This window comes from Lathamus discolor, chromosome 10, assembly GCF_037157495.1.
Source record: "Lathamus discolor isolate bLatDis1 chromosome 10, bLatDis1.hap1, whole genome shotgun sequence".
Classification (NCBI taxonomy): domain Eukaryota; kingdom Metazoa; phylum Chordata; class Aves; order Psittaciformes; family Psittacidae; genus Lathamus; species Lathamus discolor.
The window spans coordinates 7,548,139-7,834,577 of record NC_088893.1 but is presented as its reverse complement, the minus strand read 5'-3'; the positions used below and the strand labels follow the sequence as shown (position 1 = coordinate 7,834,577).

At 48.8% G+C, this 286,439-nt stretch overlaps 2 protein-coding genes and 1 long non-coding RNA gene across 9 annotated transcripts; 2 read left to right on the top strand and 1 right to left on the bottom strand.

Moving 5' to 3' along the window:
* Nucleotides 1–6,176: 6,176 nt before the first annotated feature.
* Nucleotides 6,177–7,663, top strand: LOC136019904 (uncharacterized). Its single transcript, XR_010615111.1, has 3 exons — nt 6,177–6,319; nt 6,413–6,561; nt 7,373–7,663. It is a non-coding gene; the product is annotated as an uncharacterized LOC136019904 (long non-coding RNA).
* A 43,168-nt stretch (nt 7,664–50,831) lies between these two features.
* On the top strand, nt 50,832–135,339 carry NRG2 (neuregulin 2). The gene is made up of 12 exons (XM_065690529.1): nt 50,832–50,958; nt 75,264–75,435; nt 87,040–87,158; nt 92,339–92,404; nt 102,304–102,424; nt 103,264–103,389; nt 111,631–111,707; nt 126,623–126,725; nt 127,650–127,773; nt 129,260–129,387; nt 131,771–131,995; nt 132,949–135,339. Exons 1-12 carry the CDS (start codon nt 50,871–50,873, stop codon nt 133,604–133,606), a joined length of 2,007 nt encoding a protein of 668 aa, XP_065546601.1. The 5' UTR covers nt 50,832–50,870; the 3' UTR covers nt 133,607–135,339.
* Nucleotides 135,340–138,421: 3,082 nt separating this feature from the next.
* PSD2 (pleckstrin and Sec7 domain containing 2) lies at nt 138,422–209,187 on the bottom strand. 7 transcript variants are annotated; one of them, XM_065690691.1, is made up of 16 exons: nt 209,171–209,187; nt 174,546–174,648; nt 172,513–172,860; nt 168,625–169,113; nt 167,035–167,229; nt 165,286–165,366; nt 164,628–164,740; nt 162,784–162,842; nt 155,182–155,271; nt 154,426–154,469; nt 151,161–151,351; nt 149,962–150,032; nt 143,656–143,813; nt 142,450–142,594; nt 141,399–141,542; nt 138,422–139,907 (listed from the first exon to the last, which is right to left on the bottom strand). In XM_065690691.1, exons 3-16 carry the CDS (start codon nt 172,797–172,799, stop codon nt 139,701–139,703), a joined length of 2,274 nt encoding a protein of 757 aa, XP_065546763.1. In that variant the 5' UTR covers nt 172,800–172,860; nt 174,546–174,648; nt 209,171–209,187; the 3' UTR covers nt 138,422–139,700. The 7 variants fall into 7 exon arrangements, with proteins under 7 accessions (XP_065546763.1, XP_065546764.1, XP_065546767.1 ...); XM_065690692.1 differs by lacking the exon at nt 209,171–209,187 and adding an exon at nt 192,342–192,365; XM_065690695.1 differs by lacking the exons at nt 138,422–139,907; nt 141,399–141,542; nt 142,450–142,594; ... (2 more) ...; nt 151,161–151,351; nt 209,171–209,187 and adding an exon at nt 152,248–154,046 and having other exon boundaries at nt 174,546–174,802.
* Nucleotides 209,188–286,439: the final 77,252 nt, after the last annotated feature.

Sequence of the window (286,439 nt, the reverse complement as noted above, 5' to 3'; positions counted from 1 at the left end):
CCATGGTGCTCAGTGATGTAACACCTTAGCCTTAGGACTTGGGTGAACATTGTTTAATGGTCAACCTTTGCTGTCCTGTTGTGCTTGTAATCCAGCAAACCCCCAGAATCCAGAAGCATTTTTTTGGGAAGGCAGGGGCAGCCCACAGTGGGATGGCTGTCTCAGAAGGAGCTTTTATCAAACTGTGTTCTTCTAATCCTGTCATAGGACATGATGGGTGCTGGGAAGGAGCAACAGCCTCTACCACCACCACTCTTCTGAGCTTCCTGGGAGAGGTGTGGGAAGGCTGTGGAAACTTCAGACTGGGTCTGCTCACTGCTTTTCATGTCACAGGGCTGAAGGAGGATGGGAAGCCATGGCAGGTCAAGGTGCATGGAAAGGTTTTCATAAGACGGCTGCTCTATGATGAAGGACTTCAGAGTCCTTCCCTTCAGGAGAAGCAGCCCTGGGAGGGACCAAGCTCTGCCAGTGGGCTCTGCAGAAGGAATGGTGGCCAAGCCAAAGCAGGAGCCTAAACTTGACTTTGGTGGTGCTACAAACTGCCCCCGGGCAGGAGCTGGTTCTCCATTGCGTTCAACAAGCTCTTTGGAGCTCACAACTGGAACATGCTGTCCTAGAAAACTTTGTGTGTTAGTCCCAGAGTCTCAAAGGCTCTCACTACCATCCAGTGACATCCAGTCACAGGAAAGTGGGACAGGAGAGACCTGGTGACAGCTCTGACGTGGTGCCAGCTTGGCTGAGGAGGAAGTGACGAAGTCAGCCAGATCCCATGGAGTTGCTGGTCTGAGCCTGACGTGGCTTTTCCCCATGGGCTTGGAAAAACATGGAAGGGAAACCAAGAGACAGAGGATGTTAGGTACCTTCTAACAAAGTAACTCTAAACACAGTCCTTTCCTTGGCAGTTGCATGGAATTTTTTGTTGTGTAATGAGGTACTTAAGAACTTTTTACATTCAGATGAGCTCTTAGGCAGAAGCTCTTCCCTGTGAGGGTGCTGAGGCGCTGGCACAGGGTGCCCAGAGAAGCTGTGGCTGCCCCATCCCTGGCAGTGCTCAAGGCCAGGTTGGACACAGGGGCTTGGAGCAAGCTGCTCTAGCGGAAGGGGTCCCTGCCCGTGGCAGGGGTTGGATCTGGATGAGCTTTAAGGTCCCTTCCAACACAAACCAGTCTGGGATTCTATGACTAAAATTTTTACAGATCCTAATTAAGGACCTATTAAGTGAAAGCATCATCCATGTCTTATTGAAGGTTAATAGGCAGCAGCCATTACTAATGGTGGGCCATGATGGTCTTACGAAATGATCCACATCAGCACTAACCTCCTTAGTGTGCAGCCTGTTCTTGCCACAGCATTGTGGATAAATCTCCCTGTGTTGAGATATTCAGCTGCAACACAGCTACCACTTTGCATTGAAAGGGACTCTTAGATTAAAATATAATTAGAAATAATAATGCGTTCCCTTGCGTTCGTTTCTAATGGCACAGCTGATGAGTTGAAGTCAGGCAACGTTTAGAAATCAAGTGCACTTGTTCTTGTTTTCATTCCAGCCTCTGGTACTCCCTCATCTTCCAGTTCGGAGGAGGTGAGAGAAGCTGTCAGCTTTGGTGCTGTCCTGTTAGTTCCCTGCTGGTTCCTGGCTTCTGCAGAGCTGGCTGGGCATGCTGGTGCGGGATCTCCTGAGGACCCAGTTGCATCTAAAGAAACCAGACTGGGATGCAGGAGCAGCCTGGGAGCAAGTCTGGGGCCATCTACAAGTCCTGCTCTTACTCTGCATGCTGAAACAACTGGGATACATTTAGGTTGTTATATACATCCCTAACTCCTCAGATTATTAAAGGATTATTTAAGTTTTACAAATAAAAGCAGCCCTTCAGCAATTTGGATGGTGTATTTATGCACGGTACTGTTCATTCCATCATTTTTAGCCCAGCTCTGCTTTGGCAGAGCTGACACCAAGAAACCAAGGCTTTCTTTTTTGGTTTGCCACAGAAAATGGTTGGACATACAGATCTCTGTTTTGTAGTCATGCCTGGGTACTCACTCATGTGCAGACCCCCAAATTATATATATATTAATAATCATAAGCTATGTCTTCAGGGAAAGCTGCTGACACTTTCCTTCTAAAACTGTGTTTTTTGTTCCTTGTGTGATTCAGCTTCCCATGGGATTGTTTTCCAGGGGCAGGGAAGCCGATGACAGGCAGCTGTCACTGTGCAGCACCGGCAAGAGCTTGCTGCAACTTTCAGTTGATTTCTTGCATACATGCCATACAAAGTGGTCTTTTCTGTCTTGATCTCCAGGGTGCAGAGATATCCATGCAGTGTTGTTAATGAGTGGCTTGATAAAAGACAGTGCTCAGATAAGTTGTGACAGCAGTGGGTCTGGGCACTTCTGACAAGGCTGTAGTGACAGAGAATGGCTTTAACCTGCCCGAGGTTAAAGATGAGATGAGATGAGCTCTTAGGCAGAAGCTCTTCCCTGTGAGGGTGCTGAGGCGCTGGCACAGGGTGCCCAGAGAAGCTGTGGCTGCCCCATCCCTGGCAGTGCTCAAGGCCAGGTTGGACACAGGGGCTTGGAGCAACCTGCTCCAGTGGAAGGTGTCCCTGCCCGTGGCAGGGGTTGGAGCTGGATGAGCTTTAAGGTCCCTTCCAACACAAACTATTTTATGATTCTAAGATCTGCTGAATCTTTCACAAAGGCCTTGAAGGAGGGCCGTCAAAAGGTCTCAGTTAACTGGAACTGTTTTGCCTGATCCTGGCACTCTGTTCCAGACTCATCCCAGGGAATGGGCTCCATCCTTCTTTCTTATCCCTGCTGGCAGTCCCTCTCAGTCAGAGTTCCCCTGCTCTGGCTGCTCAGCATAGTCAGGAATTGCCTGGGTTTCAGGCAGCAGGACATGGCAGCCTTCCCTGCCCTTTTCCTGCCCAGAGTTGCCAGACACGGAGCAGATGGTTTTATCCACACCCAGACAAGGCTCTGTCTACTGGGCTGACATGGGACGCAGAAGAGATGTGTGAACAGTTACACATTCCCTCTGTCATTGCCTGCTTTCCCACTGCTGTACTGTGGCTAGTTGAGACTTCTGAGGAATGAAGAGAGGGGTCAACCTGTGGGATGGCCGAGCACATGGAGCCCCTTGGTCCTAGTCCAGGTCTGAGGAGGCCAAGTGCCGTCAGAGGAAGAAGAGGGCTCAGCTGTTGTGTATGGGGACTTTTTGCAGGGGTTGCCAGTTACACACTGACTGTGGTGTTCGCCAGCTTCCAAGGGAGGAAGCAATCTGTGTCATCTCACAGCGGGCTTCTTTAAATCTCGTCCTGATTAAGCAGTGGCAATATGGGCTGCCTGATATGAAAGAGCCTTCCCTGAAAAGGGCCGATTGTTAGTACAGAAATAGCCTGTTTGTTTGCATTGCCCTGCAGTTGGAGGCTGGTGGCACATGAAATCAGCAGGTTCTGACTCCAGCTGAGTGGGAATCTGGAGATGAATAGTGTCCATCAGCTACTGGCTTTGGTTTCGGTACAGATTGTCTGTTTGCCATACACCTGGGAAAGCTGTGTTTGAATACTCAGGATCCCTCAAGATGTCTGAGGGACTTTGGGAATATCCACTGAGCTTTTGACCTCTTGTCTGTCCTTGAAAAAGCAGCATTTTTGCTTTCCATGGTGAGGCTATGGGCTACCCACGGAGTGCACAGAGATGCTGAGGCTTGCAGGGTGGCATTGCTATAGGAAGAGGAGGTGGTGTGGTAGGTCCTTGGAACAGTTTCTCCTGGATTCATGTGCTAGATTTGAGACACATTTGTGAATGCAGCCAGTGGTTTTCCATCAGCACAGTTGCCAAGAGCTGTATCAGGGTAGGTCTAGAAAGGGAGTTTGATACTCAGACATCTCATGAAAAATTGCTGTGTGTGGTTACGTCCGTTATTTATTCACTGCATAGAGATAAAAGCTTTTTTGATAGAGTGCAGTCATCTTAGCTTGTGGCTGTTGTTTTTCTTAGTTTTTTTTTGTATTTTGGGGATCTAATTAATTACAGGGAGTGACTGATGCTGGGAAAAAAAAACCAGTTCCAGCTGAGCTGCAGTTTTCTTCGTGTTTCTTTGCCTTCATGCCCAGGAAGCAGTGAGCTGGGACATACCAGGGTAGCAGGTCCTCAGTATTTAACAGGCAAGAATAAAATATGGTGAACAGCAAGCTGTCCAAGGTAGTGTGTTTGTGCTGATATACAGGCAAACATTGGTGCTTCTCTGATTTGTGGAGCAGAGAGCTATTAAGGAGGTGTGAAGGCCAGATACTCTGCTGCCCATCTGGAGGTGGTCTACTCTTCATTTGAGGGTTCCCAGGACTGCGGAGAGAAAGGTGAGACAGGCTGGCACCCTCGTTGATGCTGGGTAAAAGTAGCATTAAACTTGGAGGTATTTCTATACAACTTCTCTTTGAAAAGCTTTGAAGGAGGTACGGAGGGATTGCTCGCTCCCTGTTGAAAGGCAGGAGTCAGAATGTGTCCTCTTGAGCACTGCTGTTGGACATCACAGTCTCTCATCACAAGCACACAAGGGGTAGTGTGCAGGCAGCTGGGAGGGCACTGTCAGGGGTAGGGTCACTCTATACTCACCTCATTTCTTGCTGCCTTTGCCACACTGCCTGCCACTGCTGGGGAAGAGCACTAGTCTTGGCAGGCTGTTGCTCTGACCCTGTGCAGATGGGTCCCCCTCTGTATGGGGTAGGTACAGATGTGTTCTGGTTTTGGCTGGGATAGAGTTGCTTTTCTTCCTAGTAGCTGGTGCTGTGTTTTGAATTCAATATGAGAATAGTACTGATAACACACTGGTGTTTCAGTTGTGCTCAGTGGTGCTGACCCTGACCAAGGACTTTTCAGTCTCTCATCCTCTGCCAGTGAGGAGGGGCACAAGATACCTGGAAGGAGCAGAGACAGGACACCTGACCCAAACTAGCCAAAGGGGCATTCCATACCACAGCACGGCATACCCAATATATATACCAGGGGGAGTCACCCAGAAGGGCAGATTGCTGCTCAGGTTGGGCTGGGCGTCATTCAGTGAGTGGTGAGCTTCACTTGTGCTTCATGGGTTTTCTTATTCTCTCTCTTTTTCCTCACTATTATATTTTGCATTATCTCACTTATTGAACTGTTCTTGTCTCAACTCGTGCATTTTACCTTTTTCTGATTCTCTTCCCCATCACACGGGGTGGGCAGGGAGTGAGTGACCTGCTGCCTGGTACTTAGTTGTTGGTTGGGTTAAACCACAACAAGGTGCCTGAGCTTCCTGCAGTGGTGAGAACAGAGCTTCAGCATCTACTACCAAGGGATTTTGTTCTACGAACAGTGCCTGACTCCCATCCCACATGATGAAGAGTAGCTAAAGTCCACAGTGCTTGTGGATAACCACTTACTCTCTATCCCAGCCATTTGTCTTGCCTCCATGATAAGCATTGCCCTGGACTGCTAGGGCAAGTCTGAGAAGACTGAGAAGACCTCAGTTTCCATGGAGAGGTCTAGTTTGAGACCCAAACTTATTTTGATGTAGGGTCTAGGATCTAGAGCCACTGGCAGGTGAGGATCTAGAGCCACTGTCCTCTCTAGTCATGTTGGGGTTACCTGCTTCATTCCTCAAGACCTTTAAAGCCTCTCTAGAGTCAGCTGGCAATGTTAATACCTTTCTTGGGATTTAGATGATGATGTATCTTGTTGAGGGACCCTTTCCTAATGCAGACGCCAGTTGTCACATGCTGAGGGAAGCAGGGCTTACCTGAGTGTTCAGCAGGTTTACCTGGCTTGGAGGTAGTGTAAAGCCATTCTGGCCTCAAGTATTTATCACCATTCTCTGTGACATGGGGACAGGCTTTGCCTCAGCAGGGGTTTGCTTGCTGTGATCATTTGGGCTGTGCAGAATCCAACAGGTCTGTCTATCCCTGGGTTCTTCTGGGATCTGATAATCCCACCTGCAAACACACTTCACAGTCTTCTCCCCTCTCCTGGTATCAGTGCTGGCCCTGCTAAGTTCATGTCCCTGTCTCCTCCTTCCTCCCCACACTGTGCTGACCATCCTCTGCTGTGCTGAGCCTGGCTGCCCTTACTGCCTGCCCAAATCTCCGCAGCTCATCACCAGTAGTGTGTCCTGAAAGGTTGGCAACATCTGCAAAATGAAAACATCATCTACCACGTGTTTCAGTTTTGCCACCAAATTTTGACAGAGCCAAGAGCCTGGAACTGCTTCTGCTGTCCTGCAAGTGCCCAGTGACCCAGAGGGGACCAAGCCAAGTCTCCTTAGCCGTTCTCAAGCTATTCTGTCTCTCATGTAAGTGCTCTTTAAATAATGATCTGGTCCTAAGCAGCTAGAGCAGCTCAAACTGAGAGTGGTGTTTGCCCCCATCTTTTTCCTTTCTTTCAGGCTGTGCCGCTCTGGGAGGAAAGGGCAGCTCTTGGAGGACACTAGGCATATGGAAGCCTTTTGGACCACCACAGCTCACTTGACGACTCTGATCCCAGATTCTGCTGGTTTTAAAATAGGCAATAGTCAGACGTGTGAGAGCAGAGGAGGTGAGTCCATGGGAAGAGGACAGCCTTCAGTTTATTTGCTTGGGGACCAGCAGGAGTTTCACTGGGATCCTGCAGGGGTTCTGCTGTAGGTGTGGAGGGAATGTCCTAGGGAGCAGGGCCTCAGGATGGTGGGACCTGTGGGGATGTCATTTGCATTTCTGGACATACCTGAGCTGCTCAGCTGGTGTCCTGGCTTTGTACTGTGTTCCTGTTTGGAGAGATGTGCCCAGCCCATCAGCTTGGCTGGGGCTTGGATTGTACCAATGGCCTTCTTAATGACAGGACTTTGTTAGTTCCTGCCCTCCTGTTGCCTTGTACAGTGTGGCCATCTCTTTCTGAATGTATTTCCCCTCTCCCCATTTGTCTCATGGCAGAAGTGCTTGGGATCCAGCCTAGCTGAGATCCTCACCGTGATGGGCCTGATTTTCTAGCCTCAGCCTTTGCCTTGATTTCAGGGTGGATCATGAGGATAATAGAGCATCTTGCAGCTGATTGAATTTTTGCAGGGATTTGAGTTCCCTGGAAAAACTCCCTGGAGAGATGCTCAGCTTAATCATGATTAAGGCCAACAAAAATCTGGTAGCTGATCCTCTGAGCGAAGAGGGGCTGTGTTTGATCAGTAGGTGAACCTGGGGCATCTATTGGAAACCAATCGGTTTTTTGGGCCCTACTTGGTCTGTTTTCACTGTTTGGGCTGTACTACACTGGACAGACCTACTGGGTGACACACCAGTATTCAAGAGGGTGCCTTTATCTGGGGAAGGCTCCATCTGTTCCACAAAGTGTCATGGTTTTCTCTTTAATACCCTAGGGACTGTTTTCAGGCTGAGGATGTGTGAGGAAGGAAGAGGCTGAGGATGCAGATGGAATGGAGGAAAATGCCCAGTGATTAAACGGCTGTAGATGAGTGGAGATACGGCTTAAGAGATTGAAGGTCGCCTGCTGGGTGGAGAGATGGAAGGAGAGATTGTGTTCACGTGCACCAGGATTGCAAATCCACTCCCTCCCCCCACGTTACATTGCACTTGTTACTCATTTTTAGTATTCTCATCTGTAAACTTTCACGTAGCTCTGTACTGCACCTTTATGGTCCTGTCTGCTCTTTCCATCTCTCAGAACCTCTGCTCTGGTTTTGGGGAGAAAGCCTATAAAATAAAACTCGTGCAGTCTCACAAGCTGTTTGCTGTGCCTGTGTTTTCTTTGGCTGAGGTGTCTGTGATGTGTTCTTGTACATGCATGACTGCGTCAGAGTTAATGTGCACAGATGAGGCATAATTCACAGGTAGCTGTGCAGATAAAAGGAAATGCATCTAGCATCAGTGTGTACCTCAGAAGATGTAATACGTTTTAGGGGGTTTCTTGAAACAACTTCTTACAGGAGTGGCTTTGATGCTTCCTGGGCACTACAGCTCATGGGCAAAAGCTCTGGTTCTCTAACCAGGTTTCTCTGTGCTCACCCTGTGCAGGATGGACACTGCAGTCAATTCCTCTGTCCCTCCCATGGCAGTGCTTTAAACAACCTCCAGGACCCAGGACGAGGAATGATGGGAGCAGAGCTGGCAGGACATGATGATGTGCGAGGTCCCAGGCACGAGACTGTGGTGGCTGCTGGAGGCAGGCAGGTCTGGCCTGGCTGGGAAGGGTCTGCCGCCACGCAGGTCCCGGGGATGGGTGGCCCCTGAGCCTTCCCTGTCCCCCACTAGGTGGCACTGGGAGCCCTGCTACGGTGTCCCGGTCCCCCCAGCCACACAGCCTGGCCAGCCCCTGCACCCCTCCAGTGCCAGCGCAGCACCCATGGCTCTTCTGGACCTGGAGCAGTCGAACACCATCTCTTTTCCACTGAGAGCTGGCGTGTCATTTAGGAGCTAGTGTCCCTCACACAGTGCCTGTTGTCCTAGGAGCTAGTGCTTTACACATTAGATGAGGAGTCTGTGCCTCACACAGATACCTGGCCACAGTGGGAGATGTTTCGTTGCATGCATCTCACCGGGAACTGGTGCACTGTGGGTGTCCTACATCATCAGGAGTCACCGCATCACAATGTCCTGCTGGGACCTGGTGCATCACCAGAAGGCTTTGCCCTGCTGGGAGCTGGTGCATTACATGCGTCCTGATGGGAGCCGGTGCAGCACACATGCTCTGGTGAGACTGCCACAAATTGGCTCTGCCTTGCTGGGATTCGGTGTGTTTTGCATCTCTTCTGCTGGTAGCTGGCACCTTGCACATCGGTGCTGCCATGTGAGGGGCTGTTGTGTTGCCTGTGTCCTGCTGGGAGCTGGTGTGCCACTGAGAGTCTTGGCACTGCACATTCCCTGTCGGGAATCAGATTCACCTGTGTCCAACTGCAGCTGGTGCATCTTATGGGGCTCAGTCGCACTCAGTGCTGCTGGGGGGTCAGTTCATCACATGCATCCTGCCAGCAGTCAGGGCATCAGTGAGGAGCTGGTGCGTTTCATGTTAGCCCTGGCTGGCTGGAGTCAGTGTGTCGCATGTGTCCTGCTGGGAGCTAATGGGTCCCACGTGTCCCTCCAGAAGTGTGTGCATGCCCTGCAGCTGTGTCCGGCTAGGAGCCAGAGCAGTGTATGCTGACCTTTCCTCATTAGAAGTCAGCGAGTTTCACATGTCCTGCTGAGAGCTCGTGCATCACGGGCATGCGAGGACTCTGTTTCTTGCCCTCCCACTCTGCCTCACTAGGACTCAGCATATCACATGCTGAACCTGTCACTATAGCAGCCACTACATGGCACACAGTGTCACCTCCTCATTTGATCTCCTCTCACCTAGTCCAGTAGATGTGATCTCCTGCTCCCATGATGAATATCAAGTACATCTGGCTACACCTTGCCCTGCTCAAGACTTCCTATCTGCAGTGGGCAGAGGGATGCTATAGCACTGTGATGGATTTAATTAATTAATTTTAAACATCTGTTGTAGTGAGAATTGAATGGCATTAGATTAGCCCACCTAGCATCCCACCATCCTTTGCTGCTGTTCCTAGGAGTGGTTGTAGGCAACAGAAGTCTCCAGCCCTGTCTTTGTGCTCTTGTCTGCCTCTCTCTGTTCTCTCTGACCTGCCATGCAAGCCTTGCTGCCCTAGCCTTTGAGGTCCTCTTCACCTCCACTGGAGCTGTGGTGGGAATGGCTGTTGGTGGCACAGAGCTGCTGGTGGCACAGAGCTGCTGGTCTCTGCCTTGTCCACTCAACGTGGAGGTGCACAGCAAAGTGAGGTCCTGGCTATGCCGTAAGGAGGGACACGCTCAGTGGGACAGACCTGCTCAATCCAGGGTTGCTCGCAGTGCTTGGTGGGGTTTTGTGGTGCTGTTATCGCCCTGTGTGGGTGCTGTTCCAACTCAAATCTTGTGGGTGTCTTGCCCTTCCCTTACAGCTTCCTAGGCTCCATGCCCTTCCCTCAGGGCTGTGGGACCTTCCCACAGATTCCTCCTCTTCAGCTATCTATTTGTTTCTTATTTATTGGAAAGCAGGTCTGAAGGACTTGTGCAGAGCTGTTCTGCTGCCTGCATCAGGGCTCATAGAAGTGAGGTGGTTGCAGTCTCTGTGTACATGCTTCTCCTGTTCAGCTGGAGCCTTAGGTCTTCATAGGTGCTAACTGATGGTCTAGAATTAGTAGAAAAGCAGTGGTTATAACTCCGTCTTCCCTTCATTTGTTTCCTTTGCCCAGCTCAGTTTGCTTTATCCGTGAAGGTGTCATATCTGGTTTTATTTCTAGTTTACGGTGACTGAACTTGAGTTTATCAACCTTCTGCTGTCCCTGGAATGAGTGCAGGGGCTGGAATCTGGCTTGAGCTGTGGCTGTTCTGTTGCGTAGCTGCTTCTAGTTCTAGAACTTGCCTTTATTTGATCAGCGACTGCCAATGGCAGCATGCACACGGGTTGAGCCTGCCCAGGTGACCACAGCACCCAGTGCTTTTACCTTGAGGTCACACTCAGTTCAGACTAGACTTTAACTGGGAACCGGTGAAGCTCTGCAGATCCTGTTAGCAGCCTCTTGAGCTTGGAGAGACCTGTATTTGCAGAGCAGCAGCCTCGGAGAGAGCAACTAAGGTAGGTTTAGCTATGCCAAAGCCATGAGAGATAGACTATAAGTGGCAGAGAGTTGGTCCTGTGTGAAAATATTGCCTGTTGTGCCTAAACCCAAGTATTGAAGTAGCGCTGCGAGTAGTGGCCAGGCTGCTTAAATGTGCTCAGGCTGTCGCTAGAGGGAGCAGAGCGTGGTGTTTCCTTAATCTTGTAAAAATGACACGATGCGGAGACGCAGCTGCTGGAGCGTTTTGGCAGGAGGGGTGTAGGGAAGAGGCTGCAGTCTCTTTGGCTTCATAAACATAGGTGTTTAACTGCAAGGGAATCTCTTGTCCTGCTCAGCCAGTGAGGCCTGGGGGGAGAGGGAGGAGCTGGATGCCTTAAAAAGATCAGTTTGCTGAGCAGGAATTATGTTCTTGACTCTCCTTTTGGCTCTTGGTAGCGCAAAGTTTTGAAGATGGACAGGGCTCTGCCTTGTGCAGGCACTGTACGCTCTGCAGGGGAGAGGGAGATGGCTGGAATGGGAGAGATGTTGGACTATTTGGCTTTGCTGCTACTGAAATTAGCTGGGCTTTCTCTGTCTATAATGGGCCTGGTTTGAGGCACACAGCTGCTGGAGAGCTCATTCAAAAGCTCTGTTATCCAGACTCTGGTGCCATTACCACTTGCATGGCTGGACTGAGTAGTGCTAAGTTGCATCTCTGTTCCATGCTGTGCTGCAGTGGACACGCTCAGAGGTACCCCTCCAGGCCTAGAATCTAAACACAAGATGAGGAGCAAGGGAATAGAGACAATGCAAGGAAACAAAGAGACCATAATGGTATCCTGCCTTGCCTTGAATTGGATAATTCCCCTATGACTAGTTGGTGGGCAGTGGATTACTCAGTGGGAGGAAAGGGGTCTGGAGTCAGTCCTGTGAACTTCGTTCCCTCATTTGTAAAATGATGTTGTGAACATCTGGCTCACACATGGAGTGTGACACTTGGCTCACAGAGGCATATAAATGTTTTCAGATCCTTGAATGGCTGTTGATGAAATGCGAAGGATCATCATTAATGAAGTCTGCAATAACACTGACGGAGCATTTGTGTTTGCTGCAATTTGTAACTATGTTCTAACACTTGTTAACGAATACTATTGTGGGTTGCAATGTGACCAAGAACACTTGAGGATAAACATGACCAAGTGGTTGCTCCTGGTTTGTGCTATTTATCACTGCAGGTGTTGAAACATATCATGTTGTGCAGCAAGGCTTTAAATGGGTGAATAGGGTAAGAGGAGAGTCTTAGCTACCACTACTTCCTTTGTGGTTTTTCCATCTGCTCCACTTACATAGCAAACATAGGCAAATGCCACAGTTGACTCGTATAAGAAGAGATGTCATGATGTGGAGCTGAATATCCATGTGACGTCAGAAAAACTTATCTGATGGGGTGGAGGTTGGTTTTAGACAACAAAGCTATTCCCCATCAAGAGACCTAGGTGAGGACGTGAAGCAGTAAATGTTTATAGATAAACCAAAGTTGGGGAGAGAAAGAACTGAGAATAATTAAGCAAATGCCCACATGGATGGGCAAGGAGCTCATAACTGAACTCAGACATATAAACGGGGTATAAAAGAAGTGGAAGCAGAGGCAAATGACGTAGGAGAGTGCAGTATTGCTGTCTGGTCTTGCAGGGATAGGATGACCTGGAGGTGAATATGGTGAGGACTGTGAAGGGTGACAAGAAAGGATTTTGCAAATATACAAACAGCAAAAAGAAAGCTAGGGGAAATGTGGACCTGTCCTGAATGGTGCTGAGGACGTGGTAACAGAAGATATGGAGAAGGTTGAGATACTTGGATCCTTCTTTGCTTTGGTCTGAACAAAGCCCCCTTTTCTGCTGTAAGAGCTATCACACACTGGCACAAGTTGCCAAAAGGGGATGTGGAGTCATCTTCTATGGAGATATTTAAAACCCATGGGACTCATGACCCCCACCCCCCTGCCATGCCTATCAGTGTGCATGGCTTGACCCACAATACCTTCTAGATCCTTCTGTGGCCCTTCTGTGCCTGTGGGGCTGGCTGCCCTGCTGAGCTCTGGCATGGTGTACTCACACTGACTCAGTTGTTTATTTCTTTTCTGACTGCATCTCCCAAGTTCTTGAGATTGGTTTGAATCCAAAGCCTGTCCTGTGATATACTGGCAACCTCTTCTGTGCTGGCATCATCTGCATGATGGATAAACCTGTTTCTTTTTTCGCTATCCAGCTCTAAGTAAAAAAGCTAATTAGGATTGACCCAAACACCATTTCTGTGAATCCTCACTTGATGCATCTTCCATCAGACAAACCATTTATGACTACTCTTTGAATATGCTTTTTCTAGATGTTCTCCCATCATACTGTCATTTGAAGCTCTCTTAACTTGCTGAGGAGGCCATTGGCAAGCAAATATCGAAAGTCTAACACCAAGAAGTGATCTCTCTTTTTCTGCATCTACAAAGGTCTTTTGCCTGGCTGTTCAGGGAAGCTGGGTTGGGCTGAAGAGGTTGTGTTATTTCCTGTACCTTGCTTGCCTCCAGTACTTAATGGTAATGAAAACTAAGCTACTGGGTCTGTAATTGCCCATCTTTTATTTTCTCCCATTTGTAAAACATCATTTCTTTTGCCCTCTCCGCAGCCTTCTAAGGCTACTTGATTACATCTGGAGACCAGAACCCAGCAACCTAGCCTGAGAGAAGGCTTAACAGGCATATTTTTTTGGAAACCCTTCATATAGAAGAGTACACCTTAACTCTGCTCTTGTCTTACCAGAGGGTTAAATGTTGTCCTTTCGTAGTTGGTAACAGCAGTGCTGCATCAGCTGCTGCTTTTCTCTCACACTGGCCTTTGTGACCTTCAGCATGTAGCCATGACAGCTGATAGCTTTCAGGCTCTGAGCGGTGGACATGCCATGTCTCCCTCTTAGAACTGATGGCTTAGAACAGTTTCTTGCCCTCACTGTTCCTGCAAAAGCTACTGTCCTGGCTTCTCAGCTTTGTCCTTCTGTGCTTGTGAGATTGCTTTTACCTGCTCCCAGTGATAATCCAACCTAGTCTCAGTTCCTCCTTCTGAACTCCACAAGGATATCACGATTCGGCTGCGCTAGTCCCTTCCCTTTCTTCCAGCCCTGCCCCTGGCAGCAAGAGGGATTGCTCAAAGCCAGCTTCAGGAAACTAGCAGATCTGTTGCTGCTCTTTGTTTCCGCAGTTCAGCCTTCCAAGATACTCTTACCAAGGCTCAGACTTTGTGGTGCTTTGACTTTCTGAAATCAGCATTTCAACCTTTCTGAAGACTTCCCAGCCCTTTCGGGTCAGTCACCCTCACCCGTGTTGCCTTCCCTGTTCTCCCCAGTTGTTCACACTGGGTCACTCCTGAGAGTAAAACTATCACTTGCCTGCGCTGTTCTTGTCTTCAGTATGTTTTAGTTTGCCCTTTTGTCCCCAGAGCTGCTTCTCTGCACTGCTGGGACTTTCTGTAGCTCTGAGTTTTCCATTCTCCTTGCACCCTGTGTCCTTGAAACACACGGTGTTGTTTGTCCTTCTGGAGCAGGCTGATACTTTCCTGTGTTCAGTTTCAGTTCTCCCAGACAATCTGTTGCACCTAGTAAATCATAATTCTGGTGGTTTATAAAGCCTTCCTGTTTATTTTAAGCTAGCATCTCCAGGGCATTTGGCAAAATGATGCAAGGTTCCTTGTGCTCCTCATATGGCAACTGTGACTTAGCTCTATTAGCCTCTTCCTGGATACTGTTGTCTTGACCCCTTGTACTCCTGCTGTAGCCACCCCTGCAAAATTACCAGGCTCTTCTAGAAAGAAGGTTCTTAATCTCTTTTTTCTTCCACTTGAATGTGGGATGCTGAAAGCTTTCTCCTTCCTGGTGTACCCTGTGACATGTAGTGGCTAGCTATAGTTGATACACATCACAGAGCAAAGATGACCTTGCAAGTGTTTATTCCTATAGTATTGCTAGATCTTCCAGAACCATGGTCAAACTCAGCAAAACTATGGTCCTTTCCCTGTGTTGATGAGATGGCCTGCAGGGTACTTCAGGCTCTTTGTATGCATCTTTTTACCACTCAAGAGGCTGTTGACATCTAGTTTGTGTCAATGAAGGCTTCTCAAGGTCATAACTGAGCTGGAGATTGCAGAGCACTTGGCATGGAGATGTCTGGATCATGTAGCACAAGTACATATTACCCCTGGCTGGCATGGAAGGGCTGTGATGAAACCTTTTAGTCAAGAAATATTTCTAAAGGCTTTTTCTTGCACTGGTGCTCTTGTTTTTCATTCAGAGTAATGGATATCAGGCTGGAATGAAATGGTGTGCAGCTCTGTGGGATAAGCGAAGACATTAGCTATTCTGCTGGTGTTAGTGCATCAGAAAGACTGCTTTATTATATGGGGAATGAGTAGAGACAATCTTCTGTTGAAAGGCTGCATGAAATCTTTCTCCTGCCTGTATAGTTTTCTTTAAAAACCTGCTGGTGCTCAGCTGGGCCAGACCAGGATACACTGTGAGAGGATATCCAGGCCAATATCCTAGATGCAGTAGTGATTATAGGGCACCTGGTAATTTGCATTCTGAATACACTGGAGACTGAAATAGTGGTGCGGACCCTTGTGCTACAAGGATGCTACTACATGCAGTTGTTGTGTGCCGGCAACTCATTTTGGAAGTCCAGTATCCATTACCATAGGAAAAGACACACAGGAGCTGAAGCTGACTGTCGCAAGGATGTCCATCTTCCTGCTACTACCTTGCTTTTGCCAGAAGGCTTTCCTTCCCTTGAAGTTCTTCTGCAGACCTTGTCTACTTGCTGTTGAGTTACCTCTTATTTCATGATCACTCAATATCATTCTTCCTTCTAGTATGCCAAGCAAGTTTCAAAGTGTGCCCATTTTGCTTGCTGTAACTCAATCCAGTATATTTTTCTTATTCCATTAGAGCATTTTCCCCTTTGACCTTTTCCTTCATTGAAAACTTCTGCACTCCTCTTGCAGTTTTCACTCCCTCTCTTGCTTTGTCTCTGTGTTGCATCCTGTTCACTGTGAAGGTGCTAAGTGCTAGGAAATACAGTCCTTTACATCCGTACACCATGGGCTGGTGGGTCTGACCTTGATGTAAACCTAGCATAAAGAGAATTTCTGCCATGTTATAGCCTGCTCTTCCTCTGAAGCACCCAGTTACTTCAGGTGCCACTTTGGCTGCATACGGTCACTAGCTTCATGGGTATGAGATCATGTAATGATGGCAATGAATTAGTATTTTACTGTTGGTGTAAGCAATGAGCAATTGTTCGGCTCTCAAGACTGTGAGGAGATGTAAAGTGCTGTTCTACAAGCCATAGAAGTCTACACAGAAAACCTGCCCAAGGCCAGAGAGGAGACTATATCTGTTGGAAAGAGACCACTGGCCTGTAATGCCCAGGCTGGAATACAATAGCACGGGCACTCCCCAGCGTGTCTGCAGCTCTTCACACTGTGTACTTGAGAGCAGATGCTCTTTGCAGCACATCTTGAGCCTGAGGGGTTAATGTGTTAATGTGAGCTACCTTAAAGCAGTATGCATGGCAATACAGTCAGCTCTGCTCCTGACACATATAACCATAGACCTGAGATCAGTGCACCTTCCCTTCAGTCAGACACAGGGATTGCTGGTACCAGTTACAAGTTATAAACTAGTCTTGGCAGTTGGCCATAAAACTGCTGCTTTCGGTGAGACACAGAGGCGTCTGGTGTCAGCCTGACACAAACCATTTGACCAGGGAAAGGCCCCTCTCCTCGTGGGATTGCAGAAGGGCTGATGCTGTTAGCAAAGGTAGAAGTACAGAGAGGGGCTCGTAACCCTGCTCTAATAAATATTAAATGCCTGTTATCAGGCCTGGCATTTGCTTTGTGGCCCCAGCTTTTTAGCCTGCTTTGGTGGTTATCCACTGAAGGCAACAGGTTTATCAGCAAGTTCAAGCATGTTTGGACTGCAAGGTCTCTCCTGGTGTCTGGTGTGTGAAATTATCCTAATCTGCCTTTAATATCCCACTCTGTACTCAGGGTGCCATGACATGCAATCTCTGCCCTGCACCTCTGGTTTGGGTTATGAGCTGCTCACAAAGGGCTTTAATCCACTCTCTATCTCTGTAAACACTGCAGCATTCTTATTTTACCCCATCAATGCAAAAGCTTGTCAGGGTGCCGCAGCCTGTGGCAGAAGAGACTGGAGCAGCTTTCCTGGGAAGCAGGGCAGGCTATCCTTGTATGGTGACCAGCGGTGCAGCAGCGAGCATGGTGGCTGCTCATCCCTGTGCTGCCCGCACTGCCATTCGGTTCTGGTGGCAGATATATGTGGAGCTGTGTCCTTTCAGCCTGAAGGCTCTGTATGCCTTTGTGTTTTTCTGCAAGAAGGTGGGTCACCAAGGAGGTGGGGGATCTCCATCACTGGAGATACCTGAGTAATTGGTGCAGGAGGTGTAACAAAACCATTGCAGTGGTGAGGAACTAGAATTAAGTGAGCAGTTCATGGAATCACAGACTTACAGAATGGTTTGTGTTGGTAGGAACTTTAAAGCCTATCCAGTTCCAACCCCCTGAACAGGCAGGGATGCCTTTCACTAGAGCAGGTTGCTCCAAGCCCTGTCCAACCTGGCCTTGAACACTGACAGGAATGTTGTAACAATCTTCTCTCAAATGGGCTCTTCATCCTTGAATTGCTATGTGTATCTGGATGATAGCAGCTTTGCTGGGGGAGAAAATGGAGGATCAACCTTCTGATCTCTTGGCTTTCAAAAGATGAGTGCACACTCTGCTCAGGTGGTTAATTTAACTGTGTGCTCCCAGGGAGTTCAATTTCACTTCCCATATCTGAACCAGGAATTAAGAACAGGGTGGTAATTGTTGCTGGTACACCTCATTTCAGCAGCTTTAGAAAAGGAAGTCAGGGGAAAAACATCATCTATTTGATAAGACTTTTTTTTCCCCTGGCTTGCTGGCACAGGAAGCCAAAACAAACCAGTCTGGAAAGAGGCAACGTGTCGTCTTAAAGAATCAAATCACAGAACCCCACCAAAGCTAACAGGTTGATAATAAAACTTCCTGTCTGAACGCGATTGTTCTTGTCTGTCGTAGGACACCTGGAAAGTATTTTCATTGTTTTCCCTTCTTCCCTCTGTCAAGTACATTTGTTTCTCTCCATCTTGGGGTGTGAAGCTCTAGGAATACCTGGGAGACCTTTCCCCCTGCTGTGAATGCAGTAGTGGCCATTTCCAGCTTGGAGCTGCAGTTGAACTTGCTCAGTTGAGGGGATCAGTGACTCCTAGGACACTTCACCAGAAGCAAATTCTTCCAGAGAGGGTCAGTAGCCTACTAGGAACAGACTGAGCCTGTGAAGAAATGATGCGGTTCAGTTTGGATAACTACAGCAGGACATTAGAGAACAATAGGAGTGAAAAGCACAGGTTAAGCCACTGCTGTTTCTACTGTATATACCTGATGTAAGGGGGGAATATAGCAGTGGCACAGGGACTTGGGTGGAAAAGACATTTCAGACTGGCTGTGGGCAGCAGAAAACTTGGGCAGAGCTTCTCAGATCTAAATTGGTCTGAGCCCAACAAAGGGTTATTTGGAGCTGGTAAGATTCTCTTCTCCCAAGACTGTCAGACTTTACCATTGCTGTTTATTCTAGGAGTCAAACTTGAGCTGTATGAAGGATTACAGATACAGTTATGTGGTTGTTTAGCTGTACATCCATTCCCAGTCTGATAAAACAGTGTCATATGCCTACAAAGTTGGTTGTCACTGTGCTCTATTTGCTTTAGTCCCCTCTTGTGACCTTCTCTGCTGCAGCACGCTCTGGATCATCATTATGAGTTTGGGGATGCAAGAAGGGACTTTGAGTCCTGTGACTCTCCCTGGGGTAAAACCTTAACTTTGGGGACTAAAGAAGGGTGTGGTTGTCTTGAACTGAAAACTGCAGGACCCGCATTAAGCATTTCATAGCCCTCCAGCAAGCCTTTTTGCAAGGAAGCTTAGGTTTATCCCAAGCTAAAATACAGCTCAGCTGTTAAATTATATGTGAGAAACACAACCAAGGGCCTGAGGAACATGTTTATGTATGCTTTGCTTGATTATATTGGTGCTTAGGTAAAAAACTTGGGTATGTAGGCTCCTGTGTGCTTCAACCCTACCATCTCACCCTTATGCGAGACCCATGTACCTGCGATGATGTGAAACACTATGATGTCTTTAGTCCCTGTTTCCAGACCTGTCTTTCATTTCTGGCTCCTGGATCCAAGATCTTGGAGGAGAGCACCTATCTGTTTGCCTGATGTGTTGATGTGCTGTTTCCGGGAGGCCTTTGGTTCACAGAATCATAGACTTATGGAGCGGTTTGTATTGGAAGGGACCTTAAGGCTTACCCAGCTCCAACCCCCTGCCGACAGGGACACCTTCCGCTAGAGCAGCTTGCTCCAAGCCCCTGTGTCCAACCTGGCCTTGAGCACTGCCAGGGATGGGGCAGCTACAGCTTCTCTGGGCACCCTGTGCCAGCGCCTCAGCACCCTCACAGGGAAGAGCTTCTGCCTAAGAGCTCAGCTCAGTCTCCCCTCGGGCAGGTTAAAGCCATTCCCCTTGGCCTGTCCCTACAGGCCCTTGTCCAAAGCCCTTCTCCAGATTTCTTGTTGAACTCTTTAGGCACTGGGAGCTGCTTTAAGGTTTCCCTGGAGCCTTCTCTGAGTAGTAGGGTTTCTGCCTACTTGTTAGACCTTCTGTCTCCAAAGTTGTCAGTCCCAGTCTTCATCATCTCAATGCCTGTTAAGCCTTGTTTGCTGTCTGGGACTTTCTGAGCTTGTGGTGACATCTCCTGAGGCCAGCGCTGGCAGCCCATAGTGTTCAAGTTGCTCTTCTATTGGACTTCCCAGGCAGTCTGCAGGGGAGCTGTGCAGAGAATGAGTCTCAGTGCATTGACAGAAATGTAAGGAGAAAGAAAACCATGTGCATGTTCTTCTGAGCTGGGAGATGTCTTGGGGGTGAGTCTGTTGTCTCAGATGCTGCGGTTCAGCGAGATGTGTCCATTAGCACAAGAGTACACAGTTTGAAGGAGGACAGTGATAAAGCAGCACTATAGGATTTGTGCCTGTGGGCCAGAACAAAGGGCACAATTAGTTCTAGAAACTCCCAGGGCATTACAGTAAGGGGGATCTGTACTCCTCAGAGCTGGATAAATAAGTTCTACATTATCTCCTTTTGGGAGTCTTTTGCTCAGACTGAAAGAAGGCATTGCTTCCTGTACAAGTGAATACCTTGGTCAGTCTTTTATTCCAAAGCAAATCATAGGTTAGGTGAGAGGAGGCCATGTCTGTTGATTTGGAGTCTGGTACAACAGGGTGAACTGAGGCTTGGTTTGCCAGGAAGAGGAAGCACGGGGAGAACTCGCGTTAGTTTTCTAGGGCCAACTTCAATGCCAGTGAGAAGATGAGAAGAGAAAGTACACAGACTCACTCTGCTGACTCCTTGGTCCGTTTGGTCCTGAGATTGAGTTACTTTCAGTTGCCTAAGAGCGTAAAAATGATATCATGGTAAAGGAATTGCAAAGCCAGAACTGCTGCCTCATGTGAAATTATTTAAGTGTATCTCATGATATATTTTTATGTGTTGGTAATTACCACCCGAACTCAGATGGCCCTATTTCTGCTTTCCTCTGGTGTTGTTACTTGTTCATGCAGGAGTGTTTTCCCTGAAGGGTGTCATCAAATACATGATAAAAGCAGGAGACACTGAAGAATGTCATATATAACCTTTTAGATTCTTTTTAATAACTGTCTTATATGCAATTAGCATAAAATACTTTAGCATCAGAAGCTTCCTAGAGGAAGAGATCAAGTACATTTGAACAGACTCTGAGTTCCACTGTCCCAGGTAGAAATTTCACCAGGATTGCTCACAGCTGCAGTGCAAGCAAGGCTGAACACACAAATGGAGGAGGGCAAGCAGGGAAGTGTTGTAGCTGCAGGGTGGATTGGACAGGTCCTTGCATATTGGTCAAGAGATCACAATCATAGAACGGTTTGTGTTGGAAGGGACCTTAAAGCTCATCCAGCCCTGCCACGGGCAGGGACCCCTTCCACTGGAGCAGCTTGCTCCAAGCCCCTGTGTCCAACCTGGCCTTGAGCACTGCCAGGGATGGGGCAGCCACAGCTTCTCTGGGCACCCGGTGCCAGCGCCTCAGCACCCTCACAGGGAAGAGCTTCTTCCTTTATATCTAACCTAAGTCTTTCCTGTTTTGGTTTGAAGCCATGACCCCTTGTCCTATCACTGCAATCGCTGATGAAGAGTCCTTCTCTGGCATCCTTATAGGCCCCCTTCTGACAGTGGAAGATGCTTTGAGGTCTCCAAGCAGCTTCTCTTCTCCAGGCTGACCAGCCCCAAGTTTCTCAGCCTGTCTTTGTATGGGAGACAGTAAGAGGCTGTTCAGTAGCCTTCTTTCTGAGCAGTGCTATTGATTTCTTTCTGTTTTCTCAGAAATTGCCAGGTTCAAACAGTCCCCTTCTGCACAAGCTTGGCTGTCTAGCAAGTGCATGCACATAGGTGCCTGGCTCTAAAATGTTACCCAAGCTGGCTAGAAAATGCGGACATCAGAGGAGATGCTCCCATTGAGTCTAGAACCAGAAAGAAGCAGAAGACGATCTCCTTTGGGGATAGCAGGTATTCCCAGGTCTTTTAAGATGGGGTAGATGCTGTTACCTGTCCTGCAGGCCCTGTGGAGGCTCTCAGGAAGCAGACATGGAGAGACGCTATAATTGTGTAGGTTTCTACTGTCTGGATGGAGATCTGGCCACCAGTTCCCCAAGCCATCAGCTTATCTGGAAAGAGCAATGGAGCCTGTGTGGGCTCTGCGGAGGCCACATAGACACTAGGTTAGTACTGAAGCAGACAGCACAGCTGTGAGCTGCTCTGTGGAGTGGCAGGGTGGACTGTCTCATTTTGTTGCAGCTCTGGGCTGACAGGTTTGCATTGACCATGCTAATTTCTTTGTCATTCCAGCTGTGAGCCCAAAACATCTAAATGGCACCTCCCTTCCCTGCCTCAGCATCCCTCTCCCTGTGCCTGCAGATCTGTCTTGTTGGTGCATTTTCCAGCTGGCTGCACAGGGTTGCAGTGGTTACACCAGCAGATGAGATTGCTCTGTAGTGCTGGGCATGAGTCCCTTCTCCTGTTGCTCTGACTTTGGTGTGTTGTGTAGCTGATGGTGTGGGAAGAAAGTTACCCAGACATTTGTCCAAGAAAAAACTGTTCATGAGTGTCCTGTGGGCTCTGTAGATGAGGGATCATCTCTATAAGCTACTTCCGCAGCAGTGAATACCATGGTTTGGGTGCTGGCTGAATTTGGGGTGAGGAAGCTAGAGATGAATAGAAGTAGGTGCGTCATGTCCAGGGAAAGCTCATAATTAACAGCAGATCCTGCTGGTTTGACAAAATACAGCCTTTGCCTTCAGACCCTTCAGTAGATACCATGCCATGGTATGATTTGCAAAAACTCTGATTTTTCTTTTCTTAGTCCCCTTAAGGTATTAAGTAACATCATAATGACTCTATGCAAACTTCAGAAATCGGAGGAATGTTTACTGCTGGCTTTCCTGTAATGGTATCTGATCTGTGTTGTGAGTTCTCACCTGTAGGATGTACAGAGAAAACACCACTCCTTTGGCATCCTACATTATCTTAGAAGGTAAAAGATGGCAGGAATGCTTTTGCCTGTGTTGCTGATTGCCTCTCAGGAGTTAAGCCTGGGTACCCCCCTTGTTTTGCTGTGTGAAGTGTCCTGAGTGATCACTCAAGTGGTCCTTGCCCAAGTGGGTTAGTGATGCTCCAGCTCACTTCCCAGGTTTGCTCCCCAGGATGTGGGCTTTGTGGAGAACATGTGGAGCTGCAGTGGGTGATTGGACCACAAGGTGGTTATCTGAATTTGGCCAGTGGAGCCACTTGTTAGAGTTCGCTGTGGGTGACCTCTGGGGGCTATTAGAGGAAGACATGAGTAGGAAAAGATAGGAGACATGCTGGAAAATACTCTGAAGTGAACTGGTGTGCAGGGAAAAAGACCTCAACTGGACAATGGGAAGCTCATGCTGTGTAGAAAGTGATGTGCCTGCAGTTTTCTCTGGTTTCTGGGCAGTCAATGGAGTGAACTGAAGGGGGCAAGCTTAGAGCTGGGCTTCGCAGTATGAAGAAAAAGCAAAGTCCTTGGTAGAGAAGGGCCTGGGAAAGAGCCTTCTAGGAGAGGGGGAAAGCCTTGCCATGGTGAGTCATGCTATATAAGACAGCCAAGGTTTTGAGAAGATCTTTTGGGATGAGATGCTAAGCAGAACTCATTTCCCATTTGATAATTCCGAATGTCTATCTCTTTTTTCCAATTTTAATTTTAAGTTGTCCATATTTAAGTATCCAGGTTTTGGATAATCTCTTGCCTTAGTTTTGGCAAACACCAAGGCCTGTGCTGCTTTCATCACATCTTCCTTTTATATCACTGTGGATACTTTGCTTCACAGATCTCTAGACTTGTCTAGAGTCTAGAACATATCCAGAGTTCTGGAGCATCTAGAGTCTAGAATATCTTCATGCCATGTCCCTAGTGACCTGAAATCTGACACAGGTGCTGCATGGAAGACCTCTATTCACATCAGGGAGTCACTAGCACTCTTGCGGTAACACTGAGATGGATTTTACTACCATGCCTAATAATTTCAGTGGTAGTCATTAATAGAGATTTCTCTTCGGGATGACCTGTTTTATGCAGGGTTTTGTTTTGCTGCTGTAGCTGCATGGGTTCCCTGCCTGGGCTGCAGAGGTCCTGGCTGTCATGGTTCTGACACTGCCAACCCAGCGATGTGAAGTTCAGCAGTGCCAAGGTACCTTGTTCCATCAGAGCAAGTGGCTGAAGCTCTCTTAGAAGTCTAACTGTGGGTTAGAACTGTGGTTCTCCCCAGGATGGACCCACAGCTGGGGAGGGTCTGGGACCTGAGCAGAGATGCTGAGCAGATTTTTGGGCCTACATCACAGGATGCTGGTGTACCAAGCAGAGCTGAGATCTGATGCAGAGCTGACTCATTATGTGCCTAGGGCATCACATGAACCTTAATATTACAGTACCACAAGATGTAAGGGGCTAATCCTGCCACCCTCACTGCAGGAGCAGGATCTTGTCAGTATGGCTGTTGACCTGAAGGAAAGAGTTTTGCCGGTACCTCTGTCTACCCTCATTTAGCACTGACCAGGCTTTTCAAGACAGCTGTTACAGAGGGTCTCTAACTCCTTAGGAATTCCTTTTGTTCATAATCCTCTCCCAAAAGAGCCCATTAAAAAAAAGGAAGAAGCTACAAACAAGTAATTAGTGCTGCTGAGCAGAGGTGTTCAAAAGGCTGGGTCTGAGCTAAAGGGCTCCCCTTGATACAGCAGAATTTTGCGCCGTCAACCTCTGAAAGTCTAGTACAAGATTCCCAAGCCTCTGCAGGAGTCTTAATGGCTAAGTAAAGCTGCTCATTTTCTGCACACAGATGCATTGATCTAAAGCAAGCAAGAGGCTGTGTTTTCATTGGATTATTTGGAAAATCCAGTCCTAAGCCCTTTGAGGGCTAGGAATTGATCTCATTTCTCTGCATGCAGGTAACTGGGATAGAAGCAGAGGGACAAAATACAGCGAGAACCTTGCAGAGGAAAGAAGCTTTGGTGTATGAATGACCAATGAGTGCATCATAGTGATAATGATGAATGCTTGTGTCTAACATCTCCGCACACCTGGGTCATGTTCAGCAACATACTTCAGAGCAGTAAATGTATCTTGGCAACTTGCTTTATTTAGCTGCAGCATGCAAATGTGAGGCTGCTCCTGCCTGTCACTCCTCATATGTCAGTGTGACTTTGAAGTGACAGATTTCCCCAAGATACGAAAGTGTCAGCGTGCCATGAGCAAACAGCCCAGAGCTCAGATAGAGCTGGCGGTGGTGATTTTTCTCTGCATGTGTTTATCTTACTGCAGAGAAGCATGTTTTTACCCCGTTCAACACGTTTTTGAAACAGAGATTGAATGGGATGCTTTGGGATATCCCCTCCTTAGATAGACATGCCTCTCCTACGCAGGTAACAGTCTCTGCCCCTTTCATTTTAAATCTCCTGTGTCAAAGCTTTCTTTGTCTTTCAGTGTCTCCTAATGGTGTTGCTTGCAGTTGTAAGCCATCACCTTTGCCAAATTCTGTGATTGAGGGCCTGACAAATGGAAGCAAAGAGATTTTTAGCCTTGTTGCCCTGGCTGAGAGGGAAAGGAGCCAGACCTCCCCCAGGTTTAGTCTTTGGGTGGCTTCACTCACCAGGATGGGAGCTGCAGTTCACCCAGCAGCACTGACACTCGTGTTGCTAAGGTGGCTTGTACCGGAGCAGCAAGACACATGTGCTCTGCAATGTTAGCAAGGCAGGCTGGATGGGACATGCGCTTCTAGGCACAAGCTCCTGCTTGCTTCAAGGCACGGGAATGTTTCTGTTTGTGGAAATGGCCCTTCTTTGATTTTCCAGCGCTCCCCTGCTGCCTGTCACAGAGGCTGCCAGCTCCTCCAGTCTGTGTTGCTCCAAGGAGCCCGCTGGAGGAGGCAGCCTGGGTAGCTTGGCACCAAGGCAGTAGGGTTAGCAGTCGCCTTGCCAAGTGCTTTGCTTTGTCTCCATGGCTCGGGGAGGTGGTGTGATTTGTGCTCTCGGTCACTGACAGGTCTCAGCTGACAGCTCCCTCCTCCTTTTGTAAAAATTACTTGCAGAGCAGCTAGTTGAGACATGACAAAGTTTTGAAAGAGGGAATTTTGTTTCCCATACGGTTTCATGGGAAAGGTCACTGTTCCACCCCTAGTGCCACTCTGGGTAAACTAAACACACACAGCTGTGCTTGCTGCATGGGGTGAGTCTGCTGGTTATGGATGCCAGGGAAGGGGTTGGTACCTGGAGCTGGGAAGAGCAACTGGGGGCTGGGGAGAGCAAGCTGGGGTTGGTGCTGCTGCTTTGCAGGGTGGCCTTGTGTAGCAGCTCTGGGCAGGAGTGCAGCAAGACATCAGCTCTGCAGGGCATCGTGTACCTCTGGAAAGGCTCCAGGCTGTAGTCTGAATTGCACTAGGGCTGTGTGGTGCCCTGGGTGTGTGTGATGAAGACTTCACCTATTCAATAGCTTAGTATCAGCTGGATATCAGTCTGGATGCTTCTCTCACCTGGTTGCTTCAGCATCACCCCTTGAGTTCTGTAAAAGCATACCCATTATGAATGGTTGCAACAAAAGAGAAGAAATGGGCTCTGATGGTGTTTGGCTCATTTAATAATTCTTTACATCAGCTGATGTCTGTCAGTGCAAATCAGAAAGTGCCTTCAGCTTATACATGCAAACAGTGCCACTTGTGGGGCTCTTAGAAGTCATCTGGTTCTCCTCCGTGCCACAGTGGCTCACAGTAAGCAGATCCTTGCTTTGTGCATAGCTGAAGTGGCTCCCAGGGGTCAATTTGCCATCAGTAGTGGTTACTCAGAATGACTCAGTTTGTCATGGAGTGAGTGATGGCTGCAGCTCTGGGCTAAGCAGCCATGTGGGGGGATTCCCATTCGCAAGCAGAAGTGGGTCCAGCAGCATGTATGCATGACATTTCCTGGGATGCAACCAGGGCATCCACCCAAGGCAGCAGAGAGGCTTCAAATCGAGGTGCTCTCTGGCCAGGAGGCCACTGCTACAGAGACCTCAGGGTTATGGCAGTGAAGTCTGATAACCTTGGGTCTAGGAAAGACCTGTTTTTCTTTGCTACCCTTTGATGGAGGAGAGGATATCTGTATCAAGTTGCTGCCTCCGTTGCAAACCCCCAATGGCTGCAGTGCTCTGTGCTGGTTCTGGACTCATGCATGCTGATTTTCTTGGTGGTGGCACCAAGAACAGCCGCATTAACTCCAAAATGACTGCAGTGTGCTTGCCTGCCAAGCCCCATCCTCTAATACTTTGCTTACAAGCCTGTGGTCTCTGTGATGGTGTGGTTTGGGGCCTGTGGTACTTTTGTATTCATTGTGCTCAGAAGCATTTAGATTCTGTTTGGCTGGAACATGAGGAATAACATCACAGGCTCTGCTTGCAAATTTCATTAAAATGATGGTTCTCAGATGCTCATCTGCTCACCGCTGCTGCCTTCCTCTTGCTTCCAGTTGCTTGGTTGCCTTAAAAGGCAGAAGAAAATTCTCTGTGCTTTCCCAGTGGCACATTTTCCAGATAAAGTGTGCCCAGAGGGCTGTTAGCTTCCTGTGAATGAAAGCAAAGGGACCCACTCCAATAGGAAAGAGATACTCTCTGGGAAGTCCCTTTGATTCAAGAGAGGCTGACCCGAGAACCAGTCCCTGAACACAAATGTGTATCTGTGCCTTTTGCATGGTTCACTCCGTTGTTGAGGAGCAGGAGCTGACATGAGCATCGAGGCTTTGATGCTATGAGCATCGAGGCTTTGATGCTTTGAGCATCAGCTCCACAGCTGGATACTAAGATGCTGTGATGAGAAGTGTCATGTGTGCTTTGATCCACAGTCAGTTGAATGAAGTTATGTCTTGGTGGCTGATCCCAATCCAGATTACCCAAGGTAGTTTCTGCCTCTCAGTGCATGCAGCAGCTCAGCTTCTCTTTTGGGAAAATTGTGAGGAGAGGAAGGAGGTGAAATGTGAACAAAATGTAGCTTGACTCCTTAAGCAGGACTGGAGCTAAGGGATCACATTCAGTGACAGCAAATGGCATGCGTGTGAATCAGAGTGCTCTGCCCGGGATGTCAGGATTAGAAGTGTTTTTTATGCGAAGAAGATGACTCAGGTGTATTTGAATGATGAGTTCAAAATTGTTTTTCTTCCTTACTGAGTACGGGTGTTAAAATGTGGCATGACTTTTATGCTGTCACCCACTTGTGAGCTGTACAAGCATGCAAACCCATACGACATTATTGTCATCCTCACTGGAAAAGACTTTCTGGTTCTTAGAACCCCAAGGGTTGTTAGGATTCAGATGCAGGTCTGAGACTGACATTGGTTTCCTCCAGGAAAAAAAGTCTAGGTTAAGACTTCTGAGCTGAAGCAGCACAACTATTGTGTCTCTGGGTTGGAAAAGCAATGGAATCTCCCCATTCAGAGGGGCTGCTGAGCTGTTCTGCAAGCTCTGCTGTGTGCTCTGTACTTGTGAAGCTGCTGCCATGGTGGCTAGACCTGGGCAAATGAGATCAAAATCTGAGTATGTGATTCTGTGTCCCCCCTTTCTCACTGAAGCGGCTCTGTTGAGTAAAGCCCTGGGAGGGTTCTCTGCTTTGGATGGCGGAAGAGAGATCTCATTGTTCAGGCTGTGCCAAGGTACCAGCTCAGCTTGGCAGCACAGGTCTGTGCCAGGGGGAGCTGGTGCCCACTGGGAAAGAGCAGGGCTTGATGTGGCAGGCTGTGTGTTCTCCTCAAACACAACTAATGGCCACGCATGCCCACATGAACCTGGGTGCTGAGTCAAAGACCTGCTGACCACTGCCAGCCAAGCAGAAGCAGGATGGGAGGTGGCTGGGCAGAGCTGTTGTCACTCAGGTGTGATGTTACAAGGATTGTGTGGGCATCTTCGGCTCCTGCTGGGCATGTTTAGGCAGAGGGCAAAGTCAACTCAAGACAAATGGAATTCCACAAGTGTATAAATCACAACACAATCCTCATAAAAATGAGCTCAGCAGTAGTGCCCCTGGACCTGCTGCTGCATGGCTGGTGATGCTGAGGTTTAGCACTGGAAGCCTTGTGGAAGATATTGTCTTGGAGGAGTCAGTGATCTTGAACGTGCCATATACGCTCCATTGCGCCTCGTACCTGGGCTTGGGAAGCCTGTATGTTATTAACATAATCTGTAACTTATCATTCCTTTGGAAAGGAGAACTGTATGTGTGTCAAGGGGCGAATGCAGTGATCCTGATCAGGAGCCACCGAGCGTGGAGAAGTCAGTGATCCACATCAAAGTGACCCTGAGTACACCCAGGTCTGTGCTGTGCTGGCTGTGCTGAGTGTCCAGCATGGCCTCCAGGCTGTGCTGCACAGATCGCATAGCTGCAGGACAGATTCTGACAGCTTCTGGCAGCAGCTCTCACTCGATACCATCAATGACACCACCTCCATGGCCTTGCCTTTAACTGTGCAGCAAGAAGTTCTTATGTGAACGTTCCTTCTGTTTGACAGTCCACATGGTGAATAGAGTTGGTTTTTTTGGTAAGAATACAATAGCTCAGATGACCAAAAAGGAGATTTTCTCCAGGAAGAGGATCTGTGCAGCCTTGTAGGAAAATTCATCTGGGGTCTGCCCGATGTTGCACAAATGCAGGGCTCTCAGCATCTGAAGGGATTTGCTTGCTATCAATATTTCTCTTCAATTCTATCTCATTAATACAGCTGTTTAATTAAGGGATTTACTGTTGGGCTTCTCTTATTGAGATTAAGGAAGAGCCCTGGAGTAGCTCTCCCTCTCTCACCTCATCTGGTGCAGAACTGGTTTTATAAAATCCCAAACAGGAACCCTATCTTTATATTTTCTTGTGTGATCCGAAATCTGTTTGTCAACAAGCTTAGAGGGTTAGCATGCACAAAGGGGTTGGGGATGGCTCAGCTCTGGCTCTGGAAAGTATGTGTTAAGAGTCCTGGCTTTTCAGAGGATTTGGTCGTGCAAATGGTGGAAAGAGAAAGTAGGTGACTTTGGGTGTATTTGGGCCTGGCGTTGCCCTTTGCATAGGGGATGCATAAATGTCATCTAGCTGGAAGAGCCTGTTAGGACCAAGTTGTGGTCCCCTGCAGGAGGGAGAGAAGATGTTTTGGCTGGCTGCTGAACTGAGTCGGAGCTTCAAAACCTGGTGGGAGGGCAGATGGGACCTTTGCTATCTCTAGGAAGTTCTAATTGGAACAAGAAAGTGTCTCAGTTTCATTTAGTGAAAGGGGATGGCCTCAGGGTCTTTTTTCCAGGCTGCAACCCATGTATCTCCATGGACCACCCAGCCTGCTCACTCTCCTGTCTGTACAAATCACTTGAGCCTCTTGTTGTGGTATCCAGAAATTCCACTGCCACTTACACAGCAAAAACTGTGTCCTGCCTCAACTGACCAGGCTGGGGTTTTTCTCTCAGTCATTTGAACTGCGGAGTGGTCATAAACCTGCAGAGAGCTGTGATGACGATTCTGGAGGTCTGATCACCAAACTCTCTCTGGCTGCTCCTTGCCCTGTCATTTACAAACTCCCTCTGTGTGCCTGGGGAAATAAGGCCGCAAGTGACACAGGTCCAGAGAAGAAACCTCCCAGACAATACATGATGGTCATACCTCCAACTCACTACATGAATCAGAGTGTTTCAGACAGGCACCCTATAGTCTTTTCAGGCTCTAGAGAAATCAGCCTGCAGGACCACCTGAGTCAGCATTGCCTGCTCAGCCCCATCTGGAGAAAAGCTTTGGGCACAGCTGCCTAGATGATGTGCTGGGGATGGAAACTTCCTGGGGCTGCTGGTGTGAGGTCCAGTGCTGCTGTTGCTAGTTAGTTTGACTGGCTGGCTGCTCTGAGTGACTCTCCTGTTCATTAGTGGTTGCATCTCTGCGGTGGCCAGACTTCTTTGTGAAGTCTGTAGGCTGCCCTACAGAGAGAAGGTACTGGCAGCACTTTTAAGCCAAGCTTGATTTGATTTACACAAAGTTCCAGATTGGGTCTGTAGCTGGTGGGGACTGAAAACTGATTGTGCTTCCCTCATGTCCTAAACACAGATCCTCTCATCCAAGCTTTCTAACTCCTCATTTGATTTCCCTAGAAATGGTCCTTCACTCAGTGCACTTGTGCTGTCACTATTGGATGAGGATCCCAGCAGGTCTACAGCACACTTTCATTGTCAGGGCAGTCGACTTGGTAGGACTCAAGCACCCACATCCCATGCTGAAATATCACTGATGACTTGGGACTAGGCATACTCTGCTGCCACTCCTCCCCTCCAAAGCACAGGCTGAGTCTTTCTTCTGCCTTGTCTGTGCTGTAAGCATGCTGGATCTAAACAGCCCCACCTGAAATCAGCTCCTTTGAAGCTGATGTTCCCATGGTAAACCAGTACCCCAATAACAGTATAGCTCTCCCCAGAAATTATTGCTGTGTCCCCAAGCTCATTCCAGCAGATGTATTTCCAACCCCAGTGATCAACTCACTTTAAATCTGTTTAAGTCCAGGTTTCTGAGTCATCTTGTATTGTAGTCAAATAGAGGTCCAGGAAAGGCACCTTCTCCCTGCAATGCTTATGCACATATGCTGCTGTGGGATATGAGCAGGTGCTTAAACACTGTGTGAGTAGAGACTAAGGGCAGATAAAAAGGTGTTTTCTACTGTCTGTTCTCAGTGGGTGCAACCCTCAAAATCTGACTCCATGTGGCAATATTTCAACTTGTACTGATTGCTGTTATTTCTTTCTGTCACAGAGAAATACGATAGAAGAAACATCAGGCTTCTTCATAGTTTCCTCTTCATAATGCTATTGTTAAAATTAAACCTGACAAATTGTCAGGGGTAACGAAGGGGAGCTTTGCAATGGCTTGTTGCATCTGAAATTCATTAGAAGTTCTCATCGAAATCACCTTGGTCGCAAGGTGCTCCAAAAGAGACAAAACCCTTAAGACTTATGAGGCATAATACAGTCCTTAATTCACAGTGGTTTTGGAGAGCTGCAAACCATGCGAGACTGGGGAAGGGAATGGCGAATTCCCTGTGCCAGTTGAAAATCATCTATTCAAACATTCCTTCTGCCCTTTGTCTGCCAGGTGGGGTGCTCCATAGGCTCTGCAGCCCTTGGCTTCATGCAGGGTGGTGAGACAGTGGTGGAAAGGCTCTGCCTTTTTAGCACAGGGACTTGTCTAACATATTCAAGTTCTTATGTGCTTCCTACCCTTTTCCCAAGTAACTGTGCTTAGAGAACAAGTGCTACAAGTACATAACCTCTAGGAAGATGCTCTGGACGAGGTCACTCTCATGGTTGGTCTGCACTGGGGAGCAATTAGATGTGCTCTTTATTGGTCTTTATTTCATAACCTTTCCTGGGATCACTGTTTTTCAAGCTTATCCTTCTAGCATCCTGCAACTGGTGTTGCACAAAGAAATTGTGGTGTGATTTGCAATTATCACTTTTCCTCGTGTTTTTTCCCTATTCCTGGAGTTGATGAGCTTGTGGAAGGATGGATCGTAGATCCTCATCCCGAGTGAATCTCAGCAACTCCCAAAGTGCTGGTTGAAAGGTGAAACTAAGTTGCACGACACTTCCTGGCAGAAAACTAGGTAGGGTTTTTTTCTTAATCTTGGCTGGAGCTGATCTTTTTCTTTGTAGGCTTAAAGCTGGAACTCAGCTTTCCAAAAGTGTTTATAAAGCACTAAATGAGCCCCACTGGGTTTTGCCTTGCACTAGCCTTCCAGAATTACCCATGGCTCCTCATGGGGATTAATGGAGATGATTGAATGATGCAGTCAGTAATGGTTACAGTAGGACAATCTGGCTTAGCACCATCTGTGAGGAGACAAAGATGTCAGTCTCTGAATGCTTTTGCTAAAAGAGAAATAAATCAGCCTCTTGAATCTAGCATATGCACTTGCTGCTCTTCATTTTGTAATGCTCCGTGCTTCTTTCTGTCCTCTGTTCACTGATACCAAGAGCTGAACTCAGATTTCCACTTAGGAAAACTGTCTTGCTCTCATCCTAGATGATTAAACACATGAAACATTTGAATGTTTATTGCCAATATCTTAATATTTAGCTATATAAATTGAAGTGGCCTGGCTGTCAAATGCTGAAAATGCTGGTTACAGCTACTGCAGTTCAACACCTCTGAAAACCAGGTTGTGCTGATCTATGTTGAAGTGAAATTGGCTTTAGATGCTGGGTCTGATGGAGACCAAAACCCAAGATGCTTGACCACTTTCAAGTTCTTTGGGCAGGTCTGGCAGAACCGGGAGATGAATGCAGGCACCATGGTCTTCCTCCTGTCTCTGATACTCCTGTGCAGTGCAGCTCTGGGGAAAGGAGGTAATGTTTACTCATGTTTAGATCTGCAGAACCCGTACACTTTTACGTAAGAATAAAATAAATACTGTTTGTTTGAACAAGGCAGAATGTCTGTTATTCCGGGAATTCAGCTGGGAGGAGGGGAGTGAAAAGTGCTGTGGTCAGTTTAAGTGGCTGGGGCCATGTCTGGTCTATTTGTCATTGGACTGAAACACCTTGTGACATGTTTTGGGATTACTTGTTTACCTGAATTAATTCCTGTAATTTGATTGTACTTTCTGATATGGGCAGGGTTGTATATCTTCATCCTATCAGATCCCTTCCAGTGTTTTAGTGCTGGTCTGCTCATCTTAGCCTGATCTCAGATCCTGTCCAGATGAGAGCATTAAGAAAGCAGCTGATCAAGAAATCCTTTGAGATCCATTTGTCATTGCTTCACGTTGTGCAGGAATTTTGTGTAAGGGTGAATTTCCAGCACATTTTCCCCATAAAAGCAGATGAAGGAGATCTTAAGCTGCAATAATCAAAACCTTTCCCATAGAGCGAAGCAGCAAGGAAAGCCAAATTGGCTGGGGGAAAATAATGAAGTAGCTGGGCTGTGCAAGAGTCAAGTGACCATGAGCAATTTTAACCATACTTCTTCATATGTCATTTTGTCTAGTCTAGGTTTCTTGGCTGAGATGCTCTGGAGATCCCCACAGTCCATTGAGAACTGATCTGGATTTGTTTGCATTACTCATTTTGCAAAGGTTCCTAAGGTAATATACCGTAACAAAGGAACTGAAAAATCACTGGTGACTTTTGGGCTGTCCTTGCCCAGCTTCAAGGGGAATCTGATTTCCATAAGTTGGTGAGGCTGGAGCAGAACTCCTTCCAAAGCAGAGCGGTAGGATGGTGACTCTTTTTGGAAGGCCCAGCTCTAACACATAATGTAGACAAGGCTGACATGTGGATGAACACCTCTGCTTCTTTTTGTGGAACTGGCCACGGTGCTTGGGATGCTGATAAAACAGCCCTCCCTCACCCATATGGTAAATTATCTCTGCTAATGGATTGCCTGCAGTTGATCTCAGCCCATGGAAACAGCTGCTTAGCACAAGGGATTGAAGGATGAACTGGAAAGGACAGATGAGATGACAGCTTCTTACAGCCAGTACAGTGGCACTCTGGGCACTTCTGTAGATACTGAGAGAGGAAGTGAAGTGTGGGCAGAGAGGCAGAGAAAGGCCATTGCTCCAATCTTGTTCTGAGCTCACTGCAGGAGAAGGAAACCAGGAGTGCTTTGATAGGCAAGTGTGTCTGTTCTCCTTGGAACCACCTGGGGAGCCCAACAGGGTGCCAGGTTTATGCAGCATGTAGATCTGCTGAGGTCCTGTTGTGTGGGTAGCTCTGAGGAGCAATGAGAAGATGGTATTTGGTCATCAACATCGGTGTTTAGTTTCAGTGGGTTCCTCCTTTACTGATCACAGCTTAGTGCCCCATGGGGAGGATGTGACATCTGTGGGCAAGTGCATAATTTCATGCAGCCCTAAATGGCTCCCAAGGCCAAACTCTTCTCCTTGCTCTTCTGCCTGCTTGCAGCACCATGGAAATGATAGCTATTTTCAGGCTTATAGAGATGAAGTTGGTGCCCATGGCTGCACATGGAGTATCCGTGCACCCTAGCATTTCTGGCCCCACAAGGTAGTGCTGTTAAAGCTCATTCCCTGTCAGAGCTGCAGATGAGGGCGGAGAAGGGCCAGCTGCATCCTTGAGGCAGTGAGGCAAGAGTCAGGACTTCTCTCCAGTTAGGACTGCAGAGACCAGATCAAGAGGAGGAGCTTTTATTGGCAGCCCTACCAGAAAGAGATGTGGGCTCAGGCTTTCAAGTTGGGCATGACTGGATTGGAAATTCTGGTATATGTAAGAGCAAAAGAGCTATAAACCTAAGAGATTAGACACATTGCAGAGATGCCAACACAGATCCAGGCCTTGTCTTGGTGTAAACTTGAGTGAATGATAATTAGGCTAGACAGTAAAGTTGATTTAGAGGATGGGAGGGTGGGATGGAAAAGGGCCCGCTTGTCTCGGGAAAGACAGTTTTTATGAAGACACCAGATTCCTACTTAATTGCTCTCCCACACGTTTAAGGACTGGGTGTCCTGCAGAGATTGGTGTAGCAGCAGGGTGGGAGGGGGTTGGCTAGGAGGGCAGTTGGGCATAGGAAATGCCCATTTTGCCTTAGGGACAGGCTGTTTACAAGCTGCCGGTGTCGGTGGATTGTTTCTTTAGGTCATGGCGTGCCAAGTATTGTTTAGTTTAATAGTCCTGTTAATAGGATTATATTTGCCTGGACTATTACGTGAAGGAAAATGATTCCTTCTTTGAAAGGAAAAGACACTTCAGTAGTGATGTTGCAAGACACACATCTGTCGTCAAATGCTGCTGCTAAGCTCAGATGTCTGTGGGCCAGTGCCAAGGTTTCTTCTCATGCTTTACCACTTGGACCAGGGAGGAACACACACGAGCACACAGACTGTTGGTAGCTCTGCGTGCAGGGCTGGTGCTAGGGGTGTTGAAGGTCTGCAACTCCATGGAGATGTCCTCAAGTAGGGGATATCAGATTGGCATAGCAAGGCTACAGTCAGCAGGTACTGGGGTCCATCCAAATGGCACTGGTTAGCCAGGTAAAGCTGAGCCACCCTGTACTGGTGAGCTTTGTGCATCAGGGCTTGATCACGATCTCTGTCAGAGCTCCTTCAGGGCATGAATTTACTAGTCCTTTTGGGAGGGTCCAAGGAGCACAGCTGGGACCTTGGTGTAGTGCACAGCTCTCTAGCTTGAAGCTGCCAGTCTTGCGTTCTTTCCCCATCTCTGCCAAGAACATCTCTGGCCCTTTAGACACTTGGCTCCACTTTTCCTCTGCTTTGCTCCTGCCACCACCCAAGCAGGGTCAGACAGCTGCTGGCAAGTGTGAATTGTGGCAACTTGACATATGGGGTAGAAAGTGCAGTTAGCAGAATTAGAGCCTGAGAGAAGTGGTTTTCAATTGTGGAGCTCTCAAAACTTGTTCCCAGTAGGACTGTAGACTGCTGAGCAGTTTAGCTGGTCAGCCACGATGTCTGGCTTTCTGGGCTATCTGCAACAGTTCAGAAATCAAACACTGGTAATTCCCCAAGAAGCAGCTAGAAGAATAATGCATCCTGGGACTTTGACACTGATTTATGCCCAACCTTTAGAGCCAGAGAATGTGCGGAAGTCATTACCAGGTCTTCAGCAGAGGTGAGCCATTGAGAAATGTGACTTCTCAGCATGAGGCTGACTTGTTACTGTCTCTGTTCAGGCAGGAACAAAAACCAGATAGGAAGCAATAATAATAATAAAATCCTACTGTAGGTTGCACTGTCCAGCCCTATTCTATAGAAAGGGACTGATGTGAAGCACTGTAAGGGCTGGCAAGCAGCTGGTGTTTCTAGATGGGTGAGAGTTTGTCAGTTCCCAGAGAGGTATAGGGCATGCAAATAAAGAATGAAAGAACACATCCATGCCCTTTTTTTTTTTCAACTGAGGTCTTTTCCTTCTGAGAACTGGAGAAGGGCAATCAGGCACAGAGGGTTTTAAATCTAAGCCTGTTCATCCTTCACAACTACCGTGAAGAGTCTCAGATGGGATCACCGTGGAAGGAGACCAGATGCCTGGTGTGGGCACCCAGGACTGGCTTCCACTCTTGAAAGTACTGTAACTGGACTGCGCGTGTAATCAGAAATACTTATCCCATGCATAAATTCTCCATCTAGGCTAACATGTGCGTGGTTTCAATCCCTTCCCTGCTGTCCTCCAAAAAAATTCTGAGTTTTTCCCATTCCAGAAGTCCCTACTGCTCCTTTCGTCACTTCCAGTCACTCTGCCTGAGCCAGTGAACATGGTTGCTAGGTGAGTTGTGTTCCTCATGCCTGTGAAGGAGCGCTCCTGGCCCTGGTGGCACTTCACCTGCTGAACTTTGTGTGGGATAATGTCATATTTGGGATTTTCTCCTAGTATCACCTTGGTTCCCTGGACTGTGAACTGGGCTGCTGTGGTAGAGCTGTGGGCAAGCATTGCTTGCAAAAGGTAATGAGTGGAGAACCCTGCCCCTAACCCGACTTCTGTCACTTGGTTAGGCACTTCATTTTGCCGTGTCATCCAAGAAGGCTGTGTCCTAGGCCTTCCCACAGGTACAAGTATATCCTGAGGATGATGTCTGAAGTGGGTTGACTTGCCCTTTGGAGTGGCTAACATGGACTTTGTAATGCATGTCTCTGAGATCATCTGACCCAAGGATACTCAACCTTTAACTTCCCTACTGGTTTCCAGCTGCCATCCTGTGTGTCATGTGGCTTTAGGTGGTACAGGCTGTTGTGATTCAAGGTGAAAGTGCCAAGTACTCCTACACAAGATCTCCTCTAAGGAAAGTTCAATTGGGAAGCACAGGTCCTGGATGTAGGGAGCACTGTGAGGGGACTCTGAGGTTTGAGTGCTGTGGCCCAGCCACCCTGTCCCAGAAAAAGCAGAGGCAGATGCTGGGGCTGAGAAGGAAGATAGCCAGGAAGAGTTGGTGATGTCTCCAAGACCAGGGCCTGGAGCTGGATTGTTTGTCAGATGTTTCTGAATGAAGGAGTGCTGGGGAAAGGGAATGCCAAAGGGCTGAGGTATGCAGGGGCTGGTCTGTATGGCTCCATCTATCTTCCTTGATGCATGTGACTGAAAGCTCACAGAGACTGCTGTGAGCTGTGTCCTGCCACCTTGTGCCTCTGAGCCATGGGAGTCTCCATGGGACTCTGATGCCTTGGAGCACGGTGAAGCCTTGGGTTGCTTGTGGACATTACTGACTCAGTCATCTGCACTGAATTTGCCTTTTAAATTAGCATCTTACCTTTGGGAAACCCAAAGGACAGGGCTGAGTGGTGGGGTCACTCTAAGTTTTATGCCTTAGCCAAAAAGAGAAGCAGAACAACTTGGCCATGCTCTAAACAGAGGCAGATGGGACAAGCATTTCCATTGCTTATGGATCAAATTATTCAGGGTCAAATAATTGCCAGAGAAGATCATTATCATTTCATTATGGCACAAAAGGCAGAAAAAACACTTCATTATGTTAGACCAAAGAATTGCAGACAGAGTCCTAAAGCAAAGACTCTGATTGGGAATGTTGGAAAGGGAGAGAATTTTCTCTCCACAAGTGGGGGGAATATATGGTATAAAAACTCGTTATTTTGCCAGAAATTCTGCCATGTCTGTTTTATAGAGGAAGGTACTAATTTCTGTGTACACTTACCTGATTCAACAGAACTCTCAGATGAAGACTCTTTCAGCGGGGTAGTTGGCATTTAACACCATAGAAAGGTGCAATCACTGCAGTGTACCCTGTAAATCTTCAGTGTGCCAGCCTAAGGTCCTCACTTGTCCTTATGCAGCACTTTTCCAGTGCCTGAGCACTTGATTCATGCCTGTGGTGCATTGTAGGCTTTCACTTGAGACCCTGGCCCTTTCCCTAGCGTTCTCTCCAGCTTGCTTCAATTTTAGCTCAGCTGGAGGAGGTATATTGCAAAGGGCCTCCATCACGAAACTTCCCTTGGGACTGAATGAGGCCACTGGAGATCAGTCAGACTTGTCAAGCAGCTCATTTTCTCTGCATTGCTTCCAAAGGCTTGGTCTAAGGCAGTTTGTTGGCAAGGGCCGGACAAGGTTTGCTGGGCTCTAGGGTGCCTCCTCTGATTTCTTGAGCATTACATTTGCCACCTGTAGGTTATCGTTAATGGGGCTGTGCTTGGTGTTTTGGGGAGCTGCTGGGACTTGTGACCTCGCTTTGCCTAGCACACAGGCATCTTGAGCAGCAGAGATGCCAAAGCACTACGTCATATGATGCAAGTTTATATACCTGAAAATGATAGCTGCAGGGGAGTTGGTGTGAGCCTAGGTAGCACAAAAGCACATAAGTATTGCGTACTTTGGCTTCTGGCTTGTCCTGAGCTCTCTCTTCACTGATGCACTTACCTGTGCTGGTCAGATAAAAGCCCACAGGCTTATGTGCGTGATTGCAACAACTGTATCTTTGATTGCTGTGTGGACATAATGCAGATCATAACGCATGACCTGCGTCAGCCTGACATTTCTTCCTGTAAACTATTCAGCAGATGTTTATAAATGTATTTGTAATCTTTAGCTGGTAAGATCATCTAAGAAACGTTTTACAAACAGGAAGGGATATCTAGTTCTTCAGTGGATTTATTTGCAGTGTATAATTCATCCAGGTGTATCTGTGAATCGTCTCCTAGCCTGAGAAGCCTAAGATACAGCCTTCAAACTTAGTTCTAAGAAGTTCATCCTATTAAGACAGCATTCCAGAAAAAATATCTTCTCTTCTTGTGGTTTGCTATGAGAAGGATTTTTCTCAGCTTTAATATCTTCAGGGGGTAGTTACAAAAGCAGTTGGTTTGTCATTAAAAGAGGATGGAGGAGTCTTGTCTGACTGAGCAGCATGTTCATTCTCCTCCATTAACTCTCTGCTGAGATCTACAACTGAGCTGACCAAATGGTGTCAAAGTGGGCTTTTTTTCATGTATTCTCCTCTTCTCTTTTTGTGAAGTCTTATCAACTTTTGGCTTACAGTGAGGAAGTCAGAACAGTAAAAGGAGAAACTGCTTTATGAAATGTCTAGACTTAATGAAAGCAGAGAGCACCAGGCCTCTCATGGGAGACCCCCTTTCAGCAATATCTAGGAGAAAGATGGTTAGAATTAAATTTTATAGGGAAATTTAAATTCTCCTGTGGGTTACTATGACAGAGATAACCCTGTGTGAGGCTTAGTAACACACTTGGTCTATTATCATGATCAACAGTTGTAGCAGTTCTTTTCCTGTTGTGCTGTGTCTGTGACACAAGTCAAGTAAAGCAACAACTGTACTGGAAATTCAAAATGGAAATTAAGCCTGACATAAGCTTCCTCTGAATATCACTGATAGGCTGCCCAGAGCATCCAGCTCTGCAGTAAACCTCAATTTACTCTTCCAGAAACATCCCTCGTCTTCTGAGCCCTTTCTTTGGGTGGTTGCAGATAAGGGCAAGACTTGGGACTATTGCCATGAGCTCTGGCCTGCATGGTCTGCTGCCTAACTCTGGGGTGAAAAGTACAGGATGCATAGGCGCTGTGTCTGGCAAAGAGGAAGAGATCAAAGATGCATTATGTATGTGCCTAATGAGCACCTAGGCTCATTAGAGCCTGCCTGTTGCATGGCAATCCCGGTACTGCTGTTCTCTGCTAATCCACTTGTGAGATGCACAGGATACAACAACTTTGCCTATAGGTTTGCTCACAGGGCCCTCCAAGGAAGGGAGGTTGTGTGACGCAGAAGAAATGGAGGCGGCTGGGGCATGATGGGTGAGGGATGTGAAACGAAGGAGTGGAGCAGCTGCAGGTTCACCTGATTTCATCTCTATGTGTCTGGGTGTCACTTGACATCTTTTGGCTGTGGCTTGCCAAGGGTCTATGACAGGACCACAGGTGCCTGGAGGTAACTTAGGCATTGCTGTGGCAGCTTCTGCACTGTGAGTCCTGGTAGACAAGGTGTATGGTGTAGATGTGCTCGTGATAGGAGTGTGTTGGCCCTGCCTTGCCCAGCCCTCCCAAGCTCTTCTAGAAGGGTGCATCAGTTCCTAACTGCATGGATGAGTCAGTCTCATCAGAGCTGTTCTGTGCTTCAGCCTCAGTGTGTGCTCAGGATATGGGTGTCACAGGACCAAGCTGGCTGTTTGGAGCTGGGAAGGAAAATGCAAGGGAGAAGCACCAGCAAGTTGAACAGAAACTGAGAATCTGATGCTGGGAAAGGGCAGAGAGGATAGTCAGGGGCTGGGATAAGCCAGGAAAGGAAGCTGAGAAAATGGACCAAAATTAAAGACCAACCCAACCGTCACCACTGAGTCCAAGCATCCTTTTGCCCATCCTAAATGTTCCTTCAACTCCCAGTTGACCTATGGCCATTAGCCTTTCTCTAGCTCAGGAAGTCCAGACTGAAGAGGTCTGGTGCCAAGCTTGTCCAGACATGCTGGTAGCCACATCAGGCATATGAAAGCAGAGGATGGTGGTTGCATCCTGACGTGTGTGGGTTTCTTCTCTCTGAAGTGGGGGTGTTCTGATCTCAGACCTCCTTCATGCTTGTGGCAGGAAGCAGAGTCTGAAGAACAGGCCTTAACTGGTGCTTAATTTTACTGACAGATGAGTTTGGGACCAGGCAGAAATCCTGCGTGATGCAAAGAGCCTGCTTATCCTCCTTGCAGGATGGACTGAGTAGCAAGGAGACAGCAGTACATACCCGTCGTAGAGGGCAAGGTGTGTAGATGCTACAGGCAGTCAGCATGGGACAGCACAGTTCCCTTTGTATACCGAGGTCCTGCATGGCCAAGCCTCATGGATCTGAGCACACTGTACAGGAGAGGGTCAAGAGCAAAGGCAACTTTGCTGAACTAAGGCAGCAGGGGAGCCCGCGCCAGCCCCAAGAGAGTGCTCCTGACCAGAAAGGAGGGAGCAGTTGAGAAAATGAATACAGTGTTTGCAAGGACTTCAGGAATTGTTGCCTTGTTAATAGAACTGCAATTTGTGGAAATATGATGGAGGGTGAAGGCCTGCAAATACTTAGAGGAATAATGAGCATTGTAAGCAACAAGCACCACAGGGGAGTATGAGAAATAGATTGTACCAGACAGGCCATTTCTGCATAATTACACAATTAGTGGACTGGGGAAGACAGTGGATAACCCTTCGCAGTGTGCTGTGGTGTGGCGTAGACCTTGGTGGAGACTGGAGTGCCAGTTAGCTGGAATAGCTTGCAATATGGGGAAAGGATTGATGGAGGGAGGACTGGCTGCATTGAGCACTGGTGAGACAAGGGTGAAGGGGAGATGCTGCTCAGGCATATAGTCACTCTGTGTGCCATGTAACATGCTGGTGGTGGCACGAGGGATCCAGTGTGGAAACTCCCCATATTAGACTCTCGAAAGGGAGAATGCAAATGGGAGGAAGTACCAGAGAATAAAAGGCGAGACGGAGGGTTTTGACAACGAGCAAAAAAGGGTAATCATGGTTATGATCTGTGAGAAACACAGCTAATACCTTTGGGCAAGAACAATCATAGGCAGAATTATGTAATGAGAAGGAGCTGTTTGGGAAGCAGCAGTTCTGAGACAGCCCTGGCTGCATGAGCAGATAACAACTTTGACACAGGCTGTAATACAAAGTGGTGCTGAGCTCTCCACTCTTGGGCACCTGCAGGAAGAGATGGCTGTAGGTGGTACCTCCTTGGTACCAAGAGTTACAGAGCTGTGGCCTCTACTGTGCATTAGTGAACAAGGCGGAGGTGAAGTGGCAGTGACCCCTCAAAGAGCATGTGCTGGAGGGTGAATGGCAGGAAGCTTTCCTTGAGCCTGGAGAAGCCAAATAGAGTGGCTGTGAGAAGGGGGAGTGAATTGGCGTCTGGACATGGCTGCTGTTGTGGTTTGTGCCCTCACACCTGCACAAGTGGCAGCCTGTTTGTGAGGACAAAAGTAATGACATGGTTTTGCTGCTGCTTCTTTCCTGCTAAGAAGGGGCAAGCCATTCCCTCAGGCTCTTCCGTCTCTGGATTAAAGAAGTTATGCAAAGAAAATGCTCATTGCATGGCCTTGATCCTAAGGCAACGTAGAGCAAGGCACAGATTAGCTCCCCCATGTCCCTGTGGGACAGCCTAAAATCCATGCAGGCTGATCTTACCTGGTTGAGTACCCAGTGTTGTCAAGTCAGGTCTTTTCATGCTGAGTTATTTCTGGGAATCACAAGGGACACCCCCCCCCCTCCCCCTCTCCCCCCCCCCCTTCTTTCCCACACATCCTGGAGGAATCCCTCCTGCAGCCTGCTTTCTTTCCTGAGCTTCACCTCTCTGCTTGGGTCCCTGTGCAGGGAGAGTATGGAACTATTCTCAGGGCTTCCTGAGCTCCCTATTTCTTTTCTCCCATGTTCTGAGACAACAGCGGATGCTTCAATGGCCTATCTTCTCCCTGCAGCAGAGGAGCAGAGCTGACAGCTGTGGCCTGGCTCCGTTGCTGTCCCCAAAGCCTGTAACAGCATAGACGGCTGTGGTGTCAGTGCCAGCAGACCCTGCCCAGTGGGATCATGATCCCTAGAGTTGCACTGGCGTGGGGAGGTGACATGAAAACGAATACCCTCCCTGAACAGGCTCTTTGATTCTTTCCTGGCTAGGAAAGAGTTGATTTTCTTTGTGGCAGCTCATATGATGTTGCGTTTTGGTGTTTTGACCAAAACAATACTGATAACACACTAATGTTCTAAGTCTTGCTAATCAGTGTTTGTAGAGCATCAAAGCCACCTCTGTTTCTCACTGTGCCCCTCCAGCGAATAGACTGGGGCTGTGTGCAATAGGTTGGGAGGAGACACAACCAAGCAGATGACCTGAACAAGCTGATATTCCATACCACATAACATCATGCTCAGCATGTTCGCCATCTTTTGCTTAGGAGTTGGGTGGGCATCAGTCCACTCATGGGAAGTGATGACTGATTGCCTTTGCATCAGTATTTTGGTTTGTTGTCTTTTCTTGTACTCATCCTTCACTTAAAAAGCAGTCAATATTTTCTAATTTTCACCCTGACCCCCAGCTTTTCTTGCTTTTATTCTTCCTTTCCTCTTTCCCCATCCCAGTGGGGATGGGATAGAATGAGCAAGTGGCTGTGTAGTACTTTGCTGCCCACCTGGGTTAACCTACAGTATCTGCCCCATTGAATCAAATGCAGCAGATCCAATTACTCTGTTGCTTCAGGCATATTTTAACCAGGCAAATACAACACAGAACATCATCTGCCCTGCATAATGTGCTTGTCCATCTGATCACACTCTCCACCCACAGCATTGCAATCAGTGATGCTGTATCTACTGTTCTCGGTCTTTTAAGGTTCCAGAAGAGGTTTCTGGGGAAGCATCCTTTCATTTAGGTAGAGATATAATCTCTAATTGCTTTTTTAAACATTTCTGTAAGGCAGAGTTTAGGTGTTCCCGTTGATATCCTTGCAGAGCCTTTCCAAATAGTGAGATCCAGTGAAATCCATATCATTGATAGGACCTTTCACCTGCACTCATTGGTGCTTGTACAGAACCAGAGGTAAGCTGGACCCATGGTGAGATGAGCCTTAGAATCCCCTTGCTTCAGGGAGCCTTGTGAGCTCTTACACATCTGAGATGCCCTACATGCAGCCTCTTACCCAGGATCAGATCTCTAGAAATTACAAGAGCAGCTTCTGAGTATTCTTGTTCCAGCTGGTCTCAGTTTCTCCTGTCCAACCTTTCCTCTGTCCAAGTTCTCTTCTGAATGAGGGAACTAACATATCAAATGTGCCTTTTTTGTCCTTGGTCATGTGTCTGTGGCTTTGGATGCATTTCATCTTAGTAAAACAGCACCTGCGTCTGGGCAGCAGCCTTTAGGCTATAGATCTGAGGAACTAATGGATATATGGATCTTGTGAGAGGGAGGGGTAATGATGCATATGGGGATGCACAAGTTAGAGTGAGCACATGTAAGCAATACTTCCTATAGAATTCCCTAGGCGGTGCATGGGTCTGGCACAGTGCTTAGCCAAGGATCAGTTTTAGATCCACTCAGATAAACAACTGAGGTGTTAGGGTGCCTCTCATTACAGGGTCCAGCTAGGCACAGGCTCTGCCTCCGCTTCTACTCCTCCATCACTGACTGACCCTGCGTGCAGGTGAAGGACCGAGGGGGAGAGGCTTCATGCTATCACTTCAGTATAAACATTCCTAAAAGCAACCTTCTGATTTCTTTGTAGGAGGCTCTAACCTGCTGGGGCCTTCCGCACTTCAGCAGAGTTGCATCTAGAGAAAAGAAACCATAAGAATTCATGGAATTTTCCACAGATCTTCCTGACCTTTTCTGGCCAGACGTACTTGAAAGGCTTAGGATGTGAATGGAGGATGCTCTGTTCCTTGGTTTCACGTGAAAAATGCTGCTGATTGCAGGAGGAGGGAATGGAAATAAAGAGGAAGTTATGGAGGAAATGGCAGATGTCTCTAGCTGGTATGAAAAGTGTCCAGGAGGGTTTCAGGGACTGTGAGGGCAGCTGGCCCAGCACAGAGCTGTTTCTGCTTTTAAAGTATCAGGGCATCTGTAGGCATGGACATGACAATTAACTGGAGCTGTCTGAGCCCAGTTACTGAGTTTGGGCTGGTTCACAGCAGGGTTGACTCTGACCAGCCTCAGAGGCTCAATTTGCAAGAAGCAAAGGATAAGTGTGTGATATAAAGCCAATCACTGAAGCCCATCAGCTGAGGCCTGTCACACAAAAGCCCTCAGTATTGCTGCTTCCAAAGTGAGAAGGAAACCTGTGTCCAACCTCAGCACCGTCATGGCTATGGTAGGCCAGGAGCACCCATGGTCATGAGGTGGCTGACGTGCCTGCTGTGTGAGGGCACCCAAACATCAAAGGGCGCCAGCATGAGGCACCCACAGAGACGCCCCATAGCACCCCTCATCTCAGCAATGGAGCCTTGTCTAGCCCCACTTTGGACCCCCGTGGCACAGTTGCAGACAAGGGCTGCAGTTTATCAAAGCTGGCAGTGCCTCTGCAGTCATCAGAGTCCAAGAGATGGGCTTGCAGAATGGGTCAGGAGTGCAGAAACCATCTTCAGGAGGCAAATCAGTGGTGGCTTCCCTGTCTTCCTGCCTGCTTTCAGAAGCTAATTTAGCTGGGTTTTAATGAGAGTCGATAACATAAGCTCACTTCTGTAAGCAAAAATGTATATGGTTATTAGACATGACAGCTATGTGATGAATCATGTCAAGGTGAGGATTTCATTCCATAAGGATGAAAAGGAAAAGAAGTTGCAATGTGAAATATCCCACTGGGGCTGGTGGGGTCAGGTGTCTATCAATCATCCACAAAACCTGTCCCGTTTCGGAGCTGTGTTTGAAGTGCAGTGCGAGATAAGGCTGGACTTGGGAGAGTGCAGATGTGAAACACGAGCATGGCAACACGCCATGTGTGCAACCAGGTGATGGTCGGATGGAGCTTATCCAGGCCCTTACTGGACAAATAAATAGCTGTACTTGTGTGGTTTTTCTGTTTTCCAACAAAAGGTATAGCAAAGGTGCAAAAGAAGGATGGTGTTTCAGTTTAAAAATACCTTTCCTAGCTTTCCAGTTCCAGCAGACAAACCTGTTGCTGAGCTGATGATCCAGCAAGTGCCAGCATCATTTCTTCTAGCACAAGATGCTTGTTGTGAGGAGATAACATCGAGGATCTGTTTTTTACCCTGGCCGCTAAGGGGCTGTCTGAACAGCAGTGACAGGAAGGCTGCTTTACAATAGTTTTGCTTCAGAGAACCTGCTGGTAGGATTCTGTTATCTCCAACTTGTGGTGGGTCAGGAGCCTGAGTTTTGCTGCTTTCACAATGCTGTAGTCTTCCTGTCAAATCTGCAGTGTTTTGTAGGAGCAGGGTGATGGAGAAATGGTGCCTAGTGGATTGCCTTGATAAGCCAAAGGGATGCTGACTGGTACAGTCCTGCTGTGTTGTCTTTTATTCTACCTCTCTAGAAGTACCGTGCAAGTATTTCTTGCTGCCACCAATTTTGGGTCAACTCCACTGTTAAAGAGGAGCTTGACAGTTCTAGGACAGACCATGTAATGTGGCACAGAGGTTCCCCAGAAGCTGATGGCCACCTCCTGGCGATGGCAGTGAGAGCAGAGTTAAGCCAGTATCAAGAGCTTTTGAAAACGCCAGGATTTGAAATGGGCCATTGTGCTCCCAAGATTGCTGCCATAAATACAGCCTCAGAAGCTCGCGGAGCATGCGCGCCTGCCTCTGCTTCTGAAATTTGGAGGCTGGAGGAGCTGGAGTGGGTTCGCCGTCTGGGTTTCAGCGGATATCAAGTAGCACTCAGGTCAGCGCTGGATTTTAATCTCCATCAGGCCGGGGGATGTTGTATTAATAATTCTTTTCCAGACGCAGACCTTGCCGTTGCAAGCTACCCTGCTTTCCCCTGGTGAGTGCACTGCTCTTCTGCATGGGAGTGGTGCCTTATATCCTCCCAGACAAGAAGCCAGGATGCAATGCAGCAGTGTGACTCTTAGCTGCGGACTCCGTTCTCTACCGAGCCGACCTGGGATTTTTGTTTGAAGAAGTAATTTTACAGCTGCTGACTGCAATGGATACTGTGTGGGGGAACAGGTAGGGAGGTTCTCCTTCACCTGATCTCGGTTCTGACCTCCTGGGCATTGATTATTAAGGAGCCCAACTTGTTAGGTTGGCATATAGGCAAATCCTAACAACGGGTAAGGACACTGTCTGATAAACTCGCCCTGCTGCTCTCACGGTGTTATAATCAGTGTGCTGGGTTTCATGCAAGAATTAGCTGTGCTTATGGTATGGCTCAGTCTCTTAAATAGTTACATGCCTTCTTTTATTTAAGCTTAAAGCTGCACAGGAATTGTAAGACTAGAAAAAAACATAGGTTGGTATTGGTTTAGGTTATAACTCTCCATGAGACTGTTTAAAGCAATGAGCATTAAAAACTGTTTCAGAATGAAGTATGAAGTGACTTGTGAGAACACAGCCTTTAAAATACATGTCCCACCAGATGAGGCACCTGGGACACCAAACTGGAATATCCTTCCCGTTGGTAGGTTTTATTATATCAGTATTATTAGCTCCTGTGCTTGTGTGTCGGGATTGTTCAGGAAAGAGCATATTCCACACATCTGTGATGCTAAAGCTGGATCTAGAGGGGTGGATCCCTGCCCTGGACAGGGGCCAGCCAGTTGGAAAAGATATCAAGATGTATGAGATGTACACCTGCCAAGGCAAAAAATGATTTGCATATAATATTCCTCATCTGCCACAGGTGAGACTGTGAGTGCTGCCAAGGTACAGAAATACACACATCCTGTGTTGATGGTGCTGTTTCTTCCCATCACATGTTCCAGGCTGCTTAAGCTGGCCACTGGTGTGGCCGAGTCAGATGCTGCACTTTTGCTTCTTTGACTTTCATTTTGTGATGCTGAGCAGTGCTTTGCTGTGCAGAGCTTCACCCTCTGAGCACTGTTCAGCAGTAGGGAATCTTGGTTATTCGTTAGTGGGGAAAAAAGGTAGGGCACCACCTGAGGTGCACTTGTTAACTCTAACAAATCTTCACTAAAGTCAAGCACTTTAGAGAGATGATCCCAAGAAAACACAGACTGTGTCTTTAACAGGAACAAAGGCACTGATTTGCTGGAGTGGTGGAAGAGCTATAGTTCAGAAATGGGGTGGGGGGAGGAGCAAAATACTGCCGTATTCATGTGAAGATACCCATAATAAATATATTTCAAGATGAAAATAAAATTGCAAAGGGAAAGAAAGGAGGAAGAGAAATGTGTTTTTCATGACACATCCATTTGGAAGACATGTGCTGGCAAAGGAGCCATGGATGGCAGTAAAACATCAAAGGCCCTCAAAACTCTGCAGATTTAACATTATCATACTAAAGCAAGAGAACTCCATTCAGGCCTCATTATTGATTTGGATGGCTAAATTAATCACTGGTGGTTGACATGGGACTAGTGACCATGATGAGTTTTTGTTCGTATGGGCTAGCAGATGAGAGTCCTAATCATAAATAAGAAATTCCTGAGGATTCAAAGGAACTGATTTCCCAAGGCTGAGGAAAACTGAATGAAGTTGATTGGGTGTTAAAGTATTCACAGGAAAATATGAGTAAGAACCAGGAGCTATTTGAGCAGAGGCCAAGAAAGCTGAGATTTCACTCAAGAAAGAGACAAGGTTTAGCTATTCATTGTAGCTTGGTAGTAATGAAAGCAGCAACTGGAAGCAATAATAAGGTTAACAGATTTAGAAAAGAGAAAAATAGGTAGCAATCCATGTGCATCTGGAGTTAACGGTGTGTAGACAACAAGCTGAAGACACCTGGAGGGAAATTGCCTATCAAGTACAGCTCAAGTACAGAATTAAGAGACTCTAGAAAGATATTAGCAAAGAGAACTATGGTTGTGAGCCAAGTAGTGAAATAACCATATGGAAATTGTCATTCATAATGACTGAGAAGGCACTAACTGGTCAGTAATTGCTATTATCATGCATTTGGAAAAGAAACAGAATGATGGGCTAGTACTGTCCACAGAGGTTATTAAAGCTCAAACTCCAAAGTAGCAGGCTTGGTAACTTTTATCTAATAACTGAAAGCAAGTTTGCTTAGGCGCTCTCCAGTGCGTGCCTCCTAGCCTTTTGTAAGGCTATATACAAGTTATGCAGTGTGCTAATGTCCTCTGGAACTGCCCTTAAACTGGAAAATAAGTGTTGTAAGCTCTCCAATGTACCTCATATACAGGCAATGAAGTGAGTGAGTAGCACATACCAAAAAGTCATTGCTGGCAGGCAGGCAGTAGTCTCTAGTGAGACTGTTGTCACCAGAAACCTGGAGGTGAATGAACATGCTCATAAAATTAACAAGGTGACACAGAGACTGATGGAGCTTTAAGCATCAGTGGGAAGAAAGAAGCTGGAGAGGGTAATCTGAGTGGCTTGGCACCATGGCTCTTTTAAAACAAAATGAAGCTTCACCACAGAGTGGTACTGTGAAGGAGCAAGAAATTCTTGCTAGTTAGAGAGCAGGGGACTATGTCTGGCAAAGCAGGGACTTGATAGAAGCTGCAGTAGCAACACGAGCAGATTTTCCTCATGAAGCCCAGTGTCCGAATGTCACTCTTGGGGGTTAAAAAGCTGGGAATGGGTGTCAGTAGGGATTTTGCTTCTGTATTTGCCTCTGTATGCAAAAGACAATGGAATACTGCCTGGGTTTTGTATTCCTAGCTTAAGTAGGATATTGCAAAATGGGATAGCCACAGATAGGATCCCTGAGCCAGAGAAAATGCTATACAGCGAGAACTGGAAAAAAAGCTTCATCTGTTTAGCTTATCAAAAAAGAGAAAGGTTGAGGGACAACTTGATTACAGTGCGTAAGTACTTCCATGGCAGAAAATACCAGTTGCTGAAGGGCTTTTTAATCTAGGGGAGAAAACAAGAGTAAGAAACAATGGCTGGACAGTGAAGCCAGAGACTCTACTTCAGAGCAGGCAGGCATTTTTAACAATGAGGGTGATTAACCACTGGGAGAAGGTCCCAAGGGGGCTGATAGCTCTTTCATTTCTGGATGTCCATACAGCAGGCGGGAGTGCTGCTCTGGAGGACGTGCTTTACTCACGGCCGTGGACTTGGATTTGATTCATGGATAAGTGGATAGAATGCGCTAGCCAGTGCCTTATGGCTTATGGCCCCTTTGGGGCTCTGAAGCCCTTAGCTGCATCTGGGAATGATTTGGCAGTACTCTGGGGCTTTCCAGCTGGGGATCCTGATGGACTTTGGGCATGGCTTGCCCTAGAGAAGGAGATTGGGCTGAGTCACTCATCACATGTTGGACCTGTGGAAAAGGGCCTTGTTAACCCCCAAGCAGATGAGACATGGGCTTAATCAACTACCTAGAGCTCCCAGAGATGGAGGACAGATACAAGAATTGCAGGTAAGGGCTCTCCAGCTATTCCTAGGTTTTGGAAAGACCTCCTGAGACAGCAAAGAGCTGGGTGCAAGGGCAGGTGAAGTCATTCATATTTATGGTGGGAACAACAGCATGAGGAGAAAGGCCAACTTAATCCCTCTGCAGGGTCTAAGCAGCGTAAGAATGGGTTGCAAGCCTCTAGGTTTTTCTTTAGACTCCACTGCTTCCCACATATCACTGAGATCTGAGCCTCAGCAGTTCCCCAAAACACGTATTTCTGTGATGCTCCAGAAGTTCAGAGCTTACTTGCAGCCAGAGACAGAATCAGCAAGTGGAAAACCATCTCTAGACTTCATGTGTTCAAGACACTCTCGGGAGAGCTACTCCCACCCTGTAGCACTGTTCACCTTGTCCTCCCGCTGTAACCCAGTGCATCTTTTCAGACAACTGGGAGCAGGGAGCAAATGGTTAAAGTTTTGCTTCTCCACCCAGTGGTGGGTGTTGTCTGTGTCAGAAACAATATAAGAACAGTCGGAAGTTGCAGCTGGCAAGTAATATTTGGAGTAGCAGTCGTGGGGCATATAGATCTGGTGTGGACTGTCTTTTCCTGAGACTGTAAACACTTGTGCAGAATGTCCGAGAGCAAGAAAAAAGGGAAAGGAAAGAGCAAAAAGAACAAAGAAGGGAAAAGAGGGGAAAGAGAACCTGAACCAGGAAAAGGTACTTCCCATTTTTTAACAAATTTTACTTAAAGGAAGAAGAGAGAAGCCAGAAAGCCAGCAGGAAAGTACTTGTGGGTTGCATGAGGGTGCAAATGATAGGGAGCGTTTGCTAGGCAAGTGTGCAAATCTCTGCATCTCATTCATATTTCATGCTGCTATAGGTCTGCTTGCCTTTTGATCTTCTCTATTTTATTTTTTTTTCCTTTTTAAATACCCAAAGCCTCAAGAATTCAGGGCAATGTACTCTCAAAAACCAGCAGCACTTGGTTCCTGTCATGGTGATATGGTAATTGTAGGGGGTTTGTGCTGATTCTCGGGGGGTTCTGGTGTGTTGTGTTTTGATGTTTGGTTGGTTGTTTTCTTGCTTCTTCCTGAGATAAATATCAAAAGCCACTATTTTGGAGGATCACAGGGACTGTTCCTTGGGAAAGCCCATCTCTCAGAGATTAGATAAAAGTTACAGTCTCTCTTTCTGACGTAACTCATTGAGTTGTAGTTAAAAGACACGAGGACTGTAAACCTTCACTCTCTGCTGATACACTTATTAGTGAAATCAGGCTGTTCCTTAGAGGAGATCTGACTGTTCCTTGCAAAATGAGCAAGGCAATATTTCAGATCTTGCCAGGATAAAATGTTTACATTGCCTTTAACTGATGAAGGTTGATTGCTGAGTAAACGGGGAGTATGAGTTGGGGCAATATGAGAACTGCCTTGGAAAGTTACAGAAGGATTGGTAATGCAGCACAGTGGTATTTCTTTCTCGGTCATGGTATCAGAGAGGGATTATCCCTGGCTGTTTCTTATCTGTGGTTTATCTGGCAATGCATTTGGAGAGAGAGGGAACTCTCTCAGACTTTGTGTTTTATCACTGCTAAGAGAGGCTACAAGCTGGACCAGTCCTGGAGGAGTCTGTCAGTTTACCTCTTCACTTGCCTGGATGCAGTTCTGCTCTTGGTCCTGATACCATGACAGCAGTGATTGCTCTCGACCTGAACAGCTTTGTTTTGGCTTCATACAGCATCACTGGTGGCAGGATTTGCCCCTATCCTTTTCCATGTCTTTACTCTGAATAGAGACCCACCACCCTGTGGTGCCTGGAGCTGCTGGGGTGGCAGTGGGTGCTGATGCCTTGGCAGGCTCACCTCACGCATGGTCTCCTGCTTATGACATCAGACCATAGCTGTTGCTGTGGGATCTGGGAGGAGACTTTTGGGACAGCTTCAGGACAGGGAGCTTGAAACCATCAAGCAGAGACAGCAGCTGCTTGAAGATGACCAGATCTGTCCAAGGGGCTCTGAAGTGTGCTGGAGCTGGGGGCTGTCTCATTGCATTCACCCTGTCTGTATCTCAACCAAAGAAAAGAAAGGTTCTGGGTTTGGCTTGCACAGCATGAGCATGGTCCTTTTATTGTATTAATTACTAACTAGATTACTTAGATCCAGGTCACTTGTTTGCCCTGTATTGCTGCAGAGGTCGCCCATCGTTAGCTCTGTGAGTCCGTCAGGGGAAGACACTTGGCTGTCCGTGGTGCCTCTGAACGAAGTCCCACTTTGTGTTCGGTTGTTTGGGATCAGTGGAATCTGTGAATACCTTTTCCCATCATAGGTCGGCTTTGCTGTGTGGTCTAAGGGGCACAGCAATGCTTCCCCAAAGGGACTTTTAGAAGAGAAGAGTTCTTCCTCCAATCACTTATGAGCAGATACCCCAGACCTGGTACACAGACCCTCACTTCAGGCAGCAGACTCTTCAGCTTGTGGCTGGACCTCAGACTGCCTCTCTGGCATGATCTGGCTGAAGCAAAACGGAGCCCTGGCGTAAATCAGGCAACCTCCAGGGCACTGCAGAGGGAATTTGTGTTATTTCTTCCAGGCAAGTGGGATGTGCTGACCCCTCTGAAACCAGGAGGCAGAAGAGGAACGTACAGAAATCTTACAGAGACTCCAAGGAGGTCCAGGCAGGAACATTTGCTTGATTGGCAGTACAAGGGAGACTCAGGGGATGATAACAGAGTGGAAAGCCTGCCTTATTCATGCTGCATCCCTGACCACTCTCTGGCTGCTGAGGGTGAAACTTTGGTACCTATGACACTCTGATAGTCTTGATCTACCCTTGTGCTCATAGGTGTCTGTATGAGAAATTACCTTTAAACACCCATTCCTGGTGTGGTCTGTAAAGAGCCCTGGACATCTCTGTCGTGGAGTAACACTCCCTGACTTCCAGACGTGATCTCCCAGCCCTACCCACTGGTCTGGGGAATTGCCCCGTGTAGTAAAGCTATTGACTGCCAGTGAATCAGAGCAGCAGAAAAACCTCTTAGAAGAGGAATGAGCTGAAACAGTAGTTTCAGGAAAGAGCATTGATGTGCTGTGGTGACTGCTAGATTTCCCCTGAGGTCTCTCAAACTTAGGGGAGGAGAGGGTTCTTCCTCTGTGGCTTTTAACACAATTGTTTTGGCTTCTGTGAATATGTAAAAGAAGATTGCTGATCTCATGTGAAGTGCTAGCTTTGTTCTGAGGACAAGGGCTATCTTTAACCTAAACTCACACGTTTATGCTGTTATGCAGCTGACATAAAGTGAGTGCCTTGGCTATAGAGTTAGGCAGTGGAACAGCCTGTGAAGGCCTCCAGAGGGAGATGGTGTCCATCTATGAAGAAGCACCATCAGGATCCCTCTTAGACATTCGTAGCATGCATTGGAAGGTAGACTGTCCCCCACCCAACACACATAGAAGGCACACCCTGTAGGGACTACGTGAGCTGCAGAATGTAGCAACAAACCAGCAAATACATGTATAATGCTCCCACAATGCTGGCAAAGGTCAGGTCTCAAAGAGATGGTACCTTATCAGACAGTGGATGGCCTGGGGCAGGGAAAGACTTGAGACTCAGGCAAGACCGTGGGTATAAAGGAAGCTGCCCTTTCACATAGAAAGATTTGGGGTAGACTTTGGAGAAGTGGAACAAATGTATCGAGAGGAGAGCAGGATGAGCACTTGCCAGAGCTGTGGCAGTGGATTAGGAAGCCAGTGCACCAGCCTCATGGGGAGATGGGCAGGAGAAGAAGCAAAAGGGCCGGCGGAAACCTTGATAGTGAGGTAGGGAAAGAGTGAATTGGAAAGGGAAGGGCAATGGGACTGGGACAGGCTGCATTTCCTATGTATTTCCGTGAGGTCACTTGGGGAGAGAAGACCAGGGAAATGTAAAGCATTTGCTTGATCAAATTCCCCAGCAATTCCAAGCATTCTCTCTTATTGTGACTTGGCGGTAAGGAAAACATTGCGTGTGCTTAAGGGTTGTGTTGTCAGTGCTAATAACACTGGCAACACAGGAATGGTACCTTTCTCTTGAACTGCCTGTGGCAAGTGCTAATGCTGGAGAACTCCTCGGAGAGCATGTGAGGAGTCTCCGTAGGGGGTATCATGCTTCGGTAGGAACCAGCTTGACCTCAGTTCACAGACAAGTCAGGCTTTGGTGGAAGAGTTGTGCAGAAAGGTATTACAATTGAAACTTGAGGTCTTTCAGAAGGAAGGTGCCCCTGGGCACGAGCCAGTGGTGGAATTGCAGCAGTACATTGGCCAGGATCTACCAGCCTGGGATGCTTTAGAGTGCGGCCACATTAACACAGAGATGGTGAGGGATGTGGAAGTCCCTTGCAGATGCTAGGTGCAAGCTTTGTGATGGAAGCTCATGCTGGTGGAGGCACTCAACAGTAATGCAACTAAAACAGTTCCCTGCTGGCTAAGATACCTCTGTATGAGCTCTGTCCACATTGCAGGGTGAACGTGCTTTTGTTTTTTTCTTAGACTTCTGTTCGTAGGAAAAACTCCAGTTCTAAGGAGCTCATAGAAGCATTAGCCAAAAGGTTTGTTTACCAGAGGGATAACCCACAGCAGATCTCCTACAGTAGCAGTTTTGTTCTCTATAAACACCCAGACACACAAGGTACCAGATGTTAGCTGTGCTCCAGGATCTGTCCACATGTATGGTTTCACTAGATCATGTCCTCTGGCTAAACTAATAGCCTGCTGCTGCCACTGCCATGTGGCTGAGAGCACACATGTAGCCAGTTACTATGGATCAGCCAACATGCAGTAACTTGCTCAGCATGGGCATGGGGGGGTCTGACTCACAAGCTCCAGTGATTCATGCTGGGGTAAAGGAAAAGGTTATATGTCCCAGCTGCTTTCTGGTGTTTTTGCTAGAGCTCACTAGCTGTGCAGAAGGAAGGATGGATAAATGAGCATGCAGCTCTGTTCCTCCACTTTATGTGGCTCATATCTCAGGTGTTAATACAAACACAAGGTTATGGGAGAGAGACCCATCAGGGTTGAGGAATAGCCCATCTCTCCATTCAGGCAGACTAGGTGGCTGGGTATTGCCAGGGGCGCAGAATGGATCAGAATGGTACATTAGTAAGTAATCCTACTATGGAGGTGGTGATTCAGAGCCCCTGGCATCCCATTTTCAATCCCTTTCTGGAGGTGGGTGTAAGTACCCTGGGAAAAGCAGTCTCTGGTGAGAGGAGGAACATGTAGAGGGGCTGGGCACAGCCTGGCTGCTGACCTTTGTAGTCATGACTTTGGCTCACTCTCTTGCCTTGGTTAATGTTACGGGCTCTAGCTGCAAAGCCATGTTGCCATGAACAGCATGGCTCTGTCATCCTTCTTCCTGTATCTGCACTGCCAGCCTCCTGCTCTAAGTGCCACTGATCTCCTGTCTTGGTTCAGCACTGAGCTTTAGTGGGACTGCAGCAGTGCTTGAACTCTGACTGGAGAAGATGGGATAAGACTAGTGCGTGGACCCACATCTCGCTTCCAGAGGCAGTGAGAGGAGGGCCAAGGAGGCTCTTGTTCCTCTGATCTCTCCATTCTTTTTCCCTTTGATTCCGGTGAACACTTTCAGGTGCATGAGAAGGGTTCGGCATGGGGGGTGCTATGACCATGTGCCTTTCTTAGTGCCTGGGAACTTGGTTACAGTGAGGTCATGCTCGTGCAGTAATCAGTGAGTGGAGCCATGTGTGGGTCATGCGTGGCTCTTGGTTGGATGTGCTTGTTTTCTTCTGGGAGCAAAGCTCCATAAAAACAAAGTGTCTCTTGAAGAGAACTTGGAGGATGTAAGTTCAAGAGGAGCTGAGCTTGCAGCTCATGACTAGGACTACCGATTCAGGTCATTTTCTTTGGCTGAGAAGTTGCAGGACTGCGATGCCCCAGCAAAGGCTGGCCATCCACTGGGGGGGCCATGGCTGGGGCTCCAGTGCTGTGCTCAAGCCATGGTTGGGGCTTCTGTGTTGTGCTCTAGACAGAAAGCTGTGTTTTGAACTGACGTGACCTTGAGCTGTCTCTGACAAGAGCAGTGTTATGTTGCTGCATTTTTGAGATGTTCCAAATTGCAGTAACAAATACAAGTAATAGTGGTAAAAATTAAACATTTAGGTAATTAATAACTCTGGTAATTAAGCTTGGCAGACTCAGTCATAATGGATTTTAGTTAGGCATGTCTGGAAGGTAAGAGCTCCTGAATGTGGGGGAGAGCTGCTTTGTGGGGAGTAGTGCTAAGCCACGCAAGGCTGTCTCCACGCAGTAGGGGTGATGATCAACCTTTTGAGCAGTCCAGTGTCCTGCAACTTTTCTACAGCTTGTTGCATCCTTACTAACCACGTAAACTTCTGACTACACATACAAGTCAGAGCCCAGTTTTTCTTGCTGAATTTTCATGCCTGGTGAGGATGAGAGTTTGAGACTCAGTGGCTGCCAGCGCAGAAAGGCTGCTACGGATGTATGAGATGGGCAGAAAGGTGTTCTTTAGGGAAGCAGTGAAACTTTAATTTACTTCAAAACTACACAAAACTCAGGTGGTTTAGTGGTTTGGGTTGGTTTTTTTTTTTCTGTTTTATTTATTTATTTTTTTTTTTTTCCCCAGCCCAAAAATTTGAAGCAGATTTCCTACATCATTGACTCATGTTTGGAAGCCTTTCAGAGAAACATCTTTTTTGGTGTCAGAATTTGCACATTTGCTTAATTTGAGGGTAAAATCAGGTTAAAATCCATCAGCCAGGTTCTCAGCAGATATTTCTCTGACCTACCTCTTCTGGCTTTGTTAGGGGGTGTGTTATGTGATCTCTCCCAGCTGAGCACCCAACCCTCTTGCTTTCAGCAGCTTTTTGATTTGAAGGCTGGGTCTTTATTCCCACTCCCAAAGCTGTGTATGTGTGCATGGGTCCATATGTTTGTGCTCATGTGAACTTCTTTTTCCACTTTGAAGTCCATGGCACTTTGCAGGAGTTCCCTGGTTCCTGATGCATTCCAGCCCTCCGGGGGGTGTGAGTATACAGTTTTGGCCTGCACACTACTCTGGAAATGCCTGTACTGATCCTGTTGCTCCTTGTATGCCTCTTGCACATCTCTTCCTCTAGTCAAACCGTTGACAAAACACCCATGCTCAGTAGCTGTCTCTGCTTCAAAGCACCCGAGTGCTCCTGGAGAGAAGCCTCTTTGCTCTGGGGGCAAACTGGTCATGCTTCAGGAGTGGTGCATGAGCAATGTGGGCTTGTGAAGTCTTCACAGAGCACCTAATGTTGGCCAGATTATTGATAGCACTCCCAGATTCATGATGTGACAAGTCAGATCAGCAAGTGAGCTCAGGTCCCAGCATGGAACAAGCTATTGATGCTCTTGGGAGAAGAGTGGCCAGGGAGCTGAGGTAAAGGCACTGCCTTGAGCCTGGCCATGTCCTTTGCCTGTACTGCATGGGTGTTCAGATGCCTGTCTCCTGCGCCGTTTTCCAAGCTCTGGCGAGTGGGACAGGACTGGCAGAGAGCAATGCTTAGTTTGGAGCAGGCAGAGGGAGGATGTTTCAGTTAGTAGCACAGTTGTTCTACACAGCAGGGAAACCAGCTTCAGCCGTGCCCATGCTAACTTGCTGCTCTCTGCAGGGGAAAAGCCTCAGCTGCACTACAATGACAAAAAGGGAAATCACCTGCCTGACTTCCATTGCAGGGTTTGTAAGCAAGAGGAATGCTGATGGGGTTAAGAATGGGAGACACTCCAGTGGTTAGTACTGCTGGTACATTGCTCCCATTTGGATAGACAATGCAAAGCGAGGCTTTCTCAGACAGCAGGTCTCCAGAATCAGCCTGTACTGCTGCTATGCCTGCTCCACGGTGCAATCACTTGATGGACACGGCAGCTTGTGCAGCAGCATCAGTTCTCCATCACACAGTATCCCAGTGCTGGCCTGTGTGACTTCTGCCATGAGCAGAGCAAATTGCTGATCTTGTGCTATGAATCTTGGTTGCCTGAAAATGACTGAGGTGTTAAAGTGACTCAGGTCCAGAAAATCTTGCTAACAAGTCCTGGATCCATAGGTCGAGCTGCTGGAGCTGGGCTAGCTGGCTTTCCAAAAGGGCAGGCGCATGCCTGATTGCAGCTACCCAAGCAGCAGTTTGTTTCTCTTGCAGAGATCATGCATGTTTCATCAGCTCATTCAGGCTTTTGCCTGAAGGGCAAGGACAAGGAATGCGATGAACTCCTCTTTGGCATGGCAGTATATTTTGCTTCACATTTGTCAATAAATGAGATTAGGTTTCTGTATTTGTCCTGAGAGTCTGCGTGAGAGGCACGTTTAATGAATGCTAAAATAAACTCTCTGGCTAGCTGTTGGGTAACAAACACAGCTAAGATTTGCCTTGTAGAAGAGGTACGAACATTGCAGAGATGCCAGTTATATGACCAAAAAAAAGGGATTCAGCCTGAAACAGAAATTATCCTGGATCTTACCTGAAATGATGACTCAGTACGGAAAGCAGCATGTGTATAATAATATCTATGCTTCTCCTCTACTTGGAAAAACATTTCCCACTCAGTCCTTGGTTACCTCTCCCAGTCCTTCCAGGTATGAATACCCTTTTTCCAGAATCTGAATTTTTTCCCCTAAAAATGTCATCTCAGGATTATAGGAGGCAGCATGAATTACCCACTTGTGGGTGTCCTTCCCATTGCCCCCCCATGATGAGCCCTTGGTACCACCTTTTTGTCCAGCAGGGCTAGTGAGACTGTTTAAGAATAAGGAGACCTTTCTGCTGTCTGAAATGAACACATTTACATCAAGGGAGAGATGTGATAAACTCCTGGGTAACTTGGTTCGGGACCCCCCGAAGACATGTTAGTGGGTGGATTTGAGGAGGGACATCTTGGCAAATAATGCTGCTATGTGGGGGAGAAAATGGTAAAAATCTGGAGGAATGGTTGTGGATGATGGTTAAATGAGCACTTGAGTTTCCTGCAGGGGGTGGACAGTGCCCATCCCATGCTGTGACAGTGGCTTGTAGGTATCCATGCTGCACTGCAGCAGCCCGTTCCTTGACAACGAGGCTGAGGATCTGACTCAGCTTTCCTGATTCACAGTTGTGCACTTTCAAACATGAGATTGAAGAGATTTGTTGATAACCAAAGAAAAGCTGTCAAGGAAAAAGGTTGCCATGGGCAAATGGTCCTTGCCCAGCCAGCGCGATGTCTGCAGTGCAGTTAGGAAAGAACATTGTTATGTGAAGACATTCTGAGCAACTTTTGCTGTTGCTTGCTTGGGTACCAGTATTGGTAAAGCAGCAGTAAAGGCATGATGCAACTTTGAGCTGTGTAGGCCTAGCACTTAGCCTGTATGTACTGGTTATAGTGCATACTTCTGCCTCTTCAGTGCTTCTCTATCTCAGCTGATTTGTGAAGGCAAGGTCGTGGGTCCTGCTGCTGATGATGTAGGTGCTGCAGACCCTTCCCAGGGCAGGTGATCTCAGCTTCCACAGACCTCTCAAGCTTTAATTTCTTTCAGTAATACTTCTAGCTCTTCTACTGTCAGACTTCTAGATGTAGGACTCCTGATTCTGCAGAAAGCAGCTGCAATGCTGCTGTTATTCCTTACGGCTTTTCCTAAGCTGAATTCCAGGGAATTGCTCCTTTCTGTGGCTGAGCTTATCCAATTTACCTGCTGCTGATGGGGCTGAAGAGAAAGCAGGGGTGGCAAAGAAATGTTGTGCAATGGAAATATGTTGATAACAGCTTTCTTATCCACCTCTGTCCACATAGCATGTCTTGGGTTGGTTGTTTGAGTTATTAGTGCTTCTGGAGAGGTTTCCTTGTCTATCCTATATTTAGAAAATGTGGGCAGGCCATGAATTTTAAGAACAACCCTTGTGTTAACAGGGCCGTTGCTCATTTCATGTGTTGTAACATTTTGTGTTGGTAATGTTTTGAGGCGGTTATTGAGAGAGATGGCATGAGTCATAGCTCTGGTTTTCTTATGGGGTTAGGTAGGTGTCTTGTTCATTTTTAGGGGGTTAGAAAGGAGAAAAAGCAGCAGTAGTAATCTGAAGCACTGCCAACAGCTTTGGTTTTAGTGCCAGAACTGTGATAATCTGGTATTTCCCGTGAAGCCCTAGGTGTTGTGCTGGCTTTATTTTCTGGCTCTCTCTGATTTCTCTTGTCCTTTGTCATCGCAGAGACAATATCATATGTCATATCAGAGACAATAACAGGTCTCCAACACATCTGTAGGTGGATAGCTCATTACATTTAATCCAATATCACAATTTCTGAGCAGGAGAAGCAGCCCAATTCATGATTTCCAGGTGAGCTGAGCTGAGTGTGAGCATCTCTCTGTCCACTCCTCCATTCTCCTTCTTCTCTTTGTGGACACCAAATGCCTCTTGTACATATTTGCTGTCTGCTCACACTCATGGAGAACCACACGTCTCTGAGGCTGCCCCATCTCTTCTGCCACATGCAGGCTCAGCAGCAGCCCCATTGTAAGAGTCGGGGCCCTGGCCTCGAAATGTCTTGGGTGCTTCCCCCAGCAGGAGTTTTCTGCACTGAAGCCTCAGGGCTTGTCTGCACAGGGAGGCTCTTGCAAAACATGCTTGGCCTAGGGTGTGAATTTAAAGGGAAAGAACTATTCTGCACCAGATTCCTGCCTTAAACCCTATTCTGCAGAAAAAGGCTGTTATTTTTACCATGCTTCTGGCTGGAATTGGTTGATCCACTGCACCTGACCAACCAAAGGCTCTTGCAGGGCAGCTCTGATCTGAGCTTGGGTTCTCAGTGCTGGCTCCAGTTAGCACTGTGGAGGAGGCATGGAGGTGGCAGGGAAGACGATGGTGCCCTCAGGCTCTCTGTCTACCCAGAACAGTGGGACCACATCAGAGCAGAGCCTACTTGAGGGGTCCTTGCTACCCTCTGGAGAAGACACCCTGAATAGGGAGGCTGCACAGACCAACCCGAGTTGACGGTCCCCCTTCCTCAGGATTGGGCTTGGATTATCTGCTCGAGTCCAAACCTGTCAGAGCAGCCTGGGACTCAACTTGATGAATTGCCCTGAGTCAGCAGACCTTCCTGCTGCACTCTTAGTCCACGTGAGCTGGCTGAGTTGCTGGGGCAGTGTGCTGCAGGAGTTCTGTGTAGGTATGGTGTTTTGCTGTGTAGACTGAGAATATGGTCCTCACCAAGAGCTATCAGACTGGCCGTCCCAGCTGCCATCTGTGGTCTTCGTGTGCCACAGCATGAAGCTTCCTGAAGCCTTCTCCTAAAACCAACCCCTCCAGTGCTGTCTCAGCCCCACCATGCCTGACCTGGGATGCTGGGGGAATGGTTCCATGGGGAGCTGACTGTGGTCCATGGGTGGACTATACCTGCTAAGCTAGGGTCAGAGGCATGGTGGTGGTCCCCAGCCTGGCTCCTGGAGGTTGATGGAGGTCCCATGCCCCAGTCACACTGGTGCAAGGCTGCTAGAGCTTTCTGTGTGAATCATAGAATCATAGAATAGTTAGGGTTGGAAATGATCTCAAGATCATCCAGTTCCAACCCCTCTGCCGTGGGCAGGGACACCTCACACTAAACCATCCCACCCAAGGCTTCATCCAACCTGGCCTTGAACACTGCCAGGAATGGAGCACTCACAACCTCCCTGGGCAACCGCTTCCAGTGTCTCACCACCCTAACAGGAAAGAATTTCCTCCTTATATCCAATCTAAACTTCCCCTGTTTAAGTTTTAACCCGTTACCCCTTGTCCAGTCACTACAACCCTTTGTCCTGTCACTACAGGAATCGTTACAGTGGCTTTTGCAAGGTTGGTATGAGTAGGGAAGAACCTTGGCATTTAGGAGTGAGAGAAAAGACCCTGGAAACAGTTTTCACCCAGAGGATTGAAGGGGCACCATGACAGCACAGAAGGTCACATAAATGAAGCACTCTTTATGTTTCCACTGAGGCCAAAGGTGGAAGTCTAGACATCCCTAGCTGCTCCCGGCCGGTTTCCACTTGGTACATCTGTACTCCCTGGAAGTTGTTACTGCAGTCACTGAAGACAAGAGCATAGCAGGACTGGCAGAAAGGGAGAGACATTGATGTGAAGCATAGGCCTGCTGTCAGCTGGATTAATGAGGGTAAAAATGCATGCGGGAGTTACAAGCCTCTGGGCATTAGGGTAGAAAAACAGCTCTGTCCTTGAGAGAATGCAGAAGACTTCCCTACTGGGAAGTTATTCAAAAGGAGTAAGTGATACTTGCTGCCATGAAGTGGAGGTCCCTGTCTAGCAAAGAGCGTGGTCTAACCCAACATGGTACCTCTCTGTAGCATGGTGGTCTTTTCTGGCTGCTCCCTGTGCCTGTCACGAGTCCCCATGCATCACCAAAGCCTTCTCCTGTTCTTCGCTGCTGGAGCTGCCCTGCTAACTGAGTTGGCTGCTTGAGGACTCATCAGAGCTGAAATGATTTATTCCTCAGCAGTTTATTGCAAATGAGCCATTGGAAGTCTTTCAAAAGCCATCTTATCTTGACCTAAGCTCAGCTAATGTTTTAGCAGCATCAGCTTTACATAAGAAGTTAGAGGTAGGGGAGAATTCTGGGAGGATAAAGTTTATGTTGATAAATGGTCCTTGCTGACCAGGATCTCCTCCTCAGAGTTACTTGGTTATCAGAGCATCACTGAGACAGGAATTACAAGCCAGCTGCCCCAAAAAAATATGATGGCTTGCTTGTTTAGTCTGGGTGTCTGATGAAAGGCCAAGCTATCTGTATGAAATCAGGTAATGCTTTGCAAGAATTTAGATTGTAGAAAAGCCTCTTGATAGAGCCCTAGCACCCCAAATTAATTCCAGTTGGTAGGAACAGGGGAGTATCACATGGGCTGAAAGCTGGGTGGGGAGGACCATGAACAATGGATAAGGATAAACAGCAGTGTGTCAAATTGTCAGGGGAGCGAAGGGGAGCGCAGTGTTGGGAGCTAAAGTCTTGCCAACTGCTGCCCTTCGTGGTGAGCCACTCGCAGTTAACCTCTGCTGTGGTTCCTGGGGGCTCCTGCAGCGGCGAAGAGGAGTGCGTGAGGGTCGTTGGGAAGTTGGATCTGTTTGTCTTTAGTTACCTGGGGAGGTGTTTGAGAGGATCCTTCAGATGGCAGGGCTGATGTGCGATTGTCTGAGGTGTCTGTTCAGCTTTTGTTCATGTTCGCAAAGACTCTCCCAGTTAATTATCTGATATTTTGACCAGACATTTATTTACTACTTAATTACAAAGGGAGGGGCGCAAGCTGAGAAATGCCATGAAAAGCATAATAGGGTAGGCTGTGCTTGACTGAGATGTTTAGTCTTCATGATCCCTTGGCTTTGGGTGAGACCCAGGTGTCCTTGCTCATTAAAAAAGCAGATTTGGGATTGGATCCTTCCTCTGTACACATTCAGGGATCCTGTAGCTACAAACAGAAGCACTTAGTTGAGCAGGAAGGCTTTCTTCTCCTGGTGTTTCAAGCTTGACCATTGCATAGAGGAACTGTCACTGCAGGGACAGACAGGGCATGAGGGTGAAGAGCCTTGCACAGTGTGAGTACAAGTGGAAGCTCAACTACATCCTGCAGCCAGGGGGAGAATGTGACCAGAGAGCAACACAGCCGTGAAGCAGCACTGAAGTATTTCTGAGCTGTTTATGACAGTGGAGCTCCTTATGCACCATCCCAAACTGGCAGAAAACCAGTATTCAGGTGCCTGTCTGAGAGGATGATTCAGGCTCTCTCGATTTCATGATGAGAAGGCTGCCTGGAGCTCTTCAGTGAGATGTGGGAGGTAGGCAGCATCTCCAGAAATGAAGGAAGATGAGGCTGGGACTTAAGAGCGATGTTCAAGGTTTTCAAGATCATTGATTTTTTGCAAAGGAAAGAGAAAACATGCATCTTGCAGCCAAGGTGAATTGAGAGAAGGACAAAGATGAGTGATTTTCCTTGCTTGTGACTGGTGGCAGCTGGTATGGACAAGGAGAAGAAAATGGATAGAAGGGGCAGTGTAAAGAACTGGAAGACAAAAGGAGAGATGAGCTTCATCTTTGGGAACAGATAGAACATCTCATTTCACCTGGGGACCAAAAGAGCCTCACAGGTCTCAGTAGTTGACAATGTGGCTAGGTTCCCCATCACCTGCTAACTGTTGTGCCCTTGTGCTGATGGCCTTCCTTGCAGGGACCCAAGCATTTACCCAGGTGGGATTTAGTGCTGCCTGTTGGTGAGGATGGGATCAGGTATATCCTTGAAGTCAGCCAGGTCCTGGGGCACTCTGTGGGATGCAGAGTAGATGTGTAGCTTGTTTGTGGGTCTGGATCCTGGTGAATTGGATGGATGTTGCAGGGCTGATCCCATCTTGGGGCAGGGATGTGATCTGCTCAACTTCTGACAGGTTATTCCAAGCTTACTCTTGTAATCCTGTGATGTGTTGTCCCCATGAACCTTCTCTTTGGGCCTTTCCAGGTTGATTTTGTAGATGCTGAAGATGGTAAAGGTCTAACCAGGCCTTTCCAGGTTAGCTCCTCAGCACCACTGCACCTTCTACGTGTTGATCAGAAGCTAAGTCAGACACACAGGGCACTTAGACTGAATGTTTCCTACAGAAACGTTCCCGAGCAGAGGAGTCCCCATTCTCCGTCAGGTTTTCCATACTGTGTCTCAGACCCCTGAGCATCCGTTCCTTGGTTTTGTAGATGGTGGAATTTTCCTTAAACTGGAGTGTCTGGACAGAGAGGCGCCTTCTTTCTTGTCTAGCTCAACTGCCTTCTTGCTTTTCCATGTCACTCTTGCATAGAGATGAGAACCGTCCATGCTTATAATAGAATATGAATTCCACATTGTGCCCTGTCTTTTCTCAGGTCTTCCTTGGATCCCGAACTTCTTCCGCTTGTTGTCACTGCAGCTTAAAATTGGCATTTGTGGTGGCATCCAGAGGTCCTGGCTGCACCATTGTTCCCCTTGTGCTATTCACAGCACAGAGTCATAACAAGAGACAGTCCCTGCCCCAAGTATATTAAGTGGGATCTTTGAGAGAGGAAATGGAAGCGCAGAGAAGGGTTGTGAATTGTCCCAGTTTGCGCAACATTTCTGGGATAAAACCCAGCACTATTAATAGCTTTTTGCTCAATAACCATCCTTTGTTCAGAACTCTGGTTTTCACCTTAAGTTGTTTGTGTTGTGCAGGATCTGTTGGCCAGTTTGGCTGAAGTTCCTACCTTGTGATCTACAGCTAGACATAAAGCAGGTCTAATAAACCCCCGTTAACGTTGAACTCAGAATAGTCTTTCTGCTCAGGCCACCACTATGATGCTCATTGTCTTTTCTTCACCCACATTTTGCTGCCGCATCATTGGTCTTTGTTTCTGGTTACTTGCATTCTGCACTGTCACCTACAATATTACTCGTGTCACACCTTCCTTTGTTGCTCTTCCTCAAGTCCTTTGGTGGAGTAGCTGGACAACCAGAGAGTTTGCTCACATCAAAACCTCAAATTTGCTTTACCTTCATTCTCACTTGTTGCCCATGAATGTTCCATAAGGTGAACTTTGTGCCAAAAATGTTTGTGGAAGCAGAAACTGATGATAAAATTTAAACAAAGAGTCACAGGAAGCAAATCTTAAAATTGCAACTGTATGTTTGTGATAATAAGAGCTCTGTCACTGCTGTCAGGGACTAGAATTGACGGAGGCCACAAAATCTCTTTATCCAACCAAAATGAGCCAGAGTTGCTTGATTTTTTTTCTTTTAAGCACAAGCCACAAACTGCTCATGAGCAATTTACAAGCCAAAAATTAGCCAGGATGGCTTTCCAGAGAATAGTTCTAGAGAATATTGCAATAAGCAGTACTCAAGTATAAAATGGGGGAAAATAAGGATAAAAAAATTAATCAGGAAGAGCTGACATCCTTGAGACTCCTGGCAGCCGTAAAGCAGCCTGGTTGGGGGACATTTCAGTGTGAGCCACCCATCGCTGCACTTCAGTGGGGGTCCGGAGCTATTCAGAACAATGCTGGGAAGCCGCACTCTGGACAAGGCAGGAGACACGCTGTGTTAGTGTCTCCACTGGGCAGTGCCCAGAGTCCCAAATGGAATTTACAGCTAGCTGCTTCCCTGCAGCCCATGGAGGAGGGTGGCCCCTTCTCTGCAGGGCTCAGGCGCTCCGTGGGCTCGGCCAGTGCTGTTGGACCCCTCTCTGCAGACAGTGTTCTGTCACGTGCAAAGGCTTCTGCTAGTTTTAATGGAGAGGTCAATGTGTGGGAAGAGAGCAGAACTTGGCCTGACGTGGGTCATCACTCCAGCAGCAGCAGAGACCCGGGGCATCCTGTGCATTGGGAGCTCATTATAGTATAGGGTGGTAATTCCATCCTCACTTAGTGGGATTTGGGCATGTATGTATCTGGCTGTCTTGGAAATGCTGTCTCAGTGATGAGCTTTATTTTCTTTCCTTTTTCCTGTGTTAGGATGAAAACCAGACCTGCGGTCACTGTCTGAGGTTCTTTTGGTACCAGTGCTTTAAAGCAGTTCTTGAGTTAACAGAAAAAAAATCCCCAAACTTTTAATCTTTCTAATATAACATTACAGAGAACAAACAAGTCTTTAATGCAAGCCCCAGGGTCTCTTGTGGGGAGATCCTGATAAAAACACAGCTTTCTGTTTTGGAAATACCCTCTGGTGGATTTGTCAAAACCCTACCAGAGACAATGGTGAACTTTCAAAGTTAAGCAGAGACATGGAAAAAAAAAAATCTTGTAATTAAGGCTGCAAGTGGTTGGCTTTTGTCACGGAATGCTGGAGAATATGATTTTATAGGTTAAAAATCCTCCCACCTCAGTGTTAGAGACTACTAATCGAATTTAATTGTCCAGCTATTAAAGTGTTTTCTTCTTTGGATGGATCCCTGCTTTGTGCAGTGTTTGCACCTGGTTGTGTATGAGACATTGGGATGTGTCTGGCCCAGGACTTCATGGGAGGTCAGAATGGTTGCAAGCTGGACTGTCGCATCTGACGTTCACTTGACCTCTGCCTGCCCCAAATTAACATCTTCCTAACTGCTCCCCGTGTTTGCTGACTGTTCCGTACCTGCCAATGTTTAGGCATGTTTAAAAACACTTGTTAAAAGTGACTTTACCCTGCTGGGGCAGGGAAAGGAGGCAGATCCTGCACTGGGATTCTGCTGTTACAGGCTGGGTTTGAATGGAGCTGTGAGGTGCTGCAGATGGTGTTTATGGTCTTCCTGACCTTAGACCTCACCTCTGGGGTCCTCATTCTATTTAGATACAATATATTGAGAAAGGAGGACAGGGATGTCCAGAAGTGTTGTGCTAAGAGTGAATCCCTGGTCCTTTGCTTCGCACCTAACTTAGATGGGCACGAGAGAGATGAGCTAGACAGAGAGAGAAAGATTGACTTGCTCATGTGCCTTGCACAGACTTAGGCTGCATTTATGTTTGTAGCCCTTGGTTTTGCAAATGTGTCTTCTGTCCTCTTGTCACTGGGAGAGCCCAGGCAGTGCATGCAGTCTCTGTTAAATTTCAGCTCCCGTTTAACTGAGTGGGGTCTTTTTATCCATGTTTTTGGAAACACTCTTGTGGTTGATAGAGCTGTAGAACACCAAATAGTTTTTTCATCCCTTTCTGGAACTGATGATGTTCCACTGATGTCCATTTTACATCAGCAAATCCTTCCCCATAACCTGAAAATTGCTTTTATCTTTGCCATGGCCTTAAGGGGTCTGTATATGGTTTCATGTACAGATTTCATGAGAAAGTTGTAATGAAACAAGGGGGTTTGCTATCTTAGATTGTTTTATTTCCTGGGGTGAGGGTTACACTTTCCTTTGGTGATTGAAAGATAATGAATGCCACCCTGGTCTTTACCAGGATACTAGGACAAGCAATTTGTGCTTAGTGTTCAGTGGCTAAAACAAAGAATAGATGTATTTTGAAGTTTTGGGTGATCTGGGTAATCTGCTTGTTGGCTGGGTCTTGACTGGCCATCCACAGAGTATGGGTGGGCCATTTTTCTAGCTGATTGTGAAGATAGAGATAAAGCTATATTTTATGAATTGCTGTTTTCAAGGTCATGTAGAAATTGAGCAGTTCATAAAATATATCTTTGAACAAAGATATATTTGATTATAGAAAATATGATCCCAGAATCAATTGGGTATAAACAAGATGTTGCCTTTAGGGTTGAAAACACATTGTTAGAGGCATGAAGAGCAAAAATTGTCGCTGCTGTCTTTGTGTGGCTATTGTTTTTGGTTTTAATAGGAACAGAATGAATGACATTTTTCCACCAGACCACTTATGCTCAACTATACCTCCAGGACAACTTCCTGGCCAAAAATATTCAAAACAAACAAACACAATAGCAATTCTACTCCAATTACATTGTTTGCAAACCAGCTAGTGTTCATAGAGTACTAGGTTTGGCAAATCCAAGCACTTCAGCCCTGGATTTTAATATTAGATATTTGTATGTGAATTACTTGTAGCAGTTGTGCTATTCAGGTAACTGTTGGAGTAGCCACATGGATGGGCACCTCTAGCATCAATTCCCAATCTGTGATAAAAGCATGCCCTAACTGTCTTAGCAATTTGGCTGAAAAGCCTGGGTATTGGGAAGACATCCTTACCCAGTGGCCAGATGCTCATTGATTTCATTGGAGCTGAGATTTCAGCCTAGGGCTCTGGACCAAATCATACACCAATTTAAAAACTTTCCCTTGAAAGAAGAATAACTAAATATTAAGTGTGGGAAAGAGAAAGACAGAGGAGGAGGAATTTATCAATTGCTCTTTTATGTAAGAGAAGCCAGTATTTATAAGAGGAGAGTGAACTCACTGGCTTTGTGGAACTTTTTCCTGTGCTTTCAGCTGCCAGAGGGATCCTATAGAGAGCAAGCCTGAATCAGCAAACCTGTTTGTGACTTTTCAGTCAGTTTTCTTTGGCTGATGGGAATTATCATGGAAATAGTGATTGCTGTAACTCACAGTTTTAAATATACATAATGCTGTGGATTGGTATTGTAGTCATTACTCCTCCCTGACTTAGAAGGCTACAGGATCCTAGCTAAGGGAAAAGAACTTGTATGGTAGAGATGCTATGGGACATGAAGGGAAGAATAATGTGGTCATTCTGGCTCCAGCAAGGTTTCCAAGCTTCATTACAACCCCAAGTCTGCTGATCTTAGTCTTTTCAGAATCTTCAGACTTCCAGTCATTTGGCTTGTCTCCACACCTCTGTCTGTGAGTCAGCTGGGTGGGTGTCCTCAGCAGACCCTCTAGGACCTGGGAGAGTGGTTCCTTCATCGTCATACCTCGTGTCTCCAGCTGTCAGGGTAAGGCATCTCCAGGAACACAAAGCTATGCCTCTGACTCCTGCTGGTGCACCTCTGCAGGAAGGGCACAGCAGTATGGTGCATGCTAGGCACAGAGCACATGTCCTGTGTCCTTGGAGAGCTTTGGGTTATTAAGCCTATGCCCTTGCAGTTACTGCACAGATAGACCCATGGACATTGGAGGCAAGGCATATATGCCCCAAAGTGAGCCATGACATCTAGTGCTTGCTCCCACAGTGGTGTCCCTATCATCACAGATGTAGTAAGAGAAACATGGCTGTGTGTTAATTAAAGTCCTAGCAGTGGCCATAACAGAATGCTGCCCCTTGGAAATTTAAGTTTGACATTGTGCCTTTCTTGCCTAGGATGCAGAGATCTGATTGAGATGCTGCAGTGTGCGCAGCATAAGTGATAAAGTCTGATCATCCTTTTTTGCATTAACTGGAAATGCAAGTTGCCTAAAGCATAAAGCATATTACAGATAATCTGTTATATTTTATATTCTTAATTTGAAGCCTGTAGTGAATCACTGGCGGGTTGTGGCAGACGTTGATATAGGGTGATACGTCAGTGTGACGTCAAGGTTCTCTTTGATAGGCTCTGGACTGTGTATGGTTTGTGGAAGTTGTGTCTATCCATTGAATAAAGCTGGGGTCTGTCATATTGCAGGTATTGCTTTAGTCAAATACAGCCCTGTTACCTTCAGGAGCATTGGAGGTCTCAGAGGAGCTCTTGTGACCCCACCACCAAAGAGCTGAACTCCATTTGGAGTCCCAGCTGCAGAAAGCATTTTTCAGCCTCTCTTTTCCATGGCCATGGGAGTTCAAGCTAAGTTGCCTTCTTCCTTAGTGGCTCAGAAAGACACAGAAGGATCCTGTTCTCTCAGTTCTCTAGATCCACCTACCTAATTTGCCACCTGCTGCGCGCCAGGCATTGTGGAGCAGCCTCCAGTGGTTTGCATTGCATCCTCAGGGTCAGGCGAAGAAGATAAGTCATGTCTACTCATGACATCCATTGCCCAGAGGTCCCAGATGTGTCTGTAGATTGTCCACTCTGGAGGATCTCCCACAGTGAGCAAGACACTGCAGTGTTTGTGGCTATTAAAGAGTTCACTGAGCACCTTTTCCAAGATGATTTGCTTCTGTTTCATGCTGCCAAGGGGTTGTTTATGTATGATGCTGTGTGGGTGGGATGTGGTTTTGTTACTGCTCCATTGTTGGACTCTGTTTGGGCACTTTGCCTGTTCATGATTAATGATGTTTTGAGTTGAGGCTTTAAGGTGCTTTCAGGCATACTTCAGGTACCAGAAGTAAAAGAGGTATTGTTATCATCAAGGTACTTCAATGTAATATCAAATGTAATCAGAAGTGAATTAGCTAAAGCAGTGTGTACACATAAGTCCTCTTATGGTGGATGTTCTGGCAACTTGTACGGTGTAATTTAGAGCTCAATTTTTTAGACTTTTGTAAGCCTCTCCATGAGATGGTGGTAACTTGGCAGTAGATGCCAGGACCGCTGTCAGAGGGCAAACCTCTCCTGCAAAGGCCTCTTAGTGAAACGTAACTCTTGAAACAGGTTAGGGAATTGTGAGCATTTGTTGATCCTGGTTTTAGGGTAAATTCTTACGGCTAGCAGAACTGATGTAGGCTGGGATCTAGTGGTTTCCTGCATTTCATCTGACCTTGGAGTAAGCAAAAACCTGTAGAAAATCTGTATTTCTTGTTGGTCTTGGCTCTATCAGGCTGTGCTGCTCTTTCCTTTCTGCAGCACAGCATACCCTTGGCATGGTTGTCTGCTAGAATTGCCTGGAGAGCTGCAGCCTCTTTTCTCTATCACCTCAGGCTTTGTGAGGCTGGTGGTTCTTCAACCCCATGGAGAGGAGGCTCAAATTCAGATACAGGAGTGGTTGACAGGTGACGGGTGGCCTTGGTTAGGTGTTTTGGCTTGACATAAGATGTACTGCCCACATCCAAGCAGCAGTAGCTCGTGTGGATGAGGCTGGGAAGCTGAGAACTGGTGGAAACATGAGGAAATGGGGCCTGAACTTCAGCTGGTACACCACTGAGTCTTTGCCACGGATAGTACGTTATCTTGGTATGTATGAAGCTAGCAACTTTGTTTCTCCAACTTGTTTGAAAAAGTACTAAACAGGCAGGAGATTAAAATGATCAAAAATGTTCAGAGCAATAAAGAAAGGGGACACTTTAAAAATCCTCATGTCTGAGCTAAGCTCACGACTTTCTGAGCTACAACTCTGTGATTTAGACAGGGCAGAGATAGGAAATGGGACAATGTTGAAGCTGAAAATGAACCAAAATGTAAAACTTTCTTTGACATACTCCATGCGCTGCTTTGGTCTCTCAAGCTACTTTAGTTTACTGCTGGAGGAGGTTGAAAGGTGGTTCATTCACAGTTTACAAGTACCTAAAAAGGGAAGAGGTTTCTGGCTGCTAGATGGGATTCAGATCTATCAGAGAAAAGCAGAGTTCTCTTGGCTGGAAGCCGAAGCCAGAGAAATTCAGGCTGCGAAAAAGGGCTGCAGTTTAAACGATACAAATACAAACCAGTGGAAGGTCTTGGGCTGGCATTAAGCACTCTCATCAGCAGCTAATGGCTCTGAGTGAGCGTTCTGTGTCTAAGAGATGCAGGAATTAGGAAGAGAGACTTTCCAGCCCAGAGCAGCTGTTGCAGGAGACCAAGGCTGGGGGTTCCTTTCAACTGGAGCAGCCTGTGCATGGCTCTCAATGCTGCATCCCAGGCTTGAGGCTCTGCCTGCTCTTCCCATGGTGCCATTCAAGCACAAGCCACTCGTGCAGGGCAGCAGTAAGGCACATAGACGTGCTGGTGTCAGGCAGCACAGCCCTTTCTTTGTGCTCGATGTTTTTTGCAGAGTCTGAAATACTTCTGGATTGGATTCCCCTTTCACTGGCCTGATTCAAGCAGGGAATTGCAGTCTATGAAGTGTGGCTTGTGAGCTGAGCATACAGTCCCTTTCCCTGCTGTTGTGAGACACACAAAGACATGCGGGGAAGCATTTCTCCTTCCTTTTTCTGAGCAGGCTCAGCTGGAGGGGTGCAATGCAGGCAGAGCCCCTGCCCTGGGTGAGTATGCGCTCCATTTCTGGTATGTGTCTCTTCGGGCCTGCCTATTGAGGAGTGTCATGTAATTTATCACAGAAGCACTAGGCATGAGAGGTAAATAGGTATGAGTTAGATGTGACTCATGTTGGTAGGGAGAAACAGGGGAATAGAGATCTTGGAAGGTTTCTTGCTTGTCCTTGGCCCTCTGCCTTCAATCTTCTCCCGGTTTCTGGGCTTTGCTGTGCTCTTACCAGCATTTTCTGGGCAGAGGGGCAAGACTGACATATCTTTCTCCTAGGCCATGCTGCCTGCTTCGTAATTCTGCAGACTGCAAACCTGGAAATAATACGAAGCAGATGCACCAGTGCCAAGGTTAGGACCTTCCTAGTATTTAAGGCACATGTATACTGTTGGCATGGTACAGGGTGACCTCAGTGCACAATAGGAACCAACCGACACGCACATTCAGACAGAATAAATATTTGACCGAGTCTATTTCTCTATTCCCCCGAATGACCCCTATAAAAGCAAGGTCCTGTTTACCTTCCTGGCTCTCTGGGCAGTCTTCTGAGAAGAAACAAGCCCTCTTCTCCATTCATTGCCCTGCTGCTCTTCTGGGTGACCCATTTCCAGGCAAGGATCAGGGATACTGGCTTCACAAAACCCAGGACACTTGGGTCTTCACAGAACTAATGAAATCTGGGGAAAACCGAGATAATTTTGTCCAGAAGTGCCAAAGCACAGAGACCGCGGCAGCAGTGCAAGAAGCCAGTGTGAGCCTGAAGTAATGGTCTGCATTTGCCCAAGCTGCTTTTTGTGTTGTTTCTACCACATTAGCACATCTGAAGCCGTCCCCATCCTGACTGTGGCATAGATTTCTAGGGAGCCTGCAGCAGGCTTCAGTGTGCAAAAATAAGTCAGGAAGAATATTTGTTGGGGTTTATCCTTTTTTCCTTGGTGTGCTAAACATCTTTCCTTTGCACTCCTGGGCCTTGTTTGCTTCTTTGCCTTGGTGCCAGTGTAGCTGTGTCAGTGGACGACCTGGTGTGCTTGGAGCCAGAGCTGCTGTGTAACCCACCCGTGTGATACCAGGCACTTCTCTCATGGTCTGGGTTTGCCTTTCAGTCACTGGGAGCTTTGCCCGGCCAGCCCACATTACCCCAAACTGTACATTTCTGTCTATATCTATTGAATTGAGGACAGTTTAGATTCGCATGCCCTTGCACATAAACCAAACCAATACGAGAGTCCTCAGAGCCTCCTGATGCAGTAGCGTACACATGATGACTGCTGTGCTTCTTATTTTGTGTAAGATTACTTGCAGTGAAAAATTTTTAAATACAACCTATGATGACTTCTCCTGGCATGGAGAGTGAGCAGGGACATGCAAAGGTCTGTAAAATAGCGATTGCTCTAATGAAACCCATCCAGTTCCTCCTCCTTTGATCTTGCGATATGGAAGAGCAATCAGAATGCAGTAGGCAATTAAAAGACGGCTTATGCATATTAGAGAGAGGAAATACTTTATCTGTAACACATCTTAGACAAGTGGAAATCATTGTTATGAATATTCTTCAGCCAAACCCAGCAATTTGCTATTTTTTTTTAAGGTTAATGCTGAAAAGGAAAAGCGGAGCTGCCAGTTGAATGAAAAATCACAAGCCTGCTAATGCTTCTTGTCAGGTTTAATATAAAGCCTGGTAAAGATTGGTAAGAAGTGTTTCCCTCTCTTCCTGATGTTTCACCTGTCTGAAACACTCAGGCAAGCTCATGTGCAGAACCAGGCTTCAGACTGGAAAGCCTGACATTGCAGGTCCTAAGACCATTTTGAAAAGAATCACAGAATCACAGACTGGTTTTGGGTTGGAAGGGACCTTAAAGCTTATCCAGTTCCCACCTTTCTCATCCTTCATTTGTGCAGGTTTCCTCTGCAGCCCCTCTCAATGGCTATTGCTCTGCTGCTGATGCTGTCAAGATGAATGACCATCCTCTTTAGCAGCAGACATAGAGCATCTGTGTCACACACTACTGGGGGACTGCGGACTGCACCCCATGACCTGCCTCTGCTCCATCTGCAGTGAAACCCTCCAGCAGTGGCTGGTGCAGTGTGGGATTGACAACACACCTTCTGGCAGTGGCAGAGACCATGTAGGTGTTGGTAATCAACAGGATGGCAGGGAAATGGCAGGATGCAGGGAAAATAGTCTCCAAAGAGCTTGAGCCTCCTGCATCCTGGCTCTGGGCTGGTGGGAGAGCCTGGAGAGCAGAGCAAACCCTTGTGCTAGCAGGAAGACACATGGGTCCTATTTGTATAAGGACAGCTACGGAGCAGTGGAGTTTGGAGCAAGCCAGACCTGGGGAGCTCCCTCTTTTCTCCACATGGGTATTTCTGACTCCATGCCTATGTGCTGGTAAAGCCTGGGGAGCCGAGCTGGTGTGCAGCCCCTCTCCAGCCATCCCAGGTCAGTGGGCAGCAGTGCTTTTGCCAAGGAGGGGTCTCGGTGGGCTCACATTGCTGTGTGCAGCCTCTGAAAGAGGCAGGTTTCACACTGTCTGTTTTCTGTTTTTGTAGCTGTCCCTCCCAAGCTGAAGAAACTGAAAAGCCCAAACGTTCACGTTGGTGAGAAGATTTCACTGAAATGCGAGGCGACTGCTGGAAACCCTCAGCCGTCCTACAAGTGGTTTAAAGATGGCAAAGAGCTGAAGAAGAGCAAAGACATCCGGATCAAGTATGGGAATGGGAAGTAAGTACGCCATGGGGCTGCTCTTCCTCTGCTCACTAACTCTGAGTGTCTGGGTTTGTGGGAACAGCTGGATAGAAGTGATGCTGTGCTCTCCATGTCACAGCTGAGAGATACTGTGGCACTTCCTTGGAGTCACAGGACCATTCCCAACCCATTTACCATGCCTGGGAGAGTGAGCAAGATTCCCAGTTTCCTAAGAAAGTAGCAGAGAGAGAGGAGCAAGACACACACGATAGCTGTTGGGTTTGTAGATGGGGCTCTCCTTGGGTAACTGTGTCATTGAGTATCTGAGGTGGGAGATAACTCTTCACCTGCTAGCTGTAGACTGGTTGCAGGCAGCTCAGGTTACCTGGGGTGAATTCTGCTTTGTTACTATGGGTTTGAATGCAGAAGCTGTGCAAGCCCAGCAGCCACCTCACCAGCCCACAATAGGCCTGCATAAATGTGCGAGGAATCACTGTTATCCCGAACTTAGGTGGACTCAAAGCCATCTAAGACAACTGCAAGGATGCAAGAGCACATCATGATACTGTCTGATTAGGACTTGTAGTCACCATATCTCACGCAAGGGCAAGCTCCATCGTGGCTGGCCCAAACCCCCCCTGAAGTGAAGCCCTCAGGTAGCTGCTCTCAGTGAGTGTCATCCTAGGGACCACCTCACTGGGGCAGTGCAAAAACACCAGCAGAAATAGGCCTCAGTGACTAGCTAAGGGGTTCTCACTTGGAACTGATTTAAGTGAATCCATGTTGATAGTCTTCAAGGCCAACTATTTACATCTGATATAGCTTAAAATTATTCCATCATTGTGACTATGCTTACATTCATACATCCTGACCCAACCAGCAACAGTCAACTTGCAACTACCCAAGCCCTTGGAAAACTTGTTAACTCTTTGTCAACGTATGTTATGTCTGAGTGTGTGAAAAATAGCTCATCTCTTCTCATTATGGACTTCAAAGAGTATTAGTTTTAAAATTAGAAGCCATTAAATAATCACTTAGATCAGTTAGTGCTGGAATGAGTAATTATCAATTGCTCTAATTTAACATCGGTCCTGTTGGATCTGATTTCAAAGTCACATGTAGAATGGTTGACCTCCATTATAGTAACTGTAGGTTTTGTGGCTGTTCTGGGAAAAGGCAGAGAGGTGGTCAGTATAAGGTTTCAGCTAGAAACACCAGGGAGTCCAGAAAAACTGGCTTGTTATTGATGCTGTCTGCTCAGGAAGGGCTGTCTGGGCTTGCAGGCAGCAGAGGAAGGGCAGAACTGTGCCCGTCTCTTTGCTCTGTTGTCCTCAGTATTTCTATGGGCCTTGTCAGCCCCCTGGCCTCAGTTGTTTACTGGTGAGTACTGGAGCTGGGATGCCCTGGAGGGATGTCTGCGCCACCCACTGCAGCCATGTGTGGGAATCCTGCTGGTCCATCCATGTGGACACTGCATCCTGCGGGCAGGCAGCTTGCGGGACCCTGAGCTCGGTGGTGCTACGTCTCACAGGGATGTTGGGGTGCTATTTCCCTCAGAGCTAGAGGGCAATCAGCACCAGACTAAACACCCATCAAGTCTCTCTGGTGATAACAACAAGCGCCTCTTGCAGCATTTCCCTGCTGTGCTCCCAGACATCATAGTCCCTCTTGCCTCCTGGCACCCTGTGTCCAGCGCAGAGCTGTGACAGGGTGGCATCCCACCCACAGCGATGCAGGAGTTCATGCACTCCCTGTGTCAGGGACATAAACATATGGAAGAAGGTTGATCCTCTTTCCTCAGGACACTGCTGTCAAGTCATAATTTTGCATTTACCAGTTTCCATGGCAATGTGTTGGCTGACAGCCTGCCAGTGACAGGCCAGAGACACACTGTGCACGCTAGAAGTGCTTCTTGCTGGCAAAATAAGCCCAAGGATAAACATTTTAAGGAAAGCTGAGCACCTGCCTCCTCCAGTGCCTGAGGCTCCCTCAGCAGCAAAGGTGTGAGCCCAAAGCCCTCACTGTTCTCCCCCCCCCCACCCCGGAATCACAGAATCCTAGACTGGTTTGGGTTGGAAAGGACCCTAAAGCTCATCCAGTTCCAATCCCCTGCCATGGGAAGGGACACCTTCCACTGTGCTCCAAGCCCCGTCCAACCTGGCCTTGAGCACTGCCAGGGATGGGGCAGCCACAGCTTCTCTGGGCACCCTGTGCCAGCGCCTCAGCACCCTTATAGTAAGGAATTTCTTCCCAATGTCTAATCTCAATCTCCTCTCTGTCAGTTTAAAGCCATTCATCCTTGTCCTGCACTACATGCTCTTGTAAAAAATCCCTCTCCATGTCTCTTGTAGACCCCCTTCAGGTACTGGAATAGCTCTTTGCTCCCTGCTGTCATTAAAGCATGCCCTTAAGTGGAGAGCTTGCCTATGTGGGGCTGGAGGCTGGCTACAGAGATCAGACTCAAGCAGTTGTTGATCTGGGACAGCTCTGATGTCAGAATGGTGAAAAAGGTCAACCCCTTGTTGACCATTTGCCCCTTGTTGAGCAGTCAGCAGTAAAGGAACACTCTAAGCAGATATGGATGGGTCTGTGCAAACCCAGTCTGGCATCCTTGGCTTTCAGGCTCTTCTCTCCATGGAGTTTGCTAGGTCTCAGTGCTTGAAAACTCTTAGAGGGCAGAATCCTTACTGGCATTGGACCTGTCTCTTTATGGTCTTGATACCACGCAGTGAACACTAAAAATTGCTCTGTGCAAGCAACGTGAAGATTGAGGGAGCCCTAAGGGTTTTGAATATCTCAATTAAGTATCTGAGTTTAGTAGTGGGACCCAAAACTGGATATGGGATATGGGTGTACATAATTGTTTCCAGCATGTTGTTAGGAAGAGGCTCCAGGGAAGGGTAAGTATCCTAAACTGTAAAACTCAGAAGGGAAGTCCTACTCTATGATGATTAATTCAAGAATAATGGAGTTTATACATCTGGCTCCACTTAGAGATAACACTGGTCTCCAGATAATCCCTGCTCTTTCTTTCAGTTCAGAGCAGAGTGGGGTTTCCAGAGGGCTGGAAATAGAGCACTGAGGAGGGACTTCCATACAGAAAGTACACAAAAAGCTCCACAGCATCTGGCCAGGTGTTCAGGATTACTAGTTGTCTGCTGGAGCCAGGCAAATGAGCCCTGCCAGGACGGGGAGGTGTTTTCTATGCTGTTTCTCTTGGTCCAGTGAATCCCAAGCAGAACATCAGGCCATTTGTCTGCAACTTTGAGGTCCTTCAACAACATGCAGAGGGTTAGGAAGGAAGGCAAGAACAGGGTTGCCCTCTGTGACTCATTCCTGCTCTGTGCCTTTCTTCCCTGTGTGTTTAAAGAGCCTTGAGATTTCTAACTACCAACTGTGACTGAAGACTGTTCTTTGTGATCAAGTTTTCATCTGATCCCACTAGAGTAGATCTCTTTTAAAATAGGGGCAGTATATGTTTGTAAGGAGGAGAGGAGCAGTTAACTGCAGTTCAGCTCTTCAGCTTCTCCATCAATCCTCTTCCCTCTTGTGTTTTAAACTTACTGGCAAAACGTCTGGTACCATCAGCCAAAGGAGTCAGGTTTTTTTTTTGATGGATATTTGCTGAAGGGAGGGGAACAATCCTGATTCCTCCTTTCTGAACTGCATGTTCCATCTGTAATTAGTAACAGGCAGGGGCAAGCCTGGCTTGCACAAAATGGAAACTTCTCTTTAAGGTAGAAGAAATTATTGGCTGGAATTTTATCTCTGGCTCCATTTAAATAAAACACAGTTGATGGGGAACCTAGAGGAATTACCCAGAAAGAATTGCCTGCAGTAGTGGAAGTACAGCACAGTGAGTGGCTCTCCCTCTGAGCTGCCAAAGTGATGCCGTTCGCTGCTGAGTGCATCTGAGATGGGACTGAGGTTGCGTTCTGACTCTCTGGATGTCTGGCAAATGGTCAGATGCCAACTGTGGAGAAAGCCAGGGGAGTTTCTGCTTGTGGAGGTGTAGAGAACCTGTCTCAGTTTAGGCTGCGCTCAGGGCTCAGCCCTGAGACATGTAGATTCCCAGCTGGAGTCAGAGTGGGTTCAGGAGCCTGGTAGTCTCCTCACTGTGGCTGTCCTTACAGCCTCTTCTCTTTGTGTGCTCTTTTACCAAGGGAGATTGCTGTGGTGATGAAGTAGGCGCATCATTAGATTGGAGAGGGTTGTGGCAGTTCAGTTTGGGACAGGCTGACCATATGACATCCCTTGGGAGTAGTGTCCTACTTTCAGTATCACCAGGAATCCCTATTGTTAGCCTGTAAGTGGAGCCAAGGGATACCCTCCTCTCCTGTTTCTGTACAGTAGTCCCTCAGGCGTTCCTAGCTGGGGCAGATTCATTGCTGGGGTCTTCCTTGTAATGCTCCCTGCTGTAGATTATTCCCCACCCACAATGAATGGGGCTGTGGTCTTCCCTGTACAGCTCACTGCTCTGGAATGAAGGCAAAAAAAAAGAGATCATAATGCCAAAGCAGCAGGGGAAAGAGAGTGCCAATAGAGATAAATGATTTCCTAATTAAGCCTGGAGACAAGGAGGGGCAAAGAGAGCTGTTGAAGCCTTGTGGGAGCCAGAGTGAACCCAAGCAGGCTATACCACCACTCTGGCAGGGGTCTTCAGGCTGACATTTTTAAACAAAGGAAAAAGCTCATTTGACAATGGATCTTGCAAGAGCAATTCCAGATGCCTCGAAGCTAAGACTCTTCTCAAGCACCGGTGTTGTTATAATCACCAGGGGAGCTTCTGCCTTGCTAACTCTCACGATGTCATTATAAGTCTCCGATACTTGGGATTTGGTTTTAGCTGCTGAAGGCACTTTGTTGGAGGGGGGTGTGAAGGAGAGCATCTCCTTTGTTTGCCTGTCTGTTGTTTTAAAGGAGATGATGGACGTCATCTTGGCCAATGCACCTGGGACTGAACCAGGGAATTTGAGAACTGAAAGGAGAAGCAGTTGGGTCTTGAGCTAGAACAATCCACAAGCCTTGCAAGTTGGAGCTCCTTGGAGATTCAGGGAATGGGTATTTAATGAAACTTGTCTGAGTTACAGTGGCTAACAAGTTACGGTCAGATGCTGGGTTGCTTCAACTGACGGTGTGTACAGAGTCAGAGGTGGAAGGAGCTTTATGTGCCTGCAGTGTTGTGTGGTTTTTCCAGTGATGTTGGCTACTAAAAAAAACACTGGGGGAGGATAAAATTTCTCCCTACAGACCTTAGCCCACTGTGGCTGCAGAATGTCACGGATAGGTTGAAGCACTCATTGAGACATGACTTGAAATCCCATTCATCCAGTGTGAGTTAAAATGCTTTGCCCTGGGGAAGGAGGGCTGGGGTGAGGGCTGAGGCTGCAGACAGCTCACCTGGTACACAGCACCTTAGATATCTGTAAGCATGAATTTTCCAGGTTCCCCTAGAATCCTAGGTTTGGAAGCATATCACAGACGAAGACTGATATGCAACCTGCTCTAGTGAAAAGTGTCTGTGCCCGTGGCAGCGGGTTGGAACTGGATGAGCTTTAAGGTCCTTTCCAACCCAAACCGTGCTGTGATTCTATGGTTCTATGACAAGTAACACAAGAGATCCTGTGCTGACATCTGACCTGTGCATCAGCCTTAACCCAGAATTCAGCTTTTACGTAGGTATTGATTTCACACCCTGGCAGCTGCTGCAGACTGGCCTGGCACAAAGAGCAGCAGCACACACGGGTTTGCCTCTCAACAGAGCGGCCACAAAGTCCGCTCCAGGGACTGGTGTGTGGTTGCATTACGCTGCCTCTCTTGCCCTACACCTCTTCCCGTTGCAGGAACATCTGTGTTAACTCAGCAATGTGGCCCCAGGTTGAATTTCAGGATGGAGAGGGGGTTGCACAAGTGACCCTGCTCTTTGGAGTGTACTTATTGATCTTGTTCCCTTCTGTTGACATTGCATGACCCAGAAGGGACTCCAGCTCTCACTCTGAGACCAGTGTCAGTGTCAGCTCTACAGAGTGAGGACTGGTCGAGTCTTCCATTTAAAATCAGCCTGTCCCAAGCCTGGGCAGAGAGAGACAACAGCACTGCTGAGCAGAGAAGGGGCAAATCTGCTTTTCAGGTTAGAACAGCACTTTAATGTTGGGGGACAAGGGTAGGAGACAGAAGGCAGAGGGGGTCCAGGGATGGAACCCCTGTCCAGATGGACCAGGGGATGGTCCTGTCCTGGGCACCTGCAAGGACTTTGACTGTGTCCTACAATTCACCCACAGTTCCTGCAGCTCAAACACTGAACTGGGCAGATGACGATACGAGGGGAGGAAGAAGGAGGACTTCTCCCCTGGCAGAAGGGATGGTGGCAGAGCTGCATAGTCTGAGCCTTCCTGTCCTTACCCCTCTTATGTGATTGCTTTGCTTGCGGCAGTTTCTTTTCCCCTTTCCCATTTGCTGTTTCTGTAGCTAATCCTGAGCTAGCCAGATCATGCCCTAGAGTGCCTAGCAGCCAGCACAGAGCCACTTGTTTTCTTCAAGCACTCCAAAGCACCGTTGGCTTGCCTATCTCTGTTGTGCTGCCAGCTCTATGTAACTGCCTCTGAAGGGAAGGAAAGACATTGGGGAGGTTTCCATCTGTCTGTGCAGGGAAGAGGATTCTCCTGGCTGCCACTTCCATCCTGCCAGACAGAGGTGCTTTGCCACAGCCATCCCCACTCTGCTTTTCATTGCAGTGATCCCTTCTACCTGATTTTATCCCCCTGCGTGCTGAGGAAGATGAATGTCTTCTCAGAGGCCAGGGCTCTGATAGCCCTGCTCCAGCCAGTGGGGCTGCCTCAGATTTGATGGTTGCTGGACACCACTTCTTACTGTAAGCTGAAGAATTAGATATTCTGAATCTTCTTGCCAATCATTAATCTGCTCTCTCAGGGCAAATGCACCACCGTGAAAAGTGCCAGGACAGCACATAGGCTCCAATTAAATCTTTGGCAGGAGTGTGAGCAGTAGACATTACAGCAATTACTGGCCTTTCTGTTCTCTGCAATATTGGTGTGCTTCCTGCTACCGGCTCTGTGCAAACAGAGAGGAATGGAGTTAATAGATAACCACAGCAGTGTATTCAGTGTGTCCTTTGCAAGTCATGTTTGGGAATTTCCTTTTCCTAGGATCTTGGGTGTGTTTACCATGTGTGGTGTTCTTCATTGACAATTTAGGGGCTACATATAGTGTAGTCTTCAAATTCTCTTCATCAGCCAATTCCTCGACTTTACTACTTACACGTTAGCTACCCTATTTTTAGAAGACTAATAAAATACTATAACAGTAGTAATCCTAGAGCTATTTGTGTCCTGAATGATGCAGAAGAGGCTGAACTCTCACAGGGAGTGCTGAGTTCCCAGCGAAATGTAGGTGTCTTGGTAGCAGCTTTTGGCAGCTACATTCTTGCTCAGAGATGAATGGCTTTGTGAGGAGATGACCTGGGAAGACAGTCGCATTTTCACTTGGCAGTAGGTAAGGGGACAAAAATGATTCAAGCTTCGCCAAAGTGGAGGTGAGAACATGACTTCTGTCATGAACAGTTTCTCCTTGGCTGAGAAGAAGTGCCTGTTTTCTTTTCCTCTGATGATGACTATACCGGAGGCCCAGCCTCACATTTAGATGCCTAACTCTGAGATGTCTAAATTACAGCAGATGAGGCCACCCTTCCCGGTCAGAATTTACCAGGGTCTCTGCGTAGGTCCCAGCCAAGGGCTAATCTCCCTACTTCCCATTGTGATCTGGTATTGACACTGCAGAGGGGGATTTACTCATCCCTCCAAACTGCCCTCTGGGGACTCTTTTCTCATGGCCAGAAAGGTGTTTGGGGGGGATCTTCTTCTGGCCAGGCTGAAGGTCTCCTCATGAATCCTATCCCCCAGAGCTTGCAGACAACATATTCCCCATGGCTTCTTCCTCCACTGGAACTACAGGAGATAATTAGTGCGTGGCTAAGTCATATGTGCTGAGGGTCAGAAAAGACAATGAGGCAGATTTTCCCCTGGAGTAAAGAAATGTCAACAGAGTTGCACTGCAGTGAAATGATGGGATCTGTCAGTGACCCTGGCCCTTTCACTGAACAAACAGCCTGGGGTAGAGCCTTCCTCCAGAAGAATGGCATCCTCTGGCAGCAAGGCACTCTTGTGAACCAACAGTTTAGGCCTTTCCCAGGGGCTGGTGTCCCCAAGAGACACACTGCCCACAAGGGCAGCAGGAGACTTGATGCAAAACTCCTGTGCACAGCTCAATTCCTTGTACGCTGCTACTTGGTATTGCTGTAAAACCACTCCTCAGCCTTCAAGTGAACAAAGTACCTGCCTGGGGGCAGCAGGAGGAAGGATGCAGACTTGAAAAATTACCATTCCCTAGCCAGTTTTGAGGTATTTCAGTAGCCCTTGGAGATAGTAGAATATAACAGAAACAAAGTGGTCATCTTTGCCAGACACAGACCAAGGTCTAGTCTCTTTTACATCCTTTGGTTCAGTTCTTCAATGCACAGGCATTATCCATGTGAATTAAAAGGCACAACTAATGCTGTGAAACAAGTTATCTCTGGCTATTTCAGTGCTGCCTGGATAGGGAAGTTGTCTTTACTGTGGCCATGCTCAATATTGAAACTAATCTTCATCTGCACCCTTCCTCTCTCTCCTCCAAGTCTGTTACTTTACATTATATAGCATTATATTATATAGTGAAGGCCAAGAGTAGCTACACCATTGGTGTGGAGTATGAAAAGCAAGAAAAAGATCTTGATTTTTTTCAAGGGGATCTTACAATCCAGGAGAACTTCAAACTGTGCTGAAAAGTAAAAATAAGCACTTTTGATAGTACCACAGTCTTGTGCATTAAACCAAATTAATCCTCTTCGGTTTCACCTTGAATCTGATATGCTATAAATGCCAACATTGCTTTTTATTCTGCTCACATTCCTTTCCAGTTCCAGGTGAAAGACCAAATGCCTCTCATCCTGCTCTTAGAGAGAAATCTGTCAAGTGTGCCCCCTTTCATTACCCTTTTGTGTTACTAATAACGTCCTGATTTCTATCTTTGGGGCTTAAACCCCTTTATCTGTAGAAGATCATGTACACAGGTGATATTCTAATGCTATAGTGGATTTTTCCAGCTCCTACACCTGGTGAAACACGCTGTGCAACTGAGATTGCAACACAGCCAGTTATCATTAGGGTATCTGTCCTCCGGCAGCTGAAGGCAGCGTGTTGGTTAATGCTTTCAGCTCTGCTCCGGCAGATAGCCTCAGCATGGTGTGCGAGGGTGGTGTGTTCTACAGGACTTGGAGTTAAAGCTCTTCCAAGCTGCTTTCAACACGTGCTGCCTGCTTTTCTGCTCTGCATTGCAGCAATAGCTACCAGCCTGTCGTAGGGGTTGTTTATGAAACAGATGGTGTAGTCTGTCAGGGAGGGTTGAGACAGCTAATGGCTGGGTGTGCTGGGGACAGTGTTGTCAGAGTTGCACTACAGCCCAACAGAGCCAACCCTGTTGGCTTCATCGGGCACCCATTGCACCTTCCCAGCAAGATGCGTGGGAAGGCTTTAGCTCAGAGGCAGACGAATTTGAGCTACTTTACCTGGGAAGTTTATGTGAGGGCCTTAAATACTGTTGGGTTTTTCTGTTGTGGTTTGTTTTTAAGGGGGCACAGGTTGCCCATTAAGTGGTAAATGCTCCATCCGTGGCAGTGTTCAAGGTCAGGCTGGACAAAGCCTTGGGCAACATGGTCTAGTGTGAGGCATCCCTGCCCATGGCAGGGGGCTGGAACTACATGATCGTAAGGTCCTTTCTAACCCAAACCATTCTATGATTCTATGCACAACCCAACTGCCACCAGGCAGCAACAGGCCCTGCAGGCCTATAAATGCTTCACCGTCTCTTGTTGCTTGACTCCTAAGGCACCACAGCAGTGAGGACCATGGTGCCCAGGGACTGTCACAGGTTGCTCTAAGAGACTTGAGAAAATATAAAGAAGTGCACAACACAGAGTCAAGGCAGCTTTGCACCACTCTCCTTCTTCAGGCTGCTATGTTGGAACGTGTTGGACCACATAACTGGCTTGGCACAGTGGCTTAGGGGAGACCTAGGGATTTAGAGATCTTTGCATACTGTCAACATTCATTTAAAAGTTGCACCACATGGGGCCTAAACTTGTGCAACTGAACACTTGACCGCATCCTGTAAAACAGGGCAGAGCCCATATCCTGGGAGCTCTACCAAGCTGTCTCCAAGTGCATTTAATTTACTAATATAACTAGTGAGATGTTCATGCTGAGTCCTTGCACTGTGCCTCCCATGAGAACAGGATGTCAGGGTGTTAAAAAGATGACTGTGTTTCTGTGAAGGACTTCCTATGGATGATGATTTGCACAGCCCAAAGAAAAGTCCTTCTCAGATGACACGTTAACACTGTAAATATGTCCAAAGCTAATGATTATTTTCCACATGTCAGAGCCATAGGCCACTGGGACCTCTTTCTACACCTGGCAGTGTTTCCAAGTCTCTAAATAAAATGACTATATGACAGACCTGAGATAAAAGCTTGGGGTAGAAAGCAGAGAGATGTTCTCATGAGAAGAGACCACAGGGTGTTTTTTGATAAGCTGGCTAACATGAAAGGAGATGTAGTAAAACAGAGGGCCTAATGCGGGAGTCCCACTGTTGGCTCATGAGTGTTACTCAGTGTGTGTTGAAGGCTCCTGTAGATCTTTATTAAAGTAGGCAACAAAAGGTTTTGGCTGTTAGTCAGAGAGGCATCCCAGAGAATGAGACATCTGCCACGGGTGGGTGATGCTCATCTTCTCCATAACACCTAAGAGCTCTCTTGCTGAGCTGCGCCCTGTCCTATGTAGCACGCAGCACAGGTTGTTAGCTGACACACGCAATCATTCCATGCATCATCTGCTCTTTCTAGGCGCTTCTGGTTGGTTTAATGATCGTGTGCAGTTCAGCCCCACATGTCTGTAGTACATTGGAGTGTGTGTAATTGGAGGATACAACGTACTTCCCATATTAGTAGGCCTGGATGAAGCTACGTGCTAGCTGTCTGGGTCAAACCACAGGGTTTGATTTGCAGGCTGGAAAGGGATGAGTCCCCCCAGACACTGTGGGTGTTTGTGTTTGAGTGTGTGGCACTCAGTGCAGTCACTGAAGCACTGAACTGCTCAGCCTCCTGGCTGAGGAAGGTGCAGAACACACATCTCCACATCTCCATCTCTCAGGCAGATCCTGCTGTCCATCAATAAAATGGCTTTTCTCCAGCATAAGAAAGGCTGTGTGCTGGGATGCTGGGGCTGTTGGGCTCAACCCCTAGCAAGAGGGGGGGAGCAGGTCTCAGACCAAACCACAGCAACATGCTAAGAGCAGTGGGTTCAAAGGGAGATGTTAATTTAGGAAATAAGGGTGGTTGTGATTCCTGGGAAGGGTCTCATCTGAATTCTGACCAGGCTTGGGTGCCTAGTCAGCTTGTGAGGTCAGGCAGGCCATCGTCTCAAGAAGGGGTGATGTCCCAGGCAGTGTACCAGGGCCAGGAATGGTTATCAGTTCATGAGGGTGGTTAGCAATCTAGTAAGAAATATCTGCTGTACTTTTCAACAGAAAGATTTCCAGACTGCAGTTCAACAAGGTGAAGCTGGAAGATGCTGGGGAGTACAGCTGCGAAGCGGAGAACGTTTTAGGGAAAGACACCGCAAAAGGCAGCCTGAATGTGAAAAGTGGTAAGTGAAGAAGCCAGCAAACGTCTTGTCTGCCATTCACGCAGAAAGTGGGAGGTTCTGCACATGATCTGTCTTTTATTGTGTTTCATGCTCTTAGGATATTGAGTAAAACAGTCTTGGGAGATAAGAAAAATGCAGCTTAGCATAAATGTTTATCTTTGTTATCTGTCAGTGGCAATGTGGTTAATTTACATTTTAAATAAACTTACAGTCTATGTATTTTTTTAAAGGGGGAAAAGAGGAAAGAAAGCTGGTGGGCTCGATGTTTTCTTTTTCTAAAAGAATTTCTGAGCAGCAAAACTCACCAGAAGACAAGTAATTAAACCATAGCTTTGTGATGAGTGAAGTTGCTTCTGGTTTTCATCCTAGAATGTGTGCTCCATCTCTTAGAGCTCAGCGGATGGAGTCTGAGGTTAGGTGGTTTTATTATTATCTTGGTTATAATAATTATATTGCTTAACATGATGGTTTGGTTGCACCCTCGAGCTCAGAAAGTCTCTACAGTGGTTGCCAGAAGCCAGGAGGGTGCAACTAGGGAAGGGATGACTGTGTTCCTAAGCTCTTCCTTCTGCCATTCACAATGGCCCACTGCGGGAGCCTGGGCTCTGTGTTCTGCAGCCCTTCTTGGTGTGATCCAGTTTCTCTGTTGTGGTCTTATTAGCATCAGTCAAATGAGAAGGAAGGTAGCTTTTTCCTGCTGCTTTCTGGCATTATTTTCTCTATTAACCTCTGCCTCAGCAGTGTTTGAAGTCCTGAATCTTCTGTGAAGCTGCAATATATAGCCTCCCCCTCGGTTACTGTGCCTGTAAAAACCCAGTGCTTGCAAAGCCTGCAGAAAGGCTATCCGTGCTCAGACCTCCATGCCTTCATGCTTCATGTCTATGAAGTTAGCACAGCTGCTCTGCTGTGTTTCTATCCAGTCATGGTAGGAAAGGTGTCCAGAATAAGCTAGCTGAGGCAGTGGAACTTCCTTCTTTTCTGACTTGCACTCTGACTGTTCCACCACCATGTAAACTGCTCCTGTTTCAACTGGGGGCTACATGTGCAAATCTAATTTCCATGTGCAACATGCTCAGGCAGCATGTGCCAGCCATTAGACCCACATCTGCCTCCTCCACGCCTCCTCTTCCCAGGCACTAGCAATCCCCTTTCACGAGAGGAGGAGTGTGATTGAGCAGCAGTGTCTGCTGCAAGACTCCCATCCTGCAAGCTATTTATGGCACCAGGGACTGCACCTCAGGCCACTACAGCTTCAAACAGCCCCTTCCCACATAGAATCATAGACTGGTTTGGGTTGGAAAGGACCTTAAGATTGTCTTTTTCCAACACTCTGCTATGGGCAGGGACACCTTACTCTAAAGCAGGTTGCTCCAAGCGCTGTGTGGCCTGGCCTTGAACACTGGTAACGGCAGTATTTGACAGGATTGAACTCATCCTCTGCAGGAAGGCATGCTATCTGACAAGGTCAAATTCTCTTTGAGGTCCCTTCCAACCTGGTATTGTATGATTCTATGATAGGCAGCTGCTTTCACTCAGGTCACAGGGAGTATGAGGACATGCCTGAGTTGCCCAGAAACATGTTGACCTGAAAAGTTACCAAAACCACACAAAGATCTGTCCTGTACCTTTTCCTACTGGGAGCTGCAGGCTGCAAGGTGCTGCAGATCCAGTCAATTGCTTGCTGTGCCCTGCTGGGGCAGTGCCTTGATTAATCCATTTTCTAAGCTCCTTGCAAATCTGCCTTTGGCTTGCCACTCTCAACTGCATGCACCCCTTGCTGCTGCTGCTTGCAGGTCACCTGGCAGGACAGCAGCTAACTGCTAGTTATAGTCGCTTGTAAACAAGGTGATGCTGTTCACTGTAGGCTTTTGCAGCTCTGTCACCTCCTTTGCACTCTTTTTCTCTTCGCAGAATCACAGAATCCCAAGGGTTGGAAGGGACCTCAAAAGATCATCTAGTCCAACCCCCCTGCAAGAGCAGGGTAACCTACAGTACATCACACAGGAACTTGTCCAGGCGGGCCTTGAATATCTCCAGTGTAGGAGACTCCACAACCCCCCTGGGCAACCTGTTCCAGTGCTCTGTCACTCTCACAGTAAAAAAGCTTTTCCTGATGTTCACATGGAACTTCCTATGCTCCAGTTTACACCCATTGCCCCTTGTCCTGTCACTGGACATCACTGAAAAAAGCCTAGCTCCATCATCCTGACACCTACCCTTTACATATTTGTAAACATTGATGTGGTCACCCCTCAGTCTCCTCCAAGCTAAAGAGACCCAGCTCCCTCAGCCTCTCCTCATAAGGGAGATGTTCCACTCCCTTAATCATCTTTGTGGCTCTGCGCTGGACTCCTTCAAGCAATTCCCTGTCCTTCTTGAACAGAGGGGCCCAGAACTGGACGCAATATTCCAGATGCGGCCTCACCAAGGCTGAGTAGAGGGGGAGGAGAACCTCTCTTGACCTACTAACCACTCCCTTTCTAATGCACCCTCAGATGCCATTTGCCTTCTTGGCCGCAAGAGCACATTGCTGGCTCATGGTCATCCTCCTATCCACCAGGACCCCCAGGTCCCTTTCCCCTTCGCTACTTTCCAGCAGGTCAACCCCCAACCTGTACTGGTACATGGGGTTGTTCTTCCCCAGATGCAAGACTCTACACTTGCCCTTGTTAAATTTCATCAAGTTTCTCCCCGCCCAACTCTCCAGCCTGTCCAGGTCTCGCTGAATGGCAGCACAGTCCTCTGGTGTGTCAGCCACTCCTCCCAGTTTTGTGTCATCAGCAAACTTGCTGAGGGTGCACTCAGTTCCCTCATCCAGGTCATTGATGAAAATATTAAACAGCACCGGTCCCAGCACCGACCCCTGAGGTACCCCACTAGTCACAGACCTCCAGCTAGATTCTGCGCCATTGACCACAACTCTCTGCCTTCTTCCTTGAGCTACCCAGAGCTAAGCAGCCTTCACCTGTGCCCAGCACTTGCTGTTCTGGAGTCTCCCTCTTTCCTTTCTGCTGGGCCTTCCTGCGACTTTGATTGCTTTCCTCACTTCTGCAAGATCCCTTCTTCTGTGATATCTTTCAGCAGAAAACTCCTCAGAGCATCTGCTTGTCCCTGAAAAATCCACACGCATGTCTTCTGTCCCTGCCTGCATTCTTCTGCAGGCCCCTTAGCACTGATCCTGCTGTGGCCAAGTCTCAACACAGTGCTCTGTGAGGTTCTAGCAGTTTATAACAATTGATCAGAACAGATGTGTGAGCTGGCCTGCCCTTGGAGCCCTTCCCAGAAGCTCACTCCAGCTATTGCTGGTTTTTATGTTCTGCTGCTTAATATTCTGCTTCTTAAGTGCTGGCATTTCCTTTGGAACTTGGTGCATTCACCTGTCCCGGGCAGGCTGGCTGGTACCGATGCTTTGGAACCATCTGCGGGAAGCACACCTTCTGATCTGACATTTAGCAGTGCTGTTGGAGGACCTGTAATGTTGCTGTGATATAGGCATGTGAATCTAGGACTGGGAAGAGGTCCTGAGCTAATACTGCATCTTGTGATACAGAGAAATGAGGTCTGTGGACATCTCTGGGTGCCCCTGTAGACAGGTGCCATTGCAATGGTGGTCTGCGGCTTGAAATGAGCATCACGGAGGAGGGAGGAGTGCTCAAACCAACATGCCATTGCCCTCCAGGGTGCAGAGGCCAGAGGCAGAGGCTCCTGAGCCCACTTGAGTCTTGGCTGGCAGCGAGGGGGCTCACGCATGATACCTTCAGGCACATGGGTGCGAAGATCTGAGATGCAGTCTCTGCTGGCAGAAGTTTCTCAGTCCGATGAGGCAGCATTGCTGTTGCAAAGTACCTTTTGCTCTATTCCACTGCCACTTTCCAGTTTACACCAGTTTCTAAAGAGCACTGTTTCAGCCATGCAGATCTGCTGCGAATCACCAAAACCCCGACACTGAAGAGAGATTTTCTGTAGAAAGAGAGTGGCTGCAGTGCAGTGACCCCTTGTCACTTAGAAAAGGTCCATCAGCCAAACCCATCACCTCATGTCTGCTCTGCAATTCTGGTATTTCCACAAAATGCCTTGCTCAGAGATAAATGCTTTTGCCTTGAAAAGCTTTGGGAGGGTGTCAATTTCTGAGGAAATGCTTGTGGGCTTAGCCAAAACATATTGTGCTTTGGTGCTATTTTCAGATTTTTATTACTTTGAGGTAAATTAGATGCTTTCTTAGAAAAATGTCCCATTTCACAGCTCTCTCCATTGAGTATTCGAACATTAGTACCACGTGGGCATGAGGGCACAGCTGAAATGTGCCTGTTTCAGGCTCTTTGTTTTTTCCTCAGAAAACTTCAAGACGCCTCCTGAGCTGACATCTCCCCGCTCCCCTTTTTGTTTAACACTGGAGGAAAAAGTCAAACTTGTCTAAAAAGTTCTTTCTGCTTTTACGTTTCCATGGTGGTCTCAGCGCCTGTCTCTGACAGGGAGCTGCCTGCACAGCGTAGCCTCCTGGTGCTTTCTCCTTTGTGAATCTAGAGGTGGTGAGGGACTTTGATCCAGAAGGAGCTGCTGCTGCCAGCAGGCTTGAGTAGAGCTTGTGACTGTGGACATTGGACTTCCCCAGTATCCTGGTTTATAACGAGGAAATTGCTGGATGTGCTTGGCTCCCATATTGTCTCAGGCCATGGCCTTCATCTGTTTCATGTACCTCCATCTCTTACACAAGCATTACTTTGTGCTGTAGAACTGCACCTATATGTGGGATGGAGGCTCTTCAGATGGTCTCACCTTTTCTTTAACTCCACAATTTTCTCACTGTCATGTTCTATGATCCCATCTTTACACTCTCATAGCCACCAGGGCTAAGAAAACCTCCCACAGTATTGCTCATCACCTGCCAGGTGAATCCTGAGCCCTTTTATCATGACAGAGATCCTAATGGCATGAAGCCCTCTACAGCAAGGGGACCGATGTGCCCTGTGCCATCCCCTGCAGGCGCACTCCTTTACTGCCTCTGATACCCAGTCACCCATCTGGGCGTCCTCTAACCAGTACTAACGTGTTGACAGCCATGCCAGCCTGTGCCACCCAGCAGCACCTCCTCTTGTCCTCCCCCCTGCAGTAGCTAAGCCCACCCTTCTCTGCTCAAAATAGATATTTTGTTCACTACTTTCTTACCTTAATTTCCCCAGGAACAACGAAAGCACCACAAGTCTTACCAGCCTCAGAAACTAAAATAGTTGTTATGGAAGAAGAGTGTAAGTACCTCTCCCCCCGCTCCCCCCATATAGCTCCTTTCCCCTTACTTGTTTTGTTTTTATGACACATTTTGCATAAATGCTTTATTGCCTCCTGGAATCTTCTTTAATCACCACTTCCCCTTGATTTCTGCCAAAGCCACTGATCTTTCCCTGGATCTTTCAAAGAATATGATTTATATTGCTGGTGTCTATACTAGAGAACGAGAGGCTGATAACTATTGCAATGGGAACTTGAAGAACATGCTACTTAAAATTACAGCGGGTTTTTTAGTGTTCACAGCTCTTGCAGTATTGTCCCTGCCCATGGCAGGGGGTTGGAACTAGGTGATCTTAAGGTCCTTTCCAACCCTAACTATTCTATGATTGATTGATACTAGTAGGGTGTGCTTTGATTTAGCAGGGATTTTTGTTGGTTTATTTTTAGGGTTGGGTTTGTTGTTTGGGGTTTTTTTTTTTTTTGAGGATAGGTGAGAAAACCAAAGGAGGCTATAGGAAATACAAGAAAAAGTACATGAGTGTTCTAAGCAAAAGTCAGAAGAAAATTGCAGAAATACATCTGTGTTCTGCCATCACATTTTTCCTAGAGTGTCCAGAAAGTAAGACCAGATTACCCCAAACGTTTAATTTGATTTAATGTGGTGGAAATGCTTTTTAGCATTCCCACCTATTCAGTTGTCATGAATGCAGGAGAAAATGGGCACACAAAACTACAAATCAAAGCATGTCTACAAGGGCAGGTCTAGAAGGCAGGAGCCTGGACACTGGTTTGGCTCTTCCTAGTGGAGGCACTATTTCTGTGTGCGACAGTGTTTCTGCGCTGGGGAACACTGAGGAGCCCAGCAGGGTCCCCTCTAAATGAGCAGGCCCCCAGAGGGCTGAGGACCAGGCAGTTATTTGAGGTCTCCGCTGTGTTAACATTCCTGCTGCTCACAACCTGACCTGGCAGCGCAGCTGGCTCTGCCTCTCTGTTGATTCCGCTTTGCAGAGATCATGGGGATGTTTCCTCCTTGGAAAGCTCGAGCATTGATGATTTTAAAGGAAATGTGATTGCAGCCACAGCAGGGACTGGCCAAGTATCCTTTAAAAGGTTCTGATTAGAAAACTGTACTTGTGTTGTGCTCTTGTGTTTAGCCTTCCACTGCAATGGGGACATCAAGCTGAGACACAACACCATTAATACAATGACCGTACCATCCTTCCCCAGGATTTTTCCATTGTGTTCACCAGCATAGATCCATGCTGCTGACTTGCATCACATTAGATATCTGCTATTTTTAACAGAAGCCAAATTTCAACAATAGAAAGGAAACTGGCAAAATACCGTGTGGCTTGCACAGAAGTTTCTCCTTTTGAAACACTTCTTTCCTCTGGAGGAATATCATCCTTGACTGTGGGGTTTTTTTCCTTAATGATGTGAAGAGATGGTAAAGTCTCCAGAGTTAAAGCTGTAATTGACTTTTTCCCTCACATTCCTTTTTCATGATCTCTTTCAATTGTTACCTAAATAACACATAGTCCTTATGATTTTTATGGTTACTGATAATCTATCATAGAATTGCACATCTGTATAACATATGGGAAGGTAATGAAGATATTGTGAGGTGTGATGCTTTGGAAAGCTGACAAATACCTCATTCTTGTCAAATTCTTGCGTATCTTTTAAATATCTGTGTCCAAAAGCTTGTCTGGCACCTGTAGGTTGTCCAACCCCTCATTGTTTCACTGAAAGCCTGTAAATGATCTGCTGGATTTTAAATACCACGTTGAGAAAGCACCATGCAAACTTGGTGGTAGCTGCAGTTCCCTGGTAAAGGAGAGACTGCCTTACACAGACAGCTTGGTCATGGCATTGGTCACTTCTGTTTGGCCTGTGGTGTGAGGCAGGCATCTTAGCAGGTAGGCTTGGCAAGGGTGTTACACTGTACACCCCAAGAAGCTCACTGTGTTCTCCCCGTGGCCCAGGCAGCCCCTATGGGCAAGGGGATAGAAGCCCATCACTCCATGCAGCCCCACGTGCCTCTCCCCCTGTAGCCATGTTGCTCCTGGTGTATACGCTTTTAACTAGTCTTTTTTCCAAACATCCCAGTTCCTTCCTCAGTGGTTTGAGCTTCCTTGCTACCCTTGCCTTGGGAAAAAGAGTGTGATATCAAGTATTTCCCCTTTGGAGCATTGTTAAAGCCTTTCTTACCACCTCCGAGTGTAGCTACTAGCAAATCCTGCTATGTTCTTAGTCACACATGCCTTCCTCAATCTGAGGGCCAGATTCAGAAAGGAACTCTGGTGTCTGGGAAAGTCTTTCCATGGTGCTCTGTGCCACAGTCTTACACCTTTCTCTGAGTATATATTGGTTTGAGCATTGTCAGACCAGAGCAGCCCTAGAAATGCTTTCCTTAGAAAGCACTGGGGCCCGAAAGAGAAGAAATGCCTACTACTCTTATCAAGTCTTCCTGTTGAGCCCAGTAAGCATGACATAGTTGCAGTAGCCCCATCCATAGTGAAAAACTGTTAAATAAGACATGCTGTCTTGTGTTTGTCACAGGCTAAGATTGCGCAGTTGGGTGGTCACAGTGGCTCAGCTCACAGGCAGGGACTTGCAGGAACGGGGTAACTTGATCATGTGTCCTAATGCAGAAAGAAACATCCTTTATACTCATTTCAACATCCAGAGAGCTCAAAATGGTAAAGTGATCCTGTCAGTGTGCAGCTTGGAGCAGCCAAACAAGGTTTGGGGGTCTGTGGCTACAGACCTGCTTGGTAAATGGAATAGGAATTAGTGTCAAAGTTTAGAAACATTCTGATGGAGGCAAAAGTGGAAGAAAGTTGAGAGCAATCTGAGATAGCAGGTGTATGCAGGACAAAGATACTAAAATGTTATCAAAGTTTCATTTTTAAATGGCAGTTAAAGATAATGTTTGAAATCTTTTAAAAGGTCACATAATCTCTTTTGCTTGTTTTCTGCTGTTGAGTTCCCCTCTAGTTTATTTCCTTGATTTTTAACAAACAGCTAAGGTCTTGAGGGTAAAAAGTTATTACTGGCTGGGTGGAGAAAGCATGGTTTGGATACTGTCAGGATAGAAGAGAATCCACCAGTGATGAGCGGATGCTCTAAACCAACATGTGGATCATTGCAGCTGCTTACCCTGCTCATGCCCTTTCGCTGGTAACTAGCTAATCTGGTTGAGTGCTTTTACCAGTGTCACATAAGGTGACATTGCAGGCCAGGCTACGGGTGCTCTGCAGTAGAGAGAGGTTTTGGATCAGATGAGAAAAGAAAAAGGGAGAAAGAGGAGCAGAAGCAGTGCTGAGCTTTGCTGGGAACATGAGGATTGGGGGATAATGTGAGGATGAATGAAAGCTGGTCTCTTCAGATTGACTTTCGGGAGCTTTATTTCAACTGCTGGGGATCACAAGCCCTCCCTGAAGTCCCTTTATAGGTCCTCATGGGAAGGTAGGTGAAACAGCACTTCTTTCTCCAGTTGTGTCTAACTCTCCACACACCAGTTTGGGTCCACAGGTTTCATAGCTGTCATCTCGGTGATAAAATTGGCAAACTTGGTGGACTAAATCTGTAGACTTAAGTTTTAGACTTATTCAGGTTCTCTCCCGTTTAATACCTTCCCCAATTCTTAGCATGGCTGGGTTGGAAATATTTTCCTTACTGTCTTTCTCCCAGGTGAGATAGGCTTGGTAGACTCACATGAACGCAATGGTTCAATGATGTCTTTACTGTGATGTGGTTTGTAAGTCACATTTAGTTGGAGCTTTGGCATACAGTACAGTAAGATGTGACGTGTACTTCAGGTTCAGCCAATTCCTCCAAACTGTGTCTCAAGTGCAGTCTGGTATGACCTTTACTGGGTAACCATGGCAGACCTGAATGTCATTCTCTGGTTTCTCTTAGTCAGAAGCCACTGTGCTGGAGCCAGCAATGCTACAAACGTTGAGCATGATGCTGTTTTGGAGCTGAAGGGCGTCCAGCTACCTCCAAGCACAGGTAGAACAGACGGAAGTCAGTCCACCAAGGGCCATGTGGACAGACCAGTTTTCAATATTAGACTAAAAATAAGTCCTGGTGTGGTCTATGCTCAGATGATTCAAACCCCATGGCTGGAGGTGTGGTTGATAATGGAGTGGCACCTGCACGCATGCAGGCATGGGACCCTGAGGTGTACGTGCTGGACATCTCGCTGTCAGGCTGCAGGGAGAGCTGTGTTTTGCTTGTCTGCTGTCAGGTCCCACACTGTGTATTTTTTAAGTAGCCATCAGATCCACTACTCTAAATAGGGCGTTGTGACTCTAAGGCAAAGATGGGCAGTATGGAATGAAGTGTAGGATGGAAGATGATGTCCCCTGGAAGAACTGAGGCTGTAAACCCAGCTTTCAAAGTAGGAGGCTGTGTATCAGATCTGCTCTGTATGAATCCATCTTGTGATCCTGGCATGTTGCTTCACTTCCTTGGCTTCAACTGTCCCACCTGCAAAAGGCTTTTTAGTTCAGCTGGCACTGACCCTGCCAAAGGCTTTTTAGGTTGTTGAACAAAATCCTTCATTGAAGTATCATGTTGCTGCTATTCCATTTGGTGACGGGGATTTGGGAAAATAAGATGCTGCAGCACTAACACATGCGTTCTGGGACCGTTGTGGTAGAGAAAAGCATAGGAAGTGCTGAAGAGATCAGGCTGGAAGAGTAACTAGAAGCTTTATAATAACACAGGACTTTGTCCCTGCAGTAACTTCCTGTCCTATGGAAGCAAGTAGTCCCTTGGCACTTGGAAACCTTTAAACTCCCTTCTCAGTGGAACACCTGAACAGTGCAGATGGGAGATGTGGGCAGTGCTGCCTGTGTTGTTTTGATCAGCACTATCTGATGCTCTTGAAATGAGTGTCCTGCAGTCTGGCATTTGTATTTTGGGATGAAATTCAGATCTGCAGCTATTGATCCTCATGGTCCCCACGGGAACCAGGAACATAATTCCAGCAGGATCTATTTCAGTAAAATGCAGGGGTAAAGATTGGGTTATTTCCAAATGAATAAACACACAGGAGCAGAATTTTTATGAGCTCCAAGGTCCCCAGTCTGTTGCCAGGCGAGCCCCAGTCTGCACAGACCCTTCTGATTCTGTGTGCGGAGAGCAGTGAGCATTTTAGCCTCTCTGTTCAGGTTTATTAAGAGAAGAGGGTGTCATGCCAGATGTACAGAAACCTGCCATAGGGAGAATGGTTAGGATCAACAGCTCCTCCATGCATTAATCAGTGTAAATCACGGATTTAGTGTGGCTCACACCAGGATTACAGTGCTACAGCTAAGGAATAGCTTGGCCAGACACCTTCTCATCCATGTTCTTCTGACAAGCTGTTGGATGAACTCGGTGGAGAGGAACCTCAGCAATTCTGTGTTTTATCAGTAAGTACATGAGGCATATACAGAGCAGGCAATCTGTATACACTCTCCAACCAGCTGAGTTCATCTGTCTAACTGAATGTCTAAATATTGAGAGAATGAAGTGTCTGTACTCTATGAACCCCCCAGTCGAAGTTAGTTATAGCACAAAGGAGCAGCGAACCTATCGCGGTCTCCCTGCTCTCTTTGACAGTAGCTGTAGTTTGTGAAAAACCAACTGTAATTTATAGTCCAAGCTGCATTAAGTAACACTTTGCAGGGGGAGTATTTCACCAGATCCCTGAGAGCGGGCTGGTGAGCTGCCTGTAAAAGTTAAATGACGTGCATAGTAGGAATTGTGTAAGGATCCGTGCGCAGTCATTAATGGCCTCTCTGTGCAGATGGATTGTATGAAGGGAAGTCCGCATGGCAATGTCAGTGTCTGTGGCTCTCCTCTCTTGCCCTGTCATTGATGTTAATCCCAAATAACCTTGGTGTGGGATGGAAAATAGATGCTCTAAATGACTACAGTGCTTTGAATCTCTCTTGTGTTTGCACTGCACTATGCTCACTGTCTGGAACAGCAGCAACAAAACGTGGCTTCAGGTTGTTCTCAATCACATCCATCAAGAGGCAGCCCTCTTTTCCCCATCCTCACCTCCTTACTCCCTTCTGTTCTCAGCCCTGGGAGTTTCCAGATAGGGAAGGAGATGCTGGCTGTGCCTGTAAAGCCACTGCCAGCTCAGGGAAATGCGAGGGGATGATGACTATTTTTTTCTAAGATAAGATCCAGGAAAAGGCAGGTTTAAAATCAATAGCTGGAGATGTGTCTTCGCACACTGTGTGCGTAACACTGGAGCTCTTGTCACAAACAGTGTGGATGTTACAAGACTTGTTCAAACAGCAACTACAGATGTTCACGGAAGAGAAACCCATCAAAGGCTATTAAATGTAAAGACACTGTGGCTGACTTAGGTTGTCACTGAGCAGATCATCCTAGACATCCAGAAGAAAATGATCATTGCATGCTTGTGCTTATCTTCTTCCTTAAGCATTGCCTATCGGCCACTGTCAGACACAAGACAGGGCTTTGGTGTGACCACTACTGCACAACTTATAGTCTTATGAAGGCCTGTATTTCATGACGCTCTCTTCTCAGGAGGGAGCTGGGCTGACTGCCTCTTTTTGTAGCCTTTGCTACATCTCTGCTGCTAACAAATGGACCATGGTAATGCGAATCTGTGACTCAGTTTTAAAACACTTTGTGCTTCTTTGGGAGAAAAGGCACAGTACTTGCAGAAAACAGGATTTAAAAGATGACAACAAGATGCTGCTTTGAGAACTGATGAACCATGTATTTTTATGACAGGCATAGTTCTGTTGACAGCTCTCTTTCTAGCAGTACACAACATGCATGTCCCAAGCCTCATTCATATTAGAATCTTTTGTATTTGTTTAAAAGGAACAGAATTGTTCATATGAGATGAAAATCCCATGCAATCTCTAGCTGGTCAGCACTGTAATCACAGCACTCTGGGATCATAACATCACACAGCACTGCATCTTACTGGCCACCTTTTCTGGTGGAAATGGGACCTTTTTATCTGAGGTGCTTTTTATGGGCAAGTTTCTGGCCTCTGTTTTTATTTCTCCTTCTCTGCTTCCCCCTTACTGTGGGAAGGCTTGCTCCAGAATCCTTTCCTGTAGGATTTATGATGTGAGACTTTGCCAGATGGATTGTTTTGCTTGCTAGCAATGGGTACATTTGATGGTTGCAGGGATGATGGCTTCCTGCAGGCTGTGCTTGTTCTTCATCCGTGTGCCTTTCAGTTTGCACCAGTGCTTTTGTTCATGAAGCTTCAGTGCTCCCTGATCCGATGGCACACTTGCAGCTGTAACAGAGACCTGTTCATTGTGCAGTTATAAGGTACATCACCAAAAGCATGCACTCCAAACCAAAGCTTTCACAGCTCCCATGCTGAGTGCTGGCCCAGCAGCACTCAGGGACCCTTTGAAGGGACAGTGTCTGTCTCTTGTGTCCCTGTTCCCCTGCAAGTTTCACACTTCCCCAGCAGGCTCCTGCTTGTTCTGTCACTGCTTTCAGCCCAGCCAGCTGCAAGGGAGATGCAGGGCAGGAAGGGAAGCTCCTACGTGTGTCAGCACAACCTGCAGCTTCCCATGCATGTGCACAGTGAAGCCCATGCACAGCCTGGCTCTAATGGCCTTTTGAATTATAGCTGCGTGCTACCAGGCTCGGTTTTATCTTCATGCTCGTTTTTAAAATGACCTGTGCTGTTAAGGCTTGGTTTAAGTGGCTGGATCAATAGCTAAAGGAGAGGCCTTGCAAAGAAAATCCAACTGCTAGCACACCCTATTAGATCTCCTCTGTCCTGAACCCACAGTTCCCCACTGGCCTTAGAGGAAATGTGCTACAATCTCATACAGGTATAAATTACACAGACTTGTTACAAAGCCATTATGATGGCTTTAGGTTCTAGTTCCCATTAATCTTATCTGGAACTGAGCACTGAATTTCCTTACCAAAGTTTGGAAGTTTTCATACTTGAGGAGTTTTTTCAAGGCCTTCTTTGGTGGCTTGGCCAAATCAGGATCTGTTCTAAAACCCAGATACACTCCAGTATGTGTACCCTGCTCTGCACATTCGGCTCCCAGCTGGCTGGCATGCCCTAGGAGGGAAGCAGCTATTTGCTGTCCCAGGGCCATGTGCATTTGCAGTCTTTACTGAAGTATTTGTCCTGTCTTCTTTGCAGAGCACTTTGGGACAACTTGCTCTGCCCTGGATAGCTGTGAAAAGACAACCCCAGAGGCAATGGTTATTCAAGGCAAAGCATAGAAATAGCTCTGTTTGGTGCACAACTCTGTCTCTGTCAGACAGTGGAAGGCGTTGACTTCCCTGTGGGGACAGAAGACAATGGGGTTGGGCAATGCATTGGTTCGAGCAAAATGAACAGTAAGCTTGGCTCTGCCTTGAGCTGTGTGCAGGTAGCAGCGTGGTATCCCTGCTGTGCAGAGCCTGGTGAGCAAACTCCTCATTCAGAGAGGAATGGGCCCCATGGAGTCTTACTAAAAGTAAGAGAGACAGAACACCCTTGTTTGGTTGCTATGTGCCAAGCATCACCCAAATGTGAGAGGCTTCACAGGGTGCTGGGAGCCCTCTTTTGCCAGTGAGTGCAGGTGCTGGGATGGAGCTTGAAGTGTGAGAACAGAGACCGTGGCCCTGGTGGTGTGAGCACCAGCCTTCTTCCTGAGACAATGAGGTGTTCAGTCTGCAGTGACTGGTGTGAAGGCACCGGCCTCTCCGTGAGGTTTGTTTGTGCTTAGGAAAACAGGGTGCAGGAGGGTATCTCCTCAGAAACCTTGAGTGCAGCATAAAAGGCACCAGGAAGTGGGTAGCAACCACACCGCTAGATGTGGAACTGTGTTAGGATATAAGCAAGGTGGGTAGTCCAGGAAGAAGGACTATCTTTAATGAGATTAAGTATTCAGTTGGAAAAAGCAGATGCTTTTGAATGCCCAGCCCTTCTTTCAGTTGTGTGAAGATGGTTCTGCATTCCCCAAAGCTGGTCTGCTTCTGTAGCCTTTATCAGTTGCTTTAACAAAAGGCTTTGCCTGTCTAGAAGCCTTTGTTTTCCCATGCAGACTCTATGTTCTGGGCTGTAAATTTGTCTGAATCGTTCAGATAGGAATTGCAGTGAAATTCTGCAGAGTCCTGTCAGCTTTGTAGCTTACATGGCTGGGAAGCTTTTCTCCAGAAAGCAAGCTGGATTTGGAAAAGCCTCTGTATCCCCAGGAAACTTGCTGGCTGCCTTCCTCTTAGCACAGACTGGGGCTGACTGACTTCTACTGCTGAACTTCTGCTTGATCTGTTGAGGCAGTCCCACTGGGGCATGATAAAGAAATGCTCAGATGCAGCGGGGAGAGATGGAGCTATTCTTGCTTGAGCTGGACCTGTTTCATTGACAATGAAGGCACTTGCTTCTGGCTCCGAGAACTGATTTCCTCCCAGAGATGTGGAGCAATGAAATATTCCCTGCCATATCTCTGGATCTTGGTCCAGTATCATGGCACAAATCAGGCTTCAGCAGCATGCCACTGTGATTCTGTGAGCCTGCAGCACATGTTCTTCCTAACCTGCTGCCTGCTGGTGCAGGGTTGCATGTATGGGTAAGGGGAGGGCAAGAAGAGATGGGAAAGGGGAGCTTGTAACTACAGCTTGCCAAAAGGATGATCTTGTCCTGACATGCTGGCTGCTTAGAGGAAGGCATGTCCTCAATTCCTCACTCAGTTGGCCACTGCAGTGGGAAAGGAAAGGTCAAGTTGCAGCTCCAGGACCTGGAGAGGTGACGGTTGGTCTAAAAGCATAGGCTAAGGTTTGTATCTCTGGGGTTTTCACTTTGGCAAATGAACTAATTGAACATTGTCTAAGAAAACAGAATTGCCCAACAAAGGAAATAACAATATATCCTTTTTGTGTGTGTTTATTTTTGTCCCTGCAGTAACCACAACTCTCTCCTCCTGGTCTGGGCATGCTAGAAAATGCAACGAAACAGCCAAGTCCTATTGTGTCAATGGTGGGGTATGCTACTACATCGAGGGGATTAATCAGCTGTCTTGCAAGTAAGTGAGTGTAGTTCTTGTGTCAATGTGGAAATTACTTCACTGGGGGAGAGGAGACTGCAACTGCTCGGGAATTCCTCTGGCAGTGGCAGTTTGAGCTGTACAGGTTCAGAAAGGGACACCAGAAGTGGGGAGGAGGGGTCATAGTTCCTTTTTGTGCGTGTGCTACTGTTCACTTTTCCTGACTTTTTCTCCAAGAATGTATTTGTCCCAGCTGTTTCCTTTCCCTTTCTTCCCTTTCTCCTCTGCAGCTTCAGGGAAGGTCAGGTCCCTTTTGCTTTCCCTGAGCTAGGTCAAAGCTGACACATCCTCCCATCCAAGCGGGAGGGCTTTTCCCAGGGCATAGCCACCTCCATCCTCCATGGCTGGAGGGGTTCCTTGCTGAGACCTGTGTCTGACCTCTCCTGTCTGTGCTTCGTGGGCCCAGAAGTAGGTTTAGCACATAGCTGTTGACCACACTGTGCCACTGTGGGTTGTTTATTTCTCCCATTCCAGTGTTAAAACCTGAAAAACAAACAAACATAAAAACCCAAAACCCAACCAGGGAGACATACCAAGTTATCCTTAAAATGGAATTTCTTGGGGAGCTTGAAGTGGGGCTGCATAGTCTGAGAGATGTGGAATGGGATGTGAGACATTTTCACCTCTGGTTCAAACCTATCACAGCCAGGAAGCCTAATAGCATCTCACAGCTCACCCTGCAAGCCTAACGGGGACTATGAATGACAAGTACAGTCTGATTGTCCATGCTGAAGACGTAGGTACCTAAAGCATATCTGTACCTGCTGCTGGGCTCCTGTGGAGTGAGCATGAGGTGGTGCCCTGTCTGTGCTGAGCAGATGCTGTCAGCTCCTGAGCTCACCTGGGGATCCAGGATCACTGTGTGCCAGCTTGGAGAAGCCCAGAGCTGACTATTTTCTCCCTGCATGGCCCAAAGACCTCTCCATGGAGATGCACAGCCAAAGGTATTTACATCTGTGTATGTATGTCAAGCTAGTACCGCTGGTGCTGCGTGGTGTGGTGCTCATCAGGCACCTCAGCTCCTCAGGCCTTGAAGGACACACCTGAAGAGAACCATCACCCCTTTTGGAAGGGTGTGAGCTGGGTTATGCTTAGCACAACTCCTCCCTTCTCCCAGCTCTTGTTTTGGTAGGGAGCAGTAGGAAAGACCATGTGGAAATGCATTCTGCTGAGCTCCTGTGCTCTTACTTTCCAATGCAGGATCAGCTGTGGTGGGAAGGACATAGGATGAGCAGCATCTTCCAGTTCTGCCAGGCTTGCCCCTTCATACATGAAAAGAGCCAGGTAGGACAGAAATCACATGCTGTGGTCCTTCACCTTTCCCATGTGTGTGAAGAGCTGCAAGAGCAGCCTTTGCACACCACAGACTTGTGTTTCAGGATAGCTGTCTCTGCCACTGGCTTCTTGATGGCACTGTAAGTTCATCTTGCCAGGTTTCCCCATAGGAAACATGGGGAAGCTCCATATGGTGAATCAGTCACATCCATTATTCTGGTGTAGCTGTAGCCTCAGGAATTCCCAGCAGTTCCAGTCCTTCCATGCTGGGGAGGACCAACCCTTGAAGACCAGAGGAATGTGTGAATCGGTATCTCTACCTCTTAAACAATGTGGTGATGCCAAAAGCATATATCTCAAGACTATTTCTTTTGAGAAGAACTTGAATCCAAATCAAGACTTTTCAAATTGGACCAATTTCTAATTACAGCAAAAGTTACCTGAACTCCTCAGCTATGATGGTAAAGCTCCATTTTTCTTAACATGTGGTAATACATGTGGTAATTATCGAGTGTCTCCAGCAGACAGGCTGTTTTAGCCAATGTAATTCCAGCCTTGCAATGAAACAGTCTACCTTCAAACCAGGCTGCTACGATAGCTGATGAACAGAGGGGAAGATCAGTGATGGATTCCATTAAGATTTTATGTGCCCTACAATCCAGACCTAATTATGTCATATAATTTGAAAGCCTTAATTCTTTACTTGCAGATGATGAAATTATTCCCTTTCTGATAAGTCCCAAGGTACCAATTGCTAAAATCTGTTGATAATTGAATGGGTGTATGTGGAAGAGCAGCAAAGTGTTAACCAAAACGAGGTGCTTTGAAGGTCTGCACTGTCACTACTCATCTGCCAGAAAAGACCCTTCTGTCTTAACAGGAACTCAGGGGACCCAAATGCCTTCCACACAGTACAGAAACTTCTGATCTTACTGCTTGAGGAGATATCTGGATGCTCAGTCTCCTTGAGTGTTTTTATCATCAAATCATAGACTGAAGATAAGAAATCCTGGCTTTTGAAGTGCTGAATTTTAGAGTTTCTGGACTCTAGAAGATAATAGTTATTAAGGAATGTAGAAGCATTTGAACTGGACATAGTATTTCTCATTAAATGGCTTTTCCAGTAACAGAGATGATTCTTGGGGAAGGCTGACAATGAATAAACAAACTTTGCATTTGTCTGCCTGCGAACTAGCAGAGTGCTGGAATGTTTCACAGCTGCTTTGTTGCAGCAAGACAGGAGATCTGCTGTTGTGGTTTGTGAAAGGTACAATGGTACAGATTCAGAGGAGAAACGAGAGGAGGCAAAGAGGGAGGCTTTGACCTGCATTTCTGACCTCTGTAGCATGGGAGCTAGCCTTGGTGCTCCAGCCACACCATGTCTCTGAGACAGGAGCGTGCAGATCAATAGGTTCTTCTGCACACAACCTCTTCAAATGTCTCAGAGATCAAACGAGCTGCATGAGCATCTAGAACCAGGAACAACACGTAGGTCCATGCAGTTTACCCACTCTGCTGTTCTGATTAGAGACAGTAGGGTCTGGGGGGTGTCTTCTGGCACCAAGTGCCAGCTTGTAGTCCTAAGCACCTGTAGGGTGCTTAGTTTATTCTAGCACCTGGACACCCATTCATGTTACTAGCCTTTCCAGTAGTGGCTATCAGAATCTTTTAGTGTTCTTTCCTACCTGTCACCATCCTGTATCACCTTCCTGGGCTGGATTTCATGGTTTGCAGCTGCCCACAAACATAGAAGATCCTTCCTGTAGATTTTAACTTGGCACTCCAGAGCAAAATGAGCAGCTAGGTTCTCAATGATTTCTTCTTGTGAAGTGGCTCATGCTTGATTTGTTACAGATATCCTCCGAATTGGCATGTGGCCTTTTTTTATTAACAGGCTTCCCAGAAACATGTTTTTCCTGGTCTTTTAAATTCTGGGGAACACACTGTTTGCCTGTAAAGCCACTTTCTCTGTCCTCTTTCAATACTCTTCAGCTGGACTTTGAATGCTCTCTTCACAGGAGAAAGCCCAAACAGACTTGCAGCTCTTCCAGAAATTGTCTTTTTTTGGATTGTGTGCTTCCATAATTTTGTCCTTAATTTGAAGGAAATTCTACACATGCTAGTGTCAAAGGAAACCTGAACATGATACAATCTGTGCTGTTATCCCAACTCTACAAACAGACCAGCTGGAAGTTGGATGGGAGAAGTGTGATTTGCCTCAGATATCCTGCAAATTGTCAGCATAAACCCAGGAAACAACTGAGCTACACACATACAGAATTCACTCAACAGTAAATTGAAAAGCCCCAGGCTCTTGTTGACAGGAAGAATTTCTTGATCCTTCTCCACACCATTTTGCTCAGACAAACCTTACGAGCTGGCCTGGTTTCTCACCATAACTGTGGGGAAGTGGTGAGTCTGAGTAGAACAAATTCCGGTGTCTGCAGAAGGGATGCTCACAAGCATGTCTCAAGGTCTTCAGCTGGTCTGGGACACAGGAGAACAGTGGCTGGTTTGTTGTGTCTACCTCAATATAGTGCTTGGGATGGCAAGCAGCCTCCGATCTTGGGTCTGCCTTGGTCCTGCAGCCCACTGGGTTTTTGGCACAACCTAGAGCAGTTTGAGGCTGCTCTAATCTTTTATTCCTGGGTGCCATGCAAAATTACTCCTTTTTCCAGTTAGGTCTTGGCACATGTTTTCTAACATTGGGTCTTCTCAACCAAACAAAGAAGCAAAACCAAGTCTCATCACTGCACAGTCCTTTCTGCCCACTTAAATGAGCTTCATGATTCATTTGTGTGGTGGATGCAGTCAAAGCAGCTAGTACCATGGGCCAGGATCTTCCTAAGTTGCATGGAATCAGAAGACATAGAGCTTTATAGAACAGCATCTGCTCTTTGTGTTGGACTAGTTGTGCTTGCAACAGTCAGGTTGAAGGATTTACAAATGCCGACAGATAAACACTGTCTGGGTTTGAGCTGACAGCATTGCATTACATCAGAGAGTGAGGTCAGGGGCCTGGAGGACCTCAGACAAAAAGTGAAAGTCAAGGAGAGAAAAACAAGCAAAACAAAGTGAAGGAGAAAAGATCAAATAATTTTTAAGCCAGTTGATGTATGCAAATCGCCAGTTTACAAAACAGCGCGTTCACCTCCTGGAGGCCTCCTCCGTGTATGTTGTTTCCTGCAGGTTTTCCCAGGAGATAGGAAAGATTATTCGGAAGGGTTAGCCACATTGCCAGGCTGCATGTGCTGTCCAGAGCAGCATTCAAAGGGGTAAACAGGCTGATCCTGTTCTCCCTGCAGCACAGCTTGCTCAGCTCCCCTGTAATGCCAGTTGCTGCGCCACCCCTCTTGATAACTCTACTGATAGGTCAGCACAAGCTGCACATTGCACAGACACAAGGGTGTCTCTTTGTCATGGATATATAAGCAGTTCTGTGGGGAGGTGTTGCAATGTCCTTGGAAATGAAGAGCCCACAGTGTTGAGCTAGGGGTGAAAATGTCCACATCCTGTTCCAAACCTCCTGAATCAGCCAGGACTCATTCATTGAGTCCTGCATGCTGTTTAGAGTGGGTGATGAGATTAGCTACCTTTTCAGGTTCAAGTAGCCCACCTATGAATCCCATTTAAAGTGTCTTTTTTAGTGCACATGTAACTATAGCAGACCCTTGAGCACCATCAGTGTGAAAACTGATCCTGCAACAGTGAGGCTCAGAAAAGACAACAGCACAGAACCTGCTGAGTTCCCACAGCTCGGTTGGAGCTGCACTGTTGTCCTCACTGAGCTCATAGGTGGGTGTCCCTGCAGTTTGGACTCTACTGTACAGCAAACATGCCTTGATTAGCTGCTCTGGATAAGGCCTCTGAATTTATTCTGGTTGCCTTCTTTTCTTCCCATCAGTGATTTTGTGGAGTTCAGCCTTTTGTGGCTCTCCAGAACCTGATCATCTGGGACTGGTCAGGGGACAATGACAGAACTGTCTTCTTTTTCAGCCCTTCACACAACTAAGCAACATGCATGAAACATTTCTCCACTTGCTGTATCAGTGCATTGTGTCTTTTTTGCTGCAGCTTCTCCTTAGCCTGTTATTTTGAAGCACCTGCTCCTTCACATTCTTCTGTAACATGGATTGCATTATGAGAGCTACCAAATTCGGCACACTTTAATTAAGATCTTGGGGAGCAAAGGAAATGTGCCAACCCTTGAAGATTTAGATCAACTGCTGGGCAGAAAGAGTGTTGCTTCCAGCAGGAAACATTATGATAATGGTGTTATTAATTAATAGTAGCAAATAATAATTAACAATGATTCTTGCTCTGCCCAGATACGGGACAAAAGGTCAAAGCTTCTCAATTTTCATAAAAAAGTGCTCTGCAAACAACACAGAAATGGGTCATTCAAACCATTTTGGCTTGTACTTTTCAAGGTGCTTTATTTGTCTGATCATCTTACTGCAGTTTTCTTTACCACGTAAATAAATTCATCCTGAACGCAAGAACAGAACTTTGTGGACGTTTTCGATATGGACTTAAAAAAAAAAAAGTCTTAAGCAATTGATCAAAACTGAAAGCAACAACAGAATCTGGACATAAAAATCTTGGCAGTCTTGGGGTTGTCCACACAGACTACAGAGGGGACGAGGTGCTGTCTGCAAGAGGTTGGTGCAGCCTTGTACTTCCCCAAGATGGGTCTTGCAGGCCCAGCTTTGTCCGCTTCCCTTGGCCTTTGAGGAAAGACATTTTTGTCCTCCAACACACCACTGAGCTGACCAGGAAAAAGTCTTCCATCTGTGTAGTCTCTGCAAGAGCTTTCAAAAGTAGGAGGGACCCTGTTTTGCTGGTATAGCCATCCAAAACCTCTTGACTAGGGTCAAATGTGTGGGAAGAAGGATGCCATGATCAAAGACCGTCTCATGCCTCTCGAACTTGGTTCGACTTTCAGATAAATATATAACTTTCAGATATATATATATTCAGATATATATATATAGATATATATATAGATATATAACTTTCAGATATATCCCTCAGGGCATGTGCTTGGCCACTGGAGAACTGCCCAGAAGTCCTTACCCCAGGTTGCAGATCCTGCATGCAGAAGGGGTCCTTTCCGTTGTTCTTCCTGTCCTGACAGGGAGACTCATGTGCCATGTACACTGGAAATTTCATGTCTAGAGCCATAGTAATGAATAACAAACCGTCTTCACCAGCTTACAACTATGAGACAGATGAAAAAAAGGGATCATGAGCACTGCAGGCTTTCAAAGGTCTGCTGGTCACTGTTGATGCAAGCAACCTTGTTTATGAGGAATCAGGACCCAGGGATGCCAGAGTGTTTTGACAGCTTGTATACTAGCTTGGGAGGTGACAGAAGGTGCTCGTGTTCATGAAGGTTTATTTTCTGTCACTTTTCCCACTGCTGATTCACTAGTAGCTAAAGATGAAAAGCCTGAGTTGTCCTAGACACAGACAAGACTGTTGTCTACTGCCTTCTGTCTAGCAAGATCTTCTCCCCACCCACACTAGGCTGACTGCAGCGATATGATAAAGGGCTATATGGTAGCTGTCACAGCATCAAAGCTTCTTTGACACTCTTCTGTTTTGCTTTTACACTTCTCACCAATTTCTTTCTCTGGGTTTTTATTTCCTTCCACCATTTTGCACATAATTTCCAGTCTTCCTTAATGGCATGCAGCTTCAGTCACAGTGAAGTTCCAGCCTTGGCTGACCTTTTGCAGATGTGCACCTGAGATAGTTTAAACGTTTTTTAGACAAAGTGCCCTTTTTGAGGTGGGTAGGACATTTGCTTCATTCAGCAGCACCAGAGACGCTTCAGAGGTCTCACAACATATGTGTAATCTCAGATCCCAGACAAATGGACAGCACATTGCAAGCTAAACCGCATACCTTTGAAGATCCTGTGGATAAATTCATGACTCTCCCAGTCGTGATGAATAAACTTCAAAAAAGATTGGGAAGATGCCTTCTATTTTGGATGCCTCATTCAAACCCCAATGGAATCTCTTAAAGGTTGCTCCAAAGTTGTGCTTCCATAGTGATATCCTTGTGAGTCTGCATCACCCAACTGCCTCAGGTTTGTGCTCTTTGATTGCCCACAAGGCATCCTCTTCAATCCACTCCCCAGCACCAGCGTCCTCTGTTTCATCGTGGGGAAGGTCAACAAGTCTCATTCATGTCTGATGGTAACCTCTTGGGCTGGGCTTTCCTTGGGAGCTGTCTGGGCTCCCTGGCACTGAAACAATGTTGCTGGTATGTCTCCCTTCCCTGTGCTCCAAGATGAATGTCCAGGAATGAGAAAAGAGGGTGAATTTTTCAAGGATATCTGCCTGACCAGGGAGAGACATTTCCGGTTTCAAAAGTTACTTGGATACCAAAAAACTGAAGCGGATGACAGGGGAGTTTAGTGAAGCCTCATGCAAAGCCATGCCTTTAAGTTGTCCCCAAGCAGTTCAGGGTGCACAAATAGTCCAGCACACTCCCATATGGAAGTGTTAGCACAGGTCCTGGAAGCCAAATGCTATGTAGCATAGAAAACAGGTTTAGTCATGGGCACTGAGGGTGCACCAGCTTTTTTGTTCAGTGCAGACCTACCGAAACTGCAGTGAAAACCAGCAAGAAACCAAATTCCAAAGTCACGTCAGTCATGGAGTGTCTAGCAAAGCTTTCTTCTGTGAGAGGGACAGCAGGTGATATGTCCCCCTGGACCCTGCCTTGAAGAACTGGAAAATGCATTCTTTAGGGGAAAGGTTTGGAGCTGTGGAGGTGATGAGGTGGAGAAAGGCAGTAGATGGGATGAAGAGATTACGCAGCTTTTTATTGGCTATCTTCTCCTTGGATCATGCTGGATTCAGAGCTGTGTCTTAAGCTCAGAAAAGGGAGAGTTCAGTTGGGGAGGGAGGCAGTTATAAAACAAGCACGTAAGAGCTGTGACGTCAAGAAACATAGGGATAACTTTGAGTGACTATCCAAGGAGGCCAGAAGATGTGAAGGGAGGAAGAGAGATACGTTCCTGATGGAGAAGTGCTTGACCACCCCTGGCTGAGCTCCCATTGCCTCCCAGGTTCAACCTTGGTTGCTGGTGTGTCACAGCGCAGAGGGCGCAAGTGCTGCTGCACTGAGTGTGGTCCAGCAGCTCCTGCTGCACCCCTGCATTGTCCCCCTGCTCCCCAGACCTGGCTCAGCCTGCAGGCTGCTCTGAATAGCACATGCCTGGCAGCCCTCATCCATAGGGCACCATCTCCACCACTACAGCATCATGCTGAGGTACAACTGGTGCCCCATGAGCTGTCGCATCTCCGTCCATCACATAACTTTCAGGAATACCCTGAGAGCCTCTCAACTGGGCAGCAAATGAGACCTGTTGGGTTCAGCTTTCTTCTCTATCCCTGTCTCTCTGTTAACACAGAGACTTTGCACATGCTTCCTCTCTAATGGCAACCTTTTTCCCTGGAGCATCCTGTGGGTACTTCTGGGGTAATGATGGGAAGATGCTTGCCACACACAATGCTCGCTGTCGCCTGAGCAGCTACTCACCTCTCTGGGGTGCCTCTTGCCAGTCTTGTCTAGGTAGCAGTTCCAAGGAGAGCCTCTGAAAGTAGCATCCAGCCCATCTCAGTCTTCCTGCCAGCAGGTGCTTCTAACAGGTGAGAAGGAAGGAGGCAGGCAGAGGAGGAAAGAAGGGGTTTGGCTGGCTGCTTGAAGACCCAAGCCAAAGAATAGAGCTGGAATGCTGATGCTGCAGGTGCCTGGTTAAAGCAAAGTGAAGAATAAATGTGCTCATAAAGCCTTTATTTTTTCCATTCATCACAATGCACTTTTTATTTCTGACCTTAGCCTCGAGAATGGTGCCAGACATGTTCTGTGATTTCTCCCCTTTTCCCCTCCAGATGTCCAAACGGATTCTTCGGACAGAGATGTTTGGAGAAACTGCCTTTGCGATTGTACATGCCAGATCCTAAGCAAAGTATGTTTGAAGACAAAAAATGCACCACACTACTTAAAACCTCCCGGGCACAGCGGTGGATGTAGAGTGGTCTAGTCAGGGATGGCTCTTGGTGTCAGCTTTGGGTTAGGGCTTAGGGATGCAGGTAAGGGTGAAGGCTGAGAGCAGATGGATAGGAGTCATGGCAAGGATCAGAAGGGGCCTTAGTATGGTCTGTTTGGGTGTCATTTTGCTATCTTGTTTCTCTCTTTCTGGTTTTCTTTCTTTCGGTAGGTGTCCGATCGAATTCACAGGAGACCGGTGTCAGCATTTCGCAATGGTCAGCTTCTCCAGTATGTCTCTTTCTACTTCTCTCTCTGCCTGGTTGTTGTAGCTCTGTGTCGTGTCCTTAAAGCAGGTTCTTCTGTTCTCCCAGAGCCCTCTTCCTGTCTTGTGCACTCCCAGCTCTGCTTGGCCATAAGAGGAGCTGCAGTCATGTCCAAGAGGAGAATCAGGGCTCGTTGTTACCTCCTATTTGTTAGAATGGGTTCTGCTTTCATTTCTGATTGAACTGAATGTTGCTTGCTCTTTTCATGCAAAAAGCAAATAAGGCACAAGTTCATGTGGTGTGCTGTGTGAGAACAGTCTGTGTGATAAGCTGTATCTAGTAGCATTACTGCCTCAGGATGGACTGTGTTGTGCAGTGGAAGAGAAGAACATTTTCCCATGACTTGAGAGTGGTTGTGTGAGTCTAATTTGTACCAACTCTGGAAATCACAGCGAGGGCTGTAATGAACTTTCCCCTGAGGTGAGGTTGTGTTTCTGTCTCCAGAAGCTAAACCAAGCATCAGTTGCCGTTCAGATGACATGGTTGGAGACTGCATCCTGGAGCACACCCAAAGGTCTGGACAGGGCACATACGCACGCCTGGAACCCCAGAGGTCATGTTGGTGGCTGCCACTGTCAGGGCTTCCCACACCTCAGTGCCACGCAGCGTGTGGGCTTAATCTGCTGACTGGGCATCTCAGATTATATCCCTCCCAGACACAGAGATGTTCCTTTCTCCCCTAGGGGCCTGGACAGCTTTGCATATGGGTTATGTCTATCTACAGTGATTGATCTTTTAACCTTGTATTCAGTGGGTGTAAATACTCTAAAGCCCTTGCACTTAGTCTTTCCCAGTTTCTAGTTTTCAGTTCCTATAGAGTCTAGGTGTCCACAAATGCCTCACGTATAGACACCATTCGTTCGAGACAGGTAATTTTCCTGGGTCCATATTCATACAGTGTCCCAGCATCAGTGGGACCCTGCTCTGGATAAGGACTGACCTGAAAGGAGGTGCAGCTAAAGGGCAGGAAATCAGACACAGTGACCCTTTGTGTGCCCTATCCTGACTCCATGCTGGCTGCTTGGGCCACCACAGATGGTGGTTTTGAAGAGGCTTTTTTAAAAGAGCCACAAATGAGGCTTTAATTAATGAGAACCAGACAAAAAATGCCTTTCCGTGATGACTCCTTGATGGCCAGTACCCCCTCTCCCATGCTATGTAAGAAAACCTGCAGTCCTCATCCTGAACTGGCAATAGCAGCCGTCTCAGTAGCACGTGCTAATAGCTGGTACGTGCTGGCATTAGTCTTCCTTCTACTAGAGAGTATACAGACAAGATGCAAATGGCCTTTGCGAGGCCCCTGGGACAGCTTGATGTTTTTGCATTGCCTTTTGTTCCAAATTGGCTTCCGAAGTTGAAACCTCCATTGATGTGTTCTTTCAGACTGAAACATCCAAGTAAACTCTTTTTAAAATGACAAAACAAGCTGTTCTCTTTTGATCTTTAACCTAGCGCAAAAAGGTTTCCTTCCAGACAGCAGTGGGATGCTTGCCCAGTGAAGCTGATGGGTTTCATGAGATGGTGTCCAACAAGCTTGAACATTATTTCTACCATGCTGCAAAACCAAAATGGGTGAAAATGACTTTTATGTCAGGAAAAACACTTTTCAGAACATTAATGGCTAGAGTAATAAGCTTGTGTTTCTTCCCCAGCCTGCAGAATCCAGCTTTTTATGGGAATGAGATTTGTTTAAATTTTATTTGTGTGTTAGAGGAACAATGCCAGCTTTGAAACAGACACATGTACTTTTCCTTGCCTAAATTCTGCTTTAATCACAGGATAGTAAGGTAAAAACAGCTTAACAATCCAGGGTACCTGTCTGAACTTGGATAAAAATCATCTAAGAAGATGATTCATATGTTTTTATAGCTGTTTTCACTTTCAGGTCACAGTTGGGTAACATACACAGCAGCAGCACCACAGAAAAGCATGCACTGAACTTGCTGTTCTTCTGAATAGGGGAGGCATTTCACTTGAGTCTGGACTGTGCAAATGCTTACTTTCTACTTTAATCAATAATTAGGGCACAGTAGAAGTTGCTGTTGCTCTATAATTCACTCAGTGCTTCATTCTAAGTGGGTTCTGACAGGTCAAAAGCTGAAATAGATTAAATGAGGTTCAGGCATTTCCACTGAAAATAAAATAGCTCTGTCCTGATTCATGTTTTGAGATCATTGCCAGCACTTGACAGATACTTAAATAGTAAATAATGACACCTTGTTTTAAATGCATTTTGGGTATTTTAGGTTTTAAAGCCTAGATCTGAGCCTTCTGATTCTTTAACATAGATATTAAATATTACAGTATGACTTTCAGTAGGTACATCCCACGGCTGAGCCAGAGTCTCTGCAGAGTGAACTAAATTTAAGATGTTGTTCTGAAAAGATATGGCAGTTGATTTGCTGAATTTGGGCCACAGATGGAGATGGTGCAGCATCCCAGCATCATGCCAGATGTTGTGCATCTTCCTTCTGGGAGCAGCTTCCTATCTCACTGATTTAAACCCTTATTCAGGTTTTGCTGAGGTAAAGCTTCCCATGTTCCTTAGGAGTTCAGGCTGTCTTTGTGTGGTTGACAGGTAGATCTGGAGGTTTAATTTAATCCGATTTTCCGAAATACCTGCTACACCACTGCAATTATGAATATGAAAATCAGATGCATTTAAATAGATTTTCTTGCATGTGATGTTTCTCTATGTTGTTACAACCATATGACCAACCAGCAACCAGTTACTGGTTGTACCTGCCAGACATACTGGACATATGGAGAGAAACTCACTAGGAATTGTATCATTGGGCTTATTACTGTATTATCGAAGACCTCCCAGCCTGTCCCAGCTCAGCCCTTATTAGGTGGTTGGTTCCTATCTGCTTATAAAGAGTTTACATTTTATTTTGCTCACACTATAATACAAATGTGATGGGAAATGTGCTGAGATACTGCAGAAAACAAAAACGAAGCATGCTAAAGCTTATGTAAGAAAATACATGCAAACATCATTGCTCTGACCTAGCAAGGTGCCACTTCTGAGTAGAGCTCCGGTACCTGTGTCAGTTCTCTAAGCCTGCCTTTACACTAAGCTTGCATTAGTCTAAGCCACCCTGACAGTATTTTCTAGCAAGACTCATACCATAAGGAGATCTAAGGCAGCACATTTCTTCTGCTCAGCAGTGACTAGGTATGTGTAGACAGTCGGCTACCATCAGTTAGCAGATGGACAATAACCTGGTAAGTAGCAGCAGCACAGATGAGGGGTTGTCAACACTGGTGCATAGTAATCCCCATCACAAAAGTATGGGCAAAGTCTCAGGGAAACTTAAAAGCTGTGTCCTGTTTATCGTAGGTCAGTTTTAGGACGCAGTATGTCAAATGGCTTTCCTACATTCATGAAACCTTAAAACTACTACTCCAGAGGTACTGAAGGTGGTGAGTACAAACTTGCAAGTTTAGCTGTCAGATGTCACTCCCAGAGCCCTGGTACAGGTACCTGCAGTCACAGATTACCTGTGTCTGGCTGTCCATGCACTAGTGAGAACAGAAGTTGAAAACACCGAACTGTTGATCCACAGCATTAGTACCTTGGGACCATTTTGCCTTTGCAGTCAGATCTTCGTGTCTGCTGGCACACGTGGGTGAAAAGTTCGGCAATGTCAGAAGAGCCAGGAACTCTAATATGAGACCCTCTAGTGGGCACTACAGACTCAGTTGACACTTGTCTCCCGAGTTCAGCTTCAGAGGCACATCTATGGCTTGCAGTGCTTTCCAGAAGACAGAAGCATGTCCAAAATCATCCTTCCTTGTCAGAAACCTTATTTTTAAACCTGTTCTGGCACCTGTATTTCATAGCTGCCTGTTCTACCTCTAGTTCTCTCTTCTACAAGAAAGTTTTTAGGTCTTTGTAAAACCCTGCTGGAAGTTTACCAATAAACCACCCAGCTTTGGGCTGGTTGTAAAGGTTTTGTAAACCACGTTAGCAGCTATTTCACTCCTGGTGGTGCTGAAATACTGCAAGTTAAACATTGTGAGTGAGAACATTTATTCCTTGCCTAAGTCTGCACATTTGGATTCTCTCCACTTGCAGTTTATGGAACAATTTAGAAATTTGGGATGAATTTTTATGTTCATGCTTGCCTCTTGTCTGCGGAATCTGAAATTTCATCTTAACTTTGCTATTTATTCATCTCCCAAAATAATTGTCACTGATCTGGAGGACAAATGTCATAACCATTTATCTTCTTGTTTAGTGAAACGTTTTAATTTTCTACTGTGTGACCTCATTACAGTTGAAGTCTGCAGCCTGCCTGTAAACGGCCTGGAACAGAGCTGACATTCTTACACAATGATTTCTAGCATATTCTGCATTTTTACCCCGTATTTAATTCTTGCTTTCTTTACAAATTGAATTTTAGTTTGGGGTTGGAGTCTTTCTACTGGCCTGCTTTGGAAGCACAGAGCAGCATTTTCTGCTATGTATTGGGAGAGCAGCCTTTGTCTTCAACTTTGGGATCTCCTAAGGGTCTGCTATTTAGGCATCAAATCCCTTTCTCAAAGGGGACATAAAAAGCCCATTTTGTTGCAAGGTACTCAGTCATTTGGAAACATGGAAGAGAAGAGCTTGAGCTGAGAAATCAGTCTTGTAGTTGCAGACTATCTGGTCAGCTCTGCTTGCAGCAGACACTGATACGAAAGCAGATCCCAAGTTCCCAGCTTGATATGTCTCCCAGGACTCTCTAACTGAAGCCATCAAAAGTTGAGTGCGATGGGTCTGGCTCCTGATCCGTTTGCTGTGTGTCATGACATTTGCCTTGCACAGGCGTTACAGATTCTTTCCAACAACAGATGATGAGCACAGGTATTTCTGAGATGAGAACCACCATCTGTTCTGAGCATCCACCGCACCGTCACTGGCATGATCTATGTAATGATCTCAGCAGCATGATTCCTGCCCTACCATAGCACATTTAGTGTAGATTGGATGTCTGAGTCTTCCCACCAGTCATTCTTTCCAAGGAAATTGCTCTCATGGAGCCTATCTAGCCAGAAAAACATGAACTTTTTCTACTTGCAATGTCTGTATCAGGCTCACTGGGCTGGAAACAGAATTGCATGTTCCCACAGTGGCTCACAAACTGGCTCCAGTGCTGCTGACTAAACCACTGTGGAAGCAGAACAGTGGAGGTTTATTGAGTGAGAGGCTTCTTATTTTTCTGAGGGATGGTCCCATTCACTCTGAAGTCACCAGCATGCAGCGGAGGGGTGTTGGTCTGTTGGTCATCACCCTGCATGTAAAAGTGACCTTATTGACAGATAGGGTTTGGGCATTTGCTTCTCACACTGAGGTGAAGATCCCTGTGGGATCATTTATCCCAGAGGCATAAACTTGCCACTTCAAGCTCTACTGGAAAGGTCTAGATCTCAATTTCAGCTTTACTGTTCACTTCGTTCAATTACACGTTCAATTCATTTATTCAGCAGCAGTTTCCTGCCTGTTGCGATATGAAAACAAGTGGAAGAATACTTCTGTTTTTACCTACTTTCTGTTTCCTCCTCCACCTTTTGCTCCTCTGAGCCCTAAAACAATATTTAGCAGCTTTTTATATTCCACAGACATTCTGCAGCTTCTTTTCAATGACACAGTCACTGCTGACCACTTAATTACAGGGCAATGACTATGCTGTGGTGCAGCTGGGTAATTACAGGGCTTTTGTGGTTTATCATAACAGGGTTATTCGTCTCCCCTTGATGGCAGGACAGGTTACCCTTTAGGATCTTCTGAAGTTAATTGCATGCTAATCCGCATCAGGTTACTAACACTCTGCTGTTACGTGTCTGGACCCTTGAGGCCTACAGATTTCTCTATTTGTTTATTTTTATTATAGAGTACTGGACAAGCTAAATGGCTGTGCAGTTTATGGAAAGTTTGCTAACATTCTGTACGTGGAGATCCCATGTATTGCCCAGCCCTTAACATGAGCATAATGTCCTCTGTCCCCAGCATCACAGGACTGTCTTGCATTGCTCCCTGTACCCCTGGGGGAAGCCTGGAGCAAGGTACTGCAAGTATTACTCTTGTCAGTACAATTTATTATCCAATAGTCTGTCTTGATGGTCTTCAGATGTTAATTCTCCACTTTGCTTCATGCCTTGGAACATGCTCTGTGACCCAGAGAGCTCTCTGGGGGACTCAAGTGTGCTTGCAGGGAGTAATGCATGCAGTAACTAAACATCTTAACAACTTCTTGGGCAATTTCAAGTCAGTGCGAGCATGGGGCCAGTTTTCACAACTCTTTGCTAAGGCTACAGTCTGCTGTAACTGTTGTAACTGTCTGCTGTAACTGTTTGCTAATCTACGGTCCAGTGCAAGCTATCTTGTCTTGAAGTGTTACTCACAGAATATTATTTTAGATTAAATGTTTTTGTTCATCTTTTGAAACAGGTTGTACAGAAAAACATAGATAGGGATCAAGTAAGTGTAGGACTTTGTCTTCTGTCTGATGATGAGAAAAGAATCCACCACAAGGTTTGTGACAGTGGGTCCACAGAGAACGCACCCTGCTGGAGCTCCTAAATCCAACCGGGTTTTCTCTTTCACTCCACTTCATCTGACTGTCAACCTTTTGGGGACTTTGGTGAAGGTCCATGCATCACTTGACTCTTCAGCAAGCCCTGCTCTGAGCAGCCAGGTGGTACCAATCTGGGTGATGGTGTCTGACCTGAATCCCACACAGATGCGCTGCAGCTGAGATGAAGAGTGTGAAAATGGATAATTTTTGTAATCTCTTTCGTCTTTTCCCCCTTTTTCCTTCCTCACCTCTCCCATGCACGCTGCCTTTCTCTCTTGAACAGCCTTCTGTCATATAGGCAGTAGTTAGGTGTTTGAACACTTCCAAACTAGGGCCCAGTCTCCTGTAAGATCAGCACAGAAAAGACTATCTTCCCTTTTAGGTACAAGAAATAATGTAAACACTGCAAAATATTGCATTAAAGAAGCCAGTAGATACTGATTCCTTAACACTGATGGCTACATTAGGAAGAATGGGTTCTATTTAAGTCCAGCTTTTTCAGAAACATTCAGCAGGCACATTTGGAATGAAATTTTCCAGAAAACATCCTCATTACAAATAGTTTGGGGATTCTGACAGCAGTTCAGGGTGCTCAGCTCTCGCTCCTTGCCATGACCAGGGAGCATGTGTGGAGTTCAAGCAGGGGCTGATGATGTGAGAAGAATAATACACCCATATCCTCAGCCTAGTGCTGCCTCACTGTAGTTTGTTTGTGCGATAGCCTCTGAATTTATTGCTTCCAATGGAGCTTGTCCATGAAAGTTGGAGAGTACTCTGCACTCTTCCAACACTCCTGGCATGTGTCAATTTGTCTCTACAGATGGGATTAATCCATTTCATTTTAGTTATCCCAAAGGTTCCTTCTGCCATGAGACTCATATGCAATACACCTCTACATTGCAGCCACCTCTGTCAGTGTGCAGTGAATCACTGTCTGCAGGAGCTGGAGGACTTACCTGGATCTTATGCTTCCTTCTGTATCGTTAAAGGTCACAGTGTAGACTGCTGCTCAAAGGTTTCTAGGCATCCCCAGCAGCCAAACAGACTGCCAGTCTTACTGGGAGGATGAGTAAAATGCAGGTTGACCGAACTGTTGCAGGACACAATGCAGGTGCTACACGTCATGCTGAGCATCTCCACGTAGGAGCAAATATAACCCAAAGCTTTTAAAGAGGTATTACTTTTCCTGATCAACCTCTTAAAAAGCAAAGAAGCCTTCTTTCAAATATGGTAGTCAGAAATATCTCCAGAGCAAAATAAAACTGTTGTCTCTAGGAGAACTTTTGATTTCTCAACCATGTTTGCTACCAAGCATATACTGTTGATATAAAATAGGCACACTCTATGTGGTAAGCCATCTTTGTGAAGGTGATACCCTTCTCCTGGTTGCAGAATGATTACCCTTTGAAGCAATGTTTTACCAGAGCTGGGGTCATCTCATTAGCCTCTTGACTGTAAATTGTTGACTAATTTTGAACACTCCTCTTTAGAGAAGAGACAAAGCCTCCAGATGCCAGTGTGCTCTTGAAGTGTCTCCTCCTTCACTGTCCCAGCACAGAAGGCAATACCTGCCCATGCTGGGAGGAACTCCTGAGAAGGGGAAGGGGAGAGTGGCTCCCTATTCAATGTGTTCACTTATGAGTAATAGAGAAGCAATGTCCATAGCCTGAAATGATGATAGCTGTGGACATCAGATGCAGAAGCTTAGGCTGGGGTAAGAATTCCTCTATCTGTAAAACTGCTGTTTTCTTCCCTACTCAGGGAAACTGTAGCTAAGATCCAGTGAGCCAACTGTCCGTATCTGCTCCATGGGGTTGGGGAGCCAAAAGAAACTGCAGCTGTAATGTGAGAGTGACAGTGGGAAGGTGAAAGTCCCTCAGGTTCTTCCCACCACCTCTGTTTGCATCGGCATTTCTGAGTTTGCAAAGAAAACCATGGAAGTGTTTTGAATTGCATCCATTTGTATCTGCAGAAGTTGCAGTAAATCCTGGAACGGGGAGGAAATGTGGCAGTGTAAGCAGTGTGCAGCTTAAGGTGCATCAATAGTGTAGCCATACTGATGAAATTTAATGTATCTTTACATGCATTTGTCATAGTGTCAAGTGAAACTGTGTGTGTGTAATGGCAGCATGCCTTGGGAATAGGTCAGGGCTAGATGTGACAATCAAGAGGCTTAGGCTGAGTGTATTCTGTCCAGTTCTCTGCTGCCCACCACATTGTGTCCATGTCACTGCAGCTTGTACAAAGTGACTGTGAAACGCATGGTAGAGTTTGCCATTCCTTTTGCACAATTGTGAGATGTGAAGCAGAGAGCAGCCAGGTTTTGTGGCCTTGAAATTGCACAAAATTTTAACAAAACCCAACCCCAACTGACTCCCAAACCCTCCAAACCCCCCAAGCATCAGCATTGATCTGAAGAGAAGAACCTGCTTTAGAAAATGTGTTTATGTGTTCCATAACAATTAGTGCTGATTTCCCCCCTGCCTAAATTTTGAACAGCATTGCAAAAGAAAGCCAGTATTTCTGTGCAGCAAAAAAAAAAAAAGCAGTTCCTATGGAAAATATAGTAAATAAATCTGGACATCTCCAAGCTGCAACAAATCTTGTGTGTATGGTGATTGGAAACAGCAATGGTAAGTACGGAGAACTTTCATGTTTACGTAAGAAAAACTGTCTTTAGTTGAGGCTGTAGGAGGACAATTAGTAAAATTTAGGATACCTGTTTTGGATGACTGTGTGTTGATTCATTATGTAAACTACTTTGCTTAGCACTGTCTCTGCAAGACAAACTGCAATCTTGTAATGAATATTAATCTGAAAGCAGATTCTCCTGTTTGTGCTTTTTTCAGCATGTTTGTTGTTTCCAAAACAATGCAGAACCACAGCAGAACTGAAATGTGGAAGATCACAGACTTGAGGGAAACTTCCAGTGCAATTTGCACTTTTAGATCTGCAAGGGATTCGTTGCCTGCGCCAGGCAATGAGTCACTTGCAGCATCAGTGGTTCAGCTGCAGATCTGTACTACCAAGAACAGTGCTCACACAACTGACAGGCCATCAGGTGATTCACAGGCACTGCGGCCAGGTGATGCTGTGCATCCGAGACCAGACTCGAGGTGATGGGCAGCCGAAATGTGCTGGCAGGTCTCAGGGCCTGTACAAGTGCCCACACATCTGTCTGCCCAGCGCCCTGCTTTGATGCACAGGTCCCAGGCAGAGATGGGCATGTGAAACCACGCGGGGTTTATTTTGCCTGTAGAAAGTGAGTGAATGATTTGTACCAGGTTCATGCAGTCGCTGTGTGTTTTGACCTGTCAGGAGCTGCTTCAGAACAAGTGTACCTTTTTTTTTCTTTAAATTTTTTTTTTCCCTGCCTAAACTGTGAATTCCATATCAGGTACTAACAAACATGGCTCATCTCAGAAGGATTCATAATTAACTAAAAGAATTCATAATTAACTTCCACTGCAATTTGTTTGGGTCTTCCTTTACATTAGATATAAGCTCTGGTGTGGATTTGAAATGCTCTGAAGCATACACTGTCTTCCGTGTAACTGCTGCTGAGCCTACAGAAAAGCTAACCTGCTCTAACTGCACAGTGTGTGTGTTTGTATATTAGAGTTCTCTGACAGACCTGTTTTTCTTTTTCTCTTTCTCTTCCTTGTCTTCTTTCTGCATTGGCAGAGCATCTTGGATTTGAATTAAAGGGTATGGACCAACCATTCATTTATTAATCAGAAGCCATTAAAAGCTGCCCACATTATATTTATGGCTTTAATGGGATGATTAAAAAATCAGCTGTTCTGTTCTCTTCCCTGGCACCACAAGAGATGTTTGGTTTGAAAAAACCCAACAAACCAACCAAAACCAAGCACAAAATCTGAATGTAAACCTATAAAAATACATGTGTATCTTTAGCAGCACTCTTTTCTTTGTTTCAAGCAGCAGGCTGGTGTGTGTGCCATGACTGGGGTGTTATAATGGCCATACGTCTCCCCATTCAACATAATTTTGTGTATTTAACTGAAGAGTTGGAGTTTGTGACCATCCCAGAGGTTCCCAGCAGAAACCCCTTGGGAATGGGCAGGCATTCCAGGAAGGCGGGTTTTAGAAAGATCAAGGTTTTTATAGAAATTACCACCCTGGATGCACTAACCTTCACTGGATCCTATGAGGGTCAGAATGCGCTTTGCTGTTCCTTCTCCCAAAGGTTAGTGGCTTATTTTGGTTCTTGGCCAGGAGAAAATTATTCCAAGAAAGATGGCATGAGATGGGTTAGTATAGAAAGCAGTGAGCTCAGGGAGGTCAGTAGTCTCCCATGAGAGCGGAGGGTGTCATTCTGAGCATCATGGTGGCAAGCTGAAGTTTGGAAAAACACTGCAGTGTTTTAAAGGCTTTTAAAAATACCCCCTTTGGGCAATTACCTGCTCCTGCCCAAGTGCTCATAATCATATTATTTTTCTTCCATTCTCCTCAGTCTGTTTTTAGAAATACATCAAGAATCTCTTGAGTAAGCACCTGGGAAATCAGATTATTGAGGGTAGGTTTCCCTTGAGTGTACAAGCCAATCATGTGGAGGCTGGTCAAATGAGAGCAGAGAGATTTATCTTTATCATTTAACTTAAAAACACTGACCTGGCAGTGTCAGCCAAAGCAGATCTTCACATGAAGATGCTACAGTTCCATTTACTAGAGGTATGGGGACACCAGTCTTTCACTTCTGGATCCTAAACTGTCTTCTTGGATCCCCAGGGTAGAGGGACATGCTTAATGAAGCTGGAGAAACTTGTCTCCTCTGGTTCTTGCATGCCTGATCCACCAGGATGGGGTGGATCCACCAAGATGGGTTTATATCTCACAGCAGCCTTTCCCCGCTGGAGAAAACGTTCATTTTGTAGTCAGGTGTTTCAGAGAAAGTGGTGCTGCTAATGCCAATACACTGAAATTAGCTTAAAACTTGAGGATTTTTGACATCCCTTTTTTGTTGACCTCTTGTCCTTTTCCTCATCCATTCTCAATGTCATCACAGAACCGCACACATCCTGTTCCCAGCCTGCAGTCGTCTCTTCTCTGTCATTCGTCTGTCACTCTCATGCATTGCTGTGACTCCCATGGCTGGACTGTGATTCTGTCAGCATTATGTGGCACCACATGGTTTGTTCGTAGTGTTTGCTGCTTAGAGTGATGCTGCTGCTGCTGAAGTTGTGGTGTTTGTAGAGCGTAGAGGCACAAATGGACAAGTTCTGCTCCAGGACCTTCTTAAACACAGAATTGTTAGTGTAGTGTGCATTCTCTTATTTTCTTTCTGTCATTGTTGAGATGGTTTTGTGCAACAGGAAGATACTGTGTTATGGAGCTTTATCAGCTCTAATGAGATATGAGGAACCAAGCTAAATTACTATCAGCAGGTCATTTAACTTGTAGCTTTGCAGCACAGCCTCACACGTCACTGTTTCACATAGCAGAGCTGTCAGCTTAAGACAGAGAGGCTAAATCTGCAGTTCTGATGAACTGAAACGTTCCCCGTGCAATTGAGGTGAAGGTTTGGAACAGTCAGACATGCCAGAGCCAGATGACATGATCATCACAACAGCGGCTGGGATTTGAGCCTCGGGCAAAAGATTGTGTTATTTAGCTAATAGCTTTGCTTTTTGCTTTTTCTCCCTCCTCCATGATTCAAAGGGAACGATTTATGCTTGGAACAGAAGTCTTTGTAGCAAAAAACATAGCTGGTGAAGGACACTGCGTTTGGAAAAACTGGAATGATGGATGAGTCCATGGTGGAAACTGACCATGGTGGAAAAAGCCCCTGCTCAGGCTTATTTTTTTGTAAAAGTAGCTTTTGCTGGGTAGTACCAAAATTCTCACCCGGTGCCATCTGTAACCAGGATATGAACCTGGCTGGTTTTCCTTACCCTGATAAAATCTCTGAAACTCCTGGCTGAAGGAAAGAGCTGGAATCCAGGTCCCAGAGATGTGCAAGAGTGAGAAAACTTGTGTGCCATGGTTGCAGATACCTGGGATAGGGCATCCGTGCAATGGGAACATGTCACTGAGGGAGGTGTCTCACCTCAGAGTGAGCTCTTTCCCCATGCCAGCTCCACGTGGTTCCCTGTAGTAAAGCACAAGGCGTATGTCAGCCATCACCCAACTGCTCCTCTATGAGCAGGTCCCAGGCCATACAGGCTGTGGCTCTGAGGAGATGCAGCTAGCTGGTGAAGCCGACAGAGCAGCAACTTTCAGGCCACAGGAGATCCATGATCTGTTATTCCTGGTCCACATCCTCGTGAGTGTGGGAGTCTCAGCTGCCTGTAGTGAATGGTGGCGCGTTGCCTTCCTGGAGACCCACCAGCAGCACCCTGAGTGCCTCATGAAGCCAGAGGCCAGTGCTCAAACAAAATGGATGGAAATGTGTTGCTTTATACTGAGATTTTGCAGCACAGGCATGAAGAAAGCTCTGCTGGTTATGTTTTACATCTCCATGCCAGGGCTGTCATTCTCAACCCTTGTTTAGCAAATCTTTCTTCATTATCTTTTTAAAAGTTAGAAAGGGATAAACATTTTTCCTAGCACTTTTTTTTTTTTTTTTTTAATTTCCCAAAAATGCCTTTTCCTTCCCAAAACAGAAGGGTGAAATTGGTCTAAATATCCAGTTATCTGGAATGCTTCATTGCTTGCCCCATGCTTTTTTGCTGAAGTCCAGGGTTTCTGACACCAGACCTGTTTCTGTTCTGGTTTTGTATTTCATTGTCTAGGGCTATCATATAGTCCATTCAAGGTTATTTAGTGGGGCATGGTGAGCACAGCAGCCATGGCATGAGTTTTATTGCCTGATCTATATGAAAAAATATTTCAATGAATATTAAAGAAGGCACAAATCCCATTAACATTAACACATAACTATGCAGGCATCAGGACATCTCTCATAGATGTTGAACTAAAATGCTCGTGGCAAGTGTGCACTGAATCCTTCCCTCAGTCCTCCAGCCACAGAGCCAAATTGCTTCTGCTGATCCCAGTGGAGATTGCTGGTTGTTGCCGTGAAGAGCATCTGCTCTGGTGTAGCCACAGAGGAAGAGGTGCCCTTGCCATGTGATTGCTGCCTAGGTGTAGTTACCCAGCAAGCAGCATCCGAGTGTTCCCCTGAAGCCTTGATTAATGTGAACAATTACCTCACTTCAGCATGGTTTGGATTTTGATGCAAGTGACTGACTTTCCTGGTTTGAAAGGCGGTCCGTGACAAATGGTGGTATTTGAGAGAAGCAGCAGCATGCTGCTTGAATTTTGTGCGTGCATCTCAGTTATCTGGTGCAATGAAATTAATCATTTCCTAGGGTTTCATTAAAGATCCATAACCGTAACCAGTTACTGTATTTTAATTGCTCCACTCCCTTTTCTTTGTCTTACACACTATCACTTTTCCATCCTCATTCTGCTTTTGGACTGTTTTAGGATGTCCTCTTCAGCACCTACATGCTTTAGAGCCTGTTTCTTGGTGGTTTCTAGCCACACCACAGAGCTCCAGGGCATGCAGCTGCCGCAAGGAAAAGGCATTCTAAGTCAGAGCAGAGAGCCTGTGATGGGAGAGAGCATCACAGGGCATGGGTGTACGGGGTGAGTGGGGGTTGCTTGGGGACTTCTTTGTAGGCTACTGAGTTACTGAGAAGGGGGATCTGCTGGAAGGGAGAGGAGAGTCGTGGGGCTGTTTGAGACTAGTCACTGAGTTATGCTGTGGGCAAGGAAAGAAAGCAACATGTTTGAGCACAGAAGGGGTGAGTGAAAGAGGGCAAAGGTACAGAGCGGCAAAAGCAGTGAAGGTGTCCTATGGGGTGAGCAAGGTTGGGCCGGATGGTCTCAGGTTTGGGGCAGCTATTGGAGACAGGCAGTGGATTGGCAGGAGGTCTGTTCTCCATCTCACCCACACGCAGTGCTGGTTCCTGTGCAGCCAGGCGCATCCCTGGTGCTGGAGCCCATTTGTCATTGTGGTTTCTTCTCTCCATTTGCAGAAGCAGAAGAGCTCTACCAGAAGAGAGTTTTAACCATCACGGGAATCTGCGTTGCCTTGCTTGTGGTGGGCATCGTCTGTGTGGTAGCTTACTGTAAAACCAAGTGAGTATGGGTGGTTAGCAGACAGCACTGGCTAGAGGTTACAGAATGGCCGTGATCATGCTTTGTGTTTTCATGCTCTTCACCAAAATGCTCCTTTAAGGAGATGCTGTGCTGTGGTGTTCCCAGGAAGGTCTCATGAAGGAGAAGAGTGAAGCCACCTAGCAGGCTGTGCCTGAGCAGGATGTTTTCCTGGGGCCATCTGCTTATTCCCTGAATCAGCATCATTTCCTCCAGCCAGGTGATGCTCTGTTACTGGGAAAAGCTGGTCCTCAAGGCAGCAGCTCATCTCCTGACAGCAGAAGCACACTGGGCTGTTGTGCAGGAGCTGTGGGCTCAGCTATGTACGTTTCAGGGACTTTCAGAGTTATCTTGATGGAACAAGATGCTTGGGGACCTCTTTTATGGCCAGCTTTCCCTGTCTGGGCAGCACATTTTTCCTTACTTCACTTGTGCCTCACCTCAGTGCAGGGTGCCCCTGGGACATGAGGGGTCTTGCAGAGTGGATGCCCTGCAATTGTAGGCTTTACCACTTTGCGCTTAATGAAGGACAGGTCGAGTGCCTTGCCACCAAGGCCAAGCCAGGACCTGCTTCCCACTTTCTACCTCCCTGCTTTTCTCCTCTGCTCCCAGCACCATGGTACCCCTGGCTCCACTGCATTGTGCTGAGCCTTGTCTTGCAAGAGGAGACCTTGGATCCAGCTTCCCAAATTGCCCATGATAAGAAATGTTCATCTTTTATAGCAGAAGCAGCAGAAGGTGGCAAATGTTGAAGGCATTGTTTCCTCCTGTTTGCAGCTTTCACAAACACCATTGAAACAAGCATGTCTGACTCTTGCCTTCTCTATCATCTGCATCTCCCAGGTGTCTCTGGGGCAGAGAGCCCCATGAGTCTTCCTTACGGATTTTTTCCTTTCTGTTTTAAAGGAAACAAAGAAAACAAATGCATAATCATTTACGTCAGAACATGTGCCCTGCCCATCAGAACAGGAGCCTTGCGAACGGGCCAAGCCATCCACGTTTGGATCCCGAGGAAATCCAAATGGCCGATGTAAGACCTTTTGTCTCCATCTCGCTGCATGTTACTGAGTTCCTGTTTTCTGCCAGGGATTTGATGTGGATGTGGATGCTTACACACCTGTGGGCATGTGTGTGAGGAGTGAAACACTAACAAACTTGAAGCAAAAGATGAGATTCTGCATAGAAACCTTTCCAAAAATGATATCTGAAGTGAAAAGCGATTTTACTTTGAAGCACAGGATGAAAATAGGGTACTTGGAACAGATTTATTTTGATGAATGTGATCCTGTTTTTTTTGAGAGATGTTCCCGATGGTCCCTGTTTATGGACCTCTTGTGGCTGCACCCCCAGAGCATAAGCAGCACTTTGAGGGAGGGGATCCTGCCCCTCTGCTGTGCTCTGGGGAGAACCCCCCCTGCAGTCCTCCTGATCCAGCTCTGGGGCAGCAGCACAAGAGGGACGGAGCTGTTGCAGTGAGTCCAGAGGCCACGGAGATGCTGCGAGGGCTGGAGCAGCTCTGCTCTGGAGCCAGGCTGAGAGAGCTGGGCAGGGGCAGCCTGGAGAAGAGAAGGCTCCTGAAGGGGAGACCTGAGAGCAGCTCCAGTGCCTAAAGGGGCTGCAGGAAACCTGGAGAGGGGCTTGGGACAAGGGCCTGTAGGGACAGGCCAAGGGGAATGGCTTTAACCTGACAGAGGGGAGACTGAGATGGGATCTTAGGCAGAAGCTCTTCCCTGTGAGGGTGCTGAGGCGCTGGCACAGGGTGCCCAGAGAAGCTGTGGCTGCCCCATCCCTGGCAGTGCTCAAGGCCAGGTTGGACACAGGGGCTTGGAGCAAGCTGCTCTAGTGGAAGGTGTCCCTGCCCGTGACAAGGGGGTGGAACTGGATGAGCTTTAAGGTCCCTTCCAACACAAACCAGTCTGTGATTCTGTGATTCTATGATCAAATGACTACAGTGACTCAGTTACAAGCTTTGCTGGGTCACCCTTTGGATGCTAAAATTTAGCTTGCTTGAATCCCAGCCATGAAGGAAGAGGGAAAGGGGATTTCTAAGAACCACATCCCTCTGCCCCCGAAGTACTGACTCCCACAGAGATCTCAGTGTACCTGCGAAAAGCAGTGCTTGTTGGTGGATGGAGCAACATCTCAGCATAAATGTTTGGCTCACACCTGGCATTTCTGTGGGACTTGAATGTCTCACTGATCTCATGTGGTTGTCTTTTTGTTGGTACTCTGTCAGGTGCATAACCCTTGTGAGCAGAGATGTTTTTCTGCTCAATAGCTGCATGTGGTACCACTGTCCCCTGGGGAGCCCCTCTGCTCTTCTTACCCTTCTGCAGTCCCCATGACACTGTGCAAAGTGCAGGGGCAGAGCTCCAGCCTCCTTGTCTCTTTCCATGGGGTGAGAAGCTATTGGGTTCACTCAGTCCTCATCTGATTTCACCAGAAATAATTAAGCCAGCCAAATTTGGCTGTGGCAGCATGGCCGAGCTGATGGTGTGATTCTTCATGTTTTACAGTATATCTCTAAGAATGTTTCTGCCACTGAGCATGTGATCCGAAGGGAAACAGAGACAACCTTTTCAGGAAGTCATTCCTGCTCTCCATCTCATCACTGCTCCACAGCCACTCCAACGTCCAGTCAGAGGTGATGTATGCTGTTTTCCCCCGAACCTTCTTCCCCTCTTTGCCTTAGGATGCTATGAGATTCAAAGCCAGCAACAGCTTTTTCTTTCACCTCCCTTTCCTGTTTTCACTTGCTGTTTGGCACTATGCTGGCATGCAGGCCATGGTGACACTGCTGGCCTTTGCTGGCACAGCTAGTTAGTGAGAGGTGTGGAAAGGTGTGATCCTTGACCTGCAGCGAGGTGCCAGCAGGAGCCTGCAGCACTGACATAACTGTGAACCAGGAGGAAATGAAGTTGTGCTTCCATGCTTTGCACAGACATGAATGGGAGGCTGCATCTAGGAAAGGTTTCGCAAGCGGGGTTTGCAGCCACACTGATACCTGCAATAATTCATTAAGCACACACAGGTTGTTTCATGCTTGATGTATTTGGAATGTATGTGCCTTGTGGAAGGCAAAGTACACAAAACATCACAAAACCTTTTGGGCAGTTCCTCCAAGTTAGGGTCTGAGTTGGGGGCCACAGTTTTTCACTAGAAAAGAAACCCACTCCTGTGCAGTTTATCACAGTCCAGAAAGTGACATCAGAATCACAACCTAGGGATCACCCTAGAGAAAGTCCTGTGCTGGTTTGAATTTGGATGTTCAGGTTCTTCCGCTTACACAGCTCTTGTGCTTCTTCCAGTAAGTGACAGTGTTTCCCTAGGAGAGCACTTGCCTTTGGCAAGTGACTGGGGGTGCAGGGGGGTCAGTGATGTATAGATCACATTGCTTTGACTTTTTATAAAGCAAAACATGTCCTGGCTTGTTTACTTCTTTAGCCCGATGTGTTTGTCTCTGTTTTCCAGGAAGCAATGAATCTTTTCAGCTAAAGCTCAAAGTTAGCTCCCAGCAGGTTTCTTCAGGGTTCAGTCATTCATCAGGGATGAGCACGTACTCTCAGGGTGCAACGTGTCAGATCAATTTCAGATATTGAACTTAGGTTTTCAGGTGAATTCCTCTGCAGAATCCTTTGGCTAGACCTCCGGCAAGCAGCGAGGGAGCCAAGAATGACTTGGGGGGCTGGAAATGGCTGCCTTTGCCCACAGAAATCCTGTTCCTGGCGTGTTTTCCAGGGTTTTTACAATTTGTATGCTGCAGCCCAACCCTGGCTAGGTGTGTACTAGCTTGAGCCAGTTGCACAGAGCCCCTGTGCCTGCAGAGCTGCACCTTGCTGGCTTCCCATGCTCACTTCAAAGCCCTGGGACCCTGGGGCCACCTCTGGGAACCTCCTGAAGATGCAAAGGTGTGTCTGGAGGGCAGCATTAACCCATCACAGCTATGGGGAGGCACCTACCTCACATAGCCTCTGGTCCTGGCTACCTGCCACCTAATCTTCCTGAGTCAAGTGCAGCGAGCAGGTGTTTCTTGAAGTCATGCCAGAGGCAAAATACTGGCATAATCAGGCTCTGGTTTACTCAATGCGTGCCTCTAATGAGGACGCTGTTTGATGTTATAAATGATGTGGTGGTTGCAGCCAAGCATGCGCCTGGAGCCATCAATAATTAACAAGTTCTTAGGAAGTCTTAATGAGGGCTGCTGTCCTCTGCAAGCCCCCACCCCACATCCTCTGCCGGCACAGCTCCATCTGCTGCAGTTTGGGAGTTCAGAGATTCTGCTGTAACAGACAACATATTTCTGCTATGGAGCAGGGTCAGCCTGTGGCCATAGTGCAGGTGGACCTCCAGTGTGCATGTGGCCCCTTGCATCCCCAGAGAACCCTTGTGGGATGTCTTCTTTGCACCAGGACTAGGGCAGGTGGAGCTCAAAGTGCTCAGGAAGGTCTATCCAACGTATCATAGTTTTTGTTTCGCACCTTGTGTTTTGCTGCCAAAATCTTTTATAAACCAGTGGAAACTGAACATCCAGACCTACCTTTGGGATGCTTTTCTCTGCTGATGGAGAAGCAGAGTGGGGTTTTTGTTTTTTATTGGCTCCTTTCTGGTATCATTTCTGAAGGGGCTGTCGCTTGGCAATGCAGATGGCACATCTGAAGATCCTTTGCAGACTTGCCTTGGCACGGCCAGTGCGTTGCTCCACACCCAGAACACAAGCGCAAAGGAGAATTGCCCTGGCCTCCCTCCAGAGGCTGCCCCATCCTATCACCAGCTGTCAGGAGGTGGTGTGATAAATACCTGGAATGCACTGATTTGCCTTAAGCTCTGATCATATCTTCAAGAAGCAGCAAAAGCAACGCAAAGGCAGGGTTGGGAAGTTGAGCATCCCAGGCCAGATGTATCCTAGTGAGAGAGAGAAAGGGGATGCCAGTGCAGAGCGGAGTGTGAGCTGTACCTGCACGCAGCTCTTTGGAGAAGACCTTGGTGGGGATTCCTTGCTCACTGCCCATCTGGGGTTTGGTCCACAGACATGAAAGCCACACCTGGAGCTTGGAGCGGACGGAGAGTCTGACTTCAGATTCCCAGTCTGGGATAATGCTGTCCTCGGTGGGAACCAGTAAATGTAACAGCCCTGCGTGCGTGGAGGCACGGGCTCGCCGCGGGGCCACCTTCTGCATCGAGGACTCGCGGAGGCCCATGACACAGTATCGTGACTCGGTGGATTCTCTGCGGGACTCACCACACAGCGAGAGGTCAGACCCCACTGCTTGGTGCTGCTCTGGCACAGCAGAGGAGAGCCATCCCTCTGTGCCAGACACAAAATGACTGCCCAGCAGTCCTGTGGTAGCACTGGAGAAACTCCAGCTCTGGTTCTGCCAAAGAAAGCCCCAGGATGCCACTCTGGTAGTGCAGCAAGCACTGAACCCTGCCCACACGGTGACAATGTAGGTTTGGAACACAGGGGTGCAGTCAGCAACTGGTGAAGAAAACCCGGCTGAGAATACACCCTGGGCAGCTTGGTAGGCTGGCAGCTCAAGCAGGATCTGGCCCTCAGGTATATGGGGGAGAGATGCGCATCCTCAGTGTAGTCGTGGATCGCCTGATGAGCAGGAGTGCTGAATAAGCAGACACCCCCATTGGCGCTACAGAGAGGAAATGAAACGTGCTCCTTAGAAAGAGGTGATGCCAAAGGAAGGGCTGTTTGGAGAGGGGCTGGACCAGACCTGAGTTGCCACACTGATGTTCTCAGTAGATTAAAGCAGTAGATGCCTTTTAGAGACACAAGGTTTTTGTTAAACTAGAGGAAGCAATGCCCATGCTTTCCCCATCTGTGGCTTGAGCAGCGGGAAAGCATTTTGGGCAGCTTCCTCAGATGCAAGCCTTGCAGCTCCAGGGGGAACAGAAAGCACCTGTCAGGCAGATGAGTAGCAGGGAAGTCTGCTGGGAGATGGTACAGGGTATTCAGCAACCGAGGGTGGGAACTGCACACCAAGTCCCTTGGGAGAGGCAGTCCTGGGATGCACGGTGCGCAAGCATCCACTGAAGCCAGCAGCTCATCCTCCCTCAGCACAGCTGTGCAAGGTCTCTCTGTCTGGTTCTGCAGGAGATGCTGAGCTCCAGGACCATGTGCGCTGGAGCAGAGCAGAGGCTCAGCTGGAGGCTTTGGAGTTGTCTGGTGTCTAAACAGATGTGTTACTTCTCCCAGGTACGTGTCGGCACTGACCACACCAGCACGCCTGTCGCCTGTCGACTTCCACTACTCAATGGCCGCGCAGGTGCCCACCTTCGAGATCACGTCCCCCAACTCAGCGCACGCTGTCTCCCTGCCGCCGGCGGCCCCCATCAGCTTCCGCGTGGAGGAGCAGCAGCCCCTGCTGCGGCGGTACCAGCTCCCCTTCCAGGACACGCAGCGGTACGACAGCTACTACCAAAGGAAGACCTACCTAAACGACAGCATGGGGAGCCTGCCCTCCAGCCCCTTCCGCATCACGGAGGACGACGAGTACGAGACGACGCAGGAGTACGTCACAGCGCTAGAGCAGCCAAAGAAAACAGCCAGCAGCAACAGGCGGTGGAAAAAATCCAAACTGAACGGGCACATCCCTCACAGAGCCAGAGCCGTCCGGGACTCCTTCTCCTTGAGCAGCGCCTCTTACAGTGAGTCTGACGAGGAGCTGGTGGCCGAGAGCACGCCGTTCCTAAGCACTCAGAACAATGAGGTGGTGCACACAGGGTCGCCGCCGCTGCACCGGCCGGGTGACAGCCGGACTCACTACTCCTGCAGCAGGCACAGCGCGCCTGGGGAGAGCGGGCGCAGCAGCCTGGCGCACACGACGCCCAAACCCGACCCGGATCCTCTCTAGGCACCTCCCGGACTTGTGCGCCCACAGACATGAGCTGCACGGAGGAGGCCGAGGAGGGGAGATGAGACAAAACAAAGATAAATATTTTTATTTTATATAAAAGAGGGGGGGGTGGGGAAATTATAACAAATAAAATGTTTTATTTTCATTTTAGCAAAGTTGTCTTATAATAGCTAACGACAATGACTTTTTTATAAGGAATCTCTATTTATATGTAATGTCTTGATTTACAGCTTCCGAGAAAAAAAAAAAAAGTTAAAAAAAAAAAAAAAAGAAAACAAACAATAAAGTTAAAAAAAAAGTGGGCCAATTTTTGACTACTTAAAAAATAGAAAAACAAAACTATCGTGGTGCCTTTTGCTGTACGCTAGTGCTGGGATTCATGCCGAGGAGTCTGTTTCAGTAGCATTTTTTAAGATCATAGATTTTTTTGTTTGGGAGACAATCTGTCATAAGGGCGCTCCTCCGTTGGAAGAAAACAGCCTTGCCACTTTGTCCCGTACCCTGCTATTAATGATCTTATTCTTTAAGGTATTGTTTAAACACACATCAAGGACATGAGTGGGAGCATTACCATTATCATGTCTAATGGGGATCTGTCTTGCCCTGTAAGATACTTGTATTTTTGCTTAAATCAGAAGAAAAAAGAAACCCAACAGCACCATCCTGGAATGGAGAAGTGATGCTTCTTTTGCCACACAGGTAGGAAGAGAAAACGCAGTCGCAGCAGCAGCAGCCCTTACAGAATAGCTCTCAACCTTTGGCCATTTCACCTGTGGGTCTCAAGTTGGGTTGGCACAGGTTTGTCAGACAAGGCAGATGCCCATATGAACATGGTGAGATAATGCCCCATCACGTAGGGTTGAGCCCAGCGCACTGCCCTGGCAGGCAGACGGCACGGTGTGCTGGTCCCGACAGAGCTGTGGTGCTGTACCAGTGCCATGCCAACTGCAGCATCCCCTTCACAGAGCAGTGTAGCTGCAGCATGGTGTTGCCGTAGGGCTGCCAGGGCTGTGGTGTCCCACACACCATGGTTCATGTGGTTCTGGGAGGACACATGGAGGTGGCCCCAAGGTGCAGCACGGCCAAGGCTTGCCCTGGTCACTGTGCCAGCCGTCTGTCAGCCATGCTGTCTGGGATATGGTAGGAGCCAAAGCTCTGCTTGTCACTCCTGTGCTGGCTGGACAGGCCCCGCTTGGGGCAGCCCCAGCAAGCGGATTCCTCTGTGCCATGTGTTGTACAAACAGTTGTTACCGTCACATCTTGCCACCGGCGATGGACGTCGTGTTTCCAAGCTTGGAGCAGCTCTGGCCTTCGGCTCTGTGGTGCAAAGAGACAGTCCTGTGTGTCCAGGCAGCAGAGCACCCCCGTGGAAGTGCCCCTCTCTCCTCAGTTCTCTGCAGCAAACCTGTTTACATTGTAGCCTGACTTTTTTCTTTTTATATTTTTACTTCTGCATGTCCTTTGCATTTCAGATACTGTAGATTGGATGCATGGTGAAGCTGTGACTGAGAAGATAATACAACAATTGACAGTGTATTATTTCATTTAACTTTTAGCAATAAAGTAACTAAACCCTCTATTCCTCACCCATGATGGGGTCAGATAGAAAACTCTGCTAATTTGTCATAAGATGATAGTCAAAGTTTGCTCTGGATTGTCTGAATGTCAGAACTCTCGACTGTTTAACACTTGAACATTTTTTATATTATAAATAAAATAAGAAATAACAAGCTGTGGGCTGCATTGATCTCAGGCACTTTGGGGAGCAAATGGGGAGCTGGTACCATACACAGAATCACAGGCTGGTTGAGGCTGGAAGGGACTTCTGGAGGTCGTCTGCTCTAATTCACCTTCTCAACCAGCTCACTCAGATAGCTGCCCAGGACTGTACCCAATCAGGGTTTGAGTATCTCCAGGGATGGTGACACCACTTCTTTGGGAAACCTCTGCCAGTGCTCGGTAACCCTCAAAGCAAAAAAGTGTGTTCTTGTGTTCAGGCTGAATTTCCTGGTTTTTCATTGCGTGCCCATTGCCTGGTCTTGTTACTGGGTACTACTGAGAAGAGCCCAGCTCCTTCTTCACTGCCTCCCATCAGGTATTTATACACATGGATAGCACCGCCCTCCCCGAGCCTCCTCCAGGCTGAACAGTCCCAGCTTTCTCAGCCTCTCCCCACATAAACATCTGTAGAGACACTGAGGTGGGTGGTTTTTTACCTGGTGTGGACATTTGACTCGTGTCTGCTCTGGATGCAGGTTGAGAGAGCCAGGCATGTTCAGCCTGGAGAAGAGGAAGCTCTGGGGAGAGCTTAGTGTGGCCTTGCAGTACTTTAAGGGGGCTTATAAGAAAGCAGGGACAGACCTTTTGGTAGTGCCTGTTGCAATAGGACGGGGCAGTGGTCTTAAACTAGATTCAATGGAAGAAATGTTTTTTTTACAGTAAGGGTGTAGAAACACTGGCACAGGGTGCCCAGAGAGGTGAGAGACGCACCATCCCTGGCAGTGTTCATGGCCAGGTTAGATGGGCCTCAGAGCAGCCTGATCTAGCTGAAGATGTCCCCATGGGGGGGTTGGACTAGATGAGCTTTAAAGGTCCCTTCCAACCCACACCATTCTCTATGTCTACCTGGGGCTGGCACAGCAGCATCTGCATTACAAGAAGGCTGCGGCTCCTGCTGGGGTGCAGCGCTGTGGGGTGTGCTCAGTGCTCGGTGCAGCTGATCCACACCAGGCATCACCATCACGATCTGCTCTCTGACGCCTCTGGAAAGGAGCTGTGGCTTTGCCCAGTGCTGTCCCATGCAGAGGGATGTTTTACTGCTCACTGGGATTTGTGATGCTTTGCATCTGCTGAGACGCAGCGAGCTTTGAGCCATGGCAGCCTCGTGATTTCTTGTAGTGATTTCTTGTTCAACACGCCCCTTGATTCCCATAATGGTGTTCTATATTTGGAGGGACTTACACTACTTCAATTTTCTCTCCAATTGCCTCTAAAGGAAGCTTGTATCTCTCTCCTTTTTCCCTGACTGGTTTATTTTTAGACCCCTCGTTTCCATCCATGCGTATTCCTAGGTTTGGGCTGTAAACATTTTACAGCAATTTTCACAGGTGGGGGCAGCCTCCTGCCAGCTCTGTTCCACATGTATGATGCCTTTGCCACCCTTCCCGGGGGGGGAACTGCTTTGCTGGCACAGAGGGGGTGATGCAAGCAGGAGAGCAGCATCAGATCCTGGCTTTGGGATTGAAGAGCCTACAAAATGTACCTGTAAAGTGCCTTTGGTGTTGGGTTGCGTCTGGGAGAAGGGGCCTGGCAGGAAGGTCAGGCTGCACCAGCACTACCAGGGCATGCTGTCCAAGCGCCAGCACTGCCTGCTGGAGGGGCTGGCACAGGTGGGGCTGTGCTAGAAAGTGCATTTGGGTACCTCAGTGAGAAAAAGATGCGGCTGCTTAATTCCTCTGAGATGCTGCTCTGCTCTCTGGGTGAATGGCTGAATCCTGCACCTCCAAGGAGGGAAAGAGGGAGAAAGCAAGCCTTTTCTTCCTGGTCACAGTCTGAGGCTTCAGGTTGGTCAAACAAGGCAGTTTGGCTGCTCAGCACATCTCCACGTGCATATGCAACCAGATCAGCACTTGCTCATCAAGGCAAACTGCTGGTTGTCAAAAAGTGCCAGTTCAACCCTCCTAGCTGCCTTGCCAAGGGCTGTTTAGCACTATCTGCCACCCCTTTCCACATCCATTAGGTGATGAGTCTCATGGCTCTGAGACCCTCTCCTAGTGCCCACATGAGCTTTTCCCTGGAGCTTACTCCCAGCTGAGAATGGCTGCCTGGCACCTTCAGCATGAAGAACGGAGCTGCCCTTGGTGGTTTCAAACACACTGGAGATATCACTGCCTGCTGGAGGGGGCAGTCAGAAAGCACAGGCTGAGGTACAAACATATTACCTGGGATTTTGGTGAGGATTTGGCTTTCCCCCAGGTTTTCATGGTGTGAGTCTGGGCCCCAGATGCTTCGTGTGTGTAGCAGCATCTTGGAGATCTTCAGTGAAAGGGATGCCTGTACAGTGCCCGACACAGCAAAGCAAGTGATGCCTCAGAGAAACAGCCATGACACTCAGTTTAGTCCTGGGCTCCTCTGGGAACAGTTCCCAGGACATCTCCAAACACCAGTGCAGATACTGGTGTTTTCCTCCTCCCATAAACCTCTGGGTTGCACGTGGACAGACAGGTGTGGGATGCACCAGGCAGAGGGAAGAGTTACCTGAATGTGTTCCCAAAGCAGCCCATCTGTCCACACTTGCTCCATAGGAGAGCTATCCATCAAGAGCACGAGCAGGTCAGTGCTTTCAGCACCCGGGAGGATGGACAGGCTGGTACTCACTCCTGGAAAGGCACTGTGATTTTCCAGCATTGCCTGTCCATAGGAACCTGATTTCCATGTGGCACTGGTGGAGGTTTGTGTCAGCCCAGCCATTCAGTGCTGTGAAGCCTGGGACCAATCTAGTGCATGGTGGAACTGTACTTCAGACCAGTTCTCTTTACCAACAGATTCAGCTTTATTGTTATTCTTTTTTACATGATTATTAGTGCATCATTTCAAATAAACTATCAAACTGTACAAAGAAACAGAGATAAAAGAAGAGGTGACAAAGCTGGGCAGAGGTTTTTAGTGTCATGAACCATCATGGAAAACAGTAGTCCATAGGCTCTCAAATGTTGAAGGTCCAAATAAACCTTATTTGTTTAAAAAAAAAGCTGCAAAACATAGACCATAAATGACTGTAATTAGCAGCTACAAGATCCTTCAAAACTGGAACTTGATTACTGTGAATGCACCTAGGGGAAAGAAAAGCAATCTGAGATAAAGGACCAAAGCAAACAGTGAAATAAATAAATAAAGTGTGGGAGGACAGTTGTGGTGTGGAAATGTAGAGAAATCACTTCTAGCACAACAGTAAATCATTAGACCACAGACAGCAGAAAGGAACAGAAACACAATTCCCCGCTTAAAAGAGTATAGCATGTGCATCGCAGATGTAGGCAGTACGACAGTGATGGGCAGGTGGAATCACTCCTGCACATGAAGGTTCGGCTGGATTCGAAGCACGGCTCCAGTCGTGTCTCGAACCCCAAGTGGCAGATGCCATGGATGCTAAATAAGCAGCCACTTGGGCAGTCTGTCTGAAGGAGCAGGAATAGGAGAGCGATGTTTCACAGCAAAGCCAGGTGGGATTTCCATTCCAGTAAAAAAAGGAGGGGAAAAAAGGAAAAAGGACACATAGGCTACTGCGTTTCTTAAAACATCTTGGTGGGCTGGTCAGACCCTCCACGGTCTCTTGTGTCTTCCCCAGGCAGCTAGCCTTCACTGGCACACTGAGGTTAAAAACCCACATTAAAGTTTCCTTATATATATATATATATTTATTTATATATATTCATATGTATATATATTTATATATATATATATATATAAAAAAAAAAAAAGGATAAGGTGACAGAGGGCACTTCAGGCCTCTCCTGCCGTGGGCAGATGATGTGCCCGCAGGCTGTGCTAAAGACGCCTCTCGCTTGGTCAGTGAGTGGCTCATGACATCCGTGCTGTCACCCTGCTGACCGGTGCTCCTCTCATGGGAGGGACCTGCTCCCCGCCACACTGTGCCCTTCTCTGGGAGCACTGTTGGTGCCACAGACCAACATCTCGGCTCAGTTTCCTGCACTGCCGAGCACTGTGGACATGAACTGGAGGGGACTCCAGGGAGAGAAGGAGGAGGAGAGAGAGGGCTGGTGGAGAAAAGAGCAACCTGGCCCTTAGAGAACCAGCATATCCATTTGTTGTACAGGCTGTGGTAGGAGGGAAATAAAAGCCACTGGTGCTGTTGGAGATGAGGAAGAGATGGTGTGTCTATGATGCTGAAATGCCAGAGCATTGCCAGAGAGTGTCAACTAAAGCTTCTTTGATTTCTTTCACTAGAGCAATCACCGTGTCATACACGTCTATGGTTTTGCTCATGTAATTTCCTAGGTAAAATTGTGCTCATCAATCTGTTCCAGGAGCAAAGCATCGCCGATTCATCCTGCTGTGCACGCGTTCCTTGTTAAGTGTTCTGCTCTAAAATGTCCTTTTCCACCTTACAGCTGATGGACATGTGCCCTTGGCTCAAGGAAGGGCTGGAATGTGTCTTCCGCAAAGCAATGTCGTCAGCTTCCACCTTAAAGAAACTGGTTTCAATTCTCTCCAGGTCATCTGTCCCGACTTTTATCTTCATGCACAGCAGGTTGATGTATGTCTCATAGCGGCTCTTCTGCAGGGAAAGAGGGTACAGAAAGCCTGGGAACAGGGACAAGCTATGACATATGTGGAAAGCAGATGCAGTGCATGTGCTACTGTAGGAAAACCCATCTTATATCATCAGGATCCCATTATTCACACACAACAAGTACTGTTTAACCACAGCACAATGCCTGGTCTATGAAAAGCCTGCAAAGAGGAATCAACACATCATTGATAGGGTTGAGGAGAAAGTGGAAAATTATGCAAGCCTCTCCAGTTGCTTTTAGGGGTCTTGACTGCCACTCTGATTGTATAAGGTGAGATACTGGTGCCAAAATGAAATTAACAGATCTGCTCCTTCCTTATTTTGGAGTTCCCCTCAATTGATTCAAATGCTCCTGCTTGCCATTGTTTCCATCTAGTGATCCACTTATTACTGATGAGTTGTGTCCCCACTGCTCTTCATAGAGCACACACAAAGGGAGGCATCTCGTCTTTATTCCAATGCAAGATGGAACCTCTTTTCGTAGACTTGTATAACACTCCTCTTTCCCCTAACCTCTCTGAGGCAGTCTATACTCAGTTCTTTGTCTGCACAGAGAAACAAGCATTTCTAGAGCACATCTCACAAGAGAGATGTGATGAATTATGCTCTGGAAGTGCCAGCTTCTCCTTGCAGACTGAAAAGGCAGCTCAGATGGAGACTGCTCTGCAGGCTTTCAAAACAAGATGTCTGTAAAACATGAGACAGCAACAAGCAACTGTTTGAAAGACTGCTACTAAGACAAGGGAACCAGCAGCCAGAAACTGGCTTTGGAGTGTTAGGCTGGGTGTTATACAAAACAGTGGTACAGCCCTGGTATGAAGGAGGTGGAACACTCAGCCTGAGCTAATAGTGGGAATAATCTAAGCTGCTGCTGGAAGTAGGATTAGAGGCTTCCAGAAGTCCCTTCCCACTGACATCTATGTGGCAGGAATCATAACTTCTGCTCAGCTGTCACTGGAACAAAATATCCCATTTCTCCCCCATTTAAGTGCTTCTTAAACATCTCAGAGAGTCTCAGCTTAGCTACATGCATCCTCAAAGGGAGGGCAATCAGCTGTAATGCTGGGTTTGGCTTTATTTACAGAAATGATTGCAGCAAACCAAGATTAATTCTCCCAGGGATTCCCTGAGCTTTTCATTAATGCTGCTGAAAAAGACTGATTCACACTGCGAACTGAACCACTTTCTTACTTGGGACCTGAGGAAATGTCAAGTTTCGCACAGTAAAGGAAGGTTTTCTTTCTCTCACCAGTTTCCCTCTCCTCTGGTTAGAGATGACAGAGGGTAGGAAATATTTGTTATTTCTTTTTTTAGCTTCAGTGCAAAACAGTCAGGTTTGCTGCTGCCCCAAGACATCCATCCAGCTTGTGAGCCCTCATCCTTCTCCCTCCTTTCACATCATCCACTCCGGAGTTCTTAGTTCTCCTCAATCAGTCAAGGTATCATTTATCACAGAAAAGATGAAAGTTCCTTTACCTCAAATATTAGGTAATGTTCTTTGAGTCTGTATTCTTCAGCCTCCTTTGACTTAAGGCTCTTCTCTACAGGATGTAATTTATGCTCTGCTAATTCATCTGCAATCTGCTTCATTTTATTTTCATGAGACCTCAGCTGTTCCTCCTGCCGGGAGAAGCGTGTCAGGTATTAAAACACAGGAGAGCAACACCCAAGCGCACCGCCTGCCTATTGATGTGGGATCTGTCTCTGCAAGGACAGAAGCTCAGCTACCACACTGCAGCCAAAGGTGTGCAGTACATTTGCAAATTTATCTGATAAGGAGCAGCTGAAACACAGGTATTTGAGTGAGATCAAACCTCAGGTGCTGCAAGTGCCAAGAGTGGATTTCTCTGGAGCCTGGGTTTCTTTAGCATCATAAGAATGAATTGCTGTACATTCTTTAACAGCCAGGCAGAACCAGCAGTGTTCCAAGAGCTGCTCATTCTGCTCTTTTGCAGACAAAAGTGGACTGGACTCTGAGAAAGGCAGCATCTGGCCACATCTGGTTTAGCAAATAGGAGCTGTGCCTCTCCCATGACGTTTCAGGCTGTCCTCCCTTTTGCTGGGGACCAGTAACAGTGTGTCCCTACTTTTTGGAGGTGCTAAGGCATATTGGGCTTTCTTTGGACAGTGCAAACAAAAGCTACTCTTTGCATGGCAGATGCCATCCAAAATAAACCAGGGCTATAACCAGCTGTTGGGCTGAGCAGCACCAGCTGCATGAACTCCAGCAACAGAAAGGTGCTGGGATACGATGGGCAAAGAGTAATAAACAGGCAGGAATCAACAGCCATACAGGCATGTGTGTATGCATAGGGCTGCTCTATAGCCATTGCATAGGAAGTATTGGCCAGACACCAGGATTTGTCATGATCTGTCCAAATTGCCCACTTTACTTCCTTGTTCCTGCCCTGAGCACCTGAATCAGGCAGGAGTTGGGGATGCTGCAGACAGGCACAGACTGAGCTGTGTGCTGAAGGGCTGGCTGAGCTCTGGGCACCCTTCCATCACTCGTTCTCTCACACCTTACCTGGCACAGCTTGGTCATGGATGAAGGCAGGAGTGGGCGGCAGAACTTCTTCATGGAGCAGATTGCAGCTGGGAAGGCTGGGGCAGAGAAAATGGCAGCAACAAGGTTGATTCTCAGGATCCAGGAGAGCATTTCTTCCTTACTTCTGTTTATGGAGGAGGGGAGAAGATAGGGGGGTTTTGTAAATGCTCCTGACCCAGCACCAGCCAGCTCAGAACAGCCCCGGAGCTCCGCCTGCTTTCAGAAGTGCCATTGGTAGCCTTGCTTTGAAGGCATTACTGTGCCAGCCTGGGTTGTGAACGGAGGAAAACACTGGCTAATTGGCTCCTCTACAGTGCCCGAATGATTTCAGGGCTCTTGTGGGCTTCTTGAAGCCCTGGGAGGCCTCCCTTCCTCCTCAACTGATTGCATTTCCTGAGGAGCTGGGGAGAGGTAGCATGGTGTCCATGACCAAGGACATCCTGCTCTTTGGAGAGTTAGAGCCACGTAGCAGAGGTCCCACAGAGCAGCGTGGACCCCTCGTTTGTGTCATTTGTGGGACACTGCCCAGGATCCCTCATGAGATGTGTTCAGGCACTGCTCCTCCAGCCCTCAGGTGGGCTTTCACTGCACAAATCCAGATGCCAAGCTTTAGCCCAACTTACAGGCAATGTCACCTACCTCAGTAGCAGACAAAAAGCCCCCATCAGGCAGAAGATAACTCAATCACACTTGACACTCACTAGCAGAGCAACTTTCCTCTGCAATGGACTAAAGAAGAAAAAGATATAGCCTGGCTGGGGGGACTCCTTTAACGAGCTTTAGACAGCTTCCCCATCAAAAGCTGACAAGAGGAACCACCAGCTCCTTAGTTCAGTGCACCATATAGATTTTCTCCCTTCCACAGACTGACAATAGAAGTTAGGTAAGGGGAGTCCTTTACTCGGCCCTTTACATCCCAGCCCATCCTGCTCAGCACAGCTTGGTGACACATGAGAAAGGACCTCCAGGACTGACAAACAAGCTGTCAAGAGCAACAGGTAGAAACTATGACTAAGTTCTTTGCACAACCCTACAGACATCACCTTCATCTCTCCTGCTCAGCACCTTCCTCCCCACAGGTTTGTCCCCTAATGCATGTGTTGATCTGGCCAGGTCGGAGGGAGTCTGGTGGTGGCTGGAGGTCAGGCTGCCCATCCAGGTTCTGTGGGATGAGCTGGTACTTACGGGGCCTGGAAGAGGAAGACTCTCCAGTCAGCTGTCTTCAGCTTGAGCACATTGGACTTCTTGCTGTAGTCAGAGGCTTTGGTGGCTAAGGCGTGGTGCACACGGATGGCGTTTTTCAGATCCACTTCAGAGAGGTCTTTGTCAGGTTTGTATTCATCCTGCAGAGAGGAACGTTAATTGGATAATGACAACACTACCATTTGTGGGCTACTTTAATGAACCTGCCTTTCTCTGTGTGTTATAATCACAGAGTGCCAAGAGCAGGAAAAGAGCTGCTTTGTACCATAACTGCGAGGAGCTGATAATGATAATAATTAACATCTGGCAAATTCTTCTGTCATTAAGTTCGCTGGGAAGATGTGAAGAAGGAGATGAAACTTTTAAATGTAATTATCAATAGTTCTCTCTAACACAGCACATGCCTGAGGCTTTGGGGGAAGGTTTCTGCAGAGCTTCCCACAGTGCAGAGCCCGTATCAGCGACCTGCCCCAGTGCTGCAGCTGTGTGGCAGAGCATCTGGCTTTGGGTCCTGCATCATCTCAGGCAGGTCTGAAGCCAGTGCACCTCTGTGCAGGTTGGGGGACGAGCCTGTCTCGCCCTGCTCATTACAGTGCAAACCTACAAGACTAATTCGCTCTTATGTTTTGCTTCCCTTGACTGTGCTTGGCTGTCAGCACAGGGATGGCTCTGTCCGATGGTGACGGTCTACGTGTCCCAGCCTTTCCTTAGCTTTCAAGCTAGGCTTTGGTCTGTTCTGCAGATCTGTGAAAAGATGTCTTTTTCCCTGTGTCCTGTTGGTACAAATCCAGGGAAAAGTCATGCTACAGTTTCCTGGTTGCAGCCCTGGCCAGTAAGGCTGTTCTCTGGCCAGAAAGGTCTCTCTGCTGCTCTTCAGAGCACCAGGAACCAACGCTCCCTAGCCCATGGATGTGGCTCACCCAGGTTCTTGCTTCTGATGAGAAATAAGTTTCTGAAGCCTTTCCTTCCTTCCTTTTTAGAAGCAATCATCCCAGATGATTGGTGTGGTTGCCATACTGCGTTCACTGGCACCTGATACTTGCCCCTGTGCAAAGAAATGTCATGAGACCCAGAGCCCAGAGATGTCTGGTATGGGCTCCTGGCTCATACAACTGCCTTCTTAAGGGTGAACCCCAAAGAGAAGCCCTGGATTTCCTGCAGAGGAAGGGGTGGCTGCTATAGGCACCCTGCATTCAGGGTGACATCCAGAAGGGCTGCACTGCATGGCAGTAGAGATGACCTTTCCACAGTGGGGATTTCAGGAGCCAGAGGAAAGGGCTATTAACTCTTTAACAAAGAAAACCAAATGCTTTGCCCTATGATGACCTAAAATGTTACCGCACTTGGACAGAAATAGTTGCTGCTCAGGCCTCATGTATTGTAAAGAGATTTCCAATTCTGGATGTTTTTCCAAGGCTGAAGCTCTTTGGATCCAAATAAATCTGGCTGTGATACCCATGATCTCTCATTTCAAGATAAGCTTTCTGAAAATACAAGTGCAAATTGCTAGGCTTAATGGCATGTGACAAGGAGAAACTGCCACCACTGCCAACTGGTTTGACTAATGCAGATCGAATGGTATCATCATGTATTGCCTCTACTGATTTCAGGCTCAGAGACATCAATGTAGATGTAAGAAAAAGCCAAATCTTCTTTTTTCTAACACTTGGCCTAGTAAACCAGCATAAGGCTGAATCAAGCAGGTTTTTCTGCCTTCTGCCTCCCTGCTGGTGGAAACAGGCTGTGTTTGCAGGAGGACATGATGCTGGAGGCTCACTCAGGCACTTAATGCCTGTGCTGCAATAGTCATAATTCTGTGTATGGCTGTTGCTGCTGGGAGACCTCTCTGTGCTCTAAAACAGGTACCCTCCACACACAGCTCCAATGCAGCACAACGCCTCACACACACAGCTGGAGCCTACCACAGAGCTCAGCACTGACACTGTAGTGTAGGCTCCACCATGTAGCCTGTCCCTAGAGAATAATCCCATGCCCTCCAGCAAAGCATGTCAGCTCTGCTCCGAAGCCTCCAGCAGCTTCTCTACATTTTGCTCACTCCCTTTATGGGCTTTGATGTCAGTTTACGTGCATGCACAAACTGCTGCTGAGAAAGAGACATGTCCAAAACCATAACAGTAACTCAGACGCTTTCAGTGAAGGGATTAAATCTCAAACAAACCAATTCATACTAAAACATAGGCAGTATCACATTTGGAGTAACTTCAGGCAATGTCTTGCACACGCTATAGTACCACTAACCTCGCTCTCACCTTTCTCTTGATGCTATTATCCTGCCATAGAATTCCTGGCAAAGAAGTTAATTTGGTATCACAGGAATGTTGAATTTCTCTCTTACATGTCCTGCACTGTTCACACAGATATTTCTCACTAGGAAATGGGCAAGGTATGCTGTGCCACACCACTCCAGTTACGCTTAGCCCCCAGCCCTTGAATGGTGACATGTTTATTTCCCCATAGATGCAACAACTTTCAGGGTCTGTTTTGGTGATATCTTATACAGGAACTGAGCCCAGATGTGGAAGCTTTGTTTCAGAATCCTTCTAAATTAGTCTCATTCTCTTTCAGCTTTTAATGTTGACGGTGTAGACAGACTGCATTCATGTGCCTCTCCTGCCTTCACAAAGGCTTTGCTCAAACAAGCATGACCACCGCCTTGCCTGGGATTAGTTTCTGCCATGGCAGTCCTCCATGGTGTCATCCATTCACTTTTCTCACGCCGGCTCTCCCCTGTTGCCCACTCTTGCAAGTGAGTAGTGGCAGAGCCATAACTAATATGAACTCCCCAGCTTAAAACTTGTTTTGTCGAGAAAATGTGCCATATTTCATGCCTGCCCCCATAGGGAACCTGGATGGGGTGAGAGAGCCCAGTGTGTTGGTCCTGCTGCCCTCTCCTCTGTACTCAGCACTACGCAACACTAGCCCTGGGCAGTGATTGGAATATGCACATGGAATTACAGAGATTTCTCATGCTCTGGCTGGTGACTGGATTTTCCTCCTTTTACTTTTCCTCAGCTCACATCTACCACCTTAAACAAACCATGGAACGAGGAAAACCAACCACTGTGCCCTTTTCAGTCTGGTCATGAAATTGGCTCTCGGAGTAGCACAACCATGTCAAGGGCCTGCCTGCATGGGACAGCATCTGTGGTTCGGGGCTGCAGTGGGAACTCCTTCATGGTTTAGGGCTGGAAGACCTGCACCCTTTCCAGTACTTCCATATAAAAGCACTTCATGCTTTATAGCTCTCCATCATGCCTCTCAATACCCCTCTATGTGTGGTGATTAAGGGTTATTATTATCCCCATTTCACAAAGGTGAAGCAAATTGCCAAAGGCCATGGAGTGAGTCAGTGCCCAGTGCAGATTAGAGCACAGGAGAGGTGCGCCCTGCTCCCTGCATTTCTTCCCCCAGATTGTGCTGCACCCCTTTAGGGGATCAAGCAATTGCTTCAACAGACTATGCTAGAACACGCTAATCCAGCAATTAACACTGGCGAGTCAGTGACATGTGACATCTCCCCATCAGGAGGTTTATGGCTGCTGCCCAAATTGCTTCAAACAAACTTATACCTGTCCACCCACCCACTCTTCTGCCTATTTGATGTCCACCTTTCTTTGCATCTGCCTATTCCTTACTTCTGTACATCTATCACCCTAGGCCCTTCTTCCCTCTCTCTCTTACTCCTATTTCTACTCAACTTGCTCCCCAAAACCAAACTGAGAAGAGCTTCCTATTAAACTTCAGGGAATTTTCTGTTAAAACCTAGATCCTTAGTTTGGTCAGAGCTAAAAACTGGAATAGGCAGAACCTGTGCTCCATGGCATCAAGTGGGTCTGGAAGCAGGTACTTTCTCCTCTATCTTCACATCAGAAAAGCTTTTCACAGTGATTTGTGATAAAGACATGTTCTACTCGTATTTATTTGCAGGCATCTTCCACTGAGAGCTTGGGAGGCTGGCACACTTTTCCTTTCCACATTGTGCAACTCTTGTTTTGCAAACCACCCCACAGGCAAGCAATTGCACTAAGAATCCACAGGGCAGGTGGATTTTTAACATCCTCTTGTGGTGCTGGGAATGCTTGGAAGTGGCAGGGCCAGGACTTTGTCTTCATGGTATCATGATTCTTCCCTGTCTCTGCAAGCCTGATAGACACTGTCTACAGCCCAGCTCAAGGAATCCTTTGAAGGGGGCCATATAGTCTGGCAGCATCTCAAGACTAAGAAACCCCTCTTTGCCCAAATCCTTTGTCCAAACATTCATCAGGTTAATTTTTGTTGTTGTTCCAAATTGTACTTCCTTGGGGCACCCTTGACAATTCTGGTCTCTCTTCTGCTGATTACAGATCAGCCATGGCTGTTATTTATCAGACGGTTTCATAACCCAGCCATATCTCATGTGTTCTGCTTCTTGAGTCCTTGCCCTCAATCAAGAAAGCCCTCAATCTCTTAACCCGAAGGTCATCTAGATAAGAACACCGGTCTTCTAACTGACATGTCAGTCTCATCCTCACTCTCTTTTTAAATATTAAACCTAGTACTGACATAAGGAACTGTGTTAATACAACAGTCTGGATGGTCATGCCCCTAGCCTTGCACAGCAGAGAAAACCCAGCCCCTCTGCCCCATCAGCAACAAGGACACTCAGTGTTGGCTTCATGGCTCTTTCTACTGCTGTCCAAGCAGTCAAGAAAACCTTCAGTAAACTGAAGTAAGCAGCATGGGAAGAAAATCCTGTCCTGAAAGTGTATTTCATTATGAATATACCCCCTCAACAGACTCATCCCAAGAGACATGGGTCTTGGTGAAAAATTCATTTAGTTCTAAATGGTTCCCGTGATTTTGATGAAATTGCATTCCCTCTTCCCCCCACCTAAAAAAAAAACCAAACAAAAAACCAAAAAAACCCACCCTGTCATAAAATTAAATGTTGATGGTAAATCCTTATGGTCAGAATGAGGACCTCTTCGGGGGACTCCATGTAGAGGCTTGTAACAAGAGACTGAGATGTAAGAAGAGTGCTACTGACTTGAAGAACGCCATGCTTTGAGAGATGGAGAAAATCTGGGCTCTCCTGTATGCTGCAGCTTCCCCCAGCTGCAGGAAACAGTGGCAAGGCTGTAAAAACACCACTTGGCTAAGAGCAACCCATACTGTAAATTACAACTGGCTGCTGCCAGACGTCTGTTGGCTTTGTGACATGTGCCATAGGATCTGGCAAGACATGAGAACCACTGGGGTGTGCTATGAGCTCTGAGTCATAATTCCATGCTGCCCTGAGGATCTTTCTGCCTTCCTTATATAATCCAATGTTTGTTTACTCTCATTGCTCTGGAGATAATGCTGCAATGCCTAGGAACATCTACCCACAGGGAGTGCTGTTCCAGCAAGGTGAGTTCAATGGGTTACTGCATAGCACGAGCTACCTACCAAGGTAGTTCAGTCTTAGTTCAGTGGGTTATGCCATGCATGATGAACAGACATTTGGCATCCCTGGCTGGCTCACACTGACATTCAAGTGAGCCCCTATCCAGGCTTCTTGGATTCTCCCACAGAAAAGACTATCCATGGAAATCCTCCTAGCATCCAAGTGTCTCGAAAGGCAGAGACAGGAATGCTATAGCATGCAAGAAAGCTCATCCATACTGACTTTGCCTCCAGTGAGAACCTGAGATTTATACTTGCATTGACTAAAGGCTGCTACAGAATGAACAGAGATGAAGGGAGGGAGAAAGTGTCACTTGGCAACCCATGGATGGACCCAGTTCAGCAAGGTCCTGATGGAGAAGATAAACTTTCAGCATGGTCTATACCAGACTCAGTGAACATGCTCATAATCAGATCTATGCCAGCAAATAAAACAATAGGCAGGATAAGACTGGTCTGATGCTTCGCCTCTTCAGCTTCCTATTGCGTGTCTCACCTTATTTCACCAACTCCCTGTGCCATTTGTTCATTCATCCTCCCCAACAACTCCTACTTGCTGGGACATTTCTGCAGAAATCTTGCTTCAGTGTTCCCTCTTTCACACTTATTGCTGTATTGCCCTCTTCTGAGGCTGTGAATAGTGCCTTTAGCATGAATACCACCACCAAGATGACAGCACCCTCCAGTTCAGTATACAGGTCTCTGGAGGAGCTCTGTAGATGCCCATGCATGCATTAGGACACGGATTCACCTCTACTTGCATCTGTGGGTCTCCTTTTTAGGACAGTCCGACTGCTTTGGAGACAGCATGAAACATCAAATGGGACAGTCCACCACAGTTACCTTTTGTAAATAAAGGACGGTCCCTTTAAGCACAGCATAAAATTTCTTCCAGCCTCTTCTTCCTCTGGGAGCTAAAACAGGAAGAACATTGAATTATACATGTCTGCTTCTGCCAGTGCTGTTTGACCTCCACATTTCAGACAAAACAAAACCTTCTCCTGACCCACCACTGGCATGCACTGATGCCCAGACATTATATACCTCCAAGCTATTGATTATGAGTTACTTGTCTCCAGGGACACATGGTTGAGAGACATGGGCTGGGATACGCAACATTCCAGCAGGAACACAAGCAGGTCAAAAACTGAGATGAGCACAGTGGACATGTGCAGGAAGCCTCTGCTCCTCCAAACCCAGGTCCATATTCCTTGGACTAAGTGCTTGAGGAAAAGAGACATTCCTTGAGCTCTTCTGCTTCAGGTAAGTTAGGCAGATACAGCCTGGACAAGGCAGCTTCTGCTCCACTGACTAAGGAGCATTACCACCAGCTATGTTGATGGACCTGGGGACAGAAAGCTTGCTGGAAGCTGGAAAGGGACAGGAGGGAAGGGGAGCCCTTTACATCACCACAAGACAGCTGATCCTCCAAGCACAGGCCATTAAGAAAGTGGTGGAAGCAAGGAGGTCTTTGGTGGTAATCTCTACTCAAGACTGCAGTGACTGGGCCAATCATATTGTCAGCAAAAGGGGTTATTAAAGGTTTTATTAATCCCTGCTCAGTTCCCAAATGTATTTTCCTTTACCTTTCCTGTCATTCCGTATGCTGTCAGCAGAGCTGTGATGCATCCCACTGCCCAGGCAGCACACAGCAGCTGCTCCCAGCACATGGCAGGATATGAACAGAAACAAAGCTTCAAAAACCAGACCAACACCAAAGCTGGGGTTGAGATGGGCAACTGCTGTGGAACCAGCTTAGAGCATGGGATTCAGGGTTATGCCCCTGAACAGGATGGAAGACTAGGTCTACCTGTGTGGGACAGGCACAGTTAGGTTCTTTGGAAGACTGAGGCCTCCTGAAAACATGTCTACAAATGCCTCGGGAGACCCTCCTGTCCCTGTGCCTTGGCACTCATGGATCTGGGGATCTCTCCTGTGTTCCCCAGGAAGTGGTGAGTTGATGCAGGAGAGCCATGGAAGAGGCTAGGGCAAGGCGCTGCTACTCCCTGGGGCACATCTCCTCCCCTCCCATTAACACGTACTTCTCTTCCCATCCATGTCTGCATGGGTTTTCCGCGTGAGGACACCATGCTTGTAGGTGACTGCATTCAGTGCTTGGGGGATGTCCAGGAAGGGGTTGCTGCTGTCAACAATCCTTGTCACTTTCTTGGCGCTGGCTCCGAATTTGTCATCTACCAGCTCCGAGAGCGACTTCCTCAACTCGTCCTCATCACTTGGAAACAAAGTCAGAGAACAGATTGAGTGGAGGACATGCTGGTTGGGTCACAGTGTGTCCCATCTCATTTGGTTTTAAAGAGCTCTTTATTACAAGTCTGGTCAGCGAAAAAAGAGAGATAGAGGGACTGTAGCACTCAGTGTGCCAATGGTGGTGATCAGGACATAGCTGGGAGGAGTGTGGGTGGCAGGTACCTGTCCCAGTGAGGCTACTCAAAGCAGGTGAGGGAATGAGTGCTTGTCTGAACACCAGGAAACTGCAGATGCACCACTGCTGAGGGTTGCAAGCATCCCACAGGGACGGTCTCATAAAATGAGAGGTCTTTTGCTGAAGATTAGCTGTCACTGGGGTTTCCCAGCCTCTGAGAGGCAGCCCCTGGGGCTTCCTAGATACTGAAGGAGCTTGAGGGATGTCCTCTGCATCTCTGAGGAACAAAAGCCCTGCAGACATTAGGGAGATGGACCATTTGATCAAAACCCCACTAACCCTGGAACGGGTTATGCATCAGCTCCCCATTTGTGTCCTCAGCGTGAGCCAGCAGAGAGCAAGAAATGCTGGTCATTTCCATAAAACCCACTTCTCCTCACGGATATCCTGGTCCTGGACCCTGGGTAGCATGGGCTGAGCAGCTTAGGGAAGTGTCGAGTGACTCCACCACGCCTGTTTGAAATAATATCTACTCTGGTGCTTAGAAACTAGAATCTGTATGGAAAGGGATATTTTCCAGTGTCGCTGGGACACTAAGGAGGGAGAGCAAGCAGGGAATTTCTGCTCTGTGTGATACATGTCAGTGTCTAAATGGTATCTGCAAACTTGGGTTGCAGATTAGACTGGGACCAAACCTCAGCTGAGGGGATGAATCCACTATCTGTGATGAAGAGAAGGATGATTTCTCAGCCCTCAGCACCCACAGGAGCCCTGGTGCTTAGGCAGAACCCAGGCACTCTGCCTGGGTAGGGATTTAGTGCGGCTCAGCTCTTTGAGCTGCACCTGAGGGACCCCTCTGAGCTCAGGCTTTCTGCTGGGATGGTGGCCATATACCTGCCTGTCTGACTGGGTTTTGCAAGGGCATTTCATTCCCTGTGATGACAGGGACAGAAGACAGAAGGAAACCTGTGCAAGGTTACAACTCAGTGCCACGCCTCTGAAAGAAAACCAAGTACCCACATCCAGGAGCATCTGTCCCACAGCAGAGGAGCTGAGTGGTCTCTCATGTTGCATCCTGTCCATCTGCAGCCAAGCAAGACACCCTGCAGCAAGGCAGGTCCCAGGCCAGTGTGGGGTGAATGATGGGGTGGAAGGATACAAGCAGGGTGGGTAGAGGAGGGCAGGAGTGGGGCAGATGCTGCTGAGAGGAGCTGCAGCGCTGCAGCAGGATCCCGAGGTGCTGACACCCCTCGGATGTGCCCAGCCATGCAGCGTGTGCTGGCAGGCGTTGTGTAACCACTGCCTGCATCCAGCGAGCAGATGCACTTCTGCTGAACTCCCCTTACATAAACCATCCCACCAGCACCTTCCGCGGAGCTGCAGAGCTCCCTCTCGTGACCGCGTCCACCAGCCGACCCTGCCGCTGCTGCAGAGCTGGCACCGCTGCTTTCCTCTCGCACAGATGCCACGCAAGATGACATTTCTGAGCTGAAACTGGTGCTATGTCACCTGCTAAGAAACCACTGCCTCCCCGGCGACAATGCTGGCTGTGTCCCTCCCAGAGGAGACACCAGCCCACAGTTATCACTGCTGCCATCAGGGCATGGCTGGCAGTGGAGGCTCCTGCTCTGCAAACCTTGACCCAGGTAGCTGGGGAGGGAGGTAGGATCAAACCACTTTTCTGTCCAGAACAATGAAAAGAGCAGGTGATGGAGCTAATGGCCTACAAGGGCCTGCTCAGTCCCGTGACCCTCTGTAGGCAGAGTGGTCTGAGGTTAAGGAGGAGAGGAGAGGGAAGATGTCCACAGTGTTAGCTTGAACCCCCAAGTCTGTCATGGGCTTTCCCATGGCAGTGGTGGGGAGGCACCTAGGCTGGGAGCACAGTGCACTCCTTTCTGAGGGTCCTGCCCTTTGCTCTAGCAGGGGGTGTGTAGCGGAGCAGGGGAAGCAGGGCTGAGGCAGATGCTGTGTGAACCTCTCATAGAGGCCATCATGCTAGCTGTTCCCAAAGTTATTTCAGGGTAACAGATGATGATATGGAGGAGCAGGCAGTGCATCTCATTGAGTGTGTGGACAACATAAAGTGAGAGGTATGGAGCCACCACCCAGAGGGACAAGAGCCTCACTACATGCAGCACGCCAGCAGGCACAGGGGTGGAGGGGTCCTGCAGAAGGATCGGATGGGGCTGGCTGACTGGGCAACAGCTCTGCAGAAACGGCCCTCAGGCTCCGGGTGAACAGCAGGATGAAGAGGAGCAGTCAGTCGGCTGTGTAACAGCGGCACTGTGAGGAGGCGAAGAGAAGTGATCCTTCTCTACCATGCACTCATCGCGTCTTGACACAGCAAACAGTATTGGGCCTCCAGTACACGAAAGGGCATCAACAAGGCGGAGAGAGTTCAGCTGAGGTTCTCTATCCTTGGGCGATTTCAGGATCAAACTGAACAAAGCCCTTAGCATCCTGGTCTTAATTCAATGTTGACCATATTTCGAGGAGGAAGCTGGACTGGAGATCTCACAAGGTCTCTTCCTGCCTGAGTGATTCGCTAATATCATTTCCAAAAGAAAGTATGTGGAAGAGATGGAAAGTCTCAGTGACCAAAAGAACACCAGATCTCAAGCTCCTTGTGCAAAGACCTCTAAAGCACCTGAAGGGGGACCAGCATTCATAGGTGTAATAGTAAACAAAGAGGGAATTCCCTTCATTTAGATCGTGCCTGTGGACCCTGTGTTCACAGACTGCCACCAGCCACCCTGTCTGCTTTGTGTCTAAGCCATAAATAAACCCAGCCTACCTACAGGAGGGACATCAGTGTTTATAGGCTTGGAAATGTTCTGGGAGCTTCTGGGGCTAAAACCATGACTCAAAACCCATCAGCTACTTTGCAAGACACACTCTCTCTCAAATGCTTAACATATACTTACATGGCCCACTCCAGCTTCTCATTCTTGATGGAGTTATATAGTGTCTGAAACAAAAAACATGGTGTTAGCTCTGTCTCTCATAGAAAACATGTCTGGGTTGTGGGGATCATCTCCTCCACACCCTGTTTGCGTTCTTGGAGAGATACCTTCCTTGCTGAACTGTCCTGGAGAAGTATCCACCAGTGAGCAGCACAACTACTGTCCTGCTAGACCCCTTTTTGTCTGTGTGCCATGCTAGGTACTGGGCTGCACACATCAGCAGCAGAGGGGTCTGACAGCCAGCCCAGCTTAGAGGCTTGTACATGATATTTTGGACTAATTCTGGGTGCTGCATCTAGTCCTGAGTGAATCCTGGCCTACACAAGTATGGTAGAAGACTCCAGGGTATGAGCAGACACCTCCGATGTCTTAAGCTAGGGGAAAGGGACAGAGAAAAGTCTCAGTGCTACATGGTCATATTTGAGGGGGGGTACCTTGTTCTGTGCATGGTCCGGTGCACCACAGAACCACCATAGGGAAGAGGGACCCTGGTATGTTCTAAGGGCAGATATGCCACAAATCTGGATAAAAGACCACCAGGGAACAGATGTCTGATGGCTCACTGCTTGGCATCCATGTGGGTTACATTCTTTTAATGAAACAACAGTGCACTGGAAAATGCTGATTCAAGGGCTCAGTGTCCCAGTGTCCCAGCAGGACTTAGGAGGCACTACAGTAACAATGACAGCATCCAACTGTCTATTTATATCACATTACCTTCAGTAAATCCTTTGCAAAGTCTTTCCCATCATTCAGCCCATCCAGGTTTGCTATGAACTGTTGACACGACATCTTCTTGCCAATGTTCTGTAAGGCAAAGAAGCAGCTCATTAAACTTCTGCAGAGGTGTGACTTTAACCTGAGTGTCTGTTAAAGAGCAGTTATGTATGTAGGGGTGATGTTTGGGTTTGCCCCAAAAGCTCAATGCTGAAAGGTCTGCAACTCTGATTTTCTATTGGGCTCTTTGTTTTATTTGCTAATGCCAGCACCAGACATTTCAAATTACCTCTTTTTTAATGGTGAAGATGAAAAGGATGACAATAACCTCTCCAGCTCTTGCTCCAAACTTTCTAAGTGATCTCACCTTGGTCTCCAGGATAGTCCTGACACAGTCTGTGTCCCAAAACTCAAACCAAACACTCAGACTGCCTTGAAACTGCAATGCCTGATGGATGTCCAAGCCTACATGAGGAATTGTGTGAGCCTGCAGTGTGAGCATCGGAAGAGAGCCAGCATTGGGCAATGTCTTGTCCTTCATAGAAACTACTGATAGCCATTACGAAAAGAGATGATCCAGCTACTGGTACTGTGTGAATTTGAGCGCTGTGGCATGCAAGGGCGATACACATAGAGAACCACAGAATCACAGAATCAGCCAGGTTGGAAAAGACCTTTAAGATCATCAAGTCCAACCATTTCCCAGCACTGCCAAGGCCAACACTAACCCATGACACTGAGGGCCTTGTCTCCATGGTGTGTGAACACTTGCAGGGATGGTGACTCCACTGGAAGAAACTCACAACCTGGAACCCACCCATCACTAATGCCAGGACTATTTGGTGCTGATGCTGCCAGGTCATCTGGCACCCCTGCTATCAGTCTGTGTCATCTGTCTTCCCAAACCCCTGAGCACAGCCAGGGGAGTCACCATCTCAGCCTGCAAGGGCCAAGGGCTGGAGGCAGCCTTTTTCCAAGCCTCTTCCTGAACTCATACCTCTCCAAAGGGCTTTAGCAGAGGTGTGGATGAGTCAGTGGGAATTGTAGGGGAGTCTGATACCACAAAGGAAAGACAGGTGTATCCTTGTCATATGGCAGCCTTTACACCCTGAGGTCCCCAAGGATAGACCCTGTGGTGACAGCACATAGAGCGGACATTGGAGTTAGTGAGGAGAGAGCATGAGCTGTCACCAGCAGTCCTAAGAGGATCCTGACACTGACCGGGCTTTGCAGCAAGGTATTGACAGGATGCCCATCCAGGAGGACCTGGGAGGATGGCCAAGAACAACATAGCCAGGACCCGGCTTAGGGATTCAGTGAGGAAGAAGGACCTCACTGAGTCACTGAAGGGGGTGAAGCTGCAGCAGATCATTTAGGACATGCCAAGATGTGTCCTCTGTGCAAGAAAATAACCTCTCAAAAGAGACTGACACCAGAAGCCCCTGTCCACAAACATGCACAACAGCTCACCTGGAGGCTTCTCCCCAAGAGAAAGCATCAGCAAAGAGTGAGGCCTTGAGATTAGCCCACAGTATGCATATCCCCCCCCCAGTCTGTGTGCAGACACACTCTTTGGCTACACAGGGAGCCAGCACTGCATCTGAGCACCTCTGTCTTATAATTATGCCTCCTGTCAGTGCCAGCTCCAGATGAGCTGGCACCCTTGAGAGAGAAGGGAAAGGAGGAGTAAAGCACTGCTACAAACCTGCAGTGCCTGGGGACATGGTGCAGCAGAAATCAAGACTCAGCTGTCTGTTTTCTCACAGGGGAGCCCCACGGCTGATGCCCGTAACTGCACCCCATAGCTAGAGACTACTGCCAGCTCAGAGAGCTGCAGGGAAACCTGCAGACATGCTGTGTTTTCAGCAGAAGGAAGATAGATTTGTGCACGTGATGGCCAGTAAATAACAGAAAGAAAGCCAGCAGCGCAATGCACATCGAGGAAGGAAGGAGGGTGAGAGAGCAGATACAAAATGCAGTAATGAGCGTCCATGAGGGCAGGAGTTTGGAGGTCAGGTAGGTACATTGCCTGGGACCTTGGGGCACCACATTACTTTGCACAGAGAGAAGGTGACTACTTCTACCCCTGCCTGGAAGCAGGAGGGCAGAGTGCACAGCACAGGTCTTTTTGCCTGCAGAGATCCTTCTGCAGTGAGCCAGCAACAAATGCAGAGGCCAACACATTTTAGGGAAGAGTGGATACAGCGAGATAGAGTGGCACAAGTTACCAGCCTCGAGGCCCTTTCTTGCATTTCTCACACACTGCATCCAGGGTATATATTAATCCTAAGGGATGGCTTCTTTTTTTAGCCTGTGATCTGTCTCATTCTCTTGCACAAGAAGATCTCTGAGTTCAAACTGAGGCAGCAGCCACACTGTGAAGAAGTGGCTAATTGGTGAGCAATTGAGAAGGATGAAAACACACCCTTTGTCTGACAACCAGAAGAGGTGATGAAAAAGCTCCAGCAAGGATGCTAATACTGTGAATCAGCTTGTTGGACAAGGCTGTCAAACACCACAGAGTCAGGGGTAGGATTCAGGCTGGCTGTCAGTAGGATTGATAACAGGATGCTGGGGTGGCTCAGATGAAGTGCAACTTCAAGTCAACAATATCTTAATACTTCAGCTCTCTGCTCTGAGAAATGGGCTGCAGCCGGTCATGCAAATACAAAGCCCTGCAAATGCCTCCAAATCGACACCAGCTGAATGGAGAAAACAAAGAACCACTCCAGCACACACTGCAGCTTCACCTGACCAACACTTGCAATGAAACAGTTCTGTGATCATGAGTGATTCAGGAACCAGGCACTGCCTGAGCTTTCGCTCAGTATTTAGCAAGTACGGGGAAACCCAGGAACAACTCTGGAAAAGGGCACTCTAAGGGCAGAGGAGGATGCCTTGTTTGACCGTTGGTTTTCTTGCTGATTCAGCAACATCATCACATGTGGACATAACCTTCGGGGGAATGCATCAGCACACCTTAAAGCTCAGAGTTCAGATGTCTCTGTCCCCTGCTGAAATGGGACCTCTGGGTAGGGAGATGCACCTTCATTTATGGCCAGCCACACAGATAAAGATACTTTGCTTATTTTCTGGTGCATCAGTCACTTACCAGCAATAGAAAAAGCCGGTGAGGCTGCTTCACAGCCACACAGAGCTGCTATTCCTGGTATGTCCCCCCTGGCAGAAAAGAACTTCATCCCATCTTGCTCCAGGCCATACAGCAAAGCATGAGAAATCACTATCAGACAATCAGCAGGCACCATGGTGTGCTTGGATGGAAAGCAAATGAGTGAGCAGTGGATTAAATAGATGAGAAGGAATAGATAGTTAGATAAATGGGCAGGCAGAGTAGGGGAATGGATGGACAGATGTGAATGTACACAGAGAGTATATGAGAATGAAGAGATGCAGAGATAAAGTGTATGACAGCAGTTAGAGTGCATTAGAATAAATTAGGAAGGATAAGATTGACCTGATGGTGGATAGAGAGGGCTGATCCTGCCATCCCATTATTTCAACCCAGTGTAACTCCCCTGTTTACATTTCCTGGGGTCCTTGCATCCTCTGAGCCTCAGAAGCTGCACTGACTCACCCAAAATGGTTGCAGATCATCCCCTGAAGTGTGCAGGATGGCCCTGTCCACCTCCAGAAGACTCTGGGCAGTAGGCTGGCATTCCTTGGCTCTTGCCAAGTCCCAACATTAGGAGGCTGGGCAATTGAGTACGGAGCTGGGTGCTCAGTGGGAAAAGCAGGTACCATGTGAAAGCCCAAGGAGGAGTGCTCCTGGGGCCCAGAGCCTGTGAAGGGTGGCTATCTGGGGTGCTCTCCCCAGCATCCCCTCTGTGAGGTGTTGAACCACTTGAGCTTTTTGACTGGAGGCCCCAGGCATCAAACAGCTCAGCTGCAAAGTGCACATCTCCTCTGAGCTCCCCAGCATGAGCATCTTGCCCCTAGGAAGCCCTGCTGTTACCCAGGTTCTTCTGGTCTCTCCCAGATAGTAATCTTCAGGAGAAAATACCCTACAACTACATTTATGCATCAGCATGAAATGATAGTCACTGGCGTGACTGGACCAAGGGATCTGGTAGTAGATGCAGGAAAGGAACTACCCAGCTGCAGGGAACAATACCTGCAAACTTGGGGTACCAATGGCCCCTCGTTCAGGCAAAGCTGCTGTGGGCAGACTGCTGTCGCCCTGCAGAATATGCAAGCCATTGCTTGCATCTCAAGACTCTTCAGCTGTCCAAATGCTATTTACGCAGCAGTGCTAACACCAAACCATATGCTTGGCTTAAGGACAATATGAGAGGGTTTGTAAGATTAATAGGAATGGACATGTAGAGTTAGGAGCTGTCAGGGATCCCAGCTCAGGCTTTGTTTAGTGGCCATGAGAGCTGCTGGCCTGCTTTGGAACAAATGCTAAAGCTTGTCACATTACAAAGTGACTCCAGAAGCTGGGCTTTCTTGAAGTACCAAAACACAACCACAAGTGCTGGTGATGCCTTGGTGTTGATCTGTCAGTCCTCCCACGGCCAGCAGCTCTGAACAAGGAGGGGTAACACTGACAGCTGAAAAGGAACACCCCAGAGCTTTGTCTCCAAGGGGCAGAGATGGAGTAGAGGAGCACCTACTTTGCCGTAACATCTCCTGGAGCTCAAAGAGCATCAGCAGAGCAATGTACAGAGTTGCAATAACGTGGATTATACTACAAGGCTTGTAATGTTTGATGGCGACTGCTGGCTTTTAAACACCAACTCTGGGTGGTTCTATGAAAATGAAAATGTCATTTAAAGACAGGAAGTTTTCTGGACAGTTTGGACAGAGTTCGAGTATACCTGCTGTAGAAAATCAACAGTACTAAGGTAACACTCCAGTGTGGTCAGTATCATGTTTTAAAATATCATGTTTTAAAGCCAGTCTTACCACTTTTAAGTCTGGGCTCAGTATATATTGAATGCTGCTGGAATGGTGAACTAGTCCATTCTAAAGACACTGCTGTAGGGAACTGCCCCTTTACAGAAACAAATCAACCACCCTTTCCTAACCAAAGGAATTTCCCACTCCATGGCAATGCACACTAAAACAGACACACACACAATAGCAAATTAGGAAATCAAATAAATAGTGATGTACAATATCAGGACAGCATCTTTAACAAAAAGGGGTGAGAGATCAAGTGACACAATCCCAGGTACACTGCAGTTTATGGAGGTTTCTTTACAGAAGTTCATGTGATGCATATCAGCTGCTAATGGATTGCTAAGTAGTGAAGGACACTGCACAACCACTGAGGGATCCAGACAAACAAAAGTCTTTCTTTAACACAGAAAAAATAAGTCAAATGCCAGTGCTTTAAAGCAAAACACTAGAATGACTGCACTTACCACCTGGTAAAGGGTTAAAGAGCAGAAAGAGAGGTTCCAGGAGCAGAAGGAAGAAAACAAAAAAGGAGGAGAAGGAGAAGAAGAAATTAATATTATACATGAGGAAAAATAAAGAGAAGGTTTTTCACAGAAACACTCAGGCATTTCTACACCTGCTCAAAAGAAAGCTGCTTTTCCTTTGCCTAGACAGCATGAGATCATTTCTTCTTACCAGGGCTCTTAGCCAGCTTCTCAATGAAAAATAGAAACGGCAAGGGTTTAGAGGTTGACGGTTGGGGTATTTGGTTGTGGGGTTTTTTGTTGGTTTGTTGTTTTGGGTTTTTTTGACTTTTCAACGATTTCTGTCTTCCCAGAGACATATTTGGGATTTTTCAACTAAAAATCTAGACAAAATAAGATTATTTTGGAATCAAGTTGCATACTTTGCCTTCTGCCATAATGCTGCTTGCTGCAGCAAGTGCTTTGCTGAAATTATTTTCTCAGCTCCAACCATTCCTGATGAAGGATGAATGCTTTGTGAGACCTTCCCAGGATCCAGCCCCACCAATATCCCACCACATACAGAAGCAGTTTGCCTAGACACATCACTGGCAGCCATGTGGGTGGGAATGGACCCAGTGGCCAGTGTAACACTGGTCACAGGGTGTCAGGTCCCCAAAGGATGAGATCACAGCAGCTGTAGCCAGCTTGATGCAGGCCACAGTGCACATCTGGAAAAGATGCTCTTGCACAGACAAGTAATACCCTTCACTGACTGCTGCGTCAAAGCCCTGCCACTGTCATGAAGGCTGTGTCTGTGCTGTAATGATGGGGAGGGTCTCCCCAGTTGAATTGTCAGGATGGAACTGCTAGCCCTTGCATCATCACCATCAGAGGCAAAGAGCACTCCTGTAGTGTTCTCTTCTCACCCGCTACAGAAGACTCCTGTCAAAGGTGATTGTAAACCAGTATACAAAAAACGAGCTGGGCTATGACCTACTGCTCCTTCCTTATCTGGCAAAACCAGGGCAAGCCTCTGCAGACGCACAACCAGTTGTTACCAGCTGGAGGCAGAAGAGGACACAGATAATACAGCCTGGAAATCACAGGCTTATGGGGCAGAAAGACCGTGTGCGGGTTTCACATGCACAAGGTGCAAGAAAAAGACACGTGCACTCCACCCCATCCAATGCCATTCCTCCTCCAAGTTCACGTAACTTCTGGGGAGTCTGCGGCTCCAGGTCAGAGCTCCCAGAGGGGCTATGAAAGAAGGTACTTCTCAGTGACCTGAGACTTGATGAACCCCTCTCCCCTGGGAAGGAGCCCCCTGAGGCTCACAGTCTGCCTCCTGCAGTTAGCTTTGTGAACTTTCATTTCTCTTTTTCTGTTGTTCCCCATTAGTACTGTTATCGTTGGCATTATTTCTATTATCCCTATATTTCAGTATTTAAACTGCTCTTATCTCAACCTGAGAGGTTTACATTCTTCTAAGGGTACACAGTGTCCCAGTGCCATCCCCTTTGCCCAAGCACATCTTCCCCCTGCAGTTTTCTTCCAACTCTATTCTGTTATCTACACCCTGCTTGACATTTTAGGAAAGAAACAACCTGTGCACCTGAAAGAGCCTCTAAAAGGTGGCGAGAGATCTTCTGACAGCCTCTGCTGTCTAACCATACCTTAGGGCACTGAGCTCCGCTCATCCTGCCCTTTGTCCAGAGGCCTCTCTGATATGAAACTCTCCAGTGGCTGGCTGTTACGTCTTCGGGAAAATGAACAGTTGAGACTTACTTCATGTTTTGGGAGGAAAAGATCAAATTCAGACCTGTAAGAAGCCATTTTCTCCCTTGAAGTAGTTTCTGTGATGAGGGGGGGCTTCTGGTGTTTGCACTGCAAGAAACTGCAGCACAACCAGTGCTGCTGTTTTTGCCGGCCTCACGGGGACTGGTGGTGAACTGCTCTCCCTAAGAGCTCCTGGTACAGGGCTGATGCATGCAACAGGTCCTGGGAAGAAAGCTGCAATGCCTGTGCCTGTATAAGATAGCTGATATCAGCAGGAGATGTGCCTTTGGCTTAAGTGTGGAGTGACTGTCCCCATGTCTGGAGCTGGCATCCAAAACTCCCCATGTGGAGTTTGTCAGAGTATTGACAATACCTCAGTTCGCACAGCCTGCATAAGGGAACACACCTCTATACCAGGAAGGAAAACGGAGAGGAGGAATCTTCAAGCGCTACTTACATGGCCATGAAGGTCTGTGTTTAGCAGCATCAGGGCACAAGTCAGCGTATGAATCCCATCTGAAACACACAACAGTCAGATAACAAGGATTATTACCCCCCTTTCCATGCGATTTTGGCGTTTGCGGTCTCGACAGCCCACCCATTGCTAAACAAGGGTAACTGTTACATCTGGGGACCTTAAAGAATGTATCTCCTTCAACTGCATAAGACAGTTGTCAGTGCGCTCACACAGATGGGCTGCTCCACTGAACCAAGCCAGACATGACATGATGCTCCTGGCTTATTTCCCTTGTGCATGCTGCTCTGTGAATTGCTGCCCAAGGGTCAGGCTGTGACTTCCCCCCAGGTCCGGACGGGGAAGTTGCACTGGTTACTTCTTGCAGAGGTAGCTGTGCAGCCACAGAGAGCCAGCTATGGTCTGTTCCTGTCCAGGTCAGCCACCAAGCTCTAAACACTGCCAGCTAAAGGCAACAAACCACACAAACCCAGGATGAAGATAGCTGAGCACATGAGGTTCTCCCTTTCTTAGAAGGACCATGGTCTGAGGAAGAGTTTCTTATGGGAATATCATGTATTTCTCTATGAGGGCTTACAGTCCTGGGGAGATGGTGTGATGGACATTGCCCTTCAAGAGAAACACTCCCTCAGAAAGATTCTTCCTTCACCTTCACAAGGAGCAGCATTAGGCTTAGGACAAAATGCCTTCCCAGTGTGTATATTTTAGTCTCTGCGTATGGTTCTAGGCTGACATCTTCACCTGGCTTTACTGTATCACTTTGGTCAGGTACATCATGTCCCACATGGCCCCAAGGTGGAGTTGGTGTCCCAAACCCTGCTATTCTTTCACTCTTGCTTGGCTCACTTTCATTCACTTTTTCTCTCCATTCAGTGTCACAACGCAACCACATAGTTCCTCCATGTCTGGGATTCACCAGTACAGGAAAGCATTAATAATGTGCCCAAGACATCACTTTCTGGGAATGAAACCAGCCACCCCGCTCAGCTTCTGCCACTTTTGTTTGCAGCATCCCAACATTCAAGGCTGAAATGACCCTGTAGGCCCTGTAGTAGCCCTTTGGAGGGCTGTAGAACCTTCTCAGCTGCCTGATCACCTCCAGACAAAACTGTCCTGACTCTTCCATGTCTCCATGCCAACAGACCATCACAGCCAGAGGCGATTCTTTAGAAATCTGGATAATAACACAGTGGCTCAAACTTCTTGTTGCTAGAACATCCTTTGCAAGTTTAGGCTGGAGGTAACAAGGAACTGCTTCCCGAAGGAAGAACCTGCAATAGCTTTGTCAGGTTACCATGCATCTAGTGCCTGCTTTTGCAGTATCTGGTTAATGACATGAAGCAAAGGTTAATGGTCATAACAGCAGCAGCAGTAATGTGTTTCAGATCCACTTTTCCTTATTAGCAGTTTTGTGCTATTTGGAAGTGTAACATTTTCAAAACAGACCCCACTAGCAGCAGTGACATCTTCACTGAGGGCCACGCAATATGAAAGAGTTCTGAACCATTGCTGTGGTGTGGCTCCATCCCTGGCTTTGTAACTTATGGTACCCACATGGCAAAGCCTGCATTTTGCTTGACCAGTCACTGCCCTCCAAATACCCTGAAGGGTCAAATCCTGATCTGGCTCCCTTGGGGGGGTCTGTACAACACCCAGTGCCCCCAGTCCCTACCAGTGCAAGGAGCATCAGCAGGGAAGGATCAGCCTCACCTAACCAATGGGTGCTACTCAGGCCTGGCTGTGGATGCGTGGTTGCACACTCGGGCTGTGACAAATATGCACTGTGAGTACAATTGGCACTAGAGCCAAGGAAAGAAAAGGGCTACCTTCAGACGTGCTCTCCTCTGGGTTGCACTGGCAGTACCGCCGGGAGAAATGGATGAGCACACGCTCCCGCTCCTGTGTTTCTCCCATCAGTGGGAATGCTTTCAAGAATGTCCTGCAAAGAGAAAGGGATACTTAAAAATGTGATAGATCAATCTGCTGGGCAGCATCCATGCTAAGGCAGGAGATGGAAAGGGGGTCCTCAGAGCAGCTAGGAAGGCTTCTGTACTCCCCCCAGCCTGTGCACCCCTGGACCCTTGCAGGTACAATACAAAGGGTTTCTACGGAGCCAGCTCTGGGCTGTGTAGGGAAACACGCTGCCAGCTGAGATCTGACCCACCTCTGGCTTGATGGCACCAGGATGGGTTGTCCATCCCCAGGGAAGAAGTTGCTCCCACTTGCTCTGATTTTGTACGGGATGGGATTCCTGGGAAATCTGCTCTCCACCATGGGGAAGCAGGCTGTGGGCCCTCCTGTCGAAGCCCACTTTTGGTGGCAGTACCTTGTGCCAAATGTGACACCAAAGCAAAGATTAAATGACAACCTGGAGCTCCCCCAGTCCCTGCTCCTATCACACGGACAGCCTCCATGGCATCAGGAAGCCTGGAGGAGAAACCCACTGCGCTGCTCTGTCCACCCCAGCGCCAGAGACCAGCTCACCTGAGTGCTTTGTCAAGGGTCAGGCCAGTGAAGTCAAAGAAGCTGAGATACTCCTCTGCTACCAACTTGCTAAACTCGTTACTGCAATTAAAGAGGGAGCAGTCAGCCCTTTCATCAGGGAAGCAGACACTGTTTACAAGAGGAAGAGCAGACTGCTGCCACCCAGCCAGCCCAGCTCCCAGTGAGACACTGCAGATGTGATCCCGGACCCAGGGAGACTTTCTTCTAGTTTGAAATGCTGCTGAAGACCTCCAAAAGGCCCTGACATGCCCACAGCCTAGCACTGCAGCTGCTAGCCCGAGACAGCTCGCAGGGAGAGATGCCTGTACCCACTGCACCCCTCTGCCATGCTGCTGGCCAGGCAGTCTCCTCCCAAACCAGCCAGGAGAAGGAGGCCGTAAGGATGTGCTGCGCTAAGCGGGCACCTTCTCTCCTAACTAGTCCTATCCCACTGCTGGACATGTCCCTTCCTCCTATTGCAGTACTCCTGCTCTGCTCCCCACATCAGCTCCTATCTCACCCTCTCAACCCAGCACACTGCTCGCATGTCAGATGGATGCTGCTGGGAATGGAGCAGGAGAGCTCAGCTGAGATCCTGACCTTGCTCATCCCTGAATGCTTCTCCAGAAACCATTCCCCTGCCATGTTTTTGGGGGATACTTGGGGACATGTTGGCTTTAAAGCCAACTCAGGTAGTGGAAGTGCAAGAATAATCAAAGAATGCTGGCAGGAAATGGAAGATTATCTCACTATGCTCAGGCTTTGCCATATGCAATTTCTTTTCCTTCTCCCCACAAAATGAAAAGCATATTGCTAAGCATACTGTATAACATATAATATTGAAAATGTTATATAATATAATTATATGACAGTAAGCTGTGATGTCAAATTTGAAAGGAGAAGGTTAGACCTGAGGCAGCAGCAACCAGCAATGCACCTGATACAGGAACCACAGCAAAAGAGAACAGGAATGCTGCCAGTGATGCAAAGAGCCTCTAGAAGATCATTCATGGACTCTTTTTTTCCAGGACTAAGCTGGGAGTCACAGGTGCTCCTTGGTACCAAAAGCCTGGGTATTTGCTGGGGGATGCTTCTGTTCTGCTGATGTGGACAGGACTGAGGCATTTCAAAGACATAAAAAACCACCCCAGCAACACAGATTATATCTGATCTGGGAAAAGGATGATGGGGATTGGTGTCTTCACACCCACTGGCATCCTAAAATAATCTGTTACTGCTACACTCATTACTGTTACTCTGTCTTTTAGAAATCTGTGTAACTCTCCCACTTGCCCAGGCAAATCTACCAGCTTGGACCCCAGTGCGTACCTGGCTCTCCATCAAACCCTTCAGGCCACCTATAGACTGGGTCAGATGATGTTGGGATATAGACATGAAGAACCTCGTGACTGGCAGGGAACCCAGTGCAATCCAGGTCTGGATCCCAAACTCTTCAGCCTGGGGATTGCTTTAGGGGCAGTATTGCTGGGCCCTTTCCCAGTGCAGGAAGCTCTTGATTCTGGTGGATGGCAGCTTGTGGCATTTGATGCCCAATACACACAGGCAACTTGTAGGATTCAGATTGCCAGGGCGTTGTGCTTGGACCAGTTTCAACTGGAAGGATCTCCAACAGCCCCACCTCCATCCAACAAGCCCTTGTAACAACAGTTGCAAGTCCCTTCCTGCTTTGTCCCATCCTCCCAGGACGACCAATGTCCCCCAGACCCTCCCCACCACATCCCCACTTACTTCTTCCCGAGCTGGCGTGCCACATCGCAGCGCTTGAACCCTTCAAGGTTGTAAAGGCGCTTGGCCAGCCTCTTGGCAGCCTCGCTATCTGCCCTGCAGCCGTTGGCCAAGGTGTCCGTGCTGCCCTGGTCAAGCTGCTCCGTGCTGCCCAAGTCGGAGTCGGAGTCTGACAGTGCATCTTTCAAGCTGGCGTCGCTACACAGAAACAAGAAACAACTCAAGGAGCAGCAAAGTGACTTGAGGAAACCCACAGAAAAGAACACATTTTGAGTTCTTCTTGTCCTAACCAAAAAATAGGAAAGAACAAGAATACATCTGTGAATTTGGCATTGGACAAACCCTTTCACTGCAGGTCAAAGGAAACAGCACAATTTCATTTCAAATTTGTAGAAAATAATTGAAGGGAAGGCGACTTCTCCCTGAGAAATAAGGATGTAACCATTCAGAACAAGCATCCCCAACACCTTTTTAAGCTTCCTCTCTCTCTACTGGTATGGAAAGGGATATCAAGCTCTTTCAGAGCTCTGGACTTTCAGGGAATCTTAGGGATAGATGATATGCTTTCCAGTTCAGATTATTTGCTGAGGATAAGAAACTGCCCTTGTACAAATCATGCCACAGGCCTGGGACTGGCACCAGACCTGCTGTCAGTGGTGGACTGCTCCTCTTTGAGCTGCTTGTTGGTGTTGTGGCCAGATGTTCCCACAGAGAAAATACTGAGCAGCCCCACTGGCACCATGTAGATGGGGATGCATCCACGTATCTTCTTGCCCAAGGCCAGTTCTGGCACCTATTCACACGTTTTTGGGCAGTGTGACTCACTGAAGGCTGATAAGCTAGCTGGACATCCAGCTCCTGTTCTCTCATGACCTGCTTACTCATCACCAGACCTCCTCATGCAAGGAAGTGCCCTGCAGATAAGCTGCTGCCTCCCAGGGGTGAATGTTTAGGTCTGAGCTGGTCCAGAGAATGAAGTCTCTGCTGACACCACTGCCTGCAGAAGAACCTTTGGGAAGGCTTTTACAGGGGCACCCAGTCCTATGTGAAACCTTGAAGTGTCCCTGCCCTTCAGTGCACATCTGTGAGTGTGCCTGATTGCCTCCAACATGCCAAGCGCTTTTACAGATGTCAGGTAGCCCAGGCAGTGGTGTACCCAGAGGAGCCCCAGCTTTGCCTGCTGCAAGGACAGGATTTGTGAGCAGCCAGATGAATGGTGGCGAGTTCCAGAGCAAGCATCAACACCAAGTGCAGAGCCTTGGCTTTTCCTGGGCTTGCAGGGCTCCTACAGGACCCTGCAGCTCACTGCAGTTTGGGATCCTGGGTTTGAGAACAGTGAGGACTCAGACACAGGTCTGCTGGTGACTGCCTGGCCTAATGCCATGAGACCTTGGTCCCCAGCTGCAGCCCTAACTTACAGGTAGGAAAGGTTTTCCCATTGGCATTTGGCCTCCCTGCCATGACAGCACATGAAAGGAAGCACAAGGCAGAAAAAGGCAGCTCCATCTCTATCATGCCCTCTGCACCTTGCTCCTAGACTGAGACCCCATAAGACAAAGAAGCCTTGTCCAAGGTATTTCCAGCCTGTCTTACCTGATGGAGTTAATGATCTTGGTGGCATCTTCCTCTGACCCTTCCACGTGGAACCCGTTTGGGATACTCTTCAAGGACAATCGGCTTAGCACATTCTCTGACCTGCTGCTGGTGATTGAGTGCCTGAGAGGGCTCCCAAAATCCCCCTCCACTGGCTTTGCTGCTGCCTGCTCTTGCTTATCAGCAGCTGTGTGGTGATGAGCTTCTCTCTGCTGGGTGACCAGTTTCTGCTCCAGGAGCTCTGGGCTGTCCTTGACTCTTTGCTGGATCAATGGGGTGAGCGGGGCCTCAAAACTGACACAGCTGTCTGTCTCATCTGTGAGAGAGAGGACATCCAAAGAGTCCAAGCTGCTGTAGTATGTACCCTTCATAAGGTCAGACTCAACGATCTTCTCAAAGGTTGAGCTGAACCCATCCCTGATGTCTTTGAATTGAAAATGTTCCTTGTCATCCTCACTGCAGCTCAGCTTGGCATCTCCAGAAGCAAACCTGGACCAAAAGGGGAAAAGTAGAAAATACTGTCAAGGCAATTGCTTGCATTGTTCCACTTCAAAAGCATGAAGACCCTTAAGATCAAGGCCATTTCATCTAACTTCAAATGTGGGCAGCAAATATCCTTGATCCCTTTTATAGGAGAGAAAAAGCAGAAGCTTTTATGGAGCAATTCATATGCTGCAACTTAAGACTTTTTTCTTCAATAAGGCACTCTAGAAGTGCAAGGCACCCTACAAATACTTTTCTCTCCACTAGGAGATGTAAAAGGTGATGAACACACACCCAGGCAAGCGAGGTTCCATGTTGCTTCACAGCTAGCCTGTGGGATTCAGGCACAGCATTACAGCTATGAACCAAGTAAGCTAGGGGTATGCAAGAGACTAGGAGGGGACACAGCTGGTACAGCTGACCTGAACTGACCAAAGACATATTTCATGCTATATAATGTCATCCTCAGAAAAAAAGAGGAGAAAAATGGAGGAGGTGATGAGTGGTCTTTCAAAGGAGCCATTGCTCAGAGGCTGGCTGGGCATTGGTCTGCTGGGGGGAGATGTTGAGTGTTTGCTTTTGCATCACTTCCCCCCACCTTTCACTTATTAAACTGCTTTTATCTCAACCCACAAGTCTGCTCACTTTCCTCTTCTGATCCTCTCCCCAGCCAACAATGAGGAGTGATGAGCGAGTGGCTGGATAGGTGCTTAGTTGCTGGTTGGAGTCAACACATTGCACCTCCTCAGTGGCTGTCTCAGTTTAGAAACCCTGTGTCAGCACCATGGCTGTGCCCAGTGTCCCTGCTCATGAGCATGGTCTCACTTTGCAGCAGAACATGCTGCCCTGATGAATTCTGGGGGTGGATCAGGGATGAGCAGATTTCCTGTGCCACTGAACAAGATGCTGGACCTGTGCATGCCCAAGCCAGCTCCTGTTAGTAATGCTTCTCCTTGCATGCCATTTTCAAACCTAGCTCTACACCCACATGGGTAAAAACTTACATGAATCTGTAGACTCGTGTAATTCCTTGATTCCAGAAGCTCAGGGCTTAAGAAAACTGTCACCCAGTTCATCAGATCCGGCCATGCAGCAAGCCAGACATAAGCAGAAATGAGAGAGCAGCTCCAGCCCAAAGAGCCCTCATCCTCAGGACTGCCTCTCTTCACAAACCCACCCATCCATGCAGGGTGAACTGCAGTTCCTGGCCATGATGTTGTGTACGGAAAAGACTGGCTTTCACAAAGCATGTGGAACTTCACAAGTTTCATCCCCTTGTGACAGGAAGGGCTTTGCAGCCTCCATTACACCCAGCAGTGGGAATTTCAGACCTGCCTTGGCAGCTCATTGCAGTGCCAAACTTCTTACAACAGCCTCCATCTCCAGTGTATTTCCACCTCCCCTCCCCTACAGAAGGTCTACATCCTCCCCACTCCAGGGGAAAAACCCCTTTTTAGTGTCCCCAGGTCCTCCAAGACAGCCATCACACCACCCTTAACTGTCCATATCACAGCACTTGTACTCTTCAGACCTTTCATTATCTCTTGAACCCAAATTCGTACAGCAGGCAAAAATGTGGGAAAAGCTGCATAGGGCAGACTGCAGAGACCAGGGCAGGATCCATGGCCCTGAATGGGTCAGTGAGCACCAATAAGTCAGGCACATCACATCTCTCCTTGTGTGGTTCCAGAGAAGACAAAGAGACATTCTAGAGCTTTCACCAGTTCAGAACTACTTTTTGCATCTAATCCAAGCAAAGCCAGACTAAGGTGAAAGACAGTGAAAGACCTCGCTTGTGTGAATGAACCTGACATAGCCTCCCCACAGAGAAGTGTGCCTACTTATTACACAGCAGGGAAGGCAATTGCTTTCTTTAAATAAGGAGCCGTATATTTATTTGCATTGTAATCACAACCTTTTGTCAGTGTATTGAAGTAACGCTGTATCTAATGGCCTGTGCTGCCTTTCCCAGTCAGCTCTGAAGCACTGTTTTATTGCTCATGGCAAGGCATGCAGAGCAATGCACTGCATTCCTACTGCAGCCAGGCTGTACTGGGTTTTTATGCACTGAGCTGTTTACATGTCATTTCTCACTGGTTAATTAGTTGTAATAAAGTACAACCTACCTCCCTGTGCTGGTGGAGTGGGGAGTCCTGTCAGAGCAGGACATGATGGAATCAGCACTTTCCCAACCACCTGCTGCAGGCTTTCTGCAAAGCTTTGCTGAAACTTAATGGAACTTGACTTGCTCGATGCTATAGCACACCATGGGAGGAAACGTGTGGGCAAAGGCAGCAGTCCCAAACCTGCGGTACTAAATGCACCTACAAGCCAAAGGTGGGGATTCCCCTATTAAAAAGTTTTACCTTTGTATGAGTTGATGGGGCTGAAAGCAGAGAATATCATTCCTCAGTGAAGCTCACAGTCTGGCTGCAGAGCTGAGACCTCCCTGATTAACAAGGCCAGTGCCAGAGGCTTCTAGGAAGGTGCAAGACCCCTAGGTAGCAAAGCCACAATGATAGGAAAATAGGGCTTTAACAGCTGATATATTGGCATGCTAATGGATGCCATGGGATAAACTAGAAAGGGGTAAAAGGGATCCAGTTAACACAAACTGCAGCACAAGTAGTTTAGCTTTAGCTGTGCTTTAGCTTTAGTACTAAACTTTATCTCCTTGACTTTTTTAGCAACCATTTCCTGCATAGCTGCACTAACCTACCTTCAGTGGGGCAATCATGGTTTCTTTCTCCAGCTCTGCCATGGAGTCAGTGACCCTGGATGACTTTTCTCTCCTTTAATCCTCAATTGGTTCAGTGGGAAAAGCAAGACTCAGCCTCTTCTTGTAGAGTACTTTAGGATTCAGGTTAAAAACGCATCATAGGAGCACCAACATATGGGTGCTTGCAGCATCTGTCCTGTGCCAGGGTAGGTACACAGGCAGGGCCAAGAGAGTCACAGAAGCATCGACCTCAGGTGACTACAACACAGACCCCTGGATGATTTCCTTTTGCAAAGGGAAGCATCCATACTCCTCCCAGGATTCTATGGCAAGTTATTTCAGGTAACTGCTGTAAGGGCTGCAGCTGAATCTCCAACTTGCAAGTAGGACATCCCAAAGTGAGCACAACCAGCACCCTCAAGACCCTTAAAGCTTCTCCTTCGCTTTAGTGACTCTGTGGGCAGACACTGGCTCTAACCCCAGCTTCTCTGCATTTGTAACAGGGAAAAGCAGTGCAAGAGGCCCAGAGAGAAAAAGAGTGAAAAGCCACATTCAGCCATGAGAGCAGCTGCAGCTTTTAAAGCTGATGAGTTACACATGGAGCAGAGTAACCCAAACCAGGGAGGCTTGAGAATCAGCACACGTAAACCAGCCCTGAGCCAGCATTAGGATCTCTTCTGACTCACCCGAGTTCCTCCTCCGGCTCATCAATGCTCAGAGCTCCTGAGGACCCTAGGATGCTGTGCCACCGCTCCTTGCTGAGGGTCTCACCAGGGTCCTCCTGCCTAGGGGAGCCCCTGTGCTCCGGACCCGCGCTGCTGGGGCTGCCCGTGCCGCCGTCCTGCTCCGCACCGTTCGCCAGGCTCTGCTCCCCATCTGGCTCCAGTGGTGGCTCATCCCCATTGCTGCAGGCTGGGGAATGCTGCTCGCAGCCATCTGCAGCCGGCCATGGGATGTGGCTGTTCTCGCTCATATTCCACTCGTCCCAGTGCTTACGGGCTCCCTCCCCACGCTCAGCTCAGGCTCGGCACCACCTACAACAGAGAAGAAACACGTCATGACAGGCATGGGCTTGCTGATCACAGCTCAGAGGGGCAGCAGTTTGAAGCAGAGCACAGGAAAATGTCCCCCATTGCTTTTGGCTCTTCAGAGCAAAATCAAAACCCCCAAACTAGGGTTTGCCACTTTGGCAAAGACCGGTGCTCATTGCTCAGCACAGTGAGAGCCAGAGAGGAAAACCTGACAGCATGGTCCTGAGCCATCAGGGGCCCAGGCACCTTCTCCTGCTGCTCCCATAGCCCGCAGACAGTCCCAGCATCAAGCACAGCTGACCTGCACCACACAGACTGTTAATACCCCAGCTATGGCAGGGCTGGGGACAGGAATGTAGCACCTCTGATTTTCCCATACTGGCTACCATGGTGCTATTGCCAACTATTCCCTGCCCATCAGAAATAGGAGAGATGGGGAAGTAGGAGATAGGTGTGATTTATTCTTTTTGAACACATCTAAGCAGCCGGGTTGTGATTCAGCCTGTGTGATTCTCCCTGCTGACTCTGCGTTCCTGCAGAGCTTCTTGCCTGCCAGAGTAACACTTCTCTTTTCCCAACACACAAGTACTGCTGAAAGGTGTCATGAGTTGCCAACTAAGACTGGCGAAAGTATCCGTACTGAATATACCCCGGAACGCTCTCTAGAGGGCAAGGGAAGGATGCTGTACTGCAACGAATGAGACATCCTTATTGGCAAACATGCCTGTTGACACTAAGTTTGCAGGTCTTACAAGCACTGTCCTTTGCCATGGGCTGTAGCCCCACAGTGCCATGCAGGGGGGTTGGAACTAGATGACCTTTGAAGGCCCCTTCCAACCCAAACTATTCTATGATTGTCCATTGCAACCCCTGCAGCTGCAATCAAGTGCCACCAGAAATGATTGCTTGTAGGAGCAGGGGGTTCTATATGGTGCTCAGGCTGACCATGATAACAGCTGATGTTATCTGCCTCCACCTGCACAGGAAGCATGGCTAATCAATTACAGCAGGCAGATGGAACCCCTGGATTCTCCCCCCAGTTCTGTTCCTAACTCACATCTCAAGCAGATCATTTCAACCTCCAGCCTCAGCTTCCCTCTCTGCAAACCGGGGATTATACATCACCTCTAAGAAGCCACAAGGGTGCTCAGATGCCAGCAACAAGTTCTGGGTGCTCCAACTTCCTGAGCTGCAGCTCTTGTTAGTGGTAAAATCACTAATTGCTGGGCCAGTGCAGGGCTCTTAGTTCCTGGTAACAAGAGGTGCTGGTTGACAGCTTCCTCCACTCTTACAACCCATCACCCTAGAGATGTCAGCAGCCTCCTCCCTGCTGATGATTCCTCTACACTTGGGCAAGTGGAGAGGTGGGATTCAACCCTAAATACCCCTCAACAGCCTGGGTACAGGCAGATCCACACAGGTAGGTGCTGAGTTCCTGGCTGAGCAGGATCCCAAGGGTAACCCCAGTCCCTGGCTGACTTTGCTCCAGTCCCATAACCCAGGCAAAACTGGACCCAGGATCTGGCCTGCCCTTCAAGTCCTGCTCCCCACAGTTAGAGACATGGTGGGCTGGGGAGCTCAGAGCCCCACACAGGCTGGGCTTGGGGAGAAGCATTCCTCAAGGGTAGCACATGCCACAGTCATGAGATGGGGCAGGTCCCTCCTTGAGCTGACACTGGCAGCTTTACCTTTTCTTCAGGTGCATCCGTGTACATCCCCTGCTGTCACAGCATCACTGCTCCTATCACACTAGGCACAACCAGCAGCTTCCAGTTCCTGCAGGATCACTGCCTGTAAGAAGGGATCAGAAAGTGAGACTCAGGCCAGAGAACAGAACCCCACTGACCTCCTGCCACTGCTCCATAGCCTGTTCTTTGCAAAGCACTGCAAATATTCTTCCCCCTGCAAACCCTGGCCCTGAAAGCCTCCCTGGCTTTCAGGAGCAAGCAAGTGCAGGAGCAATCCTTAGAAAAGATCTCTCCCTTCTTTATAAAGTCTCCCTGACCAATTAAAGCAGAGCAAATTAAAGCAGAGCAGAGCAACCTGTGCTTGCAGGAGGAAACTTGATGAGTCTATAGAATATCTGATTTCACCCACCAGATCCATAGACGGAGATACCAGTCTTACAGATGGACCCCCCAACAGTCCTCCCTAGCCCCACCAACAAACCAAGACCCAGGTTAGAGGTCTTTGAGCTAATGGTTAACAAATCTGACCTATCAGCTTCACAGATGTAGTGACATTTCTCTCGCAGAGCATATTGTAACATGCAGACTGGCAGGGACAGTGATGCCATTCCCTGAGGTGACCCCAGGCTGGAGGAGCATGTCTGGTCACCACCGATGGTGTGTCATCTACAGACAATTGCCTGAGCTAGCAGGCCAGGCTTGCTAGAGTTGATAGAGACAGACAGACAAGGGTACCATGGCCTGTGAGCTGTTATGGGTTGAGGCTGGGTAGATCAGGCCCTAAAAGTGACACCTGCTTTCTAGTGGCTGGGAAGAGCCCATGGAGGAGCTTGGCAGCAGATAACTGTATCAAGTCCCAGTGGAGGAATCTGCTTTCACCCTCTGTTGGGCTTGTACTCATTGGCCCTCAGCCTCTCTCTCAGGCAGCCCACTTCCCCCTGACAAGAGAAAGGCCAGCCTAGACACTCTGGGACACCAGCGCATTGGCCTTTTGTGGCCCAGAATCCCACCTACAGGACCTCTAGGTCCTCCAAGGGAGGTCAGCCTGGGGCAGTCCTCAGGTTTCACACATGTGGGCCAGGTCTCCTCTACCTTGCTCTTCTGCCATCCCAAATGAAGATGAAAGATCTGCAAATCTCTGTCCCACCAAATCCAGGACAGAAAATCAGTCCCAGGCACTTGGTCTTCCCATGCACCGACAGCAGGGCTGAGCCAATGCAGCATCTTCAAGGAGTTCATCTGCCAAACCTCCAAGGCTTTCTTGAGCATGACCACACTGACTTCTCCAGTAGTACTGAAAACCTAACATGGGATAGATTTTGACCTTCCCGTAGTGAAGGCATAATACAGACATGCAACACAGAGCCAGTGCTCAAATCTTTGGAGGAACCTTCCCAGCAAAGCTTTGCTGGCCTCTTTCTTAACATGAGATGAATAATGCGGCTTTTTTGAGTCCAGTGTTTTAAAACCAGCCAAAGGGTTTGGGCTGAAATTCCCTACCTCCCTGCCATCCAGACACTGCTGAAACTAAATTCCAGTCAAATAGCTAAAGCTTGGCACAGGAAAACAGGAACCTAAATGTGGTTAAGAGACAGGCCTGAGTAAGAAATGTTGGCAAACCTTAGGGAGTGCAATGGCCCATCCAGCTCTCCTAACTTTAACCAACTTATATGATTAATATATACAAAAAAATAACGTTTCTGTTATTGCGTATAAACTACTGCATTGTGCCCACTCTGGTTTACCCCCTGTGAAGTCCAACTGGGGTGTTCATAGTCCAGAAGAAGGGCTGAGGAGTCAATAATTAACCCTTAGGCATGCTTTTCCTTGGCCTGGCTTCCTGCTGGAGAAGAGGCACCAGGAAAGCCCTGGGAGGATGCAAGCACAGACTATTCTCAGCCAGGAAGACCAACAGCTCCCAGCTTCCAGCTGCTCTGAGCAGAGCCTGAGCAGAGTCTCCCGACCCCTCTGAGATTTGTACGTCTCTTGTTGGTTCCACATTCCATTGCACACACGTGGATGGAGCAGCTGGTTGCAACTGTCCACATCTGCCTCCAGCAAACATCTGGAAGGTTGCCAAGGCTGGACAGAGCCCAAAGAGGGATTTTCAGTGCCCTTCTGTTAGCTCTGAGTAAGCACGACAGTGCAGCTCCAGCAGCCACAGCTTCCACCAGGCCACTGGGAGAGGACACACTGCAGCACTGAGGGTAGGGACAAGGGGGCAGCTGGTGTTCAGAGGTCTCCCTCCGGGGCTCCTTTGCACTGCCGCAGAGCATTACAGCCTGACAGCCAGGAGGCTGAGCTGGACTGCAGGCTGATATTCCCCATGTCCTTGCTGGTTTCTTTTTGTTTCTTTGCAAAATGCTCTCCAGCTTCAGGGCTCGGGGTGGGGGTCGGGGGGAGTCTGGGCTCCTACCAATGGATTTCCAGACAGAGTCTTGCCCTTTCTGCAGGCTCAGGCATCCTCTCAAGTCACTGCTGCTCCTCTAGGTCCTGTGGGCAGGGTGGGCGTCTGCATGTGGGGCATGCAGGGTGGGCAGCATGTCCACTGCTCCCAGCCTCCTGCAAATGTAACATGGGTCAGCATATGAAAAAGGGTCTGTCAGGAAAAGAGACAGACTTGGTACATGTCCTGGCCAGGACTGCTCATACTGATGGCTGCTGTGGCCCTGCTGATTTGTAGACAGTTGTGAAGCTGCAGTTACGTGAATTTGAGCCAGACCAGCTCTGTAAGGCCCACATGAGCAGAAGAACATGGATTCATGCCGGCAAGAAGCTATTGATCCTGTAAGGAAAAGACTACAGGAAGCCAAGGTATCCACGATCCAGTGCTAACCAAAGCCTTTCCGTGTCCTCCTTAGTTCTGGGACTTGGTGCTTCCACTGCAAGGTGGGAGAGAGGCAGAAGGGACTGAGGATTCCATTCCCTGTGGACCTCTGATGCTGCCGTTTCTTGAAGGCCAGATCCAAGAAAGCCAACTGCTATTAACTTCATTTATCAGAATCCCAGTGACACCAGCCCACCGCTGTTATGTGCCCAGTGCCACATAATAGCAACACAGGACAGCCACCAACTCCCGCTCCAGCCCTGCTCTGCCCCTAGGGTCATATTCTGCCCCTGGACCAAGAGGAGGAGGGGCAGGGACAGTTAGAGGGGAAGAAGAGCAGAAATGCCCATCACTTACTCTGGGACGATGGCTGGATTTGCAATGGGGACAGCAAAGCAGGGCTGGCATCCACTGCAGGAAAGCTCCAGTCCCAGAGAGGCTGGGCAAAGACGCAGCAAAGTTTGCCTTGATTGTGTGAGGGGCTGGAAACCACACAGCAGCTCTTTCAGGGCCTGGCTCTGGAAGAATCCCAGCTTTTGTTGAAGCTGAATGGCTGGTGGGAAATGATTTATTTTTAATTTTCTTCCCTGTGTTAGGAACTGGAAAGGCTCCCACTTCAGTTTTGTGTAACCACTTGGCTGCTGCAACACAGGAAAGCGAAGGATCCTGCTGCTTAGTCGAGCATGAGCTTTTCCTCAAGCTCATGCTGAGTTGGGCTGCTTCATGCTGCAGCCTTACTTTGCCTTGCTGCTCCGCATCCTGTTTCCTCAGGCTTGACATGGGGCAGCAGCTCCTTCATGAGGGCTCTGTCCTCACCCTGGCACTGCAAGTGTGTCCAGGGGTGAGCAGGAGGTACGGGGATGACACAGAGGAGAAAGGTGCATTGGGATGTGGATCCCATGGAGATGAAGAAAGCAAGCAGATCCTGTACTCATCCAACAACCTCAGAGTCAAGCTCAGGAAGTAGGGAGGTGAGGGGGTGCCTGCAAGGGGAATGGGTGCAAGGCAGGCTACCCTGCTCTGGGATATGCTGGGTGCAGACCCCAGGGGAAGGAGGGTGCAGCCCTTGTGTGTAGCTGGGCCGTGTCCCCATCTGCTTTACAGCCAGCCTGCTCTGCCTGCTTTCTGCTTTACTAGGAGCAGGAAGCACTAATGTGCCAAACCTGGTTTTCTGGGCATCTGGCTTGGGTTTTGTAACAGCTTAAAAATTCCCTTGGTCACTCCTGTTGGAGAGAGCCCTTGAACTCCTTGGGCTAAAACGCCTGCAGTAACATCCTGTGCTGCGATAAACCATGTGCTCTGAGCTCCCATCCCCTTGGAGCAGGAATGAAACATGCCGTATGGCTATTTGATCTACACGCTGTTGATCCCACCCATGATGTGGCTGGTGAGCAGGAAGAGATGTGTTTTTATGACCCAGCTCACCAGTGAATTTACACAATACAGGTGCAACACATCACCCTGGGCAGAAGCTGTGTGCATGAGCACAACAAGGCTTCTTTGAGGAGGCAAACCCATAGAGAGATGGAAAGATCATAGCCATGGTACTTCCTTTTGAAGTACATCTTCTTATGTCTCTGCTTTGACCTCTGCCCTTTCAACACAGATGAAACTAAAAAGCTTTTACCATTCTTATTGTGAAAATCCTCATTTATTTCTTCCATGAGCTGGAGGCCTGGTTTTATCTGACCTCCATCATATCACGTCTCACCTCTTCTCTCCAGATTGAAGTCCCTACCTTCTTAGCCTGCTCTCATATGACAGCTGCTCCACCTCCTTGAGCATTCTGACTACCTTTCTTTGGATTTCCTCTAAGTTTATTACTCCTATTGCTCTATTACAGTCTTTAGATTGGGAAAGCATACTGCCCAGTGAACTCAAGATGTGGACACAGCAAAGATTTGTATAGCACCAGTTTTGGTTACGTGACTTGACAAACCCATTCCATCCTTCAGTTCCCTGCTTTGCAACAGCCTTTCTGAGACAAGGCAAACCACTCAACCTCTTGCTCCCAGAAACCTGTTAGAGGAGCACTGTCCTGTGCCCTGGGAGGGCTGGAAGGAGTGAGAGATGCTCTCCAGATGGGGAGGGACTGGACACCCACCAGGGGGTCAGGTCTGTGTACTCACCACTCCTAACCCACCTTAGGTTGGGATTTAGGGTGAGCAAGGGCCAATGCAGTGCTGTGGGAGCCTCAGACTGGGTTTCTGGGACCCAACAGGATGAGAGTCTCCAGGGCCAGCCTGGGCACCGCTTCATTCCAGCACTCACCTGGGCTGAAAGGAAACGTGGTCCAGCAAAGAAATATGAGCACTCACTGATGCTACCCTTACGCTTTCCAGAGCCCCTAGGGTACTGCGGGTCATTGCTCATGGGCAATATACTGTCCCATGAGTATAAGCTACCCATCATTGGCATTTTAAACTGCAGGTCCTACATCCTTTGCTTGCAGTGCAGAAAAGAGGCCATGGATAAAACATATCCCACAGACTAAAATAAACCAGCTACATGCTAAAAAAAGGAGCCTTTGGGTAATCAGAAATCACTGTGCATGGAACATACTTTTTCTTGAAGCCAAATCCTACAGCTCCTTAGTTTGAATTTTTATTAAGAGCCCCCAGAGCAATTAGTTCACTTCCAGAGCCAAACGACTCCTGCAAAACTTCAGCTTGGGGAAAAAATGGCAGGTTTTTGCTTATAGAAAACAAGAAAACGGAGTCTTAAAATCCTTAACAGCTTTCCTGTTTGCACTCTTCTGCAGCTACTCAAGGGGGGACATAAAAGAATACACTATTTTTTACATGTCCTTTTCTTTGCGCTAACACCTTGGCTACACAGCTTTGTGCACCGAGCCTTCTTCCAGCCCTGCACATGCATCATTCAAACCTGACTGTTCTTCGCAGAGGGGAAACACAGCCACTGTCCTCAGCCTATGGTGAAAGCCTGGACTGCAGCATCACTTTACATCCTGGTGAGGTGCTAGGAGCTGCTTAAACTGCAAAAAAAAAAAAAAAAAAAAAATAAATAGGCCAAAGCATAAGGACAGTGAACTTATGTGTCCCCCAGGAGAAGCTGCACTTGAGATGGAAGGTCCAGGCGGCTGATGAACAGGGACCTGAATTGTCCCTCTATTCTAGAGAGCATGTTTGGTCAGTTATCTTCCTGGAACAGGCTCCTCTAAAACCCCATCCAGGACATCCAGGTTTGACTACGGGAGGACAAAGGTCCTATCAGGGGTAGAGCAGCTAGTGGGGTCTGTCTGACCCTCAGATCCCCACTCCTGCAGAAGCAATCCTTGACCCCTTTGAAGACCTTGCAGGGCTCCCCATGGGCAGAAAGCTGCTGTGATTCACACGAATCCTCCTGTGGCTCTAGTGTGGAGGCAAAGGCAGGGGGAAAGGGGCAGAGGCTTTCTGTGCCTTGGCACCCAATCTTCAGGCAGCTCCCAAGCTAAGAAAAGAGCTTGAGAGCAGGATGCTTGTCTGAGCAGCAGGTGGGTCCCAGTGACTTAAATCCTGTGTTGGTGCAGAGCAAACAGCTCATAATCAGCCCATGCTGTTCAAGATACGAGTTTTCAAAGGGGACTTCAGAAACCTTATCCCCCTTTGGCTGTGAGTAGCAGGGTTCCTTAGCTCAGCTCAGAGCTGGTTGCATCCTCACCTTTGTCTATTCGCTCTGGTGCTCACCTTCTCTTGATGTGGGGCTTTACAGTTCAGGTGGCTGTAAACTGGGCTTCTGTCCTGGTTGTCAGTATGTTTTATTATGGAAACAGGCTGTTTATGGAACCTTTCCATCCAGTTCCATGAGGCACTGTAATTGAATTCATTAAACCCAGCTTTCCCCACAGCCAGGGTTACCTTCCATAAAAGTCCACAAGAGCTCTAACCGCTTCTCATAACCCTAAATGGAAACAGCCTTCTTCCCCCTTTTTATCCTCCTTTTGCTTTGATCCTCCCTCCCCACATTCTCCCTGTACCCGAATTAATAAAACAGGGCTGGCAGCTGACTCAGACCCAGAAAATGAAATTCCTGCCATGCCATCGACACTAAACCTGTGCAATGCCTTGCTGCAAGACCTTAGCCAAGTTGCAGGAGGCAGCCCATCCTTCTAGCCCACTAGAAGAAACATCCAGCCTGATGGAGACCAGTAATGCAGAATGAAATGAAAGGGAACTTCCCTTCATACTCCAACACACCAATAAACCTCTCATTTGGGGATGAGGAAAAACCCTTTCCTCATAGAGGCCTAGTAAGACACCAGGTCTTTACAGAGATGCTCTGTTGGTGGACAAGTTGTTTGAAGACAAATGGACCCCAGCCCAAGGGACACGGAGTCCAGCAGCACAGAAACCTGCAGAGATGGCTGGGCGCTGGCTTTGGGCTGCTTGGGAGCTCAGAGTGATCTGCAGAGCACTGCAGGGAACAAGGTCTTCCTGAGCACCTCCCAGACCTGCCAGGAAAGCGGGAAGAGAGCAATGAGGCTTTTGTGGGTGCTAACATCAGAGACAGCTACTTTGAATCCAGCTGTTGCTGACCAAAGCTCATGTGCAGCACACTGGAAGACCAGATAGCTCCTCACTTATTCATGAGAGCATGAAATCTCCCTTCTCTCCACACAGAACTCATCTGTGAAGGACAAGGTCTATATTAATTCAAGCAGACTGTCAAGTCCTTCATCAATAGAGAACCAACAGGAACAACCTGATGACATTAGTGTGAATGGGACAGCTGCTCTGAAAGATGGAGGAGCAGGGAGAGAATCCTCCTTTGAGGAAGAGAACAGCAAGAATTGGGGATTATATACATCTATAGACATCTCGAAAGGTCTGCCTTTCCATCCCGGACCATCTTCAGTGAAAAAGGAATAACTTCCAGTCTCTTGTGTATGAGGAGGGGAACTCAGCAGAGAAGAACAGTCCTTGTTTCATCCAGCAGAGACTCAGCCCTGCTCTATCCATCAGGTGTGTTTTCACCTTTCACTCTCCAGGCCACACCAGCACACCACTTTGGTCCTCATGTCCTTGGGATTCCCATGTAGACAAACAACCGGTTCAAGACTCTTGGATGCTATTGAGTGACCCCTTGTCAACCTGGCCAACTTGTATTTCCAGCTGGCCTCCAAACCAAGAGCATTGATGCCAAGGCATCCATGACCAGGTAACACATACCTTGACTGCTGAAGGTGTTCAGGCCTAGAAATCATTGAGTCTAGAAAACACAGCTGGAGAAGGCCAAGAGATTGTCCAGATAGGACTAAGCCCTCCAGCAAGCAAAACCTAAGATGGGATCAACTAGTGCCCACTTTGGATGTAAGGTGAGACAACCAAGCCCAAATGTGAGGGAAACAGTTGGGTATCTCTCCCACAAGTGGGGATTTTCTAGTTACATCCCTGTGAAGGAAAGGCAGATCAGCTTCCCTCACCCGAATCAGACTGAGATGCACTTCATTTGGCCTGAGAACACAGACTCGTCCAGGATTTGCTGACAAGGAATAGGGCTAAAACTTCACTGCCCAGCATTGCAGAGTTGTCAGGGCATGAAACATGGCATTTCCACTGAAATCAGCAGCTCTGCTTGGGCATAAAGCTGTTTGCCCAGAGGACCTCAAGAGCAGCCTGAGAAAATACAACCTAATATGAAGGGATTTTACACATCAAGACCAAATCAAGACATCTGGGAAGCAAACTGAAGACAGCAAGCCTCTACAGAGGAACAGATAGGACAGTGGTCTAGGAAAATCACCCACATCTTTGCTTGGTCCATCACACCTCTGCAGTAATGGGAGCTCAGGCTCCCAGACTGCAGCCTGCAGGCTGCAGAGAGTCAACAAAATGACCAAAAAGGTAAGCACATATTTATTTACAGAACTTACAGACTGGGATGGAGCCACTGAAAGTAAAGCAGGATTTCACTGCTCCATTAGGATACAGTACGTTATCATTGTTTTTAACATGGCAACAGGAACTTGACTATACCAGAACTTGCTTTAACACATGGGAAAGCACTTTGACTAGGACTCATCTCCCTCAAATGCAGACACCTCCAGCTGAGCTCAGCCCCCGGGCTCTCTTAGGAGTCAGCAGAAAGACTGCATCTGAGATGTATTAGGAGTCTGAGTTACAATCAGAAAAACACACTCTGTTTTTCTGGTTCCATGTTCACCGTGAAGTGCCGAGACCTCCACTGCCTGGGATTGCTGAGGTTTATGATGCAGACACCTACTCTTAGACAACAGGCCTCCTGCCCAGCACTGCTGGCCACATTCAAGCTGCAAACGCTTCCTCTGTACACAGCTCTCCACAGACAGGCTTCTGCTGTCACCGCACAACTAATGAGTACAGAACAGCCCTTTCTGAGACATGCAAGTCTTTCTTCTTCCCCCAGGCAGATGAAAGGGGCTCCAGCTTGCATTGCTGTGTGCTCAGTTTGAGAAAACAGATGCTTCACAAAGAACCAGTGAGGTTTTCTGAGTAGGTTTCTCCGTTCTGGAAGGGCTGCTGTCACGAGGACCCTGTGAGCAACACCCCCCAGAACATCACTTTCTGACACGACCAAAACTCCCTTCTCTAAGCATGGATCTCTTTGAGCAGCATCAACTGTTGAAGCTGACTTGTTCTGAAATGGGAGCAAGTTGCCCAGAAGGTACTGCAAACCTGATGGAGCCATTTTGCAGCTCCTGTGCAGAGGCTTGGTCTGCCCTTAATGGATGTGCTGGATAACCACGCCAACAGGAGTGTGATTTTCCTGATAAAGAAATATAGCTCTAACAGGCATGCTCCTACACTGATGTAAAGGTTCTTTATAGAGACAGGGCCATTTCTTCTCCTCAAGGGAATTATAAGAGCAAAAAGCATCATCAGGTTGACATAACTGCGCCAGGGCAGTGCACTGCTTTAACTACACCTGCTCTGAGACCCTGAAGCTCTCCCAGTCTCCCAACACAAGAAATGCCTTGCACCAGATCTTGTGACAAGGCTACAGAGGAGTTGCTATCCCAGACCGCAGTATGTCATTTTGCCCCTTAGCAGGCTTTCTTTAAAGCACGGAGCTCTCAAAGCTTTTCTCTTGCTCCTTAGATTCATTGCATTTAGGCATTGGACAATAACTTTAGGAACTGAAGTATTACATCCTGGACTGAGTTTTCACTGATGCAGAGAGGCCAGAGGGGTCTGCCAGAAATAAGTGTGTTGTAAAGATGAAATAAAGGTTCAGGAGATGAAAGCCGTTCAGCCTGGTTCATCGGGTGACCCAATGACACAGTGGCACAGGAGGAGAGGCACTTGGGCTTGCTATGAGAGCATGCAGCCTGAGACAATGGTGCAAGCTGCGCATCCTATGGCTGACACTGGGAATCTGACTTTTATAGCATGCAAAATTAAAGGTACAGGGCCACTAAGGTGCACTCATTACAGTCTGCTGTTACCTGGAGAGCAATGGGTTCCCTACCATTCTGCTTGCGCTTGCAGAAAGCATGAAGGTTAAAGCACAAGTTTCTGCTACAGGATCATTCCCTACATCTACCAGGAGGTGCTGTAATTTGTGGCCACTTCTCTCCTGGTAATAGTAACACATCTGCATTTTAGGTGTTGCTATCACACTGTGATTGTGCTGTGATGCTGCACATCCAGGTCTCCTGTGTTTCACCTGGAGCTGTTACTCTGCTGCTGGTCCCCAGGCACCTCTGCTCCAACACTCCCACCAGGCACTCAACTCTCCCCCTTCTTCAATACAAAAATGAAAGAACTGCAGAGGAATCATGGAGAATACCAGAGCTCCTAGTGGCAAAAGCAGGCAGCTCCAAAAGCTTGGGATAAAAATCTCTTGCTCTTTTAGGACAGTGCTACGATTTGGGGGTGAGGGATAATGACCATCCTAGTGTCCCATGCCTTACACTGCCAGGTACTATGCCAGAGGCAGGTCCTTGCATCAAACACCCTTACACAGTGCATGGTGTGGACACTGGGAAACAGCTGCAGGAGTAGGCACCATCCCAGACAGAAGTCGTACAAGACAGGCTCCATGGCTGCAGTGGTCATGGGTGCTGTACCAGGGGCTTGCAGCCACCTGTGAAGAACAGCCCACAGCAAGGACCACCCAAGGAAGGGTAGGGAGAGGGTACAAATAAGAAGGTCATGCTTTATTATAAAGCATAAAAGTATATAGTTTATAAAGGGTTAATAAACAATGAGCAGAGGCTTTTGTCTCCTGGCAGACAGGCGCTTCTGAGCACCTCAGAAATACTGCCTGTAACACAGGGTGAGCTGCAAATGCTCATCACCTGCCTTAATCCTTTCAAAACAGCTCCTAATTAGATGGAGCCTAAAACCAAGGGCTGGCCTGACAGACAGGCAGGCTGCTTTTCTGTTCTGAAAGACAGTTGCCAGCTCTCCTATTCTGCACTGCTGGGATCAAGACATCCCAGGTGAGAGCATCCATGTGCCTCAGCTCCTGACAGGCTTCTTGGCTGGGATAAGCCTGCTGGTTTAATGACAAGTAGGGACAGCAGGACTCAAGAAGGAAGGGTTCAATTCTCAGGGTCAGAAGGAGCAGAGACCAGGTCACACAGCACTCCAAAGTCAAGGCAAGGGGGTGGCTGAGGGTTTCTCAGCCCAACATCCCATCTTGGTTCAGGGAATCAGGCCAGACGGGGACCAGGAACACTCTATTTCTACTGCCATGTGTGCGACAGGCTCTGGGTGGCTGTCTGGGATGAAGACAGCCAGGCAGATCTAGGCAGGGGTCAAGGCAGCACGGGGCCAGCCAGGCTGTCCCTCTGCACATCCATCCAGCAAAGGTCACAACAATGCCATGGTCCAACAGTGCCATGCACCCACCATACCTAGGAAGGAGCTATCAAAGGGAACTGCATCAGCTGCTGCAGCAAATTAATTCTCTCTGCTTCTGAGAGGAAAACAATCCCTGTGGTTATCTGCTGCCTCAGTTTCCACACCTAAGCAATAGAGAAAGCTGCCTCCTGGGACCTGGGAAGAAAGTGAGCTTTAATGGTAAGAGAATACCAAGGGGCCTGGATGAAGACCTTTGAAAGGACACAGGATGCCCTTTCCACTCCCAGCTGCAGGCACCCAGCTCCTACTGCAGCAAGCTCAGGGCTCTGGTGAGGGGTGGCTAGAATAGCTGCCCTTGCCTGGTGTTGCTAACTTATGAGATGAAACCTAAATACTCATTACAACAGCACTTGGCTAAAACTCCATCTTCAATTACAAAAATAATTTCATTTTTTATGAGTCTGAAGCCTTTGGGGCCTCATAATCTAATTAAATAAAGCTTCCTCACTTTCCTTTCGCCTGCTCCCCTCGCTTCTGTGGTACCAGCAAAGACAAATATGTGGTTTTAATTTAGCAGAATCCCCTGCATTGTGTATCCCCTTCTGGCCAGAAACCACCTCTGCTCCTCACCATGCCCGTGAGCTGCTTGGGCAGGCTGTGTCCATAGCTCGGTTGCTTTTGCTCCTAGAGCATGCCTGAAATACCAGGGTCTCAGTCTGTCTCCATCCACTTCCACTGCCTGGGTACCCAGTGCCCTTTTGAGGGCCAAACATGCAGAGCTTGGCAGGAGCAGAGCCCCACGTCAGGGGAACTCTGCCTTGGGAGCCTCATGCATCTCATCCAGCTCTGCAGGATTCATCCGCTGGGAAGCACAGTGGGAAAAAGTGGCTGCTTCAGGACATGCAATAGGGGAAGGCTGCAGTGAACTGGAGAAGGTGCAGTCTCCTTCTGTATGTGACCAACATCAAGTGGCCATGCATACAGTGGACAGAGGCCTCTGCACAGGGCTTGCTGTGGAGGATGCTACTGTCAGCCCTGCTTCGCATAGAGCAGCACATGGATGTTCCTCTGAGCTGGCCTCTACCCATCCAGCTCCAGGGAGGTGGGGAAGGTACCACAGGGAGCTCCCTCTCCATTTCCATGAGGCTCTTTCCCGGAACCATGTGTAATTTTTTGGAAAAATTGTTCATTGCCCAAAAATTGCAATTTTAGCTCAGCTGAATCGCACCTACATTTGTGTGCTCTTGTGCTGAGGCCACAGAAGAGCTGGATTTAAGAGTCCCCAAAGTGTTAAGCAGAGAAAAGGTCACAAGAATGGAGCTCTATGCTTTGACTTCGGAGCAAATACAGATAACCAAAACTGGAAACCAAAGTAGAATCCCCTCCATTTAGTTTGTTATTACAGCACCTCCCTACAAACTTCCCAGTTTTTAAGCATTTAAAAGAAAAAAATATTTGGGTCAAATTTGTTTTTTTTCATATCAAGAAAATAACAGAGATACAAGTGACACAGAGAGGAGAAGAACTGAGAGAGGCAGCTGAGCTCACATCAATTGCTCTGGGGGTTTCACTATGGGTTGGTGAACCGTAACTGTATCAGTCACCTGGGTCTCATGTAAGTTTTCCTGCTTGATGCAGATCAGGAGAGCTCAGAGGAACATGTTCCAGCCCCCAAAATGGGAGCAGCACTGAGATTTACTCTCTTAATGCAGACCTTCAGATTTTGTCTGTTGAGGGAGCATTCACATTACAGAGCCACAAAAAGGCCACAGAGAGATGAGGAGCTCAGCTGCACTGCCTGGAAGGGGGACGCAGGATGCGAAGTGACTGCACAAGGCACCAAATCCAGCTGTAAGCCTCCTCTCAGTTGAGAAAACACTTCATGCAGAAGATCGCAGAGTGGTCCTGTCCCCAACATGCTCCCTGCCACCCTCACAACATGCTTAAAGCTCCAGCAGGAGATACAAAACCAGTGGACTACAGTTCTGCCATAGTAGGGCCTTGGGAGAGGATCCTAGGAACCAAGCCATGTCCCATGCTGTATAGGGAGGCAGAAAACCCTGGGATGAATCCCTTGCTCATCATGCTTGAAAGGAAACATTCCTGAGCCCTCAAGGCTTTCTCTCAAGGCAAAGAGCAACAACAGGGCATCCCACCAACATTACCTTTATTGAGAGCTCCTTAGGACACCTCAGAGAAGACTAGGACCTAGGAGGAGATGAAGCAAGGCCCTTCAAGAATGGTTCACATACCACAGAGCTCAAAAACCATGAGGCAAGGGTGTGGGGAGATGAGAAGGAGGAAGAGGAAGGAGGGGAGGACACGTAAGCAGTGGTGGTGAAGAGGTAGGTGACAAATCATGCGCCCAGAGCCAGGCTGAAGCCCAGAGCCCAGAAAAAGCATGGAAAGCACAAGAAGGGGCTCGGGTTCAGCTGCACTGTCTCCATTCAGGCTGCCTGCAGCTCCTTAAGTTCTCTGGCCCTGCCTGGTGCAAGTGAGGGAGCACTGGGGCTGCTCCAGTGACAGGAGCAGTGTTTGCTCTACATAAGGAATCACTAGTGTCCCTACCTGGGACTTGAACAGAGCTAGGTGCTGCCCAGGGTCAGGAAAGCCAGGTTATGGACTGCAGAGAAGGACTTCCCTGAGCATCTCAGCCACTCATCTCCTGGAGCTCCTGCAGGAAGACAAAGGGACAGCAGTGAGGATGAAGGGTGAGGTGGTTACTGTCCAGATGGGACAGGTGCCTCTCCAGCAGTGAGCCTGTCAGCCACCTCCCAGGGGTAACAGTGGAGGGAGCCAGAACTGAGCCTGTCCCTCTCGCCTGTGATTCCTGCACGATAAATGCCACAGAGAAGCACCTTGAGCCTCATGGCACAACTCCTTTGGACCCATCTGACCACTGAGGGCCTAGATGCACTGAGCCTCATATGGATCCTGTCCCAGCACATCCCTGGGAAAAGCCTCTCCCTGCGGAAAGGGCAAGGAGGGCATTTTCACCCTCAGCCAATCTGGCAAGATGTCTCCACAACAAAGACTGTTGTCAAGTAGCAGAGCAAGCAGCAACCTCAAGAGATGTGGCCATTTGGAGCAGATCACCCACTCCAGGAACTCCAGTGTCCAAGCAGACTTTTCCCTGAGCAGGAATCACTCAGCCCATAGCCAGCACTTTGGTGGCAGTAGCAGCAGCTCCCTCCCAGGCCTGAGAGCATCCTTCTGGCAACACCATCAACCTGTGGCAGTCAGCAGGGCCACACACAGATGTCTGAGCTGAGCAGGCCTTTCCATTTCCTTCTAGCAGTCAACACCAACTCCAGCTCTGGGCAGAACCACCAACACCACATGGGGCAACTCCACGGGTGGAGAAGGCACTCCAGACTTGAGAGAAGACTTCACTTCAGTCCCTTTAACGCAGTGGACGGACATTCTCAGCACTGTGTGCCTTGTGATGGGCATAGCACATAAAAATCACAGCATGGGCTGAAGCTTGTGGCAACACTGGATGGAGGGATCTTCATCAGTGGAAAAACTCATGGAGGAAGGGGACAAAAAGGTGTTGTTATGATAGGACAAGGGAAGAGGAGGAATGGGGCTATAGGTTAAAGTCAGAAAGAGCAATACAGGGTATTACAGCATGTGAGCAGTGCTAGTGGGGAGAGCGGAAAGCCAAGACACCTGTAAAGGCTTCACACATAGAGCTGGATGCAACCATAAAGAGAAATAAGACAAATATCTCCTGCTGAGCATTAAACATTCACCTGCACGTGAAGAGCCATGTAAAGGGTCATGTAACGAGGACACCAAAGGGGGCTTTGTTTCAGTGACCCTGTAGGTGGGGTCTGAAAGCATGTCCTCATGTTGGACACCACAGATGCTGGTGGAAAGCTGCTCAACTCCCTCTTGCCATGCAGCTCTAACGAGTGGCCTCAGCACCCTCACTCCATGGATATGGAGTGCTTCCCACTGTACCTGCAAACAAGACCAAACCATCTGGGTGCTGAACTGGCCTAGTGGCCAGAGAAAGGGGGTTGCTGTCAGAGCTCCTGTATCCTCTGCCCAACACTGCTGCTGTCACATTGGCAAAGTCACTTGACCAACCAAAGCCTCAGTTTCCCCAGAGGATAATACAGCCATGTCCTAGGGTGAACTGGAGGATGATAGTGCACGGAGACAGGAGGAAACTCAGTACTAACTCAGAACTATCTGGCTTCCAGCCTCATGGGAATCTCCAGGGAAAACCACCCACCTCAACTACACTTGTGCCTAACTTTTAGGGGGAAAGAAGAGACAAAATGAGAACCATCCATTTTGTGAATCAGCCATCTCCCCGACTTCCCCTCTGGGCTCGGCCACCTACTTTCAGACTTTATCCATTGTTAGCTTGGACTTGGACTGGAAAAATCATGTTAAAGAAAATCCTAGCTGAATCCCACCCTTTGGAGCAGTTGCAATGGACAATTTGATGAGAGCATGGGGATTTGGCATATTTTTAATACAAAAATACCTAATGATAATACACTACACTACTGGCTAAAAACATTATCTACTGGCATGGGGGGAATTTAAGCCATAATACCAGCTACTGTAGTGCAGGCCTGGAACTCCATGCAAATATTACCCTGATCCAACAGCTACAAAGCTCTGTTTATCCTAGTAATTAATTCTCTCTTATGCTTAGCGATACAATTAGAGAAACCCTGCCATTCTGATGGGCTTGTTTCCACCAGTGCCTTCTCCTGTATTTACATCCTCACAATAGGCTTGGTCTTACAGAAAAAGGGTGAAATTGCATTTATGGAGACAATGCCACATGCACTTCCCAAAGCATTTTATAGGTGTAAAGTTAGGCTCCAAATTGCACATTTATTGTGTGAGCACACAATGAGCTCAGATTAAATATTGACTAAAGCCAGCCTAACAACCCAAAATAATGAAGATGAGCACAATAGTGTGATTTACTCCCAGCTGCTAGAGAAATCCACATCTGTAACGTATAACATGCCCTTCCCGCAGATAGATTCTTTGTATTCTAGCTAGCCTTAAGCAGGAAAATTTTATTCTTATAAATTATGGATTTTCTTTCCCAACTGCCAACACATTCATATGACCAGTTGCAAAGGAAACAAATACGATAACAAAAAAATACATGCTATTTCCTTGACACAGGGATGAGCAGGTGAACAGCTTCTTGTATGCTCAAAGTTACGGCAGGAAAATGGAAGAAAAACATGGCTAAAACCAGAGAACCCTTTCCCTTTTGTCCCCCAAGATGCTGGAGCCAGCAGGGAGGTGTGGGCATGGCAGGTATCCTTTGGAAAGTACTCCCAGCCCTGGCTGTGCTCAGGAAACTCTGTCCTTCTCACGCCTTCCTCCTCCCCAGACTTGTAGAAGAAATTCAGGGAGACACAGATGCTAATATAACAATTACTGTAATAACACAGTGCTGAACGGGGGCAACGCACACCCTCCACAGCAGCTCGACCTCTAAATCCTCTAATATGGAACTGCTTCCTTGAAGATTAAAAGAAATTGTAACCTAGCACAGACAAAAAGACACAGGAGGCAAGGCAGGATCTCAGTCGGTGGTGAAGCCCCACTCCAGTCCAGATGCAGTCATATCACTTCAGCTTCTCTGTACCATCTCCATGACAACCATGTAATTTGGATGCAATAACCACTGCCGAATTGATCTTTAAATGTAGCTTTGTTATAAAACATAATACTGAACATGTCAGGCTCAGGATAAAGAAGACGAGCCCCCTACCAGTGAGCACTGGGATTTAAGAGCCCCCCCCGCCCCCTTTAATTTTCAGCTGCCGAAACCAGTTTTGCTGTTTCAATCACTGCGTGGTTGAGCAGATTTTAAAAGCAGTAACAGCAACACCATCGGTGTGTGTGTGCGCAGCATGCTGTAGTGTAACATCTCCGACGAGACGCCACACTGAGAGCTGGAAAAATGTGTCAATGTATATCCAGAGAACGGGCATCTTTCCCCATGCACGCGCATGCACGCACACACACACACACACGTACCAGGGATATTCAGTCTCTAGCAACTGAAGCATGCAGCTGATGCATCGAATAATCCCGATAAGAACCAAACCCACTATAACGGAGCAAAATCGGATGGGGGGGATCAAGGCACCGCATGACAATGAGCGCGGGGGAGCTCACATCTGCACTTACCCCAGCAATGAACTGTGTGGTTTTTTAGGTCCCTTCACAAACGCAGCTCCCTTTTCTCTTCAACAATCCATGCAAAATAATCTGCAGTCCCACCGATGGAGGAGTGGCCCCGTCCCTCCCCCTCCGCCGCCTTCCTGGACCTCCCTGCTACTGGCTTCCTTCTCCCTTCCCTCCCTCTCTCCCGCTGGCGATGGTTACACCTCCCAGCCTTCCCCCAAGGTGTCAAGGGACTGCCGGGGATCCAGCACGCAGGGTGGGAGGGGACAGGGAGAAGGGGAGGAGGCAAGGAGTGATGGTGAATGGACCCAGTGAAAGGATGGAATAAAGCCCTTGCTGGAGAAGCCCCCGGAGAGCACACGGCAGGAGCAGCCCTGCTGCTTGGCTGGGAGACTCCACTTGAGGCTCAGGCTGTGCAGGAGCTGCCAACAGTTTTCCCAGGGGTGCTGGGGTTTGTCACCCCACATGCGCCTGCAAAGCACTGGGAACACGTCTGCATCCTTCCAGGAAAACACTGCCCTCCAAGCTGAGGCTGAAGTTTTGGGTTGAAATCTTGCCATGTACTCACGCTGTTGTTAACAAATGATGCACTTCCATACACAGATGTACAGCACTGGAAATGCTTCAAGGACTCACCTTGGTGCAGACCCCAGCACTGCAGTTTGGCTTGCTCTGTGCCTCTGGGCACTCCCACCTGCTGCAGCCCCATCCCATCGCATCTTTTCCTATAACACCCCATAGCATCCCATCCCATCCTCACTTCTAATAGCTTGCAGGGAACCAAGGGCTTAACTCAGGGTAATGCAGAAAGAGCAGTCCCAGGCTAGACCTTTCAGCTGAGGAAGAAGGGTTTGGTGTCTGCCCCAGACACATGTTCCAAGACAGCCAATGGATTCCTGATTCCCTGGAGAAAAGCTCTCCCTAGATCTCTGTGCTTCTTGGAAAGCTTGTTCCAGAGGATGCACACTGCTGACTGAGCAGACAAATCCCCAGCATCCCAAATGAAAAATATTACAATGTATAGCCATTAGATGAAATAATGTCCTGGAGCAGCTCAGCAGAACACGGCCGTATATTCTTACAGAAGGGATACCCCACAGCACAGCACAGCACACAGGGTTGTTTGCCAGGGATAGTATCGGTAATGAACCATGTAATGAGCCACCCTGCAGCTATACTCAGGAGTTATCCAACAAATGCAAGTGTGAATGAAGGTTACTGTGCTGAGGAGACACATGAAACGGATCTCGTGCCCATGGATAAGGGCAGTGAGAAGCTGGACAGATCCCGGTGTGGGACTGGATTGACCTCCCTTGGGATTCCGTCCTCTGAGAGATAGGATTCACCTTACACCATCATAAAAGCCTGCCCTGCTCCTCTCTCTGATCAATTCTAATGTATTTGTAATCAACCAGCTATCAGGTTAGGGTGCTTTAACAACAACAACAACAAAAATAAAAAGCATGATCAATATTCATCAGTCCATTGTGCTGTTCAGGTCTGAAGGCAAGTAACAAAATCCAATTTCTGCACAGCCAGTCCTAGGAAATGACATTTTGCAGCATGAGAAAATGAGGTTCTCGTTTCTAAGAATACCTCCACTAGTGGGTTCCAAATAACTGGGTTATCAATCATTCTGCTCCTGGGAATGAGTGGATCAACAGCTGGATTCAGGGAGAAACCTCCTCTCACTCCTGGAGCAGGGTGGTGGTGCTGTCCTTATCACTTATGAGACACTCCTGACAGTAGTACTGAGATTGTTGCTGTGTTGCTGGTAGATCTGTGTTAGGTGCCCTGTGTACATAACATTTTGCATTGTTTTAATTAAGAAAGCTCTTAAACAATAGCAAGTTTGGACAAGCATTTTAACTGCCTGGCTGTGCATGTGAATGCCACCTGCGACAGGAGTGCTCTGGGGAAGCAGCCTAAGGAAAGGCCACCCTTCCTCCATAGCAACACCAGGGGAGCCAACCCCTCAAGCCCCTAGCAGATGAAAGCATGAAGATTCAGCAAGGAACTGCAGACACCAGAATCAACACTGCAACAGGCATGAAAGTTCATCAGCTACACTATGCAGACCATGGAAAAACACTCCAGTTAAGCTGATGGGAGACACCTGGAAAAAGATGGGAGCTTGTGGTCCTGTTCATGGTCATGTACTCCCGTGCGGTGCACTGACAACCTAAGCTGCAAGGCTGCTCCAACCCTGGCTCTGCTCCCCCTTTATTCTGTGTGGAGAAGCCAGAACCACTTATCCTACAACCCCACAGGGTTTATTGACTTCACCTTACAATTTTACAAGTGCCTTAATTGCAGCTTAGTGCCTGTTTGAAATGCTCAGCCCTGTTACAAGCAGTTTTCCAACCATGCCCTGCTCACGGTACTTAGTGTGGCACAAGGACACTCCTGGGTGCTGCTCAGCCTTCTCCTCATTTTCCCTACGAAAACATCGCAAGCGTTCTCATGCATTCAGGAATGATTTTGCTTCTGTGTCTTCCCACGGATGTTTTTCTTAGGAAATCCCTTGGAATTCCCAGCTGGGACTCACTCACTTCCAGCACAAGTCACTTTGATGGAACCCAGAATTAGGAGAAAGCTCTACAAGGACTTTGCTGCATGCTCTTCGAAGGTAGTGAGGGAAGGGGCACGTTGAGGTGAATAACAGTCCCTGAAGAAGGCACAATCATTCTAAGCCTTTGTCTGCATTTCTCTTGACACTTAACACTTAAATTGTCTCTCTGTTCTGGATAATGGCTGTCCGGAAAAGTCTGCCCTGGAGCTGAGCTGACTGCAAGATGTGAAAATGGTGGTTCACATCAGTGGCACCAGGGCTGGTGGGGAGATGGCTCCTCGTGGCTATTCTGGGGGCTGGAGAGCTGAGATTTGTTCCTCTCACCCTCGGTGGCTGGATGACAGAAATGGTGCTTTAAAAAGAACAATGAGAAAAAGGGTGCATGCAAAGAGCTCCTTTGAGCCCTGAGGCAGGAGGGCAGCCAGCAGGTTTGTAAGCCTGGGGAGATGGAAACGGGAGAGGATCAGGAGAGTCTCTCAGGAGAGGGTCCAAGGAAAGCACACACCTTTGTGCCTGTGTGCATCAGTGCACGTGAGTGTGTGCACTTGGAGAGGCCCCACAGAGGGCAACGCTTTGCTGGACTGCGGCTGAAGCCTCAGACACCGAGCATGAGACCCAAAGCTGGCTCCTCTTCTCCATTCACATTGGTTCCTGCTCTACAGTGCCTTGTTCTGGGGTGGCTCATGGTTGGTGTGAGATCACAGAGCCACGGGGGGACCAAGGTGCCATGATGGTTCAGGAGGTGGTGGGAGAGAGATGCTAGGAAGGGGGAATTGCCAGAGCCTCTGCTTTAACAGCCAGCTGGAAACTCTGGCCTGTAAGGTTTGGAAAGCCCAGACGCAATGTGTGCTCCAGGAAAGAAGCTGCCGTTTATGTACAGAAAAAGGCCTCCCAGCCAGAAGGTGGTATTGCTTATGGCAGGTACTGCCAGATCCGGAGGCCATGGCCCACACTGGCAGCTGCTCCTGCAGGAGGATGAGGAGGGGAACAAAGTGTCCTTGGAGACAAGACATGGTCAGAAAGCCCACACCAAGCATTTCTGCACCAGAGCAGGCTGTTGTCCAAGTAACAGGCACAAGGGAAGACAGCCAAGCACCTCACCCTGAGACAGACTCCCCATCAGTTCATTAGCTCATGGGGAAAATGACTCTACTCCCAATCCCCGGACTTGCATCTAAACTCAATGTCTGGTGTCACCCTGCAACCATTGGCTCTTCTGAGATGACAAAGCCCAGCTAACTGCAAACATTTTTCCCCTAGGAGTTTTTTACTGCATAGACTGTGACCAATTCTCCCTATAACCTCCTCCTGGATATACATTCAAGAGGAACTTGCTTAGTGGCTCCATAGGAGCCTGTTTTTCTACATCATGGTTCATTCTTTGAGTTCCTTGATAACTTTCTGGGTGCTGGGCCACAACTCACACTTGACTACCAGCCTGGCCAGTGCCCATCACAGCCACCACGATCTCCAGTGCCCTCTGGGAGCCCTGAGACAACACTGTGCACAGCACGAATCTCCTGTGCGAGCACTGGTCACCCCATGCAAAAGAAATCTTGATGTGCTCTGGAGACTTTTGATCCTCTGCCCAGTGCAGGCATTTCTGCCTGGGAAACCCCAGCCTGGAATATGGGAGACATCATTCCTGGCGCTTCAGGTTTTGGCAGAAAGCAAGACTGATGCTGCTGGATGATCACGCTCTATCTTCCTGCATGTCAACTTCCAGTTGAGTCACTGTCCTCCAAAACACCATCTTCTCTCTGCTCGTTCCTGAGTGTATGTATTTGCATTTCTCCTCCTGAGAGCCCATCAGTGACATAAATCAGCTCCCCAAGCAGACCTGACCACTCGCAGCTTGCAACTTGTCCTCATTCTCCTAGCTTTTAGTGTATGACAACTGTACCCTTGGCAAACTCTGGGAGGTCCAGCAGGGACTCTGCTGTTCTTCTGGCTACAAGGGGTCTGCAGCATCCCTCCCATCTTTCGTTACATCCCAGCACAATGAGTCTCCCCTCTCTACTATTCATCATCTCACCTAAACCAACATCACCCTATTTTGTCTGACTAACTTGAGGTGCAAATACACCTTTTCCCAGAGCCCCAGGTACAAACACACATGAAGTATCAACACCCTGAAAGGATTTCTCTGCCACGTCTCATTAAACAGTTCAATGTGGTTTTATCCTAGTCCCAGATATGTACAAACATTTCAGTTTACCAGCTGCCATTTAACATGCTGCCTGGTTACTACTGGAGCAAGCAGCTTTCCATCATCTCTGTAAGATATGAACCCATCAGACTGCTTTTCTCCAGAGCTACGTATCTTTGGCTGGACACTTTTTTGCAGTATCAGAGCAGACTTTTACCACCTTCATCTAAAAGCAACACACAGCATTTCTTTTCTTCCTGAAATATAAGCATATAAATGCACACACACTCTCTTACAGTCCTCAGCACTAGTAAACATCATTTTCATTGACTGCTCTCTCACATGAGCCCTCCAGGTCTCTGCAGAACATAACACTTAATTCATAGCTTTTGTTGCCAAATCCCTTCTTTTTCTATTTGGGTTTTTTTATTACCGTTATTATTTCTGCTTTCTCCTCCTTAGCAATGATAGATTCGTATCTAAGAATACCTTTGATGACTGCAAAGCTGTGTGCATGCTGTGGAGGAGACAGCATCTATCAAAGTTTTCTTAAACAACCCTCACTCATAATACACATTATTTTATCTCCGGTTTTCCTCCATTTCTTACTTGCAAATGTTCTCAACTTAGGAAAATTGACCACTTCAAAGTGCCTGCATATGTATTATCAATTGAGGGTTACATTCTGCTCATAACAAATGCAATTAGGTCATTTAAGTAACCATTAATTCTGAGTTCAGGAATCAATTCACCTTTATCTATCAGACTGAGGTCTGATAAAGAATTACACCAAATTCACTGCAATGCTTTTGGTAACAGAAAATTATCATCTGTCATTTTTAGAAACTCTGGGGCTGTGTTATTGGCAGCAGCACGAATCCTTCAGCATCTATCCCTGAGGCTGAAAAGCTGTTCTGGGAACATGGATTTGCTTTCACTTTGTTATGAAGCTGTTTAGGGAAGCTATTATTTGTCCAGCCCCCTAGCTCAATCTGGTAGTCTGCAGGGATACATCTGCGCTGGGGCAGATCAACTTGAGCCTAAATGGAAGAGCAGCCCTTGGCTGTGCATTAGGACAACCATGTGGTCACTGTCACAGGAAAGGCCAGTGATTTGGAGGCAGAAAGGATCTGTTAGCAAATCCATTCACTACACTCAAAGGAAAGCAACTTCCAGAGATGTCCACAGTCCCACTGCTGTTGTCTGTGGTTATTCCTAAGGCACTTTCTGCCCCATTGCCATCCCAGGGAGGCAAAGTTCTGCTGCATCTCCAGTGGAACAGTGGAACCTCCCAAGCTCACCACGGTCTCTCCATCGGGGGATGTGACAGGCAGAGCATGGCTTTCTCCTGACACTGCTTGGCTCTTAGATTCCTATGAAGGTCCAGCCTCCAGCTCTCTGCCCTGCCAGTCCTGGGTGACTAGGGTGTCCTGTGATTCAGGCCTGTGTCACTGTGTCCGAGTACCACTAGGATGTACTATTTACTTTAGTAAATGAGATTTCTGATGTCTGTTTATTGCCCAGGCAAACAGCATTGATGTATGGGACAACTGCACAATCTCCTTTCTACCTACTTCCCTGTATTTCAACCTCAGATGTCTGTAAGGGTGTTTACCAATAACTTTGTTCATACAAATCTACAGAGCTCATTGTTTGCTGTGACAGCCAAATCTGATTCATGGTTCAGAGGAGTCACCTTTCTCCTTTAACCACAGGTATTTGCCAGGTCATAGAATCATAAAGGTCTACCCCAGCTAAGGGCTCCTGCCAGCCCCAGCACTCCACTGAGCCAGGGGAAGGGGATTAAAGACAAACCTGATTTACTTTACATTTCTATATAAAGAATATAAATATTTTCTATAAATATTGAAATGCACATCTGAATGATCTGATGTTTCACTTAAGCTCAAGAGTTAGGGCCTGGCTGGGACACATGTGGAACAGACACACAGAGAGCATGGGGCTTCCACATCTGGGAAGGTGCTAGGTTGCAGTGGGACAATTAGCAATGATGAGGCTTGCAGCTACAGGAGCCTCTGAGAGGATGATCCCAGCATCTTCTCTGCTCTGAGTGTCCCTGGGTTGCTAAAGTGGAGTCAATAAAAGGACATTTTGGGGTGCTGATGGAGAGATGACACAGATACCAATGAATTACCATTAGCTACGGGTGCCCTGAGGACTACTGTAGCTGTAGCATTTAATCTTGTTGAAATGACCACTGGAACTGGGACAGGAAGCACGAAGCTGCATGGCTGAAGCCATTACAGACACCAAATACCACTGCAGCTAATGGCAGTGGAAGGGGCAAAGAACAAATTATTCAGTGGCTGGACTGAGAGATTAAACCAATACATTTTCTGATAAAGCAATTAGTTGTAGCACGATGTTTCATCTCTTTTGAGCTAGAAGTCAGAGGAAGATAGTGATCTTCTGCAAGTAGGGAGATGGGGAGCAGTTAAACAATTTAGGAAAAAATCAATTTCAGTAAACTCTCAGAATAAGAGCATTTGCAATGAAGAGCTACAACTGTGACCTTTCTGACGTGATTTTTTCCCCGTGTGAAACTCCCGCGGGAAGCTGTGAACTGGCTGAGCTGACAAAATGTGTCTCATCTGCAAAGAAACTTTCTTTTAATTGCATTTCTCCCCATTCCTTTCACTTCCAGATATTTTGCTTACCTTCTAGGGGAGCTGGAGTTCTGTAAAGCATAGGGAAGGGGCAATTCACTATAAGGGGACTAGGAAGGAAGCTAAGATAGGTCTGGAAAGGCTGTGACTGTCCCTCATGCATTAACACATCTGCTGTTGCCATCACAGATGGCATCAAGGGCACAGCCATAATCAGTCTTCCTTTCTTCATCCTTCCAACCATTCATAGGTAATCTCACTGGAGTTCATGTTCCTCAGAAATCTCCATCACAGGATACACTCCCATGGAGCTGGCATCCCTGGGGCTACTCTGCACCATGAGCAGAGGATGGGAACTGTGTTTTCAATAGGAGAGTTTATCATTCCTCAGCCACGGGTTGGTATGGGACTGGGATGCAGTCAAGTAGTTCCTCACCCTGCACTACCTTTTAACTCAACTTCCATTTCCTAAACCACTGCTGATGCCTGTTTAAATAATCATTACCCCCACAACCACGCTGAGTGCCAGCTTTTGCTGGGCCTCATGCAGCAGATTTGGAGCTTTTGAAAGGATTCTGAGCTTAAGAAGTGGCTCTGGGTGTTCACCACATTTTACTGGCTGTTTTTGCCCATGCACACACAAACACAGCCCCTACGTGCACATGTGCTCTCTTCCATGTGAGTTGCCTACGTGAACACTTGCCATCAGGTCTTCCGAGCCACAGCACATCTTTAATCAGTCAGATAATTCAATCACTCCTCTCAGACCTGCTCCACACAGTCGTCATTTACAAGCATCAAAGCTTCTCTGTCAAAAACCACACAGGCTGGGGGTTCATTCAGGCATCACGGTTTCAGGGGGTGCAGAGGAAAAGAACTAATGGGATGGATTAAATGAACTTCTTACAAACAGTTCTGAAGCTACCAGCCAAGCATCCTCAGCAATGAATGATGGCACAAGGGCAACTCAGGCATCTGCAGGATTTGTAAGGCATTTGCAAAATCTCACTCTTAAATTGCGGAGTGGGGAGAATTAAGGAGGGAAGTGCCAGATGAAGCTTCTTCCCTGAGATGCTCAAAGCCACTGAATGGGATTTAGATGCCTGGTTCCCATTAAAATTAATGGAAATTGGGTGCCCAGACCTACAGGCAGCTTTCAAAAGCTTCATCTCCATTTATAATTAATGTTCCCAAGAGAGTGACTAAATATGTATACAATAGGTCATGTTATATGCAAAACCGAAGAGGTGCCTATTGGTGGTCAGGGACCTAGAGAAGGACAGTCTGATGGGGTAGGTGTCAGGTTCAACCCACGCTGTCCCTTGTTTAAATCTCTTCTACTTGCAAAGCTCCAGAAGCTCCCATTAGATGAGCAGCTGGGGTGGCAGCTCCAGCGATGATGATGGCACAATAGAGCAAACTGAAATGGCAGCTTTACAGCTTTCCTGGGTTCTTTCCTCTCCCTCCCCACAGCTCTGACTTCCTTCACCTCTGCAAATCTCCATTTCCAGTAGGAAAATGAACATTATCACTGCAGGAGGAGTGCAGTGGAGCTTAATCCATGAACGCTCCTCTGCCTTGGTCAAAGATGCCACAGATGGCAGATGCCAAGTAAAAGACTGATGCTAATCTGCCTCCAGGCCTTAGCAAAGCGGTAGCTGGCTCTGTACCACTGCATTTGCTATGTAGCAATGGAGTGATTCAGCGAACAATGCTGGTGGGGTGAACCCTGACAGCATCTATGATCTGGGGTTTATGATCTGGGATGAAAGCTTTGCAGTCCTGCAGGGGAAGTCCAAAGTCCTCTCCTGGTTTATTTGTTCTCAGAGGAAACTCTTCCTCAGCTAGGCTATGCCTTAAGCCTTGCCCCAGCTGATCCATTGGCAGTACCAAGGGGAAAGAAGGCATCATTCTGCTCTGACACTATGGCCAGTCTGCTTGACATGGGATATTCACTGTTCCATGGCTTTGTTCCCAATTAAAACAATCAGCTTGGCAAAACAAGAATTAAAATTGAAGGCTTAGAGCTGTTGTCCCCAGACACGATGTCACAGAAGCATCGAGGACACATAAAGAATAAAACAGCTGCATTTTCCTTCTGACTACCTGTTTAATTAAACAACAGCTGGGTGCAGGCTTTTGAGACAGCAGAAGGATCCCAAGGCAGAGGAGATCAGGCAATTCACATGATGCAAGGATGTAAACGCTTCCCACCACTGCCAGCAGAAATCTGCTCCATCACTGAACTCATCACTGCAAAGGGTCTCTTAAATTTTGCTGATTTAACCCCAGAATCAAGTGTGTACCCCAATTCACAGTCAATTCACTCCCCATCGTGCACAAGAGATAGGGGTCAGAAGCAGGGATTTTAGGAGCAGGTTGGAGAAGCCTCTGCTGGCAGCCAACTATGTAAGAACTGGTCCTGTCTTGGACTAGGCCACCTCTCAAAGCTCCTGCCAGCCCAGCAGATCTATCACTTGTTGACATACGTGTAGGAGAGAGTCAGCAGGTCTGTGCTTTCCTATCATGTAGTCCCAGGGACAAGGTAAGCTTTCCCATCTGGAGATCCCTCTGGGCTTGGCCATGGAAGCAGGGCTGTGAGCTCTGGCAGAACATCTTTGCCTTGCTGCCAAGGAGCCAAGCCTGAACCCCCTGACGTGTGTGTGGTTATGAAGACAACACTGGCACCAAGGACTCACACAGCTCAACCCCAGCAATGCACTTCTCAGGCCCTGAGCCACTGACCCAACCGTCATCCCTAGCCACAGATGTGACCCCCCTTGCCTCCTCTGAGCAGCACCCATGCTGGGAACGCAACCCTGCTCCCAGCGAGAGCTGTGCAGGCTGCTGCACTGTCAAACTGCCCTAGATTGGAGCAAAGAAGCTCCTTTCTGAAGGAAGATAATTGCTCTATTTTAAAACTAGGTGGTTCAAGGAGAAAAACACCGGCAAAAGGGCCTGATGCTCTGAGCTTGGGGTGGGAAACAGGAGGTGTGCAGGGCAGAACTGCACAGCTGCTTTGCTGGATGGTCAAAGTGCTGGATGAAGAACATGAGTTGGGCTGCGACTGTACCCCCAGCCCAGCCAAGTCTCCTCCCCAGGCAGGAGAGGTGGGTGCCCCTTCTCAGGATACTGAGCTGGAGACTGGGCATCCTTAAAAGCCAGAGGGGAAAAGCTCCTGGTGGAACAGAGCTGCTGCCTCCTCTCACCTATGCCCCCTCTACCCACAAGTTCTGATTTTGTGGCCGTAAAGGAGGCCCCCAGAGCATCCTGTTAGTCCAGCAGCACTCCACAGGCTGGTCCAAGAACCAGTGCTGTGAAGCAGCCACAAAGGGGAACAGCTCCTGCCACGGGGACAGCTCGCAAGAGAGCTTCTCTAGAGAAAACAGTTGCTGCTTTGGCAAAGCAAAGACCAACAAACTAGAGCAGACAACAACAGAGTCATTAATAAGGCCAAGCCTGGCATCTTCCTGGGCTCCCTGCACCACTGTGATCAGTGGTTTCACCGAGCAGGCACAGAAGAGAGCTCTTCAGCAGAGTTTTGTCTTTGCTGCTTAAAATTCAATAGCTCCACTTCCAAGCAGGCAGGAAAGAAACAGTTTTTGTACGTTAACAGCCCGCCCCCCTCGTCCCCATTTGTATGGGGGAAGCTCTCTGGTTTGAACTTGGCAGGGAAGGACACAGAGGCCGCAAGGATGTGTCAGCTGCTTCCTAGCCCTGCTGGACCTGCACTGGCCCTGGCAGAGACAGGTTCTGTTTCAACATCGCCTGGCTGGAGGGCAGAGAGACGTATTTGACCTGCTTGAGTGAGTCCAGAGGAGGCCATGGAGATGCTGCGAGGGCTGGAGCAGCTCTGCTCTGGAGCCAGGCTGAGAGAGCTGGGCTGGGGCAGCCTGGAGAAGAGAAGGCTCCTGAAGGGGAGACCTGAGAGCAGCTCCAGTGCCTAAAGGGGCTGCAGGAAACCTGGAGAGGGGCTTGGGACAAGGGCCTGTAGGGACAGGCCAAGGGGAATGGCTTTAACCTGCCCGAGGGGAGACTGAGATGGGATCTTAGGATCTTAGGCCAGATTGGATGGGGCTTGGAGCAAGCTGCTCCAGTGGAAGGTGTCCCTGCCCGTGGCAGGGGGTTGGAGCTGAATGAGCCTTAAGGTCCCTTCCAACCCAAACCAGCCTGGGATTCTGTGATTCGGTGCTCCAGCAACCCGGGTCCCACCACGGATGCCTCTGAGCAGCTCCCAGCTTCCCCCAGGGCAGGCACTCTTGCTGCAGAGCCATGGCACTGGCAGTGTCTGTTGCAGGACTGGCCTCATACGTCCACACAGAGAAAACATGCGTGTGGTGAGCAAAGCCGCACTTGCTTCAGGCAGCATCTCAAGACAATGATGTAAACCCCATTGCTGGGGGACCCTGTGACCTGTAAACACTGGTGGGAGCCCTCAGCTGAGCCCTCGTATGGGAGCTGAATATTATTTATGTAAAATTTTGCTTTAAACCCAAGCCTGGCTGCCTGCCTCATCCGAGAGCTACTCACTGTCATTTTAGGTCAGAGTTAAGGTTACTAAGAACACACATGATGCATTTTCTCTCACAGACAGCCGAGACTCCTCTTTCGCACAATGAGCGCCCAGAATCAGTATGAGGATGCCATAAGTGCCCTGCAAAGCTTTTTTCACCTTAAAATAGTGATGCAGTTGAGAATCCACAGCTGTAACTTAGCACATTTGTCTGGGAGAAAAGAAGTCTTTGGTCCTTGCTTGTGTAACCCCACCTCAGCTGCCAACCCGCAACAACACTGTTGGGTTGGCCAAGCTTAGAGACCTGGCTTCTGTCCCAGAGAGCTGGGGGCATTGCCCCGGAACAGTCACCTCCATCACTCTGATATGCTGCAGAGCCAACTGGATCATTGATGGACCAGGCACAGATGAGCAGTAAGAAGGGTTTGGGGCTGACTCACTGGAGCCAGAGAACATGCCATTCACACAGGTAAGGTGTCCTTCTGGAGAGCTGGCAACAGCAAGGGCTGCAAAGAACAGGGAGACCAAGGGGAGTGTTTGCTGCTCCTGAGCCCTGAGCACCCTCCTGGCAGCACAGCTTCAAAGGGAGGAATGAAACATGGGAACAAGTGACCTGGTCTGGGCATTGATATTGCACTCAGTGAGGGACGTGACTGCCTTGCACAGATATAAGGGACCTTCTGCTTTCAGGTCTTTTCTTCCAGCCATCCCGCTCCCTCCCTGTGGTCTGCAGCATCTCCAACCAGCTCTCCCACTGCAGCAATTCATCCCATGCTCCTTATCTTGGCCACACAAAATCTCAGTCCTATGTCTCTCTGGACAGGGCTTGAGAACTCTCCAAAGCTAACGAAGCAGGTCCAGCCCCTCATTAACTCACAGGGCCTGTCCCCTTTGATTAGGTTGTGCTGACTCTGCTCACACATCACACTTGCTGCTCTAGATGCAGGGACACTGGGGCATTTCCAGCTGGGACACAGACAAAAGGAGGAGATAGAAGAGCCTTGGTTACCACCGGAGCAATTCAGGACAAATAATTAGAGGCTTTCATGGCTAATTGGATCGGTACTGTCAATCCAGGACAGGAGATGCCTTAACCCACACACACTGCCTGCCTGAGATTGCTAAGCAGGCCATAAATAAAGTGCAGCACTGGTCCAAAGCTCATTGGCCTTCTGTTTCCAGCCTTTGTGTTCTCTTCCCAGCACAGCACAGTGTACCTGGCAGGGGAGTTCAGCTCCCTTGCCTTTTTCCATGACCACAGCCTTGCAGCCATGCCAGGACACTTGAAGTCCACCTCCGGCAGCTCGCAGACACTTTACATGTGCAGACCTCAGTATGTCACAGCTACCTTAAACAAGAAGCTGCTGTCTTCAAACTAAAGTCAAAGGGTAAACAAACTAGTGGTTAAGAAGAGAGAATGCCAGAGATCAGGATCAGCACGGGCTGGCAAGCCAAAGACAAGGCATTTGCAGAGGAAGGCTTGAGAGTTGGAAGCCAGTTCCCTGCAGTACTGAGGCTTCAACCCGCCTCTTGTTTTTAGCTACAGGACAAGGCTTCAATTCCATCCCCAACTTACTCTCAGCCCTGAAAGTCCTTCTTCCCTCCTCTGATTCAGACATCTCTCCCACATCCTGGATGTGCTGGCACTTGAAGACAAGACATGCAAACAAGGGCAACCACCTCCTTATGACTGCCAGCCAGCACAAGGACATCCAGACCCTTACAGCAAGCTGGAAGCCTGACCCTTTCCTCTGAGGTCCTTCAGAATCTCATCACCCTAAAGGAGGCGGGCTCAGACCCATGCACTGGGCCACAGGGCCAACATCTTGTCTGTAAGACTGATTGCTATCGAGTACCAAGTGCTTCCTCCAGGAATCACATCAAAGGGAAGCAGCTTATACTGCTTGGGACCACAACCTGCAGATCTCCTACCTCTGCCATGGGAAAGCCAGGCACAGGACGTGTATAAAGGCAAAGTCACAGGAAAGGACAGTTCAACTCTCTGGGCCAGGCAAAAATAGATTAACCTACTTGAAAGTAGGACAACATCACTAAAGAGTAGGACATCTGGTCACTACAGCAGGAGCAGCAAATACAGAGGAGGCAGCTTGTCCATGCACATGTCTAACCTGACAGGAGACAGCTCAGCACAGACATGTACCATGTTCAGGTGAGCAGCTGGGACGAGCGGTCCCCAGTCAAAGCTGAGCAGCTCTCCATCGCTCTGAGATGACTGCTAGACTTGCTGCTGACAGGCAGTGTACCTGCCTACCAGAAGCAATATCCTGCCCAGGAGCCTGTGGGATGTGTGTGCCCAAACCTAGCAGATTCACCTGATCTACTAAACCCAAGAGGGAAAACATGAGAAGGCTCCCGATGTGCCTGACTGCTCAAGTGCCGGACCAAGTCTAATGCTTGTAAACTGCTTCTGAAGCTCCCTGCTGCTGAGGCCACCTCCTCCACTGGCTCAAGCTCATCTACCTCTGCTTGACTCCTTGCACCTCAGCATCTTTCCCCCAGCCAGGTTTTCAGCCCATTGGCAGAGCATTGTTCAGAGAGGATGTGATAAAAAAGTGAGTAAGGATCATCACTGAGCTTGCATTAGCATCTTCAAAAGCTGCACAGCCCAACAGCCAGCCAGCAGGCTGCAGCTAAGCCAGGCATGAGGGGTCTTTCAACAGGAAGCAAGGAAGTAAATGCCACAGACAGCACTCACCTCAGAGGAGCCTCGCTCTGTCTGCAGAGAGGAGTTAATGCCTTGTCACTCACCAGCTGCTCCAGGGCCCAGTTTCTTACCCAGCCTTGGCAGGACAGGCAGTTTTCTTGGCTTAGAACCCTGTGCTGGAACGGAAACCCGGAGCACCAGGTCTCAGGACACCATTCAAAACCCTGTTCCTTGTTGTTGCTGCTCTCAAAGGAGGGAGCAGGAAACCATCCAGGTCCCTTTGCAGAATGCTTTCAGCCCCTCCAGAGAACAGTCTCTCTGCTGGGTATGGTTTTTCTTAGACTAAGACCGGCAATACGCAGCCTTGGGGCAGCCATGAACTCAGGTATGAGCCCTGGCAGCTGAGCCCACCCTGAGAAAAGCCATCAAGATCGTTTCACAAGTATCCCCACATCAGCTTCCTTTTAACCTCAGAGTTATCATCGCCCACAATGTCCCTCTAACTGCCTGGCATTGAATCCAGCTGCCCAGGCACTCACTCTGGGCTAAGGGACTTGCACACCTACAAAAGACGAAGCTGAGAGGCGGGGAGAGGTTTCTCTGGTCTTTGCTAGGGCTGCTATAGTGGCTGCTCACTAGCGCTTGCCTTCAGGAAGGACCAGGCATTTGGGGCAGGAGGAGTTACCACATTGCGCATCAGGCAGGGCAGATTCAGGCAGCTGTCCAGGCGAGTGATCTGCACTGCTGGATGCAGAAAGCCCATCACCATGGGGTGACAGGAAGCACCGGGGCAGAAGCGACCACCATCTCCAGCCCAGCGCTGTCCGAGTCCTGTTCCAGTGCCGGCGGTGGCGATGGGCCTCACAGCAGTGAAATTCACTTTGCCGACAGCAGGGTGCAGGCTGACGCCGTCTCTGAGCTGCGCAAGCTGAGTGCAGGTGCACAAGCTGCCTGCTCGAAGGCCACCCCATCACTCACCAGCTCTGCCAGCCCGGGCAACAGCCCCAGCGCTGCCGCCTCCCTCACGCTGAACCCAGAAGCTCTTTCTCCCTCTTCATGCCACACGGATGCCGGTTATTGCTGGGCAGAAAGAACCAGAGGTACTCGCTTTGGGACAGAGATTTTTTACTCCAGTCTCTCATTCTACACAAAGGAATCACCTCAAACCCACCAACAGGAATTTATTTCTGAACATGTGATAAACATTTTCCTTTACTTAAAAACAAAGTTATTTCAGAAAAGCAACTTTATTTAGCAAAAATTCTGCTAGGTTTAAACCCGGCCTCTATCTCCCCCAGATAGGAGAAAGGTGAAAGCTGATGCACTCTAATCAACAGGCAAGGTCCGCTTGCCTCCTACGAGCACTACCCAGGAGGACTGACAGTGAACTTGAAGCTGAATACATTTAACAGCACCTAGAAGACCGGTGCTCGTAGCAAGATCTCTCTGTCCCACCCAGACAACTTTGCCAAGAGGTTACAAACCGTGCGTGCCAAGAAAAGCCTGAAACCGTCACAGTGCAATTCTTGTCCATCAGACCAAGGTGACCTGCGAGAGAGCTTGAATGGGGCTGTCCATGTCACACCTTTTTAATTCTGCTTCTCAGCATTCCTCTGTGTTGGGAATTACAGCACACCCAGCGCCTCCGCCCATGTTCGAGCAAAGGAGCACTCGCTTAGAGCCTGGCCAGGATGCTGCTTCTCTGGTTCATGTCTTACAGAGCACTGGATGGTGGTTGAAAGGATGTTTCTGCCACTCATTTGAGCCTGCTCCATTACACAGAAGAAAGCTGGAGAGGCACTGGACAAGGAAGCAGCTGGCCAGGAACCAGGCAGCAGAAAAACCCTTGCAGCAAACCCTCTGCCAGGCCTCAGACGCTCCAAAATCCACACATTAACTTCTTCCCTGAACAGACTGAGAAGCATCACAGCCCTCTGAGACAGCACACCACCGCTGAAGCTCCCGGTGCTCCTTCCAGGAGGCTCTCCAGGGAAAGACAGCCTCCTTTAAACCCAGCAGAAGGAATCATCTCCAAGTCATCTGAAGCAACAGGGTTTGTGAGAGGAACGGTGTTCCTTGGGGGTGCTCACACCAGCTTGGGGCACTGCTTGGCTTGCACAGAGATGTGCGTGCATCAGCCCAAGCACCTCCCACATCCTACAGCCGATACACAGAGACACCCCATTTCTCCAGCACAGGGGATAACACCCCTCTGGGGGGGATTTGGGGGATGAATCAACCCCCTGACCCCACTGTTCCCACACCTAGAGATGCTTTTCCCGGTGCGGGGTCATGCTCGCACTCACCTCTGTCCTCCTTGCCCTGCCCACCTCCGCTTCCACGCCCCTGCCGCTCCAGGCCACGCGTGCAGCCATAGGGAATCCGCTTCCGCTCTGTGCACCCACCGGGACGCCGGTAACCGGCCCCGCTACCGGGCGCAGTGTTGGGCTCTGGTCGGCAGGGGGCGGCAAAGGGGCTCCGCGACAGCAGCCGTCCGCCTTTGCCGCCCTCTGCCGGCCGAAGCTCAGTACTGCGGCCTGCCTCGGGGTCGGGGTCCCGCCTTCATCCCGCATCATCCTTTGGGATGCAGGGGTGCTAACAGACAGGATCCCACCCATCCCGGGAGGTTGTGGTGCCACCAGGTACTGAACCCGGCATAGGAGGGGATGCAGCTGCCAGGGAGCCTTTGGATAAGGGAAGGGCGATGTGGGTGATGACATAAAAGGCACCATGAATGACACCTCCACACCTCACAAGGAAACCTCTAAAGTGGGAAGAAAGAGGTCATAGAATCATAGAACCAGAATCAACTAGTCTGGAAAAGAACTTTGAGGTCATCAAGCCCAACCTTTACCCCAGGGCTGCCATGTCCACCACTAAACCATGTCACTAAAGCCAAGACAAGGAGGAAGAGCTCAGCATCAGCAAGATGGTGTTAACCTGGATTGAGGTCTTTGGAGGGTTTCAGATCAGGGAGATCATGCCGAAGAGAGGCATTTCAGTTATCAGCCCATTCACCCTCCTGGGGACACGGAAGCGGGGGTCTTACTTGGCTCACTGGGGACAAGCAATTGGTGCGGTCCTTCCCTTGTTCATTGACCTTTACCCCAAATTCTGCTAGTTTTGATGTGGTCGTTAATGGCAATGTAAAACTGTGGACTCCTTTAAACATCAGACTGCCCCAGAGAGGTGTCCAGGCAAGTGGAAAAGCCTTACTCTGCATGTAATTCTTCCCAGATGACAGCTCCTCCCCTCTTCATTACCCTTCTTCTGTGCCCCCGCCCATATGGGCCATGTTTTCCTTTCTCTGGGTGCCCTTCTCACCCACCCTATGGCAATGGGAAGTGCTCCTGGAAACACAGGACTCCTTGTCCCAGTCATCTTGAACTGGGGCCCGGGCAGGTTAACAATGAGGTTCAAAAGTTTCTTCCAACTGGAGGGACCTGAGAGCCAAAAGGCTCCTGCTGGCAGATCGGCACAGGAGCAGCGCTTGTTTCCCCTAGTTTGATGGGAAGCCGTAAACAGCAGCTGTCTGTCTCAGTGACTTCAGGAACCTTTTGCCACCCAGAGCTGGCTTTTCTGGGCTGAAAACTCAGGGAATGTGACCTGGCTTTCCCAGGGCACAAAGCCAGGTACCCCAGGGGATGTGCTAGAGGTCAGAGATGCTGTTCATAGGTAATTCTTCCCTTCTGTAAATTCATGGCAGATCCCAGCTTGACCCTGAGGTGAGCAGACCCATCCCACCTGCTGGGCACAGCACTGGTCCCTGGTTTCTGCCCCACATTGCCCAGTTCTGACCCATGTTTTCAGTGCAACCTTCTCCCATCCCCTCCTTTCTGGTGTGTGGAACCCCAAATAGGAAGAGATAAAGGCACAGACCTTCTGAAGGACACTGAGCAGAGCCAGCACCACCACAGCCCTGCGTTACCTGCCTGGAGAGGAGTCTCCAGCACATCCAAGATGCTGACTTTCTTTGGAGAAGTAACACTGAACACGCCAAGCATGGGGTACCAAAGAGGAACCATCCTGCCTGGACAGGAGGGATGCTCCATCCCCCAAACTTTGCTGTACAAGAAACATACCCAGCTGTCCCCATTGCCCCCAGCCTCGTGTGAAGAAGCTGTTCCACCCATTTGGAAAAGGATGTTTTGGATGTCCCAAGAAGGTGACCTCCCCCTTCCCAGAAGCGTGCACTGAGCTGCACTTGGAGGGCTCTCAGTCACTGCCGGAGACAGCCCTGTTCTTGGGTTCCCTCGCTCCCTGCCATGACTCTAAGTATATGGCAAACGGGGCCATTTGCCAATGTTTGTGTCTCGACAAACAGTCTGTCAGCATTTTAGTGTATGGCTTCAGCTGGGATCAGCTCTGCCTTCTCTCCCCATTAAATGGCAGAGCTGTGTGCAAACACCCTGGCATTAAACCATCTGGGGCACGCTCGGGGCCAAGTGCTGCTCTCCCAGTAGCATGTGTCAGGCACCCTCTTGCACCAAGGCGAGGGACGACTGCAGGGTTGGTAACTCCTGTGCCACTGCCTGCATGGCAGCCAGCCCCGTCCTGCCCATGCCACCAGCCACCGCTCCCATTGCGGCTGCCTGCCTGGGTCCCCTTTGCTCCAGCCTGGCTCACAGAGGAGCTGGCACAAGCAGGCTGCAGTGAACGGCAGTCCTGAATCATGGAATAATTTGGGTTGGAGGAGACCTTCAAAGTTCATCTAGTCCAACCCCCCTGCAGTATGCAGGGACATCTCCAACTAGATCAGGACTATTAATGCCAGGGGAAATAACTGGTTGCTGATAACACACAAGCAGCCCACTCCCACTAGTGTGGTAGCAAGCTTGCATGGCCCTCATTCATGGAGCTACTGAGCATTCGCCTCCCTCTCTGGTTCACTGCGGAGCTGTGGCCTGGGAGGCTGGGAACAGGGCAGAGTTTCTCCTAAGACTGCACCCTGACACGGTGTCTCACTTCCACAGCCACTGTTGGAGCTCGGTAGCAAGACCCCTTGGACATACAGGCTAGGTTCTGTTCAGACTCAAAGGCTCTGCAAACAGTTTCTGTCCCAGAGAGCTGGGGTTCAGGTACCTGTAACTTCAGCCTGACCTCTGCCATGTCCTCCAGCCTCAGCAGCCTGCACCAAGAGCGCAATCTGCTTTTTTGGCCAGGGTTAAAGTCACAGAATCACAGAATGGTTTGGATTGGCAAAGACCTTAAAGATCATCCAGTTCCAACCCTCCTGGGTTGGAAGTTCACAGACTGCAGTGGGATCTGTCTCTACAGTGTTTTATGCTGTGGATTTGTAGGTACTGCTGTTTGAAAGCTGGTGTGACCAAGACCAGGTCTGCAGTGGGTCTCAGTGGCTGGGCTGAGCTGCAGATGTGGTGATCACAAGGCCCCAGTGAAAGGAAGGCACCTGCCTCCTTGCTAGGCAAGACCCTAGCCTAGGTCTAGCTAGGCAGACCCTAGACTGATGGTTGGTACCGTGGGGCACGATCTCAATCTAGAGGCCATCCTAGGCTTCATTCTGGTGGTACTGCTGGTGATGTGTCCACATACAAGTCCTATTCCTTTCCAAAGCTGCTCTGACAAAGCAATCAGCATCACCACAGAGGCCATCAAGAACTGCAGATGACAAACTCAAAACTGATCAAAGCTCAGGGTTGCAACAATTATTTCACATATCTGCCACAGAAGACAATGCAAGTTGCACCTGTGGTTATTATTAAATGACAGCAAAAATAAAGGTCAAAACACTGAGCCAGAGCAAACACTGCACAACAGTCGCTAGCACCCAACATAGAAGCTTTATCTGCTTGCCATACCTCCTCCAGCCCCAAGCCAGATGCTTAACAGGGAAGTCCAAGCCTGACTCCACAGTGCAGCCTATGCCAGAATAGCAGCCATGGCTTGCCTGTGTACCTGCTGCTGTTCAGAAGGCCACAACCATCCCTAAAAATCCATTTCCTGGCGCTCACCAGGAGCAGCGGCCAGTGACTGGATCATGCCCGGCGCACAGTGAATCCCATAGAGGAAGGCAGCGGCAAAAGGATGCACAGAGGCCACACGTAGCATTGGGCTGCACAGGGCAGGAGCTGCCTGTCCCCAGTATGGGCTGGTTGGGAGCCATGGCACGTCGTGCCCCGGTCCCCGCTATGACCCTGCTCTGCTCCATGGGCTGGCACCGGTCGCTCTGGGTCCCGCAGCGTGCACGGAGCCTGCGTGTTCATGCTTCGTGCTCATCAGCGTGACAGTGTGATCACAGCTGCGCTCCGGCAGCGAGGGAGCACGGAGATGGGATGTGTGTAGCCAGAGTGGTTCCTACCCCCTTGCGCAGGGAAGGAGGGGCAGGAATAGGGCCGGGGACACACACATACATGGACTGGGGGTGGGGGGCAGGAAGAGCGGCATGAGGATAAATCAGTTTGGGATTAGAAGGTGGCACTGGCAACCTGCCATGTGACAGCCCGGCTCGCGCAGCCAGAACCCCAGCTGTCAGCCTGGTGGCTGCAATTAAATGAGGTATCGATTGAGGAATTGTTGTCTGCAGGGTTTAAAGATAAGATCGATGGGGACCAAAAGGTTTAGGCTCCTTTTACTAATTAGTCGAGCACGCTCGGGAGAGAAACCTTTGGAGACATGGAGAGCTGAGCTGTGCGCTGCCAATATTGTGGGGTTACCCCTCCCCAGCATCCAGCCTTCGCGGCTCCAGACTCGCTGGTGCCAAAGGGTGGCCAGGCACCGGGGTGCCCGTGCCAGGGATTTAAATCAGGAAGGAGGCAATCAGCCTTGAGAGCCGGCGGGGGCCGTGGGATGGAGTGTTCTGTCTGCGCTGGGGCCATGAGCTGCTCTGCTCCCAAGGCAGGGATGTGGGAAAGAGGGGCTGTGCATGTGTCTGTGCGTGGGGAGGAGTAAACCAAGAGGAGAGCAGCTCCCTTTGCATTGCAAATTGGGGGTGAATTGATCCATTTCTTAGGCTCTGGCATTAGTTACAGCCTGAACACATTTCTCTTCCCCCTGCTCCTTGTGCAGCAAGCCCAGCAACACAAAGGAGACAAATGTAGCACAGACTTTTTGTGGCTTACGTGATGATTCTGCCTACACTCCATGGAGCTAAATCAGGGGAGAGCAAGGCGACGGCTTTATGCCCTTTCTTCTTTGTTCCCTGACTTCCAGATGATGTCCAGGACATGGTCAAATGGGGACAAGCAGGCAATGGCCTTGCCTGGATGTGGTTTGGGCAGCCTTTGAGACTGTCTCCTCGCTTGCTGTTGTGGGAGGGGGATCTGTGGCTTCAAAGCACACTCACTTTTAAAGCAGCCAGGGAGCCAGGCTAGGTCATGCCTCCCTGTGGGACATCTCAGTGTCAGCTCTGTGTTGGGAAGAGGCGTCAACGTGGCTCACCCTTCCCAGAGCCGCTCTCTTCATCTCTGCTTACAAGGGAAATCCAAGCCCAGCAAACAAAGGAGGGTCAGGAGCTGTCGCATGGGTCCTGTGGCCCACAGCCAGCCTGGGGCAGCACTCCATGCCCACTGCAGCCGTGGGTCACGCATGGCCGCAGACCCGCTCCCACCATGTGATGGGATGTGCTGTCAGCGCATGACCCAACACAAGCCCCATGGGGAGCACAGCCACAGTTTGCATTCCCTGCACAGGTCAGGGCTCCTGATGCCTCCCAGACGGGACACAAGGAGCAGCGGCAGGATGCCAGCACCCTCCTGCTGCAGTGGGGCTTCAGTCCCCCTTGTCCTTCATGGGGCTGCTCTCCCTCTGCGCCAGGCTTGGCGAGTGCTGTTAGCAACTGCAACCTGACCCGGCCTGCTATAAAACACAGCAGGACGGGAGAGAGCAGTGTTGGAGCAGGCTGAGAAGCCCGTAGTCACCGGGAGACTGAACATGCCTCCGGGGGTGGCGGGGATGAAAGGAAGGGGATGGAAGAGAAAACAGAGATCAAGGACACTGTGACGCCATGTGGCTGTTCCAGGGTGTCTCATGCTTTCGCAGCAGGGCTAGGCAGATTTATGGCTTTGTGTTGACGGGCTGGAGCCAGCCTCCAGTTATTTCACATTTAGGAAGCAGATTCCTTTGCCTTTCCTCTTTTCTCTGGCTTGTAAAGCTTCAAGCCCCATGCTGGATCAGACCCATGTCCTTGTTCTCTGTACACAGCATCAGGGCCTGAGACAGGCACTGCATCTTTACCCATGCAGGACAGAACTGACTTGGGTCTAAGGGATCATTGTTTCCCTTCTGTTGTTATACAGCTCCATGCCACTGTCCCGGAACAGTGAATTTAACAATTCTTCTCCATGGGAGACACGTGGACCAGGCAGCTGGCCCAGGGTTGCCAAAGCCATGTTCTTCCCATGTGGATTTTGCTTTCCTCCAGCAGTCAGGCTGACCTCCCTGCCCACAGCCACCTGTGTGGTAAGAGGGAACAGGAGATCCTGCAGTTGCAGAGCCAGCAAGCATCCTCTAGACTCTGCTTCAAAAGCCATTCCAACCCATGCCACCTGCTACACAAGGCTGCGATGGACAAGTAATGCAAGAGACTTCTCCCTGTCTCTGGGGACCAGCATGGCTCAGACAGCACATGCAGGAACCTGGCTTGTGATGTGACTTGGCATGTTAGGTGCTTGTTCCCTGCAGAGGTTACAAGAACTATCTGAGCTGATCCACTTGTCTTCTGGTCACTTGCCTTCCAGCATCTGCCTCTGCCAGGAGTGGCTACCCTGGTGCTACCCTGACCCCATAAGCAATTCTGGGGGACCCATAGCTATCTCTTGGACCTGCTGGCCATGACAAGACACTTGAAGTGTCCCCAGGGGACTTGCCCAGCTTGGTGGCTGTCACAAACACCAATCTGATCTCCATCAATTCCGACCTGTGTGGGGAGAGGCAGACACAGTTCACTCTTGCAGGCAAGGGGAGCTGTTTGCCTGCTCAGCTGCAGGCTCCGTGTATTGGACAGACCCATCAGATGCAGGAAACTCCATCTATTCCCTCCATACCAGGAGGGACACTCAGGCTGGGAGCTCCCACACAGCCCACGAGTTGGCCTCAGCACTGGTACTGACGTGGGCCTCGCCAAGGATGTGTTAAAGATGGACTCTGCTCAGAACACAGGCTGCCCCGGGAGCGCATCCCATGCCAGGCTGCTCCTGCTGCCCAGGCTTCCTCCCACCCAGACTTCCCTTCCTCAGATCCAGGTCACTGTCTCCTGCCCTCCCACCATCAGAGATGGTGAATAATTCACTCCATTTATGTCATTACCTTGAAGGTATTTATAGTGCGTGAGTAGGGCCCCCAGAGAATTCCCTCTGCTGAACTCCATAAATTGCATTGTCTCGGTGTCTCCTCCCCACCCGCCTGTGCTAATTGCTGCACTGTGTTTTCTGACCTCTTGCATTCTGTTTGGTTCCTTCACTCCTAGACTTCTGGGGGCAAATGCTCTCTTCATTTCTCCCCAGGCTCTGCACTGGGGTCCCACATTTCTGTGGGCAGCTGGCGGTAGGAACACAGCGCGTATTGTGAGACAGCAGGGTTGTCTCTCTGCTTGCTGGGCATTGAATATGTTCTCACTCATGGGCACATCCCACATGGAGGAGAGGCTCAGCCAGAGCAGGAGGATGTATTTCTCTGCAGATCAAGGGCAGCTGGAGCATGTGTTGAACTGGTAATACGCGGCAACCCCCAGCACAGACACAAGCTGGGTAGGGACTGGATGGAGCAGCCCTAAGGAGAAGGACTTGGGGGTGTTGGGTGAGGAGAAGCTCACCATGACCCAGCTTCAGTGTGTGCTTGAGCCCAGAACCTGCCCGTGTGCTGAGCTGCATCTCCAGAGCATGAGCAGCAGTCGAGGGAGGGGATCCTGCCCCTCTGCTGTGCTCTGGGGAGACCTTAGGGCAGCTCCAGTGCCTAAAGGGGCTGCAGGAAACCTGGAGAGGGGCTTTGGACAAGGGCCTGTAGGGACAGGCCAAGGGGAATGGCTTTAACCTGCCCGAGGGGAGACTGAGATGAGCTCTTAGGCAGAAGCTCTTCCCTGTGAGGGTGCTGAGGCACTGGCACAGGGTGCCCAGAGAAGCTGTGGCTGCCCCATCCCTGGCAGTGCTCAAGGCCAGGTTGGACACGGGCTTGGAGCAAGCTGCTCCAGTGGAAGGTGTCCCTGCCCGTGGCAGGGGTTGGAGCTGGATGAGCTCCAGCTCTGCCCCTACAGTTTTTATGGACAGGAAAGACCTACGCTGACCTATGGTTTAGGATGAGGACAGATCTCTCCCAGCAGTTTCTGGTTTGAGCTATGCTACCATAAAGGGACATGCACTTCAGAGCTGCCTTACCTTACACTATGAACCATCCATCCTTCATGCTCATGACAGGACTCAGAAACAGGCCAAGTAACACACAGTGTCCCAACCTCTCAAGGTTTGCTGCCAGCGTTGTTCCATAGGAACACAGGGTTTTGCGCTATCCCCTGTGGAACACCATGGCAGTGCAGAACTGCCTCTTCCAGGAAGCCTGTACCCAGTGATGCCTCACTGCTGCAGAGATGCCAAGATTCAGCTGGGCAGGGTGCTGGGACACCTAGTCTGGGTCATGCTTTGCCAAGAAAGGTTGGCCCAGATGATCCTTGAGGTCCCTTCCAACCTGGGATTCTATGACTCCATGACAAGCACTGCAATCTAAGCTTGTGATATTTCCCTGGTCAATGCTAGACAGCCCATAGGGCACTGTGTGACGAGAAACAGGAGACAAAGGTATCAGGCACACAGTAGCATGTTCCCTGTTTTTCTCAGTGATGCGGTTAGTCCTCATCAGGTGTATTAAGTCTTTATTCCTGTATCCTTGGCTCTTACCACTGCTTGTTCCTCACGGCAGGGAGTCCCATGGATTAGACTGTCGGGAAACAGCCTCCGCAGCTCAATGTTAATGTGGTTACTTTCAGAGCTGCTCAGGGTCACTTTGTCCCTCCCATCAGAGGGAAGATTTTGAGCAGAGCTGTGCTGAGCCTGACTGGTCTGAGCACTGCCGGCGGCGCAGGATCCAAAGCTGGCCTCAGCTGGACTCCCATTGGGCAGCTGCTGGTCCCCACAGGGTCCCTGGGCAGTTGTGGGGTCCCAAGGGGAAGCTCCATTATCCTCGGGGATGCTGAAACTGGAGAGAAGCATTCACAGGGTGGGCTTTGGCACAGCACTGCGCAGCAGACAAAGAGCAGATCAGGGCAGTTCGAGGCTGGAGCAGGTCAGGGAGGACACCGCTGCCCAGAGCCACAGCTCAGGCTGAACTCCACCTCCCTCTGCCCACACCAGCCCAACAGGCATCCCGGGAACCTGCCCTCTGAGGATCGCACGCACACGTGGTGCTGAGCCAGCCCTGCCATGCTCCCTTCTCGGGGGTGTCCCCACTGCAGGGAGCGGGGAGCATCTCCGCCCATCCGCAGCTCCCCACAGACCCAGACCAGACGGCCTGCCCTGCTCTGCATTGCTTTGCAGGGACCAGGGGCTCAGTGAAGCAGGTTGTACTGCCATGTAGATGCTAAACTAGGCCAGCATACGGTGCTGTAGGTCCATGGTATAGCTTGCAAGACATCATCCTGACCTGGGCTCCGGGAATTACTAGAAGTTAGCCCAGCAGCACCGGGGAAGCTTGTGGGGGCTGTCTCTGATTCTGCTTGCTTTTTGGGAGGGCGGATGCTTAAATCCCCAGAAGTCCTGCCCCCAAACCCGACATAGCAGCAGACGAAATGTGGCCACTGTATTTCTGCAGTAATGCTGCTGCACTTGGGAGCCCATCCTGCGTACAGCACTGGGCTGTACACCCCCAGGCTGCACATCCCGTGGGGGCTGGTGGTGAGGAGCGGATGCACCCAGCCTGTGCCTGCAAGCCTGAACTGCGGGAGATGCTGTGGGCACAGGCCAGTGGGAGAGGAGATGGGTACAGTGAGAAATCTCACTTCCCATGAGGTGCTGTGCAGCATTTCCTGGCTGTTTCCAGTTTTAGAGGATTTCTTCCCAAGGAGAAAAAGGAGGAGTCCCATTTTCCCAGGGACAGCAGGCACTGTTTGCCTCATCCCACGAATCTCCTGAAAAAGAGTTTTGCTGAGCAGTTTTCAGCAAGTCACACCCGAGGTCCACTGTACCCTTGCTGTCATGGGGAAAACCAGACACTGCCTTCACTCCAGCCATAGCAATGGGCCAATTGTCACACTGCTGGCATTTATACCCCACAGACACAGGTTTTGGCAAAAAGCTCGCCTGACCCCTGTCAGCACCCCCTCTGCTTTTACAGGTGTCCAAGGACACATCACCAATCCCAAGAGTGCCTCAGGAGGATCAGGGGAGCCTGCCTGCCTTGGGGACCGCGATGGCTCTGAGGGGGCTGAACGGAAGGACCAGCTGCTGAAGGCAGTAATGAGACCCAGCTCCACACCCCTGCAGTTCCATGGCCAGCATGAAAGGAGATGCCGAGAAGTGAAGTCCTTGCCCATGCTGGGTCCTTGGAGTACAGCCAGGCATCCAGGCATCACTCTCACTCCAGGCATCGTGCTCACTCCAGGCATCGTGCTCACTCTGGCATCACTGAGAGTTTCTGCTCAGGCCAGGGGCTGTGGGGTGCCTGGAGAGCATCCCCTCACAGCGCTGGGTGAGGATCTAACCCCATGCTGGGACCCCTCACAGCCCCAGGCCAGTGCAGTGCAGCAGCAGAGAGCAAGGCCACCCAAGCCACCCCTCCCTCCCTTCCTTCCTCCCTCCTTCCTCCCTCCCACGGTCTGCTGGCTTCCCAGCCCATGGCCCTTCCTCCCAGCATCCAAGGGGCACTGATGTGAGATTAACCCCGTGCTCTCCACATCCTCACTGTTATCACAGTCCTCCAGGTGGGAAGAGGTCAGGGATGGATGCTGCTTCCAGCCTCTTGCAGGCATGGTCAGCACTGGGTTGATACCCCAGGCTGCTGGGACAGCTCAAGACCCCTTCATCTCTCTGCTGTCTTCTCTCCAGCAGCCCTCACCCTGATGCTTTGGTCCCAGGACTGCTCCCTGTTCGCAGCCTATGGCTGGAAGTGGTGTCTCCTCTCCAGGAAATCCTGCTCCCTGGGTGGAGGCTGGACCAGAGCTGGCCCAAGCCCTGGCAGTTTGGCTCTGAGTACTCTGCACTGCATGGGGTGATTTAGGGCTGCGATTGGAGCCTTCAGTGTTTCACCCTTCGACAGTTGCAAACACCACATTTAATGTCGTCATCCTTTGTGTTTCTCAGGCAGGAAGAGCTGTGTGTACAAATAATTAAAGGGAAGAATCGGAGTGATTAGGGCAGATGATTATTGTCAAATTATGATTTATCTCAGAGGGAAATTAGTACCCCCCCTCCCCCAAGGGGCTCAGCATAGCACGGTAAATGGGCACTGGTTTTTTGATTAATAGATGTCTTTAGAAGGTCACCTACATTCATTGCAGATTAACTCAGTGGGAAAAGTTCTTTCAGTAATTCAAGCTGTTGTTCTCACAAGCTGTCAGCTAGCTGCGAATCGGGAAGGTCCATCCGTTACCGGGCTGCTGGGTTGGAGGGGATCTTTCTTTCCTCCGGACACACAGGCGTGATATATGATGCACAGAGCCATGGATGACCGAGAAAACGAGCTGTGGAAAGAAAACAAAAACAGCAGTAAAGGGAAGAGAGGAAGCTGAGCAGGCAGAGAGCTGAGCCAGGCAGTGTGAGGCCTTGGGATGGAAGGGCAGAGCTTGAGGCTCATGCTGGAGCACTGGTCCTAGATCTGGGCTGCTCAGCATTGTAGAGGAAGTGTCCAGATGCCCTCTATTTGCAACTGTCATGAGCTCCTCCTGCTGTGGAGACTGTAACTCATCTTGTGTTTGCCTGTATCTGAACATCTCCATGGAGGTGCGGGCCAGGATGAAGCCAGCATATCCCACAGGACCTGACAGTGCATTTCTGGCAAAGATCCCTCAGTGTCATGGCTCTTCCACACTGTGAACACTTCCAGGTAGGCTGCTGAGAAGAAACGACCACTCCAGGTCTAACTGCCACTCAGGCATCTTCTTAGGGAAGGCAGGAGGTAGTGATGGCAAAGTGGAAACAGGACCAGAAGGGTTGGAATGAGGAGAGGTTGCAACTTGTACCACTGCAAAGAGCATCATACAACAAAGAGCATCAAAGAGCAACATACAACAGCATCAATCCACAAACTTTCAGGTAGTGAAGGAGATGCTCATGCCAGTACAAGCTGCTCTTCATATTGACCTTGTGTCGATGCTCCATTTCTTTCGAGCTCTTTGGTCACTCTGCTGAACAAAGGCTACAGATGGGATGCTCCTCTTCCCTCCTTGTGTCCATCCCTGTGTGGAGACATGCATTTGATCTCACTGAGGTGACATTCTACACAGTGACTTTGTGCCATTAGGTTCTGAATACAGGCTGAGGCCCAACAGCTCTAATCATGTTGGGAATAACATGATTTTGACAAAACTCCTGTCACAATGCTAGGCGTACAGACACCCATTTTTAACTTGCATGCATTCAAGGCAAAAGGAGAGACAGGCGAGCCCAGGTATCCTGCATGTTAAGGTGGACAACAAAGAGATGAAGATGATTCTGTTCCCTGATAAATAAGCATGATGATTCCATTCAGCTTTCTTTTCATAAATTAATGATAGCACAGTCACCAAAACTTCCCACTAACAACCATTTCTTTTACATTCATCTAGCCTTCACCATAAATCTATATGCCAAGCATTAATACTATTTTCAGTCAGATTGATTGACTAGAACATAGCTTGGTTGTCTCTAAACACTAAGGGGTCCTCAACTGATTTATTGCTTACAGAAGTCTGCACATATTTATATATGTACCATATTCCTTGTTATATATGTGCCACTCCTTTACCCAAGCTTTCTCCAGCCCATCCATCATGGTGGTGTCAATGGCTACTGTAAATTTGGACATCTTGTTGCAGATCTATAATAGAGGCTTTGCTGGCACAGTACAGAGTCGGCGTATTCTTGATAAATGAGTTTTAAGTCCAGAAGAAACAGTTAGGTCATTTTGACTGGCAGAGTCCAGATGCTCTTATCCAGTTGTCCCTGCACAATGTCCAGTAACATGAAGAGATCCAAGGCTTCTCTTCCAGAAAAGCCTTCTGTCTGAGGCATTGAGAGGTTGCTGGTTTGGCTGATTTTTATGAAAGGTTTTAAATTAGATGCACTCTTAGGCAGTTCTTCCCTGTGAGGGTGCTGAGGCGCTGGCACAGGGTGCCCAGAGAAGCTGTGGCTGCCCCGTCCCTGGCAGTGCTCAAGGCCAGGTTGGACACAGGGGCTTGGAGCAAGCTGCTCCAGTGGAAGGTGTCCCTGCCCATGGCAGGGGCTTGAAACTAAATTATCTTAAGGTCCCTTCCAACCAAACCATTCTGGGATTATATGATTCTATGATATTTTGGAGGCTTGGGGTATGTGAGAATCTTGTTTTAGTATATTTATATTTTAGTTAGTTTGAGACTTGCTGGAAAGAGCTGAAGTCTATGGGCAACACTCTTCAGAGGGCTTCTGGCTGGTGGAGAAATAAAACCATCTCCTGATGTAGGGATGGCTTAGTGGTTTTCTAAATCAGTCTGCATCTAGATTTTAGAGGGATTTGCTACAGAGTGCATCTTCTCTGGAAGCAAGAGGCAACTGTGGAGCTGGTCGCTGTATCCATCCCACTCTAAGGACAGGTCCCTGTATCCATCCCACTCTAGGAACAGGACATAACAAAGTGGAAGGGGAAAGAGAAACAGGAGAGTGCTGTACCAAACCAAAGGCCAGTTTGCTCTGAATAGCCACACTCCCTGTGTCGTATCTCCATGACAGCATCAGTCTTCACAGGGCTTCAGAAGGCCTATGGCAGGGACACAGACAAACTCCTACCTTTACCACATCCTGCAGACAGATTTTGGCTTTGTATGGAAAGGGTACTGGTGAGCTGAATAGAGATGAGGCTTCTGATAGGGGCTGAGCACCTGCTGGAAAGGACACTCCTGCCATGGGCATCCTCAAGATGCTGTGTTGTTACCAGCAGGAAAGAGAGGCAGCCGGAACAGAGATCAGGTTGAGTATTTTATTTTTACCCCTTTAGTATCCTTTGATCCCTTGGTAGGTACAGGGGGGACCTGCTGGTCCACTGCTGTGCCCCAGCTCTGGTGGAGAAGCATCCGCTGGTGTATGTACCATTATAGTGATCACTGATGTGATTGACTGGCTGTCTAATGGGTTGTTACAGCGCTGCAGAGTCTGTCTTGCTCTACAGGTTAACTGTGAGGAGCTGAGGAGATGAAGCAACACTCCTCTAAATTGGGCTGTGCATTGGGAGCAGCAAGAAGAATCTCAAAAAAACCCCCTATCCTTTGCAAAAATTTCTTTTATGGTCTCTCACAAGGGAGACCACAAGGAAATGGACGAGATGCCAGGAGTCAAAAGACACTTTTCAGGTGCTTGGTTTGGGGTTTTTATTATTTCTTGAAATGGCCTGAGTTGTTCAAGGCAGGTTTACTGCTCCTGGAGGTCATGTAAGTGCAGATAGGCCCAGCTTTTGCCTTGTTGTCCCTTGTATGCTGGAAGGAAGCCAATGACTTGGGACTTTTGCACCCATGCATGTGATGTTAGGGACTAGGTGCTCTCTTCTGTACAGCTTTGCAGAAGCCCCATGCTGGTTATACCCCAGCAGATCTGCTCCAGCTATTTAAAACTGCAGACATTCCTCACCAGGTACATGGATCCACTACCCTGCATGTTTGATATGAATCACGAGTGCTTGCTATCTATGCTTGCTGCTCACATGTGCACACATGTCCTGCACAGATTCGTGGATGCTGCCAACACAAGAGCTCCTGGGCTGGGTGTCTGTGCCCTTGGCTACAATATCAACAGATGTATTGTCACAGTGTGCTTGGCTTATGGTATCAGTTGCTGTGCTAACCCACAGCATGATGCCCCAGCAGATCAAGGGACAGGAGGACCTTTTCTTCCTTTCCCAAGTCTTCACACAAGTCCCACATCACAGAGCAAATCTGGGAGCCACAAGCTGGTGCAGCCCTTGCCGCTGGTGACCAAGCCCATGAACCATGCTGGGCAAGGGATGAATGATTTCCCTTCCTCGTGATGGGAAGGACTTGAATGCTGGGGGATGGAGTTTTGACTGTAGGAAGGCTTTGAAAGAGCAGCCCCCTGACCTCCCTCCAGCAGTGTGTGGCTGAGGGCAGCCCTTGGCAGTTAGGAGGAATGGTGAAGGATCCTGCACTGAGCCTGGAAGCAGGCAGCCTCCGGGTGGCTCCTGGAGGGACATGGAGCACCCCGCAGCTCCCGCTGTCAGTGCCATGTGTGGCAGGAGCACACTTGCCGTTTGTTCTGGCTTTCAAAAACAGCAGGGTTTTGATTCCCTTGGTAGAGCTCATCTGCGCTTCTTTCTGGCCTCCTCCTTTCTCTGTGCCAACCACGTGCCCCCAGCCCGTGGGCTCTGCTGTCATTGTTGGCTGCTGGTTCCACTGGCCTCAGCTTATTGCATCTGTTTTGATTTGCTAGGGCTCGCATTCAGCCATCCGTTCAGCTTTTATTGTACGTTTCTAAGCGTCAGCTCCGGGTGGTCATCGTCGGCTCCTTTCACTCCAGCCCGTGCACCAGCTGCATATTAATTGCTCTCCTTTCTCCTCCCGCTTGCTCCCTCCCCGTCTCGCCGCATGACATTTGCGGTTTGCAAACTTTGTGCGAACACATTGCGATCCAAGCCCGGCTCTTCGCTGGGTGAAGGTGTGAGGAGGGCTTGGCACACCACCTCTCGCAAAGAGGCTGGCGAGCTGAGGATTACACCGGAGGCAAATCTGGCCCCTCTCCTGCAAATCTGCACTGGGAAAGCCTTCCTCCGAGCACTCTGTGTCTGCGGATTACTCACCATTGTCTACTGGTTGATGCTTTGTTCCTATCTAACTTCAGTGTCCTGACTCTTTCTTTGGGTGATCATCCCCACACCAAGTCAATTCCAGCTTCTAGACAGTCTCCCTCATGCTAAGCCTGAGGTTTACTTTCCCTGGTGCCCCTGTGGTACTGCCCAGTGCCAAGCAGAATTTCACTTCTTAATATGAGATGATGATTGAGGGGGAAAAGAATATGTTCATGTGTGAAAGGGCTTCTGCTGCCTGGCCTTGCACTGCTCCTGTGGGCTGTAGCACTTTGGAGGCTGGGCTGTCTTGAATCATGAGCCTGCCCTAGCTCTGAAGTATTTTGTCGCTTAATGATTGATGGTAATATCTCTGTATATAGGCTTGTAGCCTGGCTATGCGTCTTTAAATTTTTAAGTCTTTCCTCCCCAGCCATTACCTCCACCCCTGTAATCATTCCTGCTGCTCTTCTCTGAACTCCACCTCGTTTGTCCCTATTGAAAGGCAGAGCACAATCAAAGCAGCCAGTCTCGGAGCCTGGATGGGGGCTGAGGTCCGAGAAGGGTCCAATTCCACCCCTTGGTCCTGATCTGACCAGAGGTCAAGAAGGCTCATTGACCTGGATGGGTCCGGGCTGCTGTTCGAAGCCCACGCAGCAGCGGTAACCTCAGCTGACCTGGGAAGACCAGTGCTTGTCCAAAGCTTTGTGAGGACAGAGGCTGTTGGCTAAGAAATGTTTGCAGCATCTAACCTGCCTTTGTCTGTATGTGTTCACCTTCCCCAAACAAATCATTGCACATCAATGGCTTTCCCAAGGTCTGGCTGCTCACAAGAGCCCTTTGCAGAGGCTGCTGCACCTGAGCTCAGTGAAACAGATAATGGCACAGTCTGCCAGACTGAGACACGAAATAAAACCTGCAAGAGAGCCCATCCCTTGGGACATCTCTAGTCCAGCCTCCTACTTGGAGCAGGACTGCTGTCAGTCAGATGGGGCTTTGTTTGGCCAGGACTTGAAAAATCCCACATTTGTGACCCGACCCAGGGCTGCTTCACCCATGTGGGGAAGAAATGATCTGTGATGTCCGATATGAAGATTCAGCCCATGCCCATTGCCTCTTGATATCTCCTCCACTGTTGAGACCTTGTGGGTTAATCACACCAGCCTGCGCTCTAGGGAAATAACTTTCTGTCTTAAGGTGAAATAGAGCTGGACTGACTTCCCAGCACGTAAAAAGTGCCTCCTCCTGCCCGTCCCTAACTCGCTGTTATGTGTCTGAGCCAATACCTGCTGCTGCAACCGTGACTGCTATAGACCATGGCATTGCTCCTGTGGCAAGATGGGGCCTGGCAGCTCTGCTAAGCCCCAAGTTTTTCTTTGCCTGGAGTAAGACTGGCACTTTTTCCTCCTAGCAGGAGAACCGTGGTATCCAAATTAAGCACAAGCTGTAGTGTTTAAAGTCTGAGGAATGAGCTTTCCTCTGCAGTGGGTGGGTTTTTATCATGGGGGTAGGGAATTCCTCATCTGTCGTTGATATCATTTGCAAGCAATTTCTGGGCTGTGCCCTCACCTCTGTCATTTGACAGACACCGGAAGGTTAAATAGATCACAGTTAAAGCCACTCTTAGGGGAGCTGGTCAAAATATTTGATGGGACCTTATTTAAAGGGAAAGTCTGACACTTGTTAATAAATAAGTGGAAGTTGACACGAATTCAATTTGGCATTTGCCACTTGCTGCAGAATTATGATTATTCACTTTTTTTTCCCCAGAAACCATATTTAAACAGAACGCTTCTGCTCCGCGGCAATTTTCTCTCTGGGAGACCTTTGCAACTTCGCTGTGCTCATGGGCAACCGTTTAAAACATTTTTCAATCCGGGGAAGTTGATTTGAAGAAGCTGCTGAACTCCTTGTGGACATCACTGAGAGAGCCCCCAGTTCAGCCCAGCACCTCTGGGCAAAGATGGCCTTGTGCCTGCCAATAGGTAAGAAAGAATGGGCGTTTTCTCAGTCTCCGCAGCTCCAGACAATGGCTACTAGCACACGGCTTCAATTATCCAGCACAAAGAAGCTTCTTGCCAGCTTTTGCCATGGGCAAGGAAGCCCAGCAGGAGGGGGAATTTTGGTGTGTGGTGCTATAAGCAAAAGGGGACATGTCTGGAGCCACTCTTTTTGTCTCTACATGCATGCCCAGCCCCAGACAGTAAGTTCCTCTCCTGCACCACACTCTTCTCTCCTCTGTGTTCTGAATGAAGGACTTCAGTCATTTAAGTGGGGTACCTTTATCTCTCACCTTTCAAAACCAATTAGTTGTATGCATCAATGCTCCTTGAAATGGTTGGAGTAATGCCATTTGCAGAACCTCCTGTCTTTGGTCCAAGAAGCATCAAAACTCTTCCAGCTGCAGGTAACTGGGAGATCTTGCTTAGCAATTGCACTTGGTTTTGACAATTTCTTCCCACATACAGGCAAACTGGACAGGACTCAAGTGGCCCTGCCATACTGTCAGGTCCTGCCAGGAGCAATCTGCTTAACACTGCCTCTTGGATCCTCTCCCGTTCAATGTTTGAGCATATCTTATTTCCACAGTAGGGGCAGGACTCCTGGCTGCCTGCTTGGTGAGGCTGTCAGTGCAGGGTTGTTCTGAGGGCTTCCCAATGCACATAGAAAGACCTTCCTTCTATGCACACACTGACAGGGGGACACACAGGCTGATACTTTTGCCAACATCTTCCTTACCATCACTGTGTGGTATAGTGATGTGGTGATGGGAAGCTAGACAATCAGTGACAAGTAAAACAAAGGACAATAGACACAAGTTGTGCTTGAGGTGCTCTGGTTGGAAAACGTCTTCTCCATGTGGGTGTTTCTACCCCAGAACAGGTCACAGAGAAACAGCGCTTTTAACAGGCAATTAGAACAAACCACAGGTGAAGTGGCACAGCATTGTCCATAGTCCAGCTTGGAGCAGAAATCTTCAGAGGTCCCTTCCCATCAACATTTCTTCGTGTCTGTGGTGGATGTGAGTGGAGAAGGCATTGGTTTCCCTTTTGTTCAATAACAAAGCTTGGATGCATCCTTTTCCTTTATTCTCTGCTCTCCTTGGTCCACTCATAGATTTCAGCTCTTGTAGAAACCTCATTTGTGTAAAATGCAAAATGTAAAGATTATATACACAGATTACAGAGAATTGGTGTACCTCGATTTAGGTAGGTCCTCAGTCAGTGTGAGAATCTCTCAACACTGGGCCCCAGTCTGACCAAGCTTGACCGGGAAGGGGCATTGGAGTGTTTCTGGATGTTTAGGGTAGAAGCCCTTCAAGAAGCTTTAAGCTACTGCATTTGCTCAGCAGATACATTTTGTCCCTTCCTTCTTGAGTAAAGCATGCATAGACACAGAGATCAGGGACAGAAAGAGCGTGGAGCAGCTCACAGAAACAAAGGGAGATCAGCCTTTCCCACACCCCACAAAGCCAGGAATTATCCCAGGTAGCTTCTCACACCCAATAGCTCCTTACCTAAATCACAGCTTGATGTCTGAGCTCCCTTTACAGCCAGAGAAACAGCCGCTAGTGTTTTCTTCTGCCTGGGACAAAATGGTCTCTGAGGTGAGAGGTCTCTCTTCCTTATCAAGGAGATCAGATGAGTCCCTTAGGGAAGAAATATTTAGTTTTCTAAAGTCAGGAGAGGGATCCACATGGTCAAGGCAGGAGACCAAGACTCCCCGGCTGTTGGGAAAGATCAAGGTGTGATCCTGCTTTGACCATAGCATTGCCCATTGGAGAATGGGTAGATTTGGATGAGCAGATGGTGAATACCTACATCTCCTAACTTCCCTGGGAACTCTGGCTGTGTCTTATCAAAGGCCGGTGGTTATGCACAACTTTCCTATTTCACCTTCCATCCAACAGTCCCTTTGCGGTGTCCCATCTCCTCTGCTGGCAGTTCCAGGAGTCCTCCTGCTCCCGGCTGACTTGTGTGTCCCTCTGGAGACCTCAGCAGCAAGCCCTGTCGGTTTTGAGGTGCAGGCAGGGGATAGCAGGAGATGAGAGAATGCAACGACTGATTTATGCAGTGTGTCCTGACCCTCTGTGCTCAGTTTTATTTGCCAAGATGCTGTAAAAAGAAACCTTGAGAAAAGTCCGACTCCTGGCTGGAAGATGCGCATAAAAATGGCACCTCCTTACCCAGCCCATCAGCTCCCTGGTGTATCGGGCTGAACTGACGTGGTAGTGACAGGAATGAAATCTTGCTGCTCTGCATGACTCACAGCTCTGCAGAGTTGGGCTGGCTACAGGGGATGTTGCTGGGACGATGTGTTTTGTGGTGAATCATCAAAAAGAGCAACCTGCCCTTAACACATGTGCAGACCCTGGCAAAAGCCGGGGAGCAGCCACACGCTTATGAGTACAGAAAAGCAACTGGTACTTTTCTCTTTTACATCCATTCTTTCCTTCTTTAATATGGAGGTGGAGGGGTGGGAGGTGAGGATGTGAGCTTGGACACCCAAGGAAGGACTGGCCCTGCTTGGCTAACTGGTGCTGACAGGTCTTTAAAGCAAGTTTTCCTCTCAAGCAGGTCCAACACAATTGTAATGGAAGGTCTTCTTGCCCTGGAACTGCACAAAGCCTTGCCCTTCCTTTGTATACCTGTGCAGTTAAGAAAGACTCACAGCTCCCCTCTGGTAAATTTACAGTGGTTCTTCATGAGTGTGATTGTTCTTTCCAGCTGTCTGAGCTTAGGTATAAAAAGGAACATCAGCTCTTTAGTAAACTTTGGTGATGCAAGCAATATCCAGTTTGAGTTAAAAATCTCCTGAATAGACCTGGAGAACTGTAGAAATATCACAGAGTCCCGGACTGGTTTGGGTTGGAAGGGACCTTAAAGCTCATCCAGCTCCAACCTCTGCCACGGGCAAGGACACCTTCCACTGGAGCAGCTTGCTCCAAGCCCCATCCAACCTGGCCTTGAACACTGCCAGGGATGGGACAGCCACAGCTTCTCTGGGCACCCTGTGCCAGCGCCTCAGCACCCTCCCAGGGAAGAGCTTCTGCCTAAGAGCTCATCTCAGTCTCCCCTCTGGCAGGTTAAAGCCATTCCCCTTGGCCTGTCCCTACAGGCCCTTGTCCCAAGCCCCTCTCCAGGTTTCCTGCAGCCCCTTTAGGCACTGGAGCTGCTCTAAGGTCTCCCCTTAAGGAGCCTTCTCTTGTCCAGGCTGCCCCTGCCCAGCTCTCTCAGCCTGGCTCCAGAGCAGAGCTGCTCCAGCCCTCGCAGCATCTCCGTGGCCTCCTCTGCCCTCGCTCCAACAGCTCCACGTCCCTCTTGTGCTGCTGCCCCAGAGCTGGATCAGGACTGCAGGGGGGGGTCTCCCCAGAGCACAGCAGAGGGGGAGAATCCCCTCCCTTGACCTGTGCTCACGCTCTGGGGGTGCAGCCCAGCCCACAGAGGGATTCTGGGCTGCAGAGACTATAGAGTCCTATAATCAGCCAAATATGTGATATCTAGGACTGTTGAGGTTACTTATTTTCAACTCTGTATCCTAAGAGAGCATCTGCAGGAAAATGTCATGATGAGACCTTCACAGAAGGACTACAGAATGAAGGGCTGAGCTGGTGTTCACTGAAGCCAGCTTTTATCCCAGGGAACCTTTTGTACAGTGGAACAAGTGATGGTAAAAATCTGAATCTCAGTTTCCTACTGAGCTGATGGGCTGGAAGGATATCTGTTAGCTTTAGGCTGCATGCATTTGATGTGGAATCCTTGCAAACAGAAAGTGGGAGGCACCTTGGGTGAGAGCAGCTGTGAGAGTTCACAGTTCTGAGTGGCAGGAGAGTGGCAGGAGAGTGGCAAGAGAAAGACAATGGGCTTGAGAGACATCTCCTACAGCCTCCAAGAGCCAGGAGGTGAGCTCCCAGGGGGTCAAGAGGGACAGAGACCATGGATGCTGGCAGTTCCTTAGAGAAATGGTCTTAAGGATACAGGTGCAAAGTAAGGAAACGCAGCAAACAACCGAAGCAGCTGAATCCTGAACTCTTCACTGATCTGAAACTCAAGAAGGAAAAAAACCCTGAATAACTACATCTGAGCAGGGGATAAAAGAAGAGTGGAAAAGCCCGGGTCAAACTCAGAAAGGGTAAGGCTCAAAAAGAGTAACAGCAGCCAGAGAGTAAATGACAGCAAAGTCCTGCTTGCCTGCCTGGACACATGCACTTACCCACACTGAGAAGCCCTTATGGGCAAGTTTATGATCCAAAGCTGTGTTCCATGCTGCTGGCGAGACACAGAGAGAGGATTTGTCAGCCCCCCCTTGCCAACACAGGGTCAACAGCGCCACTGGTTGCTCACTTCAGAGCCCTTTCAGGACCCCAAAGCTGAGAAATACCCTGCATCATGCAGACCTGCATGCCAGTATAACCCAGCACAGGAGCTGCAGCACAAGTCAAGGTTTGCCTAAGGCTACTGGGTACACCTCCTGGAAGTGGTTCAGTTAAAACCTGACTCAGTCCCCATCTGGATGCTTGGAAATGAGTTTTGGTGGGTGAGACTGGCTGATTGCTGAACGCTTGTGCAGAGATGTGTGTAAGTCAATGCCGACCCAGAAAACTGGCAGGAGAGTGGCAGTGATGCTCCCTTCTGGCTCTGCTTGTATCTCTTTCTGTTTAGTTCAGGATTTATGGAGATAAGTCCCATTTTACATGAAATAAGGAGATCTGAACCATATGTTGTGCAGGTTCACATCACATCTTGTGGCACAGATCTGCAGGGAAACTTCCTCGAGTCTTAAACCAAATCGTTTGGAGGTGGAGGTTACGTCTTATGGAAGAGGCAGCTCAAAGACAAACAAGGACAGAGGGTAGGTGACACAATATCTATGCAACAGAGCCAGCACCAACTGATTTTACATCTCACTCCCTGACATTCCTGCATCACCACCAACCCCTGGGACACAAGCGCTGTATCTTCTGTTCTGGGCACTATGAAATGAGGCACAGGGAAGGGAGATGACTCAACCCTTCTTCAGGACATCAAAGTGAGATGAAGGTTTCCCAGTTTCCTAAATTGAACTTTAACCATTAGATCTTTCCTCTGGCCTCTGTGTCCCTTTGGATCAATAGAAGATTTGCAGGGGAAAATGGTCTTGATGGACCCATTTCTGCATATGGCATCTTCAGAGCCCTGTACAGCTTTTATCGATGGCAGACAGAAATTGATGTCCCAGGCACAGCACTTTGTGGGTGTACTGGGTCTGGTGGGATGAAGTTAATTGTCCTCATCCTCACAGCAGCCTGTATGGTGCTGTGCTCTGGTTTTGTGACTAAACCAGTGTTGATATCACACTGGTGCTCTGGCTGTTTCCGAGCAGCGTTTATGTTGCATTGAAGATTTCCCTGATTCCCGTTCTGGCCCCGAGCACAGGGTGGGAAAGAGACCAAAGGGATGCTCTAAACTTTGTGATGTCAGCAATAAAGCTGAGGGGAAGGAGGATGAAGCAGGGGTGTCCATGGATATGTTGTTTGTCTCTCCAAGTAACCATCACATGTAGTGAGCCCCACTCTCCAGGAAGCAGCTGGACATCCAGCTGGAGCGAATGCTTCACTTCCGTTCACTACCTCACAGTTCTGTTTCACTTCTAAACTGCCTTTATCTTGACCCATGAGTTTTCTCGCTTTTGCTCTTCCTATTGTCTCCCCCATCCTGCTGTGGGGAGGGAGTGAGCAAACACCTGTCTGGGTGCTTAGCTGATGGCCAGGGTCAACCCAGCACAGTGGGCCTAAAATATACAGCCTTCAGGCTGAAAAAGCATCCTTACATGCTGAGACCACAGTGAGTGCTGTCATCCCTCTTTGAAAGATGGGGAGATGTGGAGTAATGATCTAATTCAGAGCAGGCAGGGCGAGCTCCTTGGGTCTCTGCTTGACTCTTGAGCCACCAGGTACACACCAACTTCCAGCTGTCCATGAAACACCACCTGCATCAATACCATGTGTTTAGATAATTTAGATAATAATAATGGTCTCAGTTCCTAAAAGCCTGGGAGCCATTGAGATAGAATCATAACGGCTTGGGTTGGAAAGGACCTTAAATCTCACCCAGTTCCAACCCCTGCCATGGGCAGGGACACCTTCCACTGGAGCAGCTTGCTCCAAGCCCCATCCAACCTGGCCTTGAACACTGCCAGGGATGGGGCAGCCACAGCTTCTCTGGGCACCCTGTGCCAGCGCCTCAGCACCCTCCCAGGGAAGAGCTTCTGCCTAAGAGCTCATCTCAGTCTCCCCTCTGGCAGGTTAAAGCCATTCCCCTTGGCCTGTCCCTACAGGCCCTTGTCCCAAGCCCCTCTCCAGGTTTCCTGCAGCCCCTTTAGGCACTGGAGCTGCTCTAAGGTCTCCCCTTAAGGAGCCTTCTCTTGTCCAGGCTGCCCCAGCCCAGCTCTCTCAGCCTGGCTCCAGAGCAGAGCTGCTCCAGCCCTTGCAGCATCTCCGTGGCCTCCCCTGGCCTCGCTCCAACAGCTCCACGTCCCTCTTGTGCTGCTGCCCCAGAGCTGGATCAGGACTGCAGGGGGGGGTCTCCCCAGAGCACAGCAGAGGGGGAGAATCCCCTCCCTTGACTGCTGCTCACGCTCTGGGGGTGCAGCCCAGCACACAGCGGGGTCTGGGTTCAAGCACACGCTGAAGCTGGGTCATGTTCAGTTTTTGCAGCTCCCAATACCACCAGGGACAAGTGACACGTGGTTGGTCTGCATCTCACCAGGATGGGCCCGTGAGCTGCTTTGGCATGAGAACACAGACTGGGTCTGTTGTCCCTACTTTAAAAATCACCCGGGGCATTCTTTACCCTCCTCCCTACAGAAGAGCAATACTGATGAAAAACAAAATTGGTGTGTTACCTGAGAACATGACTTGCTCAAAGTCATCAATGCATGGGCTTTCAGGTTATGGATTTTCACATGCAAAGTCCCATCGATTTCCTATGGATCAATGGGAAGAAGCCAAGCAAAGAGGAGAAAATCCAGAGAATGATTTATCAGCCTTTGTCACTCAAACAATCTCCCCCCATACGAACATCTCCTGTGTGAAGTATTTGTTCAGCTTTAATACAGTGACAGCGTCTGCTTTTACGTGTACCTGGCGAGCACAGGTCCCTCACAGGGGGCAGGAAGGTGTCCAAGACCTTGTAGAACTCCTCTGGGAATAGGGAAAGGTTTTGTTTTCCAGCTCTTGTGATGTGTTGCAGCTGCCCACCGACTTTTTTGTTTCCATCCTTGGCACGCAGAAGAATTTCATCACCACACTCTTTATCATGGAAACATGTCATTCAGTGGCATTCGTACATACTGTTCACATCAAATCAGAAGGTTGGCTCGAAACCCCTGCAGAGATGGGACCCTTCCAATTGAACCTGCCTCCATAGGTTTGGTGCCGGGCTGAATGCAAAGCCAGAAGGAGACCAGTTTTTTTCAGACAGGTTTTCAGAGCCGACAGAAGATGCATGGAAGCCTCCCAAGAACCGCCTACCCCATGAGATGCTCACCATTCAGGATGTTGGCAAACTTGTCAGATCAGAAGGTTTTGCAAGATGCCAGCCGCTCAGGGCCAGAAGTGTTCGTGAAGTTTTGGGGACTGTCAGCTTTGCACTGAAGAGCTACCTGAGGCAGCCGTATGGCCGAACACCAAGCGCTGAATTGAATCTAGGTCTTCCTCAGGCTCTGACGCCCGCTGCTCTCTTTCCCTGCTTGGGATTTGGAAAGCCAGACCTGGAACAGGATGTGATTTGCTCATGTTGGTCTGCGTGATGCCAGCTGAGGCTACTGGCAAATCCTGCTCACTGAAAAATCATCTCATGTAGATGAGGGTCAGATGATTAACTTTGATGAATCTTGCCACAGATGAAATTACTGCCAGTGCTAGGTATGAGAAGGAAACATTGGCAGAGCTGTCTCCCTGCCATGGGAAGGATCTCTTCTCCTCCTGGAAAGTAAAGCAGGGGTGCTATAGCAGCTTTAGCTGGACTCCTCAGCAGTGATGAGAGAGCAGGGTTTAGTTTCAGTGCTGCTTGCCTTTCCTTCTGAAGTACTTATACAAATGAAGTATTCTGCCTGGGGAAAGGGGCCCTAGAGAGGAGACTTTCACCTGGAATAAACAGGGCAGCGCATGGCATTTCACAATGAGCTGCCACGTATGAGGCAAGGGCAGTGGGGATGGTTGCATTTCATCACGGTTCTTTCCATCTGGTCAGCCACCCAGAAAGTGCCCTGGCAGAGGAACACGCTCTGGGGCTGATATCAGCAGTGAGGGATGGATAAGGCTAGGAGATGCACCTCATCTGCCAGACCCCAAAGCCCATGCCTGTCACCAGCCCTATGGAGGCATGGGAGGTCCTTTGGGAGGCCAGAACAAGGGTGGATGCGTGTTATAGCTTGGTTAAGGTGGAAACCCTATGCAGATGTCCCAGGTGAGGTTGAGGAGGGTGAAGGAGGCTCCCTGACTGTTAATCAAGTCGTGTCTGAAAGGTACAAACAGAAGAGATGAAGAAAAAGATGTGCAAGGTGACCAGTACACTGCAGTCACCGCAGTGTCCCCACTAGCCTGTGCAGACCTGTGGAAGCCTATGAAGCTGTTTTCAGGATGCCTGAACCGCAGCCACACAAGTGCTGCTGGTTGTGCTGCAACAGCAAGCATTGGCTCGTTGTGACTCTTAGGAGCACTACCCCAAAGGGCTTCAGCTGACAACAAGTTTCTGGAGGGCAGGCACGTGCAGTGACACCAGCAGTAGGTGCCACAGGGCCCTGTAGGAAGTCCTCATGCATTGGATGCTTGGAAAACCAGCACAGATGGGCAGGCCTGCTTGTGAGATGCTGAGAAAAGCAGGAACCCTGGTCTAGGGGAGCACAGCAGGGCAGCATGTACCCACTGCAGCCAAGTGCAGCTGGGCTCTAGCAGCTTTTTGTGAAGTATCAGCCACTTTTTGTGATGACACCAATCACATTTCCAGCCCGTTGTCTCACTAGGGGGACCCAGAGCAGAGACACAGATGAACCAACTCCAGATTTGCTTGCTGTAGCATGCCTCTTGCCAGTAGATTTCCATGGTTCCAAGAGCAAGCTAGAAGCTTAGTTCATTTGCTGAATAGAGGGATGCTCTACCAGATCGTCTGCAGTTGGAAATAGACTCATCCAAAACTTCTAGGCTGGGCAGTTATCAAGAAGCCAAGCTTTAGCTCAACTGCAAGTTTACTGGGCAGCAGGTATGAGATTAGGGGTGAGATTTTGTGCCCTGTTATGCAAGAAGACTGATGAGACAAGGAGAACAATCTTCCCAAGAGTGTGATAGCCTCTCTAACAGAAACTGTGGCTTTACAATTGCAGAATGAGGTTTTGTGAAAGCAAAATGAAAATATAATCTACTAGTGTGTTTACTTCTAATGGATCCATACTTTGTGAAAGCAGTATCCCATCTACAGCCTGTGCTATAGCTGTTACAACCAAACCATCTAGATGAGGAAAGAAATTCATGAGCAGCCACCCTTCCCCTGGTTCATGTGCCAGAAACTTACTGATATTGAAAGGGATAGGGACACTGCTGCACAAATATCCCTGCTAAAACTGATCTGCTGGGGAACAAAGAGCAACCCACTGAAATCAAATCAGAGATGGGCAGAGACAAGGCACTGATGGCGTCACCAGTGGTGATAGGAAACAGTTGTCCAGAAAGAACAGCCCACTTAGTTTGGGAGAATAGCACACAAAAGTCTTGGAGAAAGCTGAATAGAAAGGGGTGAATAGTTCACAATCTGTAATTCCAGAAATCATATAGAAAAGGAGAGTGTGTTAAAGAAAGAATAGGGAAGCATAAATACTGTGAGTTTCCTGGTGCTGCTCTGTCATTAAGATAACTGATAAAAGTGCATTTACATCAGCCACAGCTTCTCTGGGCACCCTGTGCCAGCGCCTCAGCACCCTCACAGGGAAGAGCTTCTGCCTAAGAGCTCATCTCAATCTCCCCTCTGGCAGGTTAAAGCCATTCCCCCTTGTCCTGTCCCTACAGCCTGCTCTGCAGAGGGGATGTGACAAGAGAAACATTCAGGCAAGATCTTACATCGTTTGGACACCCACTTTGAAGACAACACAACTAATGATCAGACACATCATCTTGACTCAGCCATTCATCAGGGTGGAACTGTGAGATCGTTTCCTTGCTAGGTTTCATCTCTCACCCTGCCTTTAGTCCCTCCTCTGTTTATAGTGTCCATTCCCCAAGGTAAGGGAGCTGAGCCACTCAGCCCACACCACCTCCTGTGCCGTTGCTGTCAGCACTGAGGTTCTCCTGGGGCTCCCCGTATCACATGTGCCGACTGCACTGGCGACAAGCCTGCTCTTTCACTACGTATAGGTATTGTGCTGTCAGAGTGCAGCCTAGATCTCAGCCACAGCCTTTATGTGATACTAAAAATAACAATGGAACAAACCTTGGAGCAGAAAATAATGAAGAATGTAAGAAAATGCTGTGGAAAGTGACCTGGTGGAAACAATCCTGAAGAAAACTTCTTCTAGAAGGAACCGTGACCCAGCGTCACTGGGGAAGCAGAATCCCTCATAAGCTTTCTGGAGCAGGGGATGCATCTGTGCCAGCCTGCTATTGGCTTTATGGAAATGCACAATCATTAATAACAACCGGTAAGGAGGAATCTGGAGAGCCTCCTCCTGCACAGCTGCGTCTGCAGCACACACACGTCAGCACTCGCCTCAGACAGGAGGGAAAGCAGCGTCTGACGGATCGGTGAGAGCAAGTCCAGGCTGGAGTATCGGCAACTATTTAATCACTCAGGTGGTAAATGGGAAGTGGATGCTGTGGAGCATCCAAACAAAGACCAGCCACTCACCTCTATATTGGTGAAGATGAGCTCTGTCTGGGCAGCAGACGCGTCCCCATGGAGTTGCAGCAAGATGGGAGAGAAGCAGCAAGCTGCGCATCATTCAGAACAGCAAGGACAAGAGAGAGGATGAGGAAGCTACAGCTGCTACCACAGAAAGGCCTGGCACAAAGTCCCAGCATCTGGGAGGGGAAATGCTGCTGGACCTTGTGTTTCAACTCGCTCCCATTTTGGCAGCATCACAGTAGAGCCAATATGGTGTTGCCAAAGGATGGAGACACATTGAGAGGAGAGAGTGTGACCCACAGGAAAGGCAGAACCAGTGCCTTTGGGGTGAATTAATATTTCTTCACCACTTTTCCCAGTGGAAGGTGGTCCTCCTGCTGTGGCAGAAGAGACCAGCAGCCATGTGAATGTGCAGTGCTCTAGTAGAGTCCTGGAAGGAGCCCAGTGGCTCGTGGGCCACAGTGGTCCACATTGACCCCACAAGGGTGCAGTGCCCTGCAGTGCTGATAGGATCACAGGCACTGTGCTGGTGGGACCATGGGAACACAAGCTTGAATGGCCACATTTGAGACACTGCCCAGTCACCCACCCAGGCTGGCCGCATCCGTGGCCAGGAGGTTGCCTACTCCAGACTGCAGCTTTGTCACTCTCCATTATTTAATTGATCATTTATCATGCCATTCCAGACAGAGTAGAGTTCCTGTTCATGCCACTGTTTGTTCCCTGTCACATAGTCAATTCCCCAATCCAATACACCAGTTGTACTCTTATTTTATGAACCATACCTTAGGGCCTAATTAATGCAATTAATCAAACTTTTACTTAGGCAGCATATCTTCATTTCTCCGCTGACTGTCTGCTTGGACAGCTGGGTGTGTTGTCTGCATCGTATTCATCATCTTAAGCCATTACAATGCTCTGGAGTGCACTGAAGAGTATGGGGAGGGGACTGTTGGTTACTGAGCTTTTGTGATCAGGTTTCAAATAGAGACACTGAGGGCAGATTCTGCTCTGTCTGAAGCCACTCACCACCAAGAGAAAATCCAGCAACTCGGCACCAGGGAGCTGAGGTAATGGAGAAGTGAGAATGGAGAACCAGGTCCCTGTTCCACCTGGAGCATGCCTGCAGTCCCCACAGAAGGTGCTCATCCATCAGCACAGCCTCCATCTGCCCGGGGAGTCACTGGCCAGCAGCGTGCCTGCAGCCAGATTGCATGCAGGGCATGCCATAGAACTGTCGATCCTGCTGGGGCCATACAAGCTGGGCAGGAAGATGGTGTTTGCTTCAGTGGAAGGTGTCCCTGCCCATAGCAGGGGGTTGGAACTGGATGAGCTTTAAGGTCTCTTCCAGTCTGGGATTCTATGATACTTCAAACCCCCCTACTCCTCCACCATCAGTACTCCATACAGGAGACCTCTGCACCCATGGGCTGTAGAGGAAGGTGAAGGTAACTAGTTTACAGCAAAGATGGACCCCCATAAGGTCTGTGTGCTAACTTCCTGGTGTCTTTCTGGAGCCTAGGATCTACTACTGACCACAGATTTAAAGTGGTGTTTCGAAGGAACTTTTGACATGTCGCCCGTAGTAAACTTGAGCAAGTCTTCACTTACCAGGAAAAGCTCCTTGGAAATCTTTCTTCATTAATGTTATTGAAGAACGTAGAGATTTGCAGGTCACTCTCCACAGCAGGTGAAAATCTAATGATACATAACAGTGATTTTGTGACTAATAGACCCATGAAATGGAGTAAACTGTCAACGGGGACAATTCTCCATGAAACCATTTCACATCTGATATCCCCAAAGATCGCTTGCAAAAGACCCAAGTAACCTTTCAAAAGAAACCAAATGGCTTTATTCTCTTTAATTATCTATTAGAATCTAGAAAGTGACTTATAAAGGGGGTTTGCCACCAAACCCATGTGTTATCCTCCATCCCCTCCTAAAAATAATGAATAGATGAATGAAGAAGATAATCTGAAGCATCTTGGAAATGAAGTGAACACTTGGTTGAGTTGTGACTCACTGATAGGGTGGACCTTGATGCAGTCATGGTTATCAATAAACTATATGTCCAGCCCTCAACCTGACATTCAAAGATGACAAGGTTATCTCCCGCATCTGTGAATACTTAAAGATGTGCCAGGACTCTCTATTACGTTGAGTGTTTATCAATCAGACACTCCTGAAAGTACTGATAAAATATTAACACCAGGGATCACAGAAAGTACTCAAAGATATTTATAGTGTTTCCCCAAAACTGGCATCCATTCCACTCTTGTCAAAACAAGAGTAAAAAGAGCTCTTTCTGTATCTGGCAGGTTTTATGAGGAAGAACTTTAAAGAGCCAAGCAAAATAGAGTCATAGCTAAAACCAGTCAAAATGTGTTGCGTCACCACTTCGCAGCATTTCAGGGACTGAGCTCTGTAATGTGGCAAACCAGACAGGAGGACACTTCAGACAAGAAACAACAGCTACAGGCCCAGGATGTCTGCTGTGATAGTGTCTGGACCCAGGCTAGCAGTGTAGCACTTCTGGACACATCAGGAGTTATAAACCAGAAAACACAGGACTCCGTATCACATTTGGCATGGTAGAGGCCAAGCTGATGTTCATTGATCATGATTAAGCCACTGGTCCACACGTTAACTGGTTGTGACATAGTTGTGTTCTTTGTAAGACAGGGTGGGCATGCAGGGTGTGTTCGACAACATCCTGGCTGCCTCAATAAACCTGATGAACCATTCATGGAAACCCTTCAGTAACTAAACATACACCTCTAGGATTTTTCCTCTAATACCACAATCACAGAATCCCAGACTGGTTTGTGTTGGAAGGGACCTTGAAGCTCATCCAGTTCCAACCCCTGCCGTGGGCAGGGACACCTTCCACTGGGGCAGCTTGCTCCAACCCCTGTGTCCAACCTGGCCTTGAGCACTGCCAGGGATGGGGCAGCCACAGCTTCTCTGGGCATCCTGTGCCAGCGCCTCAGCACCCTCACAGGGAAGAGCTTCTTCCAGTGGTCACAGAATTTTTCACACTATCCCCTGTGGCTAGGTGAGACCTGCTGCTCATGGACAGGAACACCCACCTGCAACAAAATGTGTGCTCACCAAGCAGCCCTACCTGCTACCGTTTGCCAGTGTCTCTCAAGTACAAGCATCAGACAACTAGAACTGGGAAGATAAGAGGAGATGGAAGAACTATGACAGTCCATGGACTAAGAAGAGGCAGTTCTTAAGACATCACTTGCCAGAGCTTTAAGAAGCTGTTCCAGTTTTAAAAAGTAACTTTGCAACTGTCAGTCCATTGTGGCAAAATGTCATTACATATCCACCATAAGAATCACCTACAAACTTCCAAAGCCATGGTATGTGTGACGCCGTGAATTTCTGGGGTATACTGCAAACACGTGGTTATCTCTGAGAGATGGCTGCTGTGTAGTTGTGGGATACAGTTGAAAAAGCAGCCTGAGCTGGTAGGTGAAGCCACACACGCACATTATTTTACAAAGTTCGTAAGAAGCCAAAGCAATTACTGCTTGTATTCAGCATTAATAAACTTACTATGACAAGCATTTAGCTAAGCCTAGTTTTAAAAGATATACTACTGCCTGGAAACTCAGCTTCTGCTCAGACCAAAACCAACATATGTGACAGCAGTGTAATAGTGATGTCATAGTGCATCGTTTTAAAGGAGCTTAAATCAGTCACTCTAGGGCTTGGCCCATCACTGTGCTTGGCCCACCATGTTATCAGCAGCCAGATGCCCCTAATGCTGGAGAACGCTGACTGAGGCAACAGAATGGAGAAAGATTCTGGGGTGTTTCAGCGCTCCATTGTGAAGGAAAAATAATGTAGTTCCCACCAGTAATGGGGTAGATGTTGAGGCTAGTCATGGATTAGGGAAATTTATCCATTTCTTAGAATATAGACATGGAGGAACAGCCATAACTAGATGTAGGCTTTGGTGAACCCGCTGCTTGACATCTTAATGAAAACAGGAGCTGGAAGACAAATATTTGATGTGGCCAAGTACAGCCTAATGCAGATGTCCTACAGGAAGAGAGCAGAACACACACCATGCTGCTCTGTTGTTGTATTTGAGGCTACGCTATTTCTGTGTCTTCCTGTTCTTGCCCTTCACCTCCTGCCTTCAGTTGGACATGAAACCTGATGGAAACCAGCTGGCGTTCCCTAGAGATGATGGCTGTGATAGTCAAGGTCAAATTCCAGTTCTGGAGTGCAAGACTAAAGATTCTTCCCCTCACAACATCTCTTTTTCCAGAGGTGTAAATTTGATCACCTTACCTAGGGCAGTAGTAGAAATGAAAGTGATGGATGTGGAAGGTGAGGAGATCACAAATGCCACTGAGGACACAGCCTAAAAGACAGTAGGCAGAGACTGTTTGGGTCTGGGAGATATCTGTCAGCCTCTCTGTGAAGCCACAACCATCTAGACAAACACCATCTAATGATGACATGTCTTCTGTAGACTTCAGAGTATGTTCTTCCATGGAAGGACTAAGAGCAAGAACAGTCAGGCTGCCAGGAATGTTTTGGGAAAGGAATCTAGCTGTCCTGAGATCTTGGTACCATTAACACAGGATCTTTGCAGAGCACAGTCTTACCCCATAAACATCATGGCTCCAAGCAGACATGCACTTCAGTAGTTTATACTCAGCAAGCAGCCAGTGCTGAATCTGTGTCCCAGCATGGTGACGAAAACCATTTGCCACCCAGCACATTTCAGGCAAGGCCCCTGAGCACTAAAATCACAGATCCTATTTGATTCATTTGCATTCTCCCAGGCCAGATACCCGTGTGGGTACCTTTGCCTAGGCTACTCGTGTGGAATCAGAAACCAAAGCACTGATGTACTTCAAGGCAGAGGCTGGAACCTCCCCATAGTGCTTTCGCTAATGGGCAAAGTGGAATTTTATGGGAAGTTCCCCTCTGGCAGGTGTTTCCTCACAGTCAGACCCCCCCTGCAATCCAAGCTCCAGGACTCTCAGGCAGCAGATGCCCCCTTCAGGGCTGGGGCAAAGGATAAACCAGGGTGCATGGGAGTCTCTAGAACAACCAGCACCACCGAACCATGAGGTGTGGGGGGGGGAAATCTCCAGAAGGAGAGCTCTACCGAAAGAGCTTTGCCTTTTCCTTGTTACTGCCAGTAAATGAGCTGTCCTTTCAGCTGCTTATTACCAGGCACCCAGACAACATCTGCATAGCGTGAGTAATTACATGATAGCAAGAGCCCAGCCCCACTTTGGGAAGCCTTGCCATGGCTGCCGGTTACAAAGGGTGGGCAGAGATTTCCAGCTCGTGTCTTCAGTTGCTCTGGAAGAAATGAGCTGTCCTTACTGGAAACCACCTTGCGGCAGTCTCGTGGCTCCCCAGAGCCACACAGCCTCAGCTCCTCAGCATCCCCCCCGCCAGGGGCTGATAAGTCACCATTTGGCAACAGCGGGAGTGCCAAGGACGGCGCACCCCAAAGATCTCCTCCCCAGTACCACAGGAGCCGTGCTCCTCATCAAGGATGCATCATCATCAGTGCTGGCAGCTCAGGGATACAGGAGAGGCAGAGCTGCTATGGCAGCACCCCACTGAGCTGACCCCAGCCCTGCTTCTGCCCCCCACTGTGAAGGATGCAGCCTTCCCCCTGCAACACCCGAGCTCCACTTGCTCCCAAAGGCTTTGGTGGTCTTTCCATCGGTTCAGCCAGCTCTGGCTCAGCCCCAGAGGGACCAGGTTTCCAATGACTCACGGCGCTGGCCAGGGTGAGATCATAGGAAAAGCGGCCAGTGTAGCCCTTTCCATGAAGGAACGCACCAGGCAGGCGCCTGGCAGGACCTTGGGTACAGGCGAGGGATGAACAGGCGTCTCCAGGCTGGACATGTGAAGCAAGCCAGGTCTTTGGCTCTGCTGTGTGCAGCTCCCCTGCAGTGTGGAGTTGGCTCCCTTGAATTATGGAAAGCTGCCTGGTAACTCACAGGGTGGCTGCCCTTGGGAAAGGTGGTATGGGATCCAGGGGATCCCACACCCCTACCACAGACCCCTCATTTCTTGTGGTCTCCCTGGTCCTGAAGGAGTCAAGTCTCTTCTAGGATGAGAGAGGGAGGCTCCTGCTGCTGCCTGTGTGGCTGGGGGCAGCTGTAGGAAGCATGGCACATCCCTGCCACAGCATCTGAAGTGACAGCAGCATGTGCCAGCGGTGCCTGGGCTAACCCTGGCTGCCCCTTGCTCCCGAGGCACTGACGACAGTGTCACCATGTCAGGCTGGGATGAAGGACCCCGCCGGGATGCAGGACATGTTTTCAACCCGTTTTACCAGGAGTTTGAAGCCTGACCGCCTCAGAGGGCTTTGGCCAAGCAGTCTCTTGCTCCCTGAAGAGCAGTGCTGCGTGGCCAAGGAGAGGTCATGTGTGGGAGCACACATGATTTATGGACAAGCCTAACCAGACTCCTCCCTACAGGACACCTCCCTGGTATTGCTGCTCTTTTGAAAACCATGTGGTTATTTTCTCTCCCTTCACTTCTCAGACCATTTTGTCCCTAATATTCCAGTCCAGAGAGGCGCTCCCAGATGGCCAGAGAAGCCTTAAGTACACACAAAGCACAGTGTTCAGGGGAGGGAGCTGCAGGAACCATGATCTCACCACTGCCTAGGGAATGCTGAGAGCCCCAACACCACCAGCATGGCCTCCCCACCGGCTCTGACAAGCCTAGGATGCAGAGGCATCTGTGCTGCATGGCTATATGCATAAAGAACTCAGACTCCCTCTAGCTGGGGGGGAATTGCTATTTCAGCCCTGCCCCATGGAGCTGGGTGGGTACCGTGGCAGGAATGGTGCTGGCAGGGGGCTCGGGCAGGGATGCAGGATGGCGTTCACACTCACCCCGCAGAGCCAACATAAGCCAGCGGGGTCAGGGGCCTGTCCCTGCGGAAATTGCCTGGCAAGGACTGCGGAGGGCAGCCGCCACTCGCTCTCCATTAGCATTCAGCGCAATGCCACTGCGCGAAGGAGAAAGCCACCCTCGTAAACACGAGGAGAGGAGATAAAAGCACTTAGCGCAGGCTGGGGAGCGGGAGACAGCGGCGCCCGGGCTGGGGTGGCCGGCTCCTTGTCGGGCTTCTGCCGCCTCGCTGCATCCCTGCGCGCAGCTCCGCGGCTGGGTTGCGCCCCAGCGCCGGCGCCGGCAGAGCCGCGGCTACGCCTCAGCGGCACTGGCAGAAGTTCCCCAAAGGTTAATTGATGCTGCAGTGCTGCAGCCACCCCGCCGACAGCCGCCTGCCAGCAGCTTCGCCTGTCAGCTCCTGCGCCCGAGCCTCGCCTCCCTCCGCAGCATCCTTCCCACGGGGACGCACCGCGGGGGCTGCATCTCTGCCCCTGGGCATCGGGCTGGGAGATGAGGCTTCCTGCGCTCCAGCACTGGGATGTCTCCTGGGAGGGATCATCATCCCTCCTGCTCGCATCCCCAGAGTCTGGCAGGCTCTGAGCCCTGCATCCCTCTGACAGGAGAAAGGACAAGCAGCCCCAAAGCCTGCAGTAATGCTCATGCTGTCCCCCACCTCACTGTAATGGTCTGCATGGCTCAGAGCCTTCCATCCCCATATTCCCTGCCTCAGCAGCAGTGGCAGCCACTGATGCTAAAAACCTGATGTTAAAACCCACAGTGCATCTCTAGATACTTTCAGTGGCTGCAGAACAGGTCAGCAATGGTATTTAACACAAGTGAAGACAGAGGGTGAGATTCAGCACATAGTCTATGCCAGTTATACCCCCTCACTCCAGACCCCTTGCATCCCCTGGGCACCCAGTGATGAGGTGGTGCAGAGATCTTGAGCTGCGCATCAGAGAGAAACAGACTGTGCATTTCTTCTTGCGCAGCTTGCTTGGGGGCACAGCACAAGCTTCTGGTGGGGAAGCCCGCAGTCCTGAGTGAACATGAAACGAGCCTGGGTGGCCCGTTCTTGGTTTTTACTGGAGTCACCATGGCTGGTTGCATGTCAGCTGGTTTCCCTGTCTGCAGGCTTTACAATCAAAAAGGACCCAGCTCAGAGGTGGCATCCATGTTCAGTCAATATTTTAATTGTCCTGGACTCTGGCCCCCCCGCCCCCCCCCCCCCCCCCCCATTTGCTTCCTCAGAGCTGTAAAATAAATAGCAGTGGCCTTTCCTCCTCTCATCAGAAAGATCTTCCTTTGTTCTTCCCTTAGGGACTGACAGCTTGCCCATCAGAGACAGATCATTACGCTACAAAGTCCAGCAGGCTCCTCCCCACAGCAAACAAGGTTAAAATTCAAACCCCACCGGGGTCTACGCGATGCTGATCATTTATATGAGCACACTGCCCTGAGCAAGGCACTGCACCTACTGGAGATGAACCCATCTCTGGGAGCTCACAGCCTTGCCTGGAGACAAAGGCAAGACCGAAGATGAGCTACAATCTCCAGCAGCTCAAAGCAAAACATGGTTTCATAAAAGCACCCTGGAAATTGAGTGGGAAACCATGTTTTGAATCGCTTAACCCAGTGACCAAAGCCAGAATTGAGGAATAAAGACACTTGTGCATCAGCAGGCTCAGGTGTGCATGCTAGCTGCGGGCTTTTGCTGCACAGCAGCACTCAGTGCTCCCCATCACCCAGCTGCATCTCTCCTTTGGAGAGCTGCTGGGTCCACTACCATGTGCAGCAGTCACTGTGGCCATGCCAGAGGATGCTGTGGGCTGCTGGGGTACAGCTTGTGGGCACAGGCACAGGCACCTGAACGGAAGGCTCCCTCACCTTTACATCCATAGCAACTACAGAGGACAGCAAATTCCCTCTGCTAGCATACACAGTCTTCCAGCATGGGCCAGCAAAGCTGCATTCCTGGCTAGTCAGTGAGCTCCCAGCACAGGAACAACTTGGCATGGGTGCTGCAGTGTCCCCATCCAGTGCCAGCACCTTCACAGAGACACCCACCTCACCCTCCCTCTGGCTCCACTCTCACCTGTGCTTTGCAGCAGAGCAGCACTGGGGCAGCCTGGCAACCCTGCCCACTGGGATAGGAGACTCTGCAAAAGAAGCTTTCTAAACTAAACAAATATCAGTTGAGGAGCCAGCTTCTTCCCTCTCCTTTGTACTCACAGTGCAGTCTGGCAGGGACTGGTACATGCACGGACAGGCTGAGGGATGCAGCTGGCACTGGGAGGAACTCAGATTCCTGCTGGAATGCGCTCAGCTCTGGGACAGGACGATGCAGCTCTTTAACGGGGCACAGAAGGGTTTTGCAGCAAGAGACCCAATCCATTTGAAAGGGCAAATAGCAGTGAGCAACCTGAAAAATCATAGAACCACAGAACAGTTTGGGTTGGAGAGGACCTGCAAAGCTCATCCAGTTCAACCCCCTGCAATGAGCAGGAACATCTTCAACTAGATCAGGTTGCCATGAACCACATCCAGCCTGGCCTTGAATGTCTCCAGGGATGACGCATCCACCACCTCTCTGGGAAACCTATGCCAGTGTTTTACCAAATTCCCAGGATTTTACAAAAATCCCCCCAAACTCAGCTTCAGCTCCCACAGGCCATCAGATCACTCAAATGGCCAGGGCCATTTTCCCATAGCAGAGCTGCTAAAGCCCTCAGAGCATCTTCATGGTCCTTCTCTGGACTCCCTCCAACAAGACATTGGAGCCCACATTGCTTTGATGAAGGAGAGGAAGGTTTGAATTACTTAACACAGCATTGGGCAGAAACATGCAGACTGGCTATTACTACAGTACCTGGTGTGGTCAGCATGTATATCCATGTTTTGGGATATGTTTATCCAGAGATATACAGCTTCCTGCAAGGCAGGGAAAAACTGTCACAGGACAATGTACAGCACCAGTGTCAGGATGATACTCTGGCATCCTGATTTCAGTTCCCAAGCACATGGGAGCTGCAGGAATAGCCAGTTAGGACTACAAGAAGAAATGAAGTCCTACTTTACACTGGGGAAACATGAGGAACTCAGCCTAGAATATGATGCTACAAATCATATGTGACTCAATTAGGGCAATGTTACTAGCTCTCTCTCCACCAAGCAGAAATGGTCTGATGTGGCTCAAAGCCATCTTTCCAAAGCAAAGGTAAGTTCACCTCCCTGAATATCTGATTCCTATTTGTTTAATTTGCCTCAAAGTGTGCTTCTGGAAAGAAGAGTGGTAAAAAAGGTGGGGGAACACTTTTCCTTCATATTAAGTTCTTTTTTGTTGCTTTTGTTCTGCATACACACAAAAAGGAACTGGGTAGAAAGAGGAAGGGAAAGGAAGAGTTGGAGGTTATCTTTAATGCTTCTGGGGCCAGTGAGAGAAACAGTGGTGAAGATATTCCTGAAGATACTGGGGTATGAGCTTAGAGTCTATTTTGGATTTGTTACAAAGCTGTCAGGCTGGGGAGACAAGACAGGGATGCTGGCTGTTGTCTGTAAGGTTGCTTTTCCCACTTAGAAAGAGGCGGTCCTCAGCATTACGCACAACAGCATACCTGGTCTGTGTTGTTTAACCAGTGAATGGGTTAGGAGCTAAGGAAAGCAGCAAAATGTAGCAGCAGTTGGCATCACCGATGGAAGAGGAGAGGGAGCAGCCATGTCCCTACTTAAGTAATTGCAGGGCAGATTTGAACTTTGCCTGAACTTGGAGCAGCTGAACCAGACCAAGAGGGAACATTTCCACTTGCTCAATAGGAATGAAGAATTTGCTGAAATGAGGCACATTCTTCAGAGAATGAGATGCATTAGCAGGGTATGGGCAGACATTAGCAGGGTATGGGCAGACTTGCCTGGACAGAGAGGATGTCAGCATCTGTAGCATCCTGTCTGGCAGACTTCTCTGCTTCTTGAAACTGCTTTGCAGATGTGGGCAGTAGAGCTTATGTTCAACTGGGTGGTGTCCCAGGTTTGCCATGGACTGTCTGAAGTGAAAGGCAACAGTGCAAGGTGGAGAGCACTTCTCATAGCTACCAGCAGAACACTTCCCCTTGCTTCCTGCAAACTCCCACCTCTGCCCCCACTGCTTCTTCTCTGAAGTCCTTGCAGCAGGACCAAGCCCTGAACAGTTCAGGGCAGATCAGGTCTAAGATGGGAGACTTGAGAGGCTGTAATGGTGGGGAAGAGGAGGACCTGGACAGCTCTTTGCGGAAATAGCAGGAATGATCTCTGCATTGTCGTGGGGCAGCAGAACACTCTAGAAAATCCTGAGCAGACAAAATGATCTTCTAATGAGGACACAGGGCCAGAGATGTGGACACACATCATGGTTACAAAACTCAGCATGCAGAGACCCCTGAGCACAAAGGCTTGGGCACTGCAAGTCCCCCCTAAAGCATTACAACAAGCTTACAGCCAGTTACTGAGCTCAAGCAACTTATCTTTGTAAACTCCTTTGCCATGGTAGAAAGAAGCCCAGAAAAGAGACCTCAGTGCTTTGAAGTGAGTGCTGAAATTATTGCCAAGGACTCATGGCAAAAGATCGTGGGAAAAGACTTTCTATTGATTTTCTTTTTTTTAATTAGTTACTTGAAGCTTCCTCATCTTGGCCAAGGAAATGTAACCATTCACTATTGCCTGCTGTTCAGAATAGCCCTGCATCCATTTATCACATACTAGGAGATGCAAGCTACTTGTTCCTGAGTTGTAACTCCACTGGGAAAGTTTTCAGTTAAGGCGAAGGCAGCTCTTCAGTTCTAGTTAGATTGTATATGGAGTCTAAATCCTCTAAATTGTCTACCTTCTGGATCTCAATCCCTTACGAACAACCAGGGCATTGCAGTTGCCAGCCAGGGACCAGCACTAGATGCTGGGATGCAGAGGTGAGATCGCCTGCTGAAAGAACTGTGAGACAAATGTCCCCAGCACTAGGTGCTATCCCAGTCTGTGCCTGGGCAGGGTGCAATGCAGAGGTTCATTTCCTATACTCTTGCTGTTGCTCATCCTGGGAGACTCTGGATAACTGTAGTTAAGGGCCCAGGAGAGTCAGGAAAAGCAGGATTTGGGAGATCTGGCAAAGTCAGCCAGCTGGAGGGCTTGGAAGCCAGATGCAATGGGCTGTTATGGCTTCCCAAAAAGATTTTAGCAAATAGCCATTTCCTACATGTGTGCTCTCTGATAGAGTGCTATCATTCACCTCCAAGCACCACTGTGAGCTCTTGCCCCCTAGCAGTGGGTACAATTCACCCAGAAAAAGGCTTTGTGGTGATCTGCAGCCTAAAAGGGGATGGCAAGAACCAGTGACACTCACTGGTCATTGAGGAACATGGCAGAAATTGAGCTCTTTTGTAGAGGGTAATACAAAAGGAGAACAAGGCCAGGGACAAATCAGCCCAGGAAAGAAGTGGTGACTTGTGCTCCCTGAGCAAGAAAGTCTGGGTCCTGTGCCTGACTGTGCCAGTGACCTTGAGGGAGTGACCTTGGCCTTATCTGCACAGAGACAATCAGGAAAATGAATCTGAATTAACCTTTGCAAATTGGATTAGCTAAACTTCATTAAAGTGCCTATGTGGACACTCCTGTTCAGAATTCAAGTAACCTCCTCTTATCCTCATATCCACAATAATAACAAGAAATCAAACTCAGTTTTTTTCTGTTATGAATAGGACTATCCATACAACTGTTTTAAATGCAGTTTAACTAAACCACTGTAACATCTAACAATCCTTCAGACTAATGATCCCTGGTGGTCTCACATTTCTTTATCTTCCTACCATGCTGTCTATTTAGACAAGGAAATCTAGAGTCTCTAGATGAAGGAGCAACTCTGATTGTATGCACAGACCATGCCTACTGCAGGATCAACATAAGTTGTGAATGAGTCTTTTATGTAGGTAGTCACAGTGTAGTGGAAAAGCTGTTGATCTAGGTAGGAGAATATCAGGGATGGGTTGATTTGAAGCACACTGACCAAAGCTTGATGGATGCATGCCCTAGTATGGGGTGGGGGGGGGAAGACTTCAACCTCCTGACTTGGGGGAACTTCAACCTCCCTGACCCTGGAACTGTGGTGGGTCTGGGTACAAGCAATCCACAAGACTGGAGTGTCTGGAGGACAATTTCCTTGAGGTAATCAATGAGGTATCCATAAGAAAGACAATAGATTGAGCTGAGCTCTTAGGCAGAAGCTCTTCCCTGTGAGGGTGCTGAGGCGCTGCCACAGAGTGCCCACAGAAGCTGTGGCTGCCCCATCTCTGGCAGTGTTCAAGGCAGGGGGTTGGAACTAGATAAGCTTTAAGGTCCCTCCCAACCAAAACCATTTTATGATTCTATTATTCTATATGACCAAGTGCGATGCACACATGGATGCTGAGGGAGACGGTCAATGCCCTGGCAAGGCCCTTGTCTGATATCTTCAGAAAATCATAGCAGTTGTGAAGCTCCTGATAAAAGGGAGAGGCCAAACATCACGCAGAGCTTTGAACAGGGCAAGAAGGAGAGTCTGATGAAATACAGCCTGCCTAAAGCCACCTCTGTCCCTGGGAAAGTGATGGAGCACATCCCCACAGCAATCACTGCCAAGCATCTGAAGGAGAAGAAGGGGACAGGCACAAGGGATTTCCAAAGGGCACAACACACCTGACCAACCCTAATGGCAAGAAAACTGGCTGTGTGGGTAAGGCAGGGGTAAGAGGAGAACAGTGGAAGCAGTTTCTGTTGCCTGTAGTAAAGCCTTCAGTGCATGCTTTCCTTATAGCCAGACTGGGGAGATAGGATAATAGACAAATATATCTGATAAATAGAAAAGAAGGTGGCTGGAAAATAGGCTGGACTGTTGTGTTCACAGGGTGATAATCAGCAGTCCACAGTCTACTTGGGACAATTGGTGAGGTCCTGGAGGCACTGGTACTGAGGCCAGTACTTTTTTAGAGCTTTCCTGACGCCTGGCTAAACGGGCAAAGTGCACTCCCCGGGAGTTTTCAGATGACACCGAAGGAAGCAGTGGGGAAGGAAGCACTCGATACCCAAGAGGCTGCAGCTGTTGCTTGGAGGGGTTCAACAGACGGGAGAAATGGAGTGCCGAAATTCCCAGCACATTCTCAGCTCATGTCGGAAAGCAGGAGCATGACTAATTCATGAGAGGGGATGAGCTGGGAGCTGAGGATGACCTGAGCTGAGATGTGCTCCCACTGACCTGCAGCACCCGACCAGAGTGGGCAGATCATAGTGATAGCAACAGGGTTCATCAACAATCCCAGACAAGGCCAGGCAATGAACCAGGACCAGGGTCTATCCCAGGAGTCCAGTCAGGAGCAGCAGCAGACAGGGCAAGAGACAGGACTGGAAACAAGGCTGCAACATGATACAAGGTCCATCCAGGAGACCATAGTGAACAGGTATAGCTACAAAGCAGGTCAGGCAGGGGCTGAAAGCCCAGGGCTGGGCTTACGTTAAGCTTCCAAGGCCATGGGAGAGACTGAGTTGAGGCACCACATCAGAGTAATTAAGCTCAGTTACAGCATCGAAGTGCCCAACACTGAGACAAGGCCAAGAAGGGCCATGCAGTCTCCATCTCTGGAGGTACTCAACCCTCTACTGAGCACAGCCCCAAGCAGAAGCAACCTGACCTAGGCTGGTGCTGGTCTGAGCAGGTCTTGGACTGGATACCTCCTGATGCCCCTGCTGAACTGAGTTGTCCTTTCATCTAAGTCTGGGCTTTGACATCCCAGACACATTGCCAGGCTCACCTGCAGATCCTAGCAGGAAAGGGATGCTCACACCACCATTGCAATCTACCTCAGATTTAAGGATACTCTCCATGCTCATGTTTGGGCTCTACTGGTGAGGGATAGAGAAGTACTTCATCCATACCCATACCCACATCCACATAATCTGGATAAGTGGAACAGTAAGTACACAATATAGTAATAATAACTGTAGTTCTCTTGCAGATTGATTAATCTAACTGCTAATCAGGGAACCAGTCTCATCTCTATTCATTCATAATGGTGTTCGCCAAAACTAATCCTTTGCTCTTGCTCATACCTTTCCCTCAGTGGCTCCAAATATGTCTTCAAAGCTTCAACAAAGCCTGTGAGATGTGTCACTGAATTCACCCTTGCTCGCATGTGGGGAGAGTAAAATTCAGAGAAGCCTAGTAATTTGTTTGGAGACATGGTGAGCACTGTGCTAGGTGGTTCATCAAAGCATTAAATGTACCCACCCTGTGTTCTCGCTTCAGGTATGTTTTACCCTGCTTTTTACAACTGGACATAGTCCACTCTCACAGCTCAGCTGATGGATGGTAGCACACTAAGCAGCAGTAATGCAAGTGGGTCTCTGAGCCCAGCAAACAATTCCCTAAGGACACACAGCCTCCCTCCTCTTCACACAGGGAAACTGCTTTTATTTCCCTGACTCTCCCTGAACCTCTCACTGCTCCCAATTTGAAGTCCTTTCCTGGGGCACTTTTAATAGGATGTCTGGAAAAATCAGGCTTATTTATCTGTTGGGGTTTTCTTTCCAATTTAAGGAGATAATAATTATGGAGATCATTGTGTTGATGCTCTAGTAGACAATCGGAGAGGCTCAGCCACCGAACTGCTGGCAGCAGCCAGTCGCTATCTGCTCCAGTCACCTGCCAGGAGGCCCCCACCGCTCCTCAAGCAGATCCGCTGATGGGTTGTTATGTGGTTTTTGTTGTTGTTGACTGCTGACATAAAAGAAGCTGAAGCGACACCGTTTTAAGCTGAGTATCCAAGGCGACCTCATTAACATCCCTGCAGAGGAGCCCTTTAAAATACATCAGTCACGGTAGTCCTAAGTGGAAGAGAAACAGTTCTGTGTTTTCTTGATCAATTGGTTAAAATTCAAGGTCGGGGTGCAGAGCAGGGAGGGCTCCCCGCCAGTCACTGCAGGGTTGGGCTGGAAAATAGTGATGCTGTCGTACTGGAGAAAATCCATGCGCTCCCTCAGAGGAGCACTATTGGGAATAAATGCTGGAAGCTGTTCCACTTGAGCAGATGGCTGAAAAACTTTGGCTGGGAAATAAATTGAGTATGACGGTCTGAGGGCCAATCACAGATGGATGAAATTCTAGTGATGTCCCAAATGTCCTGAACATAGAGGTTCTCTTCTTTCCCCTTTTGTGCTAAAAGAACCATAGTAGGATTTTTAATACAGGCTAAAAAAAAAAAAAACCCAACCCCCCAAAAAAGCCATTGATGGAGTGAGACCCAGAGATGAGGATTTAATGTCTTCTCGATCAGCACCATGGTTAGAGGAGCCCTGAAGCTCTGCCACCTCCAGGCCAGCACTGGAGGGAAGAGCTGATTGTGCATGGACCATGACCGAGGGCTGGGAAATGCCCCTGCTGCAATCTGGTGAGATCCTGCACTCCTCCAGACGTAGCTTGGTGTCCATGTGCAACACCAGATACTCAAATACTCCTGCTGAAGATGAGTCTTGCAGAACCCAAAACCAAATGATTCTGTCTTCAGGATCTTTCAACCCTGTTTTAGGTTAGACTGGAAAACTGTGCTCCCAACATGGAGCTAAATGGAGAAGTCACTAAGAACTAAGGGGGGGTTATATGTTTCAGGCCATGTCCGTAAACCCGGGGATGATCATTGAGGCTAATAACCTCAACAACTGTTCTTCACATAAAAGGAGCCATGAGCTCTGAGTTTCAAATAGTGAAATCTGGGATCCAACCCAGTGCACATCCCAGACTTCAATTCATCTTGCTCAAGCTCAGAAGTGAGATCAGCCACATTTCAAGTCCTGAAAACACCCTGAGCCCAGATGCTCCCTTCCAGTTCTTCAACTGACAGGATGCCATAAGAGCTGGTAAGAGATCAGTTGTTCAGCTAGGTTAGCATAGCCTGGCAATCAGCAGTATCCAAGTGTAGCATGATTCCCCAAGGATCCACTCCTCTGTAATCCTGTAATCCTCTGGACCAGAGGATAGAGCAATCCTGTGCTCTTTCTAGCAGGCAGCTGAGGGCACACACCCACTGTATTCAGATTTCTTTCCTTCAACAGGCCCCCCATTCACTTCTCATGATGGGAGAGGTTCATGCACATGAAGTCTAATAAAATCCAGCCCCAACATGCAGTGTCACAGGGCAGCCTCAGCAGCTTTCAAGAGTAAACATCTTCTATGATCAAGTGACCAGCTTGGATGAGTTATGGGGGATTGAACCACAACTTCAACAACACAGGACACCAAAAACCCGTGGAGCTACAAGAAGGGTCTATGCCGCCTGTGAACTCTTGGTACCAACTTACATTAGCATGTGCTATTTACTCAGATATCAACTAGTGATATATGGTCAGGTCAGTGACAGTTGTGGCACATAAGACCAGACCGTAAGGATGCATCAGGACTCACTGAAAGCTATACAAGAGGTAGACAGGGTTGCAATAATTCCTGCAGCACCGCTTCAGAAAGCTGCCTTTGGGACTGAGACAGATATTAAAGGCTGGGCTGAGCCTGCATCTGCAGTGCCCAGCAACAGCTTTATCAAATGAGCTTATCAGCACTGCTGCTTATTTCTATCAGCCAGTGGCTGGCATGTGCTGTATTAACTACCTTCAGCCTTTGAGACAGATGCCCCTTTAAAAGCCATGGTTTGAAAACAGTCTTTATGTTTTGGGGTTGTATTTATGTTTTGTTAATATACACTCGCACTCGTATCATCTTTGTGGGTTCCAGTCCCCAGAACAAAGGAGAAAAGATACCTCACTAGGAACAGTCTCCATTGCTGAGAATGTAGATGATGAAATTCCCATGGGAAAGGGATGTGAAATCTGCTCTATCCGTTTAGAGACTTCCAATACCCCTGTGAATTTCTTGGCCAACCTCACTCCTCCTTTACATCTGCAAGCTGAGTCTGGCAGTCAGGGTGCCCTGCTTGGTCCCACACCAAGCTAGCGGAGGAGTTTTACAGACTGGGAAAGACTCATCCCTGAAGACAGAGGAGTTTCAATCCCAGGCTGGGCTTTGCCTTTGCCCTGTGGTCAAGCAGAAAGGGGGAGTCCAGGTCTGGAGATGTTTTTGCCATCTGCTCCAGGGGATGATCATGGTCAGACACTTCACCATGATATTCTCACAGTCTTCAACAGTTTCTGGTTTAGACACTCTCTGACCCAAAGGTAAAGTCTTTGTATTTAATTTTTCTCAACGGATTTCTTTTCCATGACCTTGTTTGTGAGTTTGTACCCCACTGAAGTCACAAATTCAGATGCTTCATTATAAGCATTTTCTTTATCATTTCCTGATTAATCATCCCCACCACTATGGTCATTACAGTGGTTCCTAGAGACCAAGCTATTGTAGGCCTCATTGGTTAGGCACCATGTAGCACAGTTCTACGACAGAGTAACTGAGCAGAACCACCAGAGGGATGTGGGCAAAGTCACTTTCCTGGGAGGAGGACATAGGAGGAATCTAGCTATGAGGCACTGGAGGAGATAGGGGAGAATGTCAGAGGAGAGTGAGACAATGGGAATAGAGAAGTGAAGCTGGAGATGCAGATGGAGTAAATAGTTAATCAGCATTATGAATAGCATAGGTGAGAGTTTGTTACTGAATCTTTTAATCCAGTTATTACCATGTAACATGGTCATTTCCTGCCAATTTAATGGACAAGACGCCCTTTAGGTTTGGGTGTTTGTGCAGTTTGGGTTTTCCCTACTATGAAAATGTACCAATTCTTGAAAGAGATAATGTCTTCAGGAAGAACCAGGCTGCCTGGCTCACCTGTGCATTGATGCTATAGTTAACATGTGCAAGTTACTCAGAAGTGACAAGATTGATGCTTAGGTGCAGATCTCCTGGGCTTCTGTGCACAGTACAGCAGGGGTAAGACAAAGCAGATGTGAACCCATGAGAATTTACTTAGATGCAGATATAGAAGGTTTAAGTGGAAGTGCTACTCTTACCCTACACATACACGTGAGCCAGGAAAGAAGAGACTCAGCACATGAGAAAACACAAGGGGGTGGATGGGAGGATGGAGGACACACTTTGAAAAGATCAGTGCGAAGAGTCACGGATCTGCTCACAAGCAATTCATGACTCAAAAAGAGGAGGCAAAACTCCTGGACCGTGCATCCTCAGCTGCTACTGCCTCTCCCCATCCCAATGCACACACGCATCCTTCCCACTGTGGGAAGTGCCAGTGGTACCATAGCAGGTGGTGCCCCACGTGCTGTGTCACAGCAAGATAGCAGCACTACAGTGATGGTGCCGTGGCTGCTGGGAGAGCTGACCCAACCGTGACCTAGCACATCTGAACGGCAGGGATGGGGGAACCCAGCATCTTCCCCAGGGGCATGTGAAAATCAGATGAAGCCTCTCAGTGTAGGAGAGGGGTCATTAGCTTGGGAATGTGAAGCTATGTGACACACAAAGCCCCGAGTCCCTGTTCTGTCTTGAGCTCCTGAAACCATAGGTACCTGTGCAAAGAGTGCTGCCCTTGAGTTCCCATCCAAGTGTTTTATGTCTCAGTTACACACCACTGAACATGCTAAGACCTTAATTTGAGAAGAGAGCAAAGAACAGAAATGCTGTTCCTGGAGTTTCAAGCAGTTCTGGGCGTGTGTTTGAAGGCAGCAAAGACTGCCTTCTAGCCCAACACAGAGACAAGAACCTGAGGACCAGGACAAAGCAGAGCAGGACAAAGCAGACCAGAACCATCCACTAAGCTGAATTCAGACAGCACATCTCAAGAAAAAGAACCACATTTTAGCTGCTTTTCCAGGAATCACCTGGGATTTCATCAGCTAATTTGATTAAATGATATCAAACCACCACCGACAGCTCCAGAGGACACAACTGCATGGAAGCAGTTGACAAGTTGTACCAGCAGCGCACAGGACAAAGGCGTATTGATGGCAGGGGCTACCATGTCCACTGAGTCTGTGACATTGCAACACAGCAGGCAGAGCTTGGGGCTCTTGTGCTGCTGCTGCTGCTTAGATGTGGCCCAATTGGTCAGAGCAGCAAACAGGCAACTGCGGGAGAGAACCAAAGGAACTGCCTGAAGCTTTTTGTTGTGTTCAGTGGAAACCAGCAGAGCACTGACTGAGGACTCTGTGGACATGGAGTACCACAGACCATCTGCACCAAAACCCTCAAAGGGTTTTGTGAGGCCATGAAGGGTGGGTCTGCATTGTCCCTGCCAGAAAATGAGTGTTCACACTGCCCACACCAGAAGTCACAGCAAGGAGCATGGATCCCTCACTGCAACCAAAGATGTGCTGCTGTGTAGACACTCCAGCACTCCTGGAGAGAGCCTGAAGGGGCACAGGGTGTCAAGAAGTCTGAAAACTTCCCTTAGCACCTCTGGGGGAGCAATGAAGGAGAAGAAAACATTGTGCTAGCTAAAGCAGTATTGTTCCAAGTCCTTTGGTAATTCTTCATTGCCTGATTAGAAAATTATGATCCTAAAACAGAAAATACATTTATTAGGAGGCATTTTCTCCATTTTCTCACTCCCTCTTGGCAAATTCATGATTCAGCAGCAGCCACATCTTCTTGCTTTACATCCACATAGCAGCAATTGTGGCTTCCTGAGCCCTTTAGAGGTTGTACAGTCTTCCTGGAGGAGCTAGGACCTTCTGCCTCCATGATGGCATTGGAAATCCAGGCCCAGGAGAGATTTCTGGCTTTGTGTGCAGGGTCTGAAGGGTGTTTTTCCCTCCTGAAAGCCAAGGAAGGACACGTGGATGCAACTAGAGCAGCTCTTTGAAGCAGACGTTACCAGAGGGGCAGAACAAAGAGAACAGAACGCTGCTCCTAAAAGAGCACATGTGCACAACTCAGCCTGATTCCTTTAAACAAAAGCACCTACAAAATCAGCCAAACATTTAATGTTGGCAGTAGTGCCTGGAGCACGCAGTCCGCGGCACTGCAGCAGAGCTCCGGCAGCCCCACTCCAATCAATCTCCTCCTGTGCTGGCCCCAGCACCAGTCAATGCTTCTCAGCCATTTCTCCAATACCTGCAGGCTCAGGAACCACTGCTGTAAATGCTGGTCCCACAACTGGTGTTTGAGGCAGTGATGCTCAACGCTGCGCAGCAGTCTCTTCAACACTTCTGCTGCTGTGGATGGTAAAGTATTCCCCCAGATCATGGAATCAAGTCCAGCACCAATCAGTCTTTTGCTAACCTGGATCAACCTATGCAAACTGTTGAAAAAGTGGGCCTAAAAGTGACCCCTCCAACACAGGAGTGAAGAGGCAGTGCTGCTCCAGGGTCCTTTCATGCCCAAAGGTCTTGATGCCTCCTGTTAGGCTGAAGGTGCAAAGAAGATGCAGGGCTCTGGGTAGGGTCAGGATTTGGTGATGCACAACTTCTGGCAACATTGAGCAGACCAGTAGACCGGTTGGTACTCAGAGGTAGAGATCAGGAGAGGGCAATGTGGGAGTGCAACAAGTCTTGCCTCGCCAATGTCATCCTGAGAAAGGCTCAAGTGTGGACAGCCCACAGAAAACATTACAGAACCTGACAGATCAGTCCCCTCAAGAGCTGCATCAGCATTCCTCAAACCAGAGATGGATTAGTTTGTTTAAACTCTCCTTGCAAATCACTACTAATCAGCAGCTAATTTTTTGCTGGGCCTGAGCGCGTAGGTTGTTCAGGAGGGCTGGAGCTGCCTGTAGAAATACCCAGTCACTCAACCAGGGCCTCATCATCTTTGCAGGCTGTTTTGTAAACAGTCATTATACATAATAAATCAACAGCATGCTAATGAAATGAGCTCTTTTTAGGATGTTTTAGAGAAAACTTCCAGTTTAACAGAAGAGATAGGCTGGCAAATCACAAAGAGGTCTGAACTATCCTCAAATAATGGTGAAATACTCAGTTTCTGCCTTACTAGCACAGAAACTGAGGGGAAAACATTCAGAGGCAAAGGGGAGATTTCAGTTCCCCAATCCCATTGCATTTGAAGGAGTGCTGTTGTACAATGGTGCCTTGAGAACCTAATAAAACACTGTTCTTATGTACATGAAAATCAAAGACCTACAAACAGTTTGGTGGGCTCTGGCGTCATCCTTCAATGAATTAAAAATTAATCTTCCTAAGTCAGTGCTACCATGACTTCGTCATGGCCAAGTGCTGTTCAAACATGTAGTAAGAAATTGGTTGTTCTAATGTGTTTTCAAACAAAGGAACGACCCGAAAAAGCAAGGACCTAAGAGACATTGAGTTCAGGAGGGTAGGGACCAGAGGACAGGAACAAGATGAGTTGTACGAATTTGCAATAAACTTTTGGGCTCATTTAACAGTTAAGCTAAGCATATACATAAGTGAGACCAGGTCTGAGACCCTCATCTTCCCTCTGCTTTTGAGAGTCACATCTCAGAATCAGAAGCTAGCTGTGAAATTATAGCAAAGACACAGACACACAAACGTCTTCCTACATGGACAAGCAAGTCATCAGAAGAAGGAGAAATAGAAGTAATAAGTGAACATGGAAAGCTGGCTGTAATGAAAGCTGCTGGGAGAAAGCTTTGCGAGTATCAGTGGATGCAACAGTTCTATACCATTCCTTAGCCAATAGTCCAACCCATCTGAATTGCTCCATGCATCACCTGGAGCAGAGGACCTAAATCCTTGAACTGTGTAACTGTAAGAAGGAAAAGCTTGAGAGATACTCCTTACTCCCCACCCCTCAGTGTAAGTTAGCTCTAGCCTAGAAGGACATAAGGAATATCAGCACAGGAATCTCTGGCCATGAACAACAAAAAATGTCCAGCTATAGCAGCTAGATACAGAGCTTGAAATCTGCCTCAACTCTGCCAACAACTGCAGTTTTAGCACATGGGTAAATTAACCGATCAATTCAAAAGTGCTTGACAGACACATTGCAGATGATGGTAGCCCACAGAGGAATGCAAATTACAGTAAATGTGGATCTGATTCAATGTACAGAAAAGTGAGCTGCAGTTGGACCCAGACTGCTTGGCCCAAAGTGTCCTCTTGGGTCACCGGTGTCCAGTTAATCTTGTTACCCATCACACCACCCTGCATAAACCAAACCCAAAACTGGTTCAGAATGTCAGGGCAACACTAGAGAGCTGGTGGTGAATGAGAGCTCCCAAACAGCTATCAGTACTTCAACCTCTGACACTGACGAGTGGTCAAAGCAGGGCTGAAAAGAGCAGCCAGCCCTCGATGCCTGATTATTTTCTCTCATTTCCTATGCAAGTCTCTTATCATCAAGTCATCCCACAGTGACCCACAGCTGCACTGATATACGATGCTGTGCACTGGCATTGTGCACCAGGGAGTGCAGATGTTGGATTTTATGCTCCAGCCTTCCTAGATGCTGCATAAAACACAAAATACAGCCAGTCCCTGTCTCATCAGAGCATGCAGCCTTCTGCAGAGACATCAAAACCATGCTCCACCTTCATGCCAGTTTTTAATAGATAGAGTGACTCTTGTCTGTTTAATAAGGAACTGTCTAAACATGCACAGATTCAGCAGAGCAAAACAGCTATCTCACTGCCTGTGAGTTCGAAATGGCTCCAGGTCACACTTCATTCCTTTATTTCAAATTTCAAAAAGCAAGGTTCTCCAGTGTAACAAAGTCTTGCTGTATTGTATTTACACAAAGACCATTTGCTGGCCTTTGCCTATGTTGGGAATTCTTCTTGACAAAATAGGGCTGGGCGTGACCATGGAAACAGCATCCTGACCTGAAGGGCAGACTCCCAGACTTTGGCATGTCTGCCCCATGCTCTCAGCCACACTGGCAAGAGCCCCTGCTTCACTCCATTTGTGAGCTCTGCTGGCATGAGGTGAGACAGCTTGAAGGAGAAGACAAGAGAGTCCAACGGGTCAGATGCTGCCTTGCAGAGATGCTGAACTTCCATGGTCTGCTGCACTTGGTGGGTACGGGCAGGACTCTTGTACCCTGGAAAGCCAGGTCAAACTTGGCACTTGACTGTTGCTTTAGAGCAATTCATGGCCATTTCCCCCTCATCTACTTCTGTTCAAACTGCGGGCTATCCAATATAGAGACACGTCTAGAAACTATTGTAGCAAAGGGAACAGGTAAACCTACAGTCAGCCATTGCAGCTGAGCAACATCTTCACAAGGTTCCCACCAACACAGTGAGACCAAGATGCTGATCAGACGCTGCCAGCTTTTAGCTGCATGGACAAAAGCGATGTCTTTTAAAAGGTGGTACCAGGATTGCCAACAAAAGCAGCCCTCCTAGGATCAGTGAAGACTGAGGTTAGTTTAAAACAACACTGTTTACCACAGTAACAGCAGAGACTGCTGGTTTTGGGGAACCCCTGAATTGTTCTTACTAAGTGCATTCAACTACAAGTCAGAATAGCAGCAAAGACCATATGCAAACCTTGGGGCGGGTTTGTCATCCTCCTTTTTACACTGCTTAGTTCTCAATATCAGAGGCTTTGGCAGGCACCTCAGAGACCATACATTTTTTAACTTAATGATAAAAAGGAACGATGCCCTTCGCTGATGCAACACGACTCTTCTCTGAGGGGACGTCTCTGCTGTCCCTCTGAGACCTCAGCCATGCTCCAATCTGCCTCTGCAGGACTGATGCTCCTTGTAGCAGGTCCTGAAGATAATTTGCTTGAACTTCATTAAGAACAAAGCAGGGTCACTGAAGAAGTGGTAGAAGATCTGGGCAAAATCACATTGCTACAGCCCTGTCCCATGTCAGCCTGCACTCCACATCTGATGCCCTCTGGGAGGCTTGCAATGACCACAGCAGACAGGGCTGGCAGAGCCAAGACCAATGGCCAGAAGTCACTAAGGAGACATCGCAGCACAGTGCTTCTCAAGGACAGCTAGGGCCATCTGGCAGATGTGAATAGTTTCATGTCCTACAGAGGTGTCAGCTGTCCTGGGACCAAAGCCTCCACAAGCACATGTGATGGAAGCCCTCCCAAGCTACACACTATGGCAGCAAAGGCCAGGCAGCTCATGCAACAATGGAACTGACACAGCCTCCCCCTTTTCCCCAACCCTGTTTTTGCCGACCACAGCCCACCAGGAGCTCTCAGACAAGGCCTGGGAGCTGCCAAGACACTCGAGTTATGTGCCCATGGTTAGAAAGTGGTTGATCCACAGCTGGAAGTGGATCCTTCCCATCCCATGGGAGGCTGAACCATTGCCTCCCAGCCTGGCCACAAAACCCAACAGGAGGCCACTCTGCCATGAACCAGCAGCTCCCATGCCCCATTTGCACAGCCTGTACCCTCAGTAGTGTCTTCAAAGCTGATGCGGTCCCTGGGGCTTCCTTGGCTGGCTCACAGTGACGCACGAGCTACTGAAAACTCCTTTCAGTGCTCAAGCCCATAGGCGTAAGGGCTGGGAAGAGTTATGGTGACCCAGCCACCTAAAACACTGTCGTGGAGCTATAGCTCTGCCTGTGAATGGATGAAGAGCCCCAGCCTTGCAGTGGGAGTAAAAGCTCAAATATGACATTGTACCTTGGGTTTAATCTGTATCCTGTCTTTCCTCCCTTTTCCCAGCCCTTTGCTGTCTCCAGCTTAAGCAGCAAAGTTGCATGACAACTTTGATATTTGCTATAAAAATAATTCATAGCAGCTCCAAACTGGTTGTCCGTGCTGCCCCACTGTGCTTGTGTTCCCACTGAGGGACTGGGAGCACTTCAAGGATGCACTTTAATGGTTGCTCACAGCATCCAACTGTCTGGATGTTCAAAGAAAGGGAAGTTATGATGTTAGCACTGTCATGACCTTCAGAGAAAGGGCCTAATTATTCCCAAGCAGGCAGCTTAGTGCTGGGCAGCTGCTAATGAACATTGACAGGGAATGAAACACATCCAGATGCAAAGTGCAGAACTGGCTTAGGAGGTTTATGGTGAAGATGATCCTGTGCTAGCTGCAGTTTCGTGTTTTTGCTGTGGCTGAACCTTTCCAGATTTCTCTGTCCCAAATGCTTCCTTTCTTTCCCCTTTTCCACTTCCTCCCAAGCTGCTTACAAACCAAATGACTGAGGCCATTGCAAGGAGAGGAGCTGTGTGCTGGGGATCTCAATTCTGCTTGTGCGGATGAGGTCTTCAGTGGGGCCTGGGCAGCACAGGGGCTGAATCCTCATCTGCAACCACCGCAGCCTTTTATTTCAGGATGCATGGAGAGAGAACTGCAGTGTCTCTGCAGAATAGAGCCAAGCTAGCAGCAAACTGGCATGCTGCTTCCACAGAGGAGGCAACAGTCCACAGTGCCAAGCTCTGGATCCCTGGGAGCCTTTGGCAATAGAAGCAGAAGTGCAGCCAAGTAAGGAAGGTATAATTTTGGGGAGAGGTAATGCCACGAGAAGTAGATAGCTGGAAATAGCCTCTGAGCTGGTCAGGTTGCAAAAGGAGCAGTTGCTGGTTCTTAGACTGTATCCCTAAAAGCCATGTGCACTTCCGCTGGGGGCTGTGATTGCAATCACCACTGCGAGACCCTTCCTACGCATGGGAGAGGCGATAATCGCTTGTCTACTGTTAGCATCCTGAAGGAGCCTAGAGCCACAGGCAGGCTGTCATCAGCAGGCATTCGGTGTCTGGTGTTTGGCTGCCTGTCCAATCCTACCTTGCACAAGAGAAAGAAAACACGCAGAGGAAGTTGCAAAAAACTCAAGTGCCCTGAAGACAAGAAGTGTCAAAACTGAGGCTGTGCGCTCAGCCTGGCTTGGGCAGACCTCCGAATGCAAACAAGAGCAGGTCTTCTATTTCATGAGGGGAAACATACCTTGTTCAGTGCTGAAGAGGTTCAGTATGTGGAAGCTTGTCTCCAATCCAAGCATCTCCAGTGTGTGTTCTGGCCCTGCTCAGGGCAAGTATCACACATGCTGTCATAGAATCATGGAAAGGTTTGGGTTGGAAGGGACCTTAAAGCCCCATCCAACCTGGCCTTGAGCACTGCCAGGGATGGGGCAGCCACAGCTTCTCTGGGCACCCTGTGCCAGCGCCTCAGCACCCTCACAGGGAAGAGCTTCTGCCTAAGAGCTCATCTCAGTCTCCCCTCTGGCAGGTTAAAGCCATTCCCCTTGGCCTGTCCCTACAGGCCCTTGTTAAAAGCCCCTCTCCAGGTTTCTTGCAGGCAACAAGATTGCTTTATAAAAGCTGGGATGGTGAATATGGCTGGCAAAGGTGAATTCAGAGAAAAAAGAAGAACCACCCAAATCTGGGGCTTATTCAGAGACTCCACAGAAGATGGATTCCTTCACTTTCTAAGTAAAAGTTTATTCTGACTGGGGAATACCTAGGCTAAACAACATGTGCCTTACAGATGACAATGCCATTGGTGGAAAGCATATTTGACAACCATAACTTTCTTAAGGATGATCTGAAAACTGCTGTTTTTGTGCAAGCTTAGAGGATTTCCATGTACATAGCTCAAGTTCACTGTGGATCACCTTATGCTGCAAGGATGCAGCTCTGATCACATGGCTGAATGCATCCATCTCAGCAGTGAAAGACTTTGCAGTGTAATGCCCCCACGAACACTGATGTAAATGCCCATTTGAGCTGATCAAAGGCTTCCTGCATCAGAACAAACTTGGCATTTTTAGCCATAAACAGGATTACCAGGAATACTTCTGATCAAATAGCCACAAAAATAGTGAAAGACATCTCTAAAGATGTAACTGGCTAAGCAGAGGAACATAGCTTGGTTAAACAGCACTTGCAAGTAAGACTGGACACTCAGCACATCCATTAGGCAGGTACAGCTCCAAATGCTGTTTGGCTCAGCTGCAAGGTTAGAGCACCCCAGTGGGATCTTCAAATTACAGACATGGAGTTGAAAAGAACCTTGAGCAGTCACCTGCTCCATCCTCCTGCTCAAAGCTAAAGGCTAAACCAGGTTGCTTAGATCCTTATCTCCCCTGTAAGTTATAAACAAACTGATCAGTCGTAAAGCCAATGCAGAGGCAAGGAATCTTCTTTTCAAAAACTTTGATTAAGTCTTGGTGGTTTTCAGGGAGCAAGAATCTGAAGTTTCTTGGTCATTTTTTTTAAAATACAGAGTTAATATCAGCTTTTTCCTCTTTAATATCAACCAGGAAAAATTGGTTGAGTTGTTCCTGGCAGGTGTTCTCAGGGATACCCAGTTTCATGGGGAAACACTTCTTCTTGACCAAATGGAACTGCTTGTTCATGTGGTGATCTTGGATGAGGAGTCAGAAGGGGTAGCTCCCAAAATAACAAGGTTAGAGGAGAAGATCTCCCATTAACTGCCTGAATGAGATGAGATTGATGCTGCAGGGCAGAAACATGGCCACCCTGGGAACCTGAATATCCCTGAAGTTACCAGTAGCACCAGAGCTGACAACCAAGTAAAACTGAGATTAGACAGACTGCACCTGGACATTAGAGTGAGGTCAATTTATAGGTGGAGACAGTTCAGCGCAAAGAGGTTGTGCTCTAACGAAAGGATATTTACTAATGGAGCAGTAAAGATCAACTCTTTATGGGACTTGATGCTAGAATGCCCACATAATTTCTGGCTGGAAAACAACAGCCTGTCACCAGAACACTTTCTGTCAAGCAGCAATGCATGTTCACGTTGCACTAGCTGGCACTGGGTTGACTGTAAGCGCTACAATCTGCAGCTAGCTTGACTTGGGCAAGAAGTATGATTAATCATGAATAAGAGACTACTCTTCCTGTTGACTTATGAAGATGTGAAGATGTGGCATCAACCTACCATCTTAGTTTCTTGCTATGTCTGCCTTAACATTTAATGGACCACGTGAGATTTCCCCATTCTTGAGGTCTAGACATTAAAAATGCTGCTCAGTAATGCACCTACTTCATTAACATGGGCCTTAGAGCCTGCCCTGGATCCACTGATGGATTCATTTGTAACAAAGAAGTCCCTTTTCAACAGAGAAGTGGCTGTGTGCCTGCCCCTCACTGTGACCACAGCCTCTCCCTAATACACGTTTTCCAAGAAACAAGCACAAAAGCCCACGGTGAGTCTTTCCTACTTGCATGGTGCTAAAGTCGTGGCTCTGGAGCTGGGCCACTGATATGTAACTGGGGGTGGCTGCACAGCTGCAGTGCAAGCAAACTGTCCCGAGAGGAGGCAGTGGAGAAGACTGCAGTGATTGCATTGTGATACAGAAGAAGTGTTAGAGCTAATCCATTGCCATCTGTCTTTATTTTGCTAACCCGTTCAGTTGGACGCCACATAAGTGCATTCACAGCAGATGAGCTGGGAGAGCCGTGGCATGGCAGCTCTTAGATTACTGGCATGAAAAGAATCCTTTTGTTCACGAGCCAGGAAGATTAGCTGCTGCCACGTCTGTGTCTGGTTTGTAGGACAAGAAAGAGAAGATGCAGCTCTCTTGCTGCCTTGGCCACTGCTTTGTGGCATCCCAGCTCCAGCTCTTTTCTCACCTCCCTCTTGCTTTATCCTTCCTCTGCTCCTTCCTTCCTGCTCTCTCCTCATCTTGAGCTTTCTCTGTCTTTTCCATCTGCTTCTCTCCTTTCTTGGCATCTTCTCTGCTTCTGCTTGAGTGCACACAATATCCCTTCTCCTCTTCCCCGAGTTCAGGCGGGCAACAGGAAAGTTCAGAGCAGCGCAGCTCCTCTCCACAGAGGTGCTTTACCTGCGGCCCCTGCTGCGAGAAAAATTGGCTGGCACCACCTGAGCCCAGGCAATTTTGTTCACAGCGGGTGCTGGGGATAAAGCGCTTCAGTGCGAGGCGCCTGCATTATCCTTAATAGTGGGGCTGCCGGTGCCAGTTGGGTGAACGGCTGCCTGTTGGGCTCCTTCAGCAGTGGGGCCGCAAGGGAGGAGGGCTGGTCCATCCGGACCCCGTGGCCACGCACTGTGGAAGCCTGCGGAGCAGCGTGACCCAGTTAGCAGTTCCCCAGATGACTCCAGGCATGTCGTGACCTGCAGCTTGAGAGCCGCTCCTCTCAGCAGATGCGGCAGCCCTCCGAGTCCTTTGATTTCACAGAAGGAGATGCCCTTCGCATGCCCTTTCTGCTGTTACCTGCAGACTCTCTGCATCACCTCAAGGTGAACCCTGTCCTCTCTGGGTTAGGGGCACAGCCCCCAGTTCCAGGGCACATCTGCCTCCTGCATGCCAGGCAGCAGCTGCAGCCTCGATGGGGATGGTCCTGCTCCATCATGCATACCTAGGCTTTGCCAGTTTGTGTTCCAGCAGGACCTGCAGACATCAGAGCTGCCTCCTGCTAATCCTGCTAAAGTGTGGAGATGAGGCAGAGAAGGGAGATGAGAAGAGCGTCCCTCCATCACCCCATCCTAGCTGCAGAGCTGGGCATACAGCATCAGCTACCACTGCACTGCCATCCCTGGGCTCAGACAACGCTGACATGATGTGCACCCTGCAGTCAGGCTTGCTCAGGGCTGCAATGCCAGACAGATTCTGGCAAACAGAACACCTACCCACAAGCTATCAGGGAAATGCAGTCCCAAACCAACCAGGATGGCCTTCAGAAATAGTTGGGTACACTCGCAACCTACCAGGTGGCACGCAAGATTCCCAGACACTCTCTTACCTTAATTCTTCCCTATGCACTGCGGTTACCAAGATGTGCACCACAGCCAGCATTCCCAAACACAGCACACTGCCTCACATGCAGCAGCTTCCACCTAGGGCCAGAAGGGGTAAATAAAGATGTTTCATTGCCTCAGATGTTGCTAGGCCCTCACTAACGAAGGTGAAAACTCCCCCAGGTGAAAGAATCCCCCAGAAAGGGGTCTCAGGTGCTGTGGATGAGAGTGATGGGAGCCGCGCTGCTCCCTGTCCCTCCAGACACTGCCTCCTCTGACTTTCAATCCACATTCATGGAAAAAACTTCATAATCTCCCTGATGAGGGAAGGTTTTGGGTCATATACAGATGGATGGAAGGAAATTAATTTCCTGCTTGGGCACTGAATCGTCCTAGGAGAAGACCTTCATCTCACACTTCAGCTCGCTGGACCATGCAGGCCCGTTGAGTTTCCTCATGTGACACTTGCAGGGGGCTGCTTGGGCCCTTCACAATCAAATAAGACTCAGAGATACATAAAAGATGAGAAATGAGAATCCCTGCTCCCTCGCGGGGTGAAAAAGGCCCTGTTGACAAGCACACAGCTAGAATCTGACCCCCGTGGTTTTCAGAGATGGTCATTTATCTGGGGGTGCCCAGAGCCTCCAATCTCAGTACATTCCTCAGCATGGGGGTGTCCAGACCTCATGCTGGCCAAGTGTTTTAGGGTGCTATGAGGCATGTACCTGCGATCACCAGTGGTTTGTGGAATGTAGACTGTTTTATTCCTGTAGAAATGCATGAGGCTGCGCTGTTGCTTGGTCCCACCTCCTGGGAGCCAAGACAGGATCTTCCTCCCTGCACATCACATCCCTGCACTGGCTCAGCATCTGGACAATCAGGATCCTCCCTGCTCCCCCCAACATAGGAACCTCTGCAGCCAAGTGAGGCTGGTTCAGCCTGGAGAAGAGAAGGCTCCTGAAGGGGAGACCTTAGAGCAGCTCCAGTGCCTGAAGGGGCTGCAGGAAACCTGGAGGGGGGCTTTCAACAAGGGCCTGTAGGGACAGGCCAAGGGGAATGGCTTTAACCTGCCAGAGGGGAAACGGAGATGAGCTCTTAGGCAGAAGCTCTTCCCTGTGAGGGTGCTGAGGCACTGGCACAGGGTGCCCAGAGAAGCTGTGGCTGCCCCATCCCTGGCAGTGCTCAAGGCCAGGCTGGACACAGGAGCTTGGAGCAAGCTGCTCCAGTGGAAGGTGTCCCTGCCCATGGCAGGGGTTGGAGCTTCATGAGTTTTAAGGTCCCTTCAACACAAACCAGTCTGGGACTCTATGAGAGGGGTCACAGCCCCCATATGTGCAGTCAGGCACTTCTCCCAGCAGGACTGCCTGGGTCCGGGTGCAGACCCAGCGCTGCGGTGGCCTGTGGGCAGTTGGGGTGGTTGATGGCTGTGGTTGGTTGCCAGTGCTGCAGCAGCGTGTCGGGGGCTCTGGGGTGTCAGTTCCCATGTGCAGGATGTGATGCGCTGGATCATTGCTCCCAGTGCTGCTGGGGGCTGGTGATAGCCCCGCCAGCACCCCTGGATCAGATGGGAGCTGAAGGGCTGCCTGGCTCTCCGTGACTCAGCAATAATGCTTTGGGTAGTTAACATTTCATTATCATTTTTAAAGGCTAAGTGGCTTTTACCACCTGAGAAGTATATTAATGGCCCCAGTAAAACACTCCCCTGAGTGCCCTAATGCTTCTGTTATATCGATTCATTTCCCCCCTCCCCCATTTCCTTCTTTCTTTTTTAAAACATTTTTTCTCTCTCCCTGCATGTATTCCCCCATTATGAAAAATACACACTCATTTACACTGTGCAGACAGGGGGAATAATGCCGTTCTCCACCTAATAACACCGTTGAATCCTCCCCTCCTCACTTGCTTATTACTCCCCACAGCAGAGAGACAAGAGGCAGATGGTGACAAATTCCTTCCCTGCCCCCGCAGATGATCAGCTTATGGCCTGAAGCACAAGGGGCTTTGTTGGGGTTTGAGGGTGGTTTCCTTCAGCCTCTGGAAACCTCCTTTCCCTTGAGTTGCTTCTTGTTCGCCCTGTGCAGAGCTCGTATAACGGGATGGGGACCTTGTGTGAAGGTCCTTTAGCATCCAACTTGAACCCTACACCAGAGATCTAAGAATCACGGAATGGTCTGGGTTGGAAAGGACCCTACAGCTCATGCAGTTCCAACCGCCAGCCACAGGCAGGGACACCTTCCACTAGAGCAGGTTGCTCCAAGGTCTGTCCAACCTGGCCTTGAACATTGCAGGGATGGGGCATTTATAACATTCACAGGTCAAGGAGGCAGCCGTTTGGTGCTGTGTTTTAGGGCTAAGCTGAAAGAAATAACCAAATTGGGAGTTTTGGTCATCAGGTCTCAGAAGAGGGACACAAAGAACGTCTTTGTGCTGCCCATGCAAAATGAGGGGATAGCTTTGCTTGGGTGACACGTGTGGTAGGGTTGGGTTCACTGGCTGCAGGCTGGTTGCACACAACAGGAAGCAGCTCATGACACCCACACAAATACAACCTCCGTAAGTCCAGGTCAAACGTGCTATTTCCATGGGTTAAAATGACTTCTCCAAAGACCCTGTCCTCCATGCATGGATGCTTACTCCTAAAAGGGCTAGCATTTGCCCTGAGTGCAGCCTGATCAATCTTGTCTTAAACCGTACAGTGTGCAGGGACTTTGTGAGTGGAGACCTCATCCCATCCCTGTGACCTGCCCATTGCAGGTTGCACAGGGCTTGGAGCAAGCTGCTCTACTGAAAGCTGTCCTTGCCCATGGCAGGGCGTTGGAACCAGATGAGCTTTAAAGTCCCTTCCAACCCAAACCGGTGTGGGATTCTATGAACTCTGGTTTCTCAGCTCCAGGGAAAGCCCTGACACTCGCTGTGCTGATGCACATCTCTCCATCCCTATTTTGACCAGGAATTACAGGAAGAAGGTGTGGCACCCTTTAGTCAAAACTGCGTTGAATTTGGCTTTAGTGGCACCAAAGCCCACTGCATAACAGAACACATCAGTCATGTAGCTCCTTATTTCCAGTCACAAGACACAACTTTCACAGACAGGGGATGGACCTTGGGAGACTTTAAACCCTTTCTTTGTGATTGGGGCAGCAGTCAGCCGCACAGATTCCAGTGTGTGTTACTGCAACATCCTCAGCCGGGGGAATGAGAGCTTCAGGCTCTCGTTCTTCATGAAAGTTTCTTGCTATTTTTCTGTTCTCAAAGTTCTTCCTAAACAACGGCAGTTCAGCAGCATCCATTTAAAGTCGGTTGCTTGGCTGTCTAACACTGTACGGCACTAAGAGCCAGTGGTTCTAGCCACATATGCTCCCTTCCCATGATCCTCAGATTTTCCCTATCCCTAAATCTGAGGAAACTACTACTCCCAGCATTTATTCCTCAATAGGCAAAACCTCTTATTCTTTACTGCTTTTATAAATGACCTTTCCCTATCTTCTGACCATCCCCTATCTAAACCATCCCCTATATATCAGGCAACTTCTTTCCATTGTCTCTAACATTTATTGGTATAAAATGTGTTTCTTATCTCTGGTGAAATGCACCTCCCCTTTTCTCAGTCAGTTTCTTACTATCTCAGGTGAGCAGCAGAAGTTAACTTTAGCAGTTTCTTGCCCCATTGTTTTTCTCCTTCAGGAGCTCAAAGACAGCTTCGTGCGCTGCCCAGCCCTATGGAAAGGGAGGCTCCCGGCATCCCTCAGAGCCACTGAACCTTGCTCCAGCCCAGAGGGACCTGTCTCTCCCACCCCCTCTTCCAGACCTTGACATTTTTTGCATGTATATCCTGACCTCCGGCTCTCCGCATGCCGGGCAGGGGTGTGCTCCCCTGTGGCTGTCCAGCAGCTCCGGAGGGAGGAGCAGGGACGGTTTGTGGGGCAAGAGGCACAGCAGCAGCGAGAAGAAAGGGAGGAGGGGTTTGCCACACCGGCCACGATCAAGATGTGACTGTAGGAGCTGGCTCATCCGAGCCCACCGAGCTGCTTCTCTCAGACCCTTTGGTTCATCCCTTTTGGAAGCCAAGCCTGCACACACCAGCAGTGGCACAAGCTATGGAGGAGGACATCTGTTCAGCCATTGTAGGGGGCATAGCAGGGGCCTTTCATTCCCAAAAGCCAATTGTCCAGCGGCCCTTCATGCCCTTCATTTCAGTGCCCACATGAGATTCCCTCTCTCCCCACTGCCTCCCCAAAGCATCAGACCCTCTCTTCCCTCTGTGTGCCCCCTTTCCCACCCAACTCCTGCTTCTTCTGTCACCTCCAGCTCAATGACATGCTGCTGGAGTGGAGGGGACACGGCTGCTAGGTGGATCTGCAGAACACGGTGTGATGAGGAAGCTGGCTGAAACCGATGCCCAAGTCTGCAGACTGTCACATTCAGAGCTGCTCTCCTGGAAGTGAGAAAATTTGGTCCCGATAGTAACACTTGGATCGCTGCTCTGCACAGATGTAACTCCTTTCTCCAGCTTCTGTTTTAATACGTGCATTGCTGCCTATTCCTGGAGATGAGGTTCAGCGCACGCTGCCGGGTGGAGGGAGCAGCCCATGAGACCCAGGCAGCTTCACTCTGCAGCCAAGGGGCTTCATATTGTTCCCCAAAAAAGTTGGCCATATTTGGAGACATTCTGCTCCAGGGGGCCATGTCTGGCTCCTGGAATATCCCACTCCAAAATCCCACCCAGCCCTCAGCTTACAACCATTGCACTTCATGGGAGCGGGAGGTTTGGTGGTTGAGAATTAGAGACACTGTGCCCTCCCTTTCTTTGGCTTCTACTGGTCCGTGTTACCAGGGGCAAGGGTCCTGGGCTGCAGTGGTTGCAGCAGTGCTCTTCAACAGCCCATTGCTGCAGCCATGAGGTGTCCTGGCAGCCTGAGGAGTCTCAGTTGGAGAGGGATGGGACCCGGATCGTGCTGCAGCTGCAGCACTGAGCTGCCTGGCTTTGGGGCTTTCCGATTCACAGCCCTAATGCAACATTAATGGGCTTTACTGTCACTGAATATTTATAAACCAGGAGCAAGTTCCTACCCATCTACTGAGGAACCAGGGAGAGCACAGACACCCAGCCTCTGCCTCCCCCTCCCCACACGCAGGGCGGTGGGACCTGCCCTGTCTGCCCACCCAGGAAGGGGAAGAAGATGCAGATGAGGAGGACCCACATCTGAGCTGTCCACAAGAGCTCTCCCTCCCCTTTCAGTCCTACATCTCTGCCTGGATCTGTGGCAAACCGCAGCAGCCCACAGCAACCCGCCTCCCTCCCTGCTCCCATCTCACCTCCCAACACCCCTGTGCTGCTGTACCCTTTCCCAGTGCCTCACTATCCCAACCTGAGTCTCTTGTCCCCCTTTTCTGCTCCCTTCAGCATCCCCTTTCCTTTCCGTCCTCTGGACCAGACATCTCCCTTCCCCAGACTCAGTTCTCCTTGCCTCAGTTTCCACTATTTCCCAGGGATCCTTCTCTTCTTTCTGCCCATCCTGGAGATGCCACTGGGACCTGGTGGCTGTATGGCCCCTTCCCTCCTCCTGACACATTGCAACCACATCCCGCAGGACCGGCCAAGCCATACAAACCAGCGGTGCACACAGTTGGCACATCACGCATGGGGACTGTGCCCACCACAGTGGTGAGGAGACCCAGGGCAGATCCTCTCCCCAGACCCACAGGCTCTGTTCCACACTGATGCCCACAGGGGCCTGTACTGACTGCTGCAAACAAACCTTTTCCAAGAGGAAAAGCACAAGGGAAAAAAAATGTTTCTTTCCCTTTTTCACCCAGTTTTGAAGGGCTGCTCTGGCTTTTGCTTGGATCTTGAAATCTTTTGTGTGGAGGCAGAATGAAAACTCACCTAGCTATGGCTATCTGGCCATCCAGTGGGATATGCCAGCCCCTACTTATGGGACGCAGGCACTTTTTGTTCCATCCAGCCTCCTTGGACCAGTGTTTCTGGGGGAGGTCGTGTGGAAATCCCTCCTCTGGGGTGGAGGGAAAGCCCAGGCAGGGTCTGAGCCACCTGGGGCGATGCTGCAGTGAGAAGCAGGGCTGGGCTCTGCAGCTAAGGGGTCTCAGGGGGGTCCTGGCCCATCCCCACCGCCCGGGGTGTACCCGGTGGCCGAGGCCACCTCTCGCTCATCCTGTTTGAGCCGTCAGCTGCAGCAATAAAAGCACCTCCCCATCCACAGCCCTACATTAAAAGAGACGGACCTAAAATTAATTTAGCCCTGCTCTTTGTTGTGGACAATACAGAGGGGATATTGTGTGTGGCGAGAGAAAGGCTTTTTGTTTGGGCGAGGAGACAGCGGCGGTCTGTTCTTGCGGACATCTGAAAACAAGGCTGGGAAGAGCGGCCCTTTAAGTTGGGCTGAAGCGAAAACACACAGCCCCATCTCACAATTAAACACAGTATCAAACCGAGAAAGGATCAATTGAGCCTAAAACAGAAAGCTCCCCATGTGACAGATTCCAGAAAGTACGTGATACACCATGCCCAGGGCTAGTACATGCCTGCTGTGTTTCCCAGTACATGATTAATTTGACTCAGGGCAGGAGGCTGCAGGCAAGGGATCTGCAGCACACACTGAAAAGTTTTAACACTTTGAAGACTGGAAGCGCTGCGGAGGCGAGAGACAAAGGCAGGGCTGCTGGACAGGCAGCCGGGCATGCCTAGTTCCTGCTCGCCGACAGCAAAGGGTCAGCTTCCACCTCAGTGCCAGTTCCGGGCTCGCATCCTCTCATCGAGCATCCTCGCATCCATTCCCTTTCTGGGAGCTGCTCCCCATGGCTGTGCTCGCAGAGAGGATTTTGGGGCTGGGGGACTTAGGGTCCCCAGGGCTGCAGCCTCTCCCCTTGGGAGCGGGTGACAGGGATCCTTGGGGAGGGCGTTTGCTTCCCTTGCCAGCCGTACAGGTGACCTTGGAGACGCGCAGATTGGAAACAATTAATGTATTAGTCCCTTAATTGCCACGGAGGAAGCCGGTGGGCACTTTTCCCGGGAGGCAAGGGGTGGCGCTGCGACACCAGCAGAGCAGCCTGTCCTGGTGGGGTGCAGGCTGGGGACACTGGGGTGGCTCCATCCGGGTCCATGCCGCCTCATGCAGGTCCTGCGCACCTCACCATGCTTGTGGTCCCTAATGCCAGCCCCAGGCTGCCATCCCGGGGTGAACGGGGTCTTTGGTGGTGGGACCAGGGGTGGCATCATTTGGCTCAGACAGTACAAGTCATCCCTGAAAGCAAACTGAGCCTAGGCTGTGGCTGCGCTCTCTGGAATGATGGAGGAGGGATCCAGCCTCTTTCCCAGGCCTGAGAGTGGTGCTGTGTTGGAAGTCCCTGGGAGCAATACTCTCCATCCTCTGCTGCAGAGATGCTGCAGCCCATCACTTGGGAGCCAGACCCAAGCCATGGTTTGGGGCAGGAGGAGCCCCAAGACCGCTTGTTCCTGTGGAAACACATCTGATCCCTGCTGAGCTGAGCCCCAGCCCTGCACTGCTGTTCCCAGAACAGCTTTGTCAACCAGGCAGCTTGGACTGTCTTGGGTAGGAACCAGACCCACAGGCTACCGAGAAATGAGCCCCACAGGCGTTTGGCATCCATGCCTCTCTCCAGGGTCACACTGAAGCGGTTGAGTTGCCCACATGCAGGATGAGGAGCAGGACAGAGCCGCAAGCAGCAGGGTCAGCCCAGCCTTGGGCTCTGCTTCCCCCCCCCCCCCCCCCAATAAAATGCAGCCACTCCTGCCTGCCTCACAGAGGGGCTCCGTTCATTATCCACTGCAAAGTGCTCCGAGATCCTCGGATCAAAGGTGCCGTCACAGCGTCGAGCCTGATTATTATTGATTATCCGTTTCAAGCCAGGTCCCAAACGAAAGCAGCGAGCCCTGAATGCGGAGGAGCCGAGGGAGGGCCCAGCAATCGACTGGCGATTTTTACTGCGGATGACCTGAGCCAGGGAGCAATTTCTGTTCATCCATCAAGGAAGATCCAGGCGTGAGCAAACAGTCAGGTCATGGGCATTCATTTTATTATTAAATCCTAACGGGGCCGCGGCTCGTGCAGCTGGATGTAAGTGATCTTCGTGTTAAAAAGATGAGCTTTGAATTGAATTTTGAAGCCAGGCTGATAGACCTGGGGATGACTCAGCCAGAAGAACCAGCCAGGCCTTCTCTTCAGGGAGGATCAGACACAGCCAGGGAGTCAGGGGCCAGACCACAGCACAACACAGCCCTCCCATCCCTCCTGGAGCTCCTGCTGTCCCCATTTTGTCCTCCTGCCCTCACACAGGCTGGCTGTGCCTTGCGTGGGGGTCTGCCTCCCAGGTTGCACTCATGTAAAGAGTTGTGCCCGTGCTCAAGAAATGCAGGTAGAGTGAATTGCAGCTGTGCTTCGCTGGTGTGAGTGTACCTGGGCAGGAGCGCACACTGCAACACATGTGGGTTCACCATGCATGGCTGTACCACGCACACTGCACCATGGAACAGGTTGCCCCGTCCCTGGCACTGTTCAAGGCCAGGTTGGATGGGGCTTGGAGCAAGCTGCTCTAGTGGAAGGTGTCCCTGCTCATGGCAGGGGGTTGGAACTGGATGAGCTTTAAGGTCCCTTCCAACCCGAACTATTCTATGATTCTATGCATGGCTGTACCACACACACTGCACCGCACAGAGCATCCTACACCACAGAGACCGCCCAATGCATGGCTATACTGCACACCATGCACGGCTTTACTGTGCCATTGCACCACGTGCTGGTTTGTGCACCCTGGGCCACACATGGCAGTGCCGTGAACACTGCACCGCATGCATGGCTCCACATGTGGTACACCACACACACTTGTACCATGCATCCTGCACCCTGTGCCCAACACATGCATGACTGCATTCCAGGGGAGTCCCCTCTGTGCCAGGGAAGGTGAAATGGTCTCTGCCCTGCTCCAGCAGCAGTCAGGGAAGCAGTCCTGCTGCTGCAGCTGGGAGGATGCTCATGGCAGTGAGCCATAAGGGAATGTCTCTGGAGGGGTGCAAACGCTGCTGTGGGCGCAGGAGGCTGAGTCCCCTCTTCTTACGCCCCCAGGAGGCTGCCTGCAAGGAGCAGGGGACAGCACAGTGCAGCCTCGGGGCGTCCTGCACCCTGGGAGCAGCGCGCATCCGCTGCTTGTAATTCCCATCGCCCTTCCTCGTCCTCCCCCTGCCCCCACAAGATTGGCTCCACTTTCCCCAGCAGGAGCCCAAGGAAAAGGAGAAAAAAAAAAAAAAAAAAAAAAAAAGGAAGAGAGAGAGGGAGGCAAAGAGAAGCTAAAAATCTGTCTTCTTTAATTAATGAGGCAAGCCAGCCTGGAGAGCACGTTTGGGATCGCAGGCCCCCAGCCAGGGGCGAGCCGCAGCCAGGGCCGGTGACATGGAGGAAGAGAGATGGGGGAGTGGGGAGGGGGGAGACAGGCATGGCTTTTTATACTCTCCTGTTAACTGATCCACGGAGCTTTCCTGGCATCGGTTTCAAAGGTATCCCTTCACTAATCCGCAGGGCTGTTCCAGGATGGCGGTTTTGACCAGCAGGAAGGGGGAAGGGAGGGAGGAGAAACGGTCACAGGCAGACTGCACCTTTTCACAGCCCTCAGGAAAGAAAAGCGGGGGGTTGAGGGGGGAAGGAGCAGAGGGTGGTGTGAGGCCGGGCAGGGGAGATGCTGGTGGCCTGGGCAGGGATGCTGCATGCTTGGCACTGCGGACGGCTCGCTGCAGCGTCCGGGGAGGAAACCAAACAGCACCTTCCCAATATAGCTCCTGCGAGCCGAGCTCTGCAGGTATCCCAAACACGTCTTCCCCGGCAGGCTTAGCTTAATATAGGCCGAACCCCTCCCTGCCGGTGCAGGAGACAACATTGCTGGCGGATGCCGAGCAGGGCAGGGTGATGGGATCAGCTCTGGAGTGGGTGCCGTGGGATGCCCACCCGAATTCCCACCACAGACGCTGCAAGGGAAGGCAAGCTGGCAGCCATGTAGTGCAGGCAGGAGGAGGGTGGCCCTATGGCATCTGTCACTCTCCCTGACAGGGAGTGTGAGTGTCACTTCTGCTGTGGGACAAAGCAGATGCATTGGCTTTTATGGAGGAGCAGCCCCTCAGGACCTGGTTACTGGGGAACCAAACGCTGCCTACCATTCTAAGGGGCAGGGGACTTCTTTAGCATCCCAGTATCATTTCCTCAAGTTGTTTTTCAGCCCCATGAGTTGTTTTTCAGCCCCTGGCAGCTCAGGACAGCCTCTGTCTGATGCTGGGCTGACCCTGGTTCTTCTGCAGCCATCACAAGCAGACACCAGCACCCATGGCCCATCCCTCCATGGGACAGAGAGGAGATTGGGAGCTCAGCAAGAACCCCTTTGCAGGTGTTGCAGGCAGCAAGGGTGTTTGGTCATCAGTGTCATTTTCAAATCACAGCCAGAGCTGGGCACAGGGAGCTGCGGGGGCAGGCTCGGGGAGGAGGTGCAAAGGAGAATTTGCTTATGAGCTCTTTTCCCTTGTGGGTTTTTTCCCAAGGGCTGGCAGTTGAATCCATCTGCGTGACACAAAGGGAGCTGCGCACAGACACATCTCCCGCCACAGCTCTGATTTCGCTGTCAGGTCAAGGCCAGTTTGCTAAACCTCGTGTTCTGGCATTGTGTAAGATTTAGGGAAAGTCAGGTGAAACCCTCACCCTCCCCGTGTCTCTCTGAAGTAGCTGTAGTAGCGTGAAAACCCAGATACATTCCGCTCTTCAGCACATCCGTCTAAACTAGCATCAAACCGGCTACAAAACTCCCCTTCAGTACAGGAAAAATGTCAGTCCTTCATTCAATAATATTTTTACAGCTTCTTGCTTCCCAGTAAACTCCCTGAAGTTCCAACAGTGTCAGTTTTGCATCGTTTGTGAAAGGCCCCTTTTCGAGTGAAGGAACAAGCTTTTTGTGTATAGGAAAAAACCACCAACCAACCCAACCCCTCCTGCACAGCCTAACAAAAGTGGCACCGGGTCAGTTGGTACCAAGGACTGCTCTGGCTTCCAGAGGACATGTGGGATGGGCTTTTCGGTCCATCCAGACCTGGCTCAGAGCATGGACAGAGCTGCTCCTTGCTGCCTGTGTAGCTGCATGCACAGTCCCATCTCCTGGGCTTCAGTGTGCTCACCGGTCCTCATTGCTCATTGGAGGAATGGTTTCCCCCACTGCCATCTTTGCGTGGAGGGCCCCAAGGAGAGAGGAGAGACCTTTCTGCTGACCCTGATGCTCCCAAGCTCCAATGTACTGAGAGAGAAACTGGTGCACATTCTGCACAGAAGGAAGGTGGTGGGAAGGCAGCTGGGAAGGGGCTGATCTCCCAGTCCAGTTTTACACCACAGCACTGGACACAGGAAGACTCAGTCTTATGTCCTATGGACAGGGAGGTTTGGACGGCTGCTGCCTCTGAATGGGAACACCACAGCTTCCAGGTCTACCCAATACAGAGACCTGACGAATGTCGACTGAGTCACATTCCTCCCTGACCTTTGTCCATGGGCTCATTGAAATAATTGATCCTAGCCATGACAATCACACAAGGACCAGATGCTTGTCACATTGCCTCTTCCGTGGCTCCTTCCTTCCCACCGCTCTGGCCAGACCCAAGTCTTTCTTTGCCAGAGCTTCCCTTGCCCTGCATCCCCCGGGGCCATGGTGGAGCAGTGTCCCAGATGAGCAGGCTCGGTTGGCTCAGGGGCTCAGGGGGCCTGGGGAAGGTGTCTATCTGCTGCCCACGGGGAGATCCAGCCGGTTGTTTTGCTGGTCTTATCTCCAGAGTGTTAATTATTGCAGCCCCAGGTGGCATTGTCCTTTACTATTACACGGTTGACCTATATCTAATCCGTCATCATCTGAAACCCTCTGCCCCGTCCTGGCATCCCCCTTTGCCCAGCATCCCCCCTGCCTCCGCATGCCCCTCCTGCATAAACCAAGTTACTTTCAGCACAGAATCAAAGAAAACCTTAATTTTCATCCAGCAAAGCCTGGTGAATCTGGAGACCCCTGGGGCAGCCGAATCCCCACCGAGCAGGAGCTCAGAGCTCACAGTGGGTCCTCCCCATCCCGCCCTCATTACCCCCGCCTGCGAGCGGAGATGCCTCTCTGCTCTCCCTGTCTTTTGGGCTGCTCCCCACTGCGAGAGCAGCACAAAGGAGCCCTCCCCGCTGGTGTCCAGGCCAGCAGCATCTCTAGCGCATGACTTGTAACCCGCCGAGCCCGGCGCTGGTCCTTCACACGCCGTGAATGATAACAGGGAGCCGCAGCCCATTGTCTGCCGGCCGTTGCGCCGGTTTGTCAAGTTTGCGGTTGCATTTTAATCCTGACGCCTTTTCAAAGCCCAGCTGCGCATTGTGTGGGCACAGGAATTCTTGACTTGCAAATCCCACCACCCCTCCCAGCATTAATTTCAACCTTTCTGGGGCTATGGTGATCGTCCGCACATTGAATGGGGGGTGGAGGGGAAGCATCTTGCCCCCTGCCATGAATAACAAGCAGATGAGAAGCAGCAGAGGACAGCAGAGAGGCTGGAGGAGCCAAGGTGACAGCAGTGGTGGCTGGGATGCTGGGTACAGTACTCAGCAATGGGATTTGTAAGGAGACGCCTGCCAGCTCCCCTCACCCTTTGCCTGCCACGCCGGGTTTGGTGCCTAGAGCCGTTAACAACCATATGCAGTCACCAGCAAACAGGGTTGAGCATCCCTCAGTGTTGGACCAGTGCTGAGCCACAGAGAGGAAGGTGGGAAGGATGGGTATGGGATAGTAAAACGCTGCTGGTGCTGCAGTGCCAGCCGATGGCTGGGCTGGCTCATGTGGGTTTTAGTCTGTCTCCATCTGTGTCAGGGCTTGGGAAGCCACCCTGCAGGCTGGAGGGAGAGATGCTACCCACACCCATGTGAAGCAGACCCAGAGTCAGAGCCTGCCCATGCGGGTGGGGGTCCAGCCTCGATGACCCAGGTGGTCCCGTCCAGTCCTCCAGTTTAATGCAAGCCATCCTCCTGCTCTGCACTGAGAACAATAGGCAGCCTGTGTATGAGGAGATGGGCCTGCTGCCCCAGCTCTCCTACGGGCTGGCTGAACTATCCCCAGACCAGTTGGGCAAGTTTTCAACACAACCAAGTTGGTTTTTTCATTAAAAAAAAAAAAAAAAAAAAAAAAAAAGAAAAGAAAAGAAAAAAAAAAAGAAAAAGAGAAAAAAAGCAAAAGAAAAAACCCACACATTTGTCAAAGCTGAAATGTTTCATGGAACTCTATCGTTTGGGCAGGCTTTTGCCAAAAGCTGGGCAGAGTTTTGGTGGCAGCCTGCCCGATTTCCTAACCCTTTGCCTAGCAGACAGCCTCCAAACCAAGGTTCCCAGGACTCCTCCGTGCTGCCAGGGCTCACGGCTCCCTGGCCCCGTGCTTGTGGGAGCAGCAGAGCTGCCTTCCCCTGCTCTGGTGGGAGGACACCGGCTCCAGGCACCGCTTTGCACAGGACCCCACGCCTGTGGGCAGGAATCCCACGCCTCACCCCACGTCTCTTGTCTCTTTCCTGACATCTCTTGTCTGCTGGAAGCAGCCCCAGCAGCCCTCCGGAGCTGGGGCAGCGCGGGAAGTGTCAACTGACAGCTCTGCTTTGTTTCAGGGGGAAAAAAGAGAAACGCAATCCCTTCTCATCTTCTCTGGTGGCCTTGCTTACATCCCAGTGCCTCACTTTGCCAGGTTCTGGGATCGTGAAGCCCTGGAAAAGATCCTGGCACTCAGGGGATGAAGGTAAATGTTAAAATAATCAGAACAACTGGATCCCAGATGCCTCTACCACCTCCTGCGCCAGCACTGTCCTTCCTCCACCACTTTGCAATGCTATCACATGCATGTCCTCACCTCCCAGGACCCCTCTGTGTGCTCTCCCTGTCCTCTCTCCTTCTCTCCAAGGCCCGGGTATGCTGCAGCCATCCCTTCTCCAGCCAGGCTTCCCTCCTCTGCTTAGCTGCCTGCTCTGATCTGTGCAAGGTGGTTGTCCCTCATTCCTTCTTTGTGTCCCTGAGCGTCTTTCATCTGAGGGCACAGACCACAGTCAGGCTCAGCAGAGCCTGGGAGCCAGGACCACTCACTGGGAGCCTGGAAAATGCCGGAGTATGAATCATGCAGAAGAGGAAAAAGCATTTAGGTTCTCCAGGACACTGGCCAGGAAGCAGAACCCTGACCCCAGCCATCCTGCCCCAGTAAGAAGCTGGCCATGGAGGACTGTGTGGCTTGGAATGATGGCTGTCCCCAGAGCATCGCTCTCAGCTCAGCAGAATTCCCTGCACCAAGCAGAGACAGAATTATCCCCTGTTTGTTTGCCCCGATTTGTTTTGAACAAAACTGTGCTGCTGGCTGTTTATCACTTCGTTTTCCTCCAGGAGATGAGGCAAGTGAAGGAGATCAGCCAGAATAAAACACGACCTTTATGGGCTGTGCTGTGGGCTTGGACTTTCCACCTACCGCCTCTGTGTACCAATGGGGCCTGAGATGAGCAGATGCCAGGTGCCATGTTTGGTGTTGGCAGAGGAGCAGCATATGTAGCTCTGAGCTCAGGCCCACGGGATACTCCCCAGCATGTGCTCATGACACCCACCCAGAGAGTTTTTGTGCCACAGCTCAAGTCACTTCCTCACACCCAGCAAATTCCTCCTCCCGGTCCCTGTCTCTCCCCGGTGAATCTCAGCAGAGGAGGGCTCAGTGCCTGTGGGAGAGCACTGCACACAAGACTCCATTTCTGGGTCGCTGTAAAGACCCAAGTGTGCAGGGACTGCCCCCGTGGTCTTGTTCAGTCCCCAGACAGGGTCGTGTGTGCAGCACCCCTTATGAGATATGGTCATGGTCCTGGTCCTGAGAAGGGTTGGGTTGTGTCTTGGCTTGTGTGGTGTTCAGATAGGAACCAAATGTTCATTGCATTTACCACAGACTCTGGCTATGAAAAGCCCTTCTCTGACCCATCTGGGGACAAAATCCAAAGCCTTTTCCCCCAGTGGGTGCATTCTGAGATTTGAAGGCATTTACTGGGTAGCAGTGGGCATCAGAGACATGGCGATGGACTGAGGAAGGGTGTCCTGGTGGCGGTGTCTCTAAGGAAAGACGGGAAGAGATCCCTCCCGGCTGCCACCCTTCACTCCTCCTCTGAAAACCAGCCTGGAGAGAGGTTCCTGATTGCCTAAGCCAAATCCTGCGTGTGGACGCAGTCTGCTGAGCTCGAGGCTGCTTTGACACCGCCAGCCCTTCTAAGCCTCAGCCCCACTCTGACAGTGATCTGCCCACTGTCCTACTGGTTTCTGCAGGACTGAAGAGCACTGAGTTCCAGACACAAAGGGTAAATCTGTGAATGGGGACAGTGAAAGTGACAGTTCTGACCTTCCATGAGAACAAAGCATCTGTCATGATATGCCCTATCTCCTGCCTCGGTGTTTGGGTGAAGGTCCCGAGCTTCAAAATCCCCCACCTGAAGCACCACGGAAGGTGTCCTCCATCTCCACCAGACGCCCAGCCATGGCAAGGTCAAGTGATTTTTGGTCAGAGCTAACGCATACCCCTTCCAGACACAGAAGAGCCTTTGGGCATGCACGGGGAAGAAGGAGAGCACGCAGACTTGCCTTGGCAACTCTGGGAAGGCAACCAGCTTCCGGAAGGCATTTAGGGGCACCCTGGGAGGGCACACACTGCCCCACGTTGTCTTTCTCCTCCCTTCGCTGGGTCCCCGGCAGGTAGCAAATAACCCAAGCAGGTTTGTTCTCTGTGACATTTGGAGGATGCCTCCCAGAGATGAGTCAGGCTCTGCCTGCTGCGGGGAAACAGTGATGCAGTCTTGTGGGACAGCTTTAGCGGCTGTGGAGGAGGCAGACTCACCTGAGCCAGCCTCTCTAGTCTGGTCCTTGGGAACTGCGTACCAGATTGAGTCCTGCAAGGGCATCCCAAACACCCTTCCCTTTCTTCCACAGTCATTAAGGTGCTTAGAAACTCCTGCTGCAGCCAGAACTGAGGTGCTCTTTCAGAGAGGTGGCCACCCAGAGGTATCTCATGTGCCTTTGCCTGCAGTACTCCCACCCCATCCTTGCCCTGTTGCTAAGGTGCTTAGCCTAGCAATGACTGCTGCTGACATGAGACCTTTGACACTGCCTATCACATTTCCATCGAGCAGCAGAGAACAATGAAAACAGAGATCCAGAGAGGAGGAGAGGAGCCGAACCTGCTAATTACAGCGGTAGAACAACATTCAGCACCTGCTGCTGGCAGTAGGGTACTTCTGCCAGGGGCTATATGGAAAAACAGGTTTGGTTGGTGGTGAGAAACAGGGCAGAGAAACAGGATTTATCAGGGCCAGGAGTGGTGGGGAAAAGGTCGGTCTTATGACAAGGAAATAAGACAAACTGGTGGGGTTAGAAGCTGGGTGAGTGCATCAGCGATGCACCCACTGCAGACAGCCTGGGTCTGCGGAGGGGCCAGTGGTCTCCAGCACTGCCCTTCCATCACCTCTGCGCTCAGCTCCGTGCAAATCAGTGTTCTCGTCCTCCTGCTGCTCTGCCAGGGTGATTTGTGTCAGCAGGGGCTCTGGCCAAGGTGATTGCAGCAGCCTATTTTTGGGAATGCCCTTGAGAATTGCAAGCCAGGAAGGTGGAGCCCAACCGTGCCGGTGTCCGTGCCCTGGAGGAGCACTAACCCTGCAGCCCTGCTGGCTGCAGTCCAGGGCCTTGCTGATTGCATTGGGAACCTTCAATAACGCAGTACCCGGGTGCTGGAGGGGCTGCCTCCAGGCTCTCCGGGTGCTTGTGAGGGTACAGAGGAGCTCAGCTGGGGCCACTTCAGGCTGCAGGAGATGGAAATGTCTGCATTCGGGTGCTGGGATGTTGGCTCTGAAGGTGCTCCCTAACTCAGCTTGGTTGCTGGATGCCCATGGAGTCTCTGGGGTATTTATTTGGCTCTGAAAGTCATCAAGGGGCTTGTCAATGCTCACTCCATTTTAGGTACAGACAGGGTTTTAAGGGAGAGGTCTGCACCTAAATGTACATGCATGCTGTATTGACCATGGAGCTTGATTTAGCTCATCTTAAAATTCCAGGTAACATCCCACTGAGGTGTTGTTCATCCCCAAAGCTGCCCCACTTCACCTGAACATGGCATCGGAGCACGAACAGGGATCCACGTGATCAGCTTGTTCCTGGGCTTCACTTGCTCTGTTGACTTGCAACACCATGAAATGAAGGCAGAGACCTGGGTGAAAGCATGCCGACCGCCCTGCAGCTTTGCCTCCCAGACCTGCTCCTGCAGGATGGGTGTCACCCTGTGGGACCCGGGGTGATGGTGACACATGGGATCCTGCCGTTTCCAATATTATGTTACACCTCAGGGTATGAACTACGCCTTGCATGAGAATGGGTGGACTGCCAGCCAAAAGGTCTTGCCTAGGTCCTGTCTCCAGCAGCAGCTGATACCTAGGGAAGGATATAAGAAGAATCAACTAGGTTAAAAAAGACCTTTAAGATCATTGAGCCCGACCATTACCCGACTGTCAGGCCCACCACTAACCCATGTCACTACGGGCAAACTGATCTCCCCTTATGACTGCCCCTCATGATTTCCCATCACAGCCACCCCTCATCTGACCCCTCATAGTGCCCCACACTGTACAGCTGCTGCCTCTACCTCTCATGGCCACCCCTTACCTCCCCTCAAGATCTTTCCTTATGGCCACCCCTTGCAGTCCATGGCCACCCCTGCTGTCCCTTCACGATCCCCTCTCACCTCTCATGGCCACCCCTCATCTCCCCTCACTCTCACCCTGCTGAGAATGGCACATGCCCTACTTCCCCCATCACTTGCCCAGCCCCTCGCTGGCCTTCCCGAGCTGGGTGCCATTGGCAGAGTGCATGACTTCAGTGGGTTTCTCAACCCTAATTGTGTGTCGATGTTCATGCTATGATGCCCTTTCTGAAGGAGCTCCACAGCACCACAACACATTACTTGAAAAGTTGCTTCCTCCCCTCTGCTTTGACTTACTGACTGAGCAAGCCCTGCTCACCTTCCCTTGCTGCATCTCTGCACCTCCCAGCTACCCCTCAGGTGTCTCTTCCTGCTCTGGCTGTCCATGCGAGGTAGCTGTGGCTCACTTGTATGGGTGAGAGATGCTGTGGCCTGCAGTCACCCGAGTAAAGCTGTAGTCTTGTGATAGAGACTACAAATATTGTTGAATCTATCTTTCTGGCATACCTGCTCAAGACGAGAAACCCTGTTACCCCTCTTCTAACAA

Bases quoted from the DNA above. Each gene is read 5' to 3' on its own strand.
- NRG2 (XM_065690529.1), top strand. From the start codon at position 50,871: ATGTCCGAGAGCAAGAAAAAAGGGAAAGGAAAGAGCAAAAAGAACAAA. The intron at 50,959-75,263 runs GTACTTCCCATT...CTGTTTTTGTAG, and splicing joins AGAACCTGAACCAGGAAAAG to CTGTCCCTCCCAAGCTGAAG. The intron at 126,726-127,649 runs GTGAGTATGGGT...TCTGTTTTAAAG, and splicing joins GTAGCTTACTGTAAAACCAA to GAAACAAAGAAAACAAATGC.
- PSD2 (XM_065690691.1), bottom strand. From the start codon at position 172,799: ATGAGCGAGAACAGCCACATCCCATGGCCGGCTGCAGATGGCTGCGAG. The intron at 169,114-172,512 runs GTGAGTCAGAAG...CTTTTGGTCCAG, and splicing joins GAGCCGGAGGAGGAACTCGG to GTTTGCTTCTGGAGATGCCA. The intron at 143,814-149,961 runs GTAACTGTGGTG...TCCTCTCTGCAG, and splicing joins CCGTCCTTTATTTACAAAAG to GATGAATACAAACCTGACAA.